This window comes from Staurois parvus, unplaced genomic scaffold, assembly GCF_062004578.1.
Source record: "Staurois parvus isolate SC_StPar_1 unplaced genomic scaffold, SC_StPar_1.0 ptg000634l, whole genome shotgun sequence".
In the NCBI taxonomy this organism is placed as follows: Eukaryota; Metazoa; Chordata; class Amphibia; order Anura; family Ranidae; genus Staurois; species Staurois parvus.
In genome coordinates this window covers 270,172-558,529 of record NW_028318430.1, presented here as the reverse complement: position 1 = coordinate 558,529, position 288,358 = coordinate 270,172, and the positions used below count along the sequence as shown (strand labels likewise).

The window sequence follows — 288,358 nt, the reverse complement described above, 5'->3', positions numbered from 1 at the left end:
CCAAAATATATACATTAAAAAAAAAAAAGAAAAACCAACAAGAACCTTCTCATGATATGGTCTCAGCCTAGGCACAAATAGAATCACTGAAAGATATATGAAACTTATTAGAGTAATGAATATTTAAAGTGTTATTAAACCCAGGACCCTGCATTCACTATATCCGGTCTCCCACAGTACACAGAACATGGAAGTGCAATTATTTTAGTAAATATAAACTGCTATATACCTTTCCTCATCAGAAGTTAGAGCAGTCTTGAGACTTCTATCAGTGTCCGGCACAGCACTGGTTAAAGCTGGCAGGAGGAGTTTTCATTCTCCTCTCACTGTCCTATGAGAATGCAGGACCCCAGACCTTCTGTCTGGATAGGGCTGATTTGTCCTCTGCTGATCACATGCACTCTAACACAAAAAAAAAAAACAAAACAAAAAAACTCTCTAGCAAAACACACCAAATTGAGCATGTGCAACTTGCCCTAGGGCTCTGTTCTATCAGGAGACTGATTGGGGACAGTAGAAGAAGGGGAGGATCAGGAAAGACAGGATTAAATATCCTATTTACACAATGCAGAAGATTAGCCCCTTAGGTTCCACAGTGAGTATAACAAGCATGCTTTCCTTAATATATAGACTGATTTTACTGTTGTGGGTTTAGTAACACTTTAAATCTCCTGCTAGTTTATTTTTCTTTACTGGTTTTTATAGGGATGCACCAAAATACCGGAGACCGAAATGTATCAGCCAAAATTATCAGCATTTTGCTGATAAGAAAAAAGGTGCTGATAATGTCTGCCAAAAACGAATGATTTTGACTGTAATTTTGCTACAATTTTACCAAGTTTAGGGTGCATTTTTATAGGTCATGTGATTAAAAAAAAAACCGCATCAAAACACAACACGTGTGTTTTTGATGGTTTTTCAATGCATTTCAGACCTGGCTCACACCAATGCAGTTTGCGTTTTGTCTGTTTTGCAGTGCATTTTTGCACACACGTTTTAGATGCATTTTTTGATGCGTTTTTGTTTTTTTTGCCAACTTGTTGCTGGGCGGATTCAATACACAAAGCACATCAAAACACAACACGTGCTTTTTTGGTACATTTTCAATGCATTTCAGGCCTGGTTCACACTGTGATTTTTCTGTTTTGCAGTGTGTTTTTTGCACGCACATTTTTGACACATCGTTTGATGCGTTTTGCGCATAAAAGCGCAGCACACATCAAAAACGTGGAAAATATGTGGAAACGCGTCAAAGACACACTAAATGCGTTTTCTTCAGAGTCCTTATTGAAGTCTATTGAACCATAAATGCAACATTTTGTGTTTAAAAAAGTCCCTGGCCCTTTCCAAAAACGCAGCAGCTCAAAAAAAATCATAGATGTGAACGTGTCCCCTAGGAAACCAAGCTAAATGGACTGCAGTTCTTTTCTGCAAAAAGCTTAACTTGCTAAATTTGCATAAAATATGCGACAAACAGGATTTTTAACACTGCAAGGGAAGCTCAGCGGACCAGTGTGAAGACCTACATTGAATTTAAAGGGATTCATTTTTCTTGAGCCTTTTTTTTTTAACGCAAAAGCGCTGCAAAAACTGCTTAGTGTGAAAGTAGCCTATTGGTCGAAAGGTGCTGAAAATGAATTCATATTCATTTAAATTCATATTAATTAAAAAGTAAAATATAATACAATTATATATATAAAAAAATATTTTTTTAAAAAAACTGTCCATTTTGGTTTCAGTTTTCAACCAAATGCATCCTGAATTTTCGGTTTCGGTCAAGAATTTTCATTTCGGTGCACCCCTAATTTTTTACCATTTTGGAAATTTCACTTTATTTTCTGTCTCAGAGACACAACAGGACGTTAGAGGAAATCTCCAAAAGTGAAGGGAACACACCTCTTAGACAGCTGTCCTTGAAACAAGTGTCCTACTGGAAGACTTCCCCTTACCTCCTTTATCGACAATGGTCACCAGGAGGAGAATTTCTTCAATGGGGACATAGACAGCAATATAAACTTGATTAACCTTGTCTAACACACACTATTGAAAAGAAAAAAATGTTTTTTTTTCACCTACAGGTAAACACTTTGACCATACACAGAAATAATACATTATTACAGAAATATAAGCATTGGGTGGACTGGTGTGCATAACGTGCTGGAACCGCTCCAAGCTGGAGCATAAAAACATCACCTCACAGGCATGAAAGGGGGAGCGGTGTCCTCAAATAGGTCCAGTCTTGAAGCTCCTGTATGTGTGTGGACGCCACTCTGACTGCTCATGGAAACCTAAAGCAAAAGGCCATCTTACTTTAGGTTTCCACGAGTGGTCGGAGCGGTGTCCACACTCATACATAAGCTTTGGGTGGACTCACATTCCCAACAGGATAGCCACTCTCTTAATAAAACTCCAGTGTAGAGGTCTCTCCACTAGTATAGATCTACACAAGAGATTGAGTACCTGGGATTATCCATGCTTCCAACAAGACAAAGCCAATTCCCCAAGAAATCACCTATAATGTTGTTGTGACACTTTATGAAGTGACAGTCCTTCCTAGCTTTACATCAGCCATTCCACCTGTGTCACAGCTGTTTATATGCCGTGTCATGCTGTGCTGTTAACATGATCTAGTCTGCTTTCCCTGCACAGAGGAATAGTTCTCTCTCTATTTATAAGTCATGAATACCTATTGCCAAGTAACAGCTGGATTGCATCCACAGAGATTACCATGACCTTGACACGTCAGCTACTCACCAGGCTAACCAAAGACATATTTCTATAGTACAACGTGCTAAAGCAAAGCAATAATACTGTGACATTGTGGGTGCTGCATTGAAATGGCAAACAAAGAGAAGCACATCAGCCTATTGTTCCTTTGTTGCGTGTATATCTGAATTCCCCAATATCTGCCATCTTGCAGTCAAGTTTTTTAAGTGGTGTTCAGTCACATTAAAGCTGGCAATACATAATAATAGAAAAAAAAAAAGAAAATACGAGTAAGCTGCACACCTAAAAGGCTAACCTCAAATAAAGTTTATAGTACAACAATCACATGAAATGACATCAGTGATACGACATACAATCCAACATCACAGGGGGCACCACCCCCCGGAGATAAGGGGACCCTACAAGTGGGACACCAAGGATGGAAAGGTATCCTCTGGGTCTAACCTACCCCAATGATAACTACCCCTATGAGCCAACTGCTACCACCTCCCACCCTACCAACCACTCCCAACCACCCACCAAACCCCCCAAAAAAACCCACCATGCACCCCCCCCCAGTTGGAACACCAACCCACCCTGTCACCCCCCTCCCAACAGGAGAGGAGCTGAGGGGATGGTTGGTAGGGGTGGCTCATAGGAGTATTTATCATCGGGGTAGGGTAGACCCAGTGGATACCTTTCCATCCTTGATGTCCCACTTGGAGGGTCCCCTTATCTTATCTCTGGGGGTGGCGCCCCCTGTGATGTTGGATTGTATGTCGTATCTCCGATGTCATTTCATGTGATTGTTGTACAATAAACTTTATTTGAGTTTAGCCTTTTAGGTGTGCAGCCTTTTTTTTTCTTTGTTTTTCGATAGGTGGTTAGGTGGCACCCTTCCAGATACTCTAGTGGCACCTCATCTATATTCTTAGTGATTGTATGTGGATTCCCCGGCTTTCTTGTTTTTCCCCCTTTTTCCCCCATTTTGTACAATACCCATCCTGCTGGTTTTTAGCATCTGGCTCATCAATTACAAACCTGTTAGTAAATTGTAAAGTACTAAATGAGTGGTTATCTACATATCCAATTTTAGGAAATCATTTACTGAAAGAGAAGAGTAAAATGCTCTAGGTTCAGATTACATGCAGCCTATTCATTCTGAGTTCTCCTCTCTAGAGCTCACTTCAGAAAGATGAATTGTCTGCTGTCTAAAAAAGCCAGTTAACATCCTAAGGGTTCTTATATAGTATTTGACTGTATGTTATATGTTACTAAACTACTGTCACTCATTGTAAGGTAACCTTAAAAAGTAAAAAAGCATGTTCCACATCGTGAACCCGATTCTGTTAATAATGGCTACTTATTTATCCTGCAGTAAGCACTAACTTAAATAAGTGTGAAGCATTTAAATGCAGTCAGACTAGTAAAAAAGTGATTTTCGATTGATTTAAAAAGCACTGTGTAATCAAGAGCTATGCTGGGCTCCTTAGGCTGCTTATTTTGAAGTGCTTTTAATAATTATAATGGCTTCAGGCTCAATTTGCCAAGCTCAGCAGCGTATGAATGGTCCTTTTTCTGCCTGTACTAAAACATCACATCACTGGCAATGCTATAGCAACTGGACAACAGTATGAATATTCTTAGGGTCTTATACAGAATATGAAGTGTCCACCAGAAAATCAATGCTGCCCCTCAGATGACAGTTAAGGTTTCTATAGACTAGCTACAATGGCTAAGAATGCTTAGAGCTACCAGCAGGAAGGAAATAGGCTCCTGCCAAGGTGGACATACATGGCCTTCATAGTAGTAAGCTTAGTAATTGTGCACTAAGTGTGCAGAGGGTGTAAATAAATGAATCTGATTGTTCATCACCCAAAAGACAAGTATGGCCAAAGCTTTTCTGGTCATACTTCTCTTCTGGATCACAGGAATGCACTTATTATGTGACCCAGAATCAGTTAACGTCAAAGAGGCTCTCCAAGCTCTGGAAGGATCCTGGCCATAGTATCGGGATCCACCCAGATGTCCGGTTGGCAGCTGGCTCAGCCTCTCAGCACATTGGCTGGGAGCCAGAGACATCTGCTCCTGTCCCCTCCCCAGCCTGGCGCTCCAGCAGAGCCTGACAGTCACAGCTCTCAGCTATAAACAGTCCAAGAACCGAGCAATCTCTCAGTTCTTTGGCTTGAAGCCAGTAGGGAGCAGCTGCAGCATCTGACCAATGCTACAGCATTGTACAGATGTTTGTTTTATTCTAAGTCCATACTTCTCCTTTAACAATTTTAGCCCCAAAAATGTAGCTGTAAGTCATCAGGTTTGAGTGGCCATACCGGGACCAGTATCTTTTTTTTCAGCTGGAGATGCTGAAATAAGTAAAAGTGATCAGAGCTGCTAATCAGCCACTAGATGGCTTTTACATGCAGCAGAAGAGGGTCCCCCCCCCCTTCCGCTGCCTTTCCGGGCTCTCTTTCCATCCCACCAAGGAGCCTGGGACTGAAGATGGTGGTTTCACTGGTTGACCATAGAGATGACCGAGGACTGGAACGTGCCCGAACATCTCTATGGTCTAAGAAACCAGAGGCGAGGAGTATTTTACTTCCAGTTACTTCCAGTTTCAGTCTAATGTAAACAGACTGTTACAGGCCTGTGAAAGCATCAGATCAAACCGATCTGGGTTTGATCTGATACTCTGAAGGGCAGAGGAGAGATCTCTCCATAAAGAGGACCTGTTACTTCTTCAGCTATGACAAGGTGATCAAAATAAAAAATTAAAGGGAAAGTGTAAAAAAAAAAGAAAAATAAGCAAAGCTCCCCCATCCCCTGTGCTTGCACGCAAAAGCAAACACATATGTAGGTTGTGTATGCATTTGTAAACAGTGTTTGCACCACACCACACCTGAGGTATTGCTGTGAACGGTATCACAAGAACAATAATTCTAGCACCAGACCTTCTGTGTAACTCTAAACTAGTAACCTGTAAAAGTTTTTAAAGCATTGTCTATGGAGATTTTTAATTACCGTAGTTTGTCCCCATTCCATGAGCATGCACAACTTTAAAGCATGACATGTTAGGTATCTATTTACTCGACATAACATCATATTTTATATTTTACAAAATAAAGGTTTTATGTTGTGTTTTTGTGCATAAAATTTAATTAAATATTACATCTGAAAAAACGCTGAGCAAATACCATGTGACATAAAAAATTGCAACACCCACCATTTTATTCTCTAGGCCCTCTGCTTACAAAAATAAAATGCTTGGGGGTTCTAAGTAATTTTCTACAAAATGCTGATTTGTACATGTAGGAGAGGAATGTCAGAATTGGCCGGGGGCTCAAGTGGTTACATTACAGTGACTCAGACCACCTTCATATCACTATATAGCATTACGGGTGCTTCTGCCATATCAGCATTCGGCAACTGGGTTTTCTACACACACCTACCCGGAAGGTTGTGTTTACCATGATACTTGGTTATTTGCAACCTAACCAATTGTAAGCTGCATCTCTTTATTGTTCTGGATATCTATTATTACATATCGTTGCTGTGGAATTACTATACCATAAAGGCTCTCTCTCCTCTTTTCTGATTTATTTTTTCTGGTGGATACCGCAAAGCCTCAAAACCTTTTTCCTTCTGACTTGCCACCTTGAGGACCACCAATCCACAGACACTTAAAAAAAGTTATGGTTCTGGCCATACCTTCCACTGTGCTATGGTAAATGTGCACATATTGTATCCACAGCCCATATCCTTCCTACAGTTTACAGATCGAGGTCTAGAAAGTTATCATGTTTCTTTCACAGAAAGGGTTGTTGTTTCTTCTAAAGCTATCATGAGCTTACAATTATGAGCTTTTTAGATAGAAACCGGGCTTAGCTGAAATCTGTATTAGTGTAATAGGAACAAATAGCATGGGCCCTGTAAAAAATGTAGTGTTCAAGAAAGAGGTATTGCACACTGCTCACAACTGTCCTCTATGGTTAATATAAACGTTGATTTCCTGAGTAAAGATTATTATCAGAACAATAGAATGCTGTGCTATGTTCTTGCCCTGACACACAGACCCATAGACAAACATGAAGAATGCTGCCAAGCAACATAAGCAATGGAAAAGTAACTGATATGCCCTGCCAGCCTGACATTAGAGGAGAAAGGAAGAAAGATAAAAAAAAGAACAAATGCTATGAAACAAAAGCTTGCCCTCAGTCCTCAGAATAATATTTACTTGGAGCAAAAAGAAGTGCCTACATAATAAACATTTATTATAAAGAAGACAAAGTGTATTATAAAATTGTAATTTGAGCAATTGAAGAAAATAATGCATTTTAACAGTTTTATATTTATTAACCTATGTACCCATGAGTGATTTCATGCAGCTTTTGTGTCATTATCAGCAGGTCTAGCAGAGTATGAACCTTGTATTCCAGGAGTCTAAAACTGCAGCTCTCTGCTTGCCTTTATCTGACCCTTACGGCACTATTCCTTCCACTGACACCAATGATGGGACACTATTCCTTCCACTGACACCAAAGATGGGGTACTATATCTCCCACTGATGTCAGAGATGAGGAACAAAATTCTCCCATTGACACCAATTAAGGGGCACTATTCACTCAACTGACACCAAAGATGGGGTATTATACTTCCCAACGGCACCAGAAATGGGGAACTAATTATCCCACTGACACAAGGTATGGTGCACTATTCCTCCCATTGACACCAATTATATAATCTTTGTACTCCCACTGATCGCCAAGCCTATAGCATTGTTTATTCTCACCACTGTCGGGGTGCTTTCTACTCCCACTGGCCCTCTTAATGTTTGAAGGGCAGTAAACTAAATGGGCCCTTTGTTTCAAACGTTTGGAGACCCCCTGCTCTATTTAGTCCTGTGTGGATCTGCCATGGAAGGTTTGAAGGGACTATGAAGGAAATGTAGCTTGTCTTGCTATTGGACAAGCACTCCACATGTTTCAAAACAATATTTCTGTTGAGGTCAGTACACACTAATTCCTATCTAGATACATGTGAAAAGTTTGATCCTGTCTTCTATGATCCTCCCCTTCTTCTACTGTCCCCAATCCAGTTGCTGATAGAACAGAGCCTTGGGGAGGAAGCGGCACGTGCTCAGTTTGGTGTGTATTGCTAGACAGTTATTTTTTCTTGGGAGAGTGCATGGGAAATAAAAAATTACAGGGCTGGTAAAAAAAAAAACTGGTAATGACAAAGCAAGTACATACTGTGCTGTGCTGACCCTTTTGCAACCCACATGGAAGTCTACAATTTGTGTTCTGGAAACTGGTGTATGATAAATTCCAGGCATTCCTAAGCATCTGGAAAACAACAGGATGTCTCAAGCCAAGCAATTGTGAGGTAGTGCAGTGATATTACAATACTTTACAGTATGAAGGCCTAAATTTTTGCATTATGAGCACAATCCAAATAAATTAATAAAGCATTACAAAGTGAAGTAAGTAAACTACGGCAACCAATCATATATCAATTACATAGATCCAATTAAAGCAAACTAAAATAAGACAGGTGCTATGGATTACAGCATTTATCACATTGTTATCACTCTTTGTACTACCTTAGAATATCAAATGTCATACATAAATGATTTTACACACTTAAGTGATTAATAGAGGTGTGGACCCACTGTCATTATGGCATTGCTAGGTAACAAGAAGCCTGTGACCTGAATTCTCAGCAGACTGGTGTTGTTCAGGAAAAACTTGTTGGCTGTCAAATGGTCTCTACTGAGATACACAAAAGACAGACTCAACAAACACAGATATGGTTTTAGTTGGCCAATGGCCAGTGATGCCTCCTTGCCAGTTTGTAAAACAATGCTTACGAATAGGTTCTGGTTGAAATGTGATATGCTATTTACAACAGTAGAGTGAGTTCTGTGATCTAGTCTTTAGTAGTGATTTTACAGCCAATTTGAAAAAGGACCATAGGATGTGAGTAGATAGGATACCTAGTACTCTCTTCCATGGTTCTGTTTCCTTGATCTGTTGGCTGCAAGCCCTGATCTGATCCACAGCTAGAACCTAAGTCCAGTATCAGCACATTTATGGAGGGGTTCTCTTAGGATTGAGAAGAGAGGTGACATCAATCCAATGGGAGTGAAGGGGACCGGATGGTGATGGTTAACAACTGGCCCCGGATTAGGAAGGAGAAAACAGCTTCAGTTAGGGTTCCTGAACGGAGGGCCTCAGGTGAGTACAACTGGTGTCACCAGGTAAGGAAAACTTTACACCAATAGAATCTGTTACAAGGGGGTGGAAAGGAGGTATAGGCAAAAAAAATGTTTTTTGGGTATTGCTGTGCTTTAAATAAATACTCATAGATGCATACGCATTGTCTGTGCAGTAATAGAACAATAACACAACCAGTGTCTAGTCTGTTGTCATTCATATACTGAAATATCTTTTCAATGTGTGAAGAGATAGATTTGTCGGCAAAAGTTAAGGTGAAGGCTGCTCATAGATGGGTCATGGAGACTCCTCTACTGTCAGAATACACAGATTGGTGCTGCAGCTGGTTTGCTGCAGTTGCTAATTGAATGAAAATTTCCCAACATTCCTGTCCGACAGAAGTTGATCAATAGATTGACTTTTGTTGATCTGGAATAGACATAGATGGATTGAAATTCAGTCTGTCCCTGCTGAATGGGCCTAATTTCGATCTATCTATGGCCAGCTTAAATTTTTCCAGGAGTCCCACAAAATGTGTCCAGACAGTTTCTATTAATATACTGTATATTATTATTTTATATGGAATTATCTGGTTAACCAAAAGGATTTACTGATGTAGGGTGCCACTTTATGGGCCATAAACACAGTTTCCTTTGGAAGTATCCATATACAACTCTTCATCTATGATACCAAACAGGCAAATCCCTGGGTGCAAGGTAGGGGAACTGTAATGAGGGATGACAAGAAGTCTGTCACCTGGGACCAAAACTTGCAGAGTACAGGGCATATGACCATAGCAGGTATTTGTTAGCTAATTGTCACATTAGGTTTGCCTTTGTATGGATGGTTAGCTCTGTTGAACAGGACTCTGTTAACCTCCTTAATTCATTTTGTAGGGAAACTGTGAGTAATTTTGCAAATACAGGATTGAAAGAATTACCATTGCTAAATAAATAAGATTCATGCTTTGAAGTCAGAAGTCACAGGAAAACAACCTACAGTAAAGGTGACCCTTTAGCCACTTTCATCGTTATTCACTGTAGCTTTAATAGTTCTGTCTAGGATCATATAACATGTAAGTAACCCTTTCTCTTGGCTAACAAAAGGAAATTGGAATGTACAGTAGCGTCTGGGATGTCAGCCAAAGTATGGACATTCAAAGATTTAAAATGAGCTGGGCCTCAATTCATCATTAATCCTGGCCCAGTTTTCCCAAACCTCAGCAAAAGAGGCTTAGTAAGGCACAATCTCAGCTGACTGGAGAGTCAAAATAACCTGGTTTCAAAAAGGCTGTGAAGACTATACACAGCAGCCATTCACGGTTCAACCTAGTTTTTCTATCTATTGTAGTAACAGAAAATGTAAGACAGATTACTGTTCTGTGAAAAAGTATTTACCCCCTTCCTGATTTATTATGTTACACAAAGCTAACCAGAGTAAATACAAAATGCAAAATCATGATTTAATTTATTAAGGGAAAAAAGTTGTCCAAACCTGCCTGGCCCTGTGTGAAAAAGTATCTGTCCCCCCTTGCTAAATCATGAATGAACTGTAATAACCACATTTTTTGGAAAGCTGAGTTAAATTTCACTTGCCACACCCAGGCCTGATTACCGCCAGACCTTTTGAATCAAGAAATCACTTAAATAGAAGTTGTATGACAAACTAAAGCATGCTAAAAGATCTTAAAAAGGCAACACATCATGCCACGATCTAAAGCAATTCAAAAACAGATGAGAAACAAAGTAATCGACATGTATCAGTCTGGAAAGGGGTAAAAAGTCATGTCTAGGGCTTTGGGACTCCAGCAGACCACGGTGAGAAGTTTTCTCTATCCAAAAATGGAGAAAACCAGGAAAACAGTGGTGAACCTTCCCAGGAGTGGCCGGCCTACCAAAATTACTTCAAGACCACAATGACGACTCATCCAGGAGATCATAAAAGAACCCAGAACAACATCTGAGGAACTGCATTTTAAAAAACATGTTTCTCTTTGTTTCTGTTATAAAGGTTTGCAAATATATAATTGTTCTTTACAAATTTAGGCCAAGATGTATTCTGCTACATTTCGTTGGTGAAAAAAACCCAAATCAGTATTTATTATTTAGTCTGTAGGAAAGTTATAGTTCACAAATTATGGGATATATCTGAAAATTGATCAATCCTGAAGTACTGACAGCCAATCTAATTTCTTGAGGCCCAAAAATGTCAGAACAGTATAGATATCCCCCAAATGACCCCTTCTTGCAAAGTAGACAGTCCGACATGTTTCATAAAAAGCATGGCGAGTTTTTTGAAGTTGTAATTTTTTTGTCATCATTTTTCGGAAAATGAAGAAATTAAAAAAATTATTTTCACAATATTTTTTTTACATACTGTCACCAGTGCAGTACAGCGTCATCATATAACTGGTGTGGCAGTGATCAGGGACACTGACTGGTGACAGCACGGAAAAAAACTATTTTTTTTTGTTCAATTCTTTTTTATTTTTTTTATTAAATTTTTTCTCTTTTTTTAGATTTTTTTTCATATTGCACTATGACCAAAGTAGTATAATGTTACCATATAACATAGTAAAATACCATAATAACATAGTACTACTTTGGGGAAATGATCAGTATTTTTTTGCAAGCATTTAACTGAATGAAATCGATTAATTTTGGTTTTTTTCGTTGTGATTAGCTGTGATTGGCCACGGCTAATCACATGACACAGATGGGCTGTGATTTGCCCAGCCTGTGCATGTGATTTCACAGATCTGTCATCAGCCGTGTCCAAGGTACACGGCCGGTAACAGATCTCGCCACAGTGTGGCCCTGCGGGCATGTGCAAAGTGCGATTTGGGAAGGATGTCATATGATGCCCTCCTGGAGGGACAAAGTGTGGTCAAATGGCGGCAAGTAGTTAAGGGTCCTTTCACATGGGGTGGACCCAGTTAGCATATCTGCTTGCTCAGCGGGGTATCTCTCGCTGCCCTCAATGGGTGGTCGGATGGAAACAGACCGCATGTCCATTTCCATCCAACCCAATCCGATGGATGGAAGGGGAATTGGATCCCCATCCGTCTCTTTTTTGCGGGTCAGATCGGATTGGATGTCCGTTTACACCTGCCCCTCCATAGAGTAGAATGGAAGTTCCGATTGGGTCCACCTGAATAATAGGCAGGTGGCCCCGATCGGAACATCTATGTGAAAGGGGCCTTAGTAAATCAACCCCAACACATGTCTCTTGTGCATTAAAAATCCAGCCTATTTGCCCATTTTATTTATTACCTAAAGTTCCACTTTAACTCAGAGCTGCAGTTCTAAATATTTAAAATGACTTTTAAAATTACACTGACACGTTAAAGACTACATGATATTTTAGTGATTGGTATTAATTTGCAATGTACACTGTTTACTGAAATGGAGAAGCCTATGATCACATGTGTTTTTTTAATGGCCATTTTGCATTTATGAAATGCATACCAGGGTTTTCTGCATATTGTTTTAGGTAGGGTATTTCCCATCCAGACCTTATGTTTTAACATTTATTTGGATAAAATCTGACTCTCTATTAATCGTTAAAGTGATACTAAAGCTAAAAACATTTTTTTTTTACCTTAATGCATTCATTGCATTAAGATTAGAAAAAACGTTTTCTATTTCCCTGTTCTCCCTATTCCCTGTATGAAGGGGAAGAGAGGAGAGAATAGATCAGTGCTGAGCATGGCTGCATCTCTTTTTCCCTCTTCACACAGCAATTCAAGCAGTAGGAGGAGCTTGTGCTGTTGTCAATCAAATTCAGTAAGCAGGAAGTGGGGTTTGTGTGTGTTTATGGAGTGCGGCTCCATAGACACACAGCTCAGGAGCGAGCAGACACCTTGTGCCCCCATAGCAGCCACAGAGCACGTGAGTATAACATGTTTGTTATATTAATTTAAAAAAATAGACTTCAGTAACAGTTTAGCCCCATTCACATCTGAGAGCATTGTAGCTTGTAGCTCAAAGCTCAAAAACAGTCAACAAGCTAAAACCCATTGTATTCAATAGCCCCTGTTCACATCTGAGTGTCCTGTCGCTTGTAGCAAAATGCCTGTCGCTCCAAAAAGTGCAAGTACTTTTCAGGCAGAATTGAGCGTTTGGAACCATAGACTTCAATGGGAATGCCAAAAATGCTTAATTTGAGTGTTTTTCAGGTGTTTTTTAGCCTATATTAACTGATTTCCTCCCTCTAGTGATTTCCATTGGCTAAATAAAAAATCCTGAAGCTTGAATACACATGGAAAAAGCCTGTATTACCCTTTTAAAAACACCAGCATACACTTGCAAAAACGTTCAAAAAAGCTCCAATAAATACTACTAGGTGTGAATGCAGCTTAAGGGAAAGCCCATGCTAAAAATGGTAGTTAGACATCACCTGTTACCAACACAGTGTGACCTCAGGTTCTGTAATAGAGCTAGTGGCAGCTGGTATTTTATCTTATTCCAGGAAGCTAGTATTTTCTTTTTATAAATATGATCACTCATGGCAAGTCCCCTGTGTATCAGCCATGCCGCTTGCAATTAACAAGTATAATCTGATCTCCTGGGAATTTTCATTACTATTCACATCGAGGCAAATAAACTAACACACTGGGTGTCCTTGGTGATGTACTCCTTGGAGAACTTACTATTAGAAAACCGTGTTGCATGCTGATGTTGCTCTTCTTCCTCAAGATCTATACTATTGCTATTCCCTTGCCAAGAAAAATTCTGTTCCTGTTGGAACAACCATGGGTTGTTCCAACAGCATGACTGTTGGGACAACCACGGGTTGCTGAACCGGCTGAGATACAATCCCATTATGACTGGCTTTATTTCTTTCAAAAAAAGATGTCTTACCAAATAACAATGATGTATTTTATAGTATATTAGTCACCAACTGAAAGCAACCCTGTAATAATGTACTACATGCAGAGCAGTGTTGCTTTAAATTGCTTTTAAAATCTGACCCATTTACTGACAGTTTATTAAAAGCACCCATCATTTTACATATTGCAGACCAGTGATACTGACTCCTCCATGGAGAAACACCCACTGCCACAGGCCTAAAGAGCAGAACTGCAGCATGCCAACATTGACACTGTTCACATTGTCATTCATAAGAATTTTAGGTACTTCATATTGAACATGGGCCAGTGCTATTTTTTTAGGTTATAAAGCCAAATGAAAAAAATGTATAACAGTAATTGGCCAGATTGCTCTCACCCAGGAATCTTTACCAAAGGATCTTAAATTGTAGCTCCAGCAAACATTTTATTTTGTTTTGTATACTCTAGAGCAGGGTTTCTCAACTAGGGTTCCTCCAGAGGTTGCTGGGGGTTCCTTGAGCAATGAACAATTTCTCCCTCTCAGATAAGTTCCCACTGACTCCATTGATCTTTTTAGCTATCTATAAGGGGGTAATTCTTCTCAATGACCACATGTGTAAGGAGCATTGTTCCCACTGACCATCACACTAATGTATCTTTAGTTCTAGAGAGAGTAATTTTTAGCAGAGGTTCCCTGACACTGGAACGTTAATGCAAGGGTTCCTCTGTGTTGAAAAGGTTGAGAAAGGCTGCTCTAGAGAAAAGTTAGAACCTCTGTTTCTTCTCAAGCTTTTTTTTAGCTTCCCATGTCTCCATTGTGGAGTTCCCCCCTGACTTCCTATCAGGAGACGTAGAAGACAGTAAGAGGCGCCCCAAAGAAAGCAGACATCCCACCTTGAGCCTAGGTTCACACTTGCCGGCAGTCTGCGAGCTGGTTGCAGGCGAAGGAATCGTACCTGTTCCCACACTCACAACCACCTAAAGCCAAATCGCACTGCTCTCAAGAGACGTGCATGGCTGCCATTCATTCTAAATGGCAACCCATGCATTTCAGCCCACAGCACATTTGCGGGTGCAGGAACCACAGGGAAATCGCATGGTCAAAAATGCAGTTTCACTGTGGTCACGTTTTTAAAAAGGTTCATGCACCTTTTTTTGCAGGGAAAGTGGGCACAGCTGCCTATTTAAATGAATAAATACCATATGGACCGCGCATACGGTAAACTTAGTGAAAAAAAATATATATATATGATTGTGATAGTCAATACACATATATTATACTGGTAATAATATTCAGTCCCAGTATGCAAGAATAAAGTGCAAAGGTACTTTATTTTCACGTACTGGGACTGAATATTATTACCAGTATATATGTGTATTGACTATCACAATCATATACAGTGGGGATCGAAAGTTTGGGCACCCCAGGTAAAGATTTGTATTAATGTGCATAAAGAAGCCAAGGAAAGATGGAAAAATCTCCAAAAGGCATCAAATTACAGATTAGACATTCTTATAATATGTCAACAAAAGTTAGATTTTATTTCCATCATTTACACTTTCAAAATAACAGAAAACAAAAAAATGGCGTCTGCAAAAGTTTGGGCACCCTGCAGAATTTATAGCATGCACTGCCCCCTTTGGCAAGTATCACAGCTTGTAAACGCTTTTTGTAGCCAGCCAAGAGTCTTTCAATTCTTGTTTGAGGTATCTTTGCCCATTCTTCCTTACAAAAGTCTTCTTGTTCTTTGAGATTTCTGGGCTGTCTGTCACGCACTGCTCTTTTAAGGTCTATCCATAGATTTTCAATTATGTTGAGGTCAGGAGATTGTGAAGGCCATGGCAAAACCTTCAGTTTACGCCTCTTGATGTAATCCTTCGTGGATTTCGAGGTGTGTTTAGGATCATTATCCATTTGTAGAAGCCATCCTCTCTTTAACTTCAGCTTTTTCACAGATGGCATCAAGTTACCATCCAAAATTTGCTGAAATTTTATTGAATCCATTTTTCCTTCTACCTTTGCTCATTCCGGCCAAAAAGTTTAATTTTAACCTCATCGGTCCACAGAACTTTTTTCCAAAATGCATCAGGCTTGTCTGTATGTTCATTTGCAAAGTTCAAACGATGATTTTTGTGGTGAGGACGTAGAAGAGGTTTTCTTCTGATAACTCTTCCATGAAGACCATATTTGTACAAGTATCTCTTTATAGTTGAATAGTGTACCACAACTCCAGTGTCTGCCGGATCTTTCTGGAGGGATCGTGCAGTCAAACGTGGGTTTTGAATTGTTTTTCTCACAATCCTGCGAGCTGTTCTGTCTGATATTTTTCTTGGTCTTCCAGATCTTGCTTTAACTTCCACTGTTCCTGATGACTGCCATTTCTTAATTACATTCCAAACAGAGGATATTGACATCTGAAAACACTTTGCTATCTTCCTATAGCCTTCTCCAGCTTTGTAAGCGTCAACTATTTTCAGTTTCAGTTTTCTAGACAACTGCTTAGAAGAACCCATGGTGCTAATTGTTGGGGCAAGGTCAGATGAGTCTGGGCATTTAAAACCTTTGAGATTGACATCACCTGGTCTTCCCAGACGATGATTGAGAACAATCCATGACACTGGCAGGTCTCAGCTTTGCAAAGGGGGCAGTACAAGATATTAACTCTGCAGGGTGCCCAAACTTTTGCAGACGCCATTTTTTTGTTTTCTGTTATTTTGAAAGTGTAAATAATGGAAATAAAATCTAACTTTTGTTGACATATTATAAGAATGTCTAATCTGTAAATTGATGCCTTTTGGAGATTTTTCCATCTTTCCTTGGCTTCTTTATGCACATTATTACAAATTTTTAGCTGGGGTGCCCAAACTTTCGATCCCCACTGTATATATATATTTTTTTCCACTAAGTTTATTGTATGCGCGGTCCATATGGTATTTATTTATTTTGTGTTTATAAGTTCACAATTAGGACTGCAGCTTAAATACGATTTATTTGTACTAAGATTTTATTCATAAGTGCAGCAATATTTTATTCATTTATTCAAATGAATAGGCTGTGGTGCTCAAGCAAACATGGGCCACATGGCCCGCCATAGTGTGAACCGAGCCTTAAATACAACTAAAACAGTGTTAAACTCAGAGCCTGTTATGGTACCAGCTATACCAGTTTAGATATCTCATGCCATCCTGTCCTAGTGACACCTGTCAAAGAATTAGGAAGTCGGAAAAATCTTTCCAAAAAGAAAAAAAATGTTGTACTTCAAGTGAACCTTTGTTTTTCAGACTTTAGTATATTTTTCTTAAAACACACCTATATAGACCTTGAGCTCCAAAAACCCATGGTAAAATTCACCATGCTGCAACAATTCTATACATTTAACTGGGACAAGTCTTTTTTTGTGTATTAAAATGGTAGTAAAGCCACTTTATTACTTTTTATGTACAAGTAAGCTTCTCATAAAGCTTACCTGTAGGTAAAAAGAATATCTCATTCAGTTTAGGAGATATTCTTTTTTTTCTACAGCAGCGCACCGAGACCTGTCCCGAGACTCCTGTGCGCATGCACAGGAATGACGTCATCGCGGCCCAGCCAGCCAGATGGCTGGAGCTCGTGAACCCGGGAGGAAGATCGGGTGAAGATGGAAGCCTCTACAGTGGTGAAAGCATGCCGCTGGAGGGCTTCCTTTTAATGCACGTTTTGCATAATGTGGTAGTATGCGATGCATGCTAGCAGATTATGCCTGTGCCTTGCAAGGGATTTTTTTTTTTACTACCATTTTTAATGTACTAATTCCCTATTAGGCCTGTTGTACACAGATGGCTGAGCCCTATCAGTGTAAATGTTGGTGTCTTTCCTGCACCAGAGAAGCCCAGGTGCAGCTTACACACTCCCATAGACACGTGTGTGTTCGTATACAAAGATATAATGTACAAGCATATTCATAAGATAGAATGTGTTTACGACGGCACCACAGCGCACAGCCATTCATGTCTATGGGAGGGTTATGCTGCACCTGGGCTTCCCAGGTAGGGGAAAGACGCTTTACGTAAAAGGGCCCAGCCAACCCTGTGCAAGAACCCTTAAATAATGACATAAATCAAATTAAAAGAAAAAGGAAAGTCAAACAGATCCCCTTGACATCTCACGTTTTAGATATGGGCCCGGAAAGTCTTATACAAGACTTTGTGTATATTATTGGAAAGGTGGTATAAGAGGCCAGCATAGTGTTAGCACAATTTTCCTGATGTGGTAGAAAAAAAACCCAAAAGACAGAGGTCAACCAAGGCAGCTGAATACAGACCAGAGCCAGCTCTACTCCAAGCTAAAGTCTGTGGGATTTGTGAAGCAGAAAGGAATGTCTGGCTTATTGTTTTACACTGGAGTCTATAAATGGACCCAAACATCCAGACAGCATCAATGCACATTCTTTATGCCGCTTCCATCGCACCATCACGATTTCCCCAAACAACAATATGCAGAGCATTCAAGAGTACAGAGGTGTTCACATCACTACCTGTCTCACAGCGTACAGTCATTACCATATTCATAAAAATAAACATGTATATATGGGCAGCACAGTGGCTAAATGGTTAGCACTTCCGCCTGGCAGTACTCGGGTCGTTGGTTCGAATCGCAACCACGGCACCACCTGCCTGGAGTTTGCATGTTCTCCCTGTGCCTGCGTGGGTTTCCTCCCACACTCCAAAGACAAGCTGGTAGGTTAACCACCTGCCGACCGCAGATAGCCAAATGACGGCTACACTGGCGGCCGGCCAGTTCTGGGAGGGCTTCATATGACGTCCTCCCAGAATGCGCACCCGGCGATCTCCGTGATCGCTGTGTCCTACAGACACAGCTGATCACGTGATGTGGTAAAAGGCCAATCACAGCAGCCTTTTACCATGTGATCAGCCGTGTCCAATGACACACTGATCACCGGGAAATGCAATTGCCGGTTCTCGGCTGCACTTTCCTCATGCTGTCAGAGCGTGAGGAAAGTACATTCCCGAGAACCGGCAGTTGTCAGAGCAGGGAACGGCACCGATCATCAGGGCACTGATGATCGGTGCCCAGCAGTGCCACCCACCAGTTCCACCCACCTGTGCCCAGCAGTGCGCCCTCCTGTGCCCAGCAGTGCACCTACCTGTGCCACCCAGCAGTGCCACACACCTGTGCTCAGAAGTGCCACCTACCTGTGCCCAGCAGTGCCACCCACCTGTGCCCACCCACATGTGCCCACCAGTGCCACCCACCAATGCCACCCACCAGTGCCCATCAGTGCAGCCCAGCAGTGCCACCAGTCAGTGCCCAGTGGTTGTGCCAGTCAGTGCCCAGCAGTTGTGCCAGTCAATGCCTAGCAGTGCCGCCAGTCAGTGCCCAGCAGTGATGCCAGTCCGTGCCACCTATCAGTGCTGTCCATCAGTGCCACCTATCAGTGCCGCCTATCCATGCCACCTCATTAGTGCTGCCTATCAGTGCCCATCGGTGCTGCCTCATCAACGCACATCAGTGAAGGAGAAAAATTACCTGTTTGAAAAATTTTATAATAGAAACAAAGAAACTTTTTTTTTCAAAATTTTTTTGTTTATAGAGCAAAAAGTAAAGTGCCCAGCGGCGATTAAATACCACCAAAAGAAAGCTCTATTTGTGAGAAACAAATGCTAAAAATTCATATGGGTACAACCTTGCTGAAAATTGGCCTGGTAAAGAAGGGGGTATAAGTGCCCGGTAGGCAAGTGGTTAATTGGCTCCTGTCTAAATTGGTCCTAGTATATGTATGAATGTGAGTTAGGGACCTTAGATTGTACACCCCTTGAGGGTTAGGGACTGATGTGAATGTACAATATATATGTAAAGCGCTCCGTAAATTGACGGCGCTATATAAGCACTTGAAAATAAAAAATATACATTATAGCACCAATCTGATTAGAAGCCCCGTAATGTACCACCCTATTTTTAGGGGAAACCCTAACCCTAAGTTCACACGTAAGCATTTTCTGTAGCGTTTTGCAGAAACACAGTACAGTCCATTTAACATGATTTCCCATGGGACAGGGTTCACATCTCTCCGTTTTCACCCGGGGCGTTTTTTGGAAAGGGTTAGGGACTTTTTTTTAACGCAAAAGGTTGCGTTTTTGGTTCTATAAACTTCAATGGGAACGCTGCAGAAAAGCATGTATTGCATTTTTGCTGAGTCTTTGCCGCATTTTAAAAATAAAAAGAACGGAAAAAATGTGAAAAGCATAAAAAATGTGTAAAAACGCAAGTGCAAAAACGCAATACAAAACGCAAGGCAGAAACGCATCAAACGCAACCTGCATAGGTGTGAACCTAGGCTTAGTTAGTGTTTCTTAACCAGGCGGCCCTTTGGTTTGCCATTACATGTTTAACAGCCCCCCTTCCTCTCGCTCTCTATCCTGAGCACTGCACCACTCTCCCTCCAGCAGCAGCCATAGCTGGCGGTAGGGGGAGAGGAAGATGGCCAGCAGTAACGCAGAGGGTGCTTGCTGGATCAGTGATGGGGGGGCGCAGTACAAGGGGGGGTGGTCGGAGCAGTGCAGGGGATCTAGAGGTAAATCTCCATGTGGTTCCCTTGCAGCACTGGAAGCCAGTGGGAGGGAAGAGAAGGACAGGCCGAAAGCTGCAGCCACAGATTATAAGTGCTAGGGGGGGGGAAGTCATATAAGTGCGGAGTTGGCATTTTGGAACACAGGGCAACTCCTCCATGTGTGCATTACACTGACCGGCCACTTTATTACATACACCTTGCTCCTGCAACAAAAAATAATAAATCCACATTTTTTTTACCAGCAAAAAAATGTGCATTTATTACTTTTTGTCAAAAGGTGACCTTACCCTTTAAATTATTGTGCAACATATACTGTACATACTTATAGATAGAAAATCTCGCTCACACCATTACACCACCACCACCAGCCTGAACCGTTGATACAAGGAAGGATGGATCCGTGCTTCATGTTATTTACACCAAATTCTAACCCTACCATCTGAATGTCGCAGCAACCAGTCTGCCCATTCTCCTCTGACCTCTGACACCAACAAGGCAAATTCGTCCACACAACTGTCGTTCACTGAATATAGAGATGGTTGTGCCTGAAAATCCCAGTAGATCAGCAGTTTTTGAAATACTCAAACCAATCTGTCTGGCACCAACAACTATGCCATGTTCAAAGTCACTTAAATCCCCTTTCTTCCCCATTCTGATGCTCGGTTTGAACTTCAGCAAGTCGTCTTTACCACGTCTACATGCCTAAATGCATTGAGTTGCTGCCATGCGATTGGCTGATTAGCAATTTGTGTTACCAAGCAATTGAACAGATGTACCTAATAAAGTGGCTGGTGAGTGTAGGTGTCAGGGCAAAGTGGACCCCTCTTTCCTCAAGGGCCGCATACACAGCACAAATTGCACACATGGCTGATATGCCACTGGTGTGTGTGTATATTTATGTCCCTACCATTTCCAACATTCCTGTCTACTGCATGTGTATACCCTTCTAACTTTTTTTTAAACTATCAACACTCCTCGCTGACACCACTGACTGTGAAAGGAAGTTCCACATCTTTGTTGCTCTAACAGTAAAGAACCCCTTACACAGTTTAAGGCTCCATGTACACTGCAGCTGATAAACTCACGTTTAGGAGTTTTTCTAAATTTTTTTAGCAGCCCGTGAACTCACCCTAATGTTTTCCTATGTGTCCATGTAGACTATGTTGTTTACAGTCGTTTACAGGCAGTTGAGTTTACAGTCGTTTTTTTTAATGCACCAAGCGTTCAGGAGTAGATTTTAGCAGTGTTTCAAACGCCAAACACTTGTAAACGCGGCTAACCGCATTTATAAGTATTTGCGTTTGGAAATTTCTTTTAACTCTTCCATTTCCAGATGCTGTCCAGAGCCTTTTTTCATCATGAAAAATGCATGCAAAGCGTTTTCCCGGTACTCAAATGGACCTGGCACACCATACTTTGAGGTTTTGCATGAAAGAAAGTATGTTAGACACTGCTGCAATAATTTCTGCACAGAAATGAGCTGGAACACATCCAAACACCAAAAAAAAAAGAGCTAATCTCAACACATACTGCTCTCTCTGCTTCTGCTCTCTCATTTCTCTCAAAATGTCTGAAATAGTTAATTTTTTACTGTTTTTCAGTGCATTCTGAACATTTTGGAAGGTCTCCTGACGTAACTTTTAAAAAATGCTTCTAAAAGCAAACGCTCATAAACACGCATAAACACAGTATGCAAACCTGGCTAAACAGACATTTTTAACCAACGTTTTCCAGCGGTCAGTTTCCATCGTTCAGAAGTGTCTCGTGTACATGGAGCCTAAGGCTAAACTGTTTCCCATCCAACTTCATTGAGTGGCTGTGTGTCTTTTTAGGCAACCTGAGATTGAATAGTTTTCTCCCTATGCTAGAATCACCATTTAGATACTTGTATATTGCGATCATATCTCCTCTTAATAAAAACAAAAAGATCCTCCTGCGCTCTTATGTGTAAGCCCAGAAATAACTAGAGAGCCACCAACATCCAGTCCTATACCAATAGGTGCAGTATTGAATAAAGATATATGTATAATTGATGCAGCGCTTAGTAAAAAATAGCAATAATAAGTGACACAAGGTGTATAAAACACATACATGGTCCTTAAGGTGGACCAGTAATAGTGATAAATCAACAATGGTGACCCCAATCCACATGGGGATATTTGGAAATGTGACCCCTGGTACCCAGATTGGGACACAATCCAACAGTAGGTGAATCCCTACAGAGGGATCAAACATAAACTCTGTGGCAGGCAGATAATAAACCTATCATAATAAACATATAAAATCTGTGCAATAACTCCATTAATCAGTGCTGCAATCCTCCTGATCATGCAAGATGTGGGTACACAGCACACCATCAATGTGATCCCAAAATGGCTGCAATGGCCTCTCACCTCCACTTTGCGACCCTACAGGGCCACAAAGCATGTATGGATCCCCTCAGAACAGACGCTCCTTGTAGCCAGGTAGTGTAGGCAGATATCCTGGAATCAACTTTCCACTGGGATATTACCCTCTGGACCGGTCAGCAGGTAAATAGGTATTCTCATATAAATCATAGCTCATATGCCCATAGAACGAGAGAAGAACACAATCTCCATAGTGTAACACTGCTTTATTGGCACGTAAAGATAAGCCAAAATGCAAACGCACATTAAAGTAGCTTGTATCAAGGAAATCTCCCCATGTGCTGGGTGTAGAGCAAGAAAATAAGGTGTTCCAAGATGGCGTCACGCCGTGATTGGCCGACAGCACTTCCTTATAAAGGCCGAGAACCGCCAGTACTGTGGCATGTGTACACTCCCTGCTGCCTTTGCCTTAGCAGCCTAAGGGGGAGCGGTTGAGGGCAGTAAAAACACTGCTCAACCATGGTTTTCTACTGCCCCTCCAACCACAAGTGTAAATGAGGCTTTGGTGTTTCATTAACACATTACTTAGCATACATGGCAATGTGGAGTCCAATTTATGGATCAGCAAGGGAAAATGTCACCAGCACATCGATGATCACCAATGTGGGTCCAAAAGTTTTAATGAACGATCACATAGTTATAGCAAGGCAACGTTTCGGAGTCTTGCAGGACCCCTTCATCAGGCATGTGACCTGATGAAGGGTTCTGCGAGACTCCGAAACGTTGCCTTGCTGTAACTATGCAATCATTCATTAAAACTTTTGGACCCATATTGGTGATCATCGATGTGCTGGTGACATTTTCCCTTGCTGATTCTGTTCGGTTCCAGCCGACAGTCGCTGCAGCACCCACTTATACGCACAACCACTTTAACGCAGGAATGTCTGCGTTTGGATTGTACACTTGCAATTTATGGATCAAACCCACTCTACTAGGTCATCTCAACTTCATTCTATCTCATTCTACAAAATAACAGCTTCTCCCCATATCCATTTGCAGAAAAAAAAAAACAGAACCCAGCATCAAAGTTTAAAAACTAGGTTAGCTTTAACATAACATTTACTGAAAGTGACACCTTCAAACAAAAGAATGGCTATCAAGACCTATCAGCCACTGAGGTCCACACCCACTATGTAATTACAGCTTTCACTAAACAACTCACATTGTGGCCTTAACACCTGCATGTTATAAATCTGTAACCTGCCCTTTCCAATCCCATACTGAGCCAAGTAAAGAGAGGGAAAGTGAAAAGGACTAATGTGAAATGGAAGCCTTACCAAAGGTGGTGTTCTTCCACCTACAATAAGATGAAAGATGTACTGTAGCTCAATGTGCTGTGCTTTCATTTGTTTCTTGATGACGTTGATACCATTTGACAATTAATCATTACTCAAAACATGATTCAGCCATCACTATGCCCACCATTGCAGGAAGAACATCAGCAGGAGTGACGGCTCAGAAAATTCTCATGTTTTCTCCATCAATCCATCCTCTCATAGTTATCCCTTTTTTTTTTATTACTTGCTCCCAGCCAGCGCCGACCATGCCATTCTCCTAAATAAGGCTGGCTATTGCTGGTGCAGGAGATTGTAGGAGCACCAGGCTAGCTATAGGATTAAGAACCTACTGTCTTTGTATCAAGTGATTTTGAAGCATTTGGTGAATGGAAATCTTTCACTTTGATAATAACTGCCAGACTTAGGGTTGGTACCTCATCCCTTTAAAACTGAACACATTAATTACACAGGTTCTGAGGCTAATTTAATGCAGATAAGGCACTAAGTGAGTTTCTTTACCACCTTAATCAGCTACAGAACCTGTGTAATAATTATTATTATTATTGTACAGGATTTATACAGCGCCAACAGTTTGCACAGAGCTTTACAATATAAGGATTAGTGGAAGCCAGTGAAGGGATTGGCAGAGAGGGGGAGCAGTCGCTGATTGGTTGGTAAGGTGTATCAGTCTAGCAGCAGCATTCATAATAGACTGAAGGGGGGATAGCCTGTGATACAGTAAACCAGTGAGGAGGGAGTTGCAGTAATCAAGGCGGGATTAAAAGAAGGAGAGGATGAGTTGCTTTGTGGTGTCATTGGTCAGGAAGGGGCGGATTTTGGAAATGTTCCGGAGGTTGAGGCAGCTGGATTTAGCCAGTGATTGGATGTGGGGCCCACAGGAGAGATCAGAGTCTAGGATTACGCCTAGCACCCTGGCATGAGGGGAAGGACCAATGGTTGTGCTGTTGATCTTAAATGGTTGAAGGAAAGAAAATTGCCAGATTACCCCATCAACCCTCCCGTAGCAGTATTGTGTTCTGCCAGCAGGAAGCGCAAGGAATCTACCCCCCCCCCAAAATACAATAATATTGCAGACAGCTATAGCTGCCAGCAGTCGTCTGGTGAACAAAATCCCGACAGCTGGTCAATTGATTGACCCAGCCAAATTTTGATACGTCTATGGCTGGCTTGACGCACTTCCAGTTCCAGGCTGACAATGTTGCTCCTCCATAGAAATACTACAGTGAGTGAACGCTGCCACCTTGGGCCAGGAAGTGTGGTATTGGACCAATAGTTTAAAAAAAAAAACCTGAATAAAGAAAATATAACAACCACATCCAAGCTCCCATGTACACCTAAGTGTTTTGTAGTGTGCTTTCCTACAGTTGACATGGAGAATCCCATTGTTTGTAATTCTAGCTGACCATGTTTCAATGCTCAGTCGCTTGCATGCTCTACTCTCAAAGAAGTACATGAGCTATCTTTTAGAGAAATCAGGCATTTTTGGCACTATAAACCTCAATGGCAGCACCTGTAAATGCTTGTTTTTAAGCTGGAGGACTTCTCTCCTCCTCTAGAACTGCTCTCTTTCCTTGTCCAGTCCAGGAAAAAACACTTGAAGCTCAATACGTGTGCAAACAATTTAGATACAATTTTTGGTAATAACAATAGCACAAGAATAGATGTATACACTGGGGTGTATGTATACTTATGTAAATCTATTTTGTATATGGTGGATTGAAATATCATGGGGGGTCTATATATAAATTACAGGTTACTACCTGGTGGATTATTACATAATGACCCCTGTATTCTCTAGCAATTAACTAAGCATTGCAGTATAGTTGATTAGTGAAAGCCACTCAGGTGGGGATTTTCAATAATGTATGTTTTTAATAATTTGATAAACTTTTTAGTAAAATATTTTTCAATTATTTTGATACACTTTAGTATTTATTTTGAGCACCAGAGCATGTGCAGTCTTCAATTATGCTTTAATGTCCATTCTAAGCAATGCTTCTTTCTAATAATTACATCTTTGAACAGTTTGGTGCCTATAATATACTTTGTAGTCCCTCAGTCCTGTGCAGGACCCACTATAGCTCTCTCTGGAAGGAATCCCTAGGATCTTTCATATATTTCTTGTGGATTATGGTGATGACTAGAGATGAGCGAATTATTCAAAAATTCGGTTCGGCTGATTCGCCGAATTTGCGGAAAAAATTAGCTTCGAGCCGAATATATTCGCTGCGAATTTAACTTATAAAAAGGGTGTTTCTAGGCTTCAGAGAGCCTTTATATTAGTGCAGAACACTGTACCTTTAATTATTATGCCCTTGGAGTCTGCTGGGGAAGAGAAATAATACTGTCAGTCAGTATGACATGCAGATGAGTGCCGTCGATCTTAGAATCACCGCACACTTCACTCATTTGGGCAGTCACGGGGCCAAAACCAGAGTGTGGAGCCACAGTGTGGCGGTGGAGGCAGCAGCAATGGGAGGCCATACAGCACCCTATGACAAAATGGAACCCACCAGCAGTGTGAGGAGACCTGAAAGTGGCACATGGCAGAGAGTGGCGATGGAGACAGCAGCAATGGGAGGCCGTACAGGGACCCATGACACACTCTGGACCTGGCAGCAGCATGAGGAGGCGGTACAGGGGCCCATGACAGATTACGGGCCTGGCAGCAGCATGAGGAGTCGGTACAGGGGCCCATGGCAGATTACGGGCCTGGCAGCAGCATGAGGAGGCGGTACAGGGGCCCATGGCAGAGTGGCGGAGCGTAAGCAGCTAAAATTGAAGGCCATACAGAGGCCTATGTTAAAAAGTCCCCCCAGCAGCAGCGTGGGGAGACGACTATCAAGAGTCCAATGGCAGAGTGGCGGAGCAGAAGCAGCTTCAATTGAAGGCCATACACAGGCCTAGGTTAAAAAGCGGAAGCCGTCAGCAGCGTGAGCAGACGACAGAGACACATGGCGTAGGGTGGCGGTGGATGCAGCAGTATTCGGAAGCCAAACACAGGCCTCGGTTAAAAAGCGGAAGCCGTCAGCCAGCGTGAGCAGACGACAGAGGCACATGGCGCAGGGTGGCGGTGGAGGCAGCAGCAATGGAAGGCCATACAGCACCCTATCACAAAATGGAACCCACCAACAGTGTAAGGAGACCTGAAAGTGGCACATGGCGCAGGGTGGCGGTGGAGGCAGCGGTATTCGGAAGACATACACAGGACTAGTTTAAAAAGCGGAAGCCGTCAGCAGCGTGAGCAGACGACAGAGACACATGGCGCAGGGTGGCGGTGGATGCAGCAGTATTCGGAAGCCAAACACAGGCCTCGGTTAAAAAGCGGAAGCCATCAGCAGCGTGAGCAGACGACAGAGGCACATGGCGCAGGGTGGCGGTGGAGGCAGCAGCAATGGAAGGCCATACAGCACCCTATCACAAAATGGAACCCACCAACAGTGTAAGGAGACCTGAAAGTGGCACATGGCGCAGGGTGGCGGTGGAGGCAGCAGTATTCGGAAGCCATACACAGGCCTAGGTTAAAAAGCGGAAGCCGTCAGCAGCGTGAGCAGACAACAGAGACACATGGCGCAGGGTGGCGGTGGATGCAGCAGTATTCGGAAGCCAAACACAGGCCTAGGTTAAAAAGCGGAAGCCGTCAGCAGCGTGAGCAGACGACAGAGACACATGGCGCAGGGTGGCGGTGGATGCAGCAGTATTCGGAAGCCAAACACAGGCCTCGGTTAAAAAGCGGAAGCCATCAGCAGCGTGAGCAGACGACAGAGGCACATGGCGCAGGGTGGCGGTGGAGGCAGCAGCAATGGAAGGCCATACAGCACCCTATCACAAAATGGAACCCACCAACAGTGTAAGGAGACCTGAAAGTGGCACATGGCGCAGGGTGGCGGTGGAGGCAGCAGTATTCGGAAGCCATACACAGGCCTAGGTTAAAAAGCGGAAGCCGTCAGCAGCGTGAGCAGACAACAGAGACACATGGCGCAGGGTGGCGGTGGATGCAGCAGTATTCGGAAGCCAAACACAGGCCTCGGTTAAAAAGCGGAAGCCGTCAGCAGCGTGAGCAGACGACAGAGGCACATGGCGCAGGGTGGCGGTGGAGGCAGCAGCAATGGAAGGCCATACAGCACCCTATCACAAAATGGAACCCACCAACAGTGTAAGGAGACCTGAAAGTGGCACATGGCGCAGGGTGGCGGTGGAGGCAGCAGTATTCGGAAGACATACACAGGACTAGTTTAAAAAGCGGAAGCCGTCAGCAGCGTGAGCAGACGACAGAGGCACATGGTGCAGGGTGGCGGTGGAGGCAGCAGTATTCGGAAGCCATACACAGGCCTAGGTTAAAAAGCGGAAGCCGTCAGCAGCGTGAGCAGACGACAGAGACACATGGCGCAGGGTGGCGGTGGATGCAGCAGTATTCGGAAGCCAAACACAGGCCTCGGTTAAAAAGCGGAAGCCGTCAGCAGCGTGAGCAGACGACAGAGGCACATGGCGCAGGGTGGCGGTGGAGGCAGCAGTATTCGGAAGCCATACACAGGCCTAGGTTTAAAACTGGAACCCAGCAGCGTGAGCAGACGACAAAGACGCACATGGCAGAGGATGGATCTGGCAGCAGTATGAGAAGGCGGTACAGGGGCCCGTGGCACAGTGTGGTGATGGGGGCTACAGCAACTGGATGCCAGAAAGTGGCCGATAGGGCTATATACTGCATGGAATTATAAAGTTGTAAAGACAGCGGCCTATAAGGCTATACACACTATAACAATCATGACTTGATTGACCAATGGCCTATAAGGCTATACACAGCATGAATATCATGACTTATTCTGAGAGTGGTTTGGAAGGCTATATACAAAAAGTTTTTTCTGAAAAAGTAATTCATGAGCTGTCCGGACAGCGGACAATAAGTACATATATACAAATCAATTCATCAGCTGTCCAGCCAGCGGCCTCAAAGGCGACACATATAGAAAGCAATTCATGAGCTGTTCAGACAGCGGCCTCTAAGGCGACAGATATACAAAGCAATTCCTGAGGTGTTCAGGGAGCGGCCTGAACGGCTAGGTTATTAGGTCAGTTGTGTCAGGAACTGGTGGTTTGAAATCCAGACTAATCCACGCCTGATTCATTTTCACAAACGTGAGTCTCTCCACACTTTGGGTGGACAGTCGTGTCCTCCGCGGAGTTACAATACCTCCTGCCGCACTAAACACGCGCTCCGATGCCACGCTACTGGCCGGGCATGACAGCCTTTCAAGGGCAAATTCAGCTAGTTGGGGCCAAAGGTCAAGTTTCGTTGCCCAGTAGTCAAGGGGATTGTCTACCTCGGTTGGCAGGGTGCTGTCCAAGTAGGCCCAAGCCTGTTGTTTGAGGTCCTGCTCCAGGTCCACCTGATGCTGCTGCTGCTGCGGCTGGTTAGTAGTTTCCTCACTGCGCTGGTGAAGAAAGCTACTCATCATCGACTGCAGACTGAGGCAGCCGCTGCTGGTGGAGCTGCCACTGCTCCTACCACCCCACCCCTCCCCTGCTGCCATGGCAGCGGAACGCGAGCGCACAGGGCCCACAGTGTCTGAGGATGGACGTTGGCGCAGAAAGGCAGAGACCAACTGACTACATAGGTGGTTTTTATAGTACTTTATTTTGGCCACCCTCTCAGCAGGTGTGAAAAAGGCCACCATTTTTGAACGGTAGCGAGGGTCCAACAAGGTGGACAGCCAAAAGTCATCCCTCTGTCTGATGGTTATTATTCGGCTGTCGCTACGCAAGCAACCGAGCATGCTATGGGCCATTTGTGCCAAGGAATGCGAGGGACTCCCTGCCTCCATCTCCACAGCATACTGCCACGGTGCGTCTGGGTCCTCTGTCTCCTCCTCCTCTACCAGATGCTCCTGCTCCTCCACTCCTGTCCTCTGAGTGGAAAAACCACCCATTTCACTCAATAATTCCTGAGCACCAATGTCCTCCTCTACCTCCTCCTCTTCTTCCTGTCCTGCCCCCACAGGGGTCATGTGACGTTGAGACCTGTGCGCCACGTCTACCGCACCCTGACCAGCCATTGTTAACAGCAACAGACGTGCAACAGAGGAATGACGTCGTTCATCCCATAGTCCTGCCGACTCACGAATAGCGTGGCCTCCTCAAAGGGCCTGAGCAAGCGGCAGGTGTCACGCATGAGCTGCCAATGGCTGACATCTAAGTTACACAGGGGAGTACCTTTATCCGCTTGTAACATCAGGAAATCAGTGATGGCCTTTCGCTGTTCGTAAAGGCGGTCTAACATATGTAGGGTTGAATTCCACCTTGTTGCAACGTCGCAGATCAGGCGATGCTGTGGAATTCCGTTCTGCCGCTGCAGCTCAAGGAGGGTGTGCTTTGCGGTGTAGGAATGGCTGAAATGCATGCAAAGTTTACGTGTCATTTTAAGGATGTCTTGCAGTGGGATGGTGGATTTTAGGAACCGCTTGACAACCAGATTGAACACGTGAGCCATGCATGGCGCATGGCACAACCTTCCTTGACGCAGAGCAGACACCATGTTCTTTCCGTTGTCGGTCAACATGGTTCCGATTTTCAGTTTGCGCGGAGACAGCCATCTGTCGATTTCTCTGTTCATTACACTCAGAAGTTCCTCCCCTGTGTGACTACGTTCGCCAAGGCATACCAGGTGCAGCACAGCGTGACACCGTTGCGCCCTGCACATGTGATATGCCGGTCGGGTAATGGGACTTGGCACGGGGGTGGCGGCTGAGGACACGGCGGAAGAAGAGGTGGTAGAGGCGGACATCTTTGCCGGACCAAGGACGTGCAAACGTGGAGGCAAAAGCGGCGTGACCTGTTCAAGTTGCTGGTGCGGCTGTGCCGGCACCACGTTCACCCAGTGGGCCGTAAATGACATGTACTGTCCCTGACCGTAGTTACAGCTCCACACGTCGGCGCTGCCGTGCACTTTGGCAGAGACCGACATGCTCAAAGACTGGCCCACCATCTCTTCTACATGTGAATGCAGGGCTGGCACTGCCTTTTTGGTGAAGAAATGCCGGCTTGGCACTCTCCACCGCGGCTCGGCACAAGCCATCATTTCTCGGAAAGGTGCTGAGTCCACCACTTGGAAAGGGAGGGACTGCAGCACCAGCAACTTGGACAGGAGGACGTTCAGCTTCTGCACCGTCGGGTGCGTGCTCGCAAACTGTTGTCTCTTGGAAACGGATTCCAAGAAAGACTGCTGACGGAATCCGTGAAGAGGAGTAGCAGGAGAAGGAGCATCTGAACGAGCGAAGATGCCAACGAGCGACAACTCCCCTCAGCAGAGGTGTTGGAGCCTTGACTGGCTGATAGAGGGGGATTGACGTCGGGTGACGGAGCAAGTAACGGAGCGGGTGATGGAGCGGGGGCTGGGGCAGGCAGAACCGCCGTATCTTTATCACGGTTTTCCCAGGCCACCGAATGGCGACGCTGCATATGCTGACGCAACGCTGTAGTCCCAACATTGGCCCCCTGGCCACGCTTGACTTTCTGGCCACATAGTCAACATACGGCTATGTTTACTTCCTCGGGCGGCTTGACGAAAAATTGCCACACCGCCGAGTAGGAAACTTTGCCCCCGCTACTCCTCACTGGCTGACTGCTACTTCCTCCGTGCACACCGGCACCACTACTGGCCGTGGTGGTAGGCTGCAGTGGAGCTGGTGCTCTACTCCGTGGCCGTTTGGCTCCACTGACACTGCTGCGACCCTGCTGCCTCCTGGGCAACCCACTGACTGTTTTGCTCGCTGGCAAGCTGGCACCCTCTTCTCCTGATGATGCGGAAGCAATAGCCTGATGACGACGAGGCTGCCAAGTGCGATCAGCCTCATCATCATCAATTAGGGTCTCCGCGTCACTACTAGCCCCCTCGGCTGCGTGTGGGTCAGGAGACAGACCTGTCTCTAGACCGGCTACCGAGCCACTCTCCTCGCCAGTACTTCTTCGCCTGGCTGCTGAAGAGGCGGATGTCTCCCCCCGTTCCTGACCGCCCTCTGTTAGCTCTTCCTCACTGTACAGTGGGGCTGAGCCCACAGCATGCGATACTTCGCTTGGTGAGGGAACACCAAAGGACAGGGGCAGGTAGAGGACACGTGATTTCAGTGGGCTTGCTCCCGGGCCATGCCAACTAACGGTTGTGTCTAACGTACCCACCGACCGTTGGCTGTAGGTGTCAGAGGTGACCTGGGAAGAGGAAGACGACCGAGTCAACCAATCGATGACGGCAGGGTTGTCGGTGGAGACACGACCGCTGGATGACACCGGGAGCACTGGCCTCTGGCTGCGACTAGTGCTGCCTCGACCCCTTCCTCTGCTGCCACGTCTGCTCGCTCCTGAAATATTGCCTCCTCTGCCACTCCTCTGCGTGTTGTCTGACATACTCTTTAATTCAATAAGCACCCCAAAAATAAAACCGGATTTAACTCTTTGAACGTACAATAGTGGTTGTGAAGCAGAAAGTCAGTTTAATTAGCACAATCGGTCAATTGCAGCTTGCCGTTGGCTGGAAACTGTACGTTTATGTCACTGGAATGCACTAATCACCCAAAAAATATTACCGCCACCCGGCGTGTAAATGGATCTAACTCTTTGAACGTACAATAGTGGTTGTGAAGCAGAAAGTCAGTTTATTGTACACAATCGGTCAATTGCAGCTTGCCGTTGGCTGGAAACTGTACGTTTGTGTCACTGGAATGCACTAATCACCCAAAAAATATTACCGCCAGCCGGCGTGTAAATGGATTTAACTCTTTGAACGTACAATAGTGGTTGTGAAGCAGAAAGTCAGTTTATTTTGCACAATCGGTCAATTGCAGCTTGCCGTTGGCTGGAAACTGTACGTTTATGTCACTGGAATGCACTAATCACCCAAAAAATATTACCGCCACCCGGCGTGTAAATGGATCTAACTCTTTGAACGTACAATAGTGGTTGTGAAGCAGAAAGTCAGTTTATTGTACACAATCGGTCAATTGCAGCTTGCCGTTGGCTGGAAACTGTACGTTTCTGTCACTGGAATGCACTAATCACCCAAAAAATATTACCGCCAGCCGGCGTGTAAATGGATTTAACTCTTTGAACGTACAATAGTGGTTGTGAAGCAGAAAGTTAGTTTATTTTGCACAATCGGTCAATTGCAGCTTGCCGTTGGCTGTAAACTGTACGTTTATGTCACTGGAATGCACTAATCACCCAAAAAATATTACCGCCACCCGGCGTGTAAATGGATCTAACTCTTTGAATGTACAATAGTGGTTGTGAAGCAGAAAGTCAGTTTATTGTACACAATCGGTCAATTGCAGCTTGCCGTTGGCTGGAAACTGTACGTTTCTGTCACTGGAATGCACTAATCACCCAAAAAATATTACCGCCAGCCGGCGTGTAAATGGATTTAACTCTTTGAACGTACAATAGTGGTTGTGAAGCAGAAAGTTAGTTTATTTTGCACAATCGGTCAATTGCAGCTTGCCGTTGGCTGTAAACTGTACGTTTATGTCACTGGAATGCACTAATCACCCAAAAAATATTACCGCCACCCGGCGTGTAAATGGATCTAACTCTTTGAACGTACAATAGTGGTTGTGAAGCAGAAAGTCAGTTTATTGTACACAATCGGTCAATTGCAGCTTGCCGTTGGCTGGAAACTGTACGTTTCTGTCACTGGAATGCACTAATCACCCAAAAAATATTACCGCCAGCCGGCGTGTAAATGGATTTAACTCTTTGAACGTACAATAGTGGTTGTGAAGCAGAAAGTTAGTTTATTTTGCACAATCGGTCAATTGCAGCTTGCCGTTGGCTGTAAACTGTACGTTTATGTCACTGGAATGCACTAATCACCCAAAAAATATTACCGCCACCCGGCGTGTAAATGGATCTAACTCTTTGAACGTACAATAGTGGTTGTGAAGCAGAAAGTCAGTTTATTGTACACAATCGGTCAATTGCAGCTTGCCGTTGGCTGGAAACTGTACGTTTGTGTCACTGGAATGCACTAATCACCCAAAAAATATTACCGCCAGCCGGCGTGTAAATGGATTTACTCTTTGAACGTACAATAGTGGTTGTGAAGCAGAAAGTCAGTTTATTTTGCACAATCGGCAAACTGCAGCACCAACTGTGCACGACAGCCACCAAAAAAAAAAAGGGTGTATGTCACTTTAAATTTTCGATTCTTTGATAGCTGCGGCCCTAAGTAACGATTCTGTGTCCCTGAGTAACGATTCTGTGTCCCTGAGTAACGATTCTGTGTCCCTGAGTAACAATTCTGTGTCCCTGAGTAACGATTCTGTGTCCCTGAGTAACGATTCTGTGTCCCTGAGTAACGATTCTGTGTCCCTGAGTAACAATTCTGTGTCCCTGAGTAACGATTCTGTGGCCCTAAAGTCTCTGTGGCACTAACTCTGTCCCTCAATACACAGAGGTCTGTCTCTCTTGAATGACCGGAGGCTAATGGAGAATTCTAAGATGGCCGCGATTTATAGCTCCACCATTACACAGTGCTGGCTGGCTGGCTGCTGATTGGCTAATGCGATCACATGTCATGATTCATGACTCATGAATGCATTATGGGTCAGCGCGCCTTGTCTGCGCGCCTTCCCAGAGATCCCCGCCCCATCTTCTCTGTCCATTTTCTCCTGTCGCCACACATGTCGCCGCCATTTTTGGGAAAATTCGATTCGTGCATCCGAAGTTTGCTAATCTTTGGATTCGTCGTGAATAGAATTTTTCCAAATCTTCGGAACGAATTCCACTTCGTCATGTTCGATTCGCTCATCTCTAGTGATGACTATACATGAAATATTACTATTAGGGATATATATTGAATTTCACTATTTTTTATCACGGCAGTGGTGTGGTGATGAGCCTGGCAGTCCTTGCACACAAAAATGGCAACTCTACCTATGGGGGAACATATCTCCCCTGCATGATGACATTTCTTGGAACATCTATAGCATATTGTGGTTATGTAAGTTTCTATCTGTTATAAAAGTTGTTGATTTGTAAATAATATAATATATTTTGTAAGTTGGATTGTAAATGACTGTTTATGTTCCAGAGTGGTATCCTATCTCCGAAGACGATAATCTGTATAATATGCTCGAAATGCATTGGATCTCTGGCTGAAAAAACCAACAATCAAAGAAAGATGGTTGTAAAATGAAATTCAGCTATGGGGGATACCACTGGGCTTATATTATGCTATATTGAGAAATTCAATAAGTAACATGTACAGTCCTCTAGTGCTGCTTGGAGTGAACAATGGTGTTTTTTTATATATTTAGTACACTTTTTAATTTGTACAAAAAAAATTATGCTATTTTAAAGAAACAACTTTTTGTCAGCAGGTTGTCTTCAAAATCCCATCATGAGTGTAACTTGTTTGAAGTTTATAAACTATAGGGATGGCGGCAACCAGACCCAGAGTCACACTAATTTATTTAGAGCCATAGGAGTTTACCACATACAGCCATTCACTTTTATTGGCAGCTGTAGGTGGCATGTGCAGCACCCAGGTCACCGGAAAACGCTGGGAAAGCATCCTTGTGCATGGGACCTAATACAGAAGGCCCATGTAGACAATTAAAGATAGGTGCACACAAGTAATCCCTAATGTCCAGCTGCTGTAGCTGTAGAAGCTAATACATTACTATAGTAGTTCAGAAACCCATTGAGCGCTATGTAATATATACAGTTGTGTTCAAAATAATAGCAGTCAGACATCACTAACCTGATCAATCACTGTTTTTAGTAGAAATGATATTTTTACATGGCAAATAATTTACTAGCAGGTGTAGTAGAGTAATAGAAATCCAACAGACCCAACAGTCATGACATGCATGCTGCTGATTCTGTGTAATTGAATCACTAATTGAAAGGGGCATGTTCAAAATAATAGCAGTGTGGAGTTCTATTAGTGAGGTCATTCATTCTTTGAAAAACAGGTGGCAATTATTGCCCTTATTTAAGGAAGGAAGGCAGCAAATGTTGTACATGCTGGTTACAGTGCATTTCTCTCTGAAATTCTGAGGAAAATGGGTCGTTCCAGACATTGTTCAGAAGAACAGCGTACCTTGATTAAAAAGTTGATTGGAGAGGGGAAAACATATAAAGAAGTGCAGAAAATGATAGGCTGCTCAGCTAAAATGATCGCAAATGCTTTAAAATGGCAACCAAAACCTGAAAGACGTGGAAGAAAGCGAAAAACTACCATTCAAATGGATAGAAGAATAGCTAAAATGGCAAGGACTCTGCCCCCCACCACTCACTGGAGCGCTAGACTGTGGAGGGGGAGGGAACGGCTGGCTCAGGCTCTCAGCACGCTGAAAGGCTGAGCCAGGTGCTTCTCCAGACTCTGGGGTGGATCCCGACTTTAAAGTCGGAATCTTTCCCCAGCCTGAACTGGCTGAGTGACGTCAGCTAACAGCAGGCTTCAATCTGCTATCAGCTGAAAATGGGTCACAGGCATGTAGAATGAACTGCACTCCTGTGATCCACAGGAGAACTACAGCCAAAAGAGCATTGGCTGTACTTCTTTAAATGTTCTGTCCATATTCAGATATATTTACAAGGGTGTCAGCCTACATAGGGCTTTCCCGGTACATCTAGGATTGCCACCTCATCCCTTTAAAACGGAACACATATTATTTACACAGGTTCTGTGGCTGATTAAGGAGGTAATTAAACTCACTTAGTGCCTTATCTGCATTAAATTAGCCTCAGAACCTGCATAATTAATATGTGTTTGGTTTTAAAGGGGTGAGGTGGCAACCCTAGGTACATCCCTTCTAGTAACTCTGACTGTTTCACTATGGGTATGTCCACACCAGCTGCTGTGTTTTAACACAGTGGCTGGTGTGCGGTGTGCTTCGGTCAGATCAGGGCAGTGCTGATGTGCCGATCTTGGCGCATTGCACTGTTCACTTTTTTCACTGTTCACACAGATATCTCATACAGTTCAATTGGCCGTTAAGCAGTGCGAGGCAGTGGATTGCCTCATGCTGCACTGAAAAAAAGTATTGCATGCAGTAATTGTTTTCAGCGCACACTGCTTGCACAGCAGCGCAATGCACCATGTGGTGGGACTGCGCTGGAATAGCCACCCAATGTAGTCCCACTGCATCTAGTGTGAATGTACCCTTACACCTGGGAATAAAGGCATAAAAGATATATTGGCAGAAGATGGCAACCCCCAAAAAGTTCCTGTACTAAAATATGTAGAACAGGCAAAAGGTTTCCTATGCCTGTATATTGTTTTAATATTATAAAACATTTCACTCCCTTCTTACTTTATGCACTATACCAATGGGCAATCGCATTCTAGTCCTTTTATAAATACTTTTTCTTTCTGTATTGTTACTTTATTAGCAATACAAGTCATACAATTAAAGAACTCTTCTACCAAGGCAATGCTACCAAATAACCTCAAGTCTCCACTCCACATGGGTTCCTTTTCACATAAAAGAACTGTAGTAAATTTACAAGGAACAAATACTCCCACTGGGATAGTATAACTGGGTTACTTCCATGCAAGGTCTCTGGAGGAAACCAGGATGTCAACTTAAAACATAATGTAAACTATATCTAGTCTGTAAGCAATTATAAAAGGGTACTATTGTAGCTTTCATGTTTTTAGGTATACATGTGAAAGGCAAAACGTATAGTGGTTGTAAACCCTTACATTTTTAGGCATTGAAGTGACTGGCCTCAAATGATACATAAAGATGAAACAAATTATTCTATATAAGTTATACCTGTTAATCTACAGCCATGTCTTCTCTACATCTGTTCAAAGTTCAGAATTTATACAGGGGACGGGGAGTTGAAGTTACACTTTGCAGGCATCAGTTAGAACAGCTCTGAGAGCTGATTAAAGGGAAGGGATGCAGCCCACTTTACACAGCACACAGGAACAGAGCTGATGCTGTCAATCACAGGGTGTGTGCTGGAGCTCCCTCCCCTGTTACCTTTTTTAGCTCTTAGTGTTAGGAAAACCTTTCAGAAGTGACTCATACAGATAGTAGAGGAAGGAGGCAGCAAAGAGAAATGGCATTTAGTGCTCTGGATTGAGACAAATACACACTATAGAAGGATACATTTTGTTCATATTTCATGTCAGAGGTTTACAACCACTTTAAAGCATAGCTAAACCCAAGAACAAAAAAATGATAGTATTGCAGCTTACGGTCCTTAGATGTGCTGACTGCATTCATTTTCTTTTTCACACTTTTTTCTTTATTTTAACCTAGTAATCCTGCCATTGAAGCCTAAGATTAGCTAAAATCATACCCCCCATAGGAACCCTGTCCCCATATTGATGGGGACAAAGGCCTCTTTCCCACAACCCTGGGTGTTGGTTGTGGGGGTCTGCGGGCAGACGACTTATCGGAATCTGGAAGCTCCCTTTAACCAGGTGAACCCTCCCCCATAATGACATTCGCCCAATAAGAGGTAGGCATGGGGGCAGGGTCACTCGGTGATGTCACTTGGTAACCTCTGCCCCTATGTTTGCCTGTCAGATGGGTTTGTCCCAGGACAGGACCAGTTGTGTTCAGCTTGTTTTTTGTTTTTTTTCAAATAAAGGAGTTGTCAAAAACTGTGTTTATGTTTTTACTTACTTTAACTTTTTTTTGGTAAATGACTAGGGGTACTACGTACTCAATATTTATTCACATAGCAGGACACCAGGATTTGGGGGCCCCTTGTTAAAGGGGGCTTCCAGATTCCGATAAGCCCCCTGCCCGCAGACCCCCACAACCACAGCCCAGGGTTGTGGGGAAGAGGCCCTTGTCTCCATAAACATGAAGACAAGGTGCTTTGGGGGCATGTTGCCTGGTATGGTTTAGGGGGGAGGGGTGCTCAATTGTCCCCCCCCCCCTTTCCTGACCTGTCGGGCTGCATGCTCAGGTAAGGGTCTGGTATTTATTTTGGGAGGACCCCACGTCATTTATTTTTTAATTTTGGTCTAGGGTTCCCCTTAAAACCCATACCAGACCCAAAGGGCAAGGTATGGATTGGGGGGGACCCCCACTCTGATTTTTTTTTTTTTTAAACTTTAGATTTCTTTACATTCAGCTGAGAGTGGGGTAATACGGTTAACTGCAGATGAGTCATCAGTTGTTAATGACACAACGGCTGGCTTGCTGGTCTGCTCCTTAACAACCAGCTATATTTCACACAGAATTCAGATGTAATCATTCTGAAAATTTGGAATTTGTTTGAAAATGAATAAACGAAACAAAACTAAATGAATTCCAAAAACGAATAACAAAATGAAATTAGTAACATATCAAATCTATCTGAAACAAAATTAAAAGAATTCTTCCGTTCTGTTCACATGTCTAACAAATATCTGTTATCTGATAACATGACATATAGAGAGGGTGAATCTCCCTAATGGGGCACAGACAGCAATAGATAGAAAGGCCATGTACATTCACTTGTGATTCAAAACAATACAACACAAATGGATTCATGGCTCTAACCACTCCCAACCGTATAACATATATTAATTCAAGCAATTGGTGCTTGCCTCTGATGCAGCCGGTTGGTACCGGCACAACCAGTCAGGCCTTCTTCACTTGTTATGGGCCCCATTTTGAAACCAGACTGGCTCACATTTTGGGAGACTGATAAGTATACTGAAATATTTACAATTACTTCATTTATATGGCTCTAGCTGTTTTAGGGCTCTATGAGAAATACTTATGTAGTAAAATCTTCTGGCTTGAATGAAGGCATTGATTGAAGAAGAGATGAAATTTTCTGTCCACATTTGATGCCTGTGCAAGGGTGGTATGAGGCAACTATGAAGTGAAGATATATTACCTTCATTTACCTTCATTTAGCCAGCAGCCCACCACTTCATGCTCTGGACCACAGAGACTATCTCTCCACTAGATGGACATCTATTGCTATATCTTTGTCTGTAACATTCAATAACTTTCCTTGCTGTTTGGAATCTCCTATGGGACATTTCATTCTTTCAGGCTTAAGGGAGTAGTGATGTCAGTACTACATATATGTTCATTCCTTTTGGTGGACCATCAACATCCATTTATCTGCTTTTCTCCTCTAGACTGCCTGTATTGCTTGAAACATTGGGATTACTCATGGACATTTACCAACCAATAATTCAAAGTGGAATACTAATCCATCTACCAAGCCTTTATTGGTCTTTCAAGTTGGCTCTTATAATATTTATCTACTGTTCACCAGCCCATTTATTGCCATGTGGTAAAGCTTACATTAATATACATTATGATGACTTTCTGCATAAATGCTTATATATCTGGGGGCATGAAGGGTGTTTCTGTGCATTTTAACCCTTTAGGTACTGTTTGTCATGTGTTAGCTACTGCGTCCATGCACATACAGACATTTAAACACACTTCTGCATGCTGAATTTGGAGGAGAGAAAAAAGAATTTGCCTAAACTGACACCGCAGGAGAAGCGTAGTTGCATTTTTTTTTTTACACAAAAATACACGCATAAACTGAGTACAAGCACATACGCCTCTAAACGTCATATACCCTAAAACTTGCAGAATTGCGTACCATTTTTTAAGCTACATTTTTCTGCCAGCTCCTAGCAGAAAGATCCAGCGTACAAAGGAGTTTTACTATGCCCATGTACATCAGACCTTAACCGCTTCCCACCCACATCACTGTCCCTTTAAAAAGTTCTGATTGCCTAGGGCTGTCACAGTAGTCAAATGATCAGGCTACTGGTCATTAATTGGGAGCGAGAACTGTCTTTGGTCTCTAAGCTGAGAGTGCACAGTAAGCCCCTTCTCAATTGGGAAACACCGGCCACCCAGTGATGCATATGTGTGGTGCGTGGGTGTTAAAGTGGTTCTAAACCTCTGTTCTGTTCCTGTGAGCTGTGTGGAGGGGGGGTCCATTCCCTCCAATCAGCTGTCAGTGATCTCCTTACTGAGCTCTGCAGAGTTTAATTTCGGCTCTCCACCCCCTTTTTCCTGAACTTTCACACAAGTTTCATAAACAATTGAGTACTGTCCGTGATACTTTTTTTATTTGCACTAACATACAATTTTGAGGACAAACTTTCGGGTAGTGTCCCCTTCTTCAAGGTCCAAGCAGTACTACACAAATCACAAAGTTTTAGCAGAATGTTAGAAGAGATGAAAAAAAAAAAAAGGCTAGAGATAAGACACAGCAAAAGCAAAAAGGGAGGGTGGGAGGGGGGGAAGACAACACTCACATCACATCCAAATTCAGGCCGTTTTCTCTTGTGTCAAATAGAATTATCATTCTTAGTTCAAAAGTTTTTCTTTCCTGAATGGATTTGAAATTTCCTTTAAGAACTAAAATATTGAGGTCTCCCATTGTGTGGTCTGGTTGTGCAAAATGGTGTCCAACAGGTGTGCAAAGGTCATCTTCTTTATGTTCCTTGATGGTATGTCTGTGCAAATTCATCCTTGTTTGCAACTTCTGTCCTGTTTCGCCAACATAAGACACAAGAGACTATTTGTCTATTTGACACAAGATATAATGGCCGAATTTGGACATGCGATTCCTCAATCATTATCCAACTGTTTTATGACTATCAGCTCAAGCATGACACCCTCTGTGATGTGATTGTTGTCTCCCCCCCCCCCTTTGCTTTTGCTGTGTCTTATCTCTAGCCTTTTTTTTTTTCATCTCTTCTAACATTCTGCTAAAACTTTGTGATTTGTATAGTACTGCTTGGACTTTGAAGAAGGGGACACTCCCCGAAAGCTTGTCCTCAAAATTGTATGTTAGTGCAAATAAAAAAAGTATCACGGACAGTACTCAATTGTTCCTGTCGCAAATGCACTAATACGGCTACAATCACCTCATACAAGTTTCATAAATTCTTTGAATGGATGGAGAGAGGAGAAGACTTTGGATAAACAGGTGCCATTTTTTGTTAGAGGATTTGTTTCATCTCTGTGTATCACCTGGAGCCAGTAACTTCACTGGGTATATGTGAGGGTTTGCAACCACTTTAAAGACCACCATTTTGCCGCTACACACATGTGTTATGTGTGCAACAAATGGGTAAGCTCTTAAACGTTTGTGTGAATGAGGCCTTAAAGTGAAGCTGTCAACATTTTTATACTTTTAGAACTGCCCCGCCCCCTGACCATGAACATGCACCAAAGAAAAGTCAATATGATGTTTGTCCAGGTCTGATATATATATATATATATATATATATATATATATATATTTATTTATCCATAATTACTGAAAGAGTGAAAATGCTGGTAACATTCACAACTCCAAAAGTAGAGGACTTCCTATAGAAAGTTCAGTAAATGTGGATATAAAAGTATAACATATTAAACAAGATAAAACAAGAGAATATAAACATATCTGGAAAATAACTAGCTGACAGGGGAAATAGTGACCTCTGCTTCCCACTCATCACAACACAGATGGCAATCCAGTTATAAGATATGTGCACTCATACAGAAGAGTTTAAGAGAAAGCAATTAAACAGGCTAAGTAAATATTGAGGAAGTGTAAACATAAGGCTATATCTGGAGTATAATAAATGCCAGCTTATAACCAACCAATGGAGTGTTCTCAACCCTTAGCAACAGGCAGTAGCTCCAGTCCCCTCACCCAACCCAGCTTTAGTGTCATGGATGAAGAATCCTTTACCACTAGGGGTAGACTGGCTGACTGGGACTTGGTAGTAACAGCTGGGGCTAGGAAGTGGTGTAAACCATATAGGAGATGCACAGAGCCTCATGGAGTAATGGAGAAGCAAAGAACACATTGGAGACTCAATACAAGATGGCAATGAAGAGTATGGTGCCATTGTTTAGTGAGGGTGCGAGCCCTTAGAAGGATCCAAGGAGCCACCTGGTCTTCACCAGAGCACCTTGCAAGGGATGATGGGTTTTGCTGCTGATGACTCCCAGGTTGCCCATTCCAGATGCACCCAAGCAGGCAGCTACAAGAGACTGAATAAAGGTAAATTGGGACAGGTTTCTTGCAGTACTGGGATGCCAGGTTCATTAGGAATAATCATATAAGATACTGGGCTCAGAGGACAAGGATACAAATGATACAAGTGTAGAGAGACTGGATAGAGGCTAGAGTTCTCACAGAATCACACAAGAGCTGGGACACATGTTGCTAGCTGAAACACAGAGAATTACACAGCTACTGGATACAGGTAGCAAGCTGGAATACACAGGTATTCTAGGAGGCTTGCTGAGATCAGGAACATTGGGAACACACAGGAGTCACATAGGATCACTGGAGACATGCTCAGGGACTCACTAGGAAACATAGGGGCCTCAGCAGCTTGCATTGCGACCATTTGCTTGAATGCCAAGCAACATATGTGCTGGCCCTTCAAGACAGAACCTACCCACTCCCTACTGCATGTTTAAATTGGCAGCCCATTGTAGTGCTGATCCATTAGGAACATACAGGGGCAGGAGGATATGGGCAAGTTCCAGCCACATCAGAAAGTGGCAGAGCCTTGCCCAATCAGAACTGCTTTGCAATACGGAAAAGCAGTAATACTGAAAGCAGCTGCAGGATTGTGCCAGCACCTGTAGATATCTGTTCCTCATGCCTCTCAGCAGTTTGGTTGTTAAAAAAGGGACAGAATAACAACCAACAACACCATGTAATCATGTAGTCAGGGTCAAGAAGATATCTAGAAGATTCAAAGAAGTAAGGGAACAGAGATAAATTCAAATAAAGAACCAAGCAATTCATGAACCAACTGTAGTCTGAGGGCCTTTTCTCAGTCCAGAACAGGGGTGGACTGACAACTCATGGGGCCCCCGGGCAATAGGGGATCATGGGGCCCCTGTGTCCTTGCCCAAACTCAAAAAAGCCTATGAAAAAGGTACCAGGGGCATCTCATGGGGCCCCCTACTGACCCCGGGCCCTTGGGCAGTGCCCAAGTTTCCAAATGGTCAGTCCGCCCCTGGTCCAGAAGCATTGGGTCTGCCCTAGGTAACCTTGCCCAGTGCAGTCCCAACATAGGACAAGGCAAAAAGCTTTGATACCACAGTTGAAGTAAGAAATGAAATGAAAACAAAACAAAACACAATACTCATTTGTTCCCCAAAGAAAAAATCATACATATTATATGAATGAAAACAGAGACAGCTTTGATCAATCAAGGTTCCTACATAATCCAAAGCAAAAAAGCTGGTAAAACTCTACAAAAACAATTGCAATTCATTCATGCATGTGTTGTATACATTGTGGTTGCTCTTTCCGTGGTCTATAAAAATGCTATACAAAAAAGGTGTTTGTGCGGGTGCACAACATTTTGGAATTTATTTTAATAAATTACAGATTAGAAAAAGTGGAATTAAGCAACCAATACAGTATGAACAACACCTGCTCAGTTCTGGTAAAGAACAATTAAATTAAATAAAGATAGTGACAATATTAAAGTGATTGTAAAGGGATTTTTTGAAAATAACAAACATGTTATACTTACCTGCTCTGTGCAATGGTTTACAGAGAGCAACCCTGCTCCTCCTCTTCTGGGACCCTCCTCTGAGAGCCCCCATAGCAATGGGTTTGAGTCCGAGTTGACGCACACAGCACGGAACGACGCGACCACCAATGGCCCCTGCTGTGGCCTCTATGGCAAGTGAGGAGAGAGTGAGCCCCTCCTTTCAGGCACAGAGCTGGATCGTGATCAGGCTCAGGTAATTATAAGGCTACTTTTACACTGATCCGTCGCAAAAACACAGCAAAAGCACATATGCGTTTTTGCCGTGTTTTTACTGCACTTTTGCCGTGCTTTCAGAGCATTTTTTTAAAGGACAGATGACTTAAAAACTGCACCAAGAAAGCGTTTCAGAGGCGTTTTTCCATTGATTTCAATGGGAAGAGGCATTTTTTGGGCGTTCTTTTTAACTGAACAAACATGCTCCAAAGATATTGCAAGCAGGAGTTTATACACCGCAATGGAAGAGCAACGCCCCCGTGTGAAACAGGCAAGCATTTTTATTGAGCCTTTCAGACACTTTTTTTTAACACAAAAGCGCTTCAAACACTTCAAAAGGCTACTTTCACACTGATCTACCTCAAAAACCTGCCAAAAATGCATATGTGTTTTTGTCATGTTTTTGTCTGAGCATTTTGTAAAGGAAAAGTGATTTAAAAACTGCACCAAAAATGCTTCTCGGAGGTGTTTTCCATTGATTTCAATGGAAAGAGGCATTTTTGGGGCTTTTTTTATCAAACATGCTTCAAAGATGCTGCCAGCAGATGTTTTTACACTGCAACAGAAGCACAACACCTTAGTGTGAAAACATACATATACATACACAGGGAAGCATTTTCTTTGGGCTTTTCAGGCACTTTTTTTAATGCAAAAGCTCTTTAAAAACTCTTCAATGTGAAAGTAGCCTAAGGCTAGGTTTACACCTATGCAGTTTGTGTTTCATCCGTTTCTGCAGTGCATTTTGCATTTTTACACATGCATTTTTGATGCGTTTTGCGCTTTTTCTTGTTGCTAGGCAGATTTAAAACGCATCAAAAACACATCAAAGACGCACTGCATGCTTTTTTGCAGCATTTCCATTGAAGTCTAGAGAACCAAAACTTTTTGCGTTTAAAAAAGTCCCTGACCCTTTCCAAAAAACTCATCAGGTAAAAAGGCAGAGATGTGAACCTGTCCTGTCCCATTGGAAATAATGTTAAATGGACTGTAGTGCGTTTCTGAAAAATGCTGCGGAAAACGCTTAGATGTAGGGTTAGGGGGAGATGGGGGGGATGGGGAGCTGCACACAGATGTTTTTTTGCCTTAAGCAATTATGATGCAGGACAAATGCACCTTTTTTGTGACTGGCTATCGGTGGCATGTTATTAAACACTAAGGGTTTTGTTAAAAGCAACAAATAAAATTAAGCTGAACAAATTTTGCCCGGCTCATCAGGAAATTCGTACAGAGTATGTATGGCCCAGCTAAGTTTGCTTAGTAGGCAGCACTGCCGCACACCTCCTCGATTGTAACATTGATATAGACGGCTGATAATTGACAGTTGAACAGTGGCTGCATCCAATCAGATAAACTTGTGCCCAGACTATGGGCATTTGAGTATTTACAAGTTCTTAATAAGCAGTAAAAAAGCTTTAAACAAGCAAAGTAATTAATCTTCAAAGATCATCAAAAATAATAACAAAGACTCTGAAATTGGTTTCAGTTGATTTTCGACAGCTTGTAAAATTTTCCTGTGTTTACATCAACCTCCCTGGTGGTCTAACTAATTAATATGTTTAAATGTCAAAGCGGTACATTTTTTTGCATGGAAATATGTTGTTTTTTTATTGTAGGCCTGTAATTCTTAGGAATAACTCACTGAAATCTGTCCGAACAAGAGTCTAGTAAACATCTCGGGTATGATAAAATTTGAAACACGAAATCACAAATTATAATTTAATAAATAATCATAAAAAATAATAATATAATAATAAATGTAATTCAATAATATAATCAAACCAAAAACAATGAAATTTGAAATATAGCACCAAGTTCGCACATCACTGAGCAAAGTCGCAAAATCGTTTTCAGTGTCTGATGACGAATTTCCCCACAAATCATTATCACTGAATTCTGGTTCTAATTTACTATCGCTGTTCTCTAGCTGGTCTAAAACCGCTTTTGACCTAAAGGGACGCTTTTTGGACATCATGGACGTTTCTCAGTTTCCAGGCAGAAAGAGCAGTAAAAATACAGGCAGGGCACAGGACAAAGCACTTGGGACAAAATGTATGTGAAATGCTTTGATACAGTAATGTAATAATAACAGATTACATTGTATTGTGTGTATGTCAAATTTTTACTTTTTGAATCTCTCGCCGGGTCCGCCCCCCCCTGTACATCCCAACGCTCGCAGGAAATGGAATCTGGAAGACGGATGCCGCCTTCGGCCGGAGGACATGGCCGGGGGACCCAGCAGGAGGGCCTTGCGGGATCGTAGGACAAGGTAAGGCTCCAGGGATCACCGGAGAAGCTCTGCAGTGTAATCCCGAGTGTTGCTCGGGGTTACCGCTTTTGGTACTGAAATTAACCCCAAGCCACACTCGGGATTACCGCTAGGAAGGTTAAGGGTCCATGCACACTGGCTTAAAAAAATGCTGCTCCTAGAGGAGTTTAGCCTTTTACATGTAGAATAAACTGATGTCTTATGTCTCCATGCACATTAGGTTGTTTAGAGGCGTACTTTAGGCTCAGTGTTTAGAGGCAGAAAAAAAACATCTGTTTTGCGTTTTTGAGAGAGTTTTTCTTGCAGAAAAAAGAACGCTAAATGCTCCTAAACACTGCTAAACATTCCTAAATTCTAGTGCAAAACATTATAATTTTTTTTCTGTCAAGAACACTATGCTGCTGCTATGATTATTCAGCAATACAAAGTAATAGGAAAAAAGACGTAAGATTTCATTCATATCCACTGTTGTCAAATTTGAAGATGAACGTCTCCCTAATGCTTATGGCTACAGAGGTGAACAAACAAAAACTTGTTTTAAAGTGCTTTTATTGCTTCTTCAGTATATGTCAATACTAGTGTCCTAGCACAGGTTTGCTTTACATTTAGGCTCTGGGTACTAGAAATTGGGTATGTTTTAAATAACTATATATAACCTGGTACACAGACTGTTCATTAATAACCCTGTGGATAAACTGAGCTAACGATATTTGTTTAGCACAAAACAAATTATCAGGGAAATTTATTCATGGAAAAGAGCAAGGTATCTGCTTTAAAGCAATTGTAAAGGATTTTCCTTTCTAAATACTAAACATGTTGTACTTACCTTCTCTGTGCAATAGAATAGAGCAGGCTCCTTCTGTTCTTGGTGTGCCACCACAGTAGCTGCTTCCTATTATGGCATACCTGTAGGCATGATCCTGAGCTGCACTGCCTGTATCCACAGACAAAGACAGCTCAGCTCGACCCTGCTCCATGCTCTCTTGTCACAGGATTTGAATGACAGGACTTGAAACCTCAGCAAAGCTGTTGAGAACAGAAAAGAACACAGAGCCACTGAAGATGGGCATCGAGTGAGGAGTCATGGATCGAGTGAGGAGGACTCAGGTGAGGGGGAATACTGATACCTAAACATTTTTTACCCTAATGCGGGGAAGGCATTAAAGGTAAAAAGTGTTTTGGCTTTAAAACCACTTTCAAGCTAACACAGTTTAAACTACAAGTGCATTGCCAGTAACATTTTTCTGTTTTGTCACCATAAAGTGTGTGTTACACCTCTATAATCATCATTGTGACTAAGAGATATGAAGACAGATGACAGATACGCTGTACACTGGTCACTATTATAACATGTTTGTGTGAATGACTAATGCTTTCTCCGTTTGTTTTAACATACAATGTTTTGTATACTGTATGTTACTTGTACACTTTTAAGACAATGGCTTATCAAGAGGCAAATCTCTGCCAAACATTTTATGATACACCCTTATTTGCTGATCAAAGAAATATAACATAAAAGCAGAATGAACTGCAGAAGCAAAAGTAGAAAACGCACTAGTACACTAGAAGTGTTCACAACAGTGGTGTCATAAATAGGGTATGTTTACTAAAATGCACAGAGGCAGAAACATCACTTGGCACAGCACCTCAGGAACCTCAGAAAAAATTAAACCCGAACAACTGCGACGTTGTGAAGTTACTTGTACATCCCGGTCGCACTGGGTGCGACTTGGCATGAGGTTTGCATGCCATGCAACTTGCAAATCGTATCCAAAATTGCACCCTATTGTTTGCAATTACAGCGGTCATTCCACAGACTTGGTGAGAGTTGCACCATTACTAAAGTAGTACATGAACTACTTTTGGTGCAATTTGCATAGACATCGGTGTCAGATGTCTTGCAAATCGCACCTGAAATTGTCATGTCCCCTGACTTTGAAATCGTGTGACTGGGGTGTTAAAGTAGTTGTAAAGGTAAAAAGGGTTCTTTTAAATGCATTCTCTGCATTAAGATAAAAAAAAAATCTTTTCAGCCCTGGTTAACAGTCATGCGGTGCGGAATTTGCAGCATTTTCAGTGCAAATTCTGCACCGCATCAAAATCGCACCCTGTTCATGTGAACTGCTGCAGGTGTGTATGTTAAGTTAACAACACCCTAAAAGCGGTCCGCAAAATGCGGTGCGATGTGCAGAATTGGATCGCATAGGTGTGAATAGCAAAGCAATCCGCAATTCTAGTGCGGATCAAAAAAAAGGGTCCTGCACGTTTTTGGTGCAAATGTGGTGCGATTAGAGCCATACAAAATGTATGGCTCCAATCGCACCAAACACAAATCGTATGTGATTTGTGCAGGAATGCAGTGCGGTTCCTGTGTGCATTACATGCGATTTACCTCACCGCATATATGTGAACTCAGGCTCAATGTCAGCTCCCCCCCCGAATTAAATATTTACCTGAGCCTGATCTCGATGCAGTGCTGTGCCCATTTGCAGAAGCCCTGGTCTTCTCTCTCCGTTGTCACAGGAGGTTAGGCTGTAGCAGGGGCCACTGGCTTCTGCTGCTGTCAATCAAATTCTACAGTTTGCATATCACTCCAAGTGTGTAAGGTAAAGTCTACAGGCTTGGAAAAATCTGTATGTAAACGGATAGAAAACTGGCTAAAAGATGGTCTTCAGAGAGTAGTGGTTAATGATTCATACTCTGAATGGTCTGGGGTCATCAGTGGTGTACCCCAGCTTTCAGTGTTGGGACCCTTACTTTGTAATATATTTATAAACAATATAGGGTCTGAGATTACAAATCCCATTTCAGTCTTTTGCAGATGACACCAAGCTGTGCAGTGGAATAACGTCCTTACAGGATGTCTCCAATTTACAAGCCGACCTCAATGCACTGTTTAATTGGGCAACTATGTGGCAAATGAGGTTTAATGTTGATAAATGTAAGGTTAGGCACTTGGGGGGCTAAGAATATGCATGCATCAGACATACTGGGGGGGGGGTACAACTGGGGGAATAAATGGTGGAGAAGGATCTGGGAGTTCTGGTAGATCACAAGCTTAATAATGGCATGCAATGCCAAGCTGCGGTTCATAAAGCGAGCAAAGTCCTCTCTTGTATTAGAAGAGGTATAGACTCCAGAGAGAGAGATATCATATTACCCCTGTACAAATCATTAGTAAGACCTCATCTGGAATATGCAGTTCAATTTTGGGCATCAATTCACAAAAAGAACATTGGGGAACTGGAGAAAGTACAGAGAAGGGCAACCAAACTGATAAGAGGCATGGAGGAGCTCAGCTATGAGGAAAGATTAGAGGAACTGAATTTATTCTCTCTTGAGAAGAGGAGATTAAGGGGGGATATGATCAACATGTATAAATACATCAGTGGTTCATATAGTGAACTCGGTGTAGAGTTATTCATCCTGAGGTCATCACAGAGGACAAGGCGACACTCTTTACGCGTGAAGAAAAAGAAATGTAATCTCCAAACACGGAAAGGTTTCTTCACAGTGAGAGCTGTGAAAATGTGGAATAGACTCCCTCAAGAGTTGGTTCTGGCCAGCTCAGTGGATTGCTTCAAAAAAGGCCTGGATTGTTTCTTAGATACACAGAATATAACTGGATACTAACATTTATAGGTAAAGTTGACCCAGGGAATATCCGATTGTTTCTCGGGCGGTCAGGAAGGAATTTTTTTTCCCTGCAGGAGTAAATTGGATCATGCTTTGCTGGGTTTTTTTGCCTTCCTCTGGATCAACTGTGGTTTTAGGATTATAACTTTTTTTTTTCCTATGGTTGAACTGGATGGACTTTTGTCTTTTTTCAGCCCGACTAACTATGTAACTCCAGTGTAATTGACTATTCCTCACAAAGGCTTCCCAAGTCATTGAAGACTAAGGCTCAGTTCACACTAGCATTGAAAGCAGGCATTTGAGGGTCATTTTTAACGCTCCTCAAACGCCTATGAAAATGATACACATGGCAGCACACAGTGCTGTTCACACTGAAGCATTAACATCGCGTCAAAATTGACGCCTCATGTTGAGTAAGGAGGAGTTGAAGCCTTTCAACGCCTCCCATTCAAGTTTATGGAGATACTCATCAAATGCCTGGCAGGCATTTACGGGCTGTTTACGGGGCGTTCCCACCATTAAGTTAATTATAGGCATTTGTGGTACAGTTTTAAAGCTTGTATATATGCCTATAAAACGCCTCAAAACCATAGGGAGCATGGGGAGCGTTTTTAACGCTTATAAAACGCCTCTTTAACGCCTGTCTAATGCTATAGGGGCATCTGGGAAGAAGTCATGCATGAACAAGCCCTTAAAGCAGTATTAAACCCAAAGGCAAAAATATAATATATTGCATTATACCAATCCTTAACCCTTGCGCTGCCATTTTGCATTTTTTAGCCCACATTTAAAAATAATTTTAGGCCTCAAGATTACACAAAATGCCCAAACAGACCCCCTAGAATATAAAATAGTGGTAGTTTAATTTTTTATGTCACACAATATTACTGCAAATGTCTAGAAAATGCAACATTTCAGTAAAAAAACTCTAAAGCAAATTTTAGGGCAAACAAACGCAATAAATTATGCAAAATTGTGGTAAAATATAGAAAGTGAGGTTGCACCGAGTAAACAGATACCCCACATGTCAAACATAAAATTTGTGTGCGCCTGTGAAATGGCGACAAACTTCAGTACCCTGTCATTTCTATAGGTGATGCTTCAAAAGCCCCTCATCAGTTTAGCATTATGGAGGAGGTCCATTATTGCTCTAACTCCAGCGTGTGTGGCGATATGTGTGTAACGCAATCGACATTTTCATGCGTAAGGTGCCCCTGACGTCTGCGTTTATGTTCATATGTGGGGGCATCAAAATTTTATTGGGGGTTGGGATATTATGTAATATAAATAAAAGTGCAGCGCTAAGTAATAAATCTGAAAATTGTCCACTGTAAGTCCAGTTCATATAAACGTGCCAGGTGACAAATGGAAATCCACAATGGTGATCCGTGAGGAAGTAGCAGAAATACGCACTCACCAGAAGGCGGATATATATAAGCAGTATATATCAAAATCTCATGGATCCTCGGTCAGGAAGAAACAGGTCTGGTCACTGTGGATTGGCCTTTCCTTTCCTCAAGGGTGCAGAGCAAAATTCTTCCTCCTCTTAGGTGGATGCTTGAATTCCTAATAAGGACTCTGCAAAGAGGTACTCCTGTACCTGCATTTTTTTATGATTTTGGATGTAAAATGACAAGAGGAGAAAATGATGTCCCATCCATGGTGGTTTTGCTGTGTACATCTCCTAGAGAGGGTTCACCCACCAGTCTGGGACTTGTTGAAGATATGTGAGAGCCTACTGCATGGACTACTTGCTGAATTGCTGGTTTTAATGACGTTTTTCTGTAAGATCTTGTCTGTGTATGATGCTTGGGGTAAAGGCTGGTATTCGCTATCGGTCTGCTGGAAGGGATTGGACGGCAGGAGGCACTTTTTGGCAGAGGAACCCAGGGAATTTTATGGGACATCATTTTCTCCTCTTGTCATTTTACATCCAAAATCATAAATAAATGCAGGTACAGGAGTACCTCTTTGCAGAGTCCTTATTAGGAATTCAAGCATCCACCTAAGAGGAGGAAGAATTTTGCTCTGCACCCTTGAGGAAAGAAAAGGCCAATCCACAGTGACCAGGCCTGTTTCTTCTTGACCGAGGATGCATGAGCTTTTGATATATACTGCTTATATATATCTGCCTTCTGGTGAGTGCGCATTTCTGCTACGTCCTCACGGATCACCATTGTGGATTTCCATTTGTCACCTGGCACGTTTATATGAACTGGACTTACAGTGGACAATTTTCAGATTTATTACTTAGCGCTGCACTTTTATTTATATTATTCTGTGTAAGTATTTATTGGTTACTTAGAGTGCTTAGCTGCTTTCTAGGATCAGCGCTCACTTTTTTCATTTTCTATGGGATATTATGTGCTTGGGTGTAACATTATTTTTTTGCAATAAATAAAAAAATTTTTTTTTTCATCACATAGGGGACACAAAGACTCCTAAATGATGATTTTTAGGTGACAGGTTCTCTTTAATGAGTCTTTTAGACCCTGCATGTCTCCTCTGGGCTCCACTGGATGTATTGTAATGCAGATTGCATTGCAATACATTTCTTTCTGGCTAGAATAGTTGGTGAAAGTGATAGTGGTGACCCGAAAGTGACATTATACACATTGCTTTCCGGGTCACAGCAAGAAGGGGAGGAGGCGGATGTGTGTCCACTCTCCTCTCTCCCCTCCAACCTGGAATACATTGTGGGAGTGCATGGGGGGGGCAATGTTAATGGGGGCCGTGGAAGCAATCGGGCGGCAACACAGCCTCCTGACTACCTCCACCTGACAGACAGCCACCAGATTGTGTGTAAACCTTCCTTCACCCCCCCCCCATGCTGTCAATTTACAGACCCGGCAGGGTAAGGGTTAAATGGATTGACTGCATTTGTTTTCTTTTTTAGGCTTTTTTCCTTTATTTCACCTGTTGATCCTGTCAGTGACACACCTTGTGTATTATGGTGCCTTCACTCTAGATGGAGGGAAGCATTATCAATCTGGGGAGATGGTAGTGTTGTAAAGCGCTGAGCTAACTATTGGCGCTATATAAATCCTGTATAATAATAATAACAACCAATTAAAGATGAAATTCAGCTAACGCTCTTTAGCAGTTACAGCAATATTTTTTTTCCTTTTGGGATAATGGTTTTTTTTACATAAATGAATAAAAGCTGACCACTGCAAGTATCCATGCCAGTGTTAAATGGTTTGTCTCAACCCTCTAACTACCACTTTTGCTGGACAGCTTGGCCTGTTAAAGGAAGATGAAAAGTAACAGACTTACTGGTCATATCAATAGGTGAAAGTAAAGGGAAAAAAGCCTAAAAAAAAAGAAACTAACACAGCCACCACACCTAAGAATTGGTAAGCTGCAATATATTACATTTGTTTAAATTTAATATCACTTTAAGAGGTCTTCACCTGCCAGGCTGACACTGTATAAAAGCAGGGATTCCTATAGCCCGATGCTAGGGCCATGCAGTTCCAAGCACCGGGCAAGAGGTTTTTCCTTATATGTAGCCCTGCTGCAGGCATGCAGCAGGAATTAGAGTCGACGATCGGCTCTCTTGTAAAAGAAATCCAAGCAGCTAACTAGCCACTGGATTTCTTTTACAAGCAGTGGGAGGGGACATCCCCCCTTCTGCAAGCTGTCCCGTTGCACCAGGACACCCAATCGACCATCTGGTGCTTCCACTGTGATATAGCAAACAAGAAGCGATGAGCATACATCATTTCCGGTTTCTCCAGATGTAAATGGCGCCATTTTTAAAAATGGAAAGTATTTGATCACACCCACCTTGTGTGATCAAATGCTTTTAAGGGCAGAGGAGGGATCTGGGGTCTTATTGATCCCAGATCTCTTGAAAAAGAGCACCTGTCACTGCCTATTGCTGTCACAAGGGATGTTTACATTCCTTGTGACAGCAATAAAAGTGATCAAAAAAAGAAAAAGAATTAAAGCAACAGTGTTAGAATAATCTAAAAAATTTTTTAAAGCACCCCTATCCATGTGTGCACAGGCGAAGGCATGCATCAATCCTGCACACATGCAAACAGCATTTGGTTCACACATGTGATGCATCACAGAGAATGTCAGTTCATGGGCAGTAATTCCAGCACCAGACCTCCTCTGTAAATCTAAGGTGGTAACCTGTAAAGACTTTCAAAGCGTCACCTATGTATAGTAAAATGAACGTTGTTTATTGCCGCTGCATGGGCGTGTGCAATTTTACAGCATGACATGTTTGTTATCAATTTACTCAGAGTAACAACATCGTTTATATTTTACTAAAAAATTGAGTTTAGTATTGTATTTTTTTTGCATTAAAATTCAAAAAGTGTATTTTTCCCCAAAAAATTGCGTTTAAAAACTGCTGTGCACATATTGTGTTACATAAAAAATGCAAAACCCACCAATTTACAATTTATTCTATAGGGCCTCTGCCCTAGAAAAAAAAAATATTGGGGGGGTTCTAAGAAATGTTATAGCAGTTTAGGTTGCTATGCTATTGTGAATCCTTTGGGATGAATTCTAGTATATACTATTTGTGTCTCTCTTTTTTCTACTGGTGGATTTTAGACCATTGAGGTTTTGGACTGACAGCCATTTTTTGTGCCCCCATATCTGGCCTTCTGATTGGCCCCTTGCCTTGTGGAAATACAGAGGAGGCCTACCTTGTCTTGATATTCAGCAAACTTCCAAAGGGATCTTGTCACAAGGCCCACCCAAGATCTGCAGGATGAGCGGTGACTACTTTATAGCCAGCCCCCTCATATGACATCTACTATAGAGCTAGTAGGCTTGAGTCACTCAAAGACCCTTGTTCTGGCACACAGGCTTCTGAACCCACCGATGAGCCCTTGCACCAGTTGCTGAAGGATCAGCTACTCAGAATTACTTGTAAAGGGAACCAGTCCGCCCTTTACAGAGGCACTGATTACTATTTCAATATAAGATTTTAGCAACTAGAAAATGTTACCTTTCTATGACAATCACAACAAGGAATGCCTAAAGCCTAAATTAAAGAACAAAAATGTCATTTATTGCAGCTTATCAGTACTTACATGTGATGGCTGCATTCGTTTTCTTTGTATTCCTTTATTTTCTCCTGATCTGCCAGTAACACACTTCCCGTTCGATGCTCAGTAACAATGCTCACTCACTGCATTGTATATAGTCAGGTCCATAAATATTGAGACATCAACACAATTCTAACATTTTTGGCTCTATACACCACCACAATGGATTTGAAATGAAACAAACAAGATGTGCTTACCTGCAGACTGTCAGCTATAATTTGAGGGTATTTACATCCAAATCAGGTGAACGGTGTAGGAATTACAACAGTCTGCATATGTGCCTCCCACTTGTTAAGGGACCAAAAGTAATGGGACAATTGGCTTCTCAGCTGTTCCATGGCCAGGTGTGTGTTATTCCCTCATTATCCCAATTACAATGAGCAGATAAAAGGTCCAGAGTTCATTTCAAGTGTGCTATTTGCATTTGGAATCTGTTGCTGACAACTCTCAAGATGAGATCCAAAGAGCTGTCACTATCAGTGAAGAAAGCCATCATTAGGCTGAAAAAACAAAAAAAAACCCATCAGAGAGATAGCAAAAACATTAGGCGTGGCCAAAACAACTGTTTGGAACATTCTTAAAAAGAAGGAACGCACCGGTGAGCTCAGCAACACCAAAAGACCTGGAAGACCACGGAAAACAACTGTGGTGGATGACCGAAGAATTCTTTCCCTGGTGAAGAAAACACCCTTCACAACAGTTGGCCAAAGTCAACAATCAAGAGAAGACTTCACCAGAGTGAATACAGAGGGTTCACCACAAGATGTAAACCATTGGTGAGCCTCAAAAACAGGAAGGCCAGATTAGAGTTTGCCAAACAACATCTAAAATAGCCTTCACAGTTCTGGAACAACATCCTATGGACAGATGAGACCAAGATCAACTTGTACCAAAGTGATGGGAAGAGAAGAGTATGGAGAAGGAAAGGAACTGCTCATGATCCTAAGCATACCACCTCATCAGTGAAGCATGGTGGTGGTAGTGTCATGGCATGGGCATGTATTGCTGCCAATGGAAGTGGTTCTCTTGTATTTATTGATGATGTGACTGCTGACAAAAGCAGCAGGATGAATTCTGAAGTGTTTCGGGCAATATTATCTGCTCTTATTCAGCCAAATGCTTCAGAACTCATTGGACGCCGCTTCACAGTGCAGATGGACAATGACCCAAAGCATACTGAAAAAGCAACCAAAGAGTTTTTTAAGGGAAAGAAGTGGAATGTTATGCAATGGCCAAGTCAATCACCTGACCTGAATCCGATTGAGCATGCATTTCACTTGCTGAAGACAAAACTGAAGGGAAATTGCCCCAAGAACAAGCAGGAACTGAAGACAGTTGCAGTAGAGGCCTGGCAGAGCATCACCAGGGATGAAACCCAGCATCTGGTGATGTCTATGCGTTCCAGACTTCAGGCTGTAATTGACTGCAAAGCATTTGCAACCAAGTATTCAAAAGTAAAAGTTTGATTTATGATTATTATTCTGTCCCATTACTTTTGGTCCCTTAACAAGTGGGAGGCACATATGCAAACTGTTGTAATTCCTATGCCATTCACCTGATTTGGATGTAAATACCCTCAAATTAAAGCTGACAGTCTGCAGTTAAACACACATCTTGTTTGTTTCATTTCAAATCTATTGTGGTGGTGTATAGAGCCATAAATGTTAGAATTGTGTCGATGTCCCAATATTTATGGACCTGACTGTATATGGACAATAGCTTTTTGCCTAAGGACAGGAAGTGTATAGGGGCTCTAGACCAACTCTATCTCCACAACTTGGGGGGAGAGTTCTGTAACACCCCAGTTACATCGGGTGTGATTTGCATGCCATGCGACTTGCAAGTCGCACCCTATTGTCCACTATTAGAGCGGTCATCACAGTGCAGTTTCGACCTGGTCGGAGTCGCACCGATTACTAAAGTAGTACATACACTACTTTTGGTGCGATTTGCATAGACATCTGTGTCAGATGTCTTGCAAATTGCACCTGAAATCAGCATCTCACCCGACTTTGAAATCATGCAACTTCACTGTAAGTCGCACGATTTCAAAGTCGGGCTTGAAATGACCGGGGGGGGGGAGTCATTCACAGAAGTGACTTGTGCAGGGCTGATAGGACTGCTTGAGATTATGCTGCAGAATTTACAGGAAATTAGGTACTCACTGGATTTTTGTCAGGCTCAACACATATTTTTTGCAGGTATAGGATACATATAACAAAATGTGTAGGCTCAGGATAACCCATTCTCTACCCAGCATGCCTCAATTAATTAGCATGCAATACCAAGAGCATGATAATATACACAGAAGAGTGGTATCTATGTCCCTCAATGGACTCCAAGAAAAGGATTTTACAGTAAGCACAAACAACCAATTTTCTTTTTCATATATTTAGGGAAACAGGAATTCATATACTTTAGGCATGTCCAAAAACAGTCCAATGAGGGAGAAGCAATCACCAACAAGCTAACATGACCAACAAAACAGACCTGGAGACTTCCCCACAGCCACCAGAAGGATCATCACCCAAGACTGACAATGAATGAGGCCGATTCCCCTGCCTGATAGAGAAACCCATCAGTGTGACCTGAGGGAGGACACAGGGAATCAATCCGATGCCCAAAACCAAGAAGAATGGATTACTAACTAGGGAGGAATGACTCAACACAGAAGTAAGCAACGAACCATAGAAATCGGACACCTGGACCCACCAAGGTGTGAAACAATAACAGATTTTTGTTGGGGATAGGCTTGTGTTTGGCAAACACAAAATTCCCATTAAAAACAGGTACCACACAAGGGACCAAGAAAAAAAGTCCTTGTAAGACAAGGCCAGACGGTCTAGAGGGGAGTCCCTAAGGGTTAAGAAATCAGAATTCTGTACCTCAAGACATTGGTGGAATAGACAATCATCTCATCATGGTGAGGTTCACCAGGTAAGTTTACAGTTGAGGGCTGATGTTTGTAGTATTTGAATGTTTTACAAGGCTGAGCAGGAACCCAGCCTTAGAGCTGGCACACCATGGATCATATTGTCTGACAGTTAGAGCTTGCCTCTTTCATTAGTCACCAGGGAAAAGTCCTGAATTGTCTAGAGCACAGGTGTCAAACACAAGGCCTGCAGGCCAAATCCGGCCCTCCAGGCCATTGCATGTGGCCCTTGCACCTCTCCTGCAGGAACCCCCTTGTCTCCGCCCCCACCTTGTCTCAGCAGTTGGCAACAGAGAGGAGAATAGAACTCCTCTGCTAAATCCTGCACCTCTCAGTTCAGCTGCAGCACACCCTCATCTCTGCCTCCCCTAGTCTCAGCATTCAAAAGACTCTGGCAACTGCCTCCACTCCTCCTCTGGTTCTCCTCCAGACCCTGCACTTTCTGCTTTCCAGCTCTGCCCCCAAAGGATATGCACGGTGATGTTAGGGAGGTTGTGGGATTCTTGACATTCTTGAAGACCTACAAAGTCAGCATGACTGCATCAAGTATACACCAACAAGGGTAGACAAGAGAGGAAATAATGAACCTAAACATTAACTGCTGAAATGGGTTACAAGCCTGATAGGGCTGATTATGAACTAGTCACACTCACTAGTTTGCAAAAGCCCAAATATGAACTCTGCTGAAAATACTGTATGTCCTGCCTATCCTCAAAAGTCACTGGGCTAAGGATGCTCCAGGTTCTTCAGATCCAATGAAGCAGCAGGATCTGTGGAACAATGGACAGGAGTCTTACCAGGACAGCTAGGAATTTTCCCCAAGAAATTCCAAAACAGTGACCAGTACAAGAAGGCCTTCTACAAATCTGCAAATCAGTCAAGGGAGAGGGGCCCAATCCTAGGTGGACAGGTCTGACAGATTCCCTAAATCCTTGTTCCTGACAGAGGATACAAGCAGCAGGAGACTAATTTGTTCCATCAGCAAACACCCCAAGGAGGCAAACAACCTCTGAAATGCATTCCACTATTTTCAGAGGGGTGACAAAGGCTGCCACATGTCAGAACAAGCCCTTAGGGTCCTATCACAAGACCTTCATCAGTTCAGTCACAAAAAAACACATGAAAACTGGATCCTTTTACACCAGTTTGTACATCTGTCTTCTTGTTAAGTCCAGTTTATATCAGTATATTTACATTTTTGACAGGTCCAGTTGTTCAAGAAAACAGTCATATATGTATAAGGGCAGCACAGTGGCTAAATGGTTAGCACTTCCGACTGGCAGTACTAGGGTCCCTAGTTCAAATCCCGACCTTGGCACCACTTGCCTAGAGTTTGCATGTTCTCCCTGTGCCTGCGTGGGTTTCCTCTGGGTACTCCAGTTTCCTCCCACTCTCCAAAGACATGCTGGTAGATTAATTGGCTTCTGTCTAAATTGGCCCTAATATGTGTATGTATGAATGTGAGTTAGGGACCTTAGATTGTACACCCCTTGAGGGTTAGGGGCTGATGTGAATGTACAATATATATATGTAAAGCACTGTGTAAATTGACAGTGCTGTATAAGTACCTGTAATAAATAAGTTAAAAAATTATAAACAAAAAAATTAATTTTTGCCTAAAAACAGACAGCATCTGTTTATGTCTGCAAAAGCAGAAAAAAGCACAGACCTTTTCTGTGGACATAAACTGACTTGGATGTAGATGTAGAAATGCATCCTACCTGTCACAACGCTCCTTCAGCGTTACCTATAATGCTACCACCTCCCCCTCACTCCCCCTCTCTGTTGGGGTCCCTCAAGGCTCTGTGCTCGGGCCCCTTCTCTTCTCCATCTATACCTCCTCCCTTGGCCAACTCATACACTCTCACGGCTTCAACTACCACCTCTATGCCGACGACACACAAATCTATCTCTCAACCCCCCACCTCACCCCCTTGGTCTCAGCCCGAATCACACACCTACTGAGCGACATATCAGACTGGATGTCGCTCCACTTCCTTAAATTGAACCTCTCCAAAACCGAGTTTCTTGTCTTCCCCCCAGCCCGGACACCACCCCCCATTGACTTCTCCATCACATCCAACAACGCCACCATCAAACCCGCCAGGCAGGCCAGAGTACTTGGTGTCATTCTGGACTCCAACCTATCCTTCCAGCCCCAAGTCCAATCTTTAACAAACTCGTGCAGACTCCACCTCCGCAACATCGCCAAAATCCGCACGTTCCGAACCCCAGAAACCACTAAACAGCTCATACACTCCCTCATCATATCACGACTCGACTACTGCAACTCCCTCCTCACTGGCCTGCCTCGCCGCTGGCTATCCTCGCTTCAGTCCATCCTGAATACGGCTGTCAGACTCATTCACCTTTCTAACCGCTCTGTCTCCGCCACCCCCCTCTGCCAATCCCTCCACTGGCCTCCGATTGCGCAACGGATCAAATTAAAAATCCTAACGCTGACGTACAAAGCTGTCCACCATACTGCCCCGAACTACATCACTGACCTAATATCCAAGTACCGCCCAGCACGCACACTCTGCTCCTCACAAGACCTCCTTCTCTCTAGTTCCCTGGTCTCCTCCTCCCATGCCCGCCTCCAGGACTTCTCCAGGGTGTCACCCATCCTCTGGAACTCCCTGCCCCAACCCATCAGATTATCACTTACTCTCCTCTCCTTTAGGCGCACCCTGAAAACCCATCTCTTCAGGGAAGCCTACCCCACCCCCTGCTAACTTGCCGACCTCCTCCACTCTTCCTACCACCCCATCCCCCACAGCTATCTCCTCCTGTGCCACCATCCCCTCCCTCCTAGATTGTAAGCTCGAAAGAGCAGGGCCCTCGAACCCCTCGTGTATCACATTGTTTTGGTATTGTTCTGTCACATGTTCTGTCCCCCTTTGTAATGTACAGCGCTGAGCGAACTATTGGCGCTTTATAAATACTGTATAATAATAATAATAATAATAATTGTGGCTCAGTCTGGTTTCATCTAAAAAACTGAATGACAGACCAAGACTGCATGCTCATGTGAAAGGGTCCTAAGACGGTAAATGATATGCTTGGAATAGCAGGGATAAATCAGTAGACTGGATATCGTATGTACTCTCCAGCACTCTAGGAAATTAATAGCCAAAGGGAAGCTAAGGGGACCAGGACAGAGGTGACCAAAAGATGATGCTTCAGGGGTGCAGACCTCCTCAGACAGGGAGATCAACCACTAGAAAAAGAGTAAACAGGTAAACAGCCATCTGACCGCACTGACAGTTGGAACACCTTGCCCGCCATTGTGGCCATCTTCATTATGTAAACGCTTTTTATACATGCTTTGTCTGTGAGTATTTTTTTGTCTTTTATACCTTTGAATAAACTTTGGATAAAGCACTAGGTGTGTGCGCCACCTGTTTACTCTTTTTTTTTTATAGATCAGTAGACCTAATATATGCTGTACAGTTTATGTAAATATCTGGGATACAAAACACTCAAATTCAATTTAAGATGTTAAATACAAAAACAGCGTAAATGTCAAGTGAACAAAATGCTTGAAATCTCATCACCACATGTATTCATCAAGGTGAAAAATTCAGGAAGACTTACTGGGTTGACTTTACCTTCTCCTAGGATCATGGAAACCCCCTTGAAAAGAATAAGAGGTTCTTCAGTGAAATCCTAGGAGTCAAGTCCTTTATTCCTGCTAGTGTAAGGGAAAAGGCTCTCTGGAAATGCGTAGATGACCCCTCCAACCAGCCTACCCCAGCCCCCACAATTTCTTCCTGCCCCTTCCCTCACGTCTAATGCTCTCTCTTTCTAATTTCTACACTATGACCTCCATTCTTGTCTCCCCCCAAAAAACCCTACCCCCTAGAACCCAGGGGAGACTCTGACCCCCCTCATGCTTTTTCCAAAATAGATAGGGAAAATCTACCTTTTCATTTGGGTTCCCTACCTTCTTTTTGTAAAGTTTAAACATTTGGAGGAAGAAAAGGTACCACTCAAATTAGCAATACATATAATGCCTAAAAGTCCAAAAATCTATTCTCAGCAGATGACAATGACGTGTAAAGCTATAATATACTATCTACATGTACGTGTACGTTATGTATCTAACTATGCATGAATACATGAAAACTATGCTGTAGATGCATATGGTAAATATGATTTATATTATTGTACCATTCTGCCTTCTTCTTGAATATAATAAAGGAATAAAAAATGAATGGGCACTGGCACCCATCCTATTCAGCTCCAATTCACCAAGGGAACTGTTCATGGATCAACTGCAGAACTGAGCGGACACGTGAAAGAACCCTAAGGGCCATTCACACCACAAAATACACTCCAGATCCGTTCCAGATGTGTTTCTGCATGAGTGTTTTTGATGTGTTCTGGTATATTTTTGCTGCTTTTTCTATGCATTTTTCGATGCATTTCATATGCTTTTTTCTCCTTTTTTTCTATGTTATATTTCACTGTATTGGGGGTCCAGTGCGTTTTTGATGCATTTAGGTGTGGTTTGATGCATTTTACTGCGTTCCAGTACAGTCCAGTGCAGGAAAAATGCAGCATGTTCTACTTTTTCATGAATTAGAACGTCCTGGAACTGACCGCACTGGTGTGAACTACTGTGTACCACTGGAAACCATATAACCTACTTTCCATGCATTTTTGATGCAGAAAAAAAAACACACTGAACTGCAAGTGGTGTGAACAGGCCTTAGTGACTGATCCTCTTGGATAGATGTACTTTTGCTGGAAATTACATTTTAGAAAAGAAAAGCTTTAATGTTGTTTTGGTCTCTGCATGAAGCAGGGTCTTTGTGGTCCAGAATCTATTTTTATCACATTTAGCACATCACACATCATTCCACTGGTTTGGTAAAAGTATCAACGGCCCAATTTGAACTATGACATTACACATTACCCACAAGCTCTACCCCATGTTATTTGTAATTCATGAAAAAAGACAGAACACAATAGCTTTAGATGATACAAGCACAAAAGAGTTGGTTAAATATTTAATATCGGACTCTGTGGCTTTTCCATGGTGACAGATGAAAACCTTAGAGTTATTTCTGAAGTCAGTTCACATTTCTCTAGTGAATGGGAACACAAAGTGTATCAGTCGTAAGCTGATCAGACAACCGTGGAACTATTTTAATCCTTGTATAAAAGAAGTGCTCAGGGATCCAGCCTGGGAGAGATCAGTGGAAAACTGGGGCTCTCTAGGCAATGCTTCATAGTTTAGCACTCACTAGTAAACGTGACATTTCAAGGTTTAAATCTTAGCTATCACATTGGAAAACTTCAAGTAAAATGTACCCTAGTTCAATCATAGGAAGGCAATACATATCCGGCATCCTAACAGGACCTTATGATTAAACTGCATTTTTGGGACATGCTTATAAAATAGCACTTTGTTTTGCTAGTACTCTTAAATATTACACACTCTTCGGCCTAAGCTCCGGGTCTTTGTCTCCTCATTGGCTGAGACATACCAGCCATGTGGGCAGGACCGAGCCACACTCTGTGTGTCATATAAATATACCGAGGTGGCTCGGGAGTGAGCACAAAGGAGTGCCCCCAGAGCAAGCAGCTTGCTCTGGGGGCATGCAGCAAGGGGAGCAGCCAGAAATGCTGGTAGGGGACCCAAGAAAATTACCAGGGCTGCTCTTTGCAAAACTATTACAGAGAACAGGTAAGTATGACATGTTTGTTATTAAAAAACAAAAAAAGAACCTTAAAGTGGTAATAAAGGCTGAAGGTTTTTTTTACCTTTATGCATTCTATACATGAAGGTAAAAAACCTTCTGTGTGCAGCAGTGCCCCCATCCCCCTCAATACTTTCCTAAGCCTCACTGCAATCCAGCGATGTGAATGATAGCCTTGGCTGTCCCAGGTCTCTGCCTCCTCAATCACAGCCAGTCAGCCAATGAGTGGGGGGGCAAGCCGTGGCTCCGTGTGTGAATGCACACATGGAGCAGTGGGTGCCCCTATAGCAAGCTGCTTGCTGTGGGGGCACACGACAGTAGGGAGGGGCCAGCAGAGTCTGTGGAAGACCTGAGAAGAGAAGGATCCAGGCTGCTCTGTGCAAAAGCACTGCACACAGCAGGTAAGTATAGACATGTTTGTTGGTTAAAAAAAAATTAACCTTTAGAATCGCTTTAAGTATCACTTTAAGCTGGCCATGCATCAGTAAGATTTTGTTTGAACTGTGCTGTTCCTATTAATTCTCAAGATCACCTGCACTTTTATTAATTAAATTTTACTAAGAAATGGACTCCAACTTTCTTATCTATTCGCTGCTGTTGGGACTCTTAGGGTTCATGTACACTGCAGCTGATAAACTCACATTTAGGAGCTGTTCAGCGTTTTTTTCAGCAGCCCCTGAACGCACCCTAATGATTTCCTATGTGTCCATGTACACATCATCGTTTACAGGTGGTAGATTTTATCAGCGTTTCAAACACAAGACGCTTGTAAACGCGGCTAACCACGTTTATAGGCGTTTGAAATTTTTTTTTAATTCTTCCATTTCCAGATGCTGTCCAGAGCCTTTTTTCATTATGAAAGATGCATGCAAAGTGTTTTTCCGATACTCAAATTGACCTGGCACACCATACTTTGAGGTTTTGCATGAAAAAAAAATATGTTAGACACTGCTGCAATAATTTTTGCACAGAAATGAGCTGGAACACATCCAAACACCAAAAAAAAAAAAGTCAGCTAATCTCAACAAATACTCCTCTCTCTGCTTCTGCTCTCTCATTTCTCTCAAAATGTTTGAAATAGTTAATTTTTTACTGTTTTTCAGTGCATTCTGGGCATTTTGGAAGGTTTCCTGAGGTTATCTTAAAAAACGCTTCTAAAGCAAACGCTCATAAATGCAGTATGCAAACGCGGCTAAACAGATGTTTTTTAATCTACGTTTTCCAGCAGTCAGTTTCCATCGTTCAGAAGTGTCCCGTGTACATGAGGCCTAAAACTGGGCCATACACCAGTAGAATTTCATTTGAATGTTCAAAATGCTCAAAATTTTAGCAATTCAGAAAATTATTCCTCAGAGCATTTGATTTTGCCATCATTGAGACAACTAACTTGGTTTGCTTTGCGCCTAGCACGTGTGCATTAAAATGTTAAATGTTTCCCAAACAGAAATCACATTTTACAAATTTTGCTTGTTCAGATGAGAAACTAGAACAATTTTCCATCTGTTCCTTCAAACTTTCTGATCACTAAGGTCAAAAGCGATCATTGATCATTAGAAATTCAAATTAATGTTCCTGAAAACATACATTTTCTAACACAATTCCACTGGTGTATAGTCCACAGAAGCATCACAGATCAATATTTATACAGTTAGCAGAAGCCGATTGTTCACAGTGTGAACTCCACTGTCACAGTGACCAAGTTCTGTAGCCAGCAGTGCAGAAAAAGAATTGCAGCCAACTGAAAGGCCAAGGGTTCTGATATAAAAAGTACTTTATTCCACTGTTATTTGAGATCCCCAAGCCTTTCAATTAGTTGTAGCATTCTGCATGCCAGAACTGGCCCCGAGGACAGGGAAGCTCAGAATGTGAACAATCTAAAAACAAGTTTTGGAAATATCCCAGCAGCACTGTTTATATTTAACCTACTTTTTATACCCGTGAACAGTTTTCACATTTTATTCATTACCTTTCTATACTGTGTTGTTAATGTTTTTCTTGCTTTACACTAGTGTTTCTCAACTCCAGTCCTCATGGACCCCCAACAGGTCATGTTTGCAGGATTTCCATTATTTTGCACAGGTGATTTGATCAGTTTCACTGCCTTAGTAATTACCACAGCTGTTTCATCTGAGGGAAATCCTGAAAACATGACCTGTTGGGGGTCCATGAGGACTGGAGTTGAGAAACACTGCTTTACACTCACCAGCCAATATATTAGGTACATCTGTTCAATTGCTTGGTAACACAAATTGCTAATCAGCCAATCATATGGCAGCAACTCAATGCATTTAGGCATCTAGACGTGGTAAAGTCGACTTGCTGCAGTTCAAACCAAGCATCAGAATGGGGAAGAAAGAGGATTTAAGTGACTTTGTACGTGGCATGGTTGTTGGTGCTAGATGAGTTGGTCTGAGTATTTAAAAAACTGCTGATCTACTGGGATTTTCACACACAACAATCTCTAGGGTTTATATAGAATGGTCCAAAAAAGAGAAAATATGCAGTGAGCGGCAGTTGTGTGGACAAAAATGCTTTGTTGACGTTAGAGGTCAGAGGAGAATGGACAGACTGGTTTGAGATGATAAAAAGGCAACAGTAATTCATGTCAATATGGACCAAAATCTCTGAGGAATGTTTCCAACACCTTGTAGAATCTATACTATGAAGAATTAAGGCAGTTCTGAAGGTAAAAGGGGGTCCAACCCGACACTAGCAAGGTGTACCTAATAAAGTGGCCGGTGAGTATATAATGTTAGTGTAAAGATTAGGAGTGAGTCGGTTTTGGGTGATGCATTATTGTACCCTGCTGTGATCCTTGTCTGTGAGGAGGCCCACAGACACAATGTTTGTAGAAAGAACATCATTAAACACATCAATGTTTTAACTGAAGCAGACTTTCACCCTCCCCATCTATTTTCTCTCATCCCCCTCTGACTTCCCTCCTCTCTCATAATCGGATATTTTCAATTTTTTTTACAATACCTTTTTTTGGGAAACTCATCCCCTCACTTCCTAGTTTCTCACCTAGGCAAGTATGATGTATTAATTGCCCGCAGACTCCTATGATAACCACGATACACATCAGTGGAGGCCGCCGATACTCTACTGCATATACACCACATCACTGGGTGGGCCAGCTGACTCTTCCTAGTTTTTGCGGCTGCTGCACATGCACATCATTATGGGGCCAGCTGCAAGGATGCAGAAGAGACAGGCAACTCCACAGTGACATAAAAAGAAGATAACTGTGTAGAGCAGTGGATCCCTACAGAACATCGCTGGATCGCTGGTCGTATGTTTTTTGCGCAGAACACAGTTATAGATGTAAGAGGGTAAAAAAACTGGAAAAAGCACAGAGTGGAATAATGTGAAGAAATGTCAAGGTTCAGCAAGGACCGGCCAAGATTGGATCCATCTATGGTCAGGCTATCCTGACAATCAACTTGGGTACAATGAGCCTGTTGGATTTTTAGCATAGGATTACTGCTGGTGACTATAGCCGCTATAGCCCTCCCCACTGGCAGAATACAATAGTGCTGCAGGAGACATTCTCCCATCAACGCTGATTCTCACTCCTCGCGGGATTGCTGCCTGTGTCTCCTGTTGAGCCAGGAAAAAGGGAGAGCAGTGCTGAAGCCAGGACAGGGCTGGATTGAGAGAGGAGTCAGGTAAAAGTTTAGGGATGGCAGTGGGGGAGTTTTTCTACCTTAATGCAAAAAATGCATTAAAGTGATTGTACGAAATTATTACATTTTGACTCGTCAGTCCAGAGCTCCTGCTGACATTTTTCTTCACCCCACTTCTTATGTTTTTGTGTATAGTTGTTCCTTAGCTTTCTTTCCATGTCCTAAGCACGAAAACATAGGACTTGGGGTTCAGAAAAAAGGTAGCAGGTGCTCTGGACTGATTAGTGAAAATTTTAATTATATGACTGTAGAATGAGGCAGTTTGTTCGCCAAAAAGCTGGAAAGCGGTTCAATAATGGGTGTCTGCAGGCAACATTTAAGCATAGCGGAGATTCCTTGCAAGTTTGGTGCTGCATTTCTTCAAATGGAGTTGGAGATTTGGTCAGGATCAGTGGTGTCCTCAATACTGAGAAATATAGGAAAATAATTATTCATCATGACATACCATCAGAGAGGCATGTGATTGGCTCCAATTTTGCAGCAGGACAATGACCCCACACATACAGCCAATGTCATAAACAATTATCTTCAGTGTAAAGAAAACAAGGAGTCCTGGAAGTGATGGTGACCCCCACAGAGTCCTGATCTCAGTGTCATTACATCTGTCTGTGATTACATGAAGAGACAGAAGGATTTGAGGCAGCCTGCATCCACAGAAGATCTCCAGGATGTTTGGAACAACCTACCTGCTTAGGTACTTCAAAAACTGTATGCAAATGTACCTAGAAGAATTGATGTTGTTTTGAAGGCAAAGGGTGGTCACACCAAATATACAGTCATGGCCGAAATTGTTGGCACCCTTGATATTTTTCCTGAAAATCAAGTATTTCACACAAAAAAGGTATTGCATTAACACATGTTTTGCTATACACATGTTTATTCCCTTTGTATGTATTGGAACAAATATAAAACAGAGGCAGAAAAGCAAATATGACATAATGTCACACAAAACCCCAAAAATGGGCTGGACAAAAGTATTGGCACCCTTAACTTAATATTTGGTTGCACACCCTTTGGAAAACATAACTGAAATCAGTCGCTTCCTATAACCATCAATAAGCTTCTGACACCTCTCACCCGGAATTTTGGACCACTCTTCCTTTGCAAACAGCTCCAGGTCTCTCTTATTGGAAGGACACCTTTTCCCAACAGCAATTTTAAGATCTCTCCACAGGTGTTCAATGGGATTTAGATCTGGGCTCATTGCTGGCCACTTCAGAACTCTCCAGCGCTTCTTTGCCATCCATTTCTGAGTGCTTTTTGACGTATGTTTGGGGTCATTGTCCTGCTGGAAGACCCAGGATCTTGGACGCAAACCCAGCTTTCTGACACTGGGCCCTACAGTGCGACCCAAAATCCTTTGGTAATCCTCAGATTTCATGATGCCTTGCACACAGTCAAGGCACCCAGTGCCAGAGGCAGCAAAACAACCCCAAAACATCATTGAACCTCCACCATATTTTACCGTAGGTACTGTGTTTTGTTCTTTGTAGGCCTCATTCCGTTTTCGGTAAACAGTAGAATGATGTGCTTTACCGAAAAGCTCTATCTTGGTCTCATCTGTCCACAAGACGTTTTCCCAGAAGGCTTTTGGCTTACTCAAGTACATTTTGGCAAACTGTAGTCTTGCTTTTTTATGTCTCTGTGTCAGCAGTGGGGTCCTCCTGGGTCTCCTGCCATAGCGTTTCATTTCATTTAAATGTCGACGGATAGTTCGCGCTGACACTGATGCTCCCTGAGCCTGCAGGACAGCTTGAATGTCTTTGGAACATGTTTGGGGCTGCTTATCCACCATCCGGACTATTCTGCGTTGCAATCTTTCATCAATTTTCCTCATCCGTCCACGACCAGGGAGATTAGCTACAGTGCCATGGGTTGCAAACTTCTTGATAATGTTGCGCACTGTGGACAAAGGCAAATCTAGTTCTCTGGAGATGGACTTGTAACCTTGAGATTGTTGATATTTTGCCACAATTTTGGTTCTCAGGTCCTCAGACAGTTCTCGTCTCCTCTTTCTGTTGTCCATGCTTAGTGTGGCACAGACAGACACACAATGCAAAGGTTAAGTGAACGTCTCTCCTTTTTATCTGCTTTCAGGTGTGATTTCTATATTGCCCACACCTGTTACTTGCCCCAGGTGAGTTTACAGGAGCATCACATGCTTGTAACATTCTTATTTATCCGCAGTTGTGAAAGGGTGCCAATACTTTTGTCCAGCCCATTTTTGGAGGTTTGTGTGACATTATGTCGAATTTGCTTTCTTTCCTCCCTTTTTTTGTTTTGTCCCAATACACACAAAGGGAATAAACATGTGTATAGCAAAACATGTGTTAATGCAATACGTTTCGTGAGAAATACATGATTTCCTGGAGAAATATCAAGGGTGCCAACAATTTCGGCCATGACTGTATATCTGACTTGGATTTCAATCCTTTTCATTTAGGTTCCATTTTGGTAATTGATAGAAATAAAAGATTCTATTTCTGAAAGCATTCTTAATTTGCAGCATTTTTTTCACACCTGCCTAAAACATTTGCACAGTACTGTCTATATATTTACTAATATATTTGGGTCAGCCCCAAACCCCCTCTTCTGGAGTCCCCCGCTCTAGGCTATTTCCTTCTCGGTGCTCCCCTACAGGAAGCCGCTTCCTATTTTGGTGCACCTGCAGGCTCACTCCCGAGCCAGGCTGTGTGTGTCTATTGACACCAACAAGCGCAATTTGGTTCTGGAGTCCCCTGCTCTAGACTCTTTCCTTCTCTGTGCTCCCCTATAGGAAGCTACTTCCTATCTTGGTGCACCTGCAGGCTCACTCCCGAGCCAGGCTGTGTGTGTCTATTAACACCAACAAGCGCAACTTGGTCCCGCCTCCGGTCCCGCCTTACAGCATTTGATTGGCAGCAGAAGCCAATGGCTCCTACTGCTGTCTCTAAGCCTGTGAGAGGGGAGAGAGAGAATCACTGCTGCTGCAGAAAGGCACAGTGCTGGATTTGGGCGGGAGGAGCTGAGGGTTAACAACTATTGGAAGGTTTTTTACCTTAATTTAAGTAATGCATTAAGGTAAAAATACCTTCTGGCTTTACAACCACTTTAAAGTATAACTAAAGGCAAAACTTTTTTTTTTTAGTTTTGAATAAAGTGATGATGAATTAGAACACCTTTCAGTTTTTATTGCTGTCTGTGTCCCCATTAGAGAGATTATTATTATACAGGATTTATATAGCGCCAACAGTTTGCGCAGCGCTTTACAATATAAGGGAGACAGTACAATTACAATACATTTCAGTACAGAAGGAATAGGAGGGCCCTGCACGTGCAGCTTACAATCTAAAAGAAGGGGGAGGTGATACAAAAGGTGATAGCTGCGGAGGATGATATGGTGGAGGTGATTCAAGTATAGTTCTTAGGTGGAGGTGGGGTAGGCTTTCCTGAATAAGTGAGTTTTCAAAGATCGCCTAAAGGCAGACAGGGTGGGGGCTGACCGGACATTCTGTGGTAGGGAGTTCCAGAGGATGGGGGAGGCTCTGGAGAAGTCCTGGAGGTGAGCGTGGGAGAAAGTGATGAGGGAGCTAGAGAAGAAGATATCATGGCAGGTGCGGAGTAGGTGATTTTGGTGATATCTGCAGATGAGGTTTACGATGTAGCTAGGGGCAGTGTTGTGGATGGCTTTGTAAGCTGTGGTTAGTATTTTGAATTTTATACGTTGGGTTAGTGGAAGCCAGTGGAGGGATTGGCAGAAAGGGGCAGCAGTCGCTGATCAGTTGGTAAGGTGTATGACTCTAGCAGCAGCATTCATAATAGACTGAAGGGGGGATAGCCTGTGTAACGGTAGACCAGTGAGGAGGGAGTTGCAATAATCGAGGTGGGATATAACCAAGGCATGGATAAGTTGTTTTGTGGTGTCATTGGTCAGAAAGCGGCAGGATTTAGCCAGTGATTGGATGTGGGGCACAAAGGAGAGGTCAGAGTCTAGGATTATGCCTAGCACCCTGGCATGAGGGGAAGGACCAATGGTTGTGCTGTCGATCTTAATGGTAAAGTCGTGAGTGGGGGATCAGGGAGGAGGAAATATTACAAGCTCGGTTTTGGAAAGATTGAGTTTAAGTTAGTGGTGTGACATCCATGCTGATATGTCGCTTAGTAGATTTGTGATACATGAGGATATTAAGGGGGTGAGCTGGGGAGTGGAGAGATAGATCTGGGTGTCATCAGCATAGAGGTGGTATTGGAAGCCATGGGAGGTTATCAGTTGGCCCAGGGAGGAGGTGCAGATAGAGAAAAGGACAGAACCTTGGGGTACCCCAACAGAAAGAGGAAGAGTAGTGGAGGAGGAGGACTTGTATGTGACACTGAAAGTGCGCTGAGAAAGATAAGAGAAGAACCAGGAGAGAGCAGAGTCACGGAGGCTAATGGAGTGCAGTTTACTGAGGAGGAGCGGGTAGTCGACTGTGTCAAAGGCAGTGGAAAGGTCAAGGAGTATGAGTATGGAGTAGTGGCCATTGGTTTTAGCAGTTAGTAGGTCGTTAGTGAGCTTTAGTAGGGTAGTTTCTGTGGAATGTTGTGGGCGGAAACCAGACTGTCGGGGATCAAGTAGGTTGTTGTCGGTGAGGTAGCAGTTTATACGGTTGTGAACAAGGCGCTCGAGAAGCTTGGAGGCAAACAGAAGCAGGGAGATGGGTCTTAAGTTATTCAAACAGATGGGGTCCAGCGAGGGTTTTTTGAGAATGGGGATAACCAGTGCATGTTTAAGCAGGGAGGGAAAGGTGCCCATGGAGAGTAAGAGGTTGAAGATGTGGGTTAGAGAGTTAGGATAGAGTGGGAAGGAGACTGCAACAGTTGTGAGGGGACAGGATCCAGGGGACAGATGGTGAAGTGGGCCTTAGAAAAGAGTTCGGTAACTTCCTCAGTGGTAACAGGGTCGAAGGAGGAGAGAGATTCACCATTTCTATCTGTCCTGTTTACCATTATCATTGAGAGTGAAAGTAAAAGAAAATCCCAAATTTTGGGATATCCCCAGAAAAGTAATAGAGGGGAAATCTTCCAATAGGGACACTAGTTCTGGCGACTTGGGGTTTCCTAAAGAATTTTCTTACTTTGAAGAGAATTCCTCTCAATTCCTGTTTGGCTATAAGACAGGAAGTGAAGGAAAACCTCTGCAATGGGACACAGATAAAAAAAATCTGACAGGGGTTATAACCCTCCCTTGCTTTATACAAAATGAAAAAAAAGGTTTTGCCTATTGTTCTACCTTAAGGTAAAAAAAATTTTTTACTTCAGAACCACTTCAACAGAAAATGATCATGTGCAACAATGTAACCCATCCATTCAATTAATTCTCAAAGACTGTTTGCCCTGGTATATCTACCTGGATGAGAAAGGGCCGATATAAGATCACTGACCAATCCCACCATATGTTGCTGTATTTAGGTGATGTTCACTTATGTCTTTAAGGGTCTATTGACACCAGGTGCAGTAGGACTGCATTGGGCAGCTATTCCAAAGCAGCCCCACCACAGTCTGACCGCAAGACAAGGCAAAATATCGTGTCTCCTACCTAGCCATAAAACGGTGGTGTGTGCTCAAAAGGGTACATATTAGTGTAGACTGCAAGTCGAGTTGGAAGCTGTGCTTGATATATGCAGAGTAATGCTGTCTAAAGGCTTTACACATGGGCCGAATATTGGCCAGTATTAGCTGGTTCAAGAGAAACTGCCTGACCTTCAGCCCGTGTGTACAGCAGCCTGTCCAACAGCCTGTAATGACCAACTTTTATTGAACAAGCATGCTGGAAAAAAAGGATCAGATCAATGTGGCAGCCAATGACTGCGAGTGCAGATTAGTGTGTTCTGCCAAGGGGGTAGTCCCCCTGTCAGAACACAATAGCTCAGTGGGGGAAATTGCCACACTAACATCGCTTAGTACAGAGACCTATGTCCAACCTTATGGGTTGTATGAAAAAAAAAAACCTCCCCATGTATACCTACCATTAGACTTGGTTGATAGACAGCTCTTCTGGCTATATGTATCCCCCTTGCACCCTAACCCCAGTGCTTGGCCAGTACCTACGGCCTAAAGACGTGTCTAATAACCATACTTGTGTGAAACATCATTATTTTGCATAGATCAAACACGCTCCCAACTCGGTTTGCAGTCCATACTAATACGACATAAGAAATGTGAGTAATGTACCTGATTTGCTTTTATGGAAACAGATGATTGCCTTCTCTTCTGGTATTACATCCTGCAATCCCAAATCCTGTTCAAACTAAACTAATTACAATTGCTTTCTTCTTTGCTCAGTGAATTGAAATGTATTGCTGTATTGTTCCCGAGCTTTGTAGCATGAGTACACTCTTAGATTTTTTCATTCAGTCAGCGTGCTGAATAATAAAGAAAAAAAACAGATTCATCTGTCCACACAAATGAGGTGGATGGAGGAATCCTCCTTGTCAGGATGTTGTATTCTGACAGCAAGACCCATGTGACAAGGGACCCATCACTGACAGAATACACTGATCGGAGGCTGCAGCTGCTGATCGAGAAAAGTTTTCCAACATGTCCCTTTGAAAGAAAGATCTTAAACAATCAACTTCTTCCAAGTGGGAATTGCTACACACTGGTCAAAATTTGTCCAGTCCCTGCTGAACCAGAGGAATGTCGATCAGTTTATGGCCAATTTTACTTTTGTTGTCCTCAAAACACAAAAGGCAGATGTTGAATGCTGTGTTGTTTGTACTGCTACACCTGTGTATCTGCTCAATCGTTCCTTCCTATGTTATCTTACTAAAAGGAGAAAGTACACTCACTGGAAACAACAAGCAAGTTACATTACAGGTTATGTCACAACTCATCATCCCTCATTCAGTTCATTTCTGGCACTTCACCAAACGTAGCATTATATAAACTGTTATTACTTCTCATGTACAGAACAAACAGTAAAATTTGTTGGTTTATGACCAATAATTACTAGCATTTGGTCTGGATAGAACTTGTGGTGCACAGATTTACTTTGATGGAATGCAAAATTAACATGGGATCATTAAGTTTCTGGACTTTGAGACACAGACCCAAGTCCTTTCTGTATTCATAAGTTGAAGATTGCTAGTAGTGAACTAATACAATCCACATTTTTACATGAGAGAGCAAAGGACTGACACTTCACACTGTTAACAGATTTAAAGTGTTACTAAACCCACAACAGTAAAATCAGTCTGTATATGCAGTAAATCATGCTTGTTATACTCATTGTGGAACCTAAGGGGTTAATCCTCTGTATTGTATAAAAAGGCTGTTTGATCCTGACTTCTCTGCCTCTCCTCTTGTTTAAATGTCCACCTGATATAGACTTAATCTGTAGTCACATGCACATGCTCAGTTTGGTGTGTATTGCTAGAGAGGTTTTTTTTTTTTTCTTGGTAGGGTGCATGTGATCAGCACAGGTGCAATCAGCACTGTCCAGATGGAGGGTCAGAGGTTTCACATCCTCCTAGACCAGACAGAAAACTCCTCCAACAAGCTTTAACCAGTGCTCTGCTCTAGTCACAAGACTGCTATATACTGCTGATGAGAAAAGGTATTTAGCAGTTTATATTTACTAAAATAATTGTATTTCCATGTTGTGTGTACTGTAGGAGATCAGATATAGTGAATGCAGGGTCCGGGGTTTAGTATCACTTTAACATTTGATCATTTTAAATGATTTTAGTGCTCAGTCTATGTCATACGTGATTATCTTGAAAGAGATTAGTCTTTCCTCTTTCCAAACTGGGCTGAAGACTTTCACAAATACCAATGTTCACTAGCCATTTCTTACATATCTAAGATTAATAGTACATAATAATTGCAAAAACACTGCACTTTTAAAAGAATTTTAAGTATAGTATAAAGCCACAGTCTGCTTGAAGTATACGTAAGGCTAGGTTCACATTACTGCCATGCGACTTTGATGTCATTTACAGTGTGACTGCATATTTTATGGGGCCAAGTTGCACCAAAGTAGTGCAGGAACCTTTTCCAGATTCACGCCGTGCTGAATTGCATTGATTAGAACAGGCACCATTGAAAACAATGAGATTTCCCTTGTCTTGTGATTCTGTGCAATTCAAGTCGCAAAAGAAGTCATGCTAGTATGAACCGTGACTAAACCCCAAACCAACAATGTAATATGTTGCAGCTTACTACTCCATGTTATGGAAGCTTCCATTTTTTTCTTTATTTTCACCCTGTGATCCTGCAAATAACACACTTCCTGTCCCTGGGTGGGTATGTCATGCCTCCACTGTGTCTATGGAGGGAGCATTGGCTGTCACCCTAGGCTGACCTCCTGACATGGACTACAAGGGGAAGATTACAGAAGATAGGAGGGAAAATATACTGTACTTCTATGCAGCTCACCGGACGTAACAAACATTTCTGGCAAGATCAACATATTTTCTGCATTTTCTGGAAAAAATTCTTAGCTTGAAAGAAAAGGAAAAAGAATGCAGCCACTGCATCTAAGGGCTATAACCTGCAATATATTGCATTTTTGTACTCGAGTTTGATTATCCTTCAACCCTATCGCTAGTCTTAAAGCTGCCCCTTAAATTTTAGTCCTCTAAGGATGCTCTGAAAAAAATTGAATCAGCATGAACAGCATGCTGGCTTCTGGAAAGGCCTGCTAAAGATTCCACAACTGCTAAAAACAATAACAATGTACAAAGTGTATTAAATGATCCAATGGCAATCAATCAGCTTTAGGCCTTTTTTTCTATACAATTTTGTATACTGACACTTCACTGCACTAGCTCAATAAATACAATTTTTAGCAATCTCCAAATATTTGATATATATATATATATATTCATATATATTTTTATTGAATAAAAGTTTAACCCATAATTTGATGCTACCTGCTTATTAATGCTGCACTACCTAATTAAATGCATTAATTTACTCACCTCAGAATTTTTTTTTTCCATATCAGATATTTATTGAATAAAAGTATAACCCATCATTTCATCATTTGATGCTATGTGCTTATTAGTATGGCATGTTTAAAAGGTGTTATGTTTGAGCTGCCATGTAAACGATACAGGAGCAATGTGACAGTATAGTTGAATTCCTTATAAATCATACCACAGATTGTTCTATACAAATTATATATGTAAAGAAAATGTCAAATTAACCCCATGGTAATAAATAGAACTCAAGTGGAACGTGCAGGTAATCCCAAAATAACTAAATGTGATATGTAATTGCTGAACAGCCCTACCTACCGTAGTCATAAACATCAACACAAACCAGCAGATTGTGCAACAGACAAGTGCAAACAGCTAGAATGTAGAAAACTAAAAAACACTTCTCAGTAATTGGAAATGCAAGGCTTGTGACAAATTCTCAGGATTTACAAACAATGACCGAAGTCTCCAATGAAACCCAGACACTATTGAGACTAACGTCAAAGGTGTATTGTTTCCTGCTTGGCTCAAGCCTGATCTCACATAATGCAAGTTTGGAAGTTCAAACAGGTTAATCCTAAATCAATAATGATGACATGCAGGAAATCTGTCTCACAGAAGTGAAAAATGTCTGAAGGAACATTGGCATATGTTATTTGAATTGTAACCAAAAGCAAGTGTGAAGGAGTAGAGATGTAAAATACAGGTATGCAGGCTAGACATCTGCATACCCAAAACACTGTTTACTGAAAACACGCAAGTGTCTATTTTTCTGTTCCAAGTTGACCACCTTTTAGAACACTGCAATTAATTATACAGACCACCTTTGTAGAACATTGTAATCTATATCCTCTGGACCATCGGTGTAGAACACTGTGATATGAACTGTGCTGTCCACCTTTGTTATATAAGCCCCTCAGACCTCCTTTTTAGAACACTGTGATATAAGGCCTACAGATCACCATTTTAGAACACTGCGAAAAAGCCCCACGGATCCCCTATGTAGAACACTGTGATATACTGTAAACCCTACAGACCACATTTGTAGAACACTATGAAAAAGTCCTACAGACCACCTTTGTAGACACTGTGATAAAAGTCCTACAGACCACCTTTGTAGAACACTGTGATATAAACCCTACAGACCACCTTTGTAGGACACTGTGATATAAACCCTACAGACCACCTTTGTAGGACACTGTGATAAAAGTCATACAGACCACCTTTCTAGGACACTGTGATAAAAGTTCTACAGACCACCTTTGTAGAACACTGTGATATGAACCCTACAGACCACCTTTGTAGAACACTATGAAAACGTCATACAGACCACCTTTGTAGGACACTGTGATAAAAGTCCTACAGACCACCTTTGTAGAACACTGTGATAACAGTCCTACAGGCCACCTTTGTAGATCACTGTGATATAAACCCTACAGACCACCTTTGTAGAACACTATGAAAAAGTCCTACAGACCACCTTTGTAGGACACTGTGATAACAGTTCTACAGACCACCTTTGTAGATCACTGTGATATAAACCCTACAGACCACCTTTGTAGAACACTATGAAAAAGTCATACAGACCACCTTTGTAGAACACTGTGATAAAAGTCCTACAGACCACCTTTGTAGAACACTGTGATATAAATCCTACAGACCACCTTTGTAGAACACTATGAAAAAGTCCTACAGACCACCTTTGTAGAACACTATGAAAAAGTCATACAGACCACCTTTGTAGAACACAATGATAAAGTCATACAGACCACCTTTGTAGAACACAATGATAAAGTCATACAGACCACCTTTGTAGAACACAATGATAAAGTCATACAGACCACCTTTGTAGAACACTGTGATAAACGCCCAACAGACCACATTTGTACAACTCTGTGATATGAGCTCTACAGCACTCCTTTGTAGAACACTGATATCAGCCCAAAAGACCCCCTTTGTAAAACACTGTAATATTAGCCCTACAGACCTCCTTTATAGTAAAGTATGAAATAGGTCATACAGACCACCTTTGTAGAACCCTGTGATATAAAGTCTACAGGCCACATTTGCAGAACACAAAACACAAAGAAAGATTATTCCTGCTCCACAGTAGTGCACCCAGTGTAGCAGGGGGCTCAACCGAGAAGTAGACCTGGATGGGTGAGCAGATGAGCAGTATGTCCTGGATACTAAAGGAATTTTTCCAGAAACAAAATTGCAACCTGGCAAATGATATTTGTCCAGCCAATACATGACTTGAAACACAAACGGTTTCCAGTTCAAATCTCACCAGGGCATTATATGATTTTATATGTTCTCTCCCTGTTTGTATAGCAAAAGAGATTTACATATAACCAAAACATGTACTTGAGGGGCTGCAAGGACTCCACCCATTAATTAATAATTGACTTTACGTCCTGTTCTTTGTAATATACTGTAAGTACAATAGAGTTGCTATTCTCTATATGATATTGTCACATAAACTGCAGTGGTATACATGTTATGGTATGCTCATTGCATGCTTTAAGCCCTGGACTTTTAGGACTCAGGGGCAATGAGGCTCCCAAGACCAGAGATGGCATCAGAAGAGGCAATAGAAAGCAATGCCCACTAGAATGCAAAGTATATTGCATACTGCATTGGCTGCTGTTCCATAGTAAGGATGTCCACACATTAAAGACTCAATGCCATCCCCCTGTGGTCTGTATATAGTCTGTTCTGCCTACAGCACAGCAGCAATTGTAGAGGCTTTATGGTGATGGCAACCCTGTACAGCAGCCTTTTTCAATCAGGGTTCCTATATAGGTTGCTAGGGGTTCCTTGAGCAATTGGCAAGTTCTGCTATTCAGGTAAGTTCCCACTGACACCGATGATCTTTTTAGCCATCTGTAAGAAGAGGATTATTCACACTGACCCTAAATATAGAGAGCATTCCTATCTTTCACCATCACACTAATGTACAGTGAGCTGTACATACAGTACTTTTTTCAGGGATACCCTGACACCATAGCAGGATTCCTAAAAAAAAAACCGTTTAGAAAGGCTGCTGTACAGAGTAGGCACCTAGGGGTAGACTACTACCATTTGTCTAACCGTGGCCTAATGTGTAAATGTTTTCACCATAAACATAAATACCATATGGCATAAAAGATATTATATAAATATGTGTAAAGTGCTATCCCAACATCACATTCAATATAAAAAGTCTTAAATAGGATAACATGTTAGTCCAAATATTTATATGAATGAGGGCTCTATAAAGGAGTGCCACTTTGGTCCAGAAAGATCTTCTCCACCACTTGTGAGTAATGTATAAATGTCCCACTCACCAGAAGGTGTTGACCCCCATAATGGATGGTCAAATATTGCTTAGATGATCAAATGGCATTTAGATTCCCTTCTGTAAGCTCTCCTATGGTGGGTCTCCAGGCTCACCTTCTTTCAATAGTGGCTCTCAGAAGAACTCAAAGTAAAAATGGATATCCATAAAATATGCTCTAAATGTAGTATTTATTGAGAACCATGGTTCACAAAATAAATGTAAACACACTCACATTGTATGGTGCCTGTACCCCAGTACCAGTCTGTACAGCCGATAAAAAGACAACACGTGTCTCTGGTGTCTATTCAGAAGTGGGTCTGATTTTGCACTCTCCAGCTTTAGTATATATAAACCCCAATGGTGTTTATTTACTAAAGCTGGAGAGTGCAAATTCAGGCTCCCTTCTGCATAGAAACCAATCAGCTTCCAGGTTTTATTGTCAAAATTTAATTGAATAAGCTGAGGTTAGGAGCTGATTGATTTCTATTCAGAAATGAGTCTGATTTTGCACTCTCCAACTTTAGTAATGCAGGAAGAGTATGCCTAAGGTCACAGTTGTCCACCTGCATTTTTCAAGCGTTGTTTTGTACTTTTTGAATACATTTCTCATTTGTCTTTGTACGTGTTTTCATGTGTTTTTATGTCTCATGACTTTGTTTTAGGCAATGACAACCAATAATTCCCATCTGAGTCAAACCCTGTTCTTTTGGTAAAAAAAAGTATTGAAACACATCTGAAACAGATGTATGTGTGTTTTTGATGCAATTTTGTTAAAATCTATGGGGCCAAGACCACACAAAGTTCTACCAAAAAGGGATATGCAGCATTTTCAAAAACGGACAAGAAAAAATTGCAGATGAACAGTTCCCGTAGGAAAAGTTGGGATTCTCCTTGTCGTGTGATGTTGTAAGACATATGGAAAATCGCATGGATGTGAACAGGGGCTAAAAGTGTAATAGAGTGCATCAATGCCATGGTGTCTGGGTGTGATTATTATTAAACAGGATTTATATAGCGGTAGCAGTTTGCATTGCACTTTCTAAGCCTGGGTTCACACTGATGCGGCGTGGAATTTGCAGCGTTTTCTGTGTGAGTTCCGCACCACATCACAATCGCACCCTGTTCATGTGAACTGCTGCGGGTATGTATGTTAAGTTAACAACACCCCAAAATCAGTCTGCAAAACGTGGTACGATGTGAAGAATCTCATCGCGTGGGTGTGAGTACCCATGCAATCCAATTGTAGTGCGGACCAAAAAAAAGGGTCCCGCTCCTTTTTGGTGCAGATGCAGTGTGATCTGAGCCATACATAATGTATGTCTCCAATCACACCGCATACAATTCGCATGTGATTTGCACAGGAATGCGGTGCAGTTCCTGTACAAATCACATAGGATATACCGCACCGCATATGTGTGATCCCAGGCTTAATGTGATATACTGAGAGAGATAAACACACACAATAAAATACACCTGGATTTCCTGTTCTCCACATTTACTCTATTTTATGACTATGATCACACAATATACAGACTTTTAAACGCACTTTCAAAGCAAGAGCATGCAGTAATAAAGAAGCAGTTCATTGAAGACAGCATAGAGGGAAAGGATCCAGAGTCAGATCCATAGTTGGCAGAGTACAGCCTCTTACCTGAGTCTTGGGTCAGCTCTGAAGATCAGGTGAGTGGAGGAGAAGGGGAATCCTGGCTCAGTGGGTAAGGGGACTCCTCAGGAGGAATAGGGAGACATATGCAGGCTGGAGCTGTACGTGCTCCGGGGATGCTCCCTGTCCGGCAGGGAGTTGTGTACAGAGCTGGTAGAGAAGAGCACAGCTCAGAGTCCGGCTACACTGCGCCTTCTTCCTGGACAATGTACATCCCCAGTGGATGGAGAAGGGAAGCCCTGCTGGCCAAGAAGGGAAGTGCACTCCTCCTGTCCCCTACACCTGCTACGTAGTCTTCCACCTCACTCCTCCTCCTTCTCCTTCTGCTGGATGTGGATTACATGCTCAGGACACAGGTACACAGCTGGCACTGCACTTTCTGCCATCGTCTAACAGAAGCATGCACTTCTTTACCTGCAGCATAGGGACAAGTACATAGATAACAAAGACAAGCACTGCAAGGGAGATATGCAAAGTACATGAGTTGCTTCCACTTGTTGTATTGGACTATGTCAGAAAGATCAGAGTTTAACCACCTGAAGACCAGGCTTGACACTTTCTTTTTTGTTTGTTTTGTTTTGTTTATTTTTTGCTAGAAAATAACTTGGAACCCCAAAACATTATATATATTTTTTACGCAGTGGCCCTTGAGAATACAATGGTGGGCGTTGCAATATTTGTCATGCAGTATTTGTGTAGTGGTTTTTCTAAAGCAGTTTTTTTGCAAAAAATACACTTTGATGAATTTTAACCACTTGCCTACCTGGCACTATTTCCCCCTTCCTGCGCAGGCCAGTTTTCAGCTTTCAGCACTGTTGCACTTTGAATGACAATTGCGCGGTCATGCAGTACTGCACCCAAACAAAATTTTTATAATTTTTTTTTAGACTGATAGAGCTTTCTTTTGGTGGTATGTAATCACCTCTGGGTTTTTTATTCTTTGCTAAACAAACTTAAAAACCTGAACATTTAAAAAAAAAAAAATTTGTCTTAGTTTCTGTTATAACATTTTGTAAATAAGTAATTTTTCATCTTCACTGATGTGCTCTAATGAGGCTGCAGTGATGGGCACTGATAGACTGCACTGATGGGAACTGATAGCCAGCACTAATGAGGAGGCACTGGTAGGTGGCACTGATGGGTATTGACAGGCATCACTGATGGGCACTGAAAGGCAGCACTGATATATGGCACTGATAGGCGGCACTGATTGGAACTGTTAGGCTGCACTGATGGGCACTTATAGGCAGCATTGACTGGCACTGATAGGCGACACTGACTGGCACTGATAGGTGGTATTGATTGGCAGCACTGGCAGGTGTCACTGACTGTTACTGATAGGCAGCACTGACTGGCACTCATAGTTGGCACTGAAAGACAGCTCTGATGGGCACTGATATGTGGCATTGATGGGCACTGGTAGGCACTGATATGTGGCTTTGATGGGTACTGGTATGTGGCATTGATGGGCACTGACAGGTGGCACTGATGGGGCTACACTGATCATCAGGGCACTGATCTTCAATGCCCTGATGATCAGTGTAGATGTCCCCTCTGTGGAATTCTGCTTGCTGGCTCTCCTGTCTTCACGAGCTGTCAGCGTGAGGAGAGGACTGCTGATAACAGGCATTTCCTTGTTTACATGCAATCAGCTGTGATTGGACACAGCTGATCACATGATAGATCCTGTGTCATCGGCTCTTTACTGTGATCGGTGATCCACTGTGTCCCAGGGACACAGCACACCACCGTTCACCGTGCCGCACGCCCCCGGGGACGCGCATGTGCTGTTAGAGTGGGAGGATGTCATGTGATGTCCTCCCAGAACAAGAGAGCTGCCGCCTGCCCACCATTTCCTTATATGGCAGGCAGGAGGCGGTTAATGCACAAAAACACAATATAATACCCAATTTTTGTTGTAAAATATAAAAGATGAGTTATGCTAAGTAAATAGATACCTAACATGTTACACTTTAAAACTGCGCACACTCAAGGAATGGTGACAAACTACGGTACTTAAAAATCTCCATAGGAAACACTTTAAAGGCCTTTACAAGTTGCCAGTTTAGAATTACACAGGAGGTCGGGTGCTAGAATTATTGTTCTCACTATAACATTCACGATATTCCCATGTGTACTGCTAACACCATTTATATATTTCTACTAACATTTATAGGTAAAGTTGATCCAGGGAATATCCGATTGCCTCTTGGGTGGTCAGGAAGGAATTTTTTCCCTGCAGGAGCAAATTGGATCATGCTTTGCTGGGTTTTTTTTGCCTTCCTCTGGATCAACTGTGGGTATAGGATTATAACTTTTTTTTTTTCCTATGGTTGAACTGGATGGACTTTTGTCTGTTTTCAGCCAGACTATGTAATTATGTAACTATATGCATGCATGACCTGCTTATGCATTCGCCTTTGTGCGCAAGCATGGGGCGCTTTAAAAATTATTGATTTTATTTTTAAAATTTTATTTGCATACTATCCCTTTTTTATCACTTTTATTGCTATCACAAGGAATGTAAACATCCCTTGTGATAGCAATGAGCAGTGACAGGTACTCTTTACTGAAACATATGGGGTTCATTAGGCCCCAGATCTCTCCCCTGCCTTTCGATCCGATGCTTTCACAAGCCATGAAATAGCTTGTAAAAAAAGACCCAAAACCAGAAGTGACAAAATATTCATCTCAGATTTCCTTTATCATAGAGATGATCGAGGAAGATCCAGTCCTTAAACACTTCCTGTCCGGCCCATGTATATAAACAGCCAGACAGAAGCAGTGCAGGGGCGGGTGGCCAATTATAAACGTCCACCCCGCTTCCCTGCTTGTGCGCGCTCCCTGGGAGCGCGCAGCTCCGTGATCCGGTGCACACTGTGTCCAGCAGAACACCAATTGTACGGGACCTTTTTTTCAAAATTTTTGGACATTTTCATTTATATAGCAAAAAAAAAAAAAAAAATCCCAGTGGTGAATAAATACCACCAAAATAAAGTTTTATCTGTCTCAAAAAAATGCAAAAAAATTCATGTGGGTACAGTGCTGCATGACCGCGCAATTGTCATTCAAAGTGTGATAGCACTGTAAGCTGAAAATTGGCCTGGGCAGGAAGGGGGTGAAAGTGATTAATCAGCATTATGGCTCTGCCAGCTTCAGTCCTGGGCTTCCCAGTGGGACGGGAGAGCCTGGAAAGGCACTGGAGAACAATAGGAGAGGGGACTCTGTCCCACCGCTTATAAAAGCAATCCAGTGGCTATTTAGCCATTAAAATTGCTTTTACAAAAAACAGCAGGCTGAAAAAAACTGGTGATGTATATGTATGTTCACCAGTGTTGAAGTGGGTTAAAGTGACACTGAACATGTATTATGGAGGAAATTTGGGAGTTGTGTGCTGTTCTGTTTTATGAAGACTGCAATGCAGTTTTATGAAGACTGCTTGTAATATACACAGCAGCACATCCTACAGCAAGAACAAAAAAAAGAAAACATATATTAGACCATTGACCTGGCAGGCCTACTCCTGAACCACACCGGGCCACATACCCTCAACTTGGAGGGGGGGGGAGGGTCTTGCCAGGGGTCCCCCAGCAAAGCACCTTATCCCCATGTTGATGTAGGTAAATTTGTTTTTCATCATTTTTTATTTATTTTTGCATTAAATGCACATGTCCCCATGCCACTAGTTCCCTGCACTTGCAATGTCCATGGCTCTGATACGGGGGATAGAAGGTGAACAGCTGAAGGCAGAGAAAGGGATTAGCTTGTAAACCTAAAGGGGCACTATCTGCATGTGGATGCCAGAAGGGTAAACTACTCAGAGACTTGAAAGGATTAGCAGCCATCCCCACCACTGTATGCTAAAGACTTCTTTGAGAGTTTAGCAGGTTTCATGCATCAATCCTTGTAGGCTGCTGGAGAACCAGGCTTAGTAGGTCCAGATGTGTCCACTGCAGGAGTAGGAGAAGGATGGGAAAGCCAAACTTTCCTTAGGATTTGTATGCTAAAGCAGGAATTCTGACCTTTAGTGATATCCTTGATGATAGTGTCTACAGTAGGTCTGAAGGGACAGTGTCCTCAAAGACCAGGGAAGTCAGACGCTCCTTGGATACAGCATCTGCCTTTCAGCACCTTAACCAGAGCACTCTGTGAATCTGTATAGACAACAGACTCATAATGGACACATGCTTAGATGCTTCTATCAAGCCTTCACAGTTGAAAAGCTTTAATAAGAAGGGGCCCAAGGCAGTGATAGAGTGATCATTTTTGAAGGATTTAACCCATTCTTCAACAGTTTGAAAGATTAAGGTCACAGCCTAAGCAGGGCAAAGGGCAGAGCTGCCAGTGAAAACTGGGTGTTGAGGAGGGATTCTAGCTGTTGGTCAGTAAAATCCTCTACTGGCCTAGTGGTTCCGTTAGGTGGGTCACAGGCAGAGCACTGCGAGTATAGACCACTGTTTAACAAACTCAGAAACCAATAACTCTGCACACTCCCAACTATAACACTAACTCCTAACCCAAGAAGAAAAGAAAAACCTTTCACCCTTTAAAGTAAATATAATCTGTAAACTCTTCTTTGTGATAATTCAATCTAGCCCAATCTAGACGTTAGGATTGGGCTAGATTGAATTATCACAAAGAAGAGTTTACAGATTATGGTTAACAAACTCTTTACTAAAGGGTAACAGATCCAGCAAACACTCAGGTGCAGTCCAGGACTCTTTAAGATGCTCCCACTTCACATAGAGGAAAACCTCAAATAGTAGGTGAAAAGTGGAAAGTTCTGGGAAGCTGTAGGGGCTGTGAGAGACCCAAGGTTTGTGAGAGCAGGTTTATTCTCCAGGTGCAGAGTAGAACGCACAGCACCAATAAGAACCAAAGTGGTTCCATGTATTTCTGAGGTAATGCCAGGACTGTGATTCTAGTGGACTGGTCTCTTTTAAGGCTACAGAGAATTAGGAAATTAGAATCAGTAAAGGCCTTTGGTGATTAGGCAGAGAGCTTGGTCTCATCCAGCAGAGCTAAAAAGGACTCCAATGAGGTAGACCTATAGGGAAAAAAGATTCCAGACATCTGTACCTTTAGAGTGCACTGAGTACATGTCCCATGGGGCACTGTGAGCTGGGGTCACCCTTCACAACGGACTGTCTCCTCTGTTTCTAGGTACATGTATGCTGCAATTGCTTTTCACTGATGCAACTAAGCTCAGAGTGCGTGGCATTGCCTCAAATACTCACAAATCCCAGATAGCTGGTGAGTGTCTGATGGCCAGAGGTGAACAACGCCACTGTAAACAGGCAGTAGGAAGAGAACTGAGATTGACATTAGATGTGGCTCTCTGCAAATGCACTAGCAGCAGTGGTGACAAGCTTCCTCTTTCAGCTTGTGGGACAACAATTAAGTGCTAGCAAACTGAGAATGATTGCTGCTGGGGTTGGACAACTTTTTACACATACAGCAGCTGCCACCATGTTTCAAAGGAAACTCGCTGTCAGCAGTCGCGGCGGCGCACGGGTCTGCGCATGCGCAGAACGCCGATGCGCTCTAAAGGTGTTAGGACCTAGGCAGCTGCGGCGGCGGTGGCCACGCACTCGTGATTGCGGACCTGGCACCCAAGACTGTGCAGGGCGCACTATTTAAACCAGCCCTGCACAGACTCAAGTTGCCGTATGGTCTTAGTATCCTGTTCCTGCTCGTTGTGTTCCTGCTGATTGATCTTGTTGCCGACCCTGTTTGATCCTGACCTTTGCTGATTATCTCCTGCTCTGACCCCTGGCTCGTTTGACTACTCTCCTGCATATCCCTGTTTATCTGACCTCCTGTTACTGAACCCCACGTGTGACCCGACTACTCTTTGTCTGCTGCTTTGTACCATGCTGTCCCCACTGTTACCGACCCGGCCTGTCTGACTACGCTACATTACCCTGCCATCCATCCATCCTGCATGGATCCGGTCACTGCTGCCCAGGCATATCCGCTTCTTCACATCAGGCTCTCTTCCAGTATATACCTCTGGCAGATCCCTCTACCACAGGTGGGTGTACTCAGGGGTCGCGACCTGGTCACTGTCTGCTCCAAGTCCATCCCCACCATCAGGGGCCCTGGTGAACAAGCAGACTGGGACTTAGACCCCACGCCCTGGGGAATCCTGTCCTGTGGATCGCTAGAGGTACTGCCAGGCGGTGTTGACAAAACCATACGGCCATGACTGAGCCTGAAAGAGGACCATCCCCGCTGGAGGATATATGCCAACATCTGGTGGCGCTTACCCAAGCCGTCAAAACGCTACAGGGTACACACACCTGGAAAACCGTATCCAGACGCTACCCTCACCAGCATCTACGTCTCAGAACCCGGTTACTCCTGCGGCCAGAGAGCCTTCAAAACCTCCTACCAGGGCAGTGGTCTCGATACCCCCACCTGAACCCCACGTACCATTGCTGGAACGTTTCAATGGGGATCGAGGAAAGTTCCGGGCATTTCGCAATGCGTGCCAGCTATATTTCAATCTGCAGCCGCGGACATTCTCTACAGAATCTGTGAAAGTGGGGTTCATTATCTCCTTACTGCAATACGAACCCCAGGGCTGGGCCCACCGACTAATGGAGACCCACGATCCACATCTGGAGTTGGTAACAGACTTTTTCAACACGATGGCAGTGTTATATGATGAACCGCAGTGGGCAGCATCAGCCGAAACGGCCCTGTATTCCCTCAGACACGGTCGCCAAGCAGCAGAGGAATACGCTTCTGAGTTCAGACGCTGGATGGGGGACACCCAATGGATTGATGCAGCCCTGTGCCACCAATTCCGCATGGGCTTATCCGAGTCCCCTAAGGATGAGTTAGCCAGAGTGGGCCTACCCAACACCCTAGAAAATCTCATCACTCTGGCCATCCAGATTGACCGCAGATTGTGGGAACGCAGACTAGAGAGGTCCAGCCAGGGTCAGAGACCAACATGGGTACTCCCTTGTGTTCCAGTCCAGTCTTCTCCAGGTGAAAACCAGAACTCGGAAACTGATGACATGCCTGAACCCATGCAATTAGGATTGGCACGACTATCATTGTCGTTCAAGGAACGCCAGAGACGACGGGTTAACAATCTCTGTCTCTACTGCGGGGAAGCAGGTCATATGGTACGTTCCTGCCCAGCAAAACTGAGTAAGTGTGCTTCTGTTTTTTCCGCTGTGTCCTCCATCTGTCCAAATAATTCAAACTACTTAGCCGTGCCCATTTCTTTCCAGCTTCCAGGAAGGACCATGTCAGCGACGGCAATCGTTGATTCAGGAGCATGTAGTTGCTTCATTGACATAGACTTTGCAACTCAACAGAAGATCCCCCTACAGACAAGGGAATGTGGGTTGAACATCTTTCTAGCCGATGGGTCGCCGGTGGCTGGCCACCATCGGGAGTTCCTTCGTCTGGATGCCATTGCATCCCCTCTATTTCCAATTATTCTGGGGCTTCCCTGATTGCGTGCACATGATCCCCAGATTAATTGGAAGACCGGGTCTATTCAGTTTCGATCTCCCTACTGCCAGGAGCATTGCTACTCCCAGGCCTCCTCAGCTCCACAGTCCCTCCTATGTGTGGACGTGGACGCAGAACTAATCCAAGTCATTCCCCTGGCCTACCACAGCTATCTTGACATGTTTAGTAAACGAGGGGCAGACATTCTTCCCCCACATCGAACTTATGACTGTCCAATCAACCTGCTACCAGGATCTGAGATCCCTTTCGGGCGGATATTCCCTTTATTTGAGCGGGAACTGGGGGTACTGAAAGATTATATTGATGAAAACCTCTAAAAGGGTTTCATTCACCCCTCCACGTCACCAGCCGGAGCTGGAATCTTTTTCGTTGAAAAGAAAGACAAATTCTTAAGGCCCTGTGTGGACTATCGGGAGTTAAACAAAATCATGGGGAAAAATCGCTACCCACTCCCTTTGGTTCCCGAGCTGTTTCAAAGGTTGTAGTCAGCAGTGGTGTTCACCAAGTTAGATTTGAGGGGTGCTTATAATCTAATCCGCATAAGGGAGGGGGATGAGTGGAAGACCGCATTTCACACTAGGTTTGGGCACTTTGAGTACCTGATCATGCCTTTCGGACTATGCAATGCACCAGCCACATTCCAGCACTTCATAAACGACGTATTCAGAGATTATCTGGACATCTTTGTGGTCATCTACTTAGATGATATCCTGATCTTCTCCTCCTCCCTAGAAACCCATAGGGGTCATGTCAGAAGCGTGTTGGAGCGTCTACGCCAACACGGGTTGTATGCCAAGGCAGGCAAATGTAGCTTTGAACAGCACAGCATCGCCTTCTTGGGGCTGATTATCTCCACCACGGGAGTTGCAATGGACCCCCAGAAAATCTATGCAATTTTGGAGTGGCCAGTACCCGCCGATAAGAAAGGTGTGCAACGTTTCATTGGCTTCGCTAACCTCTATAGGAAGTTCATTAGGAACTTTTTGGGTCTCGTGTCTCCCATTACCCAGCTCACTAAGCAGGGGGTTCGCTTCTAGTGGACACCTGAAGCACAGGCGGCATTTGAGGTTGTGAAGGAATTATTTACCACAGCCCCTGTTCTAAGCCACCCAGATTCCTCTTTACCCTATATATTGGAGGTAGATGCGTCTGAGAACGCAGTGGGGGCCGTCCTGTCCCAGAGAAGGGGTACCAAAGAACTCATGCATCCAGTAGCGTTCTTTTCAAGAAAATTCACGTCAGCAGAGAGGAACTATGACATAGGGGATCGAGAACTCTTGGCTATCAAGACGTCACTGGAAGAGTGGAGGTACCTCTTGGAGGGGGCTACGCATCCGATTTTGATTTTTACAGATCACAAAAACTTAAAATACTTGAGGACAGCCAAGCGCCTGAGACCACGCCAGGCGAGATAGGCACTATTCTTTTCAAGATTCGTGTTCCATATAACTTATAGACCTGGATCCAAAAGTACAAAACCTGATGCTCTCTCGCACATGTTCAAGGACCTGGAAGAGGTCCCTAAACCAGACACCATTCTGTCTACTGGAAATTTTCTCACCCTCCAGACCGAACTACGTTCCAAGTTACAGACCACATCTGTAGGAATGCCAAACCCACCCGGGGTTTCCCTGCAGAGCAAGGAGGGTCTTTTTTGGAAAGAGGGACAGATCGTGGTACCCGAGGAGGTCCGTACCTTAGTTCTGGGCTACTGCCATGACCATCCATTGGCAGGTCATTTTGGAGCAGATAAGACCCTAGAATTATTACAGAGTACATTCTGGTGGCCGAGTATGGCCAAGGATTGTGAACTGTACGTGAAGACCTGCGCCATTTGTCAGAGGAACAAGCCCACCAAAAGCAAGGCAACGACCATTGCCCATACCTGACAGGCCATGGCAAATGATCTCCATAGATTTTGTAGTAGAACTCCCACCTTCTCAAAATCACACGGCAATCTTTGTGATCGTGGATCGCCTGTCAAAAATGGCCCATTTCCTACCATTAAGAAACACGCCCTCGGCTCTGGAGATGGCACAAATCTTTGTGAAGGAAGTTGTAAGACTTCATGGGATTCCAGAAGACATTGTCTCAGACAGGGGGGTCCAGTTCACATCGAAGTTTTGGAGAGCTCTATGTGAAGTCTTAGGAATCAGACTCTCGTTCTCATCCGCATACCATCCACAGACAAATGGGCAGACTGAAAGGACTAACCAGACGTTGGAACAGTATCTTAGATGCTATACTTCGTTTCTCCAGGACGATTGGCTGGACCTCTTGCCGTTAGCTGAATTTGCGTACAATAACGCAAATCATTCTTCTATCAGGCAATCCCCATTTTTCGCTAATTATGGGTTCCATCCCACATTTTTGCCTGACCCGCTACACAAGATATGCTGAATTTTTTTCTGCCAACAACAAAGTGTTACAAGAAGCAATTGCGAAGGCTCAGGAGGATAATAAAAGGGCTTTTGACAGTAGAAGAAGAGGCAAACTAATCCTGCAACCGGGGAATCAGGTATGGTTAGCTACGACTAATCTAAAGATGTCATGCCCTTCTAGGAAATTGGGACCAAAGTTTATGGGTCCATTCTGGGTAAAGCGGAAGATTAATGAAGTGGCTTATGAACTCACACTTCCCGAAACTTTTAAGATACACCCGGTCTTCCACGTGTCGTTATTAAAGCCAGCAACACCAGATCCCTTTCCAGATCGCAGGTCCAGACCCCCGGAGGCCGTAACCATTGACGAAGAAGAAGAATTTGAAGTAGAAGCAATCGTAGATTGTTGGAAAAGGGGCGGCCAGACGCAATTCCTTATCAAGTGGAAGGGTTATGGACCAGAGGAGAACTCATAGGAGCCAGCCCAAAACGTTCACGCCCCTAGACTTGTCCAAGAGTTTTGTCGCAACCACCCACAGAGATCAGTTGGGCATCCGGAGGATGCCCGTAGGGGGGGCAATGTCAGCAGTCGCGGCGGCGCACGGGTCTGCGCATGCGCAGAACGCCGATGCTCTCTAATTGGCAAGCGTTAGGACCTAGGCAGCTGCGGCCGAGCATGCGCACTCACGATCGCGGACGCGTGCCTGGCACCAATGACTGTGCAGGGCGCACTATTTAAACCAGCCCTACACAGACTCAAGTTGCTGTATGGTCTTAGTATCCTGTTCCTGCTCGTTGTGTTCCTGCTGATTGATCTTGTTGCCAACCCTGCTTGTTTTGACCTTCGCAGATTATCTCCTGCTCTGACCCCTGGCTCGTTTGACTACTCTCCTGCATATCCCTGTTTATCTGACCTCCTGTTACTGAACCCCACGTGTGACCCAACTACTCTTTGTCTGCTGCTTTGTACCATGCTGTCCCCACTGTTACCGACCCGGCCTGTCTGACTACGCTACATTACCCTGCCATCCATCCATCCTGCATGGATCTGGTCACTGCTGCCCAGGCATATCTGCCTCTTCACATCAGGCTCTCTTCCAGTATATACCTCTGGCGGATCCCTCTACCACAGGCGGGTGTACTCAGGGGTCGCGACCTGGTCACTGTCTGCTCCAAGTCCATCCCCACCATCAGGGGCCCTGGTGAACATGCAGACTGGGACTTAGACCCCGCGCCCTGGGGAATCCTGTCCTGTGGATTGCTAGAGGTACCGCCAGGTGGTGTTGACACTCGCACTGTTCACAACATCTGCTGTAGTAATTCTGAACTTTAAAGCTGAACTCTAGGCATAAACATTTCATCATTATTCGAATACTGATTAAAGGTTTAAATGCTCTTCCTTTTTCTAGCATAGTAGCAGCCACTAATAAATTCCTTTGGGATGCTCTATTTTCAAGGCTTATTTTAGATTGCTTCTTCTAGGCCAGGGGTGGGCTCTCCAGCTGTTGCAGGACTACAAGTTCCATCGTGCCTCTGCAAGTCATAGCTGTAACTGTCAGTTTTGTAATGTCTCATGGGACCTGTAGAGTCATGCTTGTAACTTCTGGTATGTTGCAATGCCTCATGGGAAATGTAGTTCCACAACAGCTGGAGAGCAGCAGGTTGCCCACCCCTATTCTAGGCAAAGTTAAGTTGCAAGACCGGGAAGCAGAAGGCACACCAGCCACATGTATTGGTTAATACCCCTTTTAGTAAGTACCCTTTTACCCCTTGGATGGAATCAGTTGGTGGAGTGTTGTACCCCTATATAGTCTGGTGTGGGAGGAGTCTCAGGCAGAGGAGTGATGGGAGCAGGCTACCACTGATACGTAGGTCTGAAGCCTGAAAACGGGAGTACCCTTTAGGGTAGGCTGTAGAGACTCGGAGGCTATATCCACTAGTGGAGAACCTGCATTGAGGAGTGTGTACTGTTCAAGTATTTGCAATTGATGTTGAATCATAAAACTATGGAGTCGATTAACTCCTCCCTGCTTAGAGATACAGCTACCGTTGCTCAACTTACAACTATATAGGGCTTTGTGTTACTATATAAGGACTCCATTAACATGGCTGCCTTTATCTGAAGAAGCCTATGTGATGTAGTGGGCAAAATGCATCAACGTCACCTCCTGGACACGCTGGCACATGCGCAGTCCCGCGGAGTGGCTCAGTCAGACTGCAGGACCTGACATCCATATATTTTCTCTGTGGAGCCACGGCTTTCCTTGCGGCATGTACGGCCGCCATCTTTAGCCACTGTATTGCACCGCTATATGTGGTATGTCATATATCAATCCTTGCCTATCATCATGGCACGTTTTGGGCTATCAACAGAAGTCTGACCCAGCAGTGGCTGATAAGCTTTCCCTACATTGGGAGGATCCTCACTTGCTAACACACAGGATTCAACTTCACTGACTTCAGCAACTATCCCTGCATGGGCTATAGGTCTGTGGATGACTATCAGCTGCTACAGGTTTAACACAAGCTTTCCACTTTATTATACCTGTAACTTTTGTGGACTTTTATTGAACTGGGTTTCTACCTGACAATCCCCTGTGCTCCATTATTTAAGGCATTTATATATTATGCATATCACCGGCTCCACCAAACAATTATGCCATCTGCATGATATATGTTTGCATGACAATCATTGACTGGCCAAAAGATCCCTGGGATATTGGGCACATTATGTCACATATTGCCATTTTTCTTGCCATCATCTAACCACTCTTGATATATTATAGAGATGTATTCTACATAACTTTGCATTACAAGCCTATCATCACAGCATGTTTGGGGCTGGCAACAGGAATCTGACCCAACAGTGGCTGATAGCTTTCCCTATATTGGGAGGATCTTCACCTGTTAACACACAGGATTCAACTCCACTGACCTCAGCAACTATCCCTGCATGGTCTACAGGTCAGTTGATGACTATTAGCTGTTACAGGTTTGACACAAGCTTTCCACTTTACCATATCTGCATTTTTTGTGGACTTTTACTGAACTGGGTCTTCACCTGACAACCCTTTGTGCTTCAAGTATTCAAGTCATCTATTTATTATGCATATAATGGGCTCCACCAAGCTATTATGCCATCTGTATGATACATGTCTACATGATAATCATTGACTGTCTGCATGATAATCATTGACTGTCTAAATGACCTTTGGGATATTGGGCATATTATGTCATATATTGCCATTTCCCTTCCATCATTTAACCACTCTTGTAATATTGAGGAGATGTATTCTACATAATTTTGCATTATAACCCTAACCGCATATTTTTGATGAGAGATCTGTAATACTTTCATACATCACTTGATACCTGAGGAATGACTTTCAGCTTTTTACCCTGATACTAGGGATTATACCAATTATTTTTGATGGTTGCATCAAGGATCATGTTTTCTAGATTTATTATTATGCACTCTTCGTGTATGTTTATATGGTTATGTGATTTATACATGAATCCTGTCCTTGGTACCATACCTTCTTGAGCTATCTATATCATCACCTGCTTGTCATCTTCACTGTCTTGTTCCAATTTTGAGACTTTACTGTTCATCACAGGTCTACTATTCATCACATCTTTATGGGACTTTCTGCATGTCTACTGCCGTCCAGGTTGATCTTGCCATTCTGCTCTTGACTTCCTTTCCACCTGGGTGGTGGTGAGGTAATTTCTTGTGTCATTTTTGTATATTTTGGCTTACCATGCCATACATGTCTTTGTGATATTTGTACGTTTTTTTACTGCAAATTAAATAATTTTTGTCTATTATTTGGTTTTCAAGGCTGCAGTCTGTCCTCATTTGGACTCCCTTTTGGCCTCTGGGTCCTTTACCCTCTGGTCTTTTTTCTTTATTTTCTAAACTTACAACTAGGCTGCAAGATTACTTCTCAATAAATGATACCTCTGATGTAAGGGGGAATTCCTGTCTCTATCCGCAGCAGCAAAGAAATTGGTTTCATACACTGGAAGACGCCCACAAACGATCTTAGGCGGCATCTACCCTTTGGGATTTAACTGAGGCTAGACTTCAGTTGCATGATGAGCTAAATAAGAGGACCAATAGACAATACATTTTGCGTCACAAAGTATTTTATGAACAAGGAAATAAATGTGGCTGCTTATTGGCTAGAGAAATACAAGCAAACAAAAGCAGGGCAACAGTACATTGCATTAGAGAAGCCCAGTCACTGCTCCCATGAAGCCATTGCTAAACCATTTGAGACCTTTTACAGCTCTCTTTACAATCTTGAGGACCCCACACTCACTTAGTCTCCCTCCAACCTTCGAAGTAGGGTCTGATTGCAGACTTTCTAGCTCAACATAGCCCCCCTCCATTTGGCATTCGGAGGCCTTAAAAATTAAAAATTAATTTTCAGTGGAGAACTGGATAAGGCTCTCAAAAAGATGAAAACCGGCAAAAGTTCTGGACCGGACAGCCTGACGCTTCAGTATAGGACCTTTCTTGATGTACTACAACTTTGATTTCTAGCTGCCTTTCATTGCCTAGCATCCTCCAACCCTTTGACCTTGCACTTCTTGTCACTGTGATATCAAAAGAGGGTAAAGACGAGACCAAAGTCTATAACAAGCATCCTATTTCCCTTCTAAATGTGGACCTGAAGCTTCACGCGAGTTTTATTCTAGGTCGGGAAGCCGATGACAATACTATAGAGGCTTTAAATCTCCATCATTGGCTGACCTCACAAAAGCAACAGGGATTCTTCCTATCACTGGATGCCGAAAATACATTTGATAGGATTTCCTGGGACTATTTAGCAGCAACCCTTAAAGCAATAGGCTTAATGCCCAACATGTGCAGCAATATATTAGCTCACGATTCTAACCCTTATGTGAGGGTACGGGTAAATGGCATCTTATCAGATGCTTTTTGTCTGCATAACAGCACTAAGCAGGGGTGTCCCCTATCACCCATCCTCTAGAATCTGCTCCAACATGGGTATTCATGGGATAACGGTATAAGGCATTGTTCTGTCCCCACATGAAGGCGAATGAAGGTATAACTGATAATGGCTGTGTAACTTCCTACCTTCGTATCCAAGCAGTGGAGCAGACCGGACCGGCAGATGCTCAGGTTAGAAGGATCCAAACGTATACACGGGAATTAAATCAGCGTGGGTTTATTTGGTCCAAATACAGCGACAAACAGTGATACAATACTGTAATGTAGTAGAGGTATTCATGCTGTCCTGTTATATCTTTCCTGAGGCTAACTGCTGGTCAAAAACTGATGCCTTCACAAGCCCAGGGTACTGAATGTCCTGTCACACAGCTATAAAGCAGATAAAATGGCTGCAGGAAGTGACCAGAACCAAGGCTTGCCTAAAACCACACCCAGCAGAGAAAACACTTACTAGCTATAACAAAGGCATGCAGCATGCAAATTCTGGCCAGCAGATGGCAGCAACAGATCAAGACATAGAAACAAACATGGTGAAATAAGAATTGGTGATACAATGCACAGTTAAATAACAAATATGAGGGGAACAGCACACTCCCCGTCTGAAATTCCATAAGGGATTTCACTATGACGAATGTCCATAAAATATAAAACAACCTGTAACAAAGAACATGTTAGAATGCAATAAACATAACAATATAGTAGATTCCGAGTTGGAATAGAGAAGAACCACAAAGTTCAAGTTCAGTAGAGTTCACCCAGCAGGAATGTTCTCAATGGGTAGTATCAAAATGAGTTTGTTAATTGGCCTTGCGAACATTTTAAGCTCACCCTTTCTGAAGATCTTCAACTCCACTTTACGGACCTTGCCATCCTTGCTAGGAAGAACCTTTGTAATTAGTCCCATAGGCCAGTCAATCCGTACGGTATGTTGCTCCTTCATTAACATGAGGTCACCTTCTTTTAGGTTTGGTTTGTGGTGTTGCCACTTTCTTCTTCCTTGAAGAATATTGAGATACTCCTTTCGCCACCTGTTCCAGAAGTAATCAGCTAGGTATTGTACACGTTTCCAGTGTTTTTGGTAGATATTCGCATGAGTAAATTCTTCACTAGGTATTAGCGTAATCTCAGTTTTTTGGGTAAGTAGGACAGCTGGAGTCAGTACGGCTGGTGTTTCAGGATCCATAGATACTGGCACGAGGGGTCTAGAATTGATGATGGCTGAAACTTCAGCGAGAAGGGTGACTAGAGTCTCATGTGTGAGTCTTGAAGAGTTTACATCCATCAACATAGAATTCAAGATGTTGCGTGAGATTCCGATCATTCTCTCCCAGGAGCCCCCCATGTGGGAACTATGAGGAGGATTGAAAATCCAGGTGCAACCCTTTTCCGCCAAGTGATCTTGAATGGATTTGGTGTCTATGTTCAGTTCTCTACAGGCTCCAATGAAGTTGCTTCCACGGTCAGACCTCAACTGTTTCACTGGTCCTCTGATTGCGAAGAACCGTCTTAAGGCATTAATAAGGCTGGATGTGTCCATGGATTCTATGACCTCTAAGTGAACGGCTCGCACACTCATGCAAGTAAATAGTACAGCCCAACGCTTACTGTTTGCGTGACCGCCACGGGTCCTGCGTGCGGACACCATCCATGGCCCGAAGACGTCTAGGCCAACGTAGGTGAAAGGCGGCTCTGTACATAGTCTGTCCGCAGGCAAATCAGCCATTTGTTGGTGTAGTTGTTTTCCTCTAGCTTTGCCACAGTGAACACAGTCATGCAATACTTGGGCCACACGTCTTTTCATACCTATAATCCAAAGGCCAGCAGACCGTAACTTGCCCTCAGTGATTTGCCTGCCCTGGTGTTCAGTCTTTTTGTGGTAGTGTCGGATCAGCAAGACGGTGATATGGTGTTTTCTGGGAATGATGAGAGGATTTTGTTCTGCAACTCTTAGGTGGGCTTGATTCAAACGACCACCAACTCTGAGCAAGCCAAAACTGTCAATAACTGGATTTAAGTTGGCAAGAGGACTTTTTATTGGAATCTGCTGTTTGTTGTACAAGCACTTCCATTCTACATTGAATTCCTCTTGTTGGACGTGATGTATTATGAGGGACTCACTATGAGAGATGTTCTCCGCAGAGAAGGGTTTATGGCAGACGTGCCAACCGTGACAATCCTTATCTTTGTGAGTATTGTGATAACATTTCGCAATGTGCACTAACCTTGCGATAGTCCTGACGAGTCTCATCCAATTGGAGAAACGTTCAAAGCGCTGGCAACCGAGGCTGGAGGTTTGCTTTGTTCCAGTGACCAATACACTGACTTCAGCGCGGATTTCTGGATCATTATCCGGATCCTGGATGCTGAAAACTTCCTGTACACATTTGTCCGCCTGTCTTAGCAGAAACTCCGGACCTGTAAGCCAAGTAGAGTTAGTAAAGGAACCTACAGACATAGGTCTAGTGGCATGATCTGCTGGATTAAGTTCGGATGGTACATAGTACCATTGTTCAGGTTTGGAGGACCTCCTGATTCTCTCTATGCGGTTACTGACGTACACATAAAATCGTCTCGTCTGATTGTGGATGTAACCTAAAACGACCTTACTGTCCGTGTAATACTGAACTTCATCTATGTTGACACCTAGCTCTTCTTGTATGAAGTCTGCAATCTCCACTGCTAACACAGTCCCACAGAGTTCAAGTCTGGGAATAGTATGATCAGGCTTGGGGGCTAACTTAGCCTTACCAAAGACGAATCCAACGTGATTTTGCTTGTTGGGTTCTGTGACCTTCAGATAGGCGACCGCTGCTATGGCCTCTGTGGAGGCGTCCGAGAACACGTGGAGTTCCTTCTTTACGCTAGAAGTAAGTGAGGTTTTAATATAGCATCTTGGGATGTGGATCTCATCCAAAGCACACAAAGATTGCTTCCAGGCTTCCCATTTTTGCTCTTTATCGGAGGGAAGTGGGGTATCCCAATCCTTGATGGTTTCAGAAAGCTGTCTCCGTAGGGATTTACCTTGTATGGCAATGGGTGCTACAAATCCCAGCGGATCAAATAGGCTGTTTACCACTGATAGGACACCACGTTTTGTGAATGGCTTGTCTGCACAACTTATTTGAAAACCGAAGGAGTCAGCCGAGAGATCCCATCTGAGGCCCAAGCTCCTCTGCACAGGTGGACTGTCCAGTCCCAGGTTAATGTCTTTGAATCCAGGTGCATGATCACCTCGCTCGAAGGCTCTCATTACGGTTAGACTGTTTGAAGCAATTTTGTGTAGTCTAAGTTTAGCTTGGTATAACATACTTTGAGTCCTTTTGAGCAGATCGATAGCCGCTTCTTCAGTTGGTAGCGATTTGAGCCCGTCGTCCACGTAGAAGTCTTTTTCCACAAAGTCTTTGGCATCTGTACCGTACTCAGATTCCCCCTCTAATGCAGTTCTCCGAAGCCCGTAAGTCGCTACGGCTGGTGAAGGGCTGTTTCCAAACACATGTACCCTCATACGATACTCCATCATCTCTGCGTTGGTGTCATTGTCCTTGTACCACAGGAACCTGTAAAAATTCCGGTGGTCCTCTCGGACTATAAAACAATGGAACATATGTTCAATGTCAGCAGTGATGGCGACAAGCTCTTTCCTGAATCTCATCAGCACTCCGACTAGGTTATTAGTCAGATTAGGACCTGTGAGAAGAATATCGTTAAGAGATACACCTTGATGTTTGGCGCTTGAATCAGAGACAACCCTAATTTGATTAGGTTTTCGTGGATGATATACTCCGAATGAAGGCAAGTACCAGCACTCGTCGTTCTTCCTTAAGGATGGAGCTGGTTCTGCATGGTTGTTACGGAATATTTTATCCATAAAGGCAACGATGTGTTCTCTCATTTCAGGCTTGCTGTTCATGGTACGCTGAAGAGAGTTAAATCTAGACAGAGCTTGTTCCCGGTTGTTCGGGAGTCTTACTCTGTTAGCTCGGAAGGGTAATGGAGAAACCCAGTGATTGGTTTCGTCTTTAAAGAACTCACTGTCCATTATCTTGACAAATTCTCTGTCCTCTACTGACAAGGCTACTTTATCGTCGTCCTTGGTTGTATGAAAGACTGATCTCCCCAAGTTGTCGGCAAAGAGGGGAGTAATGATGTCAGGTGGTTGTATGAGGCCTGGAGACTTCTCCTTCACCTCATAGTGATGAGGACACGGCTTAATGCAAGTTGTGCGTCCATCTGCACGCACGTACGTTTTGAAGGAGTCGATTTTTGGTTGATCTAAGCATACATTTCCTATGATTACCCATCCCAAGTCCAGTCTCTGGGCATATGGCGCATAGTCAGGACCATTACACTGTTGACTCACCTTGTGTACCCTTAGATTGTCTCTGCCGAGCAGGAGTAGAATCTCGGCGTTGATGTCCATAGGTGGGATAACGTTGGCTAGGTGCCTTAGGTGAGGTTGGTGAAATGCAGCTTCTGGGGTAGGAATCTCATCCCTATGGTTGGGTATTTGATCACATTCGATCAGCGTCGGTAAGGGTATTTCCGTATCCCCACTGACAGGAGAAGCAATGAATCCTTGTGCCCTCCTGCCGCTAGTCTCTATGCGGCCCGAGCAGGTGTTTAAGGTATAGGGTTCGGATGGTCCCTTTATTCCAAAGGCTTCAAAGAATTTAGGACCTGCTAGGGACCGGTTGCTTTGGTCATCAATGATGGCATACATTTTTACTGCCTTTTCTGGTAGTCCCTCTGGGTAGACCTTGATTAAGCATATTCGGGCACAACATTTCTCACACTGGCCCTCCCCACATACATCCAAGCATGAGCAGGAAACAGCAGTCGCTGCATTAGCGTAATTTTGGGGCTCCCCGCCATGACTTGGAGCAGGACTGGTGGTGACGGCAGTGGGTGAATCTCTGGAGAGTGGGATTGGGTGCATAGCTGAGGCATGTCTTTCACTATGACACTCCTCACACTTGATGACAGATTTACAGTCCTTAGCCATGTGCTCCAATGAAGCGCAGCATCTGAAACATACCCCGAGCTCGGTGAGGATTTTCTTGCGCTCCTGTATGGTTTTGGATCTAAACCCTCTACATTTGTTCAGAGAGTGTGGTTTTTTATGAATGGGACATTCACGATTGAAGGTCTTATCTCCTGATGAGGTGGTGTACTGTTTACCCGTGGGTACTGCAGGAGATGGTAGGTTAGTCTTTCTAACATTCACGCTGCTCTTGAAGTCTCTGTGTTTATGCGTGATGCTTTCATACCTTGATGATGTTGCTGAAGCTGTAGTGTTGAACTCCAGGAAGTCGAGGCTGGGGTCATTCCTCATCTGGGACTGTTCATCGATAAACCTACAGAAGTGAATAAATGGGGGAAAGGTGATGTCATGCTCTCTTTTGTACCTTGAGACTGATGCCGCCCACTTTTCTTGCAGACTGTATGGTAGCTTCACGACAATTGGGTTCACTCCATGAGCTGTATCCAGGTAGCACAGCCCGGACAGACGAGGGTCACCCTTGGCAAGCTCCAGTTCCATGAGCAGATCACTTAAATCCTGAAGCTTCTGGACATCCTTGAGATTGATCCTTGGAACGTTCTGCAGTCTCTTAAATAGGGCCTTCTCTATTGCTTCTGCACTGCCGAAGGTACGTTCGAGTCTCTGCCAGGCGGCAGCTAGACCTGCTTCTGCTTGTCCCATGTAGACAGTTCTGAGGCTCTTGACACGATTTGTGGAGCCTGGGCCCAGCCATTTGATCAAGAGGTCAAACTCCTGCTCTGCGGTTAGGTTGAGGTTAGCGATGGCAGCCTTGAAGGTTGCCTTCCAAGCTCTGTAGCTCTCTGCACGGTCATCAAATTTTGAGAGACTGGTGTTGATTAGCTCTCTGCTCACCATAAACCTGGCAAACTCGGACATATCTGATTTCTCACTGCTTGTTGCCATGACGACTTGTGATGCCCCTGGGGCGTATGGGCTGCCTGGCGTGAAGGGGTGAGATGCTTCCGGGTAGAATGATGTAGCTGCAGGGTTAAGCTTTCGTTTAGCCTCTGTATATTGTGATGACTGCTGCTTGAGCTGTGGAGGTAGGCCAGAAAACGCCTGATAGCGATCTTGCTGTAACAACCGTCCTTGAGAGGACACATCTGGGTAACAGTTATTAGGTAGCTCGGGTGCTGTGGGTAGCACTGGTACCGCAGGTAAAGCTGACTTGGAGGTTTCAGTGTTGTCGGCTTGGACGGTACTGCAAACTGGGGGTGGCGCAGATACCTGATTCAGTACATAGTCACTGGTGCGATCAACTGGATCATCTATTTCCGGTGGTAGTGAGCAGACTGGATCAAGACCTTGGCTCAATGCTTGCTCAAGTAGTCTTACTTTAGCTAATGCAATTTCCTCCTGCATCTCTGATTCGAAAATCTTTATTCGAGCCTCTGCTTCCACTTCTGCCCTCTTGGCCTCTGCCTCTGCCCTTGCAAGAGCTTCTTTTTCTGTGAAGGAGCGTCTCGCTTTGGATTGCTCTGCGTTTATGCGGGCCTCTAGTAATCTGTCGCTCAAGGCTGAGCTTCTTGAGCACGATGATCTGTATGACCGAGAGGAATGTTTAGATGAATTTGATCTATGTGATCTAGTTTCTTGCAAATGCGAGATACGGAGTTCCGCTTTACCTTTAACATCCAGCACCATGACGTCTCTTTGCCTGTCTATTGATTCTGCCTTGCTTAGTTCTGATAGGGCTTCATCTATATTAGAGTCTTTTAGAAAGGTTATATACCTTGTGGACAGTCTCTTGTATCTTTCTTGAGCTGTGTCCAGCCGCCCGATGGCAACTTGTAAGCTTGTGGCATCACCTGAGGAGGATTTAAGTCCGGACATAAGGGAGGAAACTCGTTCCCATTGCTCCTCCAGGTTATCACATAGCTCATCTTTTGTGGTGTGATAGTTTTCGATGACCTTTACTGTCGTTTGAGAGAGCGTCTTGGTCGCACGACTTTTTCCGCTGGAAGTGTGGATTCTGTTCCCTGCCCTTCATAATGATCAGTATCAGGTTGCATTTGCTTTATTTCATCACTGGGGAAATGTGCAAAGTCCTTTTCGGCCATTTTGACTTAAGGTGCGCTGTCTCTTTAAGAAAATGAACTTTTGAATTGGGGGCTGAAAATCGCAGCACAGCTCCGTTAGGGCACTTTGATAAAAGTTCTAATATGCTTAGAGTGAATTGCGGGGTTTTGCGGCCACAACAATGTAAGGAACATGCATAAACAGTACTTCTGTTATGCGAGCAAAGGTTAATATAGGATGTAAAGAGTGGCTTGGCTAGTTGTGGAGGAGTTCCAGGCGAGAGTATAGATACTACGCATGTGCAGTGCTTCCGCATAGGCTTATGGAACATGCACTGTGGTAGGTCAGATTTGCTGCAAGTGGGCCTGTTGCTAGGGAGATTCCTGAGTGTGGTACTGGACTCTGAGGGAATCTGTAGCGGGGTATGGACTTTAAGGCAGTTTTTGACTGTTCTGTCCCCACATGAAGGCGAATGAAGGTATAAATAACAAATATGAGGGGAACAGCACAGGCATGTTAATGTTTCTAACAAATCCACATATATCCATGCCAAATCTTTTTTGTGAGCTGGAACGCTTTAGAATTATCTCTAACCTGAAGATAAATTATACCAAATCTCAAGCTTTAAACATTACTCCATCTAGCACCCAAAACGGACTCTCCACTCCTCACAAAATTTCCTACTCTCTAGTTCCCTGGTCTCCTCCTCCCATGCCCGTCTCCAGGACTTCTCCAGGGCTTCCCCCATCCTCTGGAACTCACTACCCCAATCCATCAGACTGTCACCTACCCTCCTCACCTTTAGGCGCACCCTGAAAACCCTTCTCTTCTACCCCACCCTCACTTAATTGCCGATCTCCTCCACTCTTCCTACCACTCCATCCCCCACTGCTATTTCCTCCTGTACCGCTATCCCCTCCCTCCTAGATTGTAAGCTCCAAGGAGCAGGGCCCTCGAACCCCTCGTGTATTGTATTGAATTGTTACTGTGCTGTCTCGTGTACTGTCTCCCATTATAATGTACAGCGCTGAGCAAACTATTGCAAACTATTGCCGCTATATAAATACTGTAATATTAATTATTATTCCTCAGAGGGAGGAAGTTGAAAGATGTCAGTATAACTTCCCATTTACCTGGTGTCCAGACACATTAACCCCTTTGCGCCGGCCGCACGCAGATGTGCGGCCGCCCGGCGTCTGGGCCTAGACGCCGAGCGGCCGCACATTTGCGTCCATGGAACTAAATACATACGGAAAGGTCCTGCTCCGCTCTTTCGAACGGGACCTTTCCCGATCATGTGACCGCCGTGACGCGTCATCACGGCGGTCACATGATTCCTAAACCACGCCCCCACCGCCCCGCCTCCCGACGTCAGAATCTCTTAAAGGGCCGGGAGGCGTCGGCGGGAAGGGGTTAACTTACCTGGGTATTCAAATACCCCATACCCTGTCAGATCTTTACCGTAGGAATCACCTGACCATTCTTGAGTGGATGTGCAATGACATGCACTGCTGGAACTCCATCAACGTTTCTTGGTCTGGTTGGGCGTCGGTTATCAAAATGTCGCTTTTACCCCTCATCTTTTACATCATGCAAACAGTACCTATCCAAATACCTCAATCCTTTTTTTTCAACCTACAAGAGAGCTTGCTCCCAATTTATTTGGAGACATAGTTATTACAGGGCTTCTTTACTTGATCACCTGGTAGACTGGAATGTGCACAGACTAGGATTGGGTCACACTTGAACATGTGCAGATCTCTCTATCACTACGTCTCCTTCTGTGGATTAAACCACAAGAGGTTCCTTCGGAGGCCAAATTACACCCCTAAATAGGATCTTCCTTGCAACTCTATTTCAAAGAGATTAAATCATGCCCTTGTCCCCTTTGCACTTTAACTCCTCCTTCTTGGCAGGTATGTCCAACACCTTCCTGAATCAGGGCTGGCCTCACAGAGGTATTGTCTATGCATTTTTTCCAAAGAGGGACCCTTATGACTAGGGAAGCCCTTAATACCTTGATGGAACCTCATGATATCCCACAGTGGACTTATCTTCATATTCGCCATTTCTTGACCTCTCAATGCCTTATGTCATCCTGGTCACGCCCTTTTACTGAATTGGAGGCCATATGCTCCCACAAACAACCTCACAAGAGACATGTTATCTCCACACTGTACACAGTATTACTTGACACTTCTTCCGCTTTTACAACTTTGGCTTGCAAGGCTTGGTTGGTCAAATTGAACCAAACTTTCATCAACAAGGAATGGGAGAATATATGCACCATCATTCATAAGGGTTCACTAAATGTAGCTACACAAGAAAATGGATATAAGGTGTTGCTGGTACCGTACACACTACCTACTTCATAAGTTTTACCCTTCGGCTTCACACCTGTGTTGGTGCTGTAACAAGGATGTGAGTACAATGCTCCATATATCGTGGATGTGTCTCCATCTTCTCTCCTTTTGGCAACAGGTTCATAGAACCATTCAGACAGTTACGTCTTAAAAACTGGATTGCGCCCCAGCAGCATTTTTATTGCATCATTCCACCTTGCCTAATAAATCCTTAGCACTATTCATGGTCAATGTGGTCAAACAATGTATACCTTACCACTGGTATCCATGACAAAGGAGTGGTTTCATAGGATCAATACTATGGAGGAAATGGAAGAGTTGATAAACATTGCACAAGACAGGATATCTACGTTTACAGCCACATGGTACTGTTGCCTGGAATTTAAGACAATTGCTGAGTACAAAGCTCACCTTTGAGGGCAAGGCTTAACTGTGGGTCTTCCCCTTCCTTTCCTTTTTGTTACTGAATGCACCCTGGTTTCTACTGGTTTGGTCCGACAGGATGCCTATACTGGCACCCCCATACACAGCCCCCATCCACCACCCCACCCCCTTTCTTTTTTCTTTTTCTTTCTACTCTTTTTTTCTTCCTTACCCTTTCTTGTTTCCCACCCTTCTTTTACATACTTTGAATGTCTGCACTTCCCTGTTGGGTAAATTACCTGAACTGTTCTTTGAGAGCAGTTTGGTTGGAGTAAGGCAAATGATAAGGGGTCAAAGTCTCATCTGGATTTGTCTGTTGCTATACATTTGAGGACCATGACCTGCAGCCTGCTCAGATAATATAAAACATGTCTGGTTCTGGAATGTTTGTACCTTACTGATGGCTTGCACATTTGTCCTACATAATATTAATACGTAGAAGTTCTGTGTTTGACTTCCCTTATTATGTCTTTACCATAAGTGCTGCATATTATTTGTAATAAGTGCAGTTTTCTTTCAATAAAACATTTATAGAAAAAAAACTATGGAGTTAGAGAATGTGGTGTCAAGGTCCAAAATATGCTGCTGTTACAGTAAAATCATTAAAAGGCTGCCAGTGTGGACATTCCTTTATTGTCAGTGTTGGGCCCCAACCTGGGTAAATGTGAGCAGCTAAGATAGCAGAATCTCTCCTTATACAGGTGTGTGCATACCCTAATCGACCTCTGAGCATTAAGGAGTTGGGAGGAACCCCTGGCTGACTTGGTCGGAGCTGGCAGCGAATCAGGGAGGCTTTTATGCCGGTTTTGTAACTTCCTATCTGTAGTTTTCTGATAACAGCAATAGTGTATATACGCAGCAACTCGTGGATGCTCGGAACGTCTCAGAGTTCTGGTCTGTCTCACCCACCATTACACTGTTACTAAAATGATAGTCCTGGAGATTGGCACACTTCTAAAGAAAGATTGTCCTGTCCCACAGCCCTCAAACATGCACATGACCTACAGTGCACTCCAAAAGGTGTATAAGGAACAATGGTCTAATTAAAGCATGAAAAAGGATTAGGGGTAAAACTGAGCCAGAAAGACAATCTTTCTTTAGACATTATGAAAGTATATGTTTTAATTCTATAGTGGTGAAATATTGGGACCATACCAAGTAAATTATCACTTATGTGTATGTCTATAATTACAATTTGCAGACAGTGGAGAGACTTGTGATACTATTAAACAAAGTGCACTACAAAGTTCAAGTATTCAATGGCCCCAGGCAGTCAGGCACACAGCAACAGTTCACTTACTCTTGGCTCAGTAATCAGTCTAGGGGTGTCTTTTTAGAATTTTTATTTCAGAAGAACTTGGATGTGGTATAGGGTGATATGTGATACTCCAGATCCACTGAACATTTTCAGGAGGACACTTCCCTTTTTCTATGTCTTCCTAAGCAGTCTCTATGAAGGAACAAGTACAGTACAGATGGTAGACCTGGGTCTCTTTTTAGAAGCTATCCTAGACACAAACTACAAGCTACTCCACTCCAGGGATAAGGCACATGGTCACAAAAACCCTGAGCTCAGGTTGGTACTCACAATGTCACAGGATCACCAGATGCCTCCTTCCAATATCCACTGGACCCTCACCAGTGAGGGAGATGTTAATGCTCACAATGTCACAGGACACCTTCTAATTTCCAATGGGCACTCTACAGTGATCTCTCCAGACCATATCCTAAGCTGAGGGTTCCCTTGACTAACTCCAAAAAGGGATCCTTAAGAAATAGGGCCCACAGCTCTGCTACAGCTGGGACCTCAATGAGGATCTGCTGGAATTCTGGATAGCTGCTTCTGCAGGTGGGAGAAGCCACCCCCACCGAGACAGATGGATGTCCTCCAACAAAGGAAAGAGGAAGACCTTTCTGCTCTAAATCACAGACTATTTATATGCCTCTCCAACCACCTTCTTGGCACATCTCCCCAGGGATTGGCAGGAGCACAATAAATATTCAGGCTGGGATTTGTTTTTCTCAACCCTTTATGTTCCAGAAGGTTCTGGAAGACTGGGGAGAACAATAAAGCCAACAGTCTGTGAGACCCAGAAGCACCAAAAGCAATCAACAACTGCTCTGCTGGCTACAGAGGAGCAAAAAAAGAACTACATTTACCTACATCCAAGCAACCTAACTAGGAGGGTGCTACACACATTAAAAGGGAGATTTAAAAGGATGACAATTTCTCTTCTAGTTCTATTCAAATAGGTCATTTTAATTGTTTACTCTTGTAAGAAACAAGGATTGCAAACACTATAGCTGGCCTGTGGACCATTCACACTAGGAACTGCGTATGAATTGCACATGAATGTGCTGCGTGTTTCTGTGTTATTCACATGCAGTTCTGTGATGTGTGATTTCTGCCCTTTCATTTTAAATGGGCTGAAATTGCACTTCACCGCACTAAAAGTAGTGCATGCACTACTTTTGGAAACACACTGCATCAGGATCATATGTTACTTTTGTAGCATGGGAGTAGGTGCAAAGACACTGCGTGTGCAGTGTCGATAACTTTGCACTGACACCCGCTGCAGATCACAAGGGCAATATGATATGAATACGTTGCGAGAAACTAGCACGGAATGCAGGTTTCCTCTACCGTGTTCTAGAGTGAGCAGGCCCTTAAATGTTGTTTATACAATATAGTGTATATAGTGCAGAACTTTAAGCTGGCTATAGACAGTTTGTTTTTTCTTGTTCAGCCAATGGGCTGCATGAAAAAAACTAACAGATTCCTCTAGCCAAGAAAATTAGGTGGATGGAGGAATCCCTCCTGCCGAGACATTGTCTGTCTCCCAGTACAATCCCCCCCAGATCAGTCTGTCCCCAACACAATCCTCTTACAGGTCAATTTGTCCCCCCCCCAGTAAAACCCACTCAGGTCAGTCTGTCCCCAGTACAATCTCCCCAGATCAGTCTGTCCCCCAGTGCAATCCCCCAGATCAGTCTGTCCATCAGTGCAATACCCCAGGTCAGTCTGTCCCCAGAATAATTCCCTGCGGTTAGTCTGTCCCCCCGCACAATCCTCCCCATGTCAGTCTGTCCCCAGTAAAATATCCCCCCCCCAGATCAGTCTGTTCCCAGTACAATTCACCAGGTCAATTTGTTCCCCAGTGCAAACCCCTGGGTCAATCTGTCTCTAGTACAATATCCCCCAGATCAGTTTATCCCCCAGTACATTCCCCCCAGTCCTCCAAGTCAGTGTCCCCCCCCAATGCAATCCCCAGGGTCAGTCTGTTTCTAGTACAATATCCCCCAAATCCATCTGTCCCCAGTACAATATCCCCCCCAGATCAGTTTGTCCTCTGTACAATATCCCCCCAGATCAGTTAGTACCCAGTATAATCCCCCAAGATCAGTTAGTCCCTAGTACAATATCCCCTGGATCCATCTGTTCCCTTTACAATTCCCCAGATCAATCTGTCCCCAGTAAAATATCCAAGTAAGTCAGACTGACTTGGGGGTGGGGGGTTATACTGGGGACAGACTGATCTGGGGGGATTGTACTGGGGACTAACTAATCTGGGGGGATATTGTACTGGGGACGGACTGATCTGGGGGAATTATAATAGGGACAAGCTCATTACCCCCCAGATTAGCCAGTCCCCAGTAAAATTCCCCCAGATCAGTTAGTTCCCAGTACAATATCCCCGAGGTCAATCTGCACAGTATCCCCCCAAGGCCAGTCTTTGTCAGTCTGCACAAAATCTCCCACTACTTACAGACAGCAGCAGTGTGCACTGAAGTTTTATTTTCTCCCGAACTCTTGCTGACATCTTCACCTCCCCACTCCCCCACCACCACCCTCATCTATGGGTGCAATGTGTCAGAGAACAGTGGGCGGGGGTTGACCCAAGTGCACTGAACACATTTCAGCCATGGATGATACGCCACTTACGTGTATATGTGTGTTGCATGCCCATATCCTTTCTAATACTGATGGCAAAAGAACTGAGTATTTTGAATGGGACTCTGAAGGATTCTGTTATTATAATATTTTGTATATACTCTGTTGGATTTGTTATCTGTTGCTGGCATCCAATAAATGCTATACTCTTTGGAAAAGAACCCAGGTTGACTGAAATTCACTTAAAGGAGGTTGCATTCTACACACTTTCACCCTTCTGTTTTCACAATACCAATAATTATATTAAATACTAGTCAATAATAATATTTATAATAAAGAGTGGATCCAAGCCAGTAACGGGCAAGATAGCAGAAAAGAGGTCAGGACAATCCAAACTGGCGAAAAGTCAAGATAGTACAAAAGTAGTCAGTACAATCCTGGTCAGCAATGGGCAAGGCTTCAGAAGATTTGTCAGGACAACTCTGGTTGGTAATGGGCAAGATTGCAGAGCAGTGATAAGATTCAAGCAGAAGCCATTGGATGGCTAGCAGTAGTATAGTATAGCTGTTTTGCACAAAGCAGGGTAGTTGACAAGAAGACATAGCACCAGCCACTTTCAGTGCTGATGCATAAATACCTCTTTGTGTCTGAGCATATGCCCACCATCATTTCAAGGTTTAAGAGTAGTAGTATTTGCAGAGATTCTGCAAGTGCCTTTGGAAGTAATGGCAGGGATACTGTAGGTCCTGGGAGGAATTCTGCAGAAGTCCTGTGGACCTGAAGGACCCAGGAATCCTAGAAATGCAGAGGTGGGAGGTGTAAGAGCATATGCTGGAAATACAGAGACAGCCAGTGATAAACGCTCCCAACAGCTTTGCTGGGAAGGTAAGGGATTACCTAGAGATGGCTACTCATTTTTTGCTCAATCCTCCTGTAGGCAGCAGTATAACTGGACAGCAGATGACTTAATGTGCACCTTGATGGATGAGAAAGTGAAACTAAGGCTGGCCATATACGAGTCTTTTTTTTTTTCTTCGTTCAACCAGTAGGTTGAATGAAATAAAGTGACATGATTCCCCCATCCACACACTGATGAGGATGATGGAATCCCTCCAACTGCACTATTGTATTCTGACAGCGGGGAGACCTCCCCCCTATTAGAAAACACTAAAATCAGTACTGCTGGCTATAGCCGTAGCCACTGAATGAGGGACAATTTTCCAACAGTCTGGTTGTACACATATCGACTGACTTTTGTACAACCAGCCTGCCCATACATGGACTGAAAATCGGCCGGTCCCTGCTGAACCGGACAAATTTTCGATCCATGTATGGCTGGCTTTTTGAAAAAAAGCTCTACCAAAGAGGTCTATTTACATCCTATTGGTGGACCGTAAGTCTAATTTTGAGTCTTTGAGCTTTGGTGGCTAAAGAATTTTAAAGCTTCCAGAACACATCCAGGTGTGTCAGATGCCTTGTTCCCTGCTGTGCACTGTGGTTCCAACCACTGGCCTCTACTTCACTACTGTAGTATGTATTCTTTAATAACATAAGGGACGAAAGAAGAAACCACAGAATGCTGTGGGAGACCCAGAAATCCAACACACCCAGAAGAACCTGAAAATTGTGATAAAAAAACTCATAACAGATTTTAAGAAAAACACTTTATTGAATAAAAAAATATATGACCCATACAAAACGTAACCGTTTGCAGTATAATCTAACACAAAGGTCATTAAAGCAGAATTCTGATTTATTTGTTTTTAATATAGTGGGGAAAGGTTGAAATCACTCTCAGGTTTTCATTGCCAACAGCGTCCCTGTTGGAGAGATATCACCCTACTTCCCATCCCCATGACACAAGTCAAACAGAGGTTCAAAACCTTTTCTACTCTACTAATAAAAGTCCTTTTACTGTTCTCTGTGCTCCTGTGTTGGATTGATGCTCCTTACTTTTGGAATATGTTGTCTTGGTCTGATTCCACAGTTTGTTTATATTGTCTTACAATAAATATTAAGTGAAATACATTGTAGGTAAAAATTTTTTTTTTAAATACATAAAAAAAATTTACAAAAATAATTTATTTGGCACAGCTAAATACATAGATCCCAGTTAAGATTGTATATATTAATATGTGAAACATCTACAACGAAATAAAACACACAACATCTAACTAACACACATTAAGGGTATATGCCAATATGCCATAAAGGCCAAAATCAACTTGACTTACATGATACAATGTGTATTTTAAACCAATGAGGACAATTAACATTCCAAACCCATGTTGAAACAGCCCGAAAAAGGTTTCATAGTAGCTGCATTCACCTAAAGTGTATGCAGCGTCCAAACAGACTTGTAATCTTTGTATTATAGGAATGTGTAGAATTAAAATATTTCACTGCAGACCGATGCGCAAAGAAGATGTGGCTTAATGTCAAATCATAGATCTATGGTTACATACACACATAGGCAGACAATAGAAATTTATCTGGTTAGTGTATGAAAATCCCAACAGTTTATTCAGTTTTCAGGTGGGGGGGGGGGGGGTTTGAATAAACGAGGACAGCGATTAGAGAAATTAAAGTCCATGTTTATATCAATGGGCTCAAGCTTGAGGCTGATGTTTCAGAGAGCGATCGTATGTAAACTGAGCACAGTGTAGTATTCAGTAAGCGTCATGGATGTAAGCCGAGTGCTTCCTCTTGATTCCAATGTGCACATAAGATGTTTGGCTGTTTGCACATATGGAAAAGTATTAGTTATGACACAAACACTTGAAACACAAAATTATTGTAAGATCAGTTTATTTATTATTTAACTGGTGTTTTCAAGTTTCTTTCCCACGATGACCATGTGTCATTGCTTAATAATCTCTAAACAGAAGATTCCTGCAAGAAAAATGTAAATAATTAAACAATACAAAAACCTCCAGAGAAAAATATGCTAGAAAAAATAAAAAGGCCTCTTGGGGGAACCATTTTGAAACAATTCACAGCCTACATTTTATATATATTTTATCTTGACATTGACCATAACAAAACCGAAACAAATTTAATGAAAGACTATTTTTAAACAGAAGAATTTATTTGAAGAATGATGCAATGCCCATAAACACGCCTATAGCATGTATAGTGTTTTTTTGTTGTGTTTTTGAAGCATTGAAAAAGCTTGAAGGATGCTTAATCGATGCCCATGAAAGTGTTGCTTTACAAAGGTGGAAAGTGCTTAAAGCGGTTGTAAAGGCTCAGCTTTTTTAAACTAAAATAACAAACATGTTATATTTACCTAAATATGCACAAAATAAATAAATAATATTTAATAAGTGCAACCAGGTGCTAATGTAGATATCGGGTGACAAAATAAATATATATGTGAACCAATATCAATTTTCAAAACCAGTATGCATATACATGTTATGAACAAAAAAGAAAATACCAAAAGTGTCCATATCCATATCAAAAGATATAATAAATGAAAATTATATTAAAAAAAAGTCCATTATATATGTGCTTCTTCAATCAAGCCTAGTTCCTTTTAAAATAAAATATCCCGTGCTTCTTAATTGATTTTTTGTGTGAAAAAACTTGCATATATTGTGCTGCCTCACCAGATGTGCTCTCACCACAAGTATATGACCAAACCGTTAAAGGATCATATCCCCTGATGAAGCCACGTGACCGGTGGCGTAACGCGTAGGGGAAGGGCTTTGACGTCACGACACTCAATGGTTCCATGCTGACACCAGCTGGATACTTTAGGATATTCACCATTGAAAAAAATCCAGAGGAACACATTTTGTGCATAAATCAGTTTTTATACAGAGTATATGTGAGTGCATTACTTTTATTAATAAAACGGTTTTAAAAGGATAATACACTACGATTTGATTATTCATCTATATTAACCACCATGGAAGGGGAGCCTATAGTTTGAGTGGAGAAGGACCCCAAACAGCAGGATACCATCTCATCCATTTTGGCCCATTTAAAGGGACACAAGCGTGATATGACCTCACTAAACTAACTAAAACTAACTGAAGAAGACAAGACGAGGGAAGAAGAGAGGAGGCGAGGGAAGAAGTGTGGATGAGGGAAGATAAGAGGGAAAGGAAAGAAGAGTGGGCGAGGGAAGAGAGGGTGAGGGAAGAATAGAAAGCGAGAATAATATAGAAAAGGAAGAAGAGAAGGCGAGGGATGAAGAGAAAGCGAGAAAAGAAGACAAGACGAGGGAAGAAGAGAGGAGGCGAGGGAAGAAGAGTGGACGAGGGAGGAAAAGAAGGCGAGGGAAGAAGAGAGGGCTAGGGAAGAAGAGAAGGGGATGGAAGAAGAGAGGGCGAGGGAAGAAGAGATGACATAAGAAGAGAGGGCGAGGAAAGAAGAGGGGGCGAGGGGAGAAGAGAGGGCAAAGGAAGAAGGGAGGAAGAGGGAAGAAGAGAAGGCAAGGGGAAAAATAGAAAGCGAAAAGAAGACATCGAAGGAACGAGAGAGCAAGGGAAGAATAGAAAGCGAGAAGATAGAAAAGGAAGAAGGGATGGAGAAAGCAGAAGAGAGGGAGAGGGAAGAAGAGAGGACGAGAGAAGATAAAAAGTTAGGGAAAGAAGAGAAGGCGAGGGAAGAAGAGAGGTCAAGTGAAGATAAGAGGGCAAGGAAAGAAGAGAGGGCTAGGGGAAAATAGAAAGCGAAAAGAGGACAGCAAAGGAACAAGAGGGAGCGAGGGAAGAATAGAAAATGAATCTTTGCTATCTTTTTATTGCTTTCTTTTTTTATCTCACTCTCTATTCTTCCGCCACTGTCTTCTTTTCGTGTTCTATTTTTCCCCTCGCCCTATCTTCTTCCCTTACCGTCTCTTCTTTCTCTGCCTTCTTTTCATGCTTTGCCTTCCCTCGCCCTCTCTTCTTCCCTCACTATCGTCTCACTTTTTCTCCTTCCCATGCCCTCTTTTCTTCCCTTGCTTTATTTTTACTTTCTATTCTTTTCTCAACCTCTTTTCTTCTTTTGCCCCCTCTGGTTCCCTCATCATCTCCTCTTCCCTAGCCCCCCTGTCTTCTTTCCTCGCCTTCTCTTCTTTCCTCACTCTTTCTTCTTCCCTCGCCTTCTCTTATTTCCTCACCCTCTCTTCTTCCTTTGCTATCTTCTTCTCGCTCTCTCTTGTTCATTCACTGTCTTCTTTTCACTTTCTATTTTTTCCCTCACCCTCTCTTTCCCTCACCCCCCATCTTCTTCCCTCACCTTTTCTTCTTTCCTTGCCTTCTCTTCTTCCATTGCTATCTTGCTGCTTTCTATTCTTCCCTCACTCTCTTCCTTCACGGTCGTCTTTTCATTTTCTATTTTTACCCTCGCCCTTTCTTCCCTCACCCTCTCTCCTTTCCTTGCCCTCTTATCTTCCCTTTACCTCTTTTTCCCTCACCCTATTCTTCTTTTGCCATCTCTTCTTCCTTTTCTATTTTTTTCTCGCTTTCTAATCTTTCCTCACTCTCTCTTGTTCCTTGGCTGTCCTTTTTTTCGATTTCTATTTTTCCCCTTGCCCTTTCTTCTTCCCTCACCTTCTCTTCTTTCTTCATCCTCTCTTCTTCCCCCACCCTCTCTTCTTCCCTTGCCCTCTCTTCTTTATTTTCCCTCTCATCTTCCCTTGCCTGCTCTTCTTCCCTTGCCCTCTCTTCTTTCTTTGCTATCTCCTTCTTGCTTTCTATTTTTATCTCACTCTCTATTCTTCCTTCACTGTCTTCTTTTCGCTTTCCATTTTTCCCCTCGCCCTATCTTCTTCCCTTGCCTTCTCTTCTTTCTCTGCCTTCTTTTCATCCTTTGCCTTCCCTCACCCTCTCTTCTTTCCTCACTATCTTCTTCTTGCTTTTTCTTCTTCCCATGCCCTCTTTTCTTCCTTTGCTATCTTTTTTGCTTCCTATTCTTCCCTCAGCCCCTTTCCTTCTTTCGCTATCTTGTTTTTGCCTCTCTTCTGCCCTCACCTTCTCTTCTTCCCTCGCCCTCACCTTCTCTTCTTCCCTCGCCCTCTCTTCTTCCCTTGCTATCCTTTTCTAATTTTTTCTTGTTTGCATGCTCTCTCTTCTTCCCTTGATATTTTCTTTGTTGCTTTTTATTCTTCCCTTACCCTCTCCTCTTCTCTCATCTTCTCTTCTACCCTCGCTCTCTCTTCTTCCTTCACTATCTTCTTCTCGCTTTATATTCCTCCTTCGCTCTCTCTTCTTCCCTTGCCCTTTCTTCCCTCGCCTTCTCTTTTTGCCACACCTTCTCTTCTACCCTCGCCCTCTCTTCTTCCTTTTCTATATTCTTCTCGCTTTCTATTCTTCCCATGCCCTCTCTTTTTCCTTTGCTATCTTCTTCTCACTTTCTATTATCCCTTGCTCTCTCGTGTTCCTTAGCTGTCTTCTATTCGCTTTGAATTTTTCCTGTTGCCTTCTCTTCTGCCCTCCCTCTCTCTTTCCCTCGCCCTCTTTTTTTCCCACGCCCTCTCTTCTTCCCTTGCCTTCTCTTCTTTCCTCACCTTCTTTTTTTTTCCTTGCCTTTTCTTCTTCCCTCACCCTCTCTTCATCCTTCGCTATCTTCTTCTCGCTTTTTCTTCTTCCCTTGCCCTCTCTTCTTCCCTTCCTTTTTTTTTTGCTTTCTCTTCTTCCCTTGCCCTCTCTTCTTAGTTTGCTGTCTTTTTTTGCTTTCTATTTTCCCCCCACATCTCTTTTTCCCTCACCTTCTCTTCTTCCCAGCTTCTCTTATTCCCTTTCTCTCTGTTCTTCCCTTGCCCTCTATTCTTTGTTTGCCTTCTCTTCTTCCCTTGCTTTCTCTTCTTCCTTCACTGTCTTTTTTTCGCTTTCTCTTTTTCTTCTCAACCTCTCTTCTTCCCTCGCCTTCTTTTCTTCCCTTGTCTTCTCTTCTACCCCGGGGAAGACTGACAACTCATGGGGCCCCTGGGCAATAGGGGATCATGGGGCCCCTGTGTCCTTGCCCAAACTCAAAAAAGCCTATGAAAAAGGTACCAGTTGCATCTCATGGGGCCCCCTACTGACCCTGGGCCCTCGGGCAGCGCCTGAGTTTCCAAATGGTCAGTCCACCCCTGCTTCTACCCTTGCTCTCTCTTCTTTTGCTACCTTCTTGCTTTCTATTCCTCCCTAGCTCTCTTTTCTTTCCTCACCCTCTCTTCTTCCCTTGCCTTCTCTTCTTCCTTCGCCTTCTCTTCTGTCCGAGCCCTCTCTTCTTCCTTTTCTATTTTCTTCTCGCTTTCTAATCTTCCCTTGCTCTCTTGTTCCTTCACTGTCTTCTTTCGCTTTCTATTTTTCCCTCCGCCCTCTCTTATTTTCACACCTTTTCTTCTTCCTTCGCTCTCTCTTCTTCCCTCGCTCACTCTTCTTCCCTCGCTCACTCTTCTTCCCTTGCCCTCTCTTCTTCCTGTGCTCTCTGTTCATCCATAGTCCGCTCTTCTTCCCTCTCTTTTTCTTCTTTCATTGCACTCTCTTTTTCCTTCGCCCTTCTTCCATAACCCTGTCTTCTTCCTTCGGTATATTTTTTTTCTCATTTTCAATCCCTCGCCCTCTCTTCTTCTCTTGCCTTCTCTTCTTCCCTCGCCCTCTCTTCTTAAATCTCCTGTCTTTCCCTTGCCTTCTCCTTTCACCATCTCTTCTTCCCTCGCCCTTTTTTCTACCTTTTCTATATTTTTCTTGCTTTCTATTCCCTCACTTTCTTGTTCCTTCGCTGTCTTCTTTTTGCTTTCTATTTTTCGCCCTTCTTCCATAACCCTGTCGTCTTCCTTTGGTATATTTTTTTTCTCGTCTTCAATTCCCTCACACTCTCTTCTTTCCTCGCCTTCTCTACTTCCCTCGCCCACTCTTCTTCCCTCGCCCTCTCTTCTTCCCTTGCTTACTCTTTTCCCTTCGCCCTCTCTTCTTCATTCACTCTCTCTTCATCCATTGCTCTCTCTTCTTCCCTTGCTTTTTCATCTTCCCTCGCCTTCTCTTCTTCCCTCACAGATTTTCCTTAAGAATCTGACAGTATTTTGCCCCATCATATGGCTTTGTGTGCCACTGAGAAGGTGATTAACTACACTTGATTGAGTTTCCAAGTCATTTTTAGGAGGGGGGTGATCCTTTTTCCAATTCAGTGATTCTCTTTTTGAGCTTTTTAATTTTTTTTCTCTTCTTCCCTCGCCTTCTCTTCTTCTTTCACCATCTCTTCTTCCCTCGCCCTTTCTTCTACCTTTTCTATATTTTTCTCGCTTTCTATTCCCTCGCCTTCTTATTCCTTTGCTGTCTTCTTTTTGCTTTCTATTTTTCCCCTCACACTTTCTTCTTTCCTCGCCTTCTCTACTTCCCTCGCCCACTCGTCTTCCCTTTCCCACTCTTCTTCCCCCACCCTCTCTTTTCCCTTCGCCCTCTCTTCTTCCTTCACTCTCTCTTCATCCATAGTCCTCCCTTGCTTTTTCCTCTTCCCTCGCCTTCTCTTCTTCCCTCTCCCTCTCTTCTTCCCTCACAGATTTTCCTTAAGAATCTGACAGTACTTTGCCCCATCATATGGCTTTGTGTGCCATTGAGAAGGGGATTAACTACACCTGATTGAATTTACAAGTCATTTTTAGGAGGGGGGTGATCCTTTTTCCAATTCAGTGATTCTGTTTTTGAGCGTTTACATTTTTTTTCTAACATGTAGGCGTTCTATCTTTCACTTGGATGTTATAAGTTGCACAGTAAATACAGCTGGATAAAACAAAAAATGTGTCTAACTTCATTTTAGGTTGTAAAGCAAATGCAGCCACAACATCTAGAGATTGGTTAGTTGCAATATATCACATTTTTAGTTTTGGGTTTAATACTGCTTTAAAGAAAAATATTTTAATGCAAGCACAAAAATCATATTTTCTCTATTGTCCATTTAGGGGCACAGGAGTTCTGAAACAGTCTGGATGTCCAAAAGCAGTCCAGCTGAAGAACGTGCAACAGCTGAACCAAAGGTATCAGGAGCCATCTGGAACACAAAGGTACCTGAAGAGCCAATGCTCAAGTCTGAACAAGATAAAGAGAACTCTAGCAAGACAGGGCTACTGCCATGACCAAGGCAAAATCATAGAGGATCAATCTAGTGCTCCAGTCCAGGACAATTATGACATTGCTAAGGGAAATGACACTACCTAAGGAACACTGAGTCAGCACAAGCCTGTTGGAACTGAGAAGCAAAACATGTGGAACAACAGAAACTACACCAACCACAAGGCGTGGTTAAAAGAAAATAACAGATTCCCAAAGGGAATCTATATGAAGAGGCCCAAGCCTCAGCATCGTAAACCTTCGGATTCAGGGAAAAAGATTCCATGATAAGAGCAGAGGTTGCCAGGTCAAGCAAACAATCTTGCAGTGAGATGTCAAAGAGAGCCCTCGCAGTAGGATATCCCAACAGATAGCCAAATATTGTAATCCCAGACTCTGGGAGAAAAAAACAACCCTTCAAGGTCAAAATAACTTAAAGAGGGAGAAGGTTGAATAGACAACCACACAAGGGTAGACAGGAAGCTTGACGGCACTACTAAGGATAGTTACCTGATTAGGGACAGGAACTAAGAAGGAATCTGGTTGAACTTCCTCAATAGGCTGTGTATCAGCCACAGAAAGAGAACCTTTCTCCCAATGTTTGGATACCACAAAGGCCTGTATATGTACTTTACCCTCACCAGGAGGTACTGACAACAGGATCCCAATGTGTTCTGCTGACAATCAAGGGTAGCATTGAGTCATCCAGCAATGAGTACATACTGCCACTCTGGAGATGTGTAGTGCCCAGGTACGGAATCCTGCTCCTTCCATGTGGAGACCTGAGGAGGAGAGCCAGATGGCGATGCCTTGTATCTAGAGAGGACATATCACATGGGGTGTCATCCAACATAGGGACACTTGACGTGTCATAGGGAAAGCTCCTTCCATGTGGAGACCTGAGGAGGAGAGCCAGATGGCGATGCCTTGTATCTAGAGAGGACATATCACATGGGGTGTCATCCAACATAGGGACACTTGACGTGTCATAGGGAAAGCTTCCAGACCTTCCTGGAGGCAAAGGCTTAGCAACATGTCCGTGATGTCCAACGGAATACCAAGTCACGGCAGGATCCAAAGACAAACTAGGTAATGTTAGTTCTGTGGTACCACATTAAAGCCCCAGGTAAGGGTACATACCAGACACAAAACACTAACAGGTAACATCAGGAACTTCTTGGTTTAGGGAGACCATCTGGATGACTTGCTCTGAATCCTGGCTCCCAGACATCGAAGGGGAGGCTAAAAAGGACTGGAAGGCAACAGGAAAAGAGGAGACTACAATGGGCGAGTATAACTTCTTCACCCTACAAACCAGAAGGAGAAAGGAGGGAAATATTTCCATACATTCTGTATAAAGAAGGGATCAAATCCAACAAGGAGTAGGCCTCTTAGGTGAGGATTGTAGCTGAATACCTTGCCCGATGATGAACTCAAGGTTACACAGAATCTGAGAAAAATGAATTCCTCAGAGGAGTATAAGTCAATGCTGGGTACCGCTACCAAACACAAGTTTCTACTAGGGTAGGAACAAAGGGTCCCAGGGTGCGCGGAATGCACCCTGGAAATATACATTGCTGAATGCAGTAAAACCAGAAAAATGAGGAGGAACAGCTAAAGAAGATACCAGATACAAGAGCTTAGCCTGTAAGCTAAGATATGACCAGAATACTGAATTCCAGGAAAAAAACAACCCCAGGACCCATCTGGTTATGCAAAAAGATCTCCACTTGTAGAAGTGGGAGTGCACCTTCTTACAGAAGGTTTACCAGAGGGGTTGGCTGACCTCTGGTCTTTTTAATGGGAGGTCCTTCACAGACCTCCTGTGTTGAGGCAGGAGTGCAGTCCTGCCATCTGTGGCTAATGACAATGTCAAGAGTAAGTCTACAGAGCCATCAGCTCTTTAAGGGTAACAAAATCAGATGCTCCTTGGACGCCATCTCAGTATCCTGGGCATGCAGTCATTTGTACAAACATGTATAGATGCTTGTTACTAGCCATTACAACTAAAGGTCAATACTCTATACACTTGCGCCAACCACTTCATGAAATCGTAGTGATGAAGGGATCCTTTTTAGGGGAATCTATCATTCTGACAACTTTTGCCAGATTAATGTTACCACTAACAGAGGATGCAGAGCCACAACAATTAATTCAAGCTGGGATTTTAGGAGGGAGTTTAACTGTCCGTCAGTAAAATTCCTAAAGGTGAGCATGCACTTGGTGGTCTGTCTGTTAAGATGGATCACTGGTGCATTTATGGTGGGAAAGAATCGCCATTTTATAAATTCATTGGTACATGCCTTCAATTGAAAGGGGGGTAGGTAAAGAGGAACTTAACTATTTTGGTTTATTTAGTTTACTAGGTGCAAGTTTGCTCTTAATACTGGTGGCTTTTCTGTTAAGTTCCTCTTTATCTACCTTCCTTTCAACTGAAGACATGTACCAATGCCACAAACTTTTGTTCAAGACTTGTTGTTTTGTCTAACGAGGGCAGACGGACTTCAAAACTAAATGTAAGATGTACAAAAAAAAGTAATTCCATACAGTACATGTTAATCAGTTTATGTGGCATACTGTTTGTCCTGCCCTTGTGGCCTGTTGTATGTAGGCAGAATCATATGTATGCTCCACAAACGGTTTGGTGAGCACCACCACCTTATAGAAGATGGCAAAGATAAGCACAGTGTGCCTAGACACTTCTTGGAACATCACACCAAATCTACAGATCATCTGAAGGTTTGGGAAATTGAGGCCATGCCTAGGGAATTGCGGCTGAGCATTTCCAAAGGCTCTGCCAGAGAGAAACCTTTTGGATATTTGCCCTTGGTGTGCTTTCCCCTGGAGGCCTTAATGAAGAACTGGAGATTAATAACATTTTATAACTCCTGATTATAATAATATATGCACTTTTTTCACTTCCATTATATATTTGTTTTCTTCTTAAAGTGGTTATAAAGGCTGAAGGGTTTTTACCTTCATGCATTCTATGCATAAAGGTAAAGAGCCTTCTGTGTGCAGCAGCAATGCCCCCAACCCCCTCAACACTTACTTGAGCCCCATCGCAATCTAGTGATGTGAATGACAACCTTGGCTGTCCCAGGTCTCCGCCTCTTCAATGGCTGAGACAGCAAGCTGGAGCCATTGGCTCCCGCTGCTGTCAATTACAGCCAGTGAGCCAATGAGGAGAGAGGGGGGGTGGGGCCAAGCCACGGATCCGTGTGTGAAAGGACACACGGAGCAGCGGGTGCCCCCATAGCAAGCTAGGAGAAGGAACTAGTGCAAAATGCATCACAGCCCCCTTGGTTGCGTTCCAGGCTTGTTCGTGAAGCTCCTGGCGGCTGATCACCGTACTGCTTCTCAGTTACGCTCCAGAGGATCACAGCTCTCACAGGAGATTGTGTATTGACGTCTCGCCCTTGGAACTGACATGCTCACTTTTATCTCATTCTAGTAAGTGTTTTTAAACCATTGTGCTTAATAAATCTCTCGATATACTGCACTTAGAAGCGCCTTCTCTGTCTTCATATTCCTACTAGAGCCTGTATCTCTCTTTTGGAGTGCTGCTGGAAGTGCATTATAGATTGCTGTTGGAAATGCAGTATATAGACTGTCTGATTGATTCTTCATTTACTCTGGACAATGTTTTCTTGAACTACAGAAGGGTCTTTTAACCAGAGCGCCCTATACATTTGTACATTTAATGTGCTTTTAGGAATACAGCTATCCTTTAAAACACAGAAGTAGAAAGACTTGTGCATGTAAATCTCATAGCTATGGTATCTCCTTGAATAACAAATGGAATTTATTAGCGCTTCTGTTATCTGCCATGTTATCTGATATTTACCTGCAAATATATGCAATAAGAAATTTGTCTGTAAACAAATTTGGCAGGCCAGAATGTAAGGCCACGTTCCCACAAGCGTATTTAGGCATGCATCCATGCAAATAGCCATGTTTGCCCGCACAGGATGCAGAGTGTTCTGGGCATTAATGTGTGGGCAGTCCCATTCTGCATGGACACTTCTCCCAATTTAACATGCGTGCGGGTGTATGTCCCCAAAAGCAGATAGTGTGAGTTTGGGGACACACACCCACACGCAACTAAACAGATGTCAAATTAGGCATGCAATGAATGGGACTGTCTGCACACAGATGCATGGAAAACCTTTGCATCCCATGTGTTCAAATATGGCCCTTCGTACTGATGTATGCTTAAATATGGCTGTGTGAACGAGGCCTAGGGCATAGTGAAGAATTTTGCTTTGCTGTGGGGTTACCAGTTTTTAGTTTTTATGCAGGATAAACAAGTTTAATAATAGCACTAATATTTACCTGAAAAACTGTAGGAAGACTTTAAAAGCCCAAAAACTATAACCGATTTAAATTTATGCTGCCTGGGGTTAACCACTTGCCCTTCAGAGGATTTACCCCCCTTCCTGACCAGGCCATTTTTTGCGTTATGGCGCTGCATTACTTTAACTGACAATTGCATACCCAGATGAAATTTACGACCTTGTTTTCCCACAAATTGAGCTTTATTTCGGTGGTATTTAATCGCTTGTACGTTTTTAATTTTTTGCGCTATAAGCAAAAAAAGACTGACAATTTTGAGAAAAATTTTTTTTGAACTTTTTGCTATTAAGCATGTCCAGTAAAAAAATTCAAAAAATCCAATTTCATCATAAATTTAGGCCAAAATGTATTCTGCTACATGTCTTTGCTAAAAAAAAATCCCAATACGTGTAAATTAATTGGTTTATGTGAAAGTTACAGTGTTTACAAATGGCGGTATAGATACTGGGATTTTTTTTTCCTACTAGTAATGGCGGGGACTGTGGCGGGCATTCTGACACTGGGGCGGAACTAACTTGGTGTCACTGACATCCCCAGTGACACCAATACAGTTATCAGTGTTAAAAAACAACACTGAAAGTGTACTAATGACACTGGGCAGGAAGGGGTTAATGTGAGGGGTGATCAAAGGGTTATCTGTGTAGGGAGTGTTTTACTAGGGGTCAGGGGGTGTGTGCTTCACTGTAAGCACACTGCTCGGGATAGCTGTGCTGTGCACATCCATCCCGAGCAGTGTGACCGAGCTGACAGGGAGGAAGCCAGTTTGTAAACAAAACAGTCTTCCTCCCCATTGGTGATTGTCAGTAATCACTGGGCGCCGGTGGGTAATCACCGGCCGGGACCCAGTGATTGACATCCGCCCCCTACCCGGCAATGCAAAATATATATATACGTGATTTTGCGCACCCGTGCCGCCGTGTAGCAATATATCTGCTATATGGCGGTGGGTAAGTGGTTAAAGAAACCCTGTAGTCACTCCAAGTATAGAAAAATGCCATTGTGATGATATAGCACATTAGCTCAGTTATCTTCTAATATAGAAATACCAACTGTGTCATCAACATTAGATCCAAACCATCATCTAACACCTACAGTATAGTCACCTGTATATGGGTTTTCGTTAAGTCTTCCCACAGCTTTTGAGGAAATAAAACACAGGTTAACATTAGTACAATTAATAAACAAACCCACTGAACTCAATTCAGTATCTTAGAAAGGATCAGATGCAAAGTAAGTAAGTAAATTAGCCATTCTCTTTCTTTATTTAGCATAATGAGGACATTTACCTGTCAAGTGATTTTTCTGGAGACCTGGAGCAGCGCTCTGGAGATCGGAATGCCCTGTCAGGTGAAATCCTGGCAGTGTTTGGTGTTTGGAAATTTTGACGGCGCAGCTCTTTGACTGCAAGCTCCCTATACAAAAATAATCATCAACTTTCAATAATTACAATTTAGAATAGCAATTACCTAATATATGAAAAAATAAAACCCTAATTTCAAAAAAGTTGGGAAGCTGTGCTGAACCAAAGTAAACAAGGCCCAATTTGTTTGAAAGGTGTTGCTGTCACCAATTTCAAATTTTTGTTCTTAAAATGGTACATTTTCTCAGTTTAAACATTTGATATGTTTTCTATTTTCTGTTTTGAATAAAATATGGGCTTATGAGATTTGCAAATCATTGCATTCTGTTTTATGTTGATTTTACACAGTGCCCCATAATTTTACAGTCTTCCCTAAGATTTATAGTAAAAATTTAAAAAAATTGGACTTTAGACTAAACATAAAATCCCTTTCTTGGAGTACAAAAAAGATTTATAGTAAAAATTTAAAAAAATTGGACTTTAGACTAAACATAAAATACCTTTCTTGGAGTAAAAAAAAAATCTGAAGAATATATATAAAAAAATATATATTTTTAAAAATATATATTTTTTAAATATATTCTTCAGATTTTTTTTAACATATAAAAAAGTCATTTTAACATATATTTTTACATATATTTGTGAATGCATTCCAAAAATGTAGATTTGTATTTCTAAAGACATACAGTATATTTGAAATGTATTTTTAAATTTTTTTACATATATTTTGTAATAAAAACGCATTTCAACATGCAGTATATATATATATTTATTGAAATATATTTTGAAATATATTGAATATGGCCAAAATTGTAGTATTTAAAATATATGGCAATATATTTGGGAATAATATATTTAAAATATATTTTTCTTCCATGTGGGTGGAATATGCAAAAGCAGTCTGTAAGGAACCGCCTGGCGGTACCTCTAGCAGTCCACTGGTCAGGTTTCCCCAGAGCGCAGAGTCTAAGTCCCGGTCCGCTTGTTCACCAGGGCCCCTGATGGTGGGGATGGACTTGGAGCGAACCGAGACCAGGTCGCGGCTCCTGAGTACACCTACCAGTGGTAGAGGAATCCGCCAGAGGTCCCTGCAGGGTGAGAGCCTGATGTGAAGAGGCGGAATTGCCAGGGCAAGGTGGATGGATGGATGAGCAAGAGCGTGTTCAGACAAGTCGAGTCGGTAGCCGTGGGAGCAGTGCGGTACAAAGCAGCGGGCAGAGAATGGTCGGGTCGCACGCCAGGTCAGCAACAGAAGATCAGATCCATAAGGGGGCATTCTGGAGGGAGGTCAGGCAAGCCAGGGGTCAGAGCAGGAGAAACAGCAAGGTCAAGAACAATCCAAGTCAGCAAGAATCACAGGAACAGGATCAGGAACACAGGGAGACCAAACGGCAATACCTGTCAGTGCAGGGCGATTTAAATATTGTGCCCTGTGCTGTCATTGGTGCCAGGCGCGCACCCGCGGCTCCAAGTGTGCATGCGCAGTTTCCGTCTTCACCGCGGCCGGCCAGGACCTAGTGCCCGAACACTAGCGTGACCGGGCACAGTGCGCCTGTGCCGAGCTGCGGATCGTGGCGGCTCCTGACACAGTCCACTCGAGGTGCTGGCAACACAGCATACAAAGGCTAACAGGACCACAAGAACCAAGTTAATAAAGGGACTCAGCAGAGCCTATAGAACCACCTGGAGGACTTTAAAACTAAAGCCAGCCTCAGCTGAGGCTTAATCAACATGTGAACAGAAGAGTGCCAGCCTTGCAAATGTGTGAAACATATGCCTGATGCTTGAATGATGAGTTGTTGAATCCACTTGGGGATAGTGTAAGGAGCAGCAGACTGTCCCCTACAGACACCCCCAAGAATGAAAAACAGAGTCAGACTGCCAAAAGGGAGACTCTAAGACAGACTCGAATAGTGTATATCACATCCCAACAATGGAGAGAATTCTCCTCAGAATGTTTTGGAGTAGGACAGAAAGATGGCAGAACAATGTCACGGTTAAGGTGAAAAGAAAGAAACCACCTTCAGAATAAAAGAGGCCTTGGGCTAATCAATCTTGTCTTTGTGTAAAATTAGAAATGGTTCTTTATAAGCTCAGGCCAGCAACTCAAAGACTTGCTTTACCGAAGTGATGGCAATGAGAAAGGCCACCGGTAGATATCCTTTTTAGGCTCAAAGGGCAGTTTCTGAAGAACCAACAGAACCATGTTAATAGTCCACAAAATCATTGGAGAATTACAGTGCCTTGAGAAAGTATTCATACCCCTTGAAATTTTGTCATGTTACCACCAAAAATGTAAATGTATTTTATTGGGATTTTATGTGATAGACCAACACAAAGTGGCACATAATTGTGAAATGGGATGAAAATTAAAAATGGTTTGCAACATTTTTTACAAATAAATATCTGAAAAGTGTGGTGTGCATTTGTATTCAGCCCCGAGTCAATACTTTGTAGAACCACCTTTTGCTGCAATTACAGCTGCAAGTCTCTTTGTCTATGTCTTTACCAGCTTTGCACATCTAGAGAGTGACATTTTTGCCCATTCTTCTTTGCAAAATAGCTCAAGCTCTGTCAGATTGGATGGGGAGCGTCTGTAAAGAGCAATTTTTTGAGTCTTGCCACAGATTCTCAATTATTATTATTATTATACAGGATTTATTTTGTGCAGCGCTTTACAAAATGAAGGTAGACATTACAGTTACAATACAATTTGGTACAAGAGGAAACAGAGAGCCCTGCTCGTTAGAGCTTACAATCTAAGAGGAAGGGTTGAGTGATACAAATGGTAATAGCTGTGGGGGATGAGCTGATGGAGGAATAAAAAGCAGTTTACTAGTTAGAAGCAGGATTGGCTTCTTTAAAGAGATGGGTTTTCAGGGATTGTCTAAAGGTGGATAGATTAGGAGACAGTTGAACAGATTGGGGTAGGGAGGTTCCATAGGATGGGAGAAGATTGGGAGAAGTCCTGGAGGCGAGCATGGGAGGAGGTGACACGAGAACTAGAGAGCAGAAGGTCTTGGGAGGATAGAAGAGAGTGGTTTGGTTGATATTCTGAGACCAGGTTGGTGATGTAGCTGGGGGCAGAGTTGTGGATGGCTTTGTAAGTTGTTGTTAGTATTTTGAATTTCATTTGTTGGGCGAGTGGAAGCCAGTGGAGTGATTGGCAGAGAGGGGTAGCAGACACTGGTTGGTAAGGTGGATGAGCCTGGGAGCAGCATTCATGATGGACTGAAGAGGGATAGCTTATGTAATGGTAAGCTAATGAGGAGGGAGTTGCAGTAGTTAAGGCGAGAGATAACCAGGGAGTAAATTATAAGCTTTGCGGTATCATTGGTTAAAAAGGGGAGTATTCTGGCGATGTTGCGAAGGTTGAGGAGGCATGATTTGGACAGGAATTGGATATGGGCATGAAAGGGTAGTTCAGAATCCATGGTTACCCCTAGCAGCCTGGGATGGGTTGATAATTGTTCTATTGATCTTGACCGAGAAATCAAGGGAAGAGGCACATAGGGGAGGAAATATTATGAGCTCAGTTTTGGATAGATTGAGTTTTAGGAAGTGGTGTGACATCCAGTCTGAAATGTCTGTTAGTAAAGCAGTGATACGTGAAGAAACTGATGGGGTGAGCAGAGGACTGGAGAGATAGATTTGTGTGTTATCAGCATAGAAATGGTATTGGAAACCATCAGCTGACCCATGTAAGAAGTGTAGATTTAGGTCTGGACTTTGACTGGGCCATTCTAACACATGAATTTGCTTTGATCTAATTCTAAACCATTCCATTGTAGCTCTGGCTGTATGTTTAGGGTCGTTGTCCTGCTGGAAGGTGAACCTCCACCCCAGTATCAAGTCTTTTGCAGACTCTAACAGTTGTTCTTCTAAGATAGCCTCGTGTTTGGCTCCATGCATCTTCCCACTCTGACCAGCTTCCCTGTCTCTGCTGAAGAAAAGCATCTCCACAACATGATGCTGCCGCCACCATGTTTAAGGGGAGGGGGAGATGGTGTGTTAGTTTTCCTCCACACATAGCATTTTGCTTTTAGGTCAAAAAGTTCATATTTGGTCTCATCTGACCAGAGCACCATCTTCCAGATGATTGCTGTGTCCCCCACATGGCTTCTTGCAAACTGCACACAGGACTTCTTATGGCTCTTTCAACAATGACTTTCTTCTTGCCACTGTTCCATAAAGGCCAGATTTGTGGAGTGCACGACTAATAGTTGTCCTGTGGACAGATTCTCCTGCCTGAGCTGTGAATCTCTGCAGCTCCTCCAGAGTAACCATGGGCCTCTTGGCTGCTTCTCTGATTAATGCTCTCCTTGCCCGGCCTGTCAGTTTAGGTGGACAGCCATGTCTTGGTATGTTTGCAGTTGTGCCATACTCTTTCCATTTTCAGACGATGAATTGAACCGTGCTCCGTGAGATGTTCAAGACTTGGGATTTTTTTTATAAACTAACCTTGCTTTAAACTTCTCCACAACTTTATCCCTGACCTGTCTGCTCTGTTGCTTGGCCTTCATAATGCTGTTTGTACACTAATGTTCTCTAACAAATCTCTGAGGGCTTCACAGAACAGTTGTATTTATATTGAGATTAAATTATACACACAGGTGGACTTTATTTACTAATTAGGTGACTTCTGAAGGCAATTGGTTCCACTAGATTTTAGTTAGGGGTATCAGAGTAACAATAAGTTCCACTAGATTTTAGTTAGGGGTATCAGAGTAAAGGGGGCTGAATACAAATGCATGCCACACTTTTCAAATATTGACTTCAAAATTTGAAAACCATTTATCATTTTCCTTCCACTTCACAATTATGTGCTACTTTGTGTTGGTCTATCACATAAAATCCCAATAAAATACATTTACGTTTTTGGTTGTAACATGACAAAATTTGGAAAATTTCAAAGGGCATGAATACTTTTTCTTGGCACTGTATATGCAAGACCAAGCGTTGATCCAGACCAGACTGGAGAAAAGACAAAATTAATTCCATGGAGAAATTCAAGGGTGGATTTTTCTTGTGTCAAACCATAAGAAATATCCTTTCAGGTGCAATAGTAGACTTTGTGAAAAGCTAATTTCTTAGTTTTTGAGAGTGTAGAGATAAGGAAATCTAACAGGCCCCTCTCCCTCAGGACCTAGGCTTTAACAACCAGGCCACTAAACCAGCAACTGGGAAGCTGGGTGGTAAACTGGCTCTCAGAACAGAAGATTCAGATGATCTGGGAGGGCACACAGAGAGTCTGCCACAAGCCTGACAAGGTCCAAGTGCCATGCCTGCCTGGGCCAGTTTGATAATCACTGCGATACACTTCATCTCAATGTTGCAAAACAGTCAAGAAAGGAGTTTCAGAGGAGGAAATGCACAGATCAGGTTGAAGTTATCCAACAGTCACCAGAACATCAATTGTGAAGGTTAGAGGATCCCTGGACCTGGAGATACATCTTCTTAGTTTGTTGGCAAAGTCAGGAGGTCAAGGTCTGGCAGCCCCAGCCTGCAGAGGTCTTGAAACACCTTGGGTCGAAGAGATCATTCTCTGAAGTCCAGACATTGGCAACTGAGGAAGCCCAATTGCCCATTTTTCCATTCCTGGGATATGCATGGCGTATAGGACTGGAACATAAAGTTCTGCCCAAAGAAGAATTAGATCTGCTTCTCTTTGAGCCACGTGACTCATGATTCCTAACTGATTGTTGATATAAGACACTGCCATGGTGTTGTCCAACTGAATCCTGTTCAGATAACCTCGAATAAAATAGATCCAGCACTGACTGGACAACCTGAGCTATAGAATATTGATCAGGAGACAAACTTCCTCTGACACACAAGTCCCTTGTACCGAGAGGGTAATCTAGGACTCCTCCACAGTCTCACAGGCTGGCATCCATAGTGAGAACCACTGACTCCAGTGTAGGATTTATGACCCATTATGCCAGGGTAAGTCTAGTTTTGCTGGTCAGGTGAACGGGATGTGCAGAGAGTGCACATTTTGTCCCACGCTTCCAGAATGTTGAGTTGGACTGTAGAGTTCAAACATGGGAGCGTAAAGTCTGCAGTTTGTCCACAGAAAGGAAAACATTGAACTGGGCCTTATCAAAGATCAGGCCCGGACACTCCAAACGATGCAATGGTTCCAGTGCTAGCTTCTGGAAATTCTGGATCCACCCAATCTCCAGAGTCTGGACAGTCCATTAGACACTGGCTGATAGAGCCTGTGTCGACTGTTCCCTCAGAAGGTCATTATGATATCCCACAATAGGGATACCTTGAGAGAGTAGCAGAGCAAAAACAGGGGCTAGCATCTTGCTGAAGATCCAGGATGCAGACTTGGGAAGGTCAATGAACTGGTAGTGTTATGTGCCCACAGAAAAATACAGGGGCCACTGATGCGCTGAAAAGATAAAGCATGCAAGTAGGCAACCTTGATGTTTACAGAGGCTAGCAAAGCCCCGGATACAGGGAAGCAATGACTGACCTTGTAGATTTCATGCAAAAATTTGTACCTAATGAAAAGTGATGAGAAACTTTAGATCCAGTATGGGGCAAATACTCACTTGGAAACAGTTAACAGGTTTGAATAGAAATTGTGAAACTGTTTTTCTCTGCAACAATGACTATGACCCCTTAGGAGGGGAGTTGTGCCAGGGGATGGGGGTCTGCAAGGCATAGCGATGATGTTGGAAGGTTAAACAAAATTAACTGGGGCAGACACAGAGTTGAAGCTCTAGCTTATAGTGCCCGTATACCATATTCTGAACAGGGAGTCTGAAATGTCCTTGGTCCAGGCAAACACAAAGGCTAACATACATCCACCAACTCTGAAATGTGGGGGAGTCCCCTCATTGTGAGGACTCATTCACAGGTGTGGAGGATTTGGGAGTCCAAAACTTGCAGGCTTGGCCTGGATTCAGAGGTCTAAGAGAAACAAAAGGTACTCTTCCCAGCCTCAGAGGTACAGGGTTTACCAAGCTGGGGCTGGGGCAAAATGAATCTCTTCCCCTCAGTGTTGTCCTTCATAAAGGTGTCCAGGAATACATCAAGAGACATTTCTCATCAAAGGGAATACATAAAATGCCTTCCTCCCCCTGATGTTTCACTGACTAACATTGAAGCCATCAGGTCTTCCACTTGGAGGATATTAGAGGTATAACATTCATTATTCTGGCAACACACGTGTCAAAGCAGACAGATAAATCAAGTAGAATACAATCAGAATCTCTAGACTTATCCTGGGACCAGATGCCCATGGTCTGGTAGCTGAGCCTGGCAGCCAGGACAGTCCTTAACAAAATATCTGGGCACTTTCCTACAGAAATTGAGGAGATATGTCTGTGCTCAAATCAAAATAGCTTACATATACAGTATATATATACAAAATGAGGTGCTAAAGTGGGTGTGACCACAAGTTAACATTGATAATTCTGAATCAACCAACTTCTTACTACTATACACCCTTACACATGTCTAACAAACATTTGCATAAAAACAGGGATTTTTAGTTCACATATACTGCAATACATGTTCAAACTGGCCAACTGCTTCAAATTTACACCTCTCTGACCAGTTTGTACTCTACTGTGCAAAATTCCAATTTTCAATTTGCTTACAGCATAAAGTAGCAATGTTAGGAAAACAGACACAGTTAAAGGGCAGTCCAAGTCTTGTCAATGGCCAGCACTATATAATAGAGATGGAGGAGATATGCTGGTGCTCAAATCCACATAGCTTACATACAGTACGTACTGTATAACACATAAGGTGTTTAAAAGGAACTTCACTTTAATTAAAAAAAATTACAATAAAGGCACCTTTTGAAATACTTAGTGATGCCAATGTATATACAGATCATTACAGATACTTGCCGGTCTTTCATTCTTGGCATATCTTATCTCTCCCCCCCCCCCCCCACATTCTTCTCATGGTGGCCATTTTCATTAAGGGCAGAGTAATCCCTTTACTTCCTGGAACTCTGGGTCTGCCTCCTGGAAACATGACAGGCACTTCCTAGGATGTACTGTAGCTGTGAGGCCCTAGTTACATCACCTGTCCCTCACTCAAGCAAGTTGAAAAGTATGTTTGCCTAATTAATACAAAGAGATTTTATAGCAGCATGCAGAGCTGTATGCTGAAGTGATTTTTAGTGAAAGTTTTAGTGAATAGGGAAAGGTCTGCTTTAACACTGAAAATTCTGAATTATTCCTCCGCACACTGATATACCCCCCCTACATATTTCTAGAAAATGTGCATAAAATTCTTAGAGAACCCAGGTAGGCAAACTTAGAGATAGCAGCTGCAGATTGCTTCAGGTCCAGACACATGTGGTCTACGTCAAAAGGGACCATAGAGGACCTTAGGTTATCTTAGGTTAGGAGCATTGATGACAGACTGAACCTTCTCATACACCAACTCATCCAATGTCTAATTAGGATGGGCACAGGACTCTTCAATACCCCTTATGCCCATTCCCTAGAGCTCTTGAATTTGAAGCCTAACTCCAGGCATCATTATTTTCATAAATTTGTGTCAACACACACTGTGCTTTGTGAATGGAAAAGTAGAGCTAGTGGAAGGAGAAAAAACATGGGAACACTAGCCATTTGCCTACAAACACACAGTGGAAGCTGTGCTATCCAGCTGGGGTATAAGTCAGCTTTGCATGTTTAAAGTAGAAATACTTGACTATAAAGACAATTTTTAGGTAAAAGGATAAAATGGAGTAAAAATGTTTGAAAAAGACGATACCCAGAGATTGGCTTTAGGAAGAAAAAGCTCAGTATACAGGCTACAGTTTTCAACTGCTGCAGCCTCAGTCTGATAAGTAAGGCGAATCCCAGGGAACTCTATAAATGTGTTTTAAAAGTAAAAAAAAATATTTGAAGTGAAACTAAACTCTCCTATCCATTAAAGCCAAGGAAGCTGCCATCTTAGCCTCTGTTTGATCTGCAGTTGCCATGATGCTGCACATTTGATCAGTTATGACACCAGCCATTTACCTATTGATGGATTCACAGTTAAGAGCAAGCAACTGTGATAGCTGTCATTTATGGCAATGTGATTATTTTTTGGAAAACAGTTACATTGATGGGTTTAGTTCAGCTTTAAAACCTAAAAGTAAAAAAAAACAAAAACTTTCCCCTCTTACATTTGTCCATAAACAGGAAAGGGGTCCAAAGAATCAGATTTCCAGATCAGCAGAAAGACATCAAATTGTTCAAACGTCAGGCATTCACATGCTTCATTTTTGTCTCTTACAGTTATTATACAGTATATTTGTAACAGAACTGCCATGTCAAGTTAAAGTTGTGGAATTGGTTAGAATAAGTGATAAACTGCATGTACACATACACTTGCCTTTCAAAGCGTTCTGTAGACAGCTGATTTCTGGTTATTTCCAGCTCAGCTTCTTGTTGAGCTATTTTGTTCTTCAGTTGTCCTACTTCCCGGCTATGGGTTCCTCTGAAATGAAATTTGACATCATCAATTTTACTATAAGGAAATTAAGTACACCTTACTTAAGACCATTTCTTAACCCCTTCCTGCCTAAGGGTAAAACAAATGTTAAAGCCTAAGCACAATTTTGCAACTTGGACATGTTTGGACCATACATATCATCAAAACTACTTTGTGCATGTTTTTATTCAGGACAATTTGGGCTTTCATTTGGTGATAAATGGTAATGTTTATCTTTTTTCGTTTTTCTTTTTTATTATCAAAGGAAAACTGGCCCAATATAATAAAAAAAAATAATTTTTATTTTAAATGTATCTGTATATTTCTTGCTGCTACCCTAACTTACCACCAAACATCAACCCAAAATAAATTCTCCCGTTCCTGACGATTGCAGCAATACCACATATGTGTATGTTAGTTGTTGTATGTATCCATAGTAAAGCCCAGAAACAATAGTGTGCTTTTTTGTTTTTTTATCCTGCCTAAAACACAATGACACTAACTGACACTGGTACTAATTTTAAAAAAATGATCTTTTAACCATTAGCCGCCCGGCCTATAACCGTTTGGCAGCCGCAAAAATGCTCCAGCTTTCCAGGTGCACGCCATTTGGCGTCCTCCCGCACATGCGCAGTTCGCGCGGTTGCAGAGCCGCGCAGCGGCGCGATCTGTCACTGGCCGTGTACCTTGGACACGGCCGATGACAGATCTGAGTACCGGCCCCCGTTGCCAGTGCCATGTGACCTGCTGTGACCAATCACAGCAGGTCACATGACAGTTGTATACAATGGATGGCTTCATTCATGCCATCCATTGTATACTAGTGCCTAGCTGTGAATGGTCACAGCAGATCACATGCACATGTCATGTGATTAGCTGTGGCCAAATCACAGCTAAGCACAAAAAAAAACCTGAATGAATCGATTTTATTCAGGTAAATGCTTGCTTATAGCAAAGTAATTCTTTACTATAAGCAAATTGTGTGAAAAAAAAAAAAAAATACTGATCACTTCCCCAAAGTAGTACAATGTTACTATGGTAACATTGTACTACTTTGGTCATAGTAAAATATGAAAAAAAAATCTTAAAAAAAATAAAAGAGCACTGAAACGTGAAAAATGGCCTGGGCAGGAAGGTGTAAAATTGCCCGGTATTGAAATGGTTAAAAATCCTGCTCCCAAAAATACTGACCCTGACCTTTGACCCTTACTGGACCCTAACACTAACCCTAACACTAACCCTGGCATTGACCAAGATTAAAGCTTGATCAAGGTATTTTTACATTTTTTTTATAATTATCATTATTTATTTATTTTTTACACAGTTGTATATCTCTCCTCCCTTTAGAGAGAGAGAAAACATGAGGGCGGGCTTCACAGTGACCAATCACTGTGATAGCTAATCAGAGGCTATCACAGCACAGCAAGTGGTTAAAGAAAATCTCAAAATTTAGAGCTGTCAGAGAGCAGTAATAGAGGGGCAATCTTGTAACAAGGACACTAGCTCTGGTGACAACGAAGTACAGTATTCCCTCACTTTGGAGAGATTTCCTCTCACTTTTTGTTCTGGCTATGAGCAGTAAGTGAAGGGAAATCTTACAAATGGGACACAGGTGGCAAAAAACTGAAAGGGTTTTAACCCTCCCTTACAAAAAAAACATTTTGCACCTTAGTTCTACTTTAACTGTCTCTGCTTTAAACAACTTACCTTAAAGTTGCTGAAAGCTATGATAACATCCTTTAAACTAACCTGAGCACCCTATCCCTGTACGTAAAGTGGCAAAAAGAGGCAGACTCCATGGGCGAAGTCTGCCACCCGGAAAACCCCCTATCCCTAGGGCGTCAGCATTATGGGCTCTGATTGGCTTTTGGGTCCTGGCTACCAATAGGTACAGCTGCACACAAGCATACACTGAGCATACACAAGGACAGGGATGTTTTCATCCCCCCGGGTGCAATCTTTGCGCATACACACAGATACCCGCTAGAACCGAAGCATGCGAAGATGTGCCGTAGGGCTTTCTCAGTACTCAAGTACTATGGCACATCTGCATGTGCGAGGGGCGGGGGACAATTCTCGCCTACATAAGAATTTCAGAAGTGCAAATAAAGCTGTCTAAAAAATGTATTTAATTTTTAGGGGACGTAGGGGAGAGGAGGCAGGCCATTCTAGCATGCTGCTTAGCATGTTAAAATGGCCTGCCTTCCAAGTATTTATAGCCAGCCTAAAGGTTGAATCTTAACGGTTGCATTGTAACAAAAGATCATTATTTTCCGTGACACACCAAGTAATTTCAACCTGAATAATTTCTGGCAAGGATAAGTACTCTTACCATAGAGTTTCCTGAAACTAGCCATGTGATCTTAGAACCTGATTGATAAATCAACTCCTTGTAAACCACTGTGTAAGCAGTGGAAAGATTAATTTGCATGAAACTCCTTAATTATCACATTTCTGAATACAGTGTTTTGCACACAAGTCTAGCCAGTAAAGGGTTAGTTCATCTTTACCAAAAAACTGCCTATGCAGATAAGGAACATCTGTAGATGAAAACAAGCTGTACAGCTTTGACCAAAATTAAATAATGCCCTTGCTATAGGAGTAAGATATTTACATACCTCATGAAGCCTGACTGGAAAACTTTTAAGATGTTGCTAGGACATTGCTAAGAGAGGCCCAGTTATTACTGTTCCCCTTCACCATCACAGGAGTGAGCTCTTTCTCTGATTCAAGCCCCCACACATGCACTCTCTCTCCCCTGATGCAGTTGCTTTAAACTCAGAGTTTGAAAGCTCACTCTGGTGATGGTGAAGGTGAGCAGTAAAAGCTTTAATTTTTTTTATTTTTTAATCTTTATTTGTATAAAGACAAAAGGCAAGTATACAGTCATGTATGTCCAAAATATAATGGAAATTGTATATATTTTGTATCAGTAGTTGTAATGTGTATAAACATATATGCTATCGACTACTACTGTTTGTGTCCCAATAATATCTTGCCATGCATCCTCTTGAAGATCACATCAGATTGCCAAATGTTTTGTGTTAGGGTTAGTCTTTTGGTTTTGGAGTGTATAAGGGTGGAGTAGTATATCAAGTCTTTAGGCCAGGGGTAGGCAAGCTGCGGCTCTCTAGCTGTTGTGGAACTACATTTCCCATGAGGCACTGCCAGGGGCGGACTGACCATTTGGAAACTCAGGCACTGCCCAAGGGCCCGGGGTCAGTAGGGGGCCCCTTGAGATGCCCCTGGTACCTTTTTCATAGGCTATTTTGAGTTGGGGCAAGGACACAGGGGCCCCATGATCCCCTATTGCCCAGGGGGCCCCATGATCCCCTATTGCCCAGGGGCCCCATGAGTTGTCAGTCTGCCCCTGGGCACTGCAAAGATGACAAAACTGACAGTTACAGCTATGACTTGCAGAGGCATGATGGAACTTGTAGTCCTGCGGCTCTCAGGTTGCCTACCCCTGCTTTAGGCAAAACGGAGTTGTCCAATCCCCCTGGAAATAGTGGAACAAGATGCAGGTTCCCTCAGAAATGACGAAAAGAGAGTTGGCTTGTCTAAATGAAGCTGCAGCTGAGAGGTACACACCACATCCAGACAGTGGAGGGAGGCCTCCTTGGGATGGCAGACAGCAGGACATAAAGAGAACAATGTCCTTGTTAAGGCTATAGGAAGAAATCTCCTTGGGAAGAAAGGAGGATTTTGGCCTCAACACAGTCTTGTTCCTATGCAGTACAAAAAAAAAAAAAAGGTCCCATACAGGTTAAGGCTGCCAACTCTGTGATGTGGCATGCCAAGCTAATAACTACAAGAAAGGCAACCTTGCAAGAGAGATTTGACAGGAGAATTTCGCTCACAGGCTCAAAGAGTGGCTTCTGGAGATTTGACAGAATCAGGTTAGGATCCCACAGCAACATTGGGTAGAGACAGGGAAAAAGGTGAATAACAACCTGAAACACTCACTCATCTTTTCAATAACAACCTGAATGAAAGCTTTCAATAAGGAGTGAAAAGCAAGTGGTCTTTGGAAAAGGATCGCTAGGCAGAAATCCACCACTTGCTGGTACTCAAGGCTAAACACTGATCCAGACTCAACTGGAGAAACTACAGTATTCATCCCATAGAGTGCTTCCTGTGGTGGAAATGTGTATTCTTGCACCATGTGAAATATGCCTTCCAACGTGCAAAGCTAGACCTTAAAGTGGTAAACCCTTACATACAGTCATGGCCAAAAATATTGGCCATGTGTCAGATTTGGCTTTTTGTTTCTTCAATGTTTGTGTCATACCAATGCAAACAAAAGAAATAAACATGAGAATGCCTAAACATTTGTAATTGCAAAAATTTTCTCTCTGAATGGAGGAGAGAGATACATTATATCTCTCTCTTCTTGCAGAGAGAAAAAAAACAACTGCTTATAAAAAAAAAAGAAAAAAGATCAATAAATAAATATTTAAAAATAAAAGAAAAAATAAAGTAAAAAATACCTAGATCAAGGTTTGATCTAGTTCAGTGCCAGGGTTAGTGTTTGGGTCAAGGTCAGGGTCAAAGGTCAGGGTCAAAGTTCAGGACATTTTTTTTTTATCAGTGTCTGTGTGTTTTAGGTAAAAAAAAACCCCAAAATGCTCACTATTGTTTCTGGGCTGTAGTACAGGTACAAACAACAAATAACATACACATATATGGTATCGTCAAGAGCTGGAAAATGTATTTTGGGTTGTTCTTTGGTGGTAGATTATTGTAGTAACAACAAACACACAGCTAAATTTAAAAAAAATGATTGTTTTACTATTTATTTCAGGTACTTATATAGAACCATCATTTTACGCAGCGCTTTACATATATATATATATATATTGTACATTCACTTCAGTCCCTAACCCTCAAGGGCTGTACAATCTAAGGTCCCTAACTCACATTCATACATAGTAGGGCCAATTTAGACAGGAGACAATTAACCTACCAGCATGTCTTTGGAGTGTGGGAGGAAACCGGAGTACCCGGAGGAAACCCACGCGGGCACAGGGAGAACATGCAAACTCCAGGCAGGTAGTGCCATGGTTGGGATTCCAACCAACGACCCCTAGCACTGCCAGGCAGAAGTGCTAACCATTTAGCTACTGTGGGCCAGTTTTCCTTTGATAATAAAAAAAAACAGGAGATATCCATTACCATTTACCACCAAATGAAAGCCCAATTTGTCCTGAAAAAAAAACAAGGTATAATAATTCACCCTTCATGTACAAAGCAGCTGTGATGATATGTACGGTTTTCCTAACAGATGTCAAAGTTGTAAAATTTTACTTAGGCTTTAAGATTTGTTTTGCCCTTAGGCATAAAGGGGTAAATGAATCAGTCTCATTGTGCAAATGGGCTGCCTGTTAACTTACAGTTTACTTTCTACCAGCATCAACTTATCTCCAAGCAGCTCCAGCTCTGACTCCAGGTCCTGGACCCGTACTTGGGACTGAAATTCCTTATCTTGGCTGGAGACCAGAAGATCCTCCAAGTTCTTAACAGATATTCTTTCACTGGCATGTTGCTTTCTTAGGTGTTCTATTTCAGAGCAAGTAGATTCCAATTCACACTGTAACTAAAAGAAAGTGGAAAGAAAAGATAATATCCTTGTAAATATTTTCCTTTCACCAATTGAAATATTAGATTTTCAGCACAGCACTTTGGGTTATCCTGCTTGACTATGTAAAATAGCCCTCAGCCAAATGGAATATGCAACTAAATACACTGCACTAGAGTTAACTGGCTAAAAATGCTACAAAATATTTTAAGGGGATTGTATAAAAACTGGAACAGCTATGCATGGCAACAGCTTCTGTCGTTTTAAAGCTTAATTGAACAAGCTGAAGACAGAAGCTGATGGACTGCCATGCACAGCTGCTTTAGATTTGATATCTTTCCCCCCAACATAAACAATGTAAGATATTCCATTGAAACTATCATCTAGTTTGGTTTGCTATATGAACACAGAATCCAATTTTTAGCTAATTTATTGTTAGTCCTGTTATGACTTGATCTAGCAAAGCATGCAGATCAATACAGTACTGCCCCAAACATGTATGTATTTTATGTTTCACATTAGACTAGTAAGAAACAACCTGATCCCATCCCAGATCTAACATCCAAACAATAATTTGACAATAATTTGCACTTGTGATGAAGATTATTTTCATTGACTTTTCAACTTGTTGAAATATCTCAGAACAACCTGGCCGAGAGACATAACAAACCATGCATCTACTGTTTGAATCCCTGCAGCAAATTACATGCATACAGAGGCAGGTCCTGGTGTGACTAAATATGGGCAGATGTCTTGTCATTCTAGAGGAAACTTCCCTGCCCTGCCTCAGGCCAGCCATGTACACTTTAGCTGCCCATTGTCTACAAAATATTCTATAACAGCCTATGCAAATACTGTAATAATAAATGACTGTATATTTATGTTGCAGCTGTACTCCTCACCAGTAGGACTGCATGCACAGTTTGCTATAAAGGAATTATTTGCACAACTCCACCCAGTCCTAAGGTAAGCAATTCATCCCTAAGGAGCAGGGCCCTGCTATCCCTCTTGTATTAAACTGTATTGTTGTTGTATTGTCTCCTGTTATATTGTAAAGCGCTGAGCAAACTGTTGGTGCTATATAAATCCTGTATAATAATAATAATTCCCTGGTTTTTGCATTTGTATTGGAAATTACGACATGTAAATACCTTCTGTACTTAGCAGTACTTAAGAGAAAGGGCTATCAGTTTGATCTGTCTCACCATAAGATATTCTAAAATATAGACTTTAAAATGAAGCAGCAGATCCTGGCACTGGTATCTCTCAGCAAAGGAAGCCTAGTCTTGGGCAAATAGGATACTAGCACAGTAGAGTAGGAGAGTTCAATGTGCGAGCAGGATGATAGTTTTACTTAAAGAAAACTATACTCACCTCCGCTCCAGGAATGCGTCCTCTGCACAGTTCCTCGCCAGTGCCAACATCCTTTTGCCAGCTTCCTGATCCTCAGGCACCTAGATTGGCCTGCCTGGGCTGACATAACTATCACGCATGTACACAGGAATTAATTCATCTTGGCATGTGCTCGTATTGTATACTGAGCTGCACAGCTCAGTGTACAGTGTAAGGAATTGTGAGGAAGAAGATATTAATCTTTAATTAAAGAAACATAGTGGGGTTGATTTACTTAAAATTAGAGAGTGCAAAATCTGGTGCAGCTGTGCATGGCAGCCAATCAGCTTCTAACTTCAGCTTGTTCAATTAAGCTTTGACAAAAAAAAACAACTGGAATCTGACTGGTTTCTATTCTGAGTTGCAACAGATTTTCTCTTCAGCTTTAGTAAATCAATCCCAGTATGCCTCTTCTTCCATGAGAAAACCTTTCTATTCGCAAATGTTATATTCCACTGCAAAGCATTACTGAACTTTCAGTTTAAATCAGCAAAATACATTTGAGGTGTATTAAAAATAAAACAAATAATGTCAAATGCTCAGTTCACACTACTATATGGTAGGAACTAGCGATTAATGTAACGCAATATTAAAGCTACTTAAGTTTGTGCGATGTAAAGTCATTCATTCTAAATAGCACCACACAACACATTTTGCCACCAAACATGCATGGCAGCACAACGCACCAAGCAGCGACATAAAAACATGCAGTGCAGGTCCATTTACAGGGACTTTGAAGTGCAGTGCCAGCCCTTTCATTTTCAATGAGCTGCATAATGCAGCGCATGTTAAGGTGTGACAAAAGTACATAAAAATACATGTGTTGATACAATGCACCTCAGCGGCACAATGTGAACCTACCCTTTCATTTGGTAGCTGGTTTTCAAAGAAAAACTGTAACATTTTGCGCAACTTTTGTTTTGATACACCTGTAATGTATTCTGTATGTAATTTAAACAAAAAATAAATTGGGATTTAAGGAGAGATTAGTATTAGGGTTACAGGGAAGGGACCCCCTATTAGATCAGAGTTTCTTTATAGCAGCACCCCCTTTAAAGACCCCTTATTATATCATAGTCACCTTATAGCAGCATCCCCCATTACAGATCCCCATTAGATCAGAGTCCTCTTATACTAGCACACCCCAATCTTAGAGACCCCCCCCACATTAGATCAGAGTCCCCTTATGTCAGTGGCCCCCTTCAGAGACCAACGATTGGTCATTAAAGGGGGTTGCTGATCTAAGAGGACTCTAAACAAAAAAAAATGGAAACACTCAACAGTAAATAAACTCACTGTTGGGTTGCTGCTAGCACCGATATGTGTTCCCACATCTCAAAATAGTAACATTTTTAAATTGCAGCACAACCTACCGCTTTAATTATATTAATCCATATGTGAAAAAATCATTTTGAATGAAGGATATTCCAAGTAATAATATACTCCAATTTTATCCAAACATATATACTGTAGAATCTTGATACACATAATACTACGTGAATTGTGCAAATATCCAACTTATAAAGTCCTTAACATATTGCATAATTTTTATAAACCAGGTAATAAAGAAAAATCTCTTAAAAATATGTACACCTATTAGCATGTAGAAAAGCATATTCACTTACATATGTGCTTATTGTTTATTTAAAAGAGAAGAGTGGGAATATAAAAAAAAAAAAAAAATCACCTAGATGGCTGCAGCACCAATCCCAGCTGCAGATGTCCCTCACCGGCTCTACCCCGAGAATTGAGTGATCAAAGACTGCTGATCCCTCAGTTCTTAGTATACAGTCTGCAGGTCTGCCAGTCACCAGCTCTCTGCTCTGCCCCTCCAGCGCTCCATTAAGTGCCAGGGGGCGAAAACAACTGGCTCAGGCTCTTAGCTGAGAGGTTGAGCCAGGTGCTGGTCCAGGCATCTGGGTGGATCCCAACTTTAAAATCAGGATCTTTCCAGAGCCTGGTCCGGCTGAGTGATGTCAACCACTAGTGGGTTTAGCCCGCTATCCGCTGAAAACGGGTCACGGGAGTGCAGAACAAAGTGCACTCCTGTGATCCATAGGAGAAGTATAGCCAAAATAGCTTTGGCCATACTTCTCCTTTAAACACAGAAATGTTATGTGCATAATTTTTTTAAAACTGTGCTAAGTGGTGCTTAGATATGAACCAGCAACATGAAAATAATAGTTGGGATTTCAACTTGAAATGCATTTTTAAGCAACAAATGCAGGAATGTAACCTAAAAGGTCTGAGACAACTTTAACTAAAAAGGCATAGTGGAAAGCAATATTTTTCCAGACACACAGCTGGCCTTCTGTCTGAAAACCCCATAGAAGAAACCAACAAAAAAGCCATTTTATTACCTCCATTTGTCTACAGTGGTTGCCTGTCAAGAGCAATAGGATGCATAATACAATGATAAAAATGTCAAATATCTACAATTCTGTAGGTTTGAGAACTTTCTATAGATAGGTGTTAATGCTGGGAGAATATATTCAATGTATTTTTAATTTAGGGAGATAATATGGCCTTTGTATTATTTTTTTAACTACATTCAATACTTGTTTGTTCACGGTTTCTAATTAAAACCATATTTCTGTGTTGCCTTTCTTACCAAACCCTTTAACTACCAAATATTGTTTACAACTTCTCAAACTATTGAAGCAGAGGTTACTTTCAACAGAACCATTGCTTATATTTTCAACATATTGACATTAACAGGAACCTGGGCCTTGCCCACATGTATTTTACTTTATATTCTACACGGTAACATACCTTCTCTACATCTTGGATTTTGGCTTGAAGCTGACGGTTTATCAACTCTTTTCCAGAATCTAATTTAACACAAAGCTCTCGAGTAGTGGCCAGGTCACTGAGAGCTGAAGCCTTTTCTGATTTGGCCTGACGCAGCTCTTCCTCCATCCTTGCTGCTGATTTGGTCAAGTTGCTTAACTGAGATTTGTAGGACTGCTCTGAGGTAATATGCTGATGATGAAAAACAAAATATAAATAAATATATATATATATATATCACAGGCAAAGCAAATATTTAGAAATGCCATCTAATTTGCCCAACAGAAGAACTTTGCATGAACTCTGGTGGTAATCCTAGCTCCTTTGTGTACGTTGAGCTACATATTTTCCACAAAAAGACTTTGATGTTAAGCAAATTGTGAAATCTGCTTCTGAAAGCATGTATTAGCACTTATATCATATTTGTGATAGGCACTTCTGATTGTAAGTGGGGTATCAACCACACTACTTTAGGGGGTGCAGACAAATGGAAACCTTCTCCACATATGGTAGACCTGCCCAGCAAGCATGGCAGTTTTGAGAGGAAGTGTTTCAGATTATTTCTATTAGACCTCTTGATTCCCTTCTTAGCTCAGCACACTCTCTTAAATCTTAAACATCCAAGTCTTCCTGAAAAGAAATTCAAACAATGTATCCACCTTCTGACAGCAGCTAATCAAACAATCCCTCCCCCTGGCTGAAACTAAGTCAAGAATTAATTCAGTCTTGCGCCACAAAAAGTTTAAAGCAAAACAGACTGAAAAAATGGATAAACTCCTGTGCATCTTGCAGCCCTGGAGCTCTAAGTTTCTTTCCAGAGGGTTTGGCCAAGACATTCTACCACTGTAGGGGGAGGTGTGTCCACTGGAAATATCTATTTTCTATCTGTCCTACCTATATCCCTTTTCTCTCCCCCCCTTTCTCATTTACCCTAAGAAGTATTGGTGGGTTCATCCACCTCCAAATCCTTTCCTTGTCCCAAGTAACTCAAGACTCTCCTTGAATCGACTTTAGTTAGCCTCCTATTATGAAGAGTGTTGTGTCCCTTTTATTTTGAAACTACACTCTACTGCTATCCTTGGTCTCTAATAAATCCATCGTATGGTATCCTATATTTCTTATTTTTGTTCTCTCTTTTGAAAAGTTGTACAAAATGTGAAAATTGTTACATTATGTCAAATTTCTACTTCCCTTTTCCAAGATAACAAAATAACTTGTTGTATGCTCTATAGTGTCTTGTACACTCTACAGTGTCAGAGCAGAATTGATCTGATACTGTACCTTCTCAGAAAGTTTGTCCGGTTTACCATGGGTTTGTATCTGACTTTATTTCTGAGTATGGCCATCACAGAACAAGCAGCTCTTCACTGTAGATAGCTCACCATGCTTTCCTTCTCTGCAAATTTGCAACTAAAGTGCAACGAAATTTAGGGTGATTTTTTTGGCAGCAAATTTTCTAGAAACCAGTCATTTTCAAAATATTCAATAATTGACAGAAAAACAGGATTCAGGTACATGAGGTTATGCTGCTGCCTTCAGGAGATAGAACACTGGCAAAACAAAGCTGTTAGAACAGCCCCGTATGACCCCTCCCATTCCAGGCAACCCTCATTTTTTGCAGCAAACAATTATAGGAGTGGATCATAAGAATAGCGGGAAGGGACCTGTGTCATGTAATATTCTCCAAGAAAAGGATTTTACAGGAAGTCAACATGTGCTTGATGCTGAAAAACCCACAAAGCACTAAATGGTCAAATGAAGTGCACTTTGACAGAGAAAGGGATACCTAGTCTTTGAGGTCATACTGTAAGTTTAAATGATGAGCTCTCAAATCCACCTAACAATTCTGGAATGAGTAGGCTGTCCCCTATGGACCTTCCGGAGTCTGGCTGCCAGAAGCTGCAATAGCTGAGAGGAAAATTTAAACAGTACCTCATCCAGGCATGTACGACATCCAGTCAATGGGGGGAAATATCCTTAAGATGTTTAGGAGCAGGACAGAGATTGCAGAAAAAATGTCCTGGTTAAGGGGAAAAGCAGAAAGCCTGTTTAGAAGAAAAGAGGCCTGGAGCCTCAAAATACCCTTGGCTCTGCTTAGTACAAAAAAATGGTCTTTTACATGCTCAGCAGCTTAGAGACTTGCAGATTTGATGGCAATGAGAAAGGCAACCTAGGGAGTAAGGCTAGACACTGGAATATCCCTAATAGGTTAAAGGGTGGTCTTTGAAAAGCCAGTAAAAATTAGATCCTACAGAGTCACTGAGGAACATACAGGTGGAACAACATGAATGCCCTGATCAAAATAAGGCATGAAAGGCAAGCAGTACCTGAAAAACAGCAAGGCTGAGATCTGAACCATGATGGAGCTCAAAGCCAAATGCTTATACAGACCAGACTGGAGAAAAGACTGGATTATTCCCACACAGAACTTCCAGGGATGAAATTTCCTTGTCTTGCACTAAGAGAAATATGCTTGCCAGGTGTGATTGGAGACTTTGCATGACATCTATTTCCTAGCTTTTAAGAGTGTAGGGATGACCAAATTTGATCTTCTCCCTCAGGATCAGGGATTCAGCAGCCAAGTTGTTGAAGAGAACGAGCAGGATGGAAAGTCGGCCAGAAAGAAGATCTGAAATATCTGGAAGGACCTACAGAGAGTCTGCTAAGGTCCAAGTACCAAGTCCTTCCTGGCCAGATTGGTGCCATGAAAATCACTAGAACGCCCTCCATCTCGATCCTGAGGAGTCACCAGAGCATCCACTTTGAAGGCTTGAGAATCCCTGTATCTAGAAACAATCCTGTTGAGTTTGCTGTTGAACCTGGAAGCCAGGAAGTCCCCATCTGTCATCCCCCACCTTCAAACTTGAAACACTTCAGTGGGAACAGACCACTCCCTGGAGTCCAAACGTAAATAACTGATAAGGCCTGCCTGCCAGTTTCCTCACCTGGGATGTGCACAGTGGTCACGGCTTGAATGTGAAGTTCTACCCAAGCCAGAATCAGATTCACTTCTCTTTGAGCCAAGAGACTTCTGGTGCCTGGCTGATGGTTGATGTAAGCCACTTCTGTGGCACTGTTCAACTGAATTCTGGTCCAATGGCCTTGGAGACAAGAGGTCTAGCATTAAACAGATAACTAAAACACCAAGGGTTTCTGAATATTCTGAATATTCGTTGGGAGCCTAGCTTCATCCAGTGTCCATGTGCCTTGTGCTGAGAGGGTAACTAGGATTCCCATGCAGCTTGATAGGCTGGTATCAACTGTGAGCACCTTCCAAACTATTAGGAGTACATATTTTCCTAATTCCAGCACCAAACTTCTTATCCACCATGCCAGACCATGCCCAGTCCTGTTGGTCAGAAGTATGGGATGATCCATAGACTGTTCTCTCTTGCCCTACGCTGCCAGAATATAGAGTTGCAATGGTCTGGATTGTAATTGGGTATATGGAACTGCGTTGAAAGAGAATACCAAACATGGAGAGTCTGATGGCTCCTGGAGAGCCTAAACTTGGGATCAGAGAGAGAAGAGTTTGTCTAGGGCCTTGGACAGGGCTGTGTCTAAGATTAGGCCCACATACTCCAAGGGATGAGAAATATACAGCACTGATTTATTGGGATTTAGGATCCACTAAAATCTCTGTAGGCTCTGCACAGTTTTTTGGACAGTGGCTGGTAGAGCCTGAGCTGACTATGCCCTAAGAAGAAGGTCATTGTCAGGAATGGACTCATCATTAGTGGTGGGACTCATCTGCCGTGTGGGCTGCAGTACCAGGGCTGGCCAGCGGGTGCTCTCAGCAACCAGAAGCTCACTCCTGCAATCAGCCTCACCTGAGGGTGTATTTAAGGAATGGCCAGACCTGCAGTCAGTGCCTTGGTGTATGTTTCCCATGAGCACCTGTACCTGCATCCTGTCTGCTTCCTGCCTGATCCTGACTCTGCTCTGATCCTGACTCTGAACGAACTCCACCTGTCCTGACCTCGGCTATTCCTGACCACTCTTCCGCTTGCTCCTGGTACTCTGTTTGCCCGTTTGCTACCGACCCGGCCTGGTGCCCCGGTGCCCATGGTCTGGCCTGGTGCCCCGGTGCCTGTGGTCCGGCCTGGTGCCTTGGTGCCCATGGTCCGGCCTGGTGCCTCGGTGCCCGTGGTCCAGCCTGGTGACTCGGTGCCCGCTGTTCTATCAGATGACTCGGTGCCCGCTGTCGAGCTTGATGACCCGGTGTTCGTGATCCAGCCTGATGACCCTATCCAGCCTGATGACCCGATCCGGCCTGATGGCCCGATCCGGCCTGATGGCTTGATCCGGCCTGATGACCTGATCCAGCCTGATGACCCGATCCAGCCTGATGATCCTATCCGGCTTGATGAGCCTCTGTCCGCTGCCCAGCCTGATGTGCCTCCGTCCGCTGCCCAGCCTGATGTGCCTCTGTCCGCTGCCCAGCCTTATGTGCCTTTGTCCGCTGCCCAGCCTGATGTGCCTCTGTCCACTGCCCAGGCTGATGTGCCTCTGTCCGCTGCCCAGCCTGATGTGCCTCCGCTCGCTGCCCAACCTGATGTGCCTCCGCTCACTGCCCAGCCTGATGTGCCAGCCCCTGATGTCCAGCTAAACTGGCCAATAACTGATTCCCAGCCTGCTCCGGGAGATCCTGTGTCCAGTAATCTGCCTTGCTGGGTTCTCCTACACAAGGAGAAGTCTACCAGCAGGAAACCCAGCGAGCCGGTTGACTCCGGCAGTAGGATATCCAGCCAGTTACCTGACCCGGGCGGTGGAACATTTTGCCCACAAAGGACTGTTTGGGACGTCCTGAGGCCGCTCCTTGGGGGGGGGGTACTGTCAGGAATGGACTCACCATTAGTGGTGTAACTCATCTGCTGTGTGGGCTGCAGTACCAGGGCTGGCCAGCGGGTGCTCTCAGCAACCAGAAGCTCACTCCTGCAATCAGCCATCACCTGAGGCTGATTTCAGGAGGTGTATTTAAGGAATGGCCAGACCTGCAGTCAGTGCCTTGGTGTATGTTTCCCATGAGCCCCTGTACCTGCATCCTGTCTGCTTCCTGCCTGATCCTGACTCTGCTTTGATCCTGACTCTGAACGAACTCCTCCTGTCCTGACCTTGGATATTCCTGACCACTCTTCCGCTCGCTCCTGGTACCCTGTTTGCCCGTTTGCTACCGACCCGGCCTGCCCGACTAAGTTTGATTTGTATATATGGTTATCTGTTGGAGTTTCGGTTGTTTGCACTGTGTTATGTTTACCTTGCACTGCGTTTGTGTTGTTTAGTCTTAATAAATTGTCTTATTTACACTATACCTGAAGCCTGCATTTCCCTATGTCAGTCCACACACTTCTGGTCATACCCGGAGCCCTGACAGTCATCCAGATATCCCACAATGAGGATGCCCTAAAAGTGAAGGTGCAGAAGACAGGCTAAAGGGAAGGGCAAAACATTAGTATTGTTGCCTGCCCACAGCAAAATGCAGGTAGCATTGATGTGCTGGGAAGAAAGGAGGCATGCAAGTAGAATTCCTTGATCTCCACAGACGTCTCCACGATTGAAGGAAGCCATAACAGATCAGGCAGTTTCCATGAAAACTTTTGCACCCGGAGGAAGGTTGTCACAGTCAGAAGTCAGGCTCTGAGACCAGTAGCTATAACATTAGAAAGGCTCCCACCAACCAGCTGGATAAGTACACAAGCAGGTCACCCTCATGGATGATGCAGGCTCACCCAAGGTGCAGAGTCTAAGCAGTAACAGTATTTACCAGAGCTCGATGGTGGAGAAGGGTTTTGCTGCATGTTAGTACAAGGTTGCAGCCCTCAGGATAGCCCCACTAGAAGGTGAGCAAGTTGGGGTCCAGTAGCAGATTTATCAGGTAGGGATCAAGCAGTAGAGTAGTCAGTAAACATTCCAAATGTCGGTAACAAGTGGTTGCAGGTTGGGATCAAGTGGACAAGCCAAAGGTCAGTAACTAGTGTTAGTGGAGATAAGGACAACTGCCGGTACTAAAAGGAGCAAGATATCGGCTGCAGAGAGCACAATAATCTGGCAAACAGGAAGTGCAAAGGCATGGCTTAAATAGAAAGTTCATGGGAGGAGAAAGGAGTTTATGGTTCACCAGAAAAAAGTTATTAGGCAATATTATCTAAGGATTCAGACAGAATGCTGTCTTGTGTCTCAGGTGGCTCAGGAAGGAGAACTACTGTCAGATGCAGCAAAAATCGTAGGATCCATTATGGGATGGATGCTACTGTTTGCTTTTGAGAGCAGTGTTAGAATACAAACCTTGAAACCATTCCAGGTACCAAATTAACAAATAAGGATAATGTACAATACTCCTCATTCTCAGCTGAATGTGCACAAGCAACTGTATCCTCAGAGAATTTAGAGATTCTAAAGAAGAGGACATGGAAACACGCTTGCTGCCCCTGCAAACTGAATCAGCTATCATAGCTGCAATTTTGCCCATAAACTCGGACTGAGTATCTGAGAATTCTACCCTAATCAATACAGAGAAAGGGATAACCCCTGAAGGAGTAAAGGAAGACTGAGAGGAGTGCTGCAACCCAGACAGAGGTCAGTAATCTGGGTTATTGGAATCAGGTCCTATAAAGATGATACTACGAGATCCCCCATACTGTTAGCAGATGGGAAGCTAGAAAAGCCCCCAGGACCGCTGCCCTTGAGCTTGTCATCCACCATACTAGTACAGAATGAGAGACAGCTAACAAGGGTACTCACAAACTCGTTGCTGGAGCAGGAAGGGTTAATACGGTCTGTGACCAAGTCACTTGTAAGGCAGCAGGGAGCCCAGATTCCATCCAGAATATCATAGAACTGAAGTATCGAAGAGTCAGCAGGAAGACAACAAGGTCCGTTCATGCTCAGAGAACATGGCACTTGCATGCGCTGCTACGCTGCCACTGTAGAGGGGACTGGAGCAGGAGCAGAAGGGCCCATAGCCCGAATTGCTGTGAAAGGCAGCCCCCTCAAACACCAAACTTAAAAGTGGGCACACCAATTCCTTGCCAGTGAAAGGCAGGGGAAAGACTTCATGCACCAACAGTCGCAGCAAGGGCCTTGCTGCACCTCCTCCAGGGGCATTAAGGGATAGAAAGGCAGGATTCAGGAATCATGCCATTTCCCCTTATGGAGCAGGCTGTGGGGCACAGGTCACAGTGCTGGAGGGAGCCTACTGGAACGAGATGTAAAGCATGTATTTACTCCTTACTTCTCTGATGAGGTGGAGAGGCAGGGTGGTGATGTTACGATCCCCACTTCATTCAATTATTGCAAACATTTTTGCGTAAACCAATCAATATACACTTATTGGGATTTTTTTTTTTACCAAAAATAAGCAGCAGAATACATTTTGGCCTACATTTATGAAGAAATTAGATTTGTTAAAAAATTTTATTGGATATGTAAAAAAGAGTAAAAAGTTTTTTTTTTTAAATGTCAGTGTTTTTTCATTTATGGCTCAAAAAATAAAAAATGCAGAGATGATCAAATACCACAAACAGAAAGCTCTATTTGTGGGAAAAAATGATATAAATTTAATTTATGTACAACATTGCATGACCGCGCAATTGTCAGTTAAAATAACACAGTATCACAAAAAATGGCCTGGTAATGAAAGGGGGTAAATCTTCCGGAGGTCATGTGGTCAAGCTTTAACAAGCGGGCAAGTTGTAAGGAATGCATAAGAACTAAACCTCCACCTTCATGAGGCAAATAAAGAAAACATTTAACAAGTTACTTTGTGGATAATAAAAAATACTAAATGCTCTAATATATGCATCTTACCTGTTCAACTTCCACGTCTAAGGAATCCACTCTCTCTTTAAACCTCCGTCGCTCAGATTCTGCATCAAGAAGGTCCAGTTTGACAGAATTAAATTCTTTTTCAAGCTGGTGAAACTTATTCTCCCAAATCTCTGCTTGTGATGAACATTTTCGGTAGTTTTCAAGAAGGTCTCTACTTTCTTTCTCCTGCACAGATAAATCAGTTTGAAAAAGATATGGTTTATAGTTGAAGAGCAACTGTTTTACTGTCCAGCCTTCTATAGGTAGAGCACATATACATAAAACATTCCCAGTAGAATCAGTATTATAAGGGTTTTATGGTTAATAGCAGAATTTCTAAAGCAAAATCCATGTGTTCATGTGAATGGCAGTTTTTAGATCAGCATAAACTTGAGCCTTTAAGGCCCTTTCACACTGGTACGCTTTTGATTGGTCTAGAATGCACCTTTCCGCCGAAACAAAAGTGCATCAAAATTATTCCCATTTAAATACTATGTAACTTTTCACAATGCTGTGCTGTGTTTCTGTTGTGCTTTGAAAAGTCCTGCATGCTGCATCTTTAGTGAGCTTTTCAAAAGCGCACCAAAGATGCACATTCCATTTTAAGTAAATGGAAATACAACAAAGAAAAAAAGATTCACTGATGGTGAATTTTTTGGGTCATGACTATTTTCTTTTAAAAAGAAGCTGGTTGCAAAGGAGCCAGGACCCTCCGGCATCCTTAACAACCTGTGAAAAGCTGGTTGATAAGCAGTCGGCACTCACTGGTGTCCTTAACCACCAGTGAATAGCTGGTTGTTGATGTGTGTCAGATTGAGAGGTCTCTAAGTCCTAGTATGAAGGCAGCATAGGTCAGGGGTCTTGCAGTTTAAGACCCTGCCACTCTGAGGAAGGTGCACCTGCCAAGCACATCACTCTTGTGGAAGCAAAACAGGTCAGCGCCATCTTGGTTAGGAGCTGATCTGTCCATGTTCCAGACATGCCCCTCTAGCTGGTTGTTAAGGACACTGGCAGATGCCGGCTCCATAACAACCAGTTATTCACCAGTTTTTAAGGACGCCGGCAGGTGTGAGCTTCTTAACAACCAGCTATTCATGGATTGTTAAGAACAGTGGTCACAGTAACAGCCAGTGACCAGCCATGAAATGCATGCAAAAACACATGTAAACCACATATGCAGTGCGTTAAATTTCAAGTCAATGCATTTAAAAACGCAATTTGAGTTTTTAAAAATGCATATAATTTTTAAAGCGCACCAGTGTCTAAGTGGCCTAAGGCTGAAATCACTGAATTATCAAGGTCAGTTGTTGCCAATTCAAAACAGTAAGCAAGCAAATTCCATCTGGCACATTTTGGAATGATTGTTGGCTCCTTCATTGAACTGTTTGGATTTTAAAGTATTACTAATCCCAGGATCCTGCATTCATTATATCTGGTCTCCCACAGTACACAGAAAATGAAAATGCAATTATTTTAGTAACTATAAATTGCTAAATACCTTTTCTCATCATCAGAGCAGTCTTGTGACTTCTATCAGTGTTCAGAAGAGCACTGGTTAAAGATTGTAGGAGGAGTTTTCATTCTGCTTTAGGAGGATGCAGAACCCCTGACCTCTGTCTGAACAGTGCTGATTGGCCCTGTGCTGATCACATGCACTCTCCCAAGAAAAAAAAACCTCTCTGGCAATACACACCAAACTGAACATGTGCAGAGTGTCTCCACACGTTATGTCTTATGAGGAGATAAGAGAGGGGCACTGGAAGAAGGGGAGGATAAGAAAAGAAAGGAGCAAACAGCCTTTTTACACGATGCAGAGGATTAACCCCTTAGGTTCCACAGTGAGTATAACAAGTATGCTTTACTGCATATACAGACTGATTTTACTGTTGTGGGTTTAGTAACACTTTAAGTTCTACATTAATCTGACAGGAACATTCCAGCCTCGTTCACAACATATGTGCAGAAAAACTGATGGAAACTGACATGCAGATTTCACTTGCAGAGACATCAGTTTACATCAGTTTTCATATGTGCCTCAATGAGTTTTATACACTTTGCAGATTCCTGCGCAGAAAATCAGAAATCTGCATGTGATACTAGTGTTGTGGTGTGAACAAAGAAAATAGCGAACAATTGATTTTGTTGTGCCCTTGCAGAACGCGTGCAGAAAAATGGATATCTCTGCACCATGGTGTGAATGAGCCATCATAGTAGCAGGGTGTAATGAGCTTCTATATATTCACAACTAATCAATTTTCTAAAATAGGCAACATATACAGTGCCTTGAAAAATTATTCATACCCATTGAAATATTCCACATTTTGTCATGTTACAACCAAAAAACGTAAATGTATTTTATTGGGATTTGAGTTTGAGCTATTTTGCAAAGAATAGGTAAAAATGTTACTCTCTACAGTAGATGTGCAAAGGTGGTAGAGACATCCCCAAAAAGACTTGCAGCTGGAATTGCATTGAAAGGTGGTTCTACAAAGTATTGACTGAGGGGGGCTAAATACAAATGCACACTTTTCAGATGTTTATTTGTAAAAAGTGTGAAAACCATTTATCATTTTCCTTCCACTTTACAATTCTGTGCCACTTTGTGTTGGTCTATCACATAAAATTCCAATAAAATACATTTGCGTTTTTGGTTGTAACATGACAAAATGTGAAAAATTTCAAGTTGTATGAATTCTTTTTCAAGGCACTGTACTATATATATATATATATATATATATATATAGATATTGTAACAGTGCAGGGCCCTGTCACAGGATAAAAATAGGTAGAAGTGGTCAGGTAATGGACACAGGGTCTGCACATGTGCGGAGTGCAGAACTGCGGAGCGTAGATTTTGAGTGGAGAAAACTGCTGCTGCAGGTTTCCCCAGATTTTGATATTTCTGGATGGGGCTCTGTAGTTTGGAGATTTCAAAGTGCCTTGGAGGGGAACAAATCTCCAATCCAGTGTCCAGAGTTTGTTGTCAACCAGCAGGGTGTGGGCCCAGGTGCTCACAGCTCTTATAATGATGTTCTGCTGAGAGTTGCAGGGGGGAGTGCAGTGCAGTGCAGTGCAGTGCAGTGCAGTGGCTGCCATTGAAAATCTCTGTGTGAGAGAGATGCTGTGTGCGTTAAAAGGGCTCAAAGCTGTGTGCGCTAAAGGACTGAGGCTGTGTGCATTAAAGAAGTCCAAGGCTGTGTGCCACGAGTTGCCAGTGATCTGGGAGACCCATACCAGCAGAGGTACTGCTGACTAGCAGTGCTAAGGAGGAGTAGCCAGGAGGCTAGCATTTTGTCATTGGTATTTACCACTGGAGAAGAACCCCTGTGTGGGAAAGCTTATTTTGGACTTTTGTGTTTTTGTTTCTTGCCTTTTAATAAAAGTGGGCTACCAAGCCCTGATAAAAGAGTTTCTGACTAACGTGGACTCACTTGGAAAGCATCTATCACTAGAGCTAATCATCCCCCATGTCACTATATATATATATATATATATATATATATATATATATTAACATATATATAGTCCTAACTTAAAAATACTTCATACTTCAAAAAAGCATCATAAAAATACTGTTGAGCATAAATATGTGTTTTTATTTTTTATTTTTGCAAATAAACCAAAAAGCTTTGTCAATGCATGCTGCATTGCCCATTTGTTTTCAATGGGTGCTCAATGTGTGTCCACAGGACAAGTAGCACAGATGTCTTATTTTTTTACAAGACACCACAAAGCCATGCATGCATTCTTTATTACATATGTTGCAGAGTGGTGGAGAGCAGATGCATTTGTTAACCTTCTGTATGCGTGTTTGGGTGCCATTGACAATAAACTGTAAAACAACACAACATGCATACAAAAAGGGATAGGGCGTGGGCAAGATTACACACATCATAACCTGTTAACAAATGTACCAGAGCACACACAATACTGTAAATATGCCCAATACTTTTTTAAAACATGTCATAGATGATTTGTTTTTAATTTGAAAGATAATTGCTGAATTCCCCCATCAACACATTCAGCGTTGATGGGGGAATGCCTCCCGCAGAGCTATTATGTTCTGTTGGCACCGGGGCAAAGGCAGCCTTTCTGGCCAGTAGAACACGATTACTGCTAGCGGCTATAGCCATTGGCAGAAATCGCATGTGCAAAAATCTGACAGACTGCTTTTACCCAAGTTGAATGATTGATGGTACAATCAGCCTACCCATACATGGATCAAAATTCGGCTGGACCTATCTGAACCGGCTGAACTTTAATCAATGTATGGCCAGCTTTAAAATAATAATTTTTACAATGCTCTTGTTCTCAGATACGGAAATCAATAAATAAATACCTAGAAATTGAGAAACTCATCTGTTTAATAGCCTTCTGACTTCCAACTGCAATTACCCAATAGCAAAGTGCTTAACAGTGCTTAACAAGATAACATAATTAATATACCCCACAGAATAAATTAAAAGTAATACACTTACTTTGGAATTCATTGAACTGTCAAGTCGAGCAATATCTGTCCTAGCTCCCTGCAGTTTTAATCTCACATCATGAAGTTCATTTTGACAGTCTTTCAGTTTATGGGTTAATGTCTATAAAACATGAAACAATGTAATGCAGTTGCAGTATATCTGTCACTGTGGTGTTAACTGAAAATGCGTTTACTCAATCAGTAGGTTCAGCTCCATTGTTGAAAATCCCATAAATATTCTCAAAGTTATATGAGGTTACATACAGCTCAGAAATTCAATTAAACTTTTCTTAAGATAGCTATATTGGATGATGGACCTGAGTGGACATACCACTGATCAGAGTGACACCAACAGTAATTGACACATGGTGAGCAAAATATAGCTACCTACAGTATCTCACAGAAGTGAGTACACCCCTCACATTTTTGTAAATATTTTATTATATCTTTTCATGTGACGACACTGAAGAAATGACACTTTGCTACAATGTAAAGTAGTGAGTGTACAGCTTGTATAACAGTGTAAATTTGCTGTCCCCTCAAAATAACTCAACACACAGCCATTAATGGGCTGGCAACAAAAGTGAGTACACCCCTAAGTGAAAATGTCCAAACTGGGCATCCAAAGTGTCAAGATTTTGTGTGGCCACCATTATTTTCCAGCACTGCCTTAACCCTCTTGGGCATGGAGTTCACCAGAGCTTCATAGGTTGCCACTGGAGTCCTCTTCCACTCCTCCATAACGATATCACGAAGCTGATTATTATTATTATTATACAGGATTTATATAGCGCCAATGGTTTGCTCAGCGATTTACATTATAGTGGGAGACAATACAGTTCAATACAAGAGAGATTTGAGCGCCCTGCTCCTTGGAGCTTACAATCTAGGAGGGATGGGTGAATGGTACATTAGGTAATAACTGTGGGGGATGGAGTGGTTGGAGGAGTAGAGGATTTCAGTATTAGCAGAGGGCGGAATAGGCTTCCCTGAAGAGATAGGTTTTCAGTGATCGCCTAAAAGTAAGTAGAGTAGGTGATAGTCTGATAGATTGGGTTAAGGAGTTCCAGAGGATGGGTGACGCCCTGGAAAAGTCTTGGAGGCGAGCATGGGAGGAGGAGATAAGGGAGCTAGAGGGTAGGAGGTCTTGCGAGGAGCGTAGAGTACGGTTTAGGTGATATTTAGAGATAAGATCGGTTATGTAAATTGGGGCAGTGTTGTGGATGGCTTTATATATCATTGTTAGTGTTTTGAATTTTATCCGTTGGGCAACTGGGTGCCAGTGGAGGGATTGGAAGACAGGGGTGGCAGATACAGAACGGTTAGTAAGGTGGATGAGTCTGGCAGCAGCGTTCATGATAGACTGGAGTGGGGATAGCCTGCGATGAGGTAGGCCAATGAGGAGGGAGTTACAATAGTCGAGGCGTGATATGACAAGGAAGTGAATAAGTAGCTTAGTGCTGATGGATGTTAGAGACCTTGCGCTCCTCCACCTTCTGTTTGTGGATACCCCACAGATGCTCACTGTTGTTTAGGTCTAGAGACATGCTTGGCCAGTCCATCACCTTTACCCTCAGCTTCTTTAGAAAGGCAGTGGTCATCTTGGAGGTGTGTTTGGGGTTGTTATCATGTTGGAATACTGCCCTGCGGCCCAGTCTCTGAAGGGAGGGGATCATGCTCTGCTTCAGAATGTCACAGTACATGTTGGCATTCATGGTTCCCTCAATGAACTGTAGCTCCCCAGTGCTGGCAGCACTCATGCAGCCCCAGACCATGAAACTCCTACCACCATGCTTGACTGTAGTCAAGACACACTTGTCTTTGTACTCCTCACCTGGTTGCTGCCACACACGCTTGACACCATCTGAACCAAATAAGTTTATCTTGGTCTCATCAGACCACAGGACATGGTTCCAGTAATCCATGTCCTTAGTCTGCTTGTCTTCAGCAAACTGTTTGTGGGCTTTCTTGTGCATCATCTTTAGAAGAGGCTTCCTTCTGGGGCGACAGTCATCCAGACCAATTTGATGCAGTGTGCGGCGTATGGTCTGAGCACTGACAGGCTGACCCCCCACCACTTCAACCTCTGCAGCAATGCTGGCAGCACTCATACATCTATTTACCAAAGACAACCTCTGGATATGACGCTGAGCAAGTGCACTCAACGTCTTTGGTCGACCATGGCGAGGCCTGTTCTGAGTGGAACCTGTCCTGTTAAACCGCTGTATGGTCTTGGCCACCGTGCTGCAGCTCAGTTTCAGGGTCTTGGCAATCTCCTTATAACCTAGGCCATCTTTATGTAGAGCAACAATTCGTTTTTTCAGATCCTCAGAGATTTCTTTGCCATGAGGTGCCATGTTGAACTTCCAGTGACCAGTATGAGAAAGTGAGAGCGATAACACAAAATTTAACACACCTGCTCCCCATTCACTCCTGAGACCTTGTAACACTAATGAGTTATAGGACACCGGGGAGGGAAAATGGCTAACTGGGCCCAATTTGGACATTGTCACTTAGGGGTGTACTTACTTTTGTTGCCAGTGGTTTAGACATTAATGACTGTGTATTGAGTTATTTTGAGGGGACAGCAAATTTACACTGTTATACAAGCTGTACACTCACTACTTTACATTCTAGAAAAGTGTCATTTCTTCAGTGTTGTCACATGAAAAGATATAATAAAATATTTACAAAAATGTGAGGGGTGTACTCACTTCTGTGAGATACTGTACATCCCATTCAGACCTTCAATCATAGTGTCTGACTGAGACAAGTCTTCCTGTACCAATCTCCTTGGCAGCCCTAAGATGTAATGTGGCTAAATACCAAGAGCCACTAAGGAGGTTAACGTGGTTCTGAATGTATTCTCTGCCATAAGGTAAAAAACCATCTGCATGCAGCTCACCCTCCCCCAGCCACCTCTTACCTTACCTGAGCCCGATCTTGATCAAGCAATGTGCATGAAAGCAGAGGCTCTCTCCCTAATCATTGGTTTAGAAATAGCAGAGGAAGCCATTGGCGCCTGCTGCTGTCAATCACAGCCAGTGAGGAGGTAGTGAGGATGGGCCGTGGTGCACTCTATGTTTCAATGGACACACCGAACAAGGCTTGAGAGTGAGCACACACGAGTGCTCCATAGCAAGCAGTTTGCTATGGGAGCACTCAGCAGGGAGAGGTTCCCAAGAAGAGGAGGATCGGGGGCTGCTCTATACAAAACCATTGCACAGAGCAGGTAAGTATTACATGTATGTTATGTATGTTATGTTAATTTTTAATGGTGGAAGATGTGAAAAGCCCTATCACAAAAAGCTATGTCCTTTAGAAAAACCCATCATTCAGAATGCTCACCAATCAGTCTGGCATCATGGCATACTTTGAATGCTATACTTTTTTTAGCCCACAAATATCTGTCTCTTCTCCGAAAGGGCTAATTGGTTGTGTTTGCCCCCCCACCCCAGACCAAAGGTTCTCAGCTCTTCCCTGCATAAGCATGCATCAGTATTTGGAAAAAAATCTAAACCAAACAACTAACCAATAACAATCTGAGTCATAGATGGTGACTGCTACAAGTGGACTGGCCTTTTCTAAGACTGCAGGGATATCAGAAATCAGAAACAGTAGAGTCATCTGGCAATAAGACAGGGGACTGGGGCTCATCTGGCAGAGCTAAGAAGGACTCTGTGTAGACCCATAGGGAAACAAGATTCCAGATCACAGACATCAATGCCTTTACAGGGTACAGAGTAACCATCCCTGGACTCATAAGGGGAGTAAGAGCTGGGGGTCACCCATTACAACAGGACTGTACCCTCTGTTTCTAGATAGAGACATTTTGTGACTGCTTTGTGGCAATGTAACTAAGCTCACAGTATGAAGCAAAACCTCAAGTACTCACAAAATCCAGATAACTGGTGAGGGTCAGATGGACAGAGGTGAATAACGTCAGTGTAGACAGCTAGTAGGAATAGACCTAAGATCTGCATTCCATGTGCCTCTTTGCAAAATCAGAAGCAGCAGGGGCCAAAGACTTCCTTATTACTGAACAGTGGGAAAAAATACAGGGAGCACATGACACTCCACCCTCAGAGTTAAAAGTGGAAATTTCAAAGATGCTGAGCGCTACAAAAAAAAAAGGTAACTCTTGGTGCTCAGCCCGATCGGCTTACTAACAGAGTGTGATGGGGAAAGCATTGTGGTACAGCCAACGGCAAAATGGAAAACAATCCAGGGTTTGGAAAGCCACCATTGTAAAACACATTGCTCAAAGGTCACTTCAAGCCTAGCCCTGAATGCTAAGTCCAGGGGGATCTGGGAACAGCATTCCAAAATTAGGCTGAGGAATGACCAATCCCCATAGCTGCCATTGTAGAAACCAGCTCAAGCAGCAAAGAGGAGACAAATCTTTATTGAAGAAACAATTGAAGAGAAAAAAAAGGCTAGTTTAGATTGTTAAATTGTCGTTTGAGAGAATGGACATTCCCATGCAAAAAACTACATTAAAAAACAAAAGTTGACTTGACCACACTAATGATTAAGAAACTGAATGACCGTTCTTAAAATGAAAATTTCTAATGAAATGCTTGCTTACAGTAAATCATGCTAGGCTACACTCAAGCTAATCAGTCTGCACTAAGCAGGAGAAACATAAACAAGGAAAAGGTAAACAAATCTTTCAACTGTTAAAATGTTCAAAGGGAACCAATAAATCTGAGTAAAACAGAGAAACCCTTGAATACATAGTTTTTTCACCCTGTAAGCTAATTTTTAAGCTTTAACTATTAGATCAGAGTACTATCGTTCTAGCACAACAACATAATAGACCTATGATGTCAAATTTATTTGAGACAACAATTATGTGTATAATAATTTGATATGCAATACACTGAATGTAGTCATGCCTTCCTGTAGGAGAACTAAAGCCTGATCTATCCTCTACCTGTATTTCCACTTTGCTCTTGGATAGCTGGTCATGCAGATCACAATTTTCCTTAACAACAGCTTCCCTTTCCCTTCCAGTGCAAGACAGTTCATCACTAATCTCATCCAGCTGTCGACGCAGGCAGTTGATTTCCTGTTCATGGCTGGTGATAGTCTTGGAGGATTGCCTAAATAAAAAACAGAAGTACACAAAGTGGTGGAGAAATATACTGATTTTGAAGAGTAGGGCTAATTCACACTGACTTGTGCTAAAATATTTGGAAAATGCATGTACATTTCCATCCATGTTAATGCATGCTGATGTCTGTTGACATACATTTTGATGTCCGTTGACATACATTTTGATGTCTGTTGACATGCATGCACAGTATTATGATGTGAATAGAACACACTGGAAATTATTGTTTTTCAGATGTCCTTCCGCTGATCTGCATTTTATGGCTGTGCTAAAACAGATATCAATGTACTGGTATGAATTGGCCCTTAAGGCAAAAAAAAATATTGTATAAAACGGTTATTTTCAACCAGGCTTTCTTCAGAGGTTTTTAGGGGTTCTTTAAACACTGAGTTTACAGTTCCAAGGCTAAAAGGCATGGCACCAGTGGAGCCTCTCCTCTTTACTTTTCTCTCTAAACACTGACTGTTACATTGGTGGGTTGAGAGTTAAGAGACAATCTACCCCAATATACTGTAAGCAGGCATTCTTCACATAGATTGTAGCACAGGGTATTCTCACTGATCACCAATGTAATCGGTCATTATTTCCACTGACTATAAATGTAAAGGGTCATTCTTCCACTGACCATAATTAAGTGGGTACCTCTCGTACTCACTCTACAAAACTTAGCTGAGGTTCCTTAAGGTCGGAAAAAAATATTTCAAAGGTTCCTTTGTGTAAAAAGGTTGATAAAGGCTGTTATAGATAGAAATTCCTCATCAGATAGTTTAGGAAAGGTCATCTTTGTAAAATGTGACACTCATTTTTTTAGATCTCTTTTCTGATTAACATTGCAAGAGATGTCAGAGAGACATTACTAGTTCCTAAAGCCAGCATCTGTAGTTGTTCAGAAAAAAATAAATCCTCATAAATGAGAATGACAGGTTTTTCACACTTACCCAGTTCAGAGTGCACACCTCTAAACTGCTACTGTATGCATGCATATAATTAAGTGTTCTTGCATGGCAAGACCACTTACTGTTATCTCACATATATATTCTTATTATTATAGCCAAATTTACCACCCTAACTCCTCCCACAGTTTTTACACTACATAGACAGTAATATACCGAAACGTGCAGATTGTTCCCGATTGGTGTGCTATTACTTTGTGGAACGTTTCGCCGAATGGTTCACGAAACATCGGCATTTTTGTGGTGAAATTGGTCCCGTAGGAATGAATGGCGGAATGTTCAAAACTAGAGTGGGAGCTGACAAAAGCTAGAGTGTGAGCAGAAAAATCAGGACATGATTTCTAAACTGCCAACACTCCCTCATTTTCAAGCCCACCTACACAAATCTTATATCAAAACGTTCAGCTATCCCTGCTGCCACTAAAAATGTTCACGGCTAAGCCATAGTCCTGGTAGTTTTCACAATATGACCATTTGTTTGCAACTCACACCGCCCATTGACATTCATTGAAACTCCACTCTAGCCACCTCAAATTTGAAGGGCAATTTCTAAACTGCGACTGTGCCTTCATTTTTAATATTTCAGAGGCATACTATGCATCAAAATGTAGGTTTGGGTCTTGTGATTCTCACAATATAGGAGTGTAGGATTTATAATTTTTAAACTACAACTGTTTGAAGATGGCAACCACTAGTGAAGTGAGCAAGTTGGAGCAGTTTGTTTTTAACCGCTCTTCTCTGCCCTTGTTGTAGAGTGAGTTGCCATAGGAACCCAAGTTGAAATGCATTTTTCACTCTATCAAGCTTGCCATGTGCACTTTTTAAATTTGATCAATCAATTGGTTAGTGTAATGTTTACTATCTTTACTCACTCCAAACACTCCACACAGTTATTCTGCCCACTCCATAAAGTTACTCTGCCCAGTCCAACCTTTTCAGTTACTCCAGCCACTCCAACCACACAACAGTTACTCAATCCACTCCACCCAGTTACTCCGCCCACTCCAGTTGTAGACTACTGGTGGAGGCAAGAACACTTCACACAATTTCCCCAGAAATTGTAGCTTTTCTAGTTGTAAATATTCTAATTATGATTCATTTCACAGGTGGCTGTGCACAGGAAGATACCCTTTTCCCTTTTCCTGAATTTACCTTTACATTTAAATGTAATACATAGGCATAGGTTATAGTCAATTATACAGTATTAATTAACAGACAGCCAGCAGAAATCTGAAATCAGTTGGCCTGCCAGATCTCTGGTTGACATTGTATACTACATTTTGTCAGACAAGCTATGCTAGAACTTGTAGCGCCACAACAGCAGGAATTTTACTGTCTGTCAAAAACCTAGCATATTGGTCTTAGGTAAAATAAATTGATTTAAACAAATTTGCTAAGTGCTGAAAAATAAACCCCCAAAAAACAAAGCTACTCATTTCAGTAAAGGAAAAAACCTGTAGGGATGGCAAATCAGAATTACTGTTAAATTAAATTACAACTTATACTTTATGTTTTGAAGCTGTTAGAAGAGACCCCTTTCTTATCCCTAAATACACACCCACATACCTCCCAACTTTTTGAGATGGAAACCAGCAACACCTATTAGCAAATCTATGTAGGCATAGGACACGCCCTGCCATGCCTCCTTAAAGGAGAATTATACAAATTATACAAAAAAAAGTGCGTTTGCCACTATTATTTATTTTATGCTGGCTTTTGACATTTACATGCAGCAATATAGAAATTGGATGAAAAATTTAGTACTGTGAAACACTTTTTGAAAGATAAGTAGTGCATTTTATATACAACTATATAGATCAGACCAAAATGAGGGCCAAATGAGGACGAAAGAGGGACAGAGGGACTTTGTTCCAAATCAGGGACAGTCCCTTCAAAATCAGGGACACAGGGACAGTTGGGAGCTATGCACCCACATACTTCAGGGGCTGCAGGTATCTAGGTAACTCACTTGCATAAATTGTGGATTTACCCAGCTAACAGTACATTTTTGACCAAAATCATTGATATTTATCCAACTTCCTAGGCACCATTATCCTTCCAGACCCCACAACAGCACTTATCAACAAACACCTTTTGATATTACACATTTAGCACAATTTAATCTTTCCAGTTTCACACTAGTGTGGGCACAGCAGCCAATTCATCTGCATGCACCTTTTCCAAAATGCATCCGCAGGGAAACCGTATGGTCTTTTTGACCTTGCGGTTTCCATGAAGTTCCTGCATTAGCGATTGTGCTGCGAGATGAGATGCATGGGAGTGCCATTCAGAATGAATGGCAGTCCCATGCATCTCGCAAGATAAAAGCGATGCAGCTGCAGGTACAGGTGCAATTCCTGCACCTGCAACCAACCCGCAGCCTGTGGGTTAGTGTGAACCAGGTCTTACTATTTGTCAGTACAGCCATGAAGCATATAACTGCTGAGACCTGGACAATATCTAAACTTTGTTTACTGAAACTAAAAATAGAATCACGCAGATAATATATAGAAAAATTGAGGCCTCTCTACATGACAGGATCCCAAAATATACAATAATATAATACAGTATGTAGCCCTGAATAGATAAATACCTTTTCACAGGGCAGTGGGGTTGATTTACTAAAACTGGAGAATGCAAAATCTGGTGCAGCTCTGCAGAGAAACCAATCAGCTTCCAGTTTTTTTATGTCAAAGCTTAATTGAATAAGCTGAAGTTAGAAGCTGATTAGCTATCATGCACAGCTGCACCAGATTTTTCAATTTCAAGTTTTAGTAAATCAACTCTTTTGTCTCTTCTCTCTTATAACCCTGACAACACACCATATGGTAAATCAATAATCCCCATCAGTACCCAATAGCCATATTGCACCCCTGGCAACCACCTTCCATCCCTCCCTATCTGCCCCCACCTGCACTTGACTGTTTTTCCTATTTCCCAACCTTTTCTTTTATACTATCCTGTTAAAAGGTCTTGCAGATACTAATCCGTATATCTGAAACACGAAATACACAAGGCTAGGTTCACACTTGTGCAGCCATGCAGACAGCAGTTTGTGTGGGCACGATAGCCCATTCATTTGAATGGGTTGCCGTACCCCGGGACATACAGGAAATACGTTTCTGCACTATTTTTGAAATTGCAGCCCACATGGGAATCGGGGTTCCCAGTATGGCTGCAATTTTAAGTGTGGGCGGCGTGCCATTATGATTAATCTATTCTAACAGGAGAAGTTCTCTATGACTGGCGGACAGCTAACATTGTACCTATCCACAAGATGGGCAGCAAGGTAGAAGCTGGCAATTACAGGCCAGTGAGTTTAACATCGATTGTACTCAAGTTAATGGAATCATTCCTGAAAAGAAGGATCATTGATCACGTAAAAACACACAACTTGCTGGATCCAAAGCAACATGGCTTTACTGAGGGCAGATAATGTCAGACCAATCTGATTGGATTTTTTGACTATATTACCAATGTTTTGGACCAGGGTGGTGCTGTGAACATAGCATATCTTGATTTCAGCAAGGCATTTGATACAGCTATTATTATTATTATACAGGATTTATATAGCACCAACAATCTGCGCAGTGATTTACAATATAAAGGGAGACAGTACAATTAAATAAATTTCAGTACAGAAGAACAAGGAGGGCCCTGTTCATAGAGCTTACAATCTACAGGAAGGGGGAGGTGACACAAAAGGTGATAGCTGCAGGGGATGATATGGAGGTGACTCAAGTACAGTTCTTAGGTGGTGGTGGGGTAGGTTTCCATGAATAAGTGAGTTTTCAAAGATTGCCTAAAGGCAGACAGGGTGGGGGCTGACTAGACATATTGGGGTAGGGAGTTTCAGAGGATGGGAGAGGCTCTGGTGAAGTCTTGGAGCCGAGCATGGGAGGAGTTGACGAGGGAGCTAGAGAGCAAGATTTTGTGGATGGCTTTGTATGTTGTGGGTAATATTTTGTATTTTATACATTGGATTAGTGGAAGACAGTGAAGGGATTGGTAGAGAGGGGCAGCAGTCGCTGATCAGCTGGTAAGGTGCATGAGTCTAGCAGCAGCATTCATAATAGACTGAAGGGGGAATAACCTGTGTAACGGTAGGCTAGTGAGGAGGGAGTTGCAGTAATCAAGGCAGAATATAACCAAGGCATGGATACGTTGTTTTGTGGTGTCAATGGTCAGAAAGGGTCGGATTTGTGAAATGTTGCAGAGGTTGAGGCAGCAGGATTTAGTCAATGATTGGATGTGGGGCTTGAAGGAGAGGTCAGAGTCTAGGATTACGCCTAGCACCCTGGCATGAGGTTGTGTGTACCAATGGTTGTGCTGTTCATCTTAATGTTAAAGTCATAAGTGGGGTATCAGCGAGGAGGCAATATTACAAGCTCGGTTTTGGAAAGGTTGAGTTTAAGGGAGTGGTGTGACATCCTTACTGATATGTTGCTTAGTAGATTCGTGATACGTGAGGAGACTGAGGGGGTGAGCTGCAGAGTGGGGAGTGGAGAGATAGATCTGGATGTCGTCAGCATAGAGGTAGTATTGGAAGCCATGGGAGGTTATCAATTGGCCCAGGGAGAAGGTGTAGAGAAAGAAAAAGAGGGGCCCAAGGACAGATCCTTGGGGTACCCCAACGGAAAGAGGAAGAGGAGTGGAGGAGTTGTTGTTGTATGTGACGCAGTAAGTGCGCTGAGAAAGGTAAGAGGAGAACAAGGAGAGAGCAGAGTTACGGAGGCCAATGGAGTGGAGTTACTGAGGAGGAGCGGGTGGTCGACTGGGTCAAAGGCAGCGGAAAGGTCTAGGAGTATGAAGTAATGGCCATTTGTTTAAGCAGTTAGTAGGTCGTTAGTGAGTTTTAGTAGGGCAGTTTCAGTGGAATGTTGTGGGCGGAAGCCAGGCTGTAGAGGATCAAGAAGGTGAGGTAGCAATTCATACTGTTGTGAACAAGGCGCTCGAGAAGCTTGGAAGAAAACGGGAGCAGGGAGATGGTTCTTAAGTTATTCAATCAGGTAGCGTCTAGTGAGGGTTTTTTAAGTATGGAGATAACTAGTGCATGTTTGAGCAGGGAGGGAAAGGTGCCCGTGGAGAGTGAGAGGTTGAAGATGTGGGTCAGAGAGTTTAGGATAGAGCAGGAATCATGAGGGGACAGGGAGGTGGTGAAGTGAGCCCTGGAAAAGAGTTTGGTAACTTCCTCGGTGGTAACAGGGTCAAAGGAGGAGAGTATTGAGTGTGGTGTTGGATCTGGTATGTTGGTTGGAGGAGGAAGCTTGACACTGGAGAACTCAACATGAATTGTGCCGATATTGTTCTTGAAATGACTGGCAATCTCCTGTGCAGTAAGTTGGTGGGTGGAGGCAGTGGGGGGTGGAGTAAGGAAATAAGGGTAGAAAAGAGTTGACGAGGATTGGATGAGAGGATTTTGATGAGAGTGTTGTAGTAGGTTTGTTTAACATTGTAGAGACCGAAGTTGTGTTTGAGAAGGGCGGATTTGTAGAGGGTAAAGTCTTTCAGGGATTTAGTTTTATGCCATGCTGAAGAGCAAGTCATTTGTTTGCCAGGGTTGTGACAGTTGAGACTGGTTCTGCGTATAGAGAGAGGAGCAAGCACGTCCAAGGAGGATGATAGTAAGTTGTTGTAGGGTTCCACATAATGATCTAATACAAAAGTTGTATAAGCTAGGACTCAGCCCTTGGTTCAGTGGATATGCAGCTTGCTAAAAGATAAGATATCAGAATGTGGTTGTAAATGGGGTTTACTTGGAAAAGAGACCAGTCACTAGTGGTGTACCACAAGGCTCTGCACTAGGTCTTGTTCTATTTAATCTATATGTAAGTGATATAACAGGTTTGTTGGGTAAGGTATATCTTTTTGCTAATGACACAAAGGTGTGCAATAGGGTTGATATCTGAAGGTGTTTGTAACATGGAACATGATTTGGCATTGCAGGAAGATTGGTCAAAAAAGTGGAAATTGCAGTTCAATGTTTCTAAATGTAAAATAATGCACCCTTGAAAGAGTACAACATTGGGGGTACATTGTTGGCCAGCATTTCAGAGGAAAAGGACTTGAGGGTACTTATTTCAGATAATTGCAAAATGAGCAAACAGTGTGACCAGGCAGTGGGGAAAGCAAACAGAATTCTAGGATGCATCACTAGAGGAGCTAGACTGCTTCCTCACCACCAGGAGGAAGGAGGTCCTGATTCCACTGTATAGATAGACCACTCAGTCTTTTTCTGCCATCAATTTGCTCTGTTTCTATGATTTTATGACAAAAAAAACATGCCGGAAGCATGCAGAAAAATAGCAAAATAACACAAACATGTAAACTGAACCTTACCGTGTAGATTCTTCCATTTCCCTGAGCATACGTTGTATGGTGCTTTCCTGAGAAATAAATAGAGGAGATGACTATTGTACAGAGTAAAAACTACTGATGGACTCCAGACTGAAGTCTAGATGGATCAAGCTTAATAGAACTAAGCAATGAATGGGTAATATCCTGACGTATTCTAAAAACAAAAGAAATTATGGTAGTATACAGTAAGTTATTGTAGTTACATTCCAAAAATACAAAACGTCTTATTGGCTATCTGCACCATTTTTATGGTTCTTTGATATTTGAACTGGGTCTTTCTTTTTTTTACATCATACTGATCTTATGCTCCTTCTCCTATTTACTGAAATTATGCATCTCAGAAGGAACTATTAATACCATATAATGGATCAGATACAAAAACCATTCTGATTCTGTCTGTTACCACCACTATAAATTGTCTGCAGTCTTTAAAAGCTGCATGTCTGCTTATTACCCTTACTACAATGGATTAAAAAAGAACTTCACTCTCTCTCTCAACATTGACTATCAGTATGCTGCTAGCAGTAGTAAATAGATAGCAAGTATATTATATTCACTTGTTTAAACTTTTTTTTACATTTCTTCAGCTACTTCCTGGTTTCTAGGCCTAGGCAAATAATGTCAGATATCCCAGGAGTCTTCAGGCAGGGAGGAGTTTTCTTAGCTAAACTCACCCTTTCACCTACATGCTTGAGCTAAGGGCAGATGGATTCCAGGAGGTAAATGCTACATGAATGATCTGCCCTTACTTAAGATGGATTACACTGCTTGAAAGTGATTTCTTAGAAAAATTAAGCATGGAAACATGTATGGATGGGTGAGTTTGCTTTGAATATTAAAAATTACTTAAATACCATTTTTGGTTTGTGGTGCTCAGATACAGTGTAGCTCCACTTTAAATAAAGGCCAAATAAGCAGATGGGCAAATTGAACAAAAATGGAATCAGTTTTTCAGAAGGAAGATGTTGCAGCTAGATAAACCCTAACTCCTCTGACCACATTCAGATAACGAAATGAAACCTCTTTGGCGTGCTTCAGGGCAGGACAAAGGAAAGGGAGGATAATACCCTCTCTGAGATGAAAGGTCACCTTGAGAAGGAAGGAAGGTCTGGGTCTGGGGACCACCGTAACTCTACAAAAGAAGTTCATTACAAGAAAGAACCAGTTCGGAAACATGTCTGATAGAGGAAATGACCACCAAAAAGAAGTGATATGGAGATATCCCAGATCAGTTCAAATGTTGGTTTTTGAAGAACTAAAAGTACCAGATTTTGATCTCAGGGGGACACCAGAGGTCTAAGTGGGGGATTACCATGAGCCACACCTTGTATAAAGGTCTTAACAAGAATGTGTGAAGTCAAAGGAACAGGGCAAAAACATACTAAGAACCCAGTAACGAGAGCAGGCAATATGCATGAAATAGCATATCCCTAAGTGTTGAGTTTCCTGTTTTTGCACAAACTAAAATAGGCCTTCCAAGTGTGATGGTAGCTCTTATGAGAAAAGTCTTCTCAATTTGTGCAAGGTGGTAATGACAGAATCAGTAATGCCCCTATCTTTTAGAACCTGGGTTTCAACAGCAATGCCAATAAAGCCAGGTAAAGGAAGAAAAACAAATATTTCAGATAAATAAAATGTATTAAAATAAAAATGGCACTCACAAACATAGATAGAAACAGACAGTATAACTTCTTACTGCTTGGTCCAGCCATGCCAGGCATGATGATGTCAATTTACTATGCTGAGGTTAAGTGAAATAAAATCCTAAATGTAAAACAGGACAAAGTCCCAATTGCAGGGAAACCTGTCTTACCTATCCAAGCTGCAGGTTCCCTAAGGGGACCAAATGTTACCTTTCATGATGTGTAAACCTCCAAAGTGGTCTTCCAGATCTAGGTGCCATGAGAATAGATCACAGCCTTGGACCTGTATAGCACTCCATGGCTAACTATACGCATTGCAACACATGCCAAGGTGAGTGCCAAATGCAGGATCCAGTGCCAACATTACAGGGCAGCCCCTGCAGGTTCCCGGTACTATTCCCATTATATCCGCCATGGCCAGTCCACAGCAATGGACTGAATCACAGAAATGCCCTCCATCTTGATCCTGTGAAGCAAACATGGAAAGTTTCAAGGATGGAAAAGTATAGATCAGTGTGTGTGGATCCAAAGAGCCACTGCTTCTACTAGAGGACCCCTGTACATGGAGACAAACCTGTCCAGTATGTTGTTGAACCTGGAGGCCAGAAAGTCCACCTGGTGTGACACAGGTTCTGAAATACCTCCAGTTGTAGGAATCACTCCACTGCCTGACTGAATACAGTTCACATGACTCATAAGCAGGATGACCTATCATTGCAGAGACAGCCAAATTGCCAGAGGCTCAAAAATGTTGATTGGGAAATGAGACTTCTCTAACGACCAAGTCCCCTGCATTAACAGGATGCTCAAGATAGCCAGATAGCCGGGCATCATTCATGAGATTCTTCCAAAAGATGGGAAGGATAGATCTCCCCAGTTCCAGAGCCGTATTCCTGAGTCATCAAGCCAGTGACATCCTGGACCTCAATAAACAAATTGGTCCTTCCAGAGACTAGATTGACTTTTCTCATTCCAACAGAATAATGCATTGTAGAGGACTGAATTGGAACTATGCAAGGGGGACTGCCCTGAGGGAGACTACCATAAGCCCCAAAATCCTCATACAAACCTGAGAGTCAGGTGACTCCTGGAGTGGAAAGCTCAAATCCATGACCAGAGTGTCTTAAGTTTTTCTTATGGAAGGGACACTCTGGCCTGAGCAGTGTCTAGAATGTGTCAAACAATAAGTCCATTCCAAGGACAATTTCTAAAGGTTCAGGATCCACCCCACCTGCTATAATGTTTTGACAGTAAAAACAATGTTGTTCAACAGAAGCTGCACCAACGGTTCCTTTTAAAAGTAGGTCATCTAAGTGTTTCTCAATAGGAAGGCCATGAGAGCATCAGAGCTAATACTGAGGATAACAGCCTAGAGAACACTCAAGGTGCAGATGAGAGAACAAAGTGTACAGCCAAAAACTATTAGTGTATGGGCCCCTCAGCAAAATGTGAGAAACTATGAACTGGAATGATGGGGACATGCAGGTACACATCCTTAATGTCCACAGAAACTATTTGATATCGCATTGTTCATAGCGCTCACTTACCCCGTTTATTATTGTTCCATTATTACCTATATCAAGTTGAGCTGCTCTTTCCAATATACCCAAAATGGTTGATATATTTGAAATGAGGTCCATGAGACCAGGAATATCTGATGATGTGTTTACTATAGAGCAAGAAGCTAATAATATTAAAGGACTGTTTTTACAGCTCCAAAATCTGACCTCATCTGAGGTCAGAACACTTTGGGATATCTCTTTCTTAGACAGATATATTAAGGAGCAGATGGTCCCCCATTCCCTAAGATGGGACATTCCCCCCGAAACAGGGGATGTCAATAGCACATCAGAATGGTTCCAGTATTTCAACTTAGCTGGGTTAGATCTACTTAGGTTTACATGCAAAAGAAAGAAACTCACCCATCTAGACATAGAGATTAACAAAATACGAGAAATGCTCATCCCTTTTAAAGAAAAGGATGAATATAAATCAGAATCTAACAAACTCAAATCTTTCTTGGAACATACAGAAAAAGAGCAAAAGTTTAAGAAACTAAAAAAATATATACGTGATCATAAAGACTATGCGGAAAACAAAGTTTTCAAATGGCAAATGAATATAGAAGAAACTAATGGTGCTTCTTCTATACCTATGGATGTCACTCCATATACACCTAAACCCCAAAAGAAACAAAATGGTTGGAAAAGCCCCAAACAACGTCGTCCTAGAAATCATAATCAATATCAGTCACCTATGAGAACACGATCTAACTATAATGCTAATGTACCTACTTCTAATCAGTTTGAACCACTACGGTCTATGCAAGATGATAATATTGGGTCCAGGAACTATGAATGGTACCCCAATCAAGGCTATAGGAATAATCAATTTAAAAAACCTTTCCAACATCATAACAATAGACCCTCTTACAATAACAATAAAGTCTACACTAATTATGATTCACCTAGAAATAACTATGGGGCACCACCCAGACGAGATAATTGGAGGACGCCGGGATCTAGAACACCCAATGTCACAAACGAGCGGCATCAGTATGCCTCACCGCTTAGTAATAATACGTACCATCCCCCAGTAGCCAATAACACTACACATCAGAATAATAGTTGGAATCCTGCCCCGGTTCATTTTTTAGGAGAGGGAAGCTCGAGCAAGAGAAGCATTTGAGCAGAGGGAAAAGGGGAGGGAAAAGGGTTAATAAACCCGAAAAAGAGGAAACTTTAAAGGGTAAAGGCATTTTCAACCTCAGTGGGAAGGAATTAACTTCCCAAGAGATGGACCTTCTAGACAAAGGGTTAAAATTTGCACCTAGTAACAAATTGGACAAGTTCCATACATATATTGATATACATAGGTTTGTTAGATCAATATCCCTAAAGAAACACTTTTTTCTGAATCCTGTCACCAGGAATACGTCAAATGCGACTACTTACTCTAATTTACGAAACGCATCCTTATTTAACCCTCCCCCACAATCCCAAAGCTATATAAATGCCATTAAGGAGACGGTACTTAAGGATCTAGCTGCCGTTAAGATACAAAGTTATAGAGATCATCAAGGGACCTTAAAGGCTATAGATTCCCTCCTTGACCAGAAGGACCTAGTCATAAGGCCTGCGGACAAGGGGGGTGGAGTGGTATTATTGAACAAAGATAACTATACCAAAGAAGAATATAACATCCTTGGTAATAGAGATACATATTGCCCTCTACCTAAAAACCCTTTGATTGCATATAAAAAATCCCTTAAGAGTATTATCACTAAAGGTTACCAGGACAAAATAATTAATAAGAAGGAGAGGGAATTTTTATGCCCGTCGGCTCCTAGACTACCGGTAATGTACATTCTTCCGAAAATACATAAAAAGTTAGAAAATCCTCCCGGCAGAAACATTATTAGCGGGATTGGGTCTCTGTGTTCGAGGGCCGGAGAATACATTGATTATTTCTTACAGCCGCTAGTACAGAGTGCGCCCTCTTACCTTAGGGATACTAAGCAGGTGTTACAGGATATCAGAGGCCTTTCCATTGATAAGGATAAATTTCTAGTTACAGCCGACGCGGCATCTCTCTATACTAGTATTGATCACTCTGAGGGTATGCAAGCTGTAGAGTTTTATCTTAATGAATCCACTTTACCTGTTTTACATCAAAATTTTATTCTCAAACTTTTAGACTTCGCCATGACCAGTAACTATTTTTGGTTTGATTGTATTTTTTACTTACAAACAAGGGGCATGGCTATAGGAGCCAAGTTTGCTCCCAGTCTGGCCAACTTATTCATGGCCAGATGGGAGGAGGATACTATATATGCCAGGGATCGGCCTGAACTGTATTTTTAAAAACGGTACATAGATGACATTCTGCATATCTGGAAGGGTGATGAACAAACACTAATAAATTTCTTTGGAGCTCTCTAAAACAACACCTTAAACATTAAACTAACGTTTGAATATAGCAAAACCAGTGTGAACTTTTTGGACTTAACATTGATAAATTTAGACGGTACTGTTGCAACTTCTTCCTTCTTTAAGGAAACAGACTGCAATAGCTATATTCTCATTAGCAGTTGTCATCACCCTTTGTGGCTCTCAAATATACCTAAAGGCCAATTCCTTAGAATAAGAAGAAATTGTACCTCCCTGGACTCCTACTTATCACAAGCCTCTGTACTAAAAAACAGATTTATGGAAAAGGGATATAAAGAATCACATCTTACCCATACCATGCACGAAATAGCGAACATGGACAGAGAAGTATTACTGGCTGATAACACATCACATAGGCCACCTAAGATTTGCCCCTTTGTCACCACATTTTCCAGACAGTATAAAACCATTTCTAGGATAATTAATCAGAATTGGAAGATTTTAAAAGCGGATCAGGTTCTCACTAAGATTTTACCAGATAAACCAGAAATTGTCTACAGGAGAGCCCAACCCCTAAGAAACCTGATAGCCCCCAATATTATTAATCCACCTAAGAAAGTCTCCTTCCTTGACAATATGGTGGGTTTTTTCCCCATGTAATAAGTTTATTATTTGTACCTGTAATGGGAAAAGGAAAAAGAAAGTCGAGAGCTTCACTTCTACCACCACTGGCAGGACATTTAAGATTAATAACTTTATATCATGCTATAGTAGGCATGTTGTATACTTTTTACAATGTCCTTGCAAGAAGCAGTACATTGGACATACCACTATCTTAGGGATAGATTACGAGAGCATGTTAGTAATGTGAAGAAAGGTTACAAGCAACATTCGCTCTCTATGCACTACAGAATACACCATAATAGGGATCCATCCTCTTTGATGTTTGCAGGAATTGATGTAGTGCAAGCCCACTGGAGAGGCACTAACAAAAGAAGGGTAGTATCGCAGATGGAAACAAAATGGATTTTCCAGATGGAGTCCATGCGCCCTAAAGGGCTTAATATACAACTGGATATTAATTGTTTTTATCAATAATAGTTAAATAAATATTTTTAATATTTTTTACTATTTTTACTGCTTTTATACACACCTTTATATCTCTTCCATTTTTCCATTTTTTATCCAGAATTTTATACCATATATTATTGTTGTTTTAGGTCCTGGCGAAGTCTATACATGTTTTTATGTGTTTTTATGTACCTTTATGTATTTTTATTTTATCAACGCAGATATTATATCTGCATATTTTTATCCTTATTAATTTCTTTTTATATTATTTTTAACATACCATATCGTTTTCATATTTTTTATAAGAATGATTTTACATACGTTTATGGATGTTGGTTATCCAAATTGACATGTATCTCTTTATTTTGTATTATGTCATTTATTAGTTATTTATTATGGGATGTGCAATAATGTTTGCACTATAAAGGTTAAACATTGCTGATCGTTACATTTATTTGGTCCACAGCCTTATTAATAGGATTACCAGAGGTATATTTATTTTGTTTTTATACTGTCATTTTAAATAATCTTGATCACCTTTGGACCGGAATATTTAAGTCCACTTTGGTGTAGACTGCATAACTCTAATTTGACCTAGCATTAATATAGTTTATGTACCTGCATGACGGGATCATTCCCGTGGCAACACACTCCTCTCTGGTAATCCTCGTTATGCTGCCTGTCTCCGTAAATCCGCTATGAAGGCGTTTGTGCATGCGCCGTCGGCCGGGCTACAACAAAATGGCGCCCATTGCAGAGACATCCAGCATTGGGAAAATAGCGCGGTAACGGCGCATGCGCCATTTTCCTCATATACACAGCACAACAGCGTCCACCACTGTAAGCTGAAACCCTATGACTACGAGCCATCACTCGAAACGCGTCAGTTAGGGCTACAGCAGGTGTGACGCTATGCCGCCGGCGCCACGAGGGGCCCCGGCGGCCATCTTGATACTACTTGGTCAGTATTGTTTTTAGTACTCCCGATATGCTTTTTTGCCTTGTTCTTGGAATAAACATCCTTAAAGATACTGCACTATTGGCCTCCTCTGTTCTTTTGAGCTCCCATGGGAGCTGGCTACATTCACAGAGCGGTCTTTTTCAAGTGTGGCAATACCATGAGGCAGTGAGGGATCCATGACCAGATTTGACCAGACCAATCTGAGGATATCTGATGTTCTGTGGTTATCTATCACAAATGCGCATTGGGATTATGTATCTGGTGAGTGCGCAATCTTTACACATTATGTCACCTCTTCCAGCTACTGGATATCTGAAGATCACCTGAGATCTTATCTACACTCTCACTTTGGACTTATCTGATAGAGTTTGACACCTTTTTCACAATATTAGCCACCCATCTAGTGGCTCATGTATTTGCACATTGTCACTTTATTTATTAAACTGGTTTGATGCTTATATAATATTTGTGGATCCTTATTAGCGCTGAACCCACTCCTTTTATTTATATCTACATGGGAGACACATCTTGCCACTCAACCCAGGCCCACTCCAAGAAAAGGTGAGTTGTAAAGAAAACCGACGATCCCCGCAGGATGGATCGGATCTGCGAATTGACCATAATGGATCGGAGTCCGATGCATTATGCTCAATCCGCAGTTCTGATCCATTCTTACCATCATGTTTCAGATACAGCCCTATCAATGTCTCTAAATGGTCCTCTCTGGTGTAACCCACATTTGATTGAATTTTATAGACTTGACGGGGAACATCACTGGGCTCAATATGGTATCAAATATGCTCATCATATCTATGAGGATGGTAGGTTTAAGTTCTTTTTACAACTAAGGTCGGAATGGGGTGTACCTGGATCCTGGTATTTTCAGTATGCTCAGCTCAAACATGCTGCAATAGCCCAGTATTTCCCTGGGGAGATTAGTTTAAACAATACCAGATTGGAAATCCTTCTCCTACAGCTGAAACATACTAAACTGATGTCCTTGTACTACTCAGAATTGACTCTCATAGATGGTAGGCAACCTCATTGTACCTGAGAGAGGTGGTTTGACATGATGTTCTAATGTTTGTGTAGTATTATGTTCAGCAGACTGTGTTCTTCTATTGTTGTGACTTAGATGACATTCAGAGCACAATTTATGCCCAATTCATGTAAACTCCACGTAATCCCAAGGGGTTCACATACTTTTTCTTGCAACTGTATATAAGTACCTATAATAAATAAATATGTACTGTTGGTTTTTGTGCCCTTTTTTCTTTTTGTTTTCTCTTTTCTTTCTCTTTCTTTTTCCTTTTTTTTCTTTATATATAACTCTGTTGATCTGGAGATTAAGATGTTGCAGATGCTATTCAGCCAAATGTTGTTATTTTTCTGTCACATTATATTGTACTTTGTATGTGATGCAGGGGATCTTTCCTATGTCATGGTCCTGTGATGTTGTAATTTTTTTGCTCAATAAAACTCAGTTTAAAAAAAAATAGGTGCCTTGCAAAGGCGGGACACTACCTGATCCAGAGTGAGAGGAGACCACCTTTGCGCAAAATCCTCACAAAGAGATACAAAGCTGTTTGGGGGAGCAAGCAGCAATCTCCATAGTAAAGCATTGGAAGGACGATGCAAATGTAGAGTATCTGCAGCCACAGGAGCTTTAAATGTCCAAAGACTGCAGACGGCATTGGTAAAAGCAACAGGCTTATCTTCTTATTTTAGAGTGATGTACACTACATCAATAAAATCTGAAATGGTGTCCTTTAATCTGGGATTAATAGCAGTAGACGGCAACTTCTCAGGGGTAAGCTAGAGTCAAGGACTAAAGTGGCCCAGAATCTGACAAAGTTTCCAAGGTTGTGGCTTGAAAGCCAGGCAAAGAGGATACTCAGGCTAAGAAGCAAAGCCTCAGGTACTCACAAAACACAGACCACTGGGAGCAGGTGAGGGCCAGACATATGAAGGTGACCAAAGCCACTGTAGGCAAGCAGCAGGAACAGACTAAAGATTGAAGTTCCATAAGGCTTCCATAAGCTACAGCAGCAGTGGGGAGATACTTCCTCGAGCTCAGAGCATGTGCATGTGACACTCCAGCAAACAGATAATGCCAGTGCTCAATTCCACAGCAATAAACCCTTCCATGGCAGAAATCAGTGGGAACAAAGAATAAAGTTGCCCAGAAAACTATGTAAATGATGTAGCTCTAAGTGTTCGACCCGACTGGTCTACTCAGTGAGATCGGGCAATTGCTGAAACAATGTGAGCGGTTCTGCACCTGGAAGTTAACTTTTATCAGAACAGATACTAGAACATGCCCCAGATGGAACCCAGTTTGCGAAGGTCACCTTTAGCTAGTCCCACTAAGTCCAGTCTAGTACGGGCGTACGGATGAGATATTCCAAAGCCCAGGCTAAAGACTACTCCATGGGTATGCTGCAAATGAAGAGATAAGCTCTAGCAATAATGTAGAGAGAATTCTTGATTAAGGAGAAAATTGCAGAGTATAAAAAATGCTAGCAAAAAAACAGGATATTTACCACAGAATAGCTAAAGAAAAGCATAGGACACTAGCAAAAATGTTGAATGCCAGAAGTAGGACGGATCGTCCTGGGCTACAGTTTTTTGATTGCCAGTGTCCAATCCTCCTGTAGGTGGCAATATAACGTTAAATTAAAAGATTGAATGTGTCTCTCAATGGATGAGCTGAACAGTAATTTAAATATTTACAGTACATTGTTGAATGGTTACCAAAAAAGTACAGAACTGGTATTCATCTACCTTTAGAGAGATATTATCTTCCAGTGAGGAAATCTTTTCGTTTTTTTGATCCACACTGCGTATTAAATTGTCCTTTTCCTTGTCCAGCTCAGATACTGTTCCACGGAGCATTTCTATTTCTTCTTGTTGGATGAGATGTTGGCTTGACTGTTCATCTATAAATTAAAAATATAGTAAATCATAAGCAATATTGAACATGGACAAGGAGAGATATGGAATAGTATGCAGAGATGAAGCTGTATCAGTACAATAAAATTGACTACTGTGCAACATTTGTGAACTTGCATTAAAAAAAAAAGAAATGTCTAATTTGTATAGGAAACAGCAAGTATTTACAGTAATCTAAATGCAACCATGCTACATATCATTACCTTAAATGCCATTACAGAAGAAACCTTTATAGATTTTTTTGGTTGGTGATTATAAACCATCAGTGCATATTGGTGTCATTTCTAATTTTATTATCAAGCCTTAGGATGACCAAAGATGGTTAAAAAAACTTAAAATTAAATCTTCCTGTAAAATATCCACAGCTTTTTACTAATGGGGCTGCTTGTCTCTCTAAGGAGCCTATTTCTAGAGGAAAATAGATACCCCTATTCACTCTGCATTACACTCCAAAGTATTATTCAACACGGTAGCCTGAATTTTACAGATTATTGAAAAAAGGCAGGCTGCAGTATAGAACCTGTGGTATGTAAAAGAGGCTTGTCAAATGACTTTGACAGATCACGTGACCAGGCTCTCTACCCGGCTCTTTTAATTACTTCATTCACTTTAAGGGATCATTCACACAGGCACTTGGGGGCACTAAGAGCAGGTGGTTGAGCTGTGGAATTACTGCCATCTGACCTAAACTAGGGCATGCAGTGGAGTACACATGCAGAGAGGTACACATGCTGCAGCTGTAATGCTTTGCAGCAAAGCATAAATTGATTAGTGTGTCACTTTCTGCAAGTGGTACCTCCATCTTACGCAACCCATTCAAATAAATGAGATGGAACCATAACCACCCTGCAACCATGTGAAATGCATGGGGTTGCGGAGTAGTGGGTCAACATTTTAAGGGATAAAGGAGGAGGCTAGGGGGTGATATATTGCCTCCTCACTGCCTGTCAAATGCCCTCTGAAAAGTAGATTATTTTTCAGAAGAGTGACAGTATAGCTGCACATCTGAACGAGCCCTAATTGTACTAAACTTGATTAGGAGTCCTGAAGTGAGCAAAGTACATTCTTACACATTTGTAAAGCACACACCATTGTACTTTTTTTTTAAAGAAGTGGATCAGGGTAAGGCCAAACTGCAGCTTCTTGAATGCTCAAAATTAGGCCCATAACCTGCTATTATTCAGCTGTTTATGACCACCAATAGAGTGTGCTTGCATAGAAATCTATCAATAAAGCAGTCAGAATGCTTTGGCCATACATTACACAAGAACATTGTATAATGTATGGTCAGCTTAAGCCTAATTTGGGTGAAACGCTCAGAAGGGCATGGCCAAGGGGCATGGGCTCAAGGGACAAGGGACAATCAGAGCGGCCTTTTACCATGTGATCAGCTGTGTCCAATCACAGCTGATCACAGCGTAAACAAGAAATGCCAGTTATCGGCAGTCCTCTCCTAATGCTGACTGCGTGTGAGGAAAGGACAGTCAGTAAGCGGCATTCCTCAGAGGGGACATCTACACTGATTGACAGGGCACTGATCATCATTGCCCTGATGATCAGTGTAGCCCCATTAGTGCTGGCTAATAGTGCCCACCAGTTGTGGCTAATAGTGCCCATCAATGCTTGCTATTAGTGCTCATCAGTGCTTGCGATCAGTGCCCATCAGTGCTGGCTATCAGTGCCTCCTCAGTACTGGCTGTCAGTGCACATCAGCGCCCATCAATGATGCCTGTCAGTGCCCATCAGTGCCGCCTATCAGTGCCCATCAGTGGTGCAGAATATTAGTGCCCATCAGTGCCTCATATCGGTGCAGCCTCATCAGTGGCTCCTCATCAGTGCCCATTAGTGCAGCCTCATTAGTGCCTATCAGTGCAATCTATCAGTGCCCATCAGTGCAGCCTCGTCAGCGCACATCAGTGAAGGAAAAAAATATCTTATTTACAAAACTTTATAACAGAAACTAAGAAAAACTTTTTTTTTCATTTGTTTAGCAAAAAATAAAAACACCCAGTGGTGATTAAATATCATAAAAAGAAAGCTCTATTTGTCTAAAAAAAAATTATAAAAATTTCATTTGCGTACAGTTTTGCATGACTGCGCAATTGTCATTCAAAATTCAACAGTGCTGAAAGCTGGCCTGGGCAGGAAGGGGGAAAAACTGCCCAGTAGGCATGTGGTTAAACATATGTTATTAGGCCATTTCCTGTGCTAGATGTTTTTCATTGTTTTAAAATGTAAAAGAATATATTTGGCCACTAGATGGCACTAAGTATAATAGGAAATTCAAATTATATGTAGTGCCATCTAGTGGTCACATGCTGTATTTTCAGTTTTAAATCAATGAAAAATAATGTATTCAGTCCAGGAAATAGCCTAAGAAATGTGTTTTGTCCCATTCACACAAAATGAATGTACATGCACTTTCACTTGGTTAACTGCTATGCAAAATTTATAAACACAGCACAAAGTGCCTGCTGGTGGCTTTCAAAGGGAAAATAGTATTAATGCATTCCCATACATTTGTATTGTACATGCACAGCAACACTAGACTTTGCACTCTCCCATTTTAGTAAATCAACCCCATGGTGTGTGAAGAAAAGAGGGGATTGTTTTACAGTTGCATATATACAGTATATATATGCAACATTTAGGTACACATCAGTGTACACCTCTACTCTCTTGAATACGTAACTACATATTTATTTGGCAATGTGGTTGATAAATAAGCCAAACCAATGGAGGATTCATTTTTCTGAACCAGTAAAATATGTTAAAAAATTGTGTTATAAATGACTTAGCATGAAATACCACTTTGTTTTGAAATGATAAAAATATACCAATTTTTCCTTCAAGTCGCACTATTTTGTCTTGGCCATTTTGTAGCTCATTTAGTTTCATTGAAAGTCGTCTTTGAGTCTCTTCTAAGGAGAGCTCTGCTTTGTTCTTCAATAATCTGCAAAAGCGAATACACTGTAAATATATCTATGTTAAAAAAAAATATTTATTCACCGAAAATATCTAAAACAATAGGAGCACAAAGGTTCCAATACTAACGCATGCCAAAATTATATATTGTAGGTTCTGTGTATGAGAATTCAACCTTTGTGACAAGCGATGCATCAATTTCATTTGTGAATCCAGGTTGTTGCAAGAAAAAGGACATTAAACTCTGTCCTCAAAGAGTAAGGATAATGAGTACACCTTTTGCTGGTGGTCACCAGCACTTTAAAAAAGCACCTCACTAAAACTCAGGACACAAACTATGCTTTACGATTTGCTGTGCTGTTCAGTTGGACTATTGTGCCATTTAAGACAACAAGCTCAGCTGCACATAAACTACAGGTATATTGCCAAAAGTATTAGGACGCCTGCCTTTACACACACAAGAACTTTAATGGCATTCAAGTCTTAGTCCGTAGGATTCAATATTGAATTGGCCACCCTTTGCAGCTATAACAGCTTCAACACTTCTAGGAAGGCGGTCCACAAGGTTTAGGAGTGTGTCTATGGGAATGTTTGACCATTCTTCCAGCAGAGCATTTGTGAGGTCAGGCACTGATGTCAGACGAGAAGGCCTGGCTCGATATCTCCGTTCTAATTCATCCTAAAGGTGCTCTATCATGTTGAGGTCAGGACTCTGTGCAGGCCAGTCAAGTTCCTCCACCCCAAACTCGCTCATCCATGTCTTTATGGACCTTGCTTTGTGCACTGGTGCGCAGTCATGTTGGAACAGGAAGGGGCCATCCCTAAACTGTCCCCACAAAGGTGGGAGCATGAAATTGTCCAAAATGTCTTGTTATGCTGAGATCTTAAGAGTTCCCTTCACTGGAACTAAGGGGCCAAGCCCGATCCCTGAAAACAACTCCACACCATAATCCCCCCTCCATCAAACCTTACACTTGGCACAATGCAGTCAGGCAAGTACCATTCTCCTGGCAATCGCCCAACCCAGACACATCCATCTGATTGCCAGACAGAGGAGCGTGATTCATCACTCCAGAGAACAAGTCTCCACTGCTCTAGAGTCCAGTGGTGGCGTGCTTTACACCACTGCATCCAACAATTTGCATTGCACTTGGTGATGTAAGGCTTGAATGCAGCTGCTCAGCCATGGAAACCCATTCCATGAAAGTCTCTATGCACTGTTGTTGTGCTAAACTGAAGGCCACACAAAGTTTGGAGATCTTTAGCTATTGACTCTGCAAACGGTTGGCAACTTCTGCGCACTGTGCACTTCAGCATGCTCTGACCCCGCTCTGTCATTTTACATGGCCTACCACTTCGTGGCTGAGTAGCTCTTGTTCCCAGTTGCTTCCACTTTGTTATAATACCACTAAGAGTTGACTGTGGAATATTTAGTAGCAAGGAAATTTCATGGAAAGACTTATTGCACAGGTGGCAACCTATCACAGTACCATGCTTGAATTCATTGAGCTCCTGAGAGCAACCCATTATTTCACAAATGTTTGTAGAAGCAGTCTGCATGCCTAGGTGCTTGATTTTATACACCTGTGGCCATGGAGGTGATTGGAACACCTGAATCCAATGATTTGGAGGGGTGTCCCAATAGTTTTGGCAATATAATGTATGTGACCAACAAGCTTGAAGTAAAAAATGTTCCCCTCCATTAGTATGCTATGGAGCATTCTCAGTGGAGAAATAAAGAACTCTATGATGCAGAAATGTACTACAACAATGTGCTACATTTTTACACATATTTATTTCTATACCATAAAACAGAAAAAATAAAGATGTAAAATAAATCTACCTCAAAGTATCACACTCAGATTTTTGCTGCCTCAATTCATTTTCTAAATCTGATGCTCTTCTAGTAAGCAATTTCAGTTCATTTTCCACTGTGGATAATGCGTCCTTCAGCAAAGCCAGCTTAGACTTCTGCTCCATTCGTTCACTTTCCATCTATATTGAGGGCATTAAGCAAACCACCATTGCTGTAACAAATTTTATCAAGAGCATGCACCAAGCAAACACAGTTTTCCCTGGCACACATTCACAGTACAAATGAAATAAAAGTCTTCTTTTTATTAGTCTGGAAATTAAAGTGGAACTTCACTCTCCCAATCAACATTGACTATTTTGAATCCTTATGCTGCTAGCATTAGTAAATAGATAGGAAAGGAACTCACATTTACTTGTATTAACCATTTTTTTTACATTTCTTTAGTTACTTCCTAGTTTCCATACCTAGGCAAATTATGGCACACATCCCAGGAGTCTTCAGGAGAGGTTTTCTCAGCTAAGCACACCCTCCTGCCTGCATGCCTGAGCTAAGGGCAGATAGATTACAAGGAGTAATTGCTGCATAAATCATCTGCAGTTACTCAAGATGGTCACGGCCAAAAATGCTAGGGGGTGTTTTTCTAAATGTTTTCTTAGCATAATAAAGAATAGAGACATGGATGGATGGGTGAGTTTGCTTTGACTATTAATAATGAATTAAATAGTGCTTTTGGTTTGTCATGCTCATATACAGTGTAGTTCTGCTTTAAGAAAACACAATACAGGGGCTGTGAAAAGTAAATGACACTTTCTTGAGTGTTAATTCCCTAGTAAGTTTAGAAGCACAATGCAGGTCAATTAAAAAATTGTTTTAAAGGGTTTAAAGAAGAGATTAAATGAAAGATTAAGGGCTGGTTCACACCAGATGCAGTCCAGTGCAATTTCTTTTCTGCATCAAAAATGCATGCACAGTGTTTTCCATTTATTCCAATGGCCCTAGTTCACACCAGTGCAGTCAGTTCCAGCCAGTTTCTGGTGCAGACAAAAAGTAGAACATGCTGCATTTTTTTCTGCACAGAACCATACTGGAACACAGCAGAATGCATCAAAAAAGCACCGGAATGTAGTGTGGCGTGAACTGTAAGGAAAAACACATCCGAAACACATCCAGAGTGTGTTTTTGTGGTGTGAACTGACCATCAGAGATAGATCCTTAGCGTTAATGGAATGCAGATTCTTTAGGGTTAGGTGTTAAGTGTTCAAGTAGCTGAGGGGTAAGTGTTAGGCAGTGCTTCATGTATGGGATATTTAGTAAGACATTAGCAGATATGACATTGACATATACAAAAATAGCAAGATAACAGAGCTCATTCCTTTACTGCAGGAATTTGAAATCGTTAAAACTTTATAGTGGTTTGCATAACTGATAATACTGAGACCAGTATGGGGTATACAATGTGAGGTACATTGTACAGTGTGGAGCGATATGGAATACATAAGATAAAGCATAGTATAAAAAGTTAAAGTGTATTGTGCACAATGTAGTATAGTTTGAAAAATATAAAGTACAGCACAGGGTACAGAGAGGTGTGGTTCAGATTATAGAAGATACAGCACAGCGTACAAACTACAGCATCGCCCCCTCTCCCTGAATGTGTTATGTATTAGTGGTGAAATGTTTAGAAGGGTTGTATGTAATCACCTTATTTCTTTTTAGCAGCATTTTGTGGCTGTGTCTGACCATCCTGGATTGGGGTTCATTGGGATGGTTACAATTATGTACATCGAATCTCTATAGAGTGTTAACTCTATCTAAAAATGTAAGCATGCACCCCCACAAACTCAGTGTGCAATACATCACACTGAAGTTCAGTGAATTGATTTGAAAGAAACGTGATGAATCATAGAAAACCTTTTGCACTTACTATTTGACATGTTGATTCCAGTTCCTCTGTTCTTTGTTCTAAGTGGGCTCTGTCACTGATAGCAGTTTCTTGAGAAATCTGTAAGAAAAAAAAAAAAACTTTCACTTATTCCTGGAGTTCTAACAAAGCTGACCAGTTTTTCTGCCATATTGTTTAAGTAAACCTGACCTGGCTTAAACATGTGATAGTTGTACAGAAGTTTAAGGACTTTGCAATGCCTGCAAGTATCTGTGTTAATCTATAAATTAATCCTTTATTCCCTCTGAGACCCCCAAAGTGATTGTATTATCATGTATCATGTATTTACCCTAGAAAAAAAGTTTTATACTTACCTGCTCTGTGCAAGGACATTGGGCAGTTACCTCCTCTTCTGGGGTCTCCTACTTGTGCTCTCTACTCCACCTCTTCTGCATGTGCCTCATAGCAAGCTGTGTGCTATGGAGGCACGTGTGAGACTGTGCCTGAGCCAGGCTGTGTGCATCCATAGACACATATAGCGTGTCTTAGTCCCGCCTACTGCTCCCTCCTCACTGGATTTGAATGACAGCTGTGTCCTGTGAGACCAGAAAAAGTGCAATTGCACTCTGCAAGTGCAGTTGCTCCAGAGCTTAGTAAATGAGGTAAAGCTTCCCTTTGCCAAGCATACCCAATCACTTGCAAGGAAAATTTATAAAACAGCATTTTTGCTTGGACATGATTGGATGATGGAAATCAGCAGAGCTTCTACTCATTTACTAGGCTCTGGAGCAGCTGCTCTTGCAGAGTGTAATTGCACTTTGAAAAGTACACAGTCTTATTGCCTTTAGTAAATCAATCCCTATAACTAATTAAAACAGACAAAATAATATACTGTACACTGATTTGGGTTATTTTTGTCAAAGAAACTACATTTTGGCCTAAATTTATAAAGAAAGATTATTTGTTTGCATAATTTTATAATAGAAACATATTTTGTTTTAAAATTTTTCAGTATCATTTCATTTATATAGCAAAAAATAAAAAACCCATTGGTGATTAAAGGATAAGTTCACCTCTGGGAATATGTTACATGTTCCCCTGGTTTTAGGGTGGAACATGTAACATGTTCCCAAAGCTGCAGCCGCTGCCCGCTGCTCCCCCTCCCTCTGACAGAAGTATGGGGAGAAGTTCCCCATACCATATGTTAGATTTGAAAATAGCGCGCCCAGGTGGGGCTCCACCCACACGGCCGCATCATTCACTCAGAGAGTTCCGTGAATGAATGCACTACAAGTCCCAATAGCCTTAGTGGCTGTCAGCTTGTGGTTTTCAATGAACTGCCATGGCACTGTGGAGCTCCGTGGTAGTTCATTGGATCTTCCTGACAGTATATATTTGCTCGTGCATCCCATATGGGCTAGCAGATATACTGACAGAACTGCAGGAGATCTGCACAGCACCAGCGATCTGCTGATCTCTGCTACAATGCTTTAAAGGCACCTGCAGATAAAAAATAATAAATGCACATTTTTTTTACCTGCAAAAAATATGCATCTATTATTTCTATGCAAAAGGTGAACTTATCCTTTAAATATCACAAAAAAGCTCTATTTGTGTGAAAAATTATATAAATTTAATTTGTGTACAGTGTTGCATGACCAAGCAATTGCCAGTTAAAGTAGTACAGTGCTGAATAGCAAAAAAGTTCCTGGCCATGAACAGGGTTAAACCTTCTGGAGGTCAAGTGGTTAAAGAGACAAAACTACAGACACAAAACAAAGCTGATGTAAGCATCAAATGGTGCTATAGTTTTTCCTACATCCTGTGATTGTTACTTTCTCAATTTATATACAAAGTGTATGCTAAATACTATTTTATTCTATTTGGGTTTTTTTTATGGCAAAGATATGTGAAGCCAATATACTGAACTGTCTATATTCACATTTCACTCCTTACCTTCAGCCTTTCTCTTAGGCTATCTCGCTCTGTAGTCATTCGGCGCAAATCTGAAATGGCACTGTCACGTTCAGCCTCCACACGCCGCAGAATAGTTTGAGCAGTTAAGCTGGCTTTGGATGTCTTTGGAGACCGCATGAGCTCTCTTCGAAGTTGAGTAATTTCTTGTTGAGCCTAAGAAAGGAACAACAACATGTATTTAAATTAGTACTAATAAAAGCTCTTAATTACAAGCCTGGTCTTACTATCCCAAACTAAACTCTAATCCTAGTTACTTAATTACTATGGTTTACCATTGTTGTACTTTATGCTTTCTTAAAAAATAAAACATATTTGCTCTCTCTCTGTTGCTTTTTTCTCTGTATACTTTATTAATTTGGTGGCTTTCATTTGTAAACTCAGATAAAACTAACTTGGCGTCACTGGCTTCTCTTAGGGACGATTCACACCATAGAAATGCAGTCCAGGTGTGTTCTGGATACATTCCTGTATGTGGGCTTTGGCATGATCTGGTGTGTTTATTTTTTCCCATTTGTTTTCAACTTAAATAAGGACATGTGCGTTCCGGTGCATTATTGGTGCGTTTAGTTGCATTCCAGTGTGTTTTTGATGCATTTTACTGTGTTCCAGTACAGTTCAGTGTGGAAAAAATGCAGCATGTTCTACTTTTTTCTGGAACTAGAACACACTGGAACTGACTGCACTGGTGTAAACTATGAAACCATGTAACCTAGTATCAATGTTTTTGATTTAGAAAACAAAATGCACTGGACTGCATGTGGTGTGAACTGGCCCTTAAGGAGCATACAGGACTAACTACCAGCCCCAGCACATCCTTTGTATTACCAAATATTATTGGGGTCTTTCAGCAAGTTCCACTTATAAACGGTATCAACAGTTTACTGGTCTAGTTATGATCACCTTGCATTTATTTTTCTACAAGGTAATGATGATAAAATATGTACAGCACTGACTTTAATGTCTCGTCTGTACAATGTACAGGTCATATATCTATAGGTAATACGAAACAAATATCTCATAAACATGTTCTGCTTAGAAGATATTTTCATGTTTTGTAGCCGGTGACGTCACCGGTGCATGTGCACTATGCTCTGAATTGAGGACACAGAGCTCAATCCAGAGCTCTGTGCTGGGACAGTAAGTCCTGTATGCATGCACAGGAGCTACATCATTGCAGCTCGGCCATTCAAATGGCCGGAGCCTGTGAACCTAGAAGGAAGACCGTGTGAAGATGGAAGCCCTGTCAGCGGTGACAGAGCACTGCTGGAGGGCTTTGTTTTACAGGTAAGTCTTTCATAATGTGCTAATATGTGATACATGCTAACACCTTATGCCATTAACTTGCATGAGGGCTGGTTATTTTTGTCAATTAGACTTTACTATTGCTTTAACTGTTGTCCACATGTAGTCTAGGAAGCTCTATATGGGGCAAACTAAAATATTGCAGACTATTATGTTCAGACTATAAGTATGAGAAACTACATCCTGGTAAAATTATAACAGAAACATAGGGTTTAAGTGGTTGTAAACATCAGACATGAAATGAAATATAAATGAAGCATACCCTTCTATACTGTCTACTTGTCTCAATCCAAAACACTGATTGCCTTCTTCTGTTATCTGCATGAGATACTTCTGACAGGTTTTCTGGCTCCAAGATAACTGGTGAAAGGGGGGAGAACTCCAGCACACAGCCTGTGACTGAGAGCCACAGCTGTGCATGTCCGCATGTACTGTGAGGAGGGATGTGTGTGTTCCTTCCCTCCAAGCAGGACCTAGAGCTCTCCTCAATGAGCTCTGCAGTGTGAGACTGCAGATCCCTGCCCCCCACTTTTCAGAGCTGAGAGATGCTGTGTAAAATGTGTATTTTGGATGACTGTAGAGGACAGATGGCTGCAAATAAACAAGTTCACCTTACGTAGAAGGATTTGCTATATCACTTGATGCTAATCACTTTTCTGCGGATATGTAAGGGGTTTCAACCACTCATAAAATGTCAACTTTTTTTGTCTCAACTTTAGCAATAGTTTTAGAAAGACCAACTTATGATCACTTGTATGGCATTAGCATATTAAACAATTTGTATTTCACATGTGCACCAACTACTGTCATAATTTAATTGTATTGCTTTTAAAATTTCAAGTTAGGTAGGGAAATAAAGAAAGATAAAAAGAAAAATCAGCTTCATACATTAAAAAAAACAGCCACATTCATATCATAATGTGATGAATACCTAAAGCACCTACTGTATATCAGGGTGTGTGTGCAATTTTGATTTAAAGATTTCTTTTGTACTTGGAGGAGTTTGCTCCAAATGCAACTGTGCCTTAAATCACATCAACAATATCAGTGAATGTAGTCTCTAACTCATAAATTCAGGTCTGTCACACACTGTTCTTCCAGTTACACTTTGTACTGTACTGACAAGCTATTATGGAAAAGAAGTGGTGGCTGGCAACTATGGCGAGGATGCTGCTACAGCATATACAATACTGTGGGGTGCATTTATCAATTCTCTTGCTAAGCATTGTAGTCAGTGGTGTATTTAGGATTTGTGCTGCCCTTGGCAGCTCCCCCCATTGACCAACAACACCCCAGCACCCCCCACCCCTACCCAAGAGAGCCTTCCACTACCACTGCCCCCCATACACTGGCAAACCCCCCCAACAAGAGATAAGACACTCACCTTCACAGCTCCGGATATCCCCGGGAACAAGAGTCAGGCTCCGCATACACCATCAAGCAGCCCGCAGCCTCTCTCAGATCCCACCTGGTCCCCGTGTTGCGTGTGTTCCTTCTTCCTTTCCTTCTTTTGGGGGGCAGCGCTGCCCCCTGGAAAAATGCTGCTGCCCTCCCTGAAAAATGCCGCCCTACGCAAATGCCTTGTTTGCCTTGTGGTAAATACACCCCTGATTGTAGTGCTAGACAGGAGCAGTGAGACAGATTTGAGGCAGATGTATTAAATTAGGCAGCTTTATTCATAAATTCCTCCTTCTGCTGCCCTAAAGTAGCACAGCAAAAGAATAAAGCCTGCCCTGACCACTTCTTAATTTTACATTTAATTATTGAGTAAAAATGTGTCTTATCTCCAGTGCAAATCTGCCTAATTTGTCTGCCCAGGATTAGAGGTGCAGGGGTCACAAATACACATGAAAAACTGTCACAAAATCTTTGCTAACTGACATACAACCTGATTTGCTTTTAAACTTGGTGCTAGCTTGCTTCATAAATGTTCCTTTGTGTATCATGCTGGCTGACTATTGCTAGTAAAATAATACTAATGCTTGGGGAACTTCATAAAGTGTTCTAAACACCCTTTAGAATTCTGTCAGCCCGCCACACAGAAATTGATGGTTCATGTAGCTGATTCATGTGCCTGTCACAGACAAGTACATAAATTAGTAATTGCCCAACACTTAGGTTAGAGGTTAGAGTGTCCATACTGGACATGGATTTAGAGTATGTGTTGGTAGTGCTACTGAAACTGGAGCACATGCTTGCCTGAATTAGAAACAGACAGTTTTAAAGGGGACTACCACCGACAGAGCTTTATTGAAGTCCCTTTATTGTTCTTTTCTTCTGATATCACAATCACTTGATAACTGAACAATGATAAAATGTCAGTAATCAGATTTTAGAAAGTTACCCTGTCATAAAGAGCATTGGTTTTGTCTCGCTCTGATGTCAGGACTTTGACATTAGCCTGGATCTCCGCCATGCGTCGTTCATATTTGGCAGGTATGTCCTGGAGGTCATCACGTTCCTGAGTAATCTTTTGCTGAGAAATAGTATGATAGTGACATTACACAGGTAATCTTAGTTTTGTAAATGTTGAAAAAAGTATTTTTTGTATGGCTAATTTTAATCTTATACTAAATTTACAGTGAGTCATGCTGAAAATGGTTATTTGTCAATATATGTACAGAAGAGTCAGATTATCAATAATAAAACATCTTCCATAATTAGTAAATATTCAAATACCTTACCTGCTTTAATGTATCAATACATATCAAAAGCATTTTGCATTTTCCTCCCTGTTCTAATGTTATGAGAGCTCTGTGGTCAATTGCAACCTGTTCAAATTTCCCCTCTGACTTATAACGCTGTCTGAAGACCCCTTGACATTCTTCTAGATGTTCAATACCAAATCTGTTTCGGGGATAAGCAAAGAGCACACACACACGCATACACACTGTGGTCACCTTCCTTCACAACACTGGAACAGAAAGCTGTCTGCTTCTAGTACAGCAGGTAGCCACTGCTGTATCTAGGAAGTTTCTGGACTATCAACTTTTTCATAACAGCTCTGACAAGTACAAGGTCAACAAAATGATTTACTTTTATTTGTGTCCCAAGATGAACTGGTCCTTTTGGTCTCCACCCATTACAAAGCTGATTGTCATAATACACCTCTATGAAGATCAGCACACTAAATTATTATTACTTTCCAGGTTGAAGAGTAGCTCCATACTCTACTGCATACTGCTGTTGAAAAGTCCACAATAATTCCAAAAAATGTTTTGAGGTTGGAAATGAGACCCACACTGGGTTTTACCCAGGCAGTCATCACCCTAACATTGCTTTATTCTGACCAATCTCACCCCTGCAATTTTGTTACTAGGCCCACGTCAAAATACCAACTACCACTCCACATTTCCTTTTCAGTGTAATACGGATGTCACCTCTAAATGGCACAGGCATATCTCAGTTCACTTTGCAAAGAATAATTTTCTCATAACCTGAACATTACTTTTGTAAGCAAAAACTTGCATTAAACACATGAAGAATTATGCAAACTACATACAATGTATTTGCTTTGAAATGGCCATCATTTTGTAGTAGATTGACTGCTCTAAATAAGATGAGTCCTCTGCTAATGTAATATAATCCAATAGATAACCTACTAAAGCGATGTATGGTATTACTGTGTGCTAATTCTAACTTTGCCTAACATACCAAGTTTGCATAAGCCTTTGATGTTTTTCTGGAAAATTGTAGAAAACATGCTGATTCTCAAATTTCCTAATGGGAAGTGAAAGTGAAAAGGTAACCAGATGTTCACATAAAGAAGTGCTCAATATTACTCATACTGGAATAAGTATGACCACTAAACAAGATGGCTTTGAGTAGGGACATACACATACTGGCCTCTTTATTAGGTACACCTTGCTAGGGCCAAGAAAATATGTGCCACACCATTACACCACCACCAGCCTGAACCATTGATACAATTTAGGATGGATCCATGCATTCATGTTATTTATGCCAAATTCTGACCCTACCATCTGAATGTCACAGCCACCAGTCTGCCCATTATCCTCTGACATCAACAAGGCATTTTCATCCACACAACTGTCTTTCACTGGATATTTTCTCTTTTTCGGACCATTCTCTGTAAACCCTAGAGATGGTTGTGCAGGAAAATCCCAGGAGATGAGCAGTTTTTGAAATACTCAGACCAGCCCGTCTGGCACCAACAACCATGCCATGTTCAAAGTCACTTAAATCTATTTTCTTCCCCATTCTGATGCTCGGTTTGAAATTCAGCAAGCCGTCTTCACCACGTCTAGATGCCTAGTTGCTGCCACGTGATTGGCTGATTAGCAATTTGTGTTACCAAGCAATCAAACAGGTGTACCTAATACAGTAACCAGTAAGTGTATATGAAGATATTCATAAGTAAAGCTTGATAAAGTACTCTAATGTGTAAAGATAAAAGGATACTTTCTATAGTCATTTACCAGACTTTTGCTTACCCGGGAGGGACTGCGTTTGGGGCTATGAAATCTAAGCATTTTCCTCAAATGCTCTGCTTCCCTCCTGTAGTGATCTCTTTCTTCCTCCAGGTTTTTAACAAATGAGTCCAGTTTAGAGGGAGATGTTGCCTTATTCTTTTCAGTTACAAAAATTTTCTTCTTCTCTATTGAATTAAGAGAAAATAAATCATAATCAAACTGATATATATATATATAGTTATATAAAAACAGTATTTAGTGCCATTCATTTCTTTAAAGGGAAACTATAATTAATGATTCAGAGTCGATTTTATTTGTTTTGCTTAGACTAATATTCTGTATCTTGTTTTCTAGGTTTTTTTGTTCTTGTTTTTGGATAACATGGAGAAGGGTTAAGACCTGTCAGGTTTTTTGGTCTCTTTAGATTTACCCTCACTTGCCTTCCTGACCATACAAGTAGTGAAAAGGAATCACCCAAACAGAACACAGACAGTATTAAACACAATGCGTTTGTGGAGCGTTACCATAGACTTAAATGGAAGGCATTGAAAGGCTTCAAACTCCTCCAGACTTGACATGGGGCTTCAATTCTGAAGTGACGCGACGCTAACGCTTCATGTTTTGATAATGTGAACAGCACTGTGTGCTGTCCATAGTATCATTTGCATAGGTGTTTGAGGAGCATTAAAAACGTCCCTCAAACACCTGCTTTCAATGCCAGTGTGATCTAGGCCTAACTGGTGCTGGTACTTTGCAATTTGCTTGAGACTGGCTGAGGGGTCCAGCACTGTTAAATAGGGGTAGGAAAAAATTTCTTAAGTCTTTTGTAAGCTCTGACTTGAAATTTACACAGGGTTTGTTCTCTCTATATTCACAGGTGAACAAAGTAGTGTGCATAACATAACGTATTTATTATTTAGGCCTCATTTAGATGTTGCTAAAAAAAACATCAGAAGTGCATTTTTTGAGAGGAGCTTTTGGGCTGAAATAAATGCTTGATGTGCACATTAATTATAGTGAAAATTGCAGAAGGGAATGTTTTGGAAAAGACACTTATAAAATCAAATGACCATAAACGAGAACTATGATGCTTTTTCTGCAGAGATGTGCATGGACCTTAAGACCTAAACACAAAGAAAGGTCATCATCTCTGGTGCATTTGATTTAACACTTGTGTGAGGAGAGCAGAGTTGTTTTTACTTTTTCACAAAGGTGAAGGTAGATGCTGTGTTATGGATCTTCAAAAATGTTTAAACTTTTGGATGTTTAGTAACAATATAGATGTTTAATGAACAAAAAGAACTCAGCAAAAGAACAAGGATTTAGGGCCCTTGCACACTAGGAACTGCAGGTGAATTGCACAAGAATGCTGAGTGGTTCCTGTGCAATTCACATGCAGTTCTGTTCCGTTGAGATTTTGGCCCCATTAATTTTGAATGGGCTAAAATCACACAACCACACCAAAAGTAGTGCATGCGCTACTTTCTTAAATGCACGGCAACCGGATCACATGGTACAATAGTACCTCCATTTGCATCTTGCGTTCCGGGTATCGTTATGTTTGTATTTACACCCACAGCCAGGGCAGTGCGACTGGAATGCGGTGTGGGAAACTGCACTTCATTTTAGTTTGAAGGGGCCCTTAAACACATGCATGTGTGTGTCTACATTCTCACTTGGGCAGAACATATTCCTGATAATTTTGAAGTGTTTTTACAGCATTTTACAAGCTTTTTTCAAGTGTTTATGCATGTGTACCAAGCTTCAGAAAGCACATATATCACATTTTTAAACATGTTCCCATTGAAGTCCATAGGGCTAATAGCGCCTTAAAAAGCATAGGATGTCATGCATACAAGTGACTGAGTTTTGCAATGTGAACAGGCACAGTTACAAACAATGAGATTATGCATGTTGAGTGTAGCCAGGAAAACATGCTACAAAGGTGTGAATAGGGGCTTACAGTTTACTATATATATGAAAAGGCACTTATAATTTTGAACCCCTTATAATCACATAAGGGATGTGCTTCTGTTTTTTTATGTAGTTTTGAGTGCTTTGCACTTCAGAGGGCAGCACCTGCAAAAATATTCACAATAGAAAATATCATACATTATTGTTATAAAATGATGATCCATGCTAGTGCTTTCCACAGAAATATTAGCAATCTTAAACAGGGATTCTTCTATAAAAATAATAAAAATCACCAAGTCTCCTTAATAGTCCATAGTATTTAAATACTTTACAATGAAATATAAAATATTTTAGCTTACTGCTCCTTAGATGTGATGGCTATAGTAGTTTTCTATTTTAATTTTTTTTCTTTATTATCAACTGGTAACCCTGCCGGTAACATACTTCTTGTCCTGGGGTGACAACACTTACTCACCATAGTGTATCTGTAGAGGAGCTAAGCTGTCATCCTTGGACAAGAAGAGTGCTAGGACTACAGAACATCTTTGCCTATTTTCCTCACCATAATATGGGGCAGGGGGAGTGTTCTGTAGTTCTCAGAGATAGCTGGGAACAGAACTAACCGACAAAAGTGCAACAGAGCAAAGTCATCAGTTCACAATACTTGGACCAACACATTTTTTTCTCATTTATCAAATATAACAAAACTCTTTCAATGGTATATTTAACAGACAAAAAGGAAGTAAGTAAGATAAATTAATTGTTAGAGTTAAAGGTTTTCATGAATAAAGTGGTTAATAAAAAGTGACAGAAAAATACCTGTTTTCTCCAGTTTTTCTACTTTCTTGCTTAATCTGCTGTTGTCCTCCTGCAGCTGATCTAATAGGGCATTTACAGCTTTGTTTTCTTGTTTCCTTTCTTCAAGTTCAACTTCAATTTTTTCAAAATGTTCTTTAGTAATGTCTGCATCCTATTTTTAAAAGCAAATATACAATGTCAAATGCTCTATGAACACAAATATAATAGGCTTCAGAACTATTATTAAATGTTTCACCCTCCTTAAGGCTAGATTCACACCTCTGCAGTTTGTGTTTGATCCATTTTTGCAGTGCTTTTTGTAGTGCGTTTTGCTTTTTGCACATGCGTTTTTGACATGTTTTGCGTTTTTTTTCTTGTTGCTAGGCAGATTAAAACGCATAAAAAATGCAGCAAAAATGCACTAATGCTTTTCTGCAGAGTCTCCATTGAAGTCTATAGAAACGCAACTTTTTTCAGTTAAAAAGTCCCTGACCCTTTCCAAAAAACGCACCGGGTGAAAACGCGGAGATGTGAATGTGTCCCATAGGAAATCATGTTAAATGGACTGTAGTGTGTTTCTGCAAAACGCTGCGGAAAACGCTTACGTGTGAACCTAGACTAAAACTCACTAAAAGCAGAGCCCATCCAAAACCGGATTCAGCACGTTCAACTAATAGCACTTTTGCCTCATAGTACTGATTCCTGAGTTTGACAGCCACTTTGGACACCTCATCACTTGCCATGGGCTTCCTCCCAAAAATGTACTGTCTAGTTATAAAGGAGAGCAGATACCCCTCTCTAGCAGACCCCTAAGTGTTTACTCCACACTACACTACACTGTGCCAGTCATAAAATGTAGAGAACACTTGGGTTTATTTACTAAAGCTGGAGAGTGAAAAATCAGGCTCAATTCTGCATAGAAACCAATCAGCTTCCAGGTTTTATTGCCAAAGCTTAATTCAACGAACTGAGATTAAAAGCTGATTGGTTTCTATGCAGAAGTGAGACTGATTTTGCACTCTCCAGCTTTAGTAAATAAACCCCACTGCGAAACCTTTAGCATTCCATTTTCTCTGTATATCGCTGTAAATGGAGGAGAGTCTTGGACAGGTCATGTGAATTTTTTTTCTGTTTATTAGTTTTAATAATTTTTGGAACTTTGCTTGTTTCAGTGTCCCAAAGAAAACAATATCTTAAACACATCCATAAAGCACATAACTGCTTTATAATGTGTTTTTTAAGCAGCTGTTTGACCATGGTAAGGCCACATGGTTGCTTTGTAAATAGGCCCCACTGTCCAAATGAGCAAACCGGACCTGAGTACATCAGGGACTTTGGTCTGTAAAGCTAGCATCACACACCTAGATTTCTCTTGTTCAGCCAATGATCTCAATGTCAGAAAAATTAGAAAAAAAATCAATAGATTCCTCCATCTACTCCAAACAATGTGAAAGGAGGAATCTGTATTGCCTGCTACTGTATTCAAGCACCCAACCAGTGATTGCATCTGGTTGGATTCAGTCACCGATCACCACCCAGCTCCTTCGATTTTTCAAATGAGTGTTGTAGAGCTGGGTTGTGCCGAAAGGGCCACCGACAGCTCAAATCTCGTACTCAGCAGGAATCAGCCAAAATTTGAGCCATGTATAACTAGCTTAAAATATATGTAAACCCTCACCTTGTAAAACAACCCATTCAGTTTAAAATAGAAATAAAAGGCACAATGTGTGTATGGATATAACATTGTAAATACCTTTATTCCCTGTTTTATAAGTGATCACATATCCTTTAAGCTCCTTATGCAGCTGAGAACAGAGAGCTGGGGGGGGGGGTTCAGCAGTATACTGAATTTTCCAGTGAATGGCAGTGGGTGGCATGTGAGCATAACTCTGACCATTGAAGGAGGGCGCACCGAGTTCCCAGCACAGCTGGAAAACTGACCACACAGCATAGGGACTAGCAGCTACACCAGGGATTTCACACAAAGGAAGCAACACAAAGAGAACAGGATACTTTTTCATACAAGTACATGGTATAGCAGGCACATATCAGGAATATGAAATGTTGGGTTCACATAGTCTTTAAAGTGGTTCTAAAGTCTAAACGTTTCTTACCTTAATGCATTCCCTGCATCAAAAAGGTAAGGTAAAAACATTTAGCTATCTTTTCTATGCCTCCCACCTGTAAACACATACCTATCTCTTTTGATCAATCCAGCACTGTCCTGGCTGCAGGTCCTCGCCCTCCACTTCTTGGATTCAAAGGAGACTCAGGCAGCAGCAGGAGCCATAGATTCCTGCTGTGGTTATTCAAATCCTGTGAGGAGGGAGCGAGATATGGAGCTGCACTGTGTGTGTCTATGGACACACACAGCCCGGCTTGGATGTGCGCCCACACAGGTTTCCCTGTAGCCCACAACTTGTGAAGAAGATGCAGACAGCAAAAGCAGGGACCACTAAAGAAGAGGTATGGGACCACTCTTTTGGTTGTTGCACAGAGAACGTAAGTGTAAACCACTTTTTTTATTAGGATAAAAGAGATAAACTTTAGTACCTTAAATTCCTCTAAGGACAGAGGCAGGTTATATGCACTCTATAAAATCAATGTTTAAAAAAGCTGTTTCAGACTCTCTGCAGTAATGACTGATAGCCACTGACCACATTATCGAGGTTGGCAGAATGGGGAAGAGCAGCATTTTATTCATGACAAGAAAGATGTACTTTTATATTCAAAATAATAGTGATACATAGGAGACGGATATACTAAAAGAGTTGAGGATTTTCACACAGAGAAAAAAAGAGTGACGAATTACTTCAATTATCCAGTCATGTAAAAAAGCAAACTCCTGTTTCACCAGTACGTGATTGGATAACTGATGTGAATTTTCACTTTTTTTGTGTAAACAATTTCAACTTCTTTAGTAAACTAGGCTGCATTCATACCTGGGCAATTTTCTGCTTGAAGCTTGTAGCTCTAAAATGCTCAACAAGCCAAATCCCATTCATTTCAATGGCCCTATTCACATATGAGCGTTCTGTCACATGAAGCAAAATGCCTGTCAATCAAAAACGTACATGAGCTTCTTTTTGGCAGATTACAAGTGCTTTTGGCCTCATTAACTTCAATAGAAATGCCTGAAAATGTGTGACTTGAGCATTTTTAGGATCATTTTTTTGTGCATTTTCTGCTCAAACAGCAGCTCTCCATTTCTAATTTCCTCCCTCTCTTCACTCCCTAGAGCTTTCTATTTGCTCAACCAAACCACCTGAAGCTGTAAACCACTTGTAATATGCTTCTAAAATGCTTGTAATACACTTCTAAAAACACTCAAAAACTCTAAAAAAAAACCGCCAGTAAATCTCTACGGTCAGCTGTGAATGCAGCCTACGTCTCACAGATACCACCAGAAAAAAATTTTTACTCACTGATTTTAGATATTTGATTGTAAGCTCTAAGCTGTCAATTGTTTTTTGTTTTCGTCTAACTTCATTCTGAAAGCACAAAAAACTGTTTTAAGCAATTTTATGAAGACTTGAAAAAAGCTTGATTAAAAAACAGATCTCTTTTTACCATTTATCTCAGATTCAATATACACTCTTATACGTTTAATGAGGTGCAAGTTTTTTTAGTGACATAACACAAGACAATTGATTACACAGAAATAAACTTTGAATAAAGTAATTAAAACATGAAATAATGCTTGACAACATAGGTGAATACTATGATTATTAGTAGCAGGAACAATATAACTAAGGTTAACCATGTTGGTAAGCTATGTCATTGATATGAAATATGGATGTCCTGGTCCTAATATATTCTGTGAAGCAGTACAGATAATAATAATTAAATTGTGATAACCTATTTATAAATTGCCATGTTTACCCCTTTAGGACCAGGCACCATGCAATAGCTGGTTGGCGCACCTACTACAATGAGTAAATGCTAGATAGATCCGTATGTTTATGTTGGTGCAAATGCCTGGCAAACACACAAAGATGCTGCTCCTGCTGTCAGCAGAGAGCATTGGCTTAAAGTGATACTAAAGGTTTAATTAAAATAAATAACAAAATTGTCATACTTACCTGATCTGTGCACATCACTGAATCAGGATCGGGCTCAGATATGTATTGGGGGTGCTGTGGGGGAAGCTGCATACTGAAGTTTTTTTTATCTTCATGCATAAAATGCATGAAGGTAAAAAACCTTCAAGCTTTGCAACCACTTTAAGGTACAGAGCTAAATGGGGTGTCTCAGTGCCATGTGATCACTGTGATGGACAAATGTTTGTGGAATTGTTCTTTTTCTTTGGAGGGATGGGGGGGGGGTGTAAAAAGTTTTAGGTCTATTCATGACATTTAGCTATTGCCTACAATGCAGTTTCATTTTCATAGTAACTTATTCCACTGATAACAGAAAACATACACTTCAACAGACATATTTTTTTTAACCACATCAATATCAGCATGTTTCTTCATTTCCAAAGAATAACCATTTCACCTCCGCCTCTTTCTGTGGTGAAGTGGTTACTGTGCCACAATAAATCTTAGTGTACCATGACCATGTTCCATGTTTTAACCGCCTTCATAACCGACATGTTTCTTCATTTCCACAAAAATGTAGCACATGAGAACGCCTTGGGGCATCCACTATCCACAAAGTTAAATTTGGGGGCATTGGTAAACAATTTTTTTCATCCACTTGTCCTCCATTCTTAGATCCTGTTTCATTCATAGAAATTGTAGTACAGCATCTATGAATGGAGGGGGAGTGGAAAGGGTGAGCATAGTCAGGATCTCTTTAAGAGTACCTGAAACAGCCTCTTTGTTGTTTTGACCCCTGCCACACATGACTACAGCAGCAGTGGTGGTGGTGTTGGTGAGGGAGGGTCGAGGCAGGGCAGAGGAAGATTTTCACAAACAGAAGAGTAATCCGCACAAGGGACACATTCTACTGACTGAAAGTTATGCACCTTGTGCTGATTTTTCTGTTTTGATTTTGGCTGCATCTAGGCTTTAATTAACCATTTGTTCATTTATAAATATCTACAAATAGTAATTTAACTATTGTGTAATCATCACAAGCATAACAAGGGGTTGGTTTACTAAAACTGGAGAGTGCAGGTGCAGCTGTGCATAGTAGGCAATCAGCTTCTAACGTCAGCTTGTTCAATTAAGCTTTGACAAAAAACTTGGAAGCTGATTCCTTTCTATACAGAGCTGCACCAGATTTTGCACTCTCCAGCTTTAGTAAATCAACACCAAAGTGCAAAGTAAACTTGGTGTGTTCAGTGTTCATAAATATTACAAGTATACTTATAGCCAGTCCAAGGACTGCAAAAATTGCTAGGCAAGGTACTACATCATTCACACAGGGCTCCCTGGACTCACTTGTCTGCACGACATGTTATGTGTGGGAATTAAAGGCATTCAGTGTCATGTTATGGGTGTTATGGTATGCTGAAGGAGGACAAATCTTCTCAAGAAAACAATAAAGCCTTCAGTATCTGGACTGTTCTATTACTATTTATCTATTTTATTTAAAAGTGAAAACAGCTAAGAGTATAAAGGTTTGGCTAGACAAAGAATACCTATCTATCCACAGCATCTGCACAGCCACACATATTTACACAGCTAGTAACAACAATCTGAATTTGAGAAACAGAAAACGTCTACCCCAGATCCCAAGGTGCAATGTTTGGTGCCTAAGCAAACCACTGTATTGTCAGGCCTTGGCATTGTCATATCAGAGACTAGGTAATTTGTCTATGCCTATGCAAATATGGATTTTACATTTTGGTGCTGCATGGTACCTGCTTTGATGCTCACTTCATTTAAATTTACTTTGTCTTGTCATGGGTTCACATTTAAAATTTACTTTGTCTTGTCATGGGTTCATGTTAAAGTACACCTCCTCTTACACTTAATACACACTACCACCTTGCCCATTCAGGGCAAAATTACAGGTTCTCTTGTAAGGAAAAAAATAACCACATGTAAGCTCTAAAACAGAGCTTGCGCACAGTCAGGTCTCAGCACTGCAACACAGCAGCGCAACATAAGGGAGAGCAGGGAAAGTAAATATCAGTGGCTTACAAAAAATCCTGACACTGCCCTGAATGGGAAAGCAACAGAGTGTCTTTAAGAATAATAATAGAAATGTAGAAAGATATACTTCTGTCACTTTTGTTATGAATAAAGCAAAAAAACTTCCATATTTTGGTATATTAATTAAATGTAATACTGAGAAAAATATTTAATGAAAACAGAACATATAAAAGTATGTGTGTTTTTAAAACACCCACCATTGTTTTCTCCAGTTCTTCTTCTGCAGCTTCTAAGGTCTGTTCCTTCTCTTTCTCCAGTTGCTCTGCCATCTTGTCTATCTCTGTGAGTTCTTTACAGAGCTGTTCGTTTTTCCTGGTCAGGATATCTACCTGACTGCTCACAGCCTCCTTATTTTCTGTTAAGTGCAGAATGTGCTCCTTTAGGCCTCGGTTAGTATTCTGAAGTTCGTCAATCTACAGGAAATAAGATGTTACATACATAAATACCACTTGCAGGCAGAACAGGTCGTTCCACGATGCAAGATGAGAAATTTGTGGTGTCACTTTAAGGATGATAGAGATGGTTTTTATGAGTCTCCATTTTTTGGGATTCTTTTTTCCTAACTGTCCATATGTGAACTTCTACATTTGTGTTTGTTTTTCTAGGGCTGCTTTAAAAACTCTTTGTACTAGAAACATAAGTCTATTGTCTTTATAAATGGTACATGATAGGCAGGGGGGGGGGGTGACTTGGGGCACTTTGCTAGGGGAAGAGGTGACAAAAACCCCCCAACAATGTGTGGTTGGAGGCGCTTCCAGAGATGGAGTCAAAAAAATGCGCATTATAACATGCAAAAAAAGAAGAAAGAAATTTATCAACAAGATTGTAAAAAAATGCCTACCAGCTCTCATCTGTTTAAATATACTGTAAATAGGTAACAATAAACAGCAGTGTTCAACAGCATGCCTCAGTTTTGTGCCAAAGTTTTGTAGCACAGCAGCACCGGAAACCTCCTTTAGGACATCCAGAAGAAGTCCAACCAAGGAGTGAGGCAACAACTGCTAACTGCATGAGAAAACAACAGAAAACTGTGGACTGCCTGCAGCACAAACAGCCACATGAAAGACCTTATGCCCCAAGCTGGCTTCAGACAAGGCCACAACAGCCACATGGTTGAACTTGAATGTGCGAACCGAGGAGCAGGTGGTAGCCTTTCAAATCTTGGAAAACAATGTATTGATGACAGAAAGTCCAAAAGGAGCTTACAGGTTCAGTAAAGTGTGCCTTTCCAGGAATGAGTGGAATCTGATCTTTAAAACCATAAGCTTGAATGATGGACTGTCTGAGCACCCTAGAGATGGGGTCCATCCGAAATACAAAAAGAAAATCAGTCTTCCTGAAAGAAGCAGTGGCTGAAAGATAGTCTCTTAAAGCCCAAACTACATCCAGGCAAATCTCAGTATTGTTAGAAAAGCGCCACACCCTAAAAAACTAAAGCAGATATTTCCCACTTCAAAAAACTCATATAAATTTTTTGACCAGATAAATAAAATGAAATGCGCTAAATCAACATATATTCAATCAATCAAAAGGTGAAAAAAAGAAAGAATTACATATTAAATGTCCAAAAAATAAATGTCCAAGAAAATATATGTGTCCAAAAAATATATATATAATGTGTCCAAAAAAATTATATGTGTCCAAAAAAATTTAGTCAAATTCGTGTCCACACCGTGTCAAATCCACCACCAAAAAAAATGTTGGATCACTCACCAGAATTCAATGCTGATCAACAATTGGACCAGCAAACAACACTTTTGCTCTGAGGAGCAGTAGATATCAATTGAGTTCTTAGATGCAATAATCTGCAGCCAACCGATATCCTATAGGATGAATCGCCACCATTCAAAACTATGGTTAATTTCCAGGGGTATATATCATTTCTAGATCGTATGTCTCCGTATCATTGGGGCCATATTCAAAGGTAAAAAGAAAAGATCATAGTGCAACCAGCTTTAAAACATATAAAAGCTTTACTATATCAATCTCACTCACATTTTTAGGTGTCTACACCGACACCAGTATTATGGGCATTGAATCGAGCAAACGATGTATCGGCACACCACCGCACACCACGAATCTTCTAATCGTAGACCCAGCGCTTATTCCCAGACGTCGGCATCCAGTAGGCCACGCCCTACGCGTTTCGTCACCAATGACGTCCTCACGGGGCGGTCTGGATGTAGACGTCAATTCAGCATAATTTATACCGCTCGCACTCTGCATCGCGGTCCGACACAGCCAATCACAATCATATGCCAGGTGGTGTGTCAGATGTAATCACAAAGAGAAACAAAGTATTCAGCCATCCCAAGTCTGATGGCTGGTACAGGGGTCATCACCTTGTTATTGCAGGAGGCCCACAACAAAGTGAGTCCCTCTGTTGTGATGGCAGATGGACCTTGTAGTCTTCTCATTCACAGATCCCTGAGAAATGAATTGTGATGGGTGGTTATGCCTGCATAGTCACTCTGAATTCAAGCACAGGAAAAAGGTTGAATGTAATTGAGGAGGGTGGGGATGGTTTGGGAGTTGGGGAACGTGACCAGGTTTCAAGTTACACTCTGAGGGCTCATTTACACTTGCAACCATGTTTGCCTCTCCTCTCAGAAGTGCTCTGCGGTGGATTGCTTTTCAGAGGCATTTGACACATGGCTTGTAGTATGTCACCTCCTCATCACCTGTGTGAACCCCTGAAAATCTGCAGCATCGTGCTGCATCCGCCTGCATTACACATGGTTGTAGCACAGCCCCAATCCCTTGAATAAGACACATTGGGTGGTGGTACTACCCACCAAACACGACCAGTGGTATAATTTTTTTCTCACTCCATGCAGCAGCAAAATGAAATAACATGAGTGGGGACCATCAGTTGGGTATATGGTGTAACGTGAAACATAGCCAGAAAAGTGAATCAAGCCTTAATCAAATTCTTTTACTTAAAACCAGTTCACGCTACCTGTGTGATAAAACACAGCATTTTACCGTGCAGAAAGCACCGGCTCTGGTTTGTGGTGCCTTCTGCTTTCAGGCCCCATTCACACCTGAGTGTAGTGTTTTTGTGCATTTTTTCGCACATTTTGTTGCGCATTTGTGAATATTTGTGCATGATTTGTTCAGGCATTTTCGGCCTTTTTGAGTTCTGGCATTTTTGTAGTAGCCAATGGAGAAAAATGTCATGTGTGACATCATTTGTTTCCATGGCAAAAGCATTTGAAAATGAGCAATTTGCACATTTCCATGTATTTCTATGGGAATTAAAACGAGCCAAAAATGCATCAATCTGCCCAAATGGAGCTACAAAAGTAGCTCCAAAAAGAGTGGAGATGTGGATTTTTTCTCCCTGAGCATTTTGGGGCTTCGAGCTTCACGCTACAAAACGCTCAGGTGTGAATGGGGCTTTAGGGCACGTTCAGATGTGCAGCAAAGACACTTAACAGGTGTTGAGCAAGCGATATGTTACCGCCTAACTCCCTGATTTACAGAAGAAAAATGTTTATTTTTCCATGCAGTGGGGCTATGTCAGCACTGCATGGGTTAACTGCTTGTTTTGTCTAGGGGCGCAAGGAAAAGCTATACTTAGGCTGCCCATACATTGTACAATTTTCTTGAGATTTTTGGTTTAGATTTACCAAAAACCATATAATATATAATATAACCTGAACAACACTTTCAATTGTATCCATTTAGGCAGGCCCTTGCACTACATATTTGAAGGTAAATCTAAAGAAAATTGGGCAGAAATTGGACAGAAAATTTTATAGTGTACGGCCAGCCTTACCTGATCCTTCGATCCTCCAGAAAACAATGCTCCCCCACATCCAGCAGTGGACTGTCCCTGCAGTCCTCACGTCCTATGGGCATAATGATGTCAGGAGCAGTCCATTTACAAGACCGCTAGTGTGTGGGGGAAGGGCAGGAGCGGTGGGGACAAGTCTTGTGCTTGGAGAATCGGCGGATTAGGTAAGTATATCTCCGCTCTGCAACCCCCTAGACAAAAATGAGCAGTTACCCATGCAGTGCAGGCACAACCCCACTGAATGGAAAAATAAAAATTTTGCCTGGCGTTCTTTAACCCTAACCCTGCACTACCACACCCCAACTGGTGGTTGCAATATGGCTCCACAGACCTGCATTAGTCATGTTTGGCTGTTTCTTTTATTTTCACAGCCATGACGCTGTTCCATTTTTTGCTGCAGCTACAAAGCGGCATGTGTATCGTTCAATAGAAGGATGTGTTGTAGGATGAACAGGGCACATACAGTATCTCCCAGAAGTGAGTACACCCCTCACATTTGTGTAAATATTTTATTCTATCTTTTCATGTGACAACACTGAAGAAATGACACTTTGCTACAATGTAAAGTAGTGAGTGTACAGCTTGTATAACAGTGTAAATTTGCTGTCCCCTCAAAATAACTCAACACACAGCCATTAATGTCTAAACTGCTGGCAACAAAAGAGAGTACACCACTAAGTGAAAATGTCCAAATTGGGCCCAAAGTGTCAATATTTTGTGTGGCCACCATTATTTTCCAGCACTGCCTTAAAGCGGAGCTCCACCCAAAAGGGGAAGTTATGCTTTTTTTGAGTACACTCCTAAGTGAAAATGTCCAAATTGTGCCCAATTAGCCATTTTCCCTCCCCGTTGTCATGTGACTCGTTAGTGTTACAAGATCTCAGGTGTGAATGGGGAGCAGGTGTGTTAAATTTGGTGTTATCGCTCTCACTCTCCCATACTGGTCACTGGATGTTCAACATGGCACCTCATGGCAAAGAACTCTCTGAAGATCTGAAAAAAAGAATTGTTGCTCTACATAAAGATGGCTTAGGCTATAAGGAGATTGCCAAGACCATGAAACTGATCTGCAGCACGGTGGCCAAGAGCATACAGCAGTTTAATAGGACAGGATCCACTCAAAACAGGCCTCGCCATGGTCGATCAAAGAAGTTGAGTGCACGTGCTCAGCGCCATATCCAGAGGTTGTCTTTGGGAAATAGACGTATGAGTGCTGCCAGCATTGCTGCAGAGGTTGAAGTGGTGGAGGGTCAGCTTGTCAATGCTCAGACCATACACCGCACACTGCATCAAATTGGTCTGCATGGCTGTCGTCCCAGAAGGAAGCCTCTTCTAAAGATGATGCACAAGAAAGCAAACAATTTGCTGAAGACAAGCAGATTAAGGACATGGATTACTGGAACCATGTCCTGTGGTCTGATGACACCAAGATAAACTTACTTGGTTCAGATGGTGTCAAACGTGTGTGGCTGCAACCAGATGAGGAGCACAAAGACAAGTGTGTCTTGCCTACAGTCAAGCATGGTGGTGGGAGTGTCATGGTCTGGGGCTGCATGAGTGCTGCTGGCACTGGGGAGCTGCAGTTCATTGAGGGAAACATGAATGCCAACATGTACTGTGACATACTGAAGGAGAGCATGACCCCCTCCCTATGGAGACTGGGCCGCAGGGCAGTGGTCCGACATGATAACCCCAAACACACCTCCAAGATGACCACTGCCTTTCTAAAGAAGCTGAGGGTAAAGGCGATGGACTGGCCAAGCATGTCTCTAGACCTAAAGTCTACTGAGCATCTGTGGGGCATCCTCAAACAGAAGGTGGAGGAGCACAAGGTCTCTAATATCCACCAGCTCCGTGATGTCGTCATAAAAGGACTCCAGTGGCAACCTGCAAAACTCTGGTGAACTCCATGCCCAAGAGGGTTAAAGTGGAGTTCTACCTGAACAAAAAAAAATAAGTCAGCAGCTACAAATACTTTTAAAATACAGCCACTTACCTGTTCCTCGGTCCAGCGGTGTCCTCACCACCACTGGTTTCACCAGCCGTCTTCACTCCCTGGCGCTGGAATCTTCAGTGTGGGCACCCGGCTGTGACAGCTTGCAGCTTCACAGCCGGGTGCCCACTGCGCATGCGTGAGAAGTGCTGCGCTTGTGAATGGCCCCGTAGTCTTCAGGGACCTGTCACATGTCCCAGAAGACTATGGGGAGGACGACTTCTGCTTCCAATCCCCTAGGTGATTGTGGCGTAAGTGGGAGCGGGTACCTGTCAAATTCGGGTACCCCCTCCCCCCGCTCCTCAAAGGTGCCAATCCTTAATGGGGAGTGGGGGACAAAGGCGCAAAGCGTAACTTCCACTTTTGGGTGGAGCTCCACTTTAAGACGGTGCTGGAAAATAACAGTGGCCACACAAAATATTGACACTTGGGCCCAATTTGGACATTTTCACTTAGGGGTGTACCAGGGACGGACTGACAACTCATGGGGCCCCCTGGGCAATAGGGGATCATGGGGCCCCTGTGTCCTCACCCACTCTTAAACCACACCCAAAAAAGCCCATGAAAAGTACTAGGGGCATCCAATGGGGCCCCCTACTGACCCTGGTCCCTTCGGGCAGTACCCAAATGGTCAGTCCGCCCCTGGGGTGTACTCACTTTTGTTGCCAGCGATTTAAACATTAATGGCTGTGTTGAGTTATTTTGAGGGGACAGCAAATCTACACTGTTATACAAGCTGTACACTCACTACCAGGGGCAGACTGACAACTCATGGGGCAATAAAGGATCATGGGGCCCCTGTGTCCTTGCCCAAACTCAAAAAAGCCTATGAAAAAGGTACCAGGGGCATCTCACGGGGCCCCCTACGGACCCCGGTCCTTGGGCAGTGCCCGAGTTTCCAAATGGTCAGTCCGCCCCTGCTCACTACTTCACATTGTAGCAAAGTGTCATTTCTTCAGTGTTGTCACATGAAAAGATAGAATCAAATATTTACAAAAATGTGAGGGGTGTACTCACTTCTGTGAGATACTGTAGGAAACAATTGCTGTTTTTCAAGCACAGTAAAACTGCACAAGTGTGAATGGACCAATACCGTTTTGTTTTTCTTAAATACCAGTTTATGGTGAAATGAGACCGACCTGCTATAGGGCAAACAAGACTTTCCAGGGGCCCAGAGTCGGTTTATCTAGGGGCAGAGATGTACACGAAGGGCAGCCCCAGCCAAGCTTGTCTCCATGGTGACTGAAGCTTCCTGCCTTTCACCACACACACGGCCAGGGAAGGTCTCTGTCCACTGTGGAAGACATACCTCACCTCACCTCCCTGCAGATTTGTAGTAGACTTTCTCCTATAATAAACCATGTATATTTCTCATTGGACCTCATCACACACTTTCACAAACTTGCCTCACAAGTCATATCCAGCAAATAGCATAGACAGCAATAGAAGTAGAAAAGGTTTTCAGATGAAAGTTCAGTGAAAGGAATACCTTGGTGTGCAGCTGTGAGATTTTCCTGTGCTCAGCGTGAGTTTTAGCAGCCATGGTGTGATGAGGTGCACTGTCTCCTGTACAGCAGCTGTGTCTGTGTGTGAGGGAAGCAGAGTATGCCGTGTGTGACCCTGCTCTCCTCAGCACTGTCCCGCCTCCCGAGCTACACCGGCTGCCCCTCTCCCGCACTTTTCCTGCCCTTCCCTCCTCACTGCTACTGTGTTGTCACTCTGGATGGCTACAGCAAATATATGTCCCCACAATTCCTAGTCACCTGGATACCTGGCACTGCTGCCTAGGACACGGTGTGCCATCTATGCTTTATACCTGTGGGTTTAGTATGCAAGGTAGTGCAAAGGGTGATAATGATGAGTAAATGGCAGCCAGCCTCAGCTACATGTACATCAGGTACCTCAGTTTGTGAGCTATGCTAAAGTTGGTCTCCACCACCATACCCCAGAATTGCAATTGAGGGCCCATTTACACAGAAACTGCGTGTTGACTGCACGGTTTTGCTAAGCGATGTGCATTTGATGCACGTTTTTCTGCGCATTTGTGGTGCCTTCTTCCTAAGCTTCCATTCCTTTGGAGATCATTTCCTTCTTCTTTGGGCTCTTTTGTGCTCTGCACATGTTTTAATGCACATTTACATGCAGCTGATACGCACCTCCGTGTACGTTTTTCCATTTATTTATTTCTTACAGGTACTAACAATTAGGTCCATATATATTTGGACACAGGCACAATTTTCATACTTTTGGCTCTGTATGCCAACAGAATAAATGAAACAATCCAAATGAATTTGAAGTGCAGACTTTCAGCTTTAATTCAAGGGGTTGAACATAAATATCAAGTACAAATTTTACGAACTGCAACCATTTTTATACACAGTCCCTCCATTTTCAGGGGCTCAAATGTAACCCCCGGTTCACATCTGTGTGGGCCGCGTTTTGCACGCGCACGAGAGCCTATTCATTTGAATGGACTCCCATGCCCGTGACAGGCAAGGAAGAAGTCCCTGCACTTCTTTGGAAAACACAGCCCACACAGAAACCTCGGTTCCCAGTACGGTTCCGTTTTCCAGTGCAGGCGGCATGCCATTAAAACGGGACTGCAATTCTCTTTGTGGGTGGTGTGGCTTCACGGATTTCCGTGCGGATCCACAGCGGCACCACCCGCACAGATGTGAACCTAGGGTAATTGGACAAATGAATATAATCATAAATAAAATGTTCATTTTGAATATTTTGTTGAGAATCCTTTACTGGCATTGACTGCCTGAAGTCTGGAACCCATGGACATTACCAGAGACTGGGTTTCCTCCTTTCTGATGCTTTGCCAGGCTCTAACTGCAGCTGTCTTCAGTTGTTCTTTGTTTGTGGGTCTTTCTGCATTTAGTTTTGCCTTCAGCGTGTGAAATGCATGCTCAATTGGGTTGAGATCAGGTGATTGATTCGGCCATTGCAGAATATTCCACTTTTCCTTCAAAAGCTCCTGGGTTGCTTTTGCAGTGTGTTTTGGATCATTGTCCATCTGTACTGTGAAGCACCGTCCAATCAAGTTTGCTGCATTTGGCTGAATCTGGGCTGACAGTATACAGTATCTCTAAACACTGCAGAATTCATCCGGCTGCTTCTGTCTTCTGTCACATCATCAATAAACACCAATGACCCAGTGCCACTGGAAGCCATGCATGCCCATGCCATCACACTGCCTCCACCATGTTTTACAGATGGCGTTGTGTGCTTTGGATCATGAGCTGTTCTAAGCCTTCTCCACACTTTTTTCTTCCCATCATTCTGGTACAGATTAATCTGTTTCATCCGTCAAAAGAATGCTTTTCCAGAACTGGTCTGGCTTTTTTAGATGTTTTTTGGCAAAGTCTAATCTGGCTTTTCTATTCTTCAGGCTTATAAATGGTTTGCACCTTGTGATGAACCCTCTGTATTTGCTCTCGTGAAGTCTTTTCTTGATTGTAGACTTTGACAATGAAACGCCCACCTCCTGGAGAGTGTCCTTCACTTGTGTGGATGCTGTGAATGGGTTTTTCTTTACCATAGAGAGGATCCTGTGATCATCCACCACTGTTGTCTTTCGTGGATGTGAATGCCTTGTTATGTTGCTAAACTCACCAGTGTATTCTTCTTTCCTCAAAATGTACCAAACTGTTGATTTAGCCACTCCTAATGTTGCTGCGATCTCTCTGATGGATTTGCTTGTTTTTGAAGCCTAACAATGGCCTGTTTCACTTGCATGGACAGCTCCTTTGAATGCATAATGTAGGTTCACAGCAATAGATTCCAAATGCAAATCCTGCACTTAGAATCAACTCCAGACCTTTTCCCTGCTTAATTAATGAAGAAATAATGAAGGAGTAGCCCACACCTGGCCATGAAACAGCTTTTCATTCAATTGTTCAATTACTTTTGATCCCTTGAAAAAGGGGGGATGGCTATTCTTAAGAGCTGTAATTCCTAAACCCTTCCTCCAGTTTGGATGTACATATCCTCAAATTAAACCTGAGTGTGCACTTTCAGCCCATATCCATTATATAACTATAGCTTGAATATGTTTTGGTAAATACCTGAAAAAAACTAAAATTGTGCCTGTGTCCAAATATATATGGACCTAACTGTATATAGTGCCCACAAATTACTCAGCACTTTACATATACAGTCAGGTCCATAAATATTGGGACATCAACACAATTCCAACATTTTTGGCTCTATACACCACCACAATGTATTTGAAATGAAACAAACACGATGTGTATAACTGCAGACAGTCAGCTTTTATTTGAGGGTATTTACATCCAAATCAGCTGAACGGTGTAGGAATTACAACAGTTTGCATATGTGCCTCCCACTTGTTAAGGGACCAAAAGTAATGGGACAATTGGCTTCTCAGCTGTTCCATGGCCAGGTGTGTGTTATTCCCTCATTATCCCAATTACAATGAGCAGATAAAAGGTACAGAGATCATTTCAAGTGTGCTATTTGCATTTGGAATCTGTTGCTGTCAACTCTCAAGATGAGATCCAAAGAGCTGTCACTATCAGTGAAGCAAGCCATCATTAGGCTGAAAAAACAAAACAAACCCATCAGAGAGATAGCAAAAACATTAGGCGTGGCCAAAACAACTGTTTGGAACATTCTTAAAAAGAAGGAACGCACCGGTGAGCTCAGCAACACCAAAAGGCCCGGAAGACCACGGAAAACAACTGTGGTGGATGACCGAAGAATTCTTTCCCCGGTGAAGAAAACACCCTTCACAACAGTTGGCCAGATCAAGAACACTCTCCAGCAGGTAGGTGTATGTGTGTCAAAGTCAACAATCAAGAGAAGACTTCACCAGAGTGAATACAGAGGGTTCACCACAAGATGTAAACCATTGGTGAGCCTCAAAAACAGGAAGGCCAGATTAGAGTTTGCCAAACGACATCTAAAAAAGCATTCACAGTTCTGGAACAGCATCCTATGGACAGATGAGACCAAGATCAACTTGTACCAGAGTGACGGGAAGAGAAGAGTATGGAGAAGGAAAGGAACTGCTCATGATCCTAAGCATACCACCTCATCAGTGAAGCATGGTGGTGGTATTGTCATGGCATGGCATGTATGGCTGCCAATGGAACTGCTTCTCTTGTATTTATTGATGATGTGACTGCTGACAAAAGCAGCAGGATGAATTCTGAAGTGTTTTGGGCAATATTATCTGCTCATATTCAGCCAAATGCTTCGGAACTCATTGGACGCCGCTTCACAGTGCAGATGGACAATGACCCAAAGCATACTGCAAAAGCAACCAAAGAGTTTTTTAAGGGAAAGAAGTGGAATGTTATGCAAAGGCCAAGTCAATCACCTGACCTGAATCCGATTGAGCATGCATTTCACTTGCAGAAGACAAAACTGAAGGGAAAATGCCCCAAGAACAAGCAGGAACTGAAGACAGTTGCAGTAGAGGCCTGGCAGAGCATCACCAGGGATGAAACCCAGCGTCTGGTGATGTCTATGCGTTCCAGACTTCAGGCTGTAATTGACTGCAAAGGATTTGCAACCAAGTATTAAAAAGTGAAAGTTTGATTTATGATTATTATTCTGTCCCATTACTTTTGGTACCTTAACAAGTGGGAGGCACATATGCAAACTGTTGTAATTCCTACACCGTTCACCTGATTTGGATGTAAATACCCTCAAATTAAAGCTGACTGTCTGCAGTTAAAGTGCATCTTGTTTGTTTCATTTCAAATCCATTGTGGTGGTGTATAGAGCCAAAAATGTTAGAATTGTGTCAATGTCCCAATATTTATGGACCTGACTGTATATACTGTACATTCACATCAGAACCACTTGCCCTCGAGAGGATTTATGCAGGCCATACATGGGTTGAATTCCGATTGAATTTTCTTTAGAAAATTAGAAATCTTGTGCATTTTGTAATCTGACGGTGCCACCATTGATTTTGAAATTCAACCAACTGAGCATTTCATTTCACCTCGTGTTGCTACACAAAAGAATTTTCATGGCCAAGAATTTTCTTTTCTTTCCAGGTCACAGCTCATGCTTATTTCTTTTTCAGTTACATTTCTCACACAATTCTTCCATCATTGATTAGAAGTTTTTTCATTTTTCAAAACATTTCCAACATGCCCGATCATTCAAATTCGATGGTCGCTTGAAAATTGGCCTTTGCTGTGGCCCACTAATGGTGCAAAATTTGAACGAAAATTCTTAGAAAAGATTTTTGAAAGAAAATTGTTTCAGAATTCGACACATGTATGGCCGGCTTTACCCCCTTACTGACCGGGCCATTTTTTGCGATACGGCGCTGAGTTATTTTAACTGACAATTGCGCGGTCATGTAATGCTGCACCCAAATGAAAAGGTGATGTCAGAAAAAGACCAAGTGGTCCACTGGGTCTGCCAATTTTTTTTTTCGGGAGGGGGGTTTGGGGTTGTGTTTTGTGTGTTACCTTTTTTGTCTGAGTATAGATACATGCTTGTCCCATGCATGTTTCAAGCTATACTAGGGCCAATTTTTAGATAAGAGCCTATTAACCTACCAGCATTCGTGTTTGTCCTGTGAGGTCACTTCCTTTTTTTTTTCTCTCTTTGGGCTTTTATGTGCACTGTGATGCATTTTTGTGCATTTACATGCATTTGCGTGCATTTCTCTGCATTAGCAGTGTGGAAAAATGCAGCTTGCTGTACTTTTTTTTAACTGCACTGCAATAGTGTGAGCTAACCCCATAGGATAACCTGGATTTTTGACACAGTGCAGTGAAAAAAAGGACAGCACGTTGCATGGGGCACATGAACGTATACCCCAAATGCGGACATTGTGCGGTCAGAGCTTACATCTGTGGAAGTGTTTTATGTAACCTCTGACACATACCCTCATACAGGTATCTATGGACAGCTGCAGGTGCTGAGGAAGTGTTTACTATGACCTCTTTATGGTTGTGTGAAAGAGCCCTTAGGCTCAATTCACACTTGCAAATGCGGCCATTTGCGATTAGGTGCCGGAGGCCTAGCGGGGTTTTTTGCGATTAGGTGCAGATGGAAAGCCCCATTGCAAATAATGGGAGGCTAACAGCTACCACAGATGTTTGCGGCTGATTGCACATAATTGCTCACACAGAGATTACCTGCAGATGACCGCCCCTGGACGCTTTCAGTGGGGCTTCCCTCCTGCAGCTAATCGCAGGGAACCCCCACTGGGTCTCCTGAAGCTATTTGTAAACAGCCCCATTTGATAGTATACCGCACCAACCGGGATCCTGGACCTAAGGTCATAATGAATCCAGTCGTGCACGACCATTAATAAATAAAAAAATATGTTTTATTTAAATATATCATAAATATATATTTGATATATTTAAATAAAACATAAAAAAAAAAAAATATATATATATATATATATATATACAGTGGGGATCGAAGGTTTGGACACCCCAACTAAAAATTTGTATTAATGTGCATAAAGAAGCCAAGGAAAGATGGAAAAATTTCCAAAAGGCATCAAATTACAGATTAGACATTCTTATGATATGTCAACAAAAGTTAGATTTTATTTCCATCGTTTACACTTTCAAAATAACAGAAAACAAAAAAATGGCGCCTGCAAAAGTTTGGGCACCCTGCAGAATTAATATCTTGTACTGCCCCCTTTGGCAAGTATCACAGCTTGTAAACGCTTTTTGTAGCCAGCCAAGAGTCTTTCAATTCTTGTTTGAGGTATCTTTGCCCATTCTTCCTTACAAAAGTCTTCCAGTTCTTTGAGATTTCTGGGCTGTCTGTCACGCACTGCTCTTTTAAGGTCTATCCATAGATTTTCAATTATGTCAAGGTCAGGAGATTGTGAAGGCCATGGCAAAACCTTCAGTTTACACCTCTTGATGTAATCCCCCATGGATTTTGAGGTGTGTTTAGGATGATTATCCATTTGTAGAAGCCATCCTCTCTTTAACTTCAGCTTTTTCACAGATGGCATCAAGTTACCATCCAAAATTTGATGAAATTTTATTGAATCCATTTTTCCTTCTACTCGTGAGATGTTCCCTGTGCCACTGGCTGCAACACAACCCCAAAGCATGATTGATCCAACCCCATGCTTAACAGTTGGACAGAGGTTCTTTTCATTAAATTCTGTGCCCCTTCTTCTCCAAACGTACCTTTGCTCATTCCGGCCAAAAAGTTCAATTTTAACCTCATCGGTCCACAGAACTTGTTTCCAAAATGCATCAGGCTTGTCTATATGTGACAATTATAAATAAACAGCGCAAACATAGACCTCTAAATATAATCAATCTATAAAGTGCATAATATTACTAAATATATCATAAATAATATTAGTAGTGAAAGTCCATCATAATAATAGACACCAAAAGTTCGTGAATCACAAAAAATTCGTGTAGAAATAAGAAATCCAGAAATTCTTCAGATGCAAAGAAAACTTCCACCTTCCACCCGTGCAAAACCAACATCAATTACACTCACCAGATTTTGGTGAATGAAACGCCTTTTAGGAATTTAATGGGATCCTAAACCCTCTTTCGTATCCACTCTATAGGATTCCTCACCATCAGAATAGGCTCCACCATTCAACCAGGGAGAAAAAAATCTCAGATAGCGTAATATTGCTAATTGCTATTTTCAATAAAATCAAAGATTAAGGCCACTCACATTTCAACCACTTTAAAAAGGCACATTTATTGAAACAACCTCTTCCAGATGGAAAATGAGTGATATACAGCCTCCTCAAGACTCTCATCATCACTGCTCCAGGGTACAGCAGAAGCTCCACAGAGAAAACCATGCACAGATCCCAAAAAATGGCCGCTGGAACGCACCGCTCAGCGTGCGTTTCACTCACCGAAAGTGACGTCAGACGTACGGGGTAAAGACCGGAAATGCGTTCAACGTGTTTCGCCCCTCCCATCGGGCGTTCTCAAGACCTTCTCAATCCCCCTTTCCCTCTCCCCCCCCCCCTTTCTCTCTCTCTATTCCCTCCCCCTCCCTCTCTCTCACCCCCCTTCTCCCCCCCCTCTCTCTCTCCCATTCCTTCCTTCCACCATCCATTCTCTCTCCTCCCTCTCCTCTCTCTTTCTCCCTCCCTCCCCCCCTCTGTCCCTCTCTCTCTCCAGCCCTCCCCCCCTCTCTCCCTTCTCCCTCCCTCTCTCTCTCTCCCTCCTCCCTCCCTCTCTCTCTGCCACCCATTCCTTCCTCTATCCATTCCCTCCCTTTTCTTCTTCATCCATCCCCTCCTTTCATTATTTCCTCCCTCCCCTCCTTTCATTCTTTCCTCCCATCCTCCTTCATTTCCTTCATTCCTTTCCTTCCTTCATCCATTCCTTCCCTCCCTTCTTTCCTTCCTTCCTTCATCCATTCCATCCCTCCCTTTTCTTCCTTCCTCCATCCTTACATTCTTATCTTCCCTCCCTCCCTCCTCCCTTTCTCCTTCCTTCATTTCACTCTCCCTTCCTCCCCTTCTTTCCTTCCTTCCTTCATTTCATCCCTCCTTTTTCTTCCTTCCTTCCTTCCCTCCCCTTCCTTCATTCCTTCCTTCATTCATTTTCTTCTTCCTTCCTTCCTCCATCCCTTTTCTTCCTTGTCTTCTTTCCTTCCTCTATCCCCTCCCTTCATTTTTTCCATCCCTCCCTCCTCATCCTTCAATCATTCCTTCCTTCTTTCCCCCTTCCCTCCCCTTCCTTCAATCCTTCCTTCCTTCCTCCCTCCCTCCATCTATTCCCTCCCTCCCTTCTCTTTCTTTTCTTTTTCTTTCTTTCTTTCTTTCTTTCTTTCTTTCTTTCTTTCTTTCTTTCTTTCTTTCTTTTCTCTCTCTCTCTTTCTCTCTCTCTCTTTCTCTCTCCCTCCCTCCCTTCCCTTCTCTTCCTTCCTTCCTGCCTCCCTCCGCTCCTTTCATTTCCTTCCTTCCTCCCTTCCCTCCCTTTCCTTCATTCTTTTCTCCATCCATTTCCTTCCTTCCTCCATCTATTCCCTCCCTCCCTTTTCTTCCTTCCTTCTTTCCCTCCCCTTCCTTCATCCCTCCCTCCATCCATTCCCTCCTTCCTCCATCCATTCCCTTCCTTTTCTTCCTTCCTCCGTCCCCTCCCTTATTCCCTTCCTCCCTCCTTTTCTTCCTTTCTTCATTCCTTCCGCCTTCCATTCCATCCCTTTTCTTCTTTCCTCCATCCCCTCCCATATTCCCTTCCTCCCTTTTCTTCCTTTCTTCATTCCTTCCTCCATCCATTCCCTCCCTTTTCTTCCTTCCTCCACCCCCCCCCCTTATTCCCCTCCCTCCCTTCCTTACCTCCCCTTTATTCCTCCATCCATTCCCTCCCTCCCTTCCCTCCTTTTCCTTCATTCCTTCCTCCATCCATTTCATTCCTTCCTTCCTCCTGCCATTCCCTCCCTCCCTTTCTTCTTTCCCTTCTTTCCTTCATCCCCTCCCTTCATTCTTTCCTCCCACCCCTCCTTCCTTTCCTCCTCTTTCTTCATCCACTCCCTCTCTCCCTTTTTATTCCTTCCTTCCTCCCTTCCTTCTTTCCCTCCCTCCTATTCCTTCTTTCCTTTTCCTTCATTCCTTCCTCCATCCATTTTATTTCTTTCCTTTATTCCATCCTTCCTCCATCCCCTCCTTTTTTTCCTCCCACCCATCCTTCCTTCCCTCCCCTTTCTTCCTCCATCCATTCCCTCCCTCCCTCCCTTTTCTTTCTTCCTTCCTTCCCTCCATCCATTCCCTTCCTTCCGATATAAGGGGGTGCTGTTTATTCAACCCAATCTTATGACAGCCCAACATATAATAGTGCTCCCTACTGAAACTGTCCACTGCCGCCACAAAATCATTGTGAAAAAAATAATACAGAAATAAATTGTAAAAAATAATTAAAAATTAGATAATAAAAATTAAAAAATTCTGACACCCACACCATTGCTCTACTGACACCATCCACTGGCCACCAAAAAGCATTTTGAAAAAAAATTATAAAAATAATAAAACATTAATTTGTAAAAATAAATCAGAAAATTGTAAAAAAAAAAAAAAATAATACTAAAAAAAATGAAGTACTGACACCATCCTACACATACTAACAACCGCCATACACTCCGCACTCCTCTCCCTGTGCATACTACCCACCGCCATACACTCTGCACTCCTCTCCCTGCACATACTACCCACCGCCATACACTCCGCACTCCTCTCCCTGTACACACTACCCACCGCCATACACTCCGCACTCCTCTCCCTGTACACACTACCCACCGTCATACACTCCGCACTCCTCTCCCTGCACATACTACCCACCACCATACACTCCGCACTCCTCTCCCTGTACATACTACCCACCGCCATACACTCCGCACTCCTCTCCCTGCACATACTAACAACCGCCATACACTCCGCACTCCTCTCCCTGTGCATACTACCCACCGCCATACACTCCGCACTCCTCTCCCTGCACATACTACCCACCGCCATACACTCCGCACTCCTGTCCCTGTACATACTACCCACCGCCATACACTCCGCACTCCTCTCCCTGTACACACTACCCACCGCCATACACTCCGCACTCCTCTCCCTGTACACACTACCCACCGTCATACACTCCGCACTCCTCTCCCTGCACACACTACCCACCGCCATACACTCTGCACCCCTCTTCCTGTACATACTACCCACTATCATACACACCACACTGCACATTCCTAATTCACATTACCTCATTCTGCACTATATAAGTCATCTCAGACACTATTTAACCACACCCCTTTTAAGCCTTGCCCACTTTTTAGCGCAATTTAAAATACACCCCTCCTCTCTCATCCCTTCCTCTCTCTCTCTCACACCCCTCCTCTTTTGCACCCTCTCACTCCCCTCTCTCTTTCATATCTCCCACATGGCAGCCATCTTTAAACCTGGAAGTGCCCAGTGGCTTCTACGGAAAGAAGTCGGGAACATTCATGCAGACTTTGCTGCAGTAAATATTTAAATGCCCCTTCTATGCAGCTGAGCTGCAATATGTAGGTAGGGTGTTGTGTGGGTGTGTCTTGAATGTAGGCAGGGGAACAGAAGGCCCCATTATCTCTTACTGCCTGGGGGCCCCATGAGTTTTCAGTCTGCCCCTGGTCAGGAGTACATATCACACAGAGTGCAGAGGTCTGGAGCATGTAACACATAAAGTGCAGGGGTCAGGAGTACATATCACACAGAGTGCAGAGGTGCGGAGCATGTAACACATAAAGTTCAAGGGTCAGGAGTACATATCACACAGAGTGCAGAGGTCAGGAGCATGTAACACATAAAGTGCAGGGGTCAGGAATACATATCACACAGAGTGCAGAGGTCAGGAGCATGTAACACATAAAGTGCATAGGTCAAGAGTACATATCACACAGAGTGCAGAGGTCTGGAGCATGTAACACATAAAGTGGCATAGGTCAGGAGTACATATCACACAGAGTGCAGAGGTCTGGAGCATGTAACACATAAAGTGCAGGGGTCAGGAGTACATATCACACAGAGTGCAGAGGTCCGGAGCATGTAACACATAAAGTGCAGGGGTCAGGAGTACATATCACACAGATTGCAGAGGTCCGGAGCATGTAACACATAAAGTGCAGAGGTCAGGAGTACATATCACACAGAGTGCAGACGTCAGGAGCATGTAACACATAAAGTGCAGGGACAGAATTACATATCACACAGAGTGCAGAAGTCCGGAGTATGTAACACATAAAGTGCAGGGGTCAGGAGTACATATCACGCAGAGTGCAGAGGTCAGGAGCACGTAACACATAAAGTGCAGGGGTCAGGAGTAGATATCACGCAGATTGCAGAGGTCCGGAGCATGTAACACATAAAGTGCAGGGGTCAGGAGTACATATCACGCAGAGTGCAGAAGTCCGGAGTATGTAACACATAAAGTGCAGGGGTCAGGAGTACATATCACGCAGAGTGCAGAGGTCAGGAGCATGTAACACATAAAGTGCAGGGGTCAGGAGTAGATATCACGCAGATTGCAGAGGTCCGGAGCATGTAACACATAAAGTGCAGGGGTCAGGAGTACATATCACGCAGAGTGCAGAGGTCCGGAGCATGTAACACATAAAGTGCAGGGGTCAGGGAGTAGATATCACGCAGAGTGCAGAGGTCCGGAGCGTGTAACACATAAAGTGCAGGGGTCAGGAGTACATATCACGCAGAGTGCAGAGGTCAGGAGCATGTAACACATAAAGTGCAGGGGACAGGAGTACATATCACACAGAGTGCAGAGGTCAGGAGCGTATAACACATAAGTGCAGGGGTCAGGAGTACATATCACACAGAGCACAGAAGTACATATCACACAGAGCGCAGAGGTCAGGAGCATGTAACGCACAAAATGCAGGGATCACAGGGATCAGGAGTAAATAATGTAGGTTACGCAAGTGCAGGTTGCATCAAAGTACAGCTAACTCTTTGAGCTGGTGACTCTCTCACAGGATTTCTCTAAGTTGCCTTCTGCTCACCTATATTCCCTGATTCACCACCGGCACAGCATGCAATGCATTATCATTGCAAGCTGGAGGTAGGAAATGATGGGCAGAAGAAGACTAGCGGACATCGCTGTCACCATCACTGCTACCATCTGAAAGTCAAACTGTACTAAAACAGAAGAGAAGAGACATACTATGCCTCTTCTCCTTTTAAAGTATTCTCACCTTCGCCCTGTACACTGTGCTGCACACACTCAGCTCAGTGTACAATTTCAGAATCTGCCGAAATAAATTAAATCCCACACATGAGCAGGAGTGACATCACCTTGGCACAACCAATCAATAGGGTCAAAGATCGGAACTCAGAAGAAAACTGGTCAAAAATGTCATTAGCTAGCAGGGAGTTCTGGACACTGCATTGCTGAGGTGGAGGTGAGTAAAGTGCCACTTTAACTGCAATTAAGCAGTAGGAGCCTGTCAGCTGGCTCCCCTCCAAAAAAGACAGGTCCTTAAGGGTCCCTTCACACAGGCGTTCTTTTTCATCAGTTCAGTCACGTTTTTTCAAAGAAAAAACGGTGAGTTTTACATCTGTTTTTTCATCAGTTTACATCCATTTTTCATCTGTTTTTAGTCATCACCTGTCAGCGGGGCTCCCCACTGACAGCTGAATGTAAAAAAGAAAAAAAAATGTCGGCAATTAAAAATTTTTTTTAAAAATACCAAGCCCTTTGGATCTGGTTTGGATTTTAAGGAGAACCCCCACGCCAAAATTTAAAAACAAATGGCATGGGGTTCCCCCCCCAAAATCCATACCAGACCCTTATCCAAGCATGCAGCCCGGCAGGTCAGGAAAGGGGGGGGGGGGGGGGGGGGTGAGCAAGCGCCTAAACTATACCAGGGCCACATGCCCTCAACATGAGGGGGTGCTTTGGGGTGGGGGGATCCCCATGTTGGGGACAAGGGCCTCTTCGGGAAAAACAAGAAAACAAAGACTCGCTCCCGCCGTCTGACTGCTCCGCTGGCTTGACAGTTCTTAAATCATGTATGTGTCCCGTGTGACATCATTGACCCAGCATGCCCCGGTTGATGATGTCACCGGGTGGCCCACCCCTTACATATTTAACCACTGTCAAGCCAGTGGAGCAGTCAGACGGGGGGAGCCAATTCTGGGAGTGGAACCTTTGTTTTTTTTTTCTTTTCGGGGCGGCAGCAGTGGGCATTGTGATTGATGTTGGATCTACTTCGGGGGACATTCTTTTATTTTCCTTCTTTTAATAAAGGACTTGTCCAAGACTGTCTCCTGTCTTTTTTCACACTAAATTGTTTTTGTGAATTAGTATAATCTTGGGGCTTCCAGATGCTGATAAGCCCCCTACCCGCAGACCCCCACAACCACAGCCCAGGATTGTGGGGAAGAGGCCTTTGTCCCCATCAACATGGGACAAGGTGCTTTGGGTGGGGGAGCCCCCCGCCTCAAAGCACCCCCCCATGTTGAGGGCATGTGGCCTGATATGGTTCAGGAGGGGAGGGTGCTTGCCGGGCTGCATACAATCCATTGACATCTGTTTTTTGTCTGTTCTGGGTTTTTTTGGTGGAAGAAAAATAGGGTTTTCATACGTTCAAAAAAACGGATGTTAACGGATGTAAAAAGATGTTCATCCGTTTACACCCGCAAGTCCATAGAAATACATGGGGGTACTGGCTAGATGGTAACCCTAACTATAGATGAAATCTGTAAAAGAGAAACAGCCCTCTTTAATTTGCCAATTACATATCAGATGCATCCATACACTTTTAGAACTTTTAAATACTCTGGTTTGCAGTCTGCAGTCACCAGCACTATTTACTTACTTTCCTTTACTGTTCAACTGTCTAGAGCAAGGAAAGACAACCCTAGGCCAATCACCAATCACATGGTGTGAGTCACATGCTCCTTCATACCTCTTGAATGGATTGGTGGGGGAGAAAAGGGAAGGTTAGTGTGTGCTGCTGGGCAACCGGGCTTTAAAGTGTACCTATAGGCAACACTTTATTTTTTCATTTTTGATAGAGTAAGGGAGTAACTCTCCCTTACTCTATCAAAAATGAAAACATAAAGTCCCATACATTTTTTTTTTGCCATCTGTGTCCCATTGGGGAGATTTTCCTTCACGTCCTGTCCCATAGCCAAACAGGAAGTGGGAGGAAATCCATCTAAAATGAGGGAATCCCAGGGTGTCACCAGAACTAGCATCCCCATTGGAAGATTTCTACTCTACTGTATTACTGTTCAGATGTTAACCCAAAATCTGTGATTTTCTATTATTTTCACTTTCAGTAATTACGGTAAACAGTACAAACAGAGAGGATGAATCTCCCTAACAGGGGCACAGACAGCAATAAAACCTGACAGGTGTTCTAATCCATCTTCATTCTATCCAAAACTAAAAGGTTTGCCTTTAGTTATACTTTAAGGGCTTGTTCATTCGAGAATGCGGTGCGATAGAGCCACGTTCCCATTGCAATCTTCTGCGGGGGCATTGTGTTTGCCTGCACCAAACCGCATGGTACAAAATACTATGCAATGGGGTTGCTGTGCGTTTAACCGCCTCCCACGGTTAAGGTAATGTCAGGCGCAAGGCGGTTCTCGTTCTGGGAGGACGTCATATGACATCCTCCCATTCTAACCGCGCATGTGCGGCTCCGGGGGCGCGCGCAGCACGGCGATCGGTGGTGTCCCTCGGACACAGCGGATCACCGATCAACGGAAAGAGCCAAAGATGTCGGCTCGGTCATGTGATCAGCTGTGTCCAATCACAGCTAATCACATGTGTGATTCATATGCGGGTCTAAGCAGTGCAATTTCAAGCCCATTTATTTAAATGGGCTGAAATCACACACCACACACTGCTTTTTTTAACCACTAGCCTACAGGGCACTTATACCCCCTTCCTGCCCAGGCCAATTTCCAGCTTTCAGCGCTGTCACACTTTGAATGACAATTGCGCGGTCATGCAACACTGTAGCCATATGAAATTTTTATCACTTTTTTTAGACAGATAGAGCTTTATTTTGGTGATATTCACCTCTGGGTTTTTTATTTTTTGCTAAACAAACCAAAAACCACTGAAAATTTAGAAAAAAAAATGTTTTTTCTTAGTTTTTGTTATAAAATTTTGTAAATAAGTGATTTTTCTCCTTCACTGATATGCGCTAATGAGGCTGCAGTGATGGGCACTGATAGGCTGCACTGATGGACACTGATAGGTGGCACTGATGAGGAGGCACTGGTAGGTGGCACTGATGGGCATTGACAGGCATCACTGATGGGCACTGAAAGGCAGCACTGATACATGGCACTGATAGGCAGCACTGACAGGCACTGATAGGTGGCACTGACTGGCGCTGTTAGGCGTCACTGATAGGCGACACTGATGCGCACTGATAGGAGGCACTGACTGGCACTCATAGGCGGCACCGACTGGCACTGATAGGTGGAACTGATTGGCAGCACTGATAGGTGGCACTGACAGACACTGATGGGTGACACTGAAAGGCAGCTCAGATGGGCACTGATATGCGGCATTGATGTGCACTGGTAGGCACTGATATGTGGCATTGATGTGGCACTGATGGGCACTGGCACGAGGCACTAATGAGCACTGACACAAGGCACTGATGGACACTGACAGGTGGCACTGCTGGGGCTTTTTAAAACGTTTTTAGAGGTCCTAATTGGAAAAATTCCAGGGATTGTCCTGTCCAAACTCTAGGCACATGTCAACCTGTTGAGAAGCCGTTTCTGAACGCTAAGGAACTACATCCAGCTGGAACTGTCAGTCAGAGGAGACATCACACAGGGAAGGGACATCAGGACACACAGGGGCGGAGTCTACACGTGGGAAGGAATATCGGTGCTCGCTTTCAGCTAGCAGGCGGAGGGAGAATAGTCGGCTTCTATATCAGACAGGTGAGAGTCTCTACTACTCAATTGGACGCCACTGTAATCTATTCTATAGAAAACACGCGGGCCGTGGAAACACGCATGCGCGTTAAAGGTGTGTCTCATGTAGATGACGATATATGATGTCATTGTCAACGCACATGGTGGTTTGCTCTGGAAACAGTTCTGTCTGTGCTCTAGTCTAAGTGATCTGACAGTCCCTTGTAGGAGACATATACATAATTAGATGCACTTCCTTCCTGCAATCTATTTTGTAGTAGACGATCTTGTAGCCTTTTTTGCACATTCTTCTCTGTAGGAGTTGAAGGCATAGTTCACCTCTTGAACAAATGTAATCAGTGCGCTCATATTTCTAACATACAGTGCCCTCGTTTAATGTTTGCATTGCAGTGATTGGAAAGGTATTTTTTCTTTTAACCACTTCAAGTCCGGACACTTTCACCCCGTTCCTGCCCAGGCCAATTATCACCTTTCAGCGCTATCACACTTTGAATGACAATTGCGCGGTCATGCAACACTGTACCCATTAGAATTTAGCTTTTTTTTTTTTGAGGCAGATAAAACTTTATTTTGGTGGTATTTATTCACCACTTGGATTTTTATTTTTTTTCTAAATAAATGAAAAAGTCTAAACATTTTGAAAAAAGTGTTTCTTATAAAATGTTGCAAATAAATAATCTATATAAATCCAGCCCAAAATGTATTCATCTATCTTTTTAGTAAAAAAAATAACCCAAATTAGTTATAATTTTTAAAAAACAATTTTTTACATTTTTATTAAAAAAATTTTATTTATGTTTTTTTTAACATACTGTCACCCTAGCAGTACATTGTCACCATAGTGACAATGTACTACATGTGGAGTGTGATGATTTTTTTTTTTTTTTTTTTTACACTCAAAGGCTGTAACAGCAATAATTTCTCCTCCTCTCTGACTGCATTCTTGCAGCCATTGAGAAATACCGTGAGAGCTGTGATTGGTCACAGCTTGTCACATGGTACAAGGCTGTTGTGAATAGCCTTGTACCATGTGACCTCTGTGATCATTCACAGACTTCACAAGTAGTAAGCAATGATGTCAGAAGTGACATCTTGCTTACTACTGTTCATGTGATCACTGATTGGCCAATCAGTGATCACATGATTGGGACCTCACACAGGAGGTCCCATACAGCGATCTGTGTACAAGGGGGCACGCACAGGCTGAAAATGCGGGCGCAGTTTATGAACGGCAACCCGCTCCTGCACTGCTCCCCGGTGGGCCGTTTATGTACATGGGCCGGGAGGGGAGTGGTTAAATAAACATGTTATACTTGCAATACCTTGATAAAAGTATTCACACCCCTTGAAATGTTCCACATTTTGTCATGTTACAACTGAAAATGTAAATATTTTATTGGGATTTTATGTGATAGACCAACACAAAGTGGAAAATAATTGTGAAGCGGAAGGAAAATGATAAATGGTTTTTAACCACTTCAAGTCTGGACACTTTTACCCCCCTGCCTGCCCAGGCCAATTTTCAGCTTTCAGCGCTATCACACTTTGAATGACAATTGCACGGTCATGCAACACTGTAACCGTATGAATTATTTTAGCATTTTTTTAGACAGATAAAGCTTTATTTTAAATGGGGAAAGAACAAAAAGAGGGCGCACAGGCCTAGTGCATTACCATAAAAAATGTTTAATAAAAATAAAGTAGGTGTTGTACTCACAAACGACAATATAGTCAAGGCACATCATAAAAGACAGCTGGATCAACACCGCGCTGAGTAACAGTCCGCAATAGGGATTTTTAGACATCCAAAAGGCTGACGCGTTTCGAGGACTTGCCTCTTCCTCAGGGCTCTGAGGAAGAGGCAAGTCCTCGAAACGCGTCAGTCTTTTGGATGTCTTAACTCCCTATTGCGGACTGTTACTCAGCGCGGTGTTGATCCAGCTGTCTTTTATGATGTGCCTTGACTATATTGTCGTTTGTGAGTACAACACCTACTTTATTATTTATTTTTTATTAAACATTTTTTATGGTAATGCACTAGGCCTGTGCGCCCTCTTTTTGTTCTTTCCCCATTGAGTATATTTGGATTCCCCCGGTCCATTTGAGGGCAGCAAGGTGTGCATGTTCCAGGACATTCTTAATGTGGTTGTAGCATCGAGTCCATCCCCAAGCGCAGGAGCATTTGTGTTTGCTAAAGCTTTATTTTAGTGGTATTTATTCACCACTGGGATTTTTTTTTTTTTTTTTGCTATATAAATGAAAAAGTCCAAAAAAAGTGTTTTTCTTATAACATTTTGCAAATAAATCGTAAATCGTGGCCAAAATGTATTCAGTTTTAGTAAAAAAATAACCTAAATTAGTTTATAACCAAAAAATATAATTTAAAAATTTTTTTTTACAATTTTATTTTTTTATATTATTTGTTTTTTTACATACTGTCACCCTAGCAGTACAGTGTCACCATGGTGACACTGTACTACTTGTGGGGGGGGGGGGGGGGGTGATGAGGAATTTTTTTTTTTTTTACAGATTGCTTTTACACCCATAAAGGCTGTGAAAGCAATCATTTCTCCTTCTCTGGCTGCATTCTTGCAGCCATTGAGAAATACTGTGTGAGCTGTGATTGGTCACAGCTTGTCACATGGTACAAGGCTGTTGTGAATAGCCCTGTACCATGTGACATCTGTGATCATTCACAGATTTCACACATAGTAAGCAATGATGTCAGAAGTGACATCTTGGTTACTACTCTGCATGTGATCACTGATTGGCCAATCAGTGATCACATGATCGGGACCTCGCACAGAGGTCTCGTACGATGATTGGTGTTCCACTGTGTCCGGAGGACGCAGCGGATCGTGGTGCTGCGTGCTCCCAGGGAGCGCGCAGGAGGCGGGGAGGCCATTTATAAATGGCCACCCACCCCTGCACTGCCACCATCCGGCTGTTTATATACAACGGCCGGAGGGGAAGTGGTTAACTTTGTTTTTTTTTTTTTTTACAAATCCTTGAAAAGTGTGGCGGCATTTTTTATTCAGCCCCCTGAGTCAACACTTGAATACTAGAACCACCTTTCTCTGCAATTCCAGCTGTAAGTCTTTTTGGGGATGTGTCTACCAGCTTTGCACATCTAGAGAGTGACATGGTGTAGAGAGAAAATGGTGTAGCGCTAATACTAAACAGAAGCATCAATCGCACATATAAACATAAAAGACATAGAAACATATAGGTGAGATGTCACAAACTGCACAAGTGACCCCCCCACATAAAATAACCCCAATCGGGGACCAAATAACTGTGAGGCAAGTGATTCCCTATAGGGGAACGCAACTAATACACAAGTGCAAGTGTCCAACACATATAAAAAATCATGCCAGATGATAGTCCATTGAATCAACTACCAATGTGCAAGATACAGATAAAACACATGTGGATTCAATCAGTAAGATCGTGGAGTGAGTTTGGTGCCACACACAGGGGTGTATCTGCCGCGAGGCAAACAAGGCATCTGCCTTGGGCGGCACTTTTCGGGGGCGGCACCGCCCCCTGGCAGAAGGGACCAGTGCTGTCACTGCAAAGGGCTCTGCTTGGCCAGGGGGGCATGCTTGGGTGGGTTCGTGTGTGTGTGTGCTCAGCGGCGAGGAGACAGAGAACCTTTCAGCCATGGAGCCGGCTGGAGAGGGGGCCGGGCGGCACATAGAGGACCCTGCATTTCTCTCTATGCTCTATGTGCTGCCAGTCACCTCCTTTATCCATCTCCTGCATACGGTCAGCTCCTGTATGCTCCCCCTTCCCCCTCTCTCCCCCCTCTCTCTTCCCCTCTCCTCTCTCTGCCCCTCTCCTCTCTCTGCCCCTCTTCTCTCTCTCCTCTCTCCCCCCCTCTCTCTCTCTCCCCCCCCTCTCTCTCTCCCCCTCTCATCTCTCTCTCCCCCTCTCATCTCTCTCCTCCCCCTCTCATCTCTCTTTCCCCCTCTCACCCCCCCTCATCTCCCCTCCTCTCTCCCCTTCTCCTCCCCCTCTCTCTCTTCTCCTCCCCCTCTCTCTCCCCCCTCCCTCTCTCTCCCCCCTCCCTCTCTCTCCCTCCTCCCTCTCCCCCCTCCCTCTCCCCCTCTCTGTCTCCCCCCCCTCTCTCTCCCCCCCCTCTCTTCCCCCCTCCCCCCCTCTCCCCCCCTCTCTCTCTCTTCCCCCTCCCTCTCTCCCCCCTCCCTCTCTCTCTTCCCCCCTCCCTCTTCCCCCCTCTCTCTTCCCCCCCTCTCTCTCTTTCCCCCTCCCCCCTCCCTCTTTCCCCTCCCCCCTCTCTCTCCCCCTCCCTCTCTCTCTCTTTCCCCCCTCCCCCTCTCTCTTCCCCCCCTCCCTCTCTTCCCCCCTCTCTTTTCCCACCCCCTCTCTCTCTCTTCCCACCCCCCCTCTCTCTCTCTCTCTCTCCCCCCTTTCTTCCCTCTCTCTTCCCTCTCTTCTCTCTCTCTTCCCTCTCTCTCTCTGATTGGTGTCACTGGGAGGAATAGTGCCCCATCAGTGCCAGTGTGGGAGGAATAGTGCCCCATCACTGGTGTCAGTGTGAGAGGAATAGCGTCCCATCGTTGTCAGTGGGCGGGGCCTAAATAGGAAGGGGTTTACAGATGAAGGGGTGGATCTTAATCAGAAAGGGGTAGGGTAAATTTAGATGCGGGTGGGGGGGGTGCTGGATTTTAGTCTTGCCTAGGGCAGCACTAAACCAAAATACACCACTGGCCACACACTGTGAATTGATATCCATAAGTGGCCAAAATGCCTCCTCACCTCCTTAAAATGACCACAAGGGCCAGCTTGCTTTGTGGAAAAACCACGTACAGTTGTGTTCAAAATAATTGCAGTGTGTTCAAAAAAGTGAATAAAGCTCAAAATCCTTCTAATAGCTTTTATTTCCATACACACAAATACATTGGGAACACTACACATTCTATTCCAAATCAAAACATGCTGCTGTACATCTGTGTTGCATGGAGTCAACCAACTTCTGGCACCTGTGAACAGGTATTCCAGCCCAGGATGATTGGACTACATTCCACAGTTCTTCTCTATTTCTTGGTTTTGCCTCAGAAACTGCATTTTTGATGTCACCCCACAAGTTTTCTATTGGATTAAGATCCGGGGATTGGGCTGGCCACTCCATAACGTCAATCTTGTTGGTCTGGAACCAAGATGTTGCACATTTACTGGTGTGTTTGGGGTCGTTGTCTTGTTGGAACACCCATTTCAAGGGCATTTCCTCTTCAGCATAAGGCAGCATGACCTCTTCAAGTATTCTGATGTTTTCAAACTGATCCATGATCCCTGGTATGTGATAAATAGGCCCAACACCGTAGTATGAGAAACATCCCCATATCATGATGCTTGCGCAACCATGCTTCACTGTCTTCACAGTGTACTGTGGCTTGAATTCAGTGTTTGGGGGTCGTCTGACAAACTGTCTCCGGCCACTAGACCCAAAAAGAACAATCTTACTTTCATCAGTCCACAAAATGTTGCGCCATTTCTCTTTAGGCCAGTCAATGTGCTCTTTGGCAAATTGTAACCTCTTCAGCACGTCTTTTTTTTCAACAGTGGGACTTTGCGGGGGCTTCTTGTAGATAGCTTGGCTTCACATAGGCGTCTTCTAATTGTAACAGTACTCACAGGTAACTTTAGACCTTCTTTGATCTTCCTGGAGCTGATTGTTGGCTGAGTCCTTGCCATTTTGGCTATTCTTCTAACCATTCGAATGGTAGTTTTTCGCTTTCTTCCACGTCTTTCAGGTTTTGGTTGCCATTTTAAAGCATTTGCGATCATTTTAGCTGCGCATCCTATCATTTTCTGCACTTCTTTATATGTTTTCCTTCTCCAATCAACTTTTTAATCAAGGTACGCTGTTCTTCTGAACAATGTCTAGAACGGCCCATTTTCCTCAGAATTTCAGAGAGAAACACACTGTAACCAGCATGTACAACATTTGCTGCCTTCCTTCCTTAAATAAGGGCAATAATTGCCACCTGTTTTTCAAAGAATGAATGACCTCACTAATAGAACTCCACACTGCTATTATTTTGAACATGCTCCTTTCAATTAGTGATTCAATTACACAGAATCAGCAGCATGAATGTTATGACTGTTGGGTCTGTTGGATTTCTATTACTCTACTACACCTGCCAGTAAATTATTTTCCATGTAGAAATACAATTTCTACCAAAAACAGTGATTGATCAGGTTAGTGATGTCTGACTGCTATTAATTTGAACACAACTGTATATACAGGAATTGCCACATCACCACAAGGACCCTCCTGGTTAGCCAGCAGACCCAATGCTCCTGAGCTCTCTCCAGTCACCTGGTACTCATAAGCAGCCGTTTCCACCACAAGATCATATCAAAAGACAGAAGAGATCCTCCATAGTGTAAACCAGTAACTTTTTATTCACCAAAAAACAATTAAAATGCCACTCACATGTTAAATGAACATCATCAGCTTTTCCCCATTATATGGGTGTATTTTCATGGTTTTTGGTGTCCCAATATGGCGTCCGCACCGGAAACGACGTCACCACGCCTCAGAACTTCTGTCACTGCGTAACGACACGTTGCGTCACGATGCCCACAAGACTTCCTCAGGGTATCTGAGGAACCCTGGGGAAGTTATGTGGGCATCGTGCAGTTTGTGACAGCTCATCTATATGTTTCTATGTCTTTTCTGTTTATATGTGCTATTGATGCTTCTGTTTACTATTGATTTAGCGCTACACCATTTTCTTCATAATATTTGTATACTTTGTGGTTAAAGGAGGGTGTTAGCTGCTTAGGGTAGGTTACATCCATTTCAGCGCAGGGGGTCTTTCTCCTTATAATTTTCATGTCTTGCCACAGATTCTCAATTGGATTTAGGTCTGGACTTTGACAGGGACATTCTAACACATGAATATGCTTTGATCTAAACCATTCCATTGTAGATCTGGCTGTATGTTTAGGGTCGTTTTCCTGCTGGAAGGTGAACCTCCGCCCCAGCCTCAAGTCTTTTGCAGACTCTTAACAGGTTTTCTTCTAAGATTACCCTGTATTTGGCTCCATCCATCTTCTCATCAACTCTGATCAGCTTCTCTGTCCCTGCTGAAGAAAAGCATCCCCACAACATGATGCTGCCACCACCATGTTTCACGGTGGGGATGGTGTTGTCAGGGTGATGTGCAGTGTTAGTTTTCCGCCACACATAGCGTTTTGCTTTTAGGCCAAAAAGTAAAATTTTGTTCTCATCTGACCAGAGCACCTTCTTCCACATGTTTGCTGTGTCCCCCACATGGCTTCTCACAAACTGCAAATGGAACTTCTTATGGCTTTCTTTCAACAGTGGCTTTCTTCTTGCCACTCTTCCATAAATGCCAGATTTGTGGAGTGCACAACCAAAAGTTGTCCTGTGTACAGATTCTCCCACCTGAGCTGTGGATCTCTGCAGCTCCTCCAGAGTTACCATGGGCCTCTTGGCTGCTTCTCTGATTAATGCTCTCCTTGCCCGGCCTGTCACTTTAGGTGGACGGTCATGTCTTGGTAGGTTTGCAGTTGTGCCATAATTTTTCCATTTTCAGATGATGAATTGTACAGTGCTCCAAGACCTGGCCGCCCACCTAAACAGTGCTCCGTGAGATGTTCAAAGCTTGGGATATTTTCTTATAACCTAACCCTGCTTTAAACGTCTCCAGAAGTTTATCCCTGACCTATCTGGTGTGTTGCTTGGCCTTCATGATGCTGTTTGTTCACTAATGTTCTCTAACAAACCTCTCAGGGCTTCACAGAACAGCTGTATTTATACTGAGATTAAATTACACATAGATGGACTGTTTACTAATTAGGTGACTTCTGAAGGCAATTGGTTCCACTAGATTTTATAAAATAATGGAAATGTCTTGCGAGCCAGAAAGTAGACAAAAACTCCTTATAAATACACTCTATTAATGGATCGCAAACCTATAGCACATAACTACCAATGTGATAGACCGCAAAAATAAAATATATAGTGTTGCGCTCCCAAACCTCAAATCAATATATTATTATTTGAATTTGATCTCTATTTTAAAGATTTCAGTAATTAAGAATGATGTGTACGAATAAACTTATATACTAATATTCTTATACTTTGAATTAATACAAATAATTAATGTGCATGAAAAAATAAACTGCAAATAATAAAAAATAAAATATAAAAATAAAAATAATAAAAAAAATAAAAATAAAAATAAAAATAATGTCCCAAAAAAGTGACTTTGTGCTGGAAAATCTTCAATTTACAATGATTAGTGACTGCTTGTGAATCCTCCCTCAAGTGAAGATGTGCGCTCACCTCATAAGAAGCCTGCAATTAGGCTATATAAACTTGTGGTTCACCTCCTTTGGAACCTGCTTGTTTAGAACTCCTGCTTTAGGATATCCATGGTGTGTAACATATGCTATAGGATGAATCTCCTCTCCAGCGGGTGCAATTCGTCTATTTTTTCATCTCCATACGATTCACCACATACAAAAAAGATCTCGACATGGTGCTTTATCTTTTATATAAGTGTGACTTTTATTTGCTCAAAATATGGCACTCACATATTAGGTGTGCGGATAGTGGTAGCACTAATACAATCCAAGACCGCCGCTGATTGTCGGAGCTGTGTGCTCGTGGTCCGGCAAACAGACTGACTCCCTCCGAGTGACGTTACAGTCCCACCCCTACGCGTTACGCCACTGGTCACGTGGCTTCATCAGGGGGATTTGATTCAATCAAATATTAGTATATAAGTTTATTCGTACACATCATTCTTAATTACTGAAATCTTTAAAATAGAGATCAAATTCAAATAATAATATATTGATTTGAGGTTTGGGAGCGCAACACTATATATTTTATTTTTCCACTAGATTTTAGTTAGGGGTATCAGAGTAAAGGGGGCTGAATACAAATGCACGCCACACTTTTCAGATATTTATTTGTAAAAACAATTTGGAAACATTTTGGTTGTAACATGACAAAATGTGGAAAATTTCAAGGGGTATGAATACTTTTTCAAGGCACTGTACCTGCTCTGTGTAATGGTTTTGCACACAGCAGCCCATATCTTTCTCTTCTCTGGTGCATGTCTGGTCATTTTTTGTAATACAGCACTGTGTTACTTTAACATTACACAGTCATTACACAGTCATGCAACGTTGTACATAAACAAAATTTACACAAATGGAGCTTTTTTTGGTGGTATTTGATCACCTCTGCGCTTTTTATTTTTGCAGTATAAACAAAAAGACTGACAATTCTTGAAAAAAAAACCTATATATTAGACTTTTTGCTATAAAACATATCCAGTAAAAAAATTCTCCAAGCAGGCTTTCATATGTTTTGCACTGAAGAGAAGCTTCCGTCTAGCCACTCTGCCATGGTTGTCCTTCTGGAACTTTGTCCCATCCCCACACAGGATCTCTGGAGCTCAGTCAGAGTGACTATTGGGCTCTTGGTCTCCTCTCTTACTAAGGCCCTTCTCCCCCAATTGCACAGTTTTGCCAGGCAGCAGGATCTTGGAAGAGTTCAGGTTGTACCAGATTTCTTCTATTTAAGAATTATGAAGGCCACTGTGCTGATTTTTTAGCCTTCCCCCTGATCTGCGTCTTGCAATAATCCTGTCTCTGAGCTCTGCAGACAAATCCTTTTGACCATGTGGCTTTTGCTCAGATACAGTATGCATTGTCAGCTGTGAGGCCTTTTGTAGAGAGGTGTGTGCCTTTCCAAATCATGTCAATTTAATTTACCAGATGTGAGCTCCCAATCAAGGTATAGAAACATCTCAAATGATCAAGAGAAATGGGAGGCACCTGAGCTAAATTTTAAGTTTTGTTGCAGAGGATATGAATACTTATGTCAATGTAATATTTCAGTTTTTCCATGTTCAATAAATTCACAGACATTGATTAAAGTTTTGTTTTCACTTTGTCATTATTCACACATTTTCCCAACTGAATGAATTAGGATAAAATGGAAAAACTGGGTGACAGTTGTGTGAATCATGGGCGAAAACCTTTATATATAGACCACATAGGGGTTGATTTACTAAAGCTCGATAGCGTAAAATCTGGTGCAGCTCTGCATAGAAACCAATCAGCTTCCAGTTTGTTTTTGTTTTTTTTTGTCAAAATTTAATTGAGCAAGCTGAAGTTAGAAGCTGGCTACTACCAGATTTTGCACTTTCCTAGTTTAGTAAATCAACCCCATAGTGTTTTACACTAAAGCCAACTTGTTAAGTTTTAATCATGTTATACCAAAGAACCTTTTCAAAATGTTTTCTGTATCTCCCGCATGACTTTTTTTTTTTTCTTCACTCTTCTATAAAGCCCGTTGTCTGGATTAGGGTCCTCGTACACTGGGACTAAAAACACCAGTTCTTTTCAGTTTTTTTGGCAGACAAAAATTGCTTATATGGAGCATTTTTGTACAGGCATTTTAGAAGCACTTAACATATTTTTTGCCATAAAGGTCCTCTCAAAAGCATGGAGCTTAAAATATGCCTCTAAAAGTCCTAATGTGCATGGACACATAGGATAACATTGTACAGGCAAAACACAAAACTTCTGTAGAAGCAGCGTTTAAACCCAGTGTGCATGGACCTTCAATGTTTTCCCATAAATGAAGGACCATGCCAGCAGTGGATATGATCAAGCTAACTGTTACTGTGCTGCACTAAGGATGTGAGTGGATGAGAGTGTCCAGTGGCCTCCATGAGTGCACCTTGAAGTGACCGCCTCAATTGGCACCATTGGCAACATGACTCTGTATAAATGGTTTATTAAATATCACCTGGAGCTGCTTCAGAATTATCATACACCTCTTGGTTGCCTCTCCAAATAATGAACTCCTTACCTGGTTTTGGTGGATAGCATTCTCTAGCCAGGACTATGGTTTTGTCATATCCTTAACATTTTTTTAACGTTCAGTGTGTGGCATATTTTTTTTTTTAACCCTTTTTGGTGCTTCTCCAGACTGTTATTCTGGTTTTGTTTAGTTAGCTTTTTGGTCTTCATAATACCATTTGTTTAGGCATATTCTCTACTCTGGGATCTTCAGAAACTGATTTTATTTTGAGATCATGTGACACTTTAGTTACCAACAGGTGGACTGTATTAAACAAATTATGCTATTATTTGGGTTGGTTGCAACAGGTTTTACTTAGAAAATTGACAGCAAAGGGGAATAGTGTGGGCCCCAAGAATCAAGCCTATGCGGTATTAGGCACATGTTCTCTATTGAAATCAATAGAATTTGCATTACAAGTTAATTGAGAGAAATGTATGCAGATTTATTTTTATGCTTCCTATTGATTTCACTGTAATTGCTTGTACATTAAAAAGCAAAGGTGTGCAAATGGTTTGCTTTGGGCAGCCAAGTTTTCAAGATATTTTAGAAATAATAAAAGACCAAAAACGATATACTTGTTTATTCCAGTCATCATGATGAACTACTTTTTTAGATTGGTGGCTTAAGTAGCAACACTAATGTGGAACAGTCCAAGGGGGTACATACTTATGGAAAGCTCTATACAGTATTTAGACAAGTAATGGTGTGCAAAAGATTGTGTTGCTTCCATTTTTACTTCATGTCTCTGTTTAGTTAAAATGTACATGCAATTTCCATTGTCTAAATGTGTATTTTTGTTTTTTCTCTTAGTGTAAAATGATGTTGATCCAGTCAACTTTAAAAAGAATCAGGCTTCCAGTTTCTTTTCATACATCAGTAGTTAAGTTTGGAAGTTCGGTGAGACAAGGTCTCATTTTGCAGTCTGTGTCCAACAATGTATATGAGAACTTGGCTGTAGAAGATTGGATTCATGATCATATGAACTTAGAAGAGAAGAACGTTTTGTTTCTGTGGAGGAATTCACCAACAGTGGTTATTGGCCGTCACCAAAATCCATGGAAAGAATGCAACCTCCATTTGATGAGAGAAAAAGGAATTGGCCTGGCAAGGAGAAGAAGTGGCGGTGGGACAGTGTTTCATGATCTGGGCAATGTTAATCTAACTTTTTTTACCTCAAAGAAAAAGTATGATCGAATGGAAAATTTAAACTTGGTTATTAGAGCTCTTAAAGAACTGGAACCATTTTTGAATGTCCAAGCAACACAAAGATATGACCTGCTCTTAGACGGCAAATATAAAATTTCAGGGACTGCATCTAAGCTTGGAAGGACTGTTGCCTATCACCACTGTACCTTGCTGTGTGATGCAGACAGTTCTATCCTACCATTAGTGTTGCAAAGTCCATACACAGGCATACAGAGTAATGCCACACCTAGTGTTCCTTCACTGGTTCAAAACCTGTCCCAAGCTCATTCGTCTTTGACATGTGAAACTGTCATGGATGCGGTGGCCAAAGAATACAGTTTCGAGTATGATAACAAGCCTCATGTCCAAGTAGTTGACCCAACTGATGAGACAATCTTTCCTGGCATATCTCAAAAGAAACAGGATTTGTGCACTTGGGAGTGGATTTATGGAAAAACACCAAAGTTTGACATTGTGACTTCCTTTCAGATTTTTCATGAGGATTCGGTTATAGATGTGAAATTAACGATGGCTATAAAAAATGGTTGTATAGAGAGCTGTTCTATTGTATTGCCATACCAGTGGCTTTCTAAAGGACAGTGTGATGAGCTGCAAAATATTTTGGTGGGCAGCAAATTTTGCTCAAGTGAAACTGTATTTTTAGTGAGCACTTTGATCAGAACTTCTCCACAAGACTATGAAGTTCAAACAAAGTGGAATATTTTATGTGAGAAGTTGATATCCATAATGTGATGTAATCATAAGTCTAATGGTAATAGTTTTTAAATACAAGATTGAGCATATTTTCTAAAGGTGTATATTAATAGTTTTTAATGACAGTGTTCTGTATATAAAACATGAAATAAATGTAAAAAAAAAGAAGAAGAAAAATTACAATTGTACCACAACTCTAAAACTGATGTATTATTTTTTCCGAAACTCTTTAATTAGTACATAGGCGGGGGGTGGTATCTATCATCAACCAATACCATATATTGCTTTGCTACCTTTTGAGATTTCTAAGTCCACATAAAAACATTAGGCTTGAGCCTTATTCTGTGAAAGAACAGTAACATTGATAAAAAAACATTCATTCAGATTATAAAGGTTACTTTTGGCTTTAAAATAAGAACTACTCTGATTGGTTGAGAGGGGCGGAAGGTCAGAAAAAGTGTTAAAAAGTTAAAGAACAAATCAGGGAAACATGAAAGTCCTCCTTTGCAGTGGGACTGCTTGTTCAGGTCTAGGGGACAGAGAAAGGAAGATTTACCCTATCCTCCATTTCTCTGTGCTCCTAGATCAGTCCCTACAGCATCTTTTCCCCCATGCTCCTGTGTTATAGCATCATCCAGACAGACTGATACAGGGTCTATAGCCATGCATTGGATGTGATGAAATCAATGCATAGTCCACCGCGGAAGCTTATGGGAGTGTGGTCTGCTGGGGCAGAGAATCAGACAAGTAGAAGTCCTTTACTCTCCCCTAGAATAAAACTGCAGTTAACCCTAGCTAAGCAGACACAGCCCACCTCAAGGGAGAATTCTCAGATTTCCCAGAGTTGGCCATTAAGGGACCTAAGGTTTCTGCCTAGCTGGCACTGCCTGAACAATAGTCCACAGACCCCATCAGCTGAGATCTCATAACCAGGCATGTGATCAGCCACTATAGCAGGGCTTTACAAATTTGCTTTCAGTCTAGGAGCCAGCTAAAAAAGTTAAGAGCCAGATTTTTAACAACTTTCCTACTGGTTACTTTTGCCCCCTTCCTGCCCAAGCCAATTTTCAACTTTCAACGCTGTCATACTTTAAAACACAATTGCGCGGTCATGTAACACTGTACCCATATTAAATTTGTATCCTTTTTTTTGAGACAGAGATTTCTTTTAGTCGTATTTAACCAGTTGCCACCCGGTCTATAGCCAGATGGCGGCCGGGCAAACAGCTCGTCCCTCCGTGTGGATGCCATATTGTGTCCTTTCAGGAACGCGCACGCCCTCAGGGCCGCGCTGCGGCGCGATCTGTCACCGGCCCTGTACCTTGGACACGGCCGATGACAGATCTGTGTACCGGCAACATTGTCAGTACCATGTGACCTGCAGTGACCAATCACAGCAGGTCACATGACAGTTGTATACAATGGATGGCTTCCTTTCATGCCATCCATTGTAGACAAGTGTGTCTGGCTGTGAATGGTCACAGCGATCACATGCACAAGCTGGGCCAATCACAGCCCAGCTGTGTCATGGTATTAGCCATGGCCAAATCACAGCTAAGCACAAAAAAAAAAACCCTGAATGAATCATTACATTCAGGTAAATGCTTGCTTATAGCAAAGTAATTCTTTGCTATAAGCAAATTGTGTAAAAAGAAATACTGATCACTTCCCCAAAGTAGTACAATGTTACTATGGTAACATTGTACTACTTTGGTCACAGTGAAATATGAAAAAAAATCTTAAAAAAAGTAATAAAAAATTTTAAAATAAAAAAAAATTATCAATTTTTTTTTTCATACTGTCACCAGTCAGTGTCCCTGATCACCGCCATGCCAGTTATATCATGATGCTGTACTGCAGTGGTGACAGTATGTAAAAAAAAAAAAAATAGTGAAAATATTTTTTAATTCATTTTCCGAAAAATTATGACAAAAAAATTACAACTTCAAAAAACTTACCATGCCTCTTATGAAATACATCGGACTGTCTACTTTGCAAAAAGGGGTCATTTGGGGATATCTGTACTGTTCTGACATTCTTGGACCTCAAGAAATTAGATTGGCTGTCAGTACTTCAGGATTGATCAATTTTCAGATCTATCCCATAGTTTGTGAACTCTATAACTTTCCTACAGACTAAATAGTACATCCTAATTTGGGTTATTTTCACCAAAGACATGTAGCAGAATACATCTTGGCCTAAATGTATGAAGAACAATTATTTATTTGCAAACTTTTATAACGGAAACAAAGTAATTAAGCAAAAAATAAAAACCCCAGTGGTGATTAAATACCACCAAAAGAAAGCTCTAGTTGTGTGAAGAAAATGATAAAAGTTTAGTTTGGGTACAGTGTTGCAAGACCGCGCAATGTCATTCAAAGTGTGAGAGCGCTGAAACCTGAAAATTGGCCTGGGCAGGAAGGGGGTAAAAGTGCCTGGTATGGAAGCGGTTAATTACCACTGGGTTTTTCATTTTGTTACTAAATATACAAAGGAAAAAAAAACATATTTTTCTTCAAATAAGTAATTTTTCTTCACTGATGTGCAGTGATGAGGCTGCACTGATGGGGCACTGGTGAGGCTGCAGGGATGTGGACACTAATGAGGCTGCACTATTGGGGTACTGATAGGTGGCCACACTGGCTATCACAAGGGTAGCAGGTTCCTGGGCTGCCCACACCCAACTCTGAGCTACAGTCTGAGCCCATCCAGGGTGGAAACAGCGCCGCTTTTCCCTTCCCCCTGGCCTCACACATGTGGCAGTGACACCTGCAGGCTGCCCGGCAATGTTGCACCTGGCTGCACTCCCCTATGCTACACCACTGGGGCTGACAACATCCAGGGTGCCAGGCCGCATTTTCGCCATGACAACCTGGTGCCTGGGATTTGTTGAGCCCTGCACTATAGAAATTTAAAAGCAGCACTTTACCAAGATAGGTATTCCACGACTGTTTCAAATATATACTTTTAGGCAATATTTTCTTTGTATCTGTTCTTTAACAGCTGTTCATGAGCGCAATATACTGCCTGTTACAACACAGTAGGCCTCTGTCACAGAGGGTCTAATCAGGTTCACCATCAGGTTTTTTAGGCAGACCTAATCGGAAGCTCCATGTAAGTCTTTGGGCAGACAGATGTAAACAAATGTTTACATCCAATTACCTTCAAGTATGTTCAGGTCTTGGAAAAAAAAAAAACAACAGAAAAGGCCTGTATTCGTTAATGTCTGTTTACATCTGGCCGCCCATAGATCTAATATAATGTAGGGTCGGGAAGCTCTAGAAGTAAAAAAAACTGAGCAGACACAGATGGTGTAAAAGTGTTCTGTTCCTATTCAGCATGGATCTGTACATGGATCCCCTGCCAATTGAACTGGACGCAACCTGTGCGAAATGGGCCGAGCATGGAAAAATACGAATTGCTAGTATGAAGCATTGTGCTTTTCTGTTGGATTTACAGGCAGCTTCTATATCACAGATATGTATTACCCCCAGTTCACATCTATGCGGCTGTGAGGGCCACGTTTTGCAGGGGCACGAGAGCCTATTCATTTGAATGGACTCCCGTGCCCATGACAAGCAGGGAAAGAAGTCCCTGCACTTCTTTGGAAAACACAGCCCAGTACGGTTGCATTTTCCAGTGCAGGCAGCGTGCCATTAGAACTAATGGCACCCGCCCGTGGTTCCACAATTCTCTGTGCGGGTGGTGCGGCTGCACGGATTTTCATGCGGATCCACAGCGGCACCACCCGCATAGATGTGAACCTAGGGTTAAAGCTGAACTTTGGGCAAATGGCTAAATACACAGATGAAATGCATAAAAGGGAGATGTCTTACTAACCAAAGGTTTTGTATTCTTTTTCATCCAGTCATGAGATTTACACAGTTCTGCCAGTGCTCCTTGCAATGCAACACAGCTGATTGGCAACTTGTGCTGCTTTCTTCTTCCTCAATCTTCTAGAAAGTGATTGCTAGAAGCTGTTACCAACTCAAGTACTGGTATAAAAAAATTTGCATTTAAAAATGTATGTACAGGCAAAACTTAGTAGGGAGTAGAGAAGGATTAGAACCCCTATCAAAGTCTTTACTGTGCTCTGTGCTACCCTAGGGTGATTTACCCTGGCTATTTGTCTTGATGACTGTTGTCACCAATACAGAAAGTGAGGGGAAATACAAAATTTTAGGTTGTCAATGTAATAGGAGTAGATAGGGAAAATTCCAATGGGGATACCTATTTAAGTGACAGTTGTGTAAGCAAGGAATTTCATTCACTTGTAAAAGTTTTCTCTCAATTCCTATGAAGTGTATCGGTGTCATGCAGTACTGCTGCCATCTATAGAAAACTGATACTGGAACCCATATAGTAATAGGTACAGTGAGAGCTGGATAACCTGGAGGCTACCTCATTCCCTTACGATAAACTTAAATGATAAATTGGGTTGTCCCCAGAAAAAAGGGGAAATCTTGCAATAGGGACACTAGTTTTGGTGACTTGGGGGTCCCCAAGAGATTCCTTTAATTTGCAGGGATTTTCTCTCACTTCTTGTTTTGGCTATGTAAGTAAGGGAAATCTCCCCAATGGGGTGGAAAAAATAAACTGACAGGGGTTATATATTACTCTATCCAAACTGAAAGAAAACATTTTTCCTATAGTTCTACTTTTGTTAGGTGCCAGACTTGTTTTTATTTCATAAATGTACTATACATTCATTATGGTGCTGTCAATTTTCCAGGAAACTTGGGAATCACTTAATATTGCTGGGTGGTCTCCCAAGATCTGAAACACCTGGGTTTCCAGTTTGTGTTCCAGCACAGAACACAGCACGTACAATTAGGTCCATATATATTTGGACACAGGCACAAGTTTCATATCTTTGGCTCTGTATTCCACCAGATTAATTAAACCGAAACAATCCAAATGAATTTGAAGTGCAGACTTTTAGCTTGAATTCAAGGGGTTGAACATAAATATCAAGTACAAATTTTAGGAACTGCAACTATTTTTATACACAGTCCCTCCATTTTCAGGGGCTCAAATGTCACTGGACTAATGACTGTCTATAATCATAAATAAAATGTTCATTTTTAATACTTTGTGGAGAATCCTTTACTGGCAATGACTGCCTGAAGTCTGGAACCCATGGACATTACCAAAGACTGGGTTTCCTCCTTTCTGATGCTTTGCCAGGCTCTAACTGCAGCTGTCTTCATTTGTTCTTTGTTTGTGGGTCTTTCTGCCTTTAGCTTTGCCTTCAGCAAGTGAAATGCATGCTCAATTGTGTTGAGATCAGATGATTGACTCGGCCATGCAGAATATTTCACTTTTCCTTCAAAAGCTCCTGGGTTGCTTTTGCAGTGTGTTTTGGATCATTCTCCATCTGTACTGTGAAGCGCCGTCCAATCAACTTTGCTGCATTTAGCTGAATCTGGGCTGATGTCTAGGGACATCCGTTGGCTAAAGTCCACTTTTCATTAAAATCCGTCTAATTTTAGACGACAAAGACATTTATTAAAGAAAGATTCTAACAAGTAGACTCGAAATTTACTAACTAGGCACAATACAGGAATCAGTCTAAAAAAAACAGACATCCTAGAAACACGTCTAACAGAACAAAAAATGACTGTAGAAACATGAAATTAGCTTTTCCAAATATCGGGACTTCTTTTTAAATAATATATATACCGTATTTGCCGGCGTATAAGACGACTGGGCGTATAAGACGACCCCCTACTTTTCCTGTTAAAATATAGGGTTTGGGCTATACTCGCCGTATAAGACTACCCCTCTTCCAACGCACACCAAAAATTAAAAAACATCAGATTTGATTTCAATATGGTATGATATTCCAATGATGGGGCACGCTTTCTCGCTCTGACACCAATGATGGGGCACTATTCCTCCCACTGACACCAATGATGGGGCACTATTCCTCCCATTGACACCAATGATGGTGCCCCATCATTAGTGTCAGTGTGTGAGGAATAGTGTCCCATCATTAGTGTCAGTGGGAGTAATAGTGCCCCATCATTGGTGTCAGTGGGAGGAATAGTGCCCCATCATTGGTGTCAGAGCAACGAATCTTGCCCCATCATTGGTGTCAGTGGCAGGAATAGCAACCCATCATTGGTGTCCGTGGGAGGAATCGTGTGCCATCATTGGTGTCAGAGCAACGAATCGTGCCCCATCATTGGTGTCAGTGGGAGGAATAGCACCCCATCATTGGTATCAGTGGGAAGAATCGTGCCCCATCATTGGTGTCAGTGGGAGGAATAGCACCCCATCATTGGTGTCAGTGGAAGGAATAGCGCCCCATCATTGGTGTCAGTGGGAGGAATAGCGCCCCATCATTGGTGTCAGTGGGAGGAATAGCGCCCCATTATTGGTGTCAGTGGAAGGAATAGCGCACCAACATCGGTGTCAGTGGGAGGAATAGCACCCCATCATTGGTGTCAGTGGGAGGAATAGCGCCCCATGATTGGTGTCAGTGGGAGTAATAGTGCCCCATCATTGGTGTCAGTGGGAGGAATAGTGCCCCATCATTGGTGTCAGTGGGAGGAATAGTGTCCCAACATTGGTGTCAGTGGGAGGAATAGTACTCCGTCAGTGGGGGGAGGAATAGTGCCCCATCGTTGGTGTCAGTGGGGGGAGGAATAGTGCCCTATCGTTGGTGTCAGTGGGAGGAATAGTGCCCAATCATTGGTGTCAGTGGGAGGAATAGTGCCCCATCATTGGTGTCAGTGGGAGGAATAGTGTCCCATCATTGGTGTCAGTGGGAGGAATAATGCCCCATCATTAGTATCAGTGACACCAATGATGGGGCACTATTCCTCCCACTGACACCAATGACACTTGCTGACTCCTGTTCTAGTATGGTACTGCTGCAGCCAGCATATGTGGTTGCAGCAGCACCTCTGCACTGCACACTTACCCTCACTCGATTTTCGCGGGTCCGCTCGGCTCCGCCTCCTCGCCCGTGATTGGCCGCCTGTGTGTCTTTCCTGAGCTACAATTCTGGCGGCCAATCACCGGTGGGGAGGCGGAGCTGAGCGGCAGGAGTAAGGGAGTGGCCGGAGTGACTGAAGGAGCAGCGCTTCCTGGATGGATCGTCTTGGGAGACAGGTAAGAGACTGCAGCCCTCTGCCCACCCCTGTACTTAGTGTCCCTTCCGACGGAAGGGGGGGACGGCGGCAGCACCACGCCGCCCCCCTAAAAAGTGCCCCCTGACGTGTACCGGCGTATAAGACGACCCCCGACTTTTGAGAAGATTTTCAAGGGTCAAAAAGTCGTCTTATACGCCGGCAAATATGGTATTACATTTAAATTTTTTTTTTCAGTGGGTAAAAAATAGTTTAAGGGAATTCATGACAGTCAAGAACTAGATGCTTTTCCATCTATGTAGGGTTAGAAATGAGCATGTGCAGGACACAATTTAGCCATCTGCCGTGGGTGCTTTCTTTTTTGATGCTGTTTAATAGTAAATCTCAGTGTGGAGTCCTCTGACAGACGGCACTCGATTGCGTCTACTGTGTTAAACAAACAGCACTATTTGTAGCTAGGCATATCTTTATGTATTCTCATTGGATTTCCTTAGTTCTATTGATTCTATTTTTGTTTCTTATCCTTTATAATTATTTCTGTAATGGTTTTACATATTTCAAAGGTCTAGATAATATATATATTTTGACAGGTGAATCTAAAAGTAAAGGTCGGCAAATAAAAACAGCATGGGGTCCCTCCTCCCATCCATACCAAGCCCTTCGGGTCTGGTATGGATTTAGAGGGGAAAACCCCACACCAAAATTAAAAAAAAAAAATGAAATGGGGTCCCCCCCAAAATCCATACCAGACCCTTATCCGAGCATGCGGCCCGGCAGGTCAGGAAAGGGGGGGGGGATGAGCGAGAGCTTCCCCCCGAACCATATCAGGCCTCATGCCCTCAACATGGGGGAAATGCTTTGGGGCAGGGGGCTCCCCCTCAAAGCACCTTGTCCCCATGCTGATGGGGACAAGGGCTTCTTCCCCACAACCCTGGCCGGTGGTTGTGGGGGTCTGTGGGCGGGGGGCTTATTGGAATCTGGAAGCCCCCTTTAACAAGGGGGATCCCGGCCCCCCCATGTGAATGAGTATTCCCATAAGCCCCCAGCCCACAGACCCCCACAACCACCGGCAAGGGTTGTAGGGAAGAGGCCCTTGTCCCCATCAACATGGGGACAAGGTGCTTTGGGGGGGAGCCCCCTGCCCCAAAGCACCCTCCCATGTTGAGGGCATGTGGCCTGGTATGGTTCAGGAGGGGGGCGCTCACTCGTTCCCCCCCCCCTTCCTTTCCTGACCTGCCAGGCTGCATGCTCAGATAAGGGTCTGGTAGGGATTTTGAGGGGAACCCCCACGCCATTTTTTTTTTTTTCATTTTGGAGTGGGAGTTCGACTCAAAATCCATACCAGGGCTTGGTATGGATGGAAGGGGGGACGCCACGCCGTTTTTTTTATTTATTATGGTGCTGGTTTTTAAATGTAATTATTGCTTTTTTTTTCTTCACTATAGCTCAGAAATTCAACTGTTGCTTTCCCCCCCAGCTAAAAGAAAACGTTTCTTTGAGTTTATTTCCCTAAATAAAAACAATGTTTACTTTTAGTTTTTTAAAAGAAACAAAGTTTTCTGTAACTCTGGGGAAAGTGACAGCTAATCCTGTGAACTATAGTGAAGGGAAAAAATGCTGGTATTGCGAAAAAAATTAATAAAAAATTTGTAAACCGAAGCATTATTTTCAATGGATTTCCTTAGTACACCGAAAATTACGTTAACCGAGGCGTTGGTAAACCGAGGTGCACCTGTATTTGTATTGCAATCCTTTGTATTGGGATACATAGAACCAACATACATATGAATTGGCAACATAGCACAACATTTGTGTCACATTTGAGACATCTGGCTAGTTACACTGACCTTGCCCAGGGACTAAGACTGGCCATACACTATACAATTTTCTTACAGTTTTCTGATTAATTTCTGCCCAATTTCCTTTAGATTTACCTTCCACTATGCAGTGCAAGGGCCTACCTAATTATATACAGTTGAAAGTGTTGTTTAGGTATGACCTCATATTATATGGTTTTTAGTAAATCGCATGCCAAGTTGCACCCGATGTGACCGGGGGCTAACACCACAATCACATCCAATCTGATTTGTAAATTGGGCAACTTACAGTGAAGGATAGGTGAGGGGCAGTGGGACAGGAGGAGCGCAGAGGGATAGGTGGAGGGCAGCGTGACAGGGGGCATGGGACAAGATCGGGCAGCAGGACAGGAGGAGCACAGAGGGACAGGTGAGGGGCAGATGGACAGGAGGAGCGCATAAGGATAGGTGAGGGGCAGTGGGACAGGAGGAGCGCAGAGGGATAGGTGAGGGGCAGTGGGACAGGAGGAGCGCAGAGGAATAGGTGGGGGGCAGCGTGACAGGGGGCATGGGACAGGATCAGGGCAGCTGGACAGGAGGAGCGCAGAGGGACAGGTGAGGGGCTGATGAACAGGAGGAGCGCAGAGGGACAGGTGGGGGGCAGTAGGACAATGTGGGGGAAGTGCAGCAGGTGTGGGACAGGGTGACAGGTGTGGGGCAGGGTGACAGGGGGCAGTGTGATGGATGGGGGGCAATGGGACGGGGGAGGGAAGTAGAACAGGTGGGGGGCAGTGTATCGGGGGACAGTGAGACAGGGGTTTGGAAGCACCAGTCCTTCAAGCACTTACCTGTCCACCAGCGGCTCCTCCAGATGGTGTCAGCATCACTCCAGGACGGGTGCCTGTGTCCCTTCTCTCCCAGAATCTCTGGCAGCGGCTGCAAAAGAGCGGGCGGGCTCCTTCACCCTGACCTCGTCCTCTTCTTCTTCCTCCTCCACGGCACCTTCTGGCCTTTCTGCACATCCCGGCACACTGACAGCGGGCCCCGCCCCTCACATGCTCCGAGCGAACACCGGGGATCCACCCACCACTCCGCTCTCCTCTGCAGCTGGTCTCTTGGCCCGGGTTACCCTCCTTGCTGTACCTTCAGCCATGGCGCCCTGCTTCTGTCCCTTTCCCGTGGAAGTGTCCCTTCCGTGGGAAAGGGGGGGGGGGCGGCACTATCCGCCGTGCAGCCTCCCTGAAAAGTGCCGCCCTAGGTAAATGCCTAGTTTGCCTCACGGCAAATACGCCCCTGGGTTTGGGTTGGTAATAGGCCAGGTTATTTTCAGCAAGTCCGTGCCTGTGGTGGTTTGGGGGGGGGGAGGAAGAGATATTGTGCTGAATTGCCCCCAGACCCCACTCAGGCTGTGTTTTGATGTGGGCTGTAAATGTTTTGTATTTTTTTCCTTCTAAAGTGTGTTTGGATATTATTGTACAGTGATCGTGTGTTTATTATCTTTGCATTGTAATCCTAACACATGTCAATTGCTCTGCTCTTCCAAATCTGCACTTGGCTATAGTTTGCTTGCCTATTTAGACTGAAATGCAGTTTTAGGACAAACCTGATTAGATATGTGGGGGAATTGGGGAGGTGGGAGGTGTTTGTTATTTTGGCACTTTCTTATGTATTTTTGTATTGATATTTTAATCTGGAGCCTGTTTTGTGGAAAGATAATCCTAATAAGTGATGGTGTGTGTTAATTTTATGGCCCTGAAAATGTTGCTTGATTCACATTAACCGTTTGATTACTGCTGTAACATGTGAAAGCACTGTCCATTAGAAGTATAATCTTTTAGATTGTAAGCACTTATGAGCATGACAGTTCTATTTAAGCAACATCAATCCTGCTTTTTTTTTTTTCCCCACCAAGAGGTTGACTGTACCTACTTGTTGCTGCTGTCCAAATAAATGTGGAATATGTATTTGATCAGTAAACGTTTGGACTATGTATTTTTTGGGGGGTTATTTCATGTTCAAGTTCAATATACTAGCACCCCTAACACTTATTTTTTTGCTACATACAGTTGTGTTCAAAATAATAGCAGTGTGTTGAAAAAAGTGAATAAAGCTCAAAATCCTTCTAATAGCTTTTGTTTCCATACACACAAATGCATTGGGAACACTACACATTCTATTCCAAATCAAAACATGAAGAAAAATATATCAAATTTGTGTTGTTCCTCTAAAAAAATTTAAGAAAAGTGAATATTAGACTGTTCAAAAAAATAGCAGTGTTTTTATTCTTCTTTACAAACTCAAACATTCACTATATAAACTGAAAAATGTTTGAAGATTTTGCTTTCCTTTGAATCACTTAATTAATATTTAGTTGTATAAGCACTGTTTCTGAGAACTGCTGTACATCTGTGTTGCATGGAGTCAACCAACTTCTGGCACCTGTGAACAGGTATTCCAGCCCAGGATGATTGGACTACATTCCACAGTTCTTCTCTATTTCTTGGTTTTGCCTCAGAAACTGCATTTTTGATGTCACCCCACAAGTTTCCTATTGGATTAAGATCTGGGGATTGGGCTGGCCACTCCATAACGTCAATCTTGTTGGTCTGGAACCAAGATGTTGCACGTTTATTTGGCTATTATTTTGAACACAACTGTATATAATATGCCCAAATCTAGCTTGTTAGAGTGCACATATGAAAGTATGTCCAAACTAACAAACCAAAAGCCCGCTATTGCACCACAAGACGATGTTATGTACCAATGAATAGGTCATGTTTGATGTGCAGCTAGCTATTCTTTTTCTACAATCCTCTTAACAGTAATAGATTAGGCCCCCAATTTACAGTTGTGTTCAAAATAATAGCAGTCAGACATCACTAACCTGATCAGTCACTGTTTTTGGTAGAAATGATATTTCTTCATGGCAAATAATTTACTAGCAGGTGTAGCAGAGTAATAGAAATCCAACAGACCCAACAGTCATGACATGCATGCTGCTGATTCTGTGTAATTGAATCACTAATTGAAAGGGGCATGTTCAAAATAATAGCAGTGTGGAGTTCTATTAGTGAGGTCATTCATTCTTTGAAAAACAGGTGGCAATTATTGCCCTTATTTAAGGAAGGAAGGCAGCAAATGTTGTACATGCTGGTTACAGTGCATTTCTCTCTGAAATTCTGAGGAAAAAGGGTCGTTCCAGACATTGTTCAGAAGAGCAGCGTACCTTGATTAAAAAGTTGATTGGAGAGGGGAAAACATATAAAGAAATGCAGTAAATGATAGGCTGCTCAGCTAAAATGACCGCAAATGGTTTAAAATGGCAAACAAAACCTGAAAGAAGTGGAAGAAAGCGAAAAACTACCATTTGAATGGATAGAAGAATAGCCAAAATGGCAAGGACTCAGCCAACAATCAGCTCCAGGAAGATCAAAGAAGGTCTAAAGTTACCTGTGAGTACTGTTACAATTAGAAGACGCCTATGTGAAGCCAAGCTATCTGCAAGAAGCTCCCGCAAAGTCCCACTGTTGAAAAAAAGACATGTGCTGAAGAGGTTACAATTTGACAAAGAGCACATTGACTGGCCTAAAGAGAAATGGCGCAACATTTTGTGGACTGATGAAAGTAAGATTGTTCTTTTTGGGTCTAGTGGCTGGAGACAGTTTGTCAGACGACCCCCAAACACTGAATTCAAGCCACAGTACACTATGAAGACAGTGAAGCATGGTTGCGCAAGCATTATGATATGGGGATGTTTCTCATACTACGGTGTGGGGCCTATTTATCACATACCAGGGATCATGGATCAGTTTGAATACATCAGAATACTTGAAGAGGTCATGCTGCCTTATGCTGAAGAGGAAATCCCCTTGAAATGGGTGTTCCAACAAGACAACGACCCCAAACACACCAGTAAATGTGCAACATCTTGGTTCCAGACCAACAAGATTGACGTTATGGAATGGCCAGCCCAATCCCCGGATCTTAATCCAATAGAAAACTTGTGGGGTGACATCAAAAATGCAGTTTTTGAGGCAAAACCAAGAAATAGAGAAGAACTGTGGAATGTAGTCCAATCATCCTGGGCTGGAATACCTGTTCACAGGTGCCAGAAGTTGGTTCACTCCAAGAAACACACATGTACAGCAGTTCTCAGAAACAGTGCTTATACAACTAAACATTAATGAAGTGATTCAAAGGAAAGCAAAATCTTCACACGTTTCAGTTTATATAGTGAATGTTTGAGTTTTTAAAGAAGAATACAAACACTGCTATTGTTTTGAACAGTCTAATATTCACTTTTCTTCAATTTTTTAGAGGAACAACACAAATTTGATATATTTATCTTCATGTTTTGATTTGGAATAGAATGTGTAGTGTTCCCAATGCATTTGTGTGTATGGAAATAAAAGCTATTAGAAGGATTTTGTGCTTTATTTACTTCTTTCAACACACTGCTATTATTTTGAACACAAATGTATGTTGACTTTGGGTCTTTACCGGTAAACATATATTCACCAATGCCAAATACACAATAGAGCTGCAAACATATATTCGTGAATGTCATATACACAATAGAGCTGCATGGAAAATTAAAATGGTGCACAAATAAATGCCAAGACTACTGTTGGAGGAGGCGCTAGAGCGGCTTTCATACCGGAAATATGTCATCACGTTTGCAGAAGGACATTTGCACGCACCCAGAAGTGGTAGTGGGGAGTGTTAGTGGATGGGAGTGTAGTTAGAAGAGTTTAGTTGTAATTTGCAAATCTATTTTTGGCTTTGCGAATCGTTCTTTTGTGGAATTCCAGACCACACCTGGACATGGCAAGATCGCTGTTCTCGACTGAGGAGCTGATCCTCATTTGCTGGGGAAACATTACTAATCATTGTTGCATTTTCAGTTGAAAACGTCCAGTTCCTAGATACATTGAGGTACATAGCAGAGGTTCAAGGTATTCCATAGAAGAAGTTATTGTTCTTCCTAACTATACAGGTGGCACAGACATAAGCATACACCCAGGGCCACTGTTAGATATCACGGGCCCAGTACAGCCTACCTGAAAGCCCCCCCACCGCCAGAGAAAATATCCAAATTATATATATGGTAAAAAGTACACTAAAAACACTATTAATGGACACAATTCCTGTGAAATCTAAATGAAAAAACTGTACTGAATTCATACATAAAGCTGTGTGTGTAATTGAGGTCTTGGGGCTCATTCACATGGGTGCTGTGGCCTGTAGAGTGTGAATAAGTGGTTTGTTTTTGTGGCTATCGCCGTTTGTAGACAACCTATGTTACACTATGGAAATGCTGCAGGTACTAATTTGACAAGCATTTGGGTGCAGGTGTACAGCCCTGAACACAGACAGTGAGCATTCAGGACCAGTTAATTTTTTCCCCTTTTTTTCAATTTAATTAGGGACATGTGCGTTTTAGTGCATTTTACCATGTTCCAGTACAGTTCTGTAAATAAACAATGCAGCCTGTTTGACTTTTTTGGCAGCACCTGCAACACATTGGAAATGCAAGCACAGATGTGAACTTTGACATTGACAACCATATAACCTTTCTGTGCGTTTTGGATGCAGAAAAAGCAACTGAAACGCATGTAGTGTGAACTGGCCCTAAAGGTTATTATAGGTAAGGGAACGGGACTGACCAGGAATTGTGAATTCAATCAGACTAGTGATGAGATACAATTAGGAATCATATATTAATGCGAGATCTGAGCTGGAGGTAATAGGAAATGAGACACATTAACTTGATCAGTAAATAAATAGTTAAATAAAAAGAGTGGGAAGGGGATACATAGATTTGCAGATCAAACAGGTGATGACGGGGGTCAAGTTGTATAAGGAGAGAGGTTTAAGAGAAGTGAAACAAAGTTGCAATGAAATATAAACAGAAGGAAAATTGAAAGTTTCAAACTTGTCAGAAGAGCAGGACGCAGGTAAGATTCACTCCCTCTCCACTTTCTAGTCAGTAGCCAAAATCTTGATTGATCAATATTCCTGCCACTGACAGAATCCTGAAAATTGATCTCCATATTTTGGGCATTCACAAATGTCAAGAAGCTTACAATCTAAGGCCAGAAACTTAGACATATACTAGGCCCAATTAACCTAACAGCATGTCTTTGGAGTGTTGGCAGAAACACACCCGTACAGAGAAAGCATGCAAACTCCAGACAGGGGTGGCCATGACTGGGATTAGAACCCATGACCTGCAAGCCCTGAATGCTAACCACTAAGCCACTGTAACAGAGTTTGAGCTGGAATATAGAATAGTTACATGAATAAAAAGAATGAAGCTAGTGGGAAATTAGAACTAGACATTCAAATTATTTGAGATATAAGTTTGAAAATGTTTGACATTTGAAAATAGGATGTATGACTTTGTAACATTCATTACGAAATGCATTAGTTGGCCGATCATTTTTGGGGAAAGAGCAACAAAAAAATAATAAAATAAAAAATATAGGTGTGCTTTTTATTTTAAATTCTAAGTATTCTCATACGCAGACAGATAAACTCTAACAGGACAAAGCCCGTGCTTGTGCACCACCTAGCGACCATATCCGGCATTGCTTCTAGAAATACGCCCAACGTGGTTTCGTATTTACAAACAGGATAGTGTCTAGAAAGTAGACTGTCGAATCAGCTTGCTGGGTGCCTTTCTGAACACTGAAAGGTCTTAATTGATTCTGCCTGAATGTTCAGCGTCTGCTGGTAGACTAAATTCTTAGTAAATCAGGGCCATGGTCTCTACAGTGCATAAAGAAATGTGTGTGGGGATGCATGTAGTGTGCTGTTTATAGGCAAGTGTATGGGGGATGCATGGAGTATACTGGTTTTATTAAGGAATGTATGGGGAAAATATTCAATGTGCAGTGCCTATAGGAGAGTGTATGTGGGATGCATGGAGTGTCTTGCATTTATAGTGTAGGAACTGCAGTGTATGCTGCATTTATAGGAGAGTGTACAGAGATGCATAGAATATTCTGTACTTATAGGAGAGTGTTTGGAAGATGCATGGAGTGTGCTGCATTTACAGGAGAGTGTATGGGGAACACATGGAGTATGCTGTGCTTATAGGGATTATATGGGTATGCATGGAATGTTCTATGCTTATAGGAGAGTGTATGTATGAAACATGGAGTGTGTTGGTTTATAGGAAAGTGTATAGGGATGCATGGGGTGTGCTATGTTTTATAGGAGTGTTTGGGAGACACATGGAGTGCGCAGTGTTTATAGGGAACACATGGAGTGTGCATGTGCTTATAGGTGATGCATGGCATGTGCTGCGATTATAGTAGAATGTATAGGGGATACAAGGAGTGTGGTGCATTTGATAGAATAGTGTATGGAAGATGCATGGAGTGTGCTGAGTTTGATGGAAAGTGTATGAGGGACGCATGGAGTGTGCTGCGCTTAAAGGAGTGTGTATGGTGTTGCATGGAGTGTGCTGCATTTATAGGAGAGTGTATGGTAGCCGCATTGAGTGTGCTGCATTTATAGGAGAGTGTAGGGTGAACACATGGAGTATGCTGTATTTATAGATTATATGGGAATGCATGGAATGGGCTCTCTTTATAGGAAAGCGGACGGGGAACACATGGATTGTTCTGCATCTGTAGCAGAGTGTATAGGGAGCACATGGAGTATGCTGCGCTTCAAAGAGATTATATGGGATTGCAACAAGTATGCTGCATTTATAGGAGAGTGTACAGAGATGCACAGAGTATGCTGTACTTATAGGAGAGTGTTTGGGAGACACATGGAGTGTGCAGTGTTTATAGGGAACAAATAGAGTGTGCAGTGCTTATAGGTGATGCATGGAGTGTGCTATGATTAGAATAGAATGTATAGGGGATACAAGGAGTGTGGGGCATTTTATAGAAGAGTGTATGGAAGATGCATGGAGTGTGCTGAGTTTGATGGAAAGTGTATGAGGGACGCATGGAGTGTACTGCGCTTAGAGGAGTGTATGGGGGACTCATAGCGTGTCCTGCATTTATAAAGGAGTGTATAGAGGAAATTGAGAAAATGTGTGAATATGGGAGTGTATGAGGGACGCATGGAGTGTGCTGGACTTATAGGAGAGTATATGGGGACACATGTAGCGTGCAGTGTTTATAAGAGAGTGTATAGGAGATGCATGGAGTGTGCTACGTTTATTGGGCAGTGTATAGGGGGGGGGACGCATGGAGAGTGCATTGCTTATAGGAGAGTGTATGGGGACGCATGGAGTGTACTGTGTTCATAGTAGAACCTATGAGGGATGTGTGGAGTGTGCTGTGTTTAAAGCACAGTGTATGGGGGATGCATGGAGTCTGCACTGCTTAGTGGAGAAAGTATGCGAGATGCATGGAATTTGCATTTTTTTTCTAGGAGCGTGTACAGAGGGTGCATGGAGAGTGCTGTGTTTATAGAAAAATGTATGGGAGATGCATGGAGTGTGCAGTGTTTACAGGAGAATCTGAGGGGGATGCATGGAGTGTACACAATGCTTGCAGGAGAGTGTATTGCTTATAGAAGAGTGTATAGAGGATGCATGACGTGTGCTATGTTTAAAGGAGAGTGTATGGGGGATGCATGGAGTGTGCTTTGTTTAAAGTAGATTGTATGGGGGGGCGCATAGAATGGGCTGCATTTATTAAGGGGTCACTTGGAATGTGCTGCGTTATCAGGAGAGCATATGGGGAACGCATGGAGTGTTCTGTGTTTATAGAAGTATGTATGGGGGAAGCATGGAGTGTGCAGTGTTTACAGGAGAGTCTAAGGGGGGTGCATGGAGTGTGCTTTGCTTGCAGGAGAGTGGTATATGGAGGATGCACAGAGTATGCAGTGCTTACAGAAGATTGTATAGGGGACGCATAGAGTGTTCTGTTTATAGGAGAGTGTATGGGGAGCGCATGGAGTGTGCTGCATTTATAGGAGAGTGTAGTGGGATGCATGGAGTGTGTTGCATCTATAGGAGATTGCATGAGGATGCATAGTGTGCTGCATTTATAGGAGAGTGTATAGGGATGCATGGAGTGTGCTACATTTATAGGAGAGTGCATGAGGATGCATGGAGTGTGCTGCACTTATAGGAGAGTGTATGGTAGATGTGTTGAGTGTGCTGCATTTATAGGAGATTGCATGAGGATGCATAGTGTGCTGCATTTATAGGAGAGTGTATAGGGATGCATGGAGTGTGCTACATTTATAGGAGTGTGTATGGTGTTGCATGGAGTGTGCTGCATTTATAGGAGAGTGTATGGTAGCCGCATTGAGTGTGCTGCATTTATAGGAGAGTGTAGGGTGAACACATGGAGTATGCTGTATTTATAGATTATATGGGAATGCATGGAATGGGCTCTCTTTATAGGAAAGCGGACGGGGAACACATGGATTGTTCTGCATCTGTAGCAGAGTGTATAGGGAGCACATGGAGTATGCTGCGCTTCAAAGAGATTATATGGGATTGCAACAAGTATGCTGCATTTATAGGAGAGTGTACAGAGATGCACAGAGTATGCTGTACTTATAGGAGAGTGTTTGGGAGACACATGGAGTGTGCAGTGTTTATAGGGAACAAATAGAGTGTGCAGTGCTTATAGGTGATGCATGGAGTGTGCTATGATTAGAATAGAATGTATAGGGGATACAAGGAGTGTGGGGCATTTTATAGAAGAGTGTATGGAAGATGCATGGAGTGTGCTGAGTTTGATGGAAAGTGTATGAGGGACGCATGGAGTGTACTGCGCTTAGAGGAGTGTATGGGGGACTCATAGCGTGTCCTGCATTTATAAAGGAGTGTATAGAGGAAATTGAGAAAATGTGTGAATATGGGAGTGTATGAGGGACGCATGGAGTGTGCTGGACTTATAGGAGAGTATATGGGGACACATGTAGCGTGCAGTGTTTATAAGAGAGTGTATAGGAGATGCATGGAGTGTGCTACGTTTATTGGGCAGTGTATAGGGGGGGGGGACGCATGGAGAGTGCATTGCTTATAGGAGAGTGTATGGGGACGCATGGAGTGTACTGTGTTCATAGTAGAACCTATGAGGGATGTGTGGAGTGTGCTGTGTTTAAAGCACAGTGTATGGGGGATGCATGGAGTCTGCACTGCTTAGTGGAGAAAGTATGCGAGATGCATGGAATTTGCATTTTTTTTCTAGGAGCGTGTACAGAGGGTGCATGGAGAGTGCTGTGTTTATAGAAAAATGTATGGGAGATGCATGGAGTGTGCAGTGTTTACAGGAGAATCTGAGGGGGATGCATGGAGTGTACACAATGCTTGCAGGAGAGTGTATTGCTTATAGAAGAGTGTATAGAGGATGCATGACGTGTGCTATGTTTAAAGGAGAGTGTATGGGGGATGCATGGAGTGTGCTTTGTTTAAAGTAGATTGTATGGGGGGGCGCATAGAATGGGCTGCATTTATTAAGGGGTCACTTGGAATGTGCTGCGTTATCAGGAGAGCATATGGGGAACGCATGGAGTGTTCTGTGTTTATAGAAGTATGTATGGGGGAAGCATGGAGTGTGCAGTGTTTACAGGAGAGTCTAAGGGGGGTGCATGGAGTGTGCTTTGCTTGCAGGAGAGTGGTATATGGAGGATGCACAGAGTATGCAGTGCTTACAGAAGATTGTATAGGGGACGCATAGAGTGTTCTGTTTATAGGAGAGTGTATGGGGAGCGCATGGAGTGTGCTGCATTTATAGGAGAGTGTAGTGGGATGCATGGAGTGTGTTGCATCTATAGGAGATTGCATGAGGATGCATAGTGTGCTGCATTTATAGGAGAGTGTATAGGGATGCATGGAGTGTGCTACATTTATAGGAGAGTGCATGAGGATGCATGGAGTGTGCTGCACTTATAGGAGAGTGTATGGTAGATGTGTTGAGTGTGCTGCATTTATAGGAGAGTGTATGGGGATGCATGGAGTGTCTTGCATTTATAGGAGAGTGTATGGGGATGCATGGAGTGTGCAGTGCTTACAGGAGAGTGTCTGGGGGACAGATGGAATGTAAAATGCTTACAGGAGAGTATATGGGGGGACGCATGCAGTGTGCAGTGTTAACAGGAGAGTTTATGGGAAATGCATGGAGTGTACTTCATTAAGAGTAGAATGTATGTGCTGCATTTATTAAAAAGACGAGTGTATGGGGGACGCCTGGAATGTGCTGCATTTTTGGGAGAGCATATGGGGGATGCATGGAGTGTGCTGTGTTCATAGGAGAGTGTATGGGGGACATCTGGAGTGCGCTGCAGGGTATAGTAGAGGAAATATTTGGGAGGTGTTCATGGACCACATGAGGTGCAGTTGAGGACATGATGTAGAATGAGGTCAGAGGTTTTGTTATGGGCCCCCATGCTGTAGATGAGGATAAGGGGGCCATAGTGGAGGATGCTGTGATGGAAGAGGAGATGTACAGTACTTACTAAGGATGGAATAGCTGTGGGGGAATTACAGGGATGGGCAGGACACCTAATGGGGTGCATTGTGGAGGACAAAAAGGAGCATGAGTTGTGGAGTGGTATACAGCCCTTCACGGACGGGGCAGGTATGGGGGACACAAAAGCCTAGAGAATTCACAGTGGGGAGCAGAGGGGTGCAGGGGGTATTTTCACAAAATTCACTGAAGAGAAATTGGTGATTTAAATATTGTCCAATCCCAGTCCCCCCCGTGTCCTGTGGTGGGTGTAGACTTGTCTTTGTACCTGATACTCTGAGTGATGACATTGTCATGTGTTTTGTCCTCCAGGCATAGAGATCACAATGAGCTCCAGAGCTACTTTGGATTCCTTTTTAAAAGAGAAGTGTGGATTTGTTTTACCCAATTAAGCTTCCCTAGGTAGAAGCAGCGTCACTCTGATGCTGCACCTATCCCCCGCTGGCTCTAAGGGTGAGAAGTCAGCTATCACCTGATCGCTGATATCTCACGGCCACTCTGAGCAGAGAGCGGTGACTGTCAGTCACCCCTCTCTTCTTTGTCCCCCCAGCGCTCATTGGAGCGCTGGGCTGTGGAGGGGGAATGAGTGGCTGGCTCAGGCTCTCAGCAGCAGAGCCAGGTGCTGCTCCAAATTCGGGTGGATCCTAACTTTAACCACAAGTCTACAGAGCACTCAAACCCCAGGCCAATTTCCAGCATTCAGTGCTGTTGCACTTTAAATGACAATTGCGCGGTCATGCAACACTGTACCCATATGAAATTTTTATAATTTTATTTTTGATACAGCTTTATTTTGGTGGTATTTAATCACCTCTGGGTTTTTTATTTTTTCTTCAACCGAAAACCACTGAAAATTTTGAAAAAAAAAAAAGTTTTTTTCTTAGATTTTGTTATAAAATTTTGTAAATAAGTGGATTTTCTCCTTCGCTGATGTGCGCTAATGAGGTTACAGTGATGGGCACTGATAGGCTGCACTGATGGACACTGATAGGTGGCACTAATGAGGAGGCACTGGTAGGTGGCACTGATGGGCATTGACAGGCATCACTGATGGGCACTGAAAGGCAGCACTGATATATGGTACTGATAGGCGGCACTGACTGGTACTGTTAGGCCACAATACCGGCACTGACTGGCACTGATGGGTGACACTGAAAGGCAGTTCAGATGGGCACTGATATGTGGCATTAATGTGCACTGGTGTGTGGCATTGATGTGCACTGGTAGGCACTGATATTTGGCATTGATGTGGCACTGATGGGCACTGGCACTGATGGACACTGACAGGTGGCACTGCTGGGGCTACACTGATCATCAGTGCTCTACATGTCCCCTCCGCGGAATGCCAATCATCGGCTCTCCTCTCCTCTCGAGCCGTCAGCGTGACAGCTCGAGAGGAGAGAAAAGCCGATAACCGGCATTTCCCTGTTTACATGTCATCAGCTGTGATTGGACACAGCTGATCACATGACCAAGGTGACATCTTTGGCTCTTTCCGTGGATCAGTGATCCGCTGTGTTTGAGGGACACAGCGCACCACTGATCGCCGCGCACTCCCTGAGCCATGAATGCGCGGTGAGAATGGGAGAACGTCATATGACGTCCTCCCAGAACGAGAGAACCACCTCATTTTACTATATGGCGGGCAGGAGTTTGTTAAAGCCAGGATCTTTCCTCAGCCTGGACAGGCTGAGTGACTTCAGCCCAATGTCTGCTGAAAATGGGTCACAGGAGTGCAGAACGAACTACACTCCTGTGATCCACAGGAGAAGTACAGCCAAAAGAGCTTTGGCAGTACTCCTTTAAAGTGGAATTGATCTCAGAAAAGGACGGTTCTTCTTCTTCTAGGGCAATGTTAATTGCACCCAAGTAATACTTTTTTCGTCCTGATTTTTTTAAAAGAAAAAAAACCACATGGGCACCCTTTAATGTGCCCTAGCCTCATAGCTGTATATCTGAAGTGTGAGATCTAAGGTATTGCCACCTCATCAGATTTAAAGTAAGGTTTGGTGATGTCACTACTGTGGTGCTCACCTTGCTGAAGAGGAAGCCGTACCTGAGGAGCTGCAGTGATAAAGGTCCATCTTTTCTGCTTTACCTTGACCATTACCCCACCAGTCATCAAGCGAGGAGCTCTGACATGAGGAAGCAAAGCTCTGCCCCTCTACGGAGATGGACTTCTCCACCCAGAGACACAGTGCACAACAGGGCATAGGAAGTCAGTAACAAGGAAAAGACCAGCTCTGTGGAGGATACAGGTCAAAGTGGTGATTAATCCTTTGCCATCTGATTGCTTTTTTTGGGTAGGTTTCCACAGTAAAGATTCCCTTTACATTGGAACTGCAGTTCCGCTTTAACAAACAGTGAGCAGGCAGGCTTTTATTGCAGAAGGGATATGCAATGTGTCTTCTGTAATAGCATGCCTCTACCTGGCTGCTCCTTCCTGCACTGGGCCAGTCTCTGTGCCAGAGTGACTTCATCCCACGCCGCTCCATGAAGACTGGCACTCAGAAGAAGATGCAGGCGGGGCAGTAGGAAAGGTATTAACCTCTTTAGATCTGCTTTAAGGTCGACAAAGAAAGCCAACTCCATAGCGCTCAGTGGTTCCTCCCACATCCTCCATGGAATGACAGTGATGTGGGATTCAGCAGGAGGAACCACTGCGTGCTGTGGGAGTCTCAGAATTCCTGGAAGTGGCTGTTTACCAGCAGACTTTAGCAGGTTTCTATTAACCACTTGCCCTCCTGAGGATTTACCCCCCTTCCTGACCAGGCCAATGTTTGCGTTACGGCGCTGCGTTACTTTAACTCACAATCGCACGGTAATTCAACGCTGTATCCAAATTAAATTTACGTCCTTTTTTCCCACAAATTGAGATTTCTTTTGGCGATATTTGATCGCCTGTCCGTTTTTTTATTTTTTGCACTATAAAAAAAAAGACAGAGAATTTTGAGAACAACGTTGTTAGCTTCTCGCTATTAAAAATGTCCAGTAAAGACAATTACAAAATCAAATTTAGTCATAAATTTAGGCCAAAATGTATTCTGCTACATGTCTTGGCTAGAAAAACAAATAAACCCAATACGTGTAAATTAAGTGGTTTACGTGAAAGTTATAGCGTTTACAAATGGCGGTATATATACTGGGATTTTTTTATTTTAATTCTTACTAATAATGGCGGTGATCAGCAACTTATACCGGGACTGCAGCAGACATTCTGATACTGGGGGGGAACTGACTTGGTGCCACTGAAATCCCCAGTGACACCATTACAGTGATCAGTGCTAAAATAAAAAGCACTGACACTGTACTAATGGCACTGGGCAGGAAGGGGTTAACATGAGGGGCGATCAAAGGGTTAACAATGCGCGCTGGGTGTGTTTTACTATAGGGCGGTGTCCGTTTGCTTCACTGTAAGCACACTGCTTTGGATGGCTGTGCTGTAGTAGTATTTCTGCTGGTCTGGAAGGGGGTAAAATCTTCCGGTGGGCAAGTGGTTAATATGGATGGCGACTTAGGCTTGGTTCACACTAGTGCGGCCCGCGTCTCCGCGGACACGGCGGCCCATTTATTTGAATAGGTTGCTATGCCAGCGTTTCACGCAAGAAAAAGGTGTATGCAAAAATGCATCTGCAGGGAAACTGCACGGTCTTTTTGATCTTGTGGTTTCCCTGCGGTTCCAGCACCTGATATCGTGTTGTGGGCTGAGATGCGCGGGGGTGCCATTCGGAATGAATGGCAGCCCCGTGCGTTTTGTAAGAGCAGAGCGATTCGGCTGTGGGTGGTTGCTGGTGCAGGAGCTGATGCGATTCCCGAACCCACAACCAGAACGCACAGGGCAGGCTAGTGTGAACCCAGCCTTACAGGGGAGGAGGACATAGCAAGGAGGGTGGAGGGGGGAGGTAACAATAGTGTACACTTAGAGGAGATATTATGCGGGGGCAGGGGTAAGAGGATATGCATTGGGGGGGGGTGCTTTGAGAGGGGAGAGGACTTATGCTAGAATGAGGGGGGTTGGAATTTGAAATCCCCGCACCCCACCTTCTAACACAAGTCCTCTCCCCTCTCAAAGCAAACTCCCCCCCCCGCCAGCGCATATCTGACCCCCCCTCACCCCACCTTCTAGCATAAGCCCTCTGCTCCCCCAGCATATAATCAAAGCCTGGCCTTTGTTTAGCCATGCCCCATAAGGCCCACCCACTGTAAAGGTTTACCACGCCCACTCTCGCAGCGCCACGCTATGCGCATCGCAGGTCTCTGCCTCCCTCAAGTACATAAATATTTATTTATTGTAGACAGTTAAAAATTAAAAAAATATAAGAGATTTTTTTTAAATCTATATATATATATATATACACACTATGTGTATGTAGGCAGCAAGATCTGTTGATCAGCGGTGCTGGTGGGCGGGGCCTAACTGGCTCCACTATTGTGGGTGGAGCCTAACTGAATGTTTTAAGAAAAACATCCGGCTCTGTGTCATTTCTTCTTGATCCACGCACTGATCACAAGTGTTTGTGATTGCTCTACAAAGCGATTTCTTTGACTGATTTGTGTTTATCACCTGTTAAATCAGCGAGGCAAATATCAAATCAATTTCTTTTTGTCAGCTATAATATCTGCGAGACCAATATGGGAATGCTGCTGAGAGCATTGATCTTTGTTATTCTGCTGCATCTGGCAACAGTTACATATCGATCTTACATTTATTTATTTCAGGTACTTATATAGCACTGTCAATTTACACAGCGCTTTACATATATATTGTACATTCACATCAGTCCCTAACCCTCAAGGGGTGTACAATCTAAGGTCCTTAACTCACATTCATACATACACATACTAGGGCCAATTTAGAACATGCAAACTCCATGCTGGAGGCACCATGGTCGAGAATCAAACCCATGACCCATTTATTACAAGGCAGATGTGCTAACCACTAAGCCACTGTGCCATTTTTACTAATGAGAAAAAAAATATATAGAGAGAGATAGTTGATATATATATATATACATATTCTTACAGTATATACGCATATTTGCACACACACACACACATATATACTGCAAGGTACTGAAGACAGCAAGATCAGTTTATCACCATCAGGATTTACCCCCCTTAATGACCAGGCCTTTTTTTTGCTGTTTGGCGCTGCACTAATTCAAATGATAATTGCGCAGTCATGCAATGCTGTACCCAAACAAAATTTACGTCCTTTTTTTCACACAAATAGAGCTTTCTTTTGGTGGTATTTTATCACCTGTGCGCTTTTTATTTTTTGCGCTATAAACAAAAAAACCACGAAAATTTTGAAAAAAAACAATATTTTCTAATTTCAGCTATAAAAAATATATCGTAAACTCAAAGTTAGTCATAAATTTAAGCCAAAATGTATTCTGCTACATGTTTTTGGTAAAAAAAATCCCAATAAGTGTATATTGATCGCTTTGTGTGAAAGTTATAGCGTCTACAAACTATGGTATAGATAATTTGAAATTTACACAGCTTTTACTTTCTGACCACCCATCACATCTCTTGAGGTGCTAAAATACCAGGATAGAACAAACACCCCCAAATGACCCCTTTTCAGAAAGCAGACACCCTAAGCTATCTGCTGAGAGACATATTGGCCTTGATTCACTATTGGGCGTGGGCGCATATTTATGGGCTTAAGCCCAATTTTCATGGGCGTCCGTCCATTTTTGACCCTGCAACCTAATTCACTATTGAGCAGAGCCCATAAGCAGACGCCCAATCTAATTCACAAAAAGACACACGCCCGGAATCAGACTCACAAAAGCAGACTTGCTAAGAAGCACGTCTAACACCATGAAAAATCACTGTAGAGACATGTTCACTTAGAAATTTGCTTTGCCAAATATCAGGACTTCACTTTAAACAATATCTGCTATTTCCAAAAAAATTAAGAATGTGTTAAAAATCGTTTTTTTCAAGGAAATCGACACAGTAAAAATCTAGATGCCCGTGCAGTGTCTTTGGCAGATAGAACTGAGCATGTGCAGAACACCTTTTAGACCTCTGCCATGGGCGTTTGCTTTTTAGCCACTGACTAATAGTGAATCTTTCAAAAAGCTCCTATACAGCCACAAAACACTACCTCCTCCCTAGGAAGTGAATAAACTATTAAATATACTTTTTGTGATGAACTTCCCAATAATCCCAATCTATCTCAAAATTTCAATAATCCCACATAATCCAAAAGGTGATGATCAAATCTATACTAAAATAATAATAAATCACCCCTCCAATATATATTCAAAATCATCAAATGTACCAATCAACATTAAATAAATAAATATAAAATAAAATGTATATATAAAAAAATGTCCAAATCACCAAAAATAGTAATAATAATAATAAGTGTCCAAATCACCAAAAAAGTATGTAATATAAATAAATAAATGTCCAAAATCCCAAGAAAAACAAAAACAAAAAAGTTCTTTATGTGTTCAGTGAAGCAAGACGATTCTCCAAACAATGCCTTGTTATCCTCAAAAATAAAGATAAAAATATATCATAGTGTAATATCCTCAAACATATATATATGCTTCACACAGTGCAAAACTCAAATCACACCAAAAATAGTGAAAAATCAATAAATCAAAAATAAACGTGAGAACTCGTGATCACTCCAATCTCAGGTGAATAGTGATACTAGGTACCAATATCCTATATACTCCAGCCAAAGTAGATGCTAAATACCATTACCCTCTTATGGTATATTCAGGCATATACTGTTAGATAGGAAAGCCATTCCTCCATCATTCTTATCCCGGGGTATTCCTCATATGGACAAAGAGAAGGCTCAATCAGGCAGATTTCATAAAAAGATATAAATTTATTCGACACTTACATGTAAAAATCACTTTATCCAGCTCTCTGTACTGCACATTTCAATCTTTGGTTGAAAAAACGATTGTTTCCAACCGACAAAATGGCCGCGGCGACACTTCCGGTTAGCGTGCGTGCGTGATGACGTCACTCCCCTAACGCGTTTCGTCACTTCCGGACTTCATCTGAAGGGATACAGACGTCTGATTGGTCTCTCCTTATAATCCACTGTCTTTTAATGGGGTGAGGCCGGATCCGCCATATTGCATGAGGGAAATATCGCAAAAAAAACCCATACAGCCTCCCGCAAACCCCCAGTACCGGAAAAACAGCTCGCAATTATACACTAATATCACCAACGAAACTATATATCTATATACACCCTTTCTACATATGAGATCAACACATAACCAACTCATATGCAGATAGTATATATTCAGGGAATCAGCATATTCAATCTATTACCCAGTACCACCATGTACCACTCTCAATATAAACTACCAGGTGAAAACACAGCAATTAAAGTAAACCTCTATTAATATATATTTTTACATAATTATACTATATACTGTATGATCCTAATATATATCGTAATATTAAACCCCGTGCTCCCTCTAGTGGTCATATAATAATACTACCACTAAACCCATTAATTATAAAATCAGTACACCAATCTTTACATTAATTATTTTAGATAATAACATAATTCCACTATATAATAAATGACCCTAATACGTATCCTAATATTATGTCCAATGCTCCTTCTAGTGGTCCTACGATAGTACTGTTACTGAACATATTAATTATAAAACCCATATCCCGATCTCTAAAATAATTCACTATCAATATATTAACAATAATAAACCCTAATGGTATACATAACCACCGCTCTACTTATTTCAATGGAATATATAAAAAGTTACATTTAAATTAAAATATTAAATATATCAGAATGTGAATCCATAGATAAATGTACATCTATGGATATAAAACCATTCTTATCTCAAATACATTATTATAAAAATCAATATACCCGAATTATTCAAACTTAACATTAAATTACTGCTCCTTGTTTATCTATCTGAAATAAAACAATTCAAATCTAGCTCTATATTCAGTCCCTTTGGTTTCAATGTATTCATCTTAAAAATCCAAAAAGTTTCATTTTGTGACAATTTCTTAATTCTATTACCCCCTCTCCAATGTCCTTCCACAGTGTCAATTCCACAAAATTTTAACTGACTAGGATCTGAATTATGGAATTCCTTGAAATGTCTCGATACACTGTGATCCTTCTTCCCTTTAATAATATTCCTCACATGTTCTTCCAACCTTTTTCGTAAATTTCTTTTTGTTCTCCCTATATACTGGAAATGACAAGGACATTCCAGCATATATGTAACGTATTTTGTGTCACATGTAATAAATTGTTTTATTAGAAATTCTTCACCTGTAGAACAAGAAGCGAAGGAAGGAGTCTTCTTATTCTTAATTTTAGTAATTTTACACATTCTACATTTTCTGCACGGATAGAATCCTTTTAGATTAAACATATTGCCCATTTTCTTTGGAGGGGATATTATTCCTTTCACCAAGGTGCTCCTCAAATTATTCGTTTTTCTATAAATAAAACTCGGTTTATTTGGTAACACCGGGCCTAGCACATTATCCTTCTGTAATATTGGCCAATGTTTGATTAAAACCTTCTCAATTTCTTTGAACTGACAATTCGAATATTTTCCTAGCAAAATGGGAAGAGAAAGAGATTTATGGTAAAAGGTGGGAGGGGCTAACAATATGGAAGAGATATATTGACGATATTTTGGTAATTTGGGAGGGCACGGAGAAGAGTCTATTAAAGTTTTTGAGATTTATTGAAACTAATAATTACGAATTGGAATTTACATATAATATAAGTAAGCAATCGGCCAATTTTTTAGATCTTACTATTTTTAAATATAATAACAGATTATGTTTTAAAACTTATTTTAAAGACACGGATAGAAACGGATATATCCCTGTGACTAGTTGTCATCATCCGCAATGGATACAAGGCATACCAAAAGGACAGTTTACGAGAATTATGAGGAACTGTTCAAGATTGGAGGACTATATAGCACAATCTAAGGTTATTAAAGAGAGATTTGTTTCCAAAGGTTATGATCCAGAAAAATTAGAGAGCATACGATTTAAAATTAGTCAGAATTATTTAGGTGACGGGAAAATTAAAGAAAAATTAAAAATGAAAGAGGAGAATAATAATAAAAGGGAATATGCGTTTTATTCACGTTTTAATTGTCAGTTCAAAGAAATTGAGAAGGTTTTAATCAAACATTGGCCAATATTACAGAAGGATAATGTGCTAGGCCCGGTGTTACCAAATAAACCGAGTTTTATTTATAGAAAAACGAATAATTTGAGGAGCACCTTGGTGAAAGGAATAATATCCCCTCCAAAGAAAATGGGCAATATGTTTAATCTAAAAGGATTCTATCCGTGCAGAAAATGTAGAATGTGTAAAATTACTAAAATTAAGAATAAGAAGACTCCTTCCTTCGCTTCTTGTTCTACAGGTGAAGAATTTCTAATAAAACAATTTATTACATGTGACACAAAATACGTTACATATATGCTGGAATGTCCTTGTCATTTCCAGTATATAGGGAGAACAAAAAGAAATTTACGAAAAAGGTTGGAAGAACATGTGAGGAATATTATTAAAGGGAAGAAGGATCACAGTGTATCGAGACATTTCAAGGAATTCCATAATTCAGATCCTAGTCAGTTAAAATTTTGTGGAATTGACACTGTGGAAGGACATTGGAGAGGGGGTAATAGAATTAAGAAATTGTCACAAAATGAAACTTTTTGGATTTTTAAGATGAATACATTGAAACCAAAGGGACTGAATATAGAGCTAGATTTGAATTGTTTTATTTCAGATAGATAAACAAGGAGCAGTAATTTAATGTTAAGTTTGAATAATTCGGGTATATTGATTTTTATAATAATGTATTTGAGATAAGAATGGTTTTATATCCATAGATGTACATTTATCTATGGATTCACATTCTGATATATTTAATATTTTAATTTAAATGTAACTTTTTATATATTCCATTGAAATAAGTAGAGCGGTGGTTATGTATACCATTAGGGTTTATTATTGTTAATATATTGATAGTGAATTATTTTAGAGATCGGGATATGGGTTTTATAATTAATATGTTCAGTAACAGTACTATCGTAGGACCACTAGAAGGAGCATTGGACATAATATTAGGATACGTATTAGGGTCATTTATTATATAGTGGAATTATGTTATTATCTAAAATAATTAATGTAAAGATTGGTGTACTGATTTTATAATTAATGGGTTTAGTGGTAGTATTATTATATGACCACTAGAGGGAGCACGGGGTTTAATATTACGATATATATTAGGATCATACAGTATATAGTATAATTATGTAAAAATATATATTAATAGAGGTTTACTTTAATTGCTGTGTTTTCACCTGGTAGTTTATATTGAGAGTGGTACATGGTGGTACTGGGTAATAGATTGAATATGCTGATTCCCTGAATATATACTATCTGCATATGAGTTGGTTATGTGTTGATCTCATATGTAGAAAGGGTGTATATAGATATATAGTTTCGTTGGTGATATTAGTGTATAATTGCGAGCTGTTTTTCCGGTACTGGGGGTTTGCGGGAGGCTGTATGGGTTTTTTTTGCGATATTTCCCTCATGCAATATGGCGGATCCGGCCTCACCCCATTAAAAGACAGTGGATTATAAGGAGAGACCAATCAGACGTCTGTATCCCTTCAGATGAAGTCCGGAAGTGACGAAACGCGTTATGGGAGTGACGTCATCACGCACGCACGCTAACCGGAAGTGTCGCCGCGGCCATTTTGTCGGTTGGAAACAATCGTTTTTTCAACCAAAGATTGAAATGTGCAGTACAGAGAGCTGGATAAAGTGATTTTTACATGTAAGTGTCGAATAAATTTATATCTTTTTATGAAATCTGCCTGATTGAGCCTTCTCTTTGTCCATATGAGGAATACCCCGGGATAAGAATGATGGAGGAATGGCTTTCCTATCTAACAGTATATGCCTGAATATACCATAAGAGGGTAATGGTATTTAGCATCTACTTTGGCTGGAGTATATAGGATATTGGTACCTAGTATCACTATTCACCTGAGATTGGAGTGATCACGAGTTCTCACGTTTATTTTTGATTTATTGATTTTTCACTATTTTTGGTGTGATTTGAGTTTTGCACTGTGTGAAGCATATATATATGTTTGAGGATATTACACTATGATATATTTTTATCTTTATTTTTGAGGATAACAAGGCATTGTTTGGAGAATCGTCTTGCTTCACTGAACACATAAAGAACTTTTTTGTTTTTGTTTTTCTTGGGATTTTGGACATTTATTTATTTATATTACATACTTTTTTGGTGATTTGGACACTTATTATTATTATTACTATTTTTGGTGATTTGGACATTTTTTTATATATACATTTTATTTTATATTTATTTATTTAATGTTGATTGGTACATTTGATGATTTTGAATATATATTGGAGGGGTGATTTATTATTATTTTAGTATAGATTCAATCATCACCTTTTGGATTATGTGGGATTATTGAAATTTTGAGATAGATTGGGATTATTGGGAAGTTCATCACAAAAAGTATATTTAATAATAGTGAATCTTACTGTGGATTCCTCTGACAGCCGACACTCGGTCGCGTCTATTGTGTTTAATAAACAGCACTCGGCATATCTTCATGTAATCTAATTAGATTTCTTTAGTTCTAGTGATTCTATTTTTGTTTCTTATCCTTTATAATTATTTCTGTTATGATTTTACTTATTTTGAAGGTCTAGATAATATTTATTTTGAAAGCTGAATGTAAAAATAAAGGTCCGCAATAAAAAAAAAAAAAACAGCGTGGGTCCCCCCTCTCATCCATACCAAGCCCTTCAGGTCTGGTATGGATATTAAGGGGGAACTCCATGCTGAAATTTAAAAAAAAACCAGCGTGGGTCCCCCTCAATATCCATACCAGACCTTTATCCGAGCATGCAGCCCGGCAGGTCAGGAAAGGGGGGGGGGGAACGAGCGAGCGCCCCCCCCCTCCTGAACCATACCAGGCCACATGCCCTCAACATGAGGGGGGTGCTTTGGGGCAGGGGGGCAAGCATGTGACATGGGGCGGGTCACTCAGACGATGTCCCCGGCTGGCCCCGCCCCATACCTATATAAGAAATGTCAGCTAGCCTATTCTTCACAAGGCTGGAAGCCTCCGACGGGAGCGGAACCTTTTTTTTTTTTTTGGGTCCCTGCCGCCGCGATTGACATTGGATCTACTTCGGGGGACATTGTTTTAATAAAGGACTTGTCAAAGACCCTGTACTGTGGTTTTTTTACACCACACTTAGTTTTTTTGTGAATGAGTCTGCGGACCGTGTACCGCAGAATCATTCACGTGGGGGGGGGGGGGGTGGGATCTGGGGGCCCCCTTTTAAAGGGGGCTTCCAGATTCTGATAAGCCCCCCGCCCGCAGACCCCCACAACCACCGGCCAGGGTTGTGGGGAAGAGGCCCTTGTCCTCATCAACATGGGGACAAGGTGCTTTGGGGGGGCGAGCCCCCCCTGCCCCAAAGCACCCCCCCCATGTTGAGGGCATGTTGCCTGGTATGGTTCAGGAGGGGGGGGGGCGCTCGCTCGCCCCCCCCCTTTCCTGACCTGCCGGGCTGCATGCTCGGATAAGGGTCTGGTATGGATATTGAGGGGGACCCACGCTGTTTTTTTTTTTAATTCCAGCGTGGAGTTCCCCCTTAATATCCATACCAGATCCGAAGGGCTTGGTACAGATGGGAGGGGGGACCCCACGCTTTTTTTTTATTATTTATGCAATAAAGAGAATTATTTTACATTCAGCTGTCAGTGGGGAACCCCGCTGACAGCTGAAACATTAACTCATGGCTGTCGCTCCTACAGTCCCGCATGAGTTATGTTATCAACTCATGCAGCATTTTAGTAGTGAAAACCAATGCAGCGCTCATGTTTCAGCTGTCGGCGGAGTTCCCCACTGACAGTTGAATGTCAAAGTATTGCAGTGATTTATAAACAGTTCTTTAAATAACTGGCGTGGGGTCCCCCCTCCCATCCATACTAAGCCCTTCGGGTCTCGTATGGATGTTAAGGGGTAACTCCACGCTGAAATTAAATAAAAAACAGAATGGGGTACCCCCCTAAATCCATAACACATACTTATCCGAGCATGCAGCCCGGCAGGTCAGGAAAGGGGGGGGGGGACGAGCGAGCGCCTCCCCCCCTCCTGAACCATACCAGGCCACATGCCCATACCAAATTATTCAAACATTTGTAAATAGACCAATTAACTGAAATGGTTTGACATTTGTACCCCAAATATGACGTTCCCTGAGGCGTTGGTAAACCGAGGTACGCCTGTATTAGTATTGCAATCCTTTGTATTGGGATACATAGAACCAACATACATGTGAATTGGCAACATAGCACAACATTTGTGTCACATTGGAGATATCTGGTAGTTATACTGACCATGCCCAGGGACCTAAGATTGATTCACAGCACAGAAATACAGGCTGGGTTAGCAATGTAGCTCCGTGGATTAGTGGTTAGCACTACTGCCTCATAACTCTAGGGTTGTAGGTTTGAATCCCAACCCCGGCGAGGTAGTAGCATGATCTCCGTGTGTGGCTGTCTTCACATACATGTTCTAGCAACATCTTTGCTTTCTGTCTAAATGATCCCTAAAATGTGAATTAGAATGAGGCCTTGTCTGTTGAAACACCTTCAAAGCTGCACCTTATGTGAATGTCATACAATGGTATAAGATAAGGGCCTGAATCACTAATAGATTTGATAATGATGGTTTACACTCCACCCACTTTTGTGAAGGATTTGGCAAGCAAAGAGCTGACAGAGAGAGAGAAGAGTGAGACGAAGAAGAGTGAGCGAGAGATACATATGAAGAGTGATAAAGAGAGACATTCAGAAGAGTGAGCGAGAGAGAAGAGCGAGCCAGTGAGACAAAGAAGAGTGAGCGAGAGATACATACTGAAGAGTGATAAAGAGAGACATTCAGAAGAGTGAACGAGAGAGAAAAGACTTGGTTGGTGAATCCACACATCAAACTTGTCACAAATCCTGGCGTGCATTTTTCCCCCAAATGCATAGCAGACCCTTATCCCAGCAGGCAGGTACCGCACGCCTTCAAAGATTTATTTCCTTTGTTGATTTTCCTGCTTCGCTCACACTATATGCAATTGAAAATTACTCTTTAAGTTGCCAATTTTACTGTGTTTTCTAGAGAATTACTAACTAGTTGTGTTTTCAGTTGTGTGTAGCATTGCGATTTCTATTTGAGTCTAGATGTTAAATTGCTAATAAATGGCCACAATTCTCAAATACCTTTGAACTCTCGCTGCAACAAATGGTGTATGTTAATACACTCACATTCATTATATCCAATATCAGGTACGATGTCAATGCACAAATCGCACCTGAAATTGCACACCCTGGATGTGACTTGTCATGTGATTGGCATGGCCAGCAGCTTGCTCTTTGCATGGCAAATTGCACACAATGTTACTGGGGGCTAACACCACTGTCACATCTAATCTGATGCGGCAATTGTCCAACTTACAGTGAAGTTCCACGAGTTCACAATCCAATTGGATGTGAACAGAGCCTACAGTGGCCAATAGGGTGCGACTTGGTCTACGATTTGCAAGTCGCCTGTCATGCCAATTGCATGGCAATCGCAAACAATGTTACTGGGGGCCACCCGGTCACATTAAAGCAGATTTCTAAGTGGTGTTATTGACACCACAGTCACATCATGTGACTTGCATAGAAGTTGCATGATTTCAAAGTCGGGGTACATGGTGATTTCAAGTGCAATTTGCAAGACATTCGACATCGATCTCTCAGCAAATTGCATGAAAAGTAGTGTATTCATTACTCTATTATTACTTGCGGCTCCGACCAAGTTTGAACCACAACAATATGAACGCTCCAATAGCGTGCACATTGAGTGGGACTTGGCATGTGATTTGCACAACATGCAAGTTGTAAATCGTCTGCAAAGTCGCACCCTATTGTCTGCTATTAGAGTGACCACATGGGTGCGTTTCAAACACTGATTTCTATAGTAGTACATGTACTACTTTAGTGGCAATTTGCATAGAGATCTGTGTCAGATGTCTTGAAAATTGCATTAAAATGGTCAACTTTACTGTAAGTCGCAGGATTTGTAAATCAGCTTTGCCCAGAGTGTAATGTTTGGTGATGTTTGATTTCTGGAGTGTTTTACCAATTGATGGGAAATTCACCATACTAGTCAAATCGATTTGTCATTTTCAGTATTGCATACAAGATGTGGTCATGTGACTGTCTTAACTCATGCGAGAATCTGGAGGGAATTGTGACCATAGTAGCAATAAAGGTTCCAATTGGGGTTCCCTTTCACATCCCTGCTCAATGTTCTGTTGTATGCTGCACACGTACATTTCACTGTATATATCTTTCTGATTTGTGGGGCCTGTATACCAAGGGTTAATGCAGGTAGGAAGCGGATTCATCAGGTGAAAACACTTTCACTGACCAAACTAAGGTCAGTGGTGGGTGTGGCTTCATTGGGTGTGGGGCCTTGTTTGGCACGCTCCAAATACAACCTAGCTTATATAAAGACGTGCAGTAGGGAGTAATTTGGCCTGTTACTAGGCCGGGTGGTTTGTGACTAATGCAGGCCATAGATGGGGAGAAAAACGGCAGATTTTTCTTTTAAAAAAGAAAATTCGGTTGCTCAAGCGGCCGACGTTGCCATCAATGGTAAAAAAAATCGGCCGATTTTCATCCCTTCTACAGCCAGCAAAAAGTGTCCCTGAAGAGAGCTCTGCTATTTCTGACAGTTCCTTGACATTTACAGCGGTTGAAACATTGTATCTATTTATTTCCATTTAGGATACAGATGTTTGTATTCGGAAACAAATAGATACAATGTTTCAACCGCTGTAAATGTCAAGGAACTGTCAGAGAACTGTCAGAAATAGCGGAGCTCTCTGCAGAGACACTTTTTGCTGGACTGGAATTATTCTTATTTTCATCCTACTTCTTCTTCATCCTCATCCTCTTCTTCATCCTCATCTTCATCTTCTTCATCCTCATCCTCATCTTCTTTTTCATCCTCATCCTCATCTTCTTTTTCATCCTCATCCTCTTCTTCATCCTCATCCTCTTCTTCTTCATCATCATCCTCTTCTTCTTCATCATCCTCTTCTTCTTCTTCATCCTCATCCTCTTCTTCTTCATCCTCTTCTTCTTCTTCATCCTCATCCTCTTCTTCTTCATCCTCATCCTCTTCTTCTTCATCCTCATCTTCTTCTTCATCATCCTCATCCTCTTCTTCTTCTTCATCATCCTCATCCTCTTCTTCTTCTTCATCCTCATCCTCTTCTTCATCCTCATCCTCTTCTTCATCCTCATCCTCTTCTTCATCATCATCATCATCCTCATCCTCTTCTTCTTCTTCATCCTCTTCTTCTTCTTCTTCCTCTTCTTCTTCATCCTCATCCTCCTCTTCTTCATCCTCATCCTCTTCTTCATCCTCTTCTTCTTCCTCTTCTTCATCCTCTTCTTCATCCTCTTCCTCTTCATCTTTTTCTTCTTTTTGTCTTCCTCTTGCAGGTCACTGCTCATGCGCAGTTTTTTTATCGGTAAAAAATCGGCCGATTCGCCCACTAATTGCCGCGAAAATCGGCCGATCGGCAAAATCGGCCGATTTTTTTCCAACTTTACCGAAAAAAAAAAACGGCCAAAATACCGAAAATCGGCCGACCAAATCGCCCACTAACGATCCGAAAATCGGCCGATTTTATTTTCGGCCGAAAAATCGGCCGATTTTCGACCCATCTATGGCCTGCATAAGTCCTTGCATGGTGTGGTTTGGGGGAGGAAGAGATTTTGTGCTGAATTGCCCCAGACACCACTCAGGCTGTGTTTGGAAGTGGGCTGGAAATGTTTGCATATTTTTGGCCTTGTAAAGTGTTTGTGTGTTATTGCACAATGATTGTGTTTTTTTTCTTTGCATTGAAAGCCTCACACATGTCAATCGTTTTGTTTAAAATCTGCTCGTTTTAATTTTGCTTGCTTATTTAGACTCCAATGCATTTTTCTTACAAACCTACTGACAAATGTATGTGTAGGGGATTTGTAGAGGTGGGAGGGGTTTTGTAGAGGTGGGAGGGGTTTTTCACATATGTCTTGTTTTCTTGATATTTTGATCTGTAGACTTTTTTTTGAGAATGGATCTTCATACTAAGTGATTGTGTAAGTAAATCCTATGTGCACGAAAATGTTACTTGATTCATCTTCCCCTTTGTTTCCTGCTATAACCTGAGCACACACAGTTCACTAGAAGTATCTTTAGATTGTAAGCTCTTATTTTTGCCACATCAATCCTATTTTTGTGACTCACCAAGATATTGACTGTACCTACTTGTTCCTGCTGACCAAATAAATGAAGATATATTTGATCAATAAATGTTTCACCGATGTTTTTGTGTTTATTTTATGTTCAATATATGAACAACCTTAATAGTTACTTTGTATACTTATATAATCTGCTCAAATGTAGCTTGTAAGAGCGTGAATATGCAAGTGGGTGCAAACTGGCTTTTTCAAAACCAAACAAAAAAATAAAAAACCTGCTTGCACCACAATATTGTTATGTACTAATGAATGTCACATTCACTGTGCAGCCAGCTACAGGTTTTCTACAATTTGATTTACAGTAATAAAATAGTCCCCACTGGATGTTGATTTTTGGCCTTTGGCAACAAATATATATTAGCCAAGGTTTAAAAAAATAAAAAAATCACTAAGAAACACACATTCGCGAAAGCTATCATAGCCGTGCATAGAAATGAGCGATCGTGCATAGATATGCGCGATCGTGCACAAATAAACGCCAAACAGGTGTCCCCCATGGCGCACGAGCAGCTATCCTCCTGGAAGTCCGTCATCTGGTGCGCACGCACCCGGAAGTGGTTGTTGGGAGTGTAAGTGGATGAGAAGTGGTTGGAGGTTTTGTGTTGGTTGAAAATTTTGATAACTTTATTGGCATTTGGACATGGCGAGAGCACAGTTCTCAACTGAGGAGATGATCCTTATATGTACAGTAACTGTGGCCATTGCAAATATGTTAATAACATGTGAGGGACAAGTAATTGTAATTTTGTGGGTGGGGCCTAGCAGAATCTCACTTGGTGCACATGCTACTTATCTGTACATTAGCTCCTGGGTATTGATGGGTCAATGATATTAACCACTTGCCTACTGGGTACTCCTACCCCCTTCCTGTCCTGGCCAATTTTCATCTTTCTACACTGTTACCCTTTGAATGACAATTGTGCGGTCATGCCACATTGTACCCATCTTAAATTTGTATCAGTTTTTTCAGACAAATAGAGCTTTCTTTGGGTGGTATTGACTTGCTGCTGTGAGTTTTACTTTTTGCTCGATAAACCACATAATAGCTCATAATGAATAAAAGTCTGTTTATATTATAACATTTGGTAAACTGGTAATTTAGCAACACTGATGTGCGTTGATGAGGCAGCACTGGTGGGTGGCACTGCTGGCCACAGGTGGGCGGAACTGTTGGGTGGCACTGGTGGGCACTGATCATCGGGGCCGACCCCTGCTTTGATAACTGCTGGTTCTCGGCAGTACTTTCCACACATTCTGACAGCGTGATGAAAGTGCAGCCAAGACCCGGCAAATGCATTTCCCGGTGATCAGCGTGTCATTGGACATGGCTGATCACATGGTAAAAAGTGATTGGTCTTTACCACATCACGTGATCAGCTGTGTCCTTAAGACACAGCAATCACGGAGAGCGCGTTCTGCCAGGATGTCATATGACACCCTCCCAGAGCTGCCTGGATGCAGTGTAGCGTTATTCGGCTATCTGCGGTCGCCAAATAGGAAACCAGCTAGGCCTTCATGGCTAATCTTTGAATATCTGGACATGTATACTGCGTATAATGCATTACATTCTACAATGTGTTGGTGTACATGGTATTACAGTGTGCAATGCGTTGCTGGATTCTACATGACAGTGGACAGCGTATCACAGTGTGCAATGCGTAGCTCCAGCCTGCATGACAGTGTACAGTGCATTACAGTCTACAATGTGTGGGTGTACACGGTATCACAGTGTGCAATGCGTTGCTCCATCCTGCATGACAGAGTACAGTGCATTACAGTCTACAATGTGTGGGTGTACACGGTATTACTTTGTACAGAGTATTACAGTGTGCAATGCATTGTACACTGCAGTGTGCACTAAAGCATTTTACACTCATGCACTGTACACACTAACGCCTTTGACATTTCTAGTGTGCAATGCGTTCGTGTGCAATGCCTTGGACAGTACAATGCATTTGCAGTATTGGTGTATGTTTATTAAGCACAGATAATTCATCTGATTTTAGTTATCAAGGAGAAGTCTTCTCTGTCCCCCTGTTTATGAGGTGGAGGACAATTGTTTTCCGAAGAGGAGAGGAGACATTTTTTCAAGGAGATCTGTATAGATTTCCAGAGATATGTGTAGATGGTTGAGGGGCTGCATGTGATCGCCGGAGATAATTGTGATTAACGATCACCTGAGTTAAACCAGTGAATGAAAAGTGTAAAAAAACATGGATTGAAAATAATCTGCACTGACCACTGTGCTTTGTCAAGCCACATATTGGCACATTCTGGTTTCACACAGATGCGATGTGAAATTTGCAGTGTTTTCTGTGCAAGCGCTGCACCGCATCACAACCGCAACCCCTTCATGCCACCTGCTGCGGCTTTCTAGGTGAAGTTACCAACACACCAATATTGGTACACAAAGCGTATTGCGATTTGCCAAATTGGATGGCATGCCTATTCACACCCATGTGCATACCTTGAAAAAGGGTCCTGCACATTTTTGGCCCGGATGCGGTGCAATTTGAGGTGTGCAAAATGTTTGTCTCTAATTGCAACGCACACAAATTGCATGTGATTTGCCCAGGAGTGCGGTGTTAGACCACAATGCATGTATGTGAAGCCAGAATAAAAGGATGTGGATTTTGTCTATTTTTACTTGCGCATGTTAACATTATGTAAGTGCATTTATCTTCTGTTTAACATGCTATAGAAATGCAAAATGCATTTGGATGTAGTGTTTTTGTATGTGCATTTTGGAAGTATTCTAAACACACATTGACCCTAGGGCCACACCATATCTTATGCAGGCCATAGATGGGTCGAAAATCGGCCGATTTTTTGGGCGAAAATAAAATCGGCTGATTTTCGGATCGTTAGTGGGCTATTTGTTCGGCCGTTTTTCGGTATTTTGGCAGATTTTTTTTTTCGGTAAAGTTGGAAATAAACGGCCGAATTTGCCGATCGGCCGATTTTCGCGGCAATGATGGGCAAATTGGCCGATTTTTTACTGATAAAAAATCTGCACATGAGCAGTGACCTGCAAGAGGAAGACAAAAAGAAGAAAAAGAAGAAGAGGATGAAGATGATGAAGAAGAGGATGATGATGAAGAGGATAAAGAAGAAGAAGATGATGAAGAGGATGATGATGAAGAAGAAGAGGATGATGATGAAGATGATGAAGAAGAAGATGAAGATGATGAAGAAGAAGATGATGAAGAAGAAGATGAGGATGATGAAGAAGAGGATGATGATGAAGAAGAAGGAGAGGATGATGATGATGAAGAAGAAGAAGAAGAGGATGATGATGAAGAAGAGGATGATGATGCAAAGGATGATGATGATGAAGAAGAAGAAGATGATGAAGAAGAGGATGATGATGAAGAGGAAGAAGAGGATGATGATGAAGAAGAAGAGGATGATGATGATGATGAAGATGATGAAGAAGAAGAGGATGATGAAGAAGAGGATGATGAAGAAGAAGAAGAGGATGATGATGAAGAAGAAGAGGATGATGATGAAGAAGAAGAAGAAGAGGAAGAAGAAGGATGAAAAATGAGAGGAATTCCAGTATGGCAAAAAGTGTCCCTGCAGAGAGCTCCGCTATTTCTTTGACAGTTCTTTGACATTTACAGCGGTTGCAACATTGTATCTATTTGTTTCCGAATAAAAACATCTGTATCCGAAATGGATACAAATACAATGTTGCAACCGCTATAAATGTCAAAGAACTGTCAAAGAAATAGCGGAGCTCTCTGCAGGGACACTTTTTGCCGGCTGTAGACGGGATGAAAATCGGCCGATTTTTTTTTTACCATTGCTGGTAACGTCGGCCGCTTGAACAACCGATTTTTCATTTTTTAAAAGAAAAATCGGCTGTTTTTCTCCCCGTCTATGGCCTGCATAAGCATTAGTGTGCCTGGGGGAGGGGGGGACCTTTGGCCTTTCCAAACACAGTAGATGCTCCAAGAATGTTTCCTTGAACTCTTGAAATGGTTAAAAAGGAAAGACACTCTAGATAGCCTGCACTGAGAATTGACTGTCATGATGACGTGTCAATGATTATTTGCTCTCATTTTTCAGGAGTGGTACTGCTTGTGGTTGAAGCTGGTAGAAATCCACCTTCACGTCCTCCACTCACCTTCACTTGTGGCCAGTGGATATTTTGTGGCCGCAGGCAAGAACTGGCATCGAGGACCTGCATAATGACCCTGGCATGCCAGAGGTGGTTTGGAAGCAGCACAGCAATTTGACCATCCCTTTCCTCTATGTTGGTTTTAGGGTGCAGAATTGCTTCTCGTTCGTAAACGGACTGTCGCCGGATATCAGAGTCCCCATATTTTCAAGATATGTTTTAGCCATGTTGGCTTATTTTTATGTTATTTTCCAAGTGTGTCGCACCTAACCGCACAGTAGTGTGGTGCCATGCGTATTTGTGGCTGTGAATGGGGCTGTTTTTAATAGACGTGTGTAGGTGCAACAACGTTTTCATCATGGTACCTGCGCACATCTACATAGGGCATTGCATTTCTTTGCTGTGCTGGAAAATGTGTGTTCTTGCATGCGTTTCTGCACCACCAATGGTGTGAACAAGTCCTAAGGGCTGGTTCACACTGTAGAAACAGTCTAGATGTGTTCCTGATGGGTTTTTTTCATGCCCTTTTGGCATGCATGTTTAGTGTGTTCCAGTACATTTTGGATGCGTTTTGGACATGTTTACATTGCATTTTTGTATCCCTTCCACTTATTTTTTTCTATTTTCTTTGTATTCAATGTAGTTAGGGACATGTGCGTTTTAGTACATTCAAGGACGTTTCAATGTGTTCCAGTACAGTTCTGTGCAGAAACAATGCAGCGTGGTCAACTTTGTTTACAGCACCTGCAATGCATTGAAAATGCAAGCGCTGATGTGAACTATGACATTGACAACCATATAACCTTCTTTCTGTGCGTTTGTGATGTTGAAAAAGCAACTGAAACACATGTAGTGTGAACTGGCCCTAAAGGTTATTAGAGGTCAGGGAACAGGACTGACCAGGAATTGTGAATTCAATCAGACTAGTGGTGAGATACAATCAGCAATTGTATAATAATGTGAGATCTGAGCTGTAGCTGATAGAAAATGAGACACATTCACTTGATCAGTAAATAGATAGTTAAAGAGTGGGGCGGTGATCCATAGATTTGCATATGGGACAGGTGATGATGGGGTGGGGGAGGGGGTCAAGTTGTATAAGGAGACAGATTTAAAAGAGAAAAAAGTTACAATGAAATATACACGGCATGAAACTTGCACATGACCTAATTGGCAGAAGAACAGTACGCAAGTAACATTCATCCACTTTCTAGTCATTAGGCAAAATCATAATTGATTGATCAATATTCCTGCCACAACCCAGAAAAGTGATCTCCATTTTTTTGGGATGTTGCCAAGACTGGGATTAGAACCCATGACCCAAATGCTGTAAGTTCTAAGCTCTAACCACTAAACCACTGTGGGAGACACAGTTTGAGTTATAATGTAGAATAGTTACATTGTTTAAAAATGATAAAGCGAGCGCTGGTCAAATGATATAGACTAGTAAAATGGTATTACACAAGATAAATATAACCACGAACAGTAGTGCATGAACTCGTGAAAGGTCATCCACCCCTGTGACAGTGTACTACACTATTGAGCACCTTTCTGGCTCCTGTGGCTGAGCTAATTCCTCCCCAGGACCATTTGGGCACCCACCCTGATGGATGGATGGAGCTGGATGACTAACCCATAGCTGCCAGCATACCGCTGCACCCCCAGATGTGCGATGTGTATAACCCATGCACATTAATATTTTTGTTCTGGTGAGTGTAGACCAGTCCCAAGGGTGGTTTACCTTTCACGAGTTCATGCACTACTGTCCGTCACGGAGAGAACACACGTGCCATTCATAGGCACTCTCTGAGTTGGTACTCTCACACCAAGGACATTCCATTATTCAGGAATAATTATATGAACTTATTTTAGCACGATTTACCAGTTTACATCATTATTGCAATTCTTTACACTTTTTGGTTTTTACACGCGTTCATTATTGATCACATGCATTTATAGCGCTGCACTTGTCTTTACCATAGAATAGTTATGTGATTAAAGAGAATGAAGATATATAACTATATTGGGAAATTAGAAGTATATAAATTATTTGAGATATAAGTGTGAAAATGTTTAACATTTGAAAATAGAATGTATGACATTCATTAGTAAATGCAATACTTTCCTGATCAATTTTGGAGAAACAGCAAAAAAAAAAAAATAGCAAAAGAGAATTTTCAGAATGTAATAGTACAGCTGTATTAGAATTTTCTATCAGAAAAACGCCAATGTTAATAAAGCCCACGCTTGTGCGCCATCTAGTGAATATATCCGGTATTGCACCTAAAAATGTGCCAGACGGGATACCACATTCACTAATGGCAAAGTAGTCAGTAGACGCTCGTTAATGAGCTTGCTAGACGCTGGTCAGACGACTGATTGATTGACCGGAGTCTGCCTGAATGGTCAGTTTCTGCTAGTACACTCACATCTTAGTGAATCAAGGCCATTGTGTCCATGGAAGATTTATTTTTTTTCCACAAGTTTTTGGAAAATGACAAACTTTTTTTTGTTTTTGTTTTTTTACACAAAATTGTCATTTAAATGATTTATTTCTTGCACAAGCCATGGGTATATGTGGAATTACACCCCAAAATACATTCTGCTACTTCTACCGAGTATGAGGATACCACACGTGTGACACTTTTTGGGAGCCTAGCCACATACAGGAGCCTGAAATCCAATGACCACTTTGAAAGCCTGAAGGTGCGTAACTTCTTCATTTCACTTCCCCACTACCTATCACAGGGTCGGAGGCCCTGAAATGCCAGGATAGCACAAACCCCCCCCCCCCAAATGACCCCTTTTTGGAAAGTAGACACTCCAAGGAATTTTAAAAGAGGCATGGTAAGTATTTTGCAGATCTCATTTTTTCTCACAAGGTTTTGAAATATAAAAAAGAAAAGAAGAATATGTTTTTATTTTCTTTCTTCATTTTCCAAAAACTTGTGGCAACAAATGAGATCTTCAAAATACTTACCATGCTTCTTATCAAATTCCTTTGGGTGTCTACTTTCCAAAAAGGGGTCATTTGGGGGGGTTTGGTGCTATTCTGGCATTCCAGGGCCTCCGAAACTGTGATAGGTAGTCAGGAAGTGTAATGAGGAAATAAAGCCCTTTAAAAGCCTGAAGGTGCTTATTGGATTTTGGGGTCCTGTACTTGGCTAGACTGCCAAAAAGTCTCTCATATGTGGCACCCCCATACTCGGGAGAAGTAGCAGAATGTATTTTGGGGAGTGATTCCACATATACATATGGCTTGTGTGAGCAATAAATTATTTCAAAGACAATTTTGTCAATTTTTACATAACGGCACAGGGTCAAGGCTTGTGCACACAGGCGTGCTCGCATGGGAGGGGCACATTTGTTTTTTTTTTAGTTATTTTGATCTTTTTAAAATTATTTTTACATTGTACCTTTCATTTTTTTTTTTTTTTTTTTTATCACTTTTAATGCTATAACAGGGAATGCAAATAACCCCTATAACTTCAATGGGCATTGTCATATATTCTTTTTTGAGAAATCTGGGGTCTATCAGACTCTAGATATTGTCAAGGTCCTACCTTTTCCCAGAGATTATGTTTCTCCATGTGCTGGCATCCATGTTGGATTTCTGCAGAGCATGGTGGGAATCTTTTATGCCTTCTGGTCTCTGAGGTCCATCCCCCAGAGGGGTGTGGCTGATTACATATAAGCCTGTGGTCCGCACATGCCCTTTGCACTTGTGTCTTGTGTCTGTGTTGCTATAACTCTGTTCTGACTCTCGTGACTCTCCTGGAAGCTGACTCGGCTTGTGACCTGACCATTCTTTGTGTTCTCCTTTGATCTGACCCTCCGTTGCTGAACTCGGCCCGTGACCTGTGATTCTCGTCTGCTGTCCTATACCGGTTTGTCCTGTTATTGTCGACCCGGCCTGCCCGACTACTCTATTGTCTTTTCCACTAGCTACACGCCATTGGCGGTGGCCATTACCGCAACTGAGGTGTCTCGGGGGCCGCGACCTGGTTCCTGGCTGCGTCAAGTCCATCCCCACCATCAGGGGCCCTGGTGAAGGGCAGCCTGGGACTTAGACTCCGCGCCCTGGGGGACTTTGGTCTGTGGGTGGTGGTTGTTGCAAGCCAGTGCGTTACATTGTTATTAGGCCTGCCTGTCCGTTCCTCAGCTCCTGCCCTGACAGATATCTCCTCTGACCTTACATTATCTAATCAAACCAAAATCAGTGTGATCAGATGCTTTCCCAATTTACAAATGGCGCTGTTTATATCCTGCAAAACTGAAGTGATGAAATGCTTGTAGCTTCCGAATTCTTAGACTACAGAGATGATTGGCACCATTCTGGTCTCCAATCAGCTCTATGGTCAGCTGGTAGAAACACCGGCTGCATTCTCAGGTTCCCCTGATGGCACGGGACTGCCCGAGAAGGCTGTGGAAGGCAGCGGAGAACAGGGGACATCATCTCCCACTGCTTGTTAAAGCAATGTTGCAGCTAATTAGCCACTAGGATTGCTTTTACATGAAAGCCGATCACCAGCTGAAAAAAACAACACCAGGATGATGCCTGCAGCTGTAGGCATCATCCTGGTATAACCCTTCAAATCCAGTGATGTACCAGTACGTTGCTGGTCATATATACTATGTTCTTTTTTTCTTTTGTATGCAGCCAGTGGACTGAATGAAAAAATGAGAAGAAATCTCTGCCAGAAAAAGTGTGTGGTATGCCCACCATTAGAATATACCGCCCTGCATCCACCCACTTCTAATGGTGGGCACACATTAGGTCACACTTTGCCACAAGTGCCAGTTCCAAGATTGAATAAATGTCTAAATAGTGGCACGCTTGAATAAAAATTGTCCACGTATAAGTGGTACCCCATATGGAGAAATGATGACACCAAGTCCCAAACTATCTTGCCGCTGCTCCCCATGTAGTCTGGGCATCCGGGAGGGGGCTCCACGTGACTATCTTTTCCCTCATAAATCCGAAACTTATAAGTATAGCCCAGGGGCGGACTGACCATTTGAAAACTCGGGCACTGCCCGAGGGCCCGGGGTCAGTAGGGGGCCCCATGAGATGCCCCTGGTACCTTTTTCATAGGCTTTTTTCAGTTTGGGCAAGGACACAGGGGCCCCATGATCCCCTATTGCCCGGGGGCCCCATGAGTTGTCAGTCCGCCCCTGGTATAGCCTGTTGTCCTCTCACATTTCTTCTACATCTTGACCCCATATCTGGCAAGCTTGCAGGGGAGATATTGTTTGAATGCAAGGCGGCCAGAAAAATTAATAAGGGACTCATCAACGCAGATGTTTTGCTGGGGAGTATAGACATCTGCAAATTTTAGGTTAAGGTGATTTGCGAGGGGCTGAATTTTGTGGAGCCGGTCAAATTCAGGGTTACCCCGAGGATGAGAAATGCATAAAACACATTATACGGGCATATGATGAATCGGGACTGCGGACCAATACAACCGCAATTCATTTCTTTTAGTAATGCCCATGTTGAGGGTTGGGCCCAAAAAAAATGTAAATTTGAAAACCGTAATGAGTTTCCATGCGAATGGTCTGGCAAGGTTTGAATTTGGGTTGGCGGCAATAAATTGTTGTGCATATAAACTGCTTTGATCCACAATCAACGCATACAGATATTCCGTGAAAAACAACTCCAAAAATCAAGGAGGTATGTGAAAGATTAGTATGTACTAGACCGCTGGTACTCGACAGTTCACCAAAAGGTAGCGCGGCACTAGCACTGGCACTCTGCTGCATGTGAGAGTCATCAAAATTTACCGACAAGTGCTAACAGAGATCAGGCCTGATTCTGCGAACACTGCGGTTTTGTGTGCAATGTATCAAATGACAGTGACCTACTGACACTGCACTTGCTTGGGGAGAAGGGGGGGTAAGCGTAGGGGCTAAACGCAGGTGTTGGCAGGTGCCGGGGCTGATCCCGCTAACGCTGCGTTTTTGGGGACGCTTTACTAATGTGAACGCTGGTATAGTGCTGACCTGATCAAAGATATTGACCCGTTCAGACACTATACTAGCAATGGAGGTTTATTGTACATGAGCGTACTCCTGGCAATCAAGGGTTTAAATGTGATGACTGGTGTACTGACGGGCAATCTGACGCTATCTGGGAGGGGTGTGAAAACCACGGGAGCGCAAATCACGTATATATATATATATAATATATATATATATATGTGATATTGCGTACCCATGCCGCCCTGTGGCAGTATTTCTGCTGTAGGGTGGCCAGGAAGCGGTTACAGAAGAGGTTTGTGTTACGGCGCTGCGTTACTTTAACTGACAATTGCGCGGTCATGCAACACTGCACCCAAATTAAATTTACATCGTTTTTTTTCCCAACAAATTGAGCTTTCTTTCGGTGGTATTTGATCGCCTGTGCGTTTTTATTTTTTTGTGCTATAAAAAAAAAGGCTGACAATTTTGAGAAAAAAAAACAATATTTTGGACTTTTTGCTATAAAACATGTCCAGTAAAAAAAATTAAAAAATCAAATTTAGTCACAAATTTCATCCAAAATGCATTCTGCGACATGTCTCTGCTAAAAAAAATCCCAATACGTGTAAATTAATTGGTTTACATGAAAGTTATAGCGTTTACAAATGGCGGGAAAGATACTGGGATTTTTAATTTTTTTTATGCTAATAATGGCGGCGATCAGCGACATCCCCAGTGACACCAATACAGTGATCAGTGAAAAAAAAACCCACTGACACTGTACTCATGGCACTGGGGAGGAAGGGGTTAACATTTTTAGGGTTTACTGTGTGAAGGGAGTGTTTTACTAGGGGGCAGGGGTGTGTGCTGGACAGGGACAAGCTGATCGAGAGAGAGAAACTCTTCTCTCCCTCTTCAGCTTGTCACGAGCTGTCAGGGAACTGACAGATAGCAGGGCTGTGTATAAACAATGCAGCCCTACTCTCGATCAGCGATCACCGCGAATCGCGGGGAAACGGCCGGTAATGTTGGGAAAAAAAAGGATGTAAATTTAATTTGGGTGCAGTGTTGCATGACCGCGCAATTTAAACATCCGGACGTCCGGCGAGACGGACGTGTCTCGGCGAGCTCCTGCTCCCCCGGCCCCAATCCGCTGCCATCTGGGCGGCAGCGGACCCTGACGGGGGCCCCACGACCCTCCGGTCCCTGTTCGCCAGCCAGGGAAGGCCACTGGACCTTTCTCCCGGAGCTCCGGGACTTGCGGCCTACCCGGCACCTGAAGCCGCGGCCTCGATTTCTGGCGCGGCCGACCAGGATCGCCGGACATCAGCCCGGACTACTGCCACTCCGCTCCTCGGTCCCCGCCGATCAGGGGATCACCCCTGCGCCCCTACCGCTGCCATCAGGGCCCATCCGGGCCCCTGTGTCTGCTGCCGAGGTCCCCACCAACACCCACAGTCACTCCGTCCCTCCAGCGGAGCTCCGGCGGTTCGCAGCAGCCTGAGGCCTACCGCGGCACCCGAAGCCGCGGTGTTTCCTGCCAGCCGTGGCTGGAATCGCGGCGGGAATTGCGGCCGCGGCGGGACGCCTCCGCTGCTCCGGGAAGCTACCACCACCACCAACGGTCCT

General features: G+C 42.5%; 3 protein-coding genes across 3 annotated transcripts in view; 1 reads left to right on the top strand and 2 right to left on the bottom strand.

The window, feature by feature from the left end:
• Positions 1-82,184, bottom strand: part of CRACDL (CRACD like) — a 129,100-nt gene extending 46,916 nt beyond the window's left edge. The window contains exon 1 of the mRNA XM_089693451.1: positions 81,953-82,184. The gene's annotated coding sequence lies outside the window, so the exon portion shown is untranslated. The remainder of the gene's footprint in view (positions 1-81,952) is intronic.
• Positions 82,185-112,205: 30,021 nt separating this feature from the next.
• On the bottom strand, positions 112,206-210,250 carry TSGA10 (testis specific 10). The gene is made up of 20 exons (XM_089693443.1): positions 210,169-210,250; positions 203,085-203,300; positions 200,209-200,274; positions 196,805-196,955; positions 194,093-194,256; positions 191,983-192,114; positions 188,316-188,489; positions 186,402-186,479; positions 184,505-184,656; positions 182,574-182,689; positions 179,569-179,723; positions 169,202-169,248; positions 161,730-161,898; positions 156,804-156,914; positions 152,326-152,511; positions 144,502-144,711; positions 140,153-140,355; positions 134,655-134,765; positions 125,227-125,352; positions 112,206-113,450 (listed from the first exon to the last, which is right to left on the bottom strand). The coding sequence occupies exons 1-20, from the start codon at positions 210,220-210,222 to the stop codon at positions 113,426-113,428; spliced, it is 2,646 nt and encodes an 881-aa protein (XP_089549569.1). The 5' UTR covers positions 210,223-210,250; the 3' UTR covers positions 112,206-113,425.
• A 15,723-nt stretch (positions 210,251-225,973) lies between these two features.
• Positions 225,974-239,075, top strand: LIPT1 (lipoyltransferase 1). Its single transcript, XM_089693442.1, has 2 exons — positions 225,974-226,098; positions 237,785-239,075. The coding sequence occupies exon 2, from the start codon at positions 237,791-237,793 to the stop codon at positions 238,910-238,912; it is 1,122 nt and encodes a 373-aa protein (XP_089549568.1). The 5' UTR covers positions 225,974-226,098; positions 237,785-237,790; the 3' UTR covers positions 238,913-239,075.
• The last annotated feature ends 49,283 nt before the right edge of the window (positions 239,076-288,358 follow it).

Bases quoted from the DNA above. Each gene is read 5' to 3' on its own strand.
- TSGA10 (XM_089693443.1), bottom strand. From the start codon at position 210,222: ATGGCTGCTAAAACTCACGCTGAGCACAGGAAAATCTCACAGCTGCAC. The intron at 184,657-186,401 runs GTAAGTGCAAAA...CCCTCAATATAG, and splicing joins TGGAATCAACATGTCAAATA to ATGGAAAGTGAACGAATGGA. The intron at 169,249-179,568 runs GTAGATGAATAC...TTTATTTCTCAG, and splicing joins AAGATAATATCTCTCTAAAG to GAAAGCACCATACAACGTAT.
- LIPT1 (XM_089693442.1), top strand. From the start codon at position 237,791: ATGATGTTGATCCAGTCAACTTTAAAAAGAATCAGGCTTCCAGTTTCT.